Source organism: Stegodyphus dumicola, chromosome 1, assembly GCF_044657685.1.
Source record: "Stegodyphus dumicola isolate Sdum_Otavi_A_Nest chromosome 1, ASM4465768v1".
In the NCBI taxonomy this organism is placed as follows: domain Eukaryota; kingdom Metazoa; phylum Arthropoda; class Arachnida; order Araneae; family Eresidae; genus Stegodyphus; species Stegodyphus dumicola.
The window spans coordinates 66101505-66357132 of record NC_140768.1 but is presented as its reverse complement, the minus strand read 5'-3'; the positions used below and the strand labels follow the sequence as shown (position 1 = coordinate 66357132).

At 31.8% G+C, this 255628-nt stretch overlaps 1 protein-coding gene across 1 annotated transcript; it reads left to right on the top strand.

The window, feature by feature from the left end:
- Positions 1–65560: 65560 nt before the first annotated feature.
- On the top strand, positions 65561–250098 carry LOC118202899 (glucose dehydrogenase [FAD, quinone]-like). The gene is made up of 11 exons (XM_085815908.1): positions 65561–65934; positions 180552–180754; positions 185862–186051; positions 189009–189140; positions 199698–199819; positions 211855–212025; positions 229270–229423; positions 232288–232451; positions 238321–238498; positions 242617–242839; positions 245422–250098. Exons 1-11 carry the CDS (start codon positions 65808–65810, stop codon positions 245591–245593), a joined length of 1836 nt encoding a protein of 611 aa, XP_085672034.1. The 5' UTR covers positions 65561–65807; the 3' UTR covers positions 245594–250098.
- Positions 250099–255628: the final 5530 nt, after the last annotated feature.

The window sequence follows — 255628 nt, the reverse complement described above, 5'->3', positions numbered from 1 at the left end:
TGCTTAAGCTGTACATCAGCTTCTCCCATCTCTGCATCACATGAATTTTCAGATGGTTCAATACTTTCTAACTGTGACTTCATAACTTTACTATTAGTTTCTACCAACTTAACAGTCGCATTTTCACTGTTTTCCGTGTCTACTTCAGGCACTTCAGAAGCAGAAACTTTATTTCCATGAATTACTTCTTCACCTTTTACAGATGCTTTACTATCCACTTCTTTTATTTCATCTTTACAACCAGTAATATCACTTTCTTCCATTTCCTCTTCAGGCACTTGAGAATCAAAAGCTTCTTTCCCATCATTCATTTCTGTATCTTTTCGATCTCTTCCTTTAATCTCATTAGATGTTTCACCCTTCATATCTTCATCTTTCTCAGACACTTCATTAGCTCCTTTCTTCAATTCTTCATTTTTTTACTCTTCAGGTGCCACTTCTGTCATGTCCATATCTTCTTTTATGACTCCACTTTCTTCTGTAAGCTCCACTTTCATTTGTTGCTCTTGCAGCTTTTCTTGGCTGGCATCTAGTTCTTGACACAAATTTATTTCGATCACTAGCTTTTCTTTTCCAACCTTCATCTCTTCATATCTGGGTTTCATCCTCTTCAGTCGGACTTTTATCTCGGCCTTGATCTCTTCCAGTATGCCTTTTATGGCTGCTAAGAAGTCCATGAACTTCATTTCCACCACCATGGCTTTTTTCTGTAGGCTTTCCTTGTATTCACTCGTAAACCGACTCCTGACACCAGTTGTTGTGTTTCTACGGGTTCATGGATTTGGAGTGATCAGTGATAACACTTGATAAAGAATGAAAACACAATTTATTGGCCAGTATTACTCAGGACAGCTCCAAAAACATGTTTACAATCATTGAAAAACTACAACAAACACGCTGAAAAAACAGCAACACAGCTATCAGGCTATAATGGTGAAGACAGCCTCACAGCAAAGCACTCGAGTACAGCTCCTGAATCTGTTTAGTTGTTCTCAGAAATCAACATACTCGTAATACTCTCCACGCCACAACTCGCAATGCACTCGACGATGCATACTTTCTATGCACCAACTCGCGATACACTGATGAGACGCACACCTGGACACTAGACTGCTACTCCATGTACAGGCAGGGTTTATATAGCTTTCTTGGCTTATCTTTGAGAACATTTTGGGCCAAACTGGTAAGAATTCATTCCAGAATGTTCTCCATCTGTCTATGGCATGTCGCCAAATCTGTCACCCCTGCCTTCCCTTGCCATCTTCTGATCCCGCTTTGCGGGAAAGCTATCTTATGCAGCTGGACATTTTGTAACAGTATCATGACTGAAAGCTCATGCCCATTCGTAATGTAATTTTTTAGATATATACCATCTCTTAAATTGTGTTTCATCACTCTTTACGTAGGCAGTTTTTAAGAGACCAATCCAAAGATGCAAGAAGCATTTCTGTCCTTGTTTTTATGTAAATTTCCAGTGTTACTGAAAATTATATGCGTAACTTGCACAGCGAGCATGTAATAGTAAATCTGCTTTCAGGTGTCTTAGCTAAAATCTGAATACCACAAAGAACCCTTGTGTGTTTGATATTTTACATTCAGTTATAGAAGCATATAAAATGCTTGTGATAGCAACTGGGGAGAGTGTTGTTATACCTAGGAGTGTATTGCACATTGGTAGTTTATATCTGCATGTACAGGGAAGTGAGTGCAAGATAGACACTTTAGTAATTAATATGAAAATAGAAAAAAATATATATATTTGTGGGCCTTTTTCCTTTTCTTTTTGTATTTTTAAATTTTATTCTGCAGGGTTGTTTTGAATAAAGAATACTTTAAATTCAGTATTATAATCAAGGCCAGTACAATCCTTAAAAGTCATTACTTTTTTTAGAAATATTTTTTTTTATCTTTGAATGTTTGTCAAAGTTTGCAAAAGGTTCTTAATTTTGCTTATCTGGCATTACTGCTCTGTTCTGTGGCTAGCAATCTGGATGTAAATTAGAATTTTAGAAAGCCACTCCAGAACAAAAGTTTCAAGGTCCAGATTGGTTGTTCTCCCAACAATTCAAAATAGGTGTTATAAAAAAGTCTAGATTGAAAAAAATGGGGCTTTAATGTTAACTTTATGATCATGTCTCGAGCTATTGTTACAAAACATAAACTTCAAGGTCAAAGCATGAATTTCATTGAAGTCATGCCTTGACCTAGTGTTATCAGTGAATCTGGAAAATTTTTCAAGAAACATGAAAAGGGTTTTATTAAAAAGAAAAAAGGATGTAATGAAAATATTTACCAAACAATATGAAAAGGGTCCTCTAAAATGGAAAGAATATTTTGAAAATATTTACCAGTATTAGAACAGTCTAAACTTGAAGAGGGGCATGAGTCCAATCCTTAGGAGAAAAAAAATGACTAATCGAGTAAGAAAATAATAAACCCTCATTAATGACTGAAACCCAGGGGGTGAATCATGGTAAAATGAAAATTGTTTTAGTTGAATCCTGAGTGGCGTAACCACTTTTATCTGTTCATATATTCTGTCCCTTAGTATATGTTAACTCGTTATTGCAAATATTTTGTTTTCTTGTATCCTTTAGTGATCTAAGCATTACCCTTATGAATAGAAAATTATGAAAACAAACAGCAAGTAATTATACAAAACTAGTAAAAGTTGTTTAATTGCTGCATTTCAACAGTACATGAAAAAAGACATACTACTGTGAGGGTTAAATTCTAAGAGAAAGCTGCTACTCATAACCTCTCTATCTCATTGTCTAATCATATATTCTTTAAAATAATTGTAACAACTTTAAAAACGTAAAGTAAGAAAAGAGACCAAAATCAAATTTAATAAAGTTTGTGGTAAATTTCTAGAAAAGCATTTATGAAAAGTTAATGTAAACCTATCCAAAGGACTTCGCTGAAAATGATGATGTTAATAAAAGTGATATCAAAAAAGGATTTGGCTGTCGAAGACAAAGTTACATTTAGCTACAAATTAAAAAACTGACATCAAAATAGTACCCCCCCCCGAAAAAAAACTAGATTTATCCAAAACTATTAGACAAGAATGTAAGTTGTTAGAAGATGAAGGACTTTGAGGCAGATATTTAGAGGAAATATGATGCTTGTTATTAGCTATACCACTGGACAATCTTAGTGACAGTTCAATAAATGCATTATGTTTTTTTTACAGCCACATTTAAAAATATGCAGTTAATATTTTTCTATTAATATATGCTATTCGGAATTTTGTATATATGTAAATAATTTTAGTGAAATTATATGTAAATTGTAGAATTTCTTTGTATAATATTACATGAAATACCTCATAAGAAGCTTTGCTGGGAAAATTAGGTTACAGAGGTAAGCCTATTTAACATTTTATGTGAATTGGTGAGATAGGACCAAGTTGACGATGGTCTTGAACAAAAGTCACCAAAATTGACAACCATTTGGCGACATTATTGACGATCTGTATATAACTGTAACTGTGTATGCATTTCAGCAATTTCGAGAAATTGAAGATATTGGGAAATACTCGGCGAACGATGAAAAACTATATAAGACTTTGGGGGGGGGGGTATCAGTTTATCTCAGAATATTGAGAAATCACTGTGCAAGCTTCTGCATTTGTGGGTTTTTGCATTGCGCTATGTTTAACGTTCTTAGTTGAAATGTAACTACTGATACTGAGAAGAGCAGTACAATTATTTTTATGGAAATTTCCAGAACTGCAAAATAAGTTTTGTCAAGCTATCATCGATTTTATGTGCATTCAATCCATTACAAAGCCGTACACATGTAACAATTTTTGCTGTCGGAAGTGATATTCAATGCAAGTGACAAGAGCGATTTATGAGCAACTAATAGACAACTAGTGGCAGCCTTTGCTGCATGTAAAGAAGGAATTAAAGCAAGCCAAGAAATATTAAAGTAAGTCAAAAGGAAATGAAAAGAGAAATTACAGTCAAGATAGGAAACAAGTTCGAGGCTATGAAAGGCAGAATATAAACGATTGAAAATAAAGTTGAGGAAATTGAATTTTTCCTGTCTAACAACAGATCAATGACTGAGTTTTTTCTCTTGTCAATAAGGAAATTGACAGCTGAAAACTATTCTGCCAGCTTTAAATTCCAATCTATGGCTTCTCAACCTTCTCCAAAGTTATTGATGTGTAATGGAAAGAACTTCTGGAATGCAATGGATGAAATTCCTAACTCCTGCCATCTCGCCGCTTCTCAGAGAGCAATAATATCATATATCCTTCAGAATCTGCTTGAAAACCAGAGGTTAGAAGCTTTATTCTGCGCTTTGACGAGAAGTTTTTAAAAGACTACTAGGCTTCAGTTAAAACCTCATCAAAAGCCCACGTATGTTGAAAGACTGTTTTCTTTCTCCTTTTCAGGTTGCCCAACAAAAACAAAGCAAATCTTGTCTCTGCAGTAGTTCGTTGATGGCATCCGGAATTCTGAGATATAGAAAGCCCTGCTAATGTCAAGGATGTGAAAAGCGCTTTATAGTACGGCATGAACTTCAAGTACTCTAGCAAACAACCCATAGAGACCACCACCCAATCATAGATGCTTATGTTCAGAAGAGGCAATGGACTGCGCCGTCTAGACGAATTAACTAGGCACGTTAATGCATTGAGGTGGAATATGACTACAAACAAACCATTCCTAAAATGCGATGGTGAAAACCACGTGCGAAGGAACTGCAGAAAACCCCAAAGCACGGGAAGTACGACTGATCCGAGCAAGGAGAAGAGAAAACTAATAAGTAGCTGCTTCGCAAATTGAAAAAGTTGCCAGATATTGCCGAATCTTATTTCAAAGTGCTTCAGATGTTTGCAGTAATGGACTGTTCTTTACGGAACATGTAATTGAAGTTCCTTGGAACATTACCATCGATACAGGAGCCAGTGTTACCATAATCCGAAAAGAATGGAAGCGAAAGTCATCTGGACGCCGCCCTGCATTAACCTCCAGACTGTCTCCAGTGAGAAAATTGACATTGTTGGAAAGTTACTCGTTAATGTCACGTTTGGAAGGGCCGCCTACCATCGCACGGCTTTTCTGGCAGATATTACAGACCCTTGCATTCTCGCATTGGACATTTTTAAGTAAATACAACTTTCCCCTGGAATTAAAAAATAATGAAGTGCTTCCTGCCTCTGAGAACATAATCCTATTCGGAATCAAAGATAAAGGAATGAAATCTTTCCACCAAATCATAGCTGAAGACCATATCACAGTACCATCAAGAATAGAATTTTTACTACTTAGATCCATAGCTGAAAACGGAAATTCCCAGTACGACATAATAGATAAGAACTGTAACAGGCCGAAAAAAGTACTAGTAGCCTCTGAACTTGTCGAATACCATCATCCCATTAAAAGTTTCCAAAATAAGTTATTAGGAAAACGACATAATGGATAAGAAGTGTAACAGCCCGAAAGGAGTATTAGTAGCCTCAGCACTTGTCGACCTGTTGAGGACCATCAACACGGTGAGAGTTGCCAACGTAAGTTATAAGGGGAAAGGTGAAGTAATTTCAGCATGTACTCTAGTGACCTTCGTTAAACGAACCACTAGTCCTCCAGTCGCTGTGTCTTCAGAGAGTCCAACATCGGAATTACTACGAAATGCACAACTAACCTAAGGAAGACAAGAGTGCCGCAGAATGTGTCATTCAAAAATTTCTAAGTCTGTTCTCCTGCATATCTTCTGACATAGGTCGAACTACTTTGGTGCATCATAAAATTGATACGAGACACAATCAAGCAACATCCAAGACCTAACAAAAGCCTAGCTAAACAGGAAGAAGTAGGAAAACTAAATGGGGTGCAAAAGAGCGATGTCATCGAGCCCTGAGCAAGTCTCCAATATAGATGTTTTTCGGTCAGGACCTTCATCTGCCTGGTGATGTTTGGTCACTCTTCGAGTGCGTTTTCATCATCTGAGGCGTAATTGAAGATCATCAAGCTCGGTTTGAAATGATGCACAGTTTTGCACGAGAGCTCGTTAACTTAGCTACGGTATGGTGATAGTAATAAGTAGCCCGCCTTGCGCTCCCGCCATATGTGCCGATAAATACGGCAATTCTAGGTAGAAGCGTAGAGAGACCGGCTGTTCGAGGAGTAGCATGCATATTTGAAGTCCCGAAATAAAGGTAAATTTTTACCTTGTAATATGTCTGTCGAAAGTTCTTGATGAATGCTGTGAGAGCATTTAATGCAATATGGGCAACTAGAATCCTGTGGGATCTACCACATTGGTGGCACCTGGACTTCGCTAAATCAGGCCATGCGAATAGCTCGCAAGTACTTTCAATTCTGATGGATCGCCATCTCCAAGACCTCCAAACCAGAACTTATGGATTAAATCGATTTTTATCCTCCGGATCACAGATGGGTAGCAATTATAGTTCATTTCATCATTGTTTTTCTACTTATTTTTCATATTTTATTGTCTGCAGTAGAATTTTAACTTTTATTTTGGCTGAAACCTTGCACAATGTCTGATGTATATGCCGTACAAATTCCGGTTTATAACCGATCAGACCCAGCCTTATGGTCTATTATGTGTGAAAGTACATTTGCTGTTGCCACCTCGCAAACCTATCACAGAATTAATTACTAAATATAATTATGTAGTTGCTCATCTTCCTCCAGATACTGCGTCATTATTTCGGGAATTACTTACGAAACCAGACCCAACCGATCCTTATACAAAGCTTAAAACTGTGTTAATAAACGATCGGGAGCATCATCTCAGCAAGAAATTCGCCAGTTATTATCTGGTGAAGAATTAGGCTCTCGAAAACCTTCGTATTTGCTTAGGAATGTGAACCACGAGAGGAATCCTTAAATGTTTCCAATAACTTAACTTTAGAATTATTCCTTTAGCATTTGCCTTCGGCCGTTCAGTCTATTTTGGCAGCGTTTTCCGGTTTAACTTTGGACAAAGCTGCAGAAACTGCCGACAGAATCTTAGAAGTAAATCTAACCCCAGGGACTTAAAGCTTTTCTTGTACAGTCGATCAGTCTATTGAGGATAAATTGTTTAAAGAAATAGAAAAATTAAATAAACGTATTAATCGTATTTTCCTTTCTCGGGGTCGCTCTCCAAATCGTGGAGATTGCAATAAAGAAAGGAGAGATTATTCTGTTTGCTGGTATCCTATATGTTTTGGAAAACAATGTAGAGAAGAAAAGTATATCAAACCTTGTTCATGGAAGCGAAACGAAACCAGCAAAGATGAGAGGCGACTTATTCTTTGCCTCAAATTTCACGTCGCCTGTTCGTTCTTGACCGGAGAACAAACGTTTCATTCTTGGTCGATACCGACTCTGATGTATCCTAACTTCCGGCAAATAATTCACAAAAACAAAACTCTTCCCGACAAATACTTGCTAATTCTTCAACTATCCATAAAAAGAATAGAGAAAGAGTTTATGGCCCGAAAATACTTTCTTTTTGGATTTCAAATTAAGACGACAGTTTACTTGGACTTATAGCAAATGTTAGTACACCCATTTTTGAAGCAGATTTCCCCCATTTCTTTGAATTGGTGCCTGATCTTAGAAACAAATGTGTCAAAGATTTAAAAACAAAGTTTCAGATGCATGAAAAAAGCAGATATTTATTTAGTAAAATCTGTCTTCAGTGGTTCACCTTATCACACAATTTTAAAATAATTTTTTTCAATTACTACTAAAGGTCCACCTGCGGTTGCGAAACCTCGTCGATTAGCTCCAGATTGACCGAGATCGCGACCGAAGATCTTCTGGGATGGGGAAAGCCGGTGCTCTCATGGATGGCACTAAGTAAGCAAGCAGGAACAGGATCAGCTTGCGATCACAGTCTTCTTGGTTCCTTGGAAACCATTAGAGAGAGGTGGTTTAGGATTGTACTGTTAAACCTCTACACTGTGTCATCAGATTGGGGATGTAACCGGGTTGTCTGTGTTTTCTTGATTTCCAATAAACCGCAGTCTCCTGAACTCAGCCAAAGTGAAGTTCCTGCCTTGGCCGGGATGAATCTGGAGGTGAGTCCCAAACCTGGACACCCAGTTCTGTAAAAGGACTTCAATGTCGTTACAGCCTCTTGGTGTGGAATTGGGTATGGTTCGGACCACTTCGAAAAATAATCCATGACAAAGAGGATCTCGGCAAAGGTCGGAGTATGTCTAGGGAATTTTCTTGAAAGGTGCCTCTGTGTCCAGGGAGTCGCTGCAGCTTTCCCCAGCTATGTCTCTTGAGTCATTTCTTGGCTGCGAAATTATTGCAAGATCGACACCTCTTCTCAACATAGATTCTAGTCGAACTCCAGAAGAAGCGCTCTCGAACCTTGTTTAGTGTCTTCATATAGCCGAAATGCTCTCTTGTTGGGCTGCTGTATATTTCCTTCAGAACATCAGATATTCGATTTCGAGAAAGCAGCAGCCGCTATCTATCATTAGTTCCATCGTCGCTTTCCCATAGTCTATATAAGACTTCCTTTCGGAAGTGGAGTGAGTCCGAGAGAATCCAGTACCTTTTATAGTTGCAGGACTGAAGACGAAAATGGTCCTGCCACTTGGGTTTTGTACTGGATGATCCCTTCAGCTCTATGATTGGTTTAATGTCAGGATCCGCCACTTGATGTTCTCTAACTTTTTCATCACTCCACAGATCTGGATCGGCTGATGTTCAAGATGTTATTTGCTGGTTGCAACCCACACTCAGTCTCGGCTCTTCAACAATGCCTGCAGTGTGCAGGGCAAGGCTTTTTGGATAAAGTATCAGCATTTCCGTTGGAGAAGCCTTTACGATATTTTATCTCAAAGTCATATTCCTGGATTCTTTGAATCGTCTGGTCTGGCTATTTGACCCTGAGCATTTTTGAAATTCAATAGCCAGTTTAGGCAAGCATGTTCGATCCACTACCATAGAAATAAAAATGATAGAAATGTATTTTACGATACGGAGCAATCTTTACGGGTGATGCAGTAATTTCTTTCCGTTTAGAACAAGCACTTACTCCAATAGGCTATTACTCGCTCTTGACCATTAATCATAAAGGACAGCTCCCATACTTTCGTTGTTCGCATCTGTGTTTAATATAAATTGTTTTGTCTGGGGATATGCCAGCACGGGCGTAGATATGAATGCCGCCTTCAACTGATTCAAGGATTTTTCGCACTTTTCAGTCCACACGAAATTTTCTGTACTCTCTGTTAATTTATGCAGGGTCCTTGTGATGTTAGAGAATCCCTTCACGAATCTTCTGTAATAGGTTAGAATCACAAGAAGCTCTGTAGTTGATGAATATCCACAAGGGCGTTCCCAGTCCTTACCTGCCGACACCTCTCTGGATCTGTGTGTTCGCCTTCAGCAGAGTTGACGTGCCCCAGATAACTGATTTCACTGCGGAATAACTTGCATTTCGAAAAATTTAAGTTGAGGTTGGCATCTTTCAATTTCTGAAACACTGACCTAATATTTTCTAGATGTTCCTCGAAACTACGGCCCACTATAATGATATCATCTAGGTAGACCGGATAGGATACGAAGCATGGTCTATCTTACGAATGTCTGCCTGGGGGCTGCATGGATGGTAGATCTAAGTTGTGATTTTGGGGGTTTGGTCCCATTCGGTCTTCTCAAGGTGGACTGACAGCGTCGTTGATAATCATCTTAATAATTTTTTGGAGTGACTTGTTGCGTGATATCATAATGTACAATTGTTTATCATACACTGTGTAAAGACCAGCGTCGATCGTGTGGGGGAGATTCTCTCGTTTAGATCGCTTCCTAGAGAATGTGCGCAATTCATGTTAGGGCCTTCGGGCCTAGGTTACGATGCGTACTTCAGCGTGCTGTGTACGTATGGACAGAATAAAGGACACTCTTTATTCCCAAATGGATGTTTTCGTACGTACATATTTCACATAACTAAAAAAAATTAGCCTTAGAATGTTAAAATTTTTAAATGGGATTGCTATTATATCTAGTTGTGCACCTCTGTTGTTCGTTGCAATAGGCTGTACCGAAACTTTATATATATATATATGTAATGAGAAAGACTTGGCAAGTGTTAATCTTGTAGAAAAATTGATTGCACAGATACATAGAAATATAGATGGCGGATATATATATATATATATATGTAATGAGAAAGACTTAGCAAGTATTAATGTTGTAGAAAAATTGATTGCACAGATACATAGAAATATAGATGGCGGATATATATATATATATATGTATGTAATGAGAAAGACTTAGCAAGTATTAATATTGTAGAAAAATTGATTGCATAGATACATAGAAATATAGATGGCGGAGAGAAGCAAATTAGATGTGATGATTACGTAGAAAGTACATAACTTAGAATGCTGAATCTGTAATGAAAAGCAAGAATTTTGATTGCATGGAATGCTGAAATGTTGATTCATAATGATTAAAAAATTGGCAGTCGAGGCAAATTAAATATTCATTTTTATTTCAATAACCAAGTTACGACCACAAACAACTTGGGACAGTATTTCTGCTTATTTCTTTCTACCTACCTCGTAGTAAGAAGAGAACAGCAGGCAATAGTCTAGCTAGACGGAAGAGTAGAAAGCAAGTGCGTTGTGTTCAGAATGAAATATTAATTCAGACTGAGTTAGTTTTGGTTCTCAATGCATTTTGATGGAATAATTAATACTGCTGTAAAATTATTATTCTCTGTTTAGTTTCATTTGCATCATCACTGCTTTGTAAGAGTCATATGACATAGATTAGTTTCAAAATGACGCAGTGCAGAAAGAGATTACTATTCTTAGAATAGAGAGGGAAAATTAATTTAAGCATTAAGAGGCTATTGCTAATTTAAATTATAATTTATCTTTTATATGTATTTTTAAAATTTTACATATATATATGCACCCAGTTCTTTTGTTCGGCTTCAAAGTCCTTACCCGGCCTTTTATTTTTATAATCGTTGGTCGTAGTCGCATACTTCCTATTGCAGAAGTGTTTTAAGTGACAAAAGTATTCATGTTATGGCAATATCAGAAAGAGAACTAGTAATAAAATCTAACTTTTAATGCTATCTTCCTCTTTTTGTACTTATATTTAGGAGAGTTTTATACTCATAATAAAAAAATAAAAATACAAAAAGTGGACTGCCATATGACAAAAATTCACCGTAACATGCAATTTCAAAATTTTCTATTTTTGATGTCATTTGCATTTTGCCTTGACGGATTGGTTAATTAAGTTTGAATAATTTAAGGAAATAAATTTAAATGAATTGCTACAAAAATGTGTATAATTTAATAGGCTGTAGAAGGAAGTCATTCGGTGCCTACACCAGATTTTTTCTATAAGTGTTTTTCTCCCTGTAATTGTTTCCAACTGTTCAGTTAATGTGACTGTTTTATCCGTAAAGTTCAACCTTTGTCTGAACTTTTTTCAGAAATCTGAGAATTTTTATCTTAACGAAGTTGACAAGTATGAGTATTTGAACGCACATTATATCAATTCATAGAGTTTTTTGAATTGATTCTTTTAATAATGAAATTATTGAAGAAATAACATTATTAATAGAAACTGCGAATAGCGTATGACCAAGATAGTTTGGAATTATAAGCATTGCATTCTTTGTTTTTACGAGAAAACAGGATTACTAGGAATTATAATATCAATCTGGGGGCTCTTTGAAGCCTTGTAGGCCTGAGCAGTAGTAGTTTCTACTTTCAAAATTTCATAAAGGTTTTCATTTATTTAGTTTCTTCATCAAGACCAAAGACAGGCATACTAGCCTTTTTTTTTTTTTTTTCTTTGAACAGCTTAAAAATATTTTCTTTATTTGTGGCTGACAAAGTTCTGTTGTTGAGACAGACTCATAGCAGTAAGTAAGTGAAAAACACTTTCACATTATTGTTGAAAATGGGAATATAAAACATACTCTTGTATGTTTGTTCTATCTTATTAATCGATACTTTAATTTGCTATGTGAGAAATTCAAATTATCCATTAAGAAGATGTAATTTAACAAAATAAAAAAGAATATGATGTTAAAATTTTTAGAAGTTACACTTTATTAAATTTTTATGAGTTAGGTTTACATAAAGCATATTTCATTAAATGCGATATGAGAATAATTATTCCACTACATACTATAAAAATTTATTGAAAAATAATTGAATTTTTTCTTAATTTATGTTCTAGAATGTGGCAGAACTAAGCTTAAATATAAAACAAAATCCACCAGTCTTTAAGAATTTAAATGGCAATATATAGTATAGTATTCCCGAGCTCTGTTTAGGTTCCGTGAAGAACCTGGTCAGTACAAGAACTAGCCAAAAAAACCTGGAACTGTATTAAAAGCCTTTTCAATAAGCAAGGCAATTATACCATATTATGTTACTAAATCTGTAGAATTTTATTCTGGCTACCCAGAATAACAAAATAACAAATGCAGAAAATTTGTTATAATGCTTTTATTGCATCATGTATACTGCAAATACTGTCTTATTGTGTTTCTACTCTCTATTTGTCATGAACCACATGACAATATAACATTCCATCGAGGTGTTTATAATTGTATTGAATATTATTTGTAATCATGTTCTCTAACCGTACGCACAGAAGATCAAAATCAACTGGAATTCAGAGTGTTCTTCTTTAGACAAATATAATGCATAAAATAAAACTAAAGGAATAATCCTTATTATTCTTTAAAGAATTTGACAGTTTTTCCCCATAATTCTTTCATGTGTTCAAAACTTAATGCTTATTTAGCTTTTAACTGGTGTGACTATTTTTTTTTTAAATTTAGATGATATATATGTGTCTTGCTGTCTTCATTATTTTCACGAAAAATATTTTATCATAAAATAAAATTATTAATGTTTCCTGTAAGCGATTGCATATCTGAAAAATATTTTAAAACATCCTAATTGTATTAATAAGTTTGTAGGACTAATAATACGATCTGCATATGAACATTCACCGTAAAAGTAAAAAGAAAATTTTTGAATGAGTTTAAAGCAATTTTTATTTTGCATCAGGAAACATTCAAGTGAAATGGTGAGAATTTGACAAAATTTTAAATTAAAACGTGTTGTAAGTGATTTCTTATATTTAAAAAACTAAAGATTATGTAAACATGCAAAATTTTTGGAAGCATATCCTTTCATACTGAAAATCATAAAGAATTTTATGATGCAAATTTATCAGGTGTTTCCTTTTGTTTTTATTTTAATCTGCATTTATCTATTATATAATATTCAACGATTTTAAAATAAAAATTAAAAATATTTAGGTGAAAAGAGAGTAACATTAAAACTGGTTCAGTTAAACTAGCTGTAGATCAAATGTAGACAATTTATTAACAGAAGGAAACAAAAATTCTATTTTCAAATTTAATCAATTATCTTTTCTTAACTAACATTCTTAAACATTTTAATGCAGTTATACTCGCATAAAAACGGTTAGTTTGACAATTTAAATTAAAATATTACCTTGAGAAAAATAATGCGTAAAATTTTATTAAAAATAAAGTGAAACAAACGAACAGACAGGGACAAAAAAAGGGGGAGAAAAGCGTGTAAAAGGAATACAGTGAAGAAGGGAATGATGCTCAGATTTTGGCATAATTATCATTTTTAACTCTAAGCTGGTTTTAAAAACATTACAAAATAATTTTAGTATTTACATACATTAAATTTACATACATCTTTGAAAGTTTCTAATGGGAGGAAATATATCTAAAAATATTTATTTAAAAAAGATAATAATTTTTATGCACTTAAATAAAAATTTAAAAAAAAAAAAAAAAAAAAAACTTCAGAAAAATTAATCAGAAAAAAAAAAAAAAAAAAACAAAAAAAAAAAAAATCTGCTCGATTGTTTTCTACAAAACTTGCTACTTTGGTGTAATTTGAGGCATAGATTCGGATTAGAAAAAAAGTGATCGGCATGTAATTTCGGAAAAAGTCCGATTTTGTGTCAACATTAATATACTCTACTGTGAACTCTTCTGTGTATTAATTTAAGATAAATCCCAAGTTGTGTTTTCGAAATGAGAAGAATGCAAGTTGAATTTTGTGGAACTGCTAATTTCAATGGGAGATACTCAAGAGCCCTCTTTTTTTTTGGGGGGGGGGGACTCGCTGTATGTCTAGTTCTGGAAAACTCAAATCATAGACTCACAGTTAACTTAGTACTTGGCCTTTCAAGAAGAGGGCCAAAGAAACAGCTATCCTAATTAATTTATGGTAAGTACCAAATTTTTTCCGTAATTTTAGACACGTCTTTTATTATGGAGGTAAACTTCATATAACACTCCCGTGAACCCAGTGCCATTATTATCTACTTACTGGGGCATACATCTGCTTTGCTCGATATTCTGCCTAATCCATATTACCGTCACGTGAAGTCTAGGACTGAAATTTTATGATGGGATATGTGAATTTTTTTTCGTGATGTAAATGTCTCAAGCATTACAGGTACTGTGTTTGGGATTATGCTTAAAAATGCTACCAGCGCTAGTGCAACATTACATGCTTTTTTTCTGGAGTTTGGGAGCAACTGTAATATGTCCTACTTTGTGTGTTGAAATCGTAGGCCCATTTACATGGAAAAAGTGCCAGGGTCTCTGTCTTTTAGAGCTGCAATGAGCCTCGGCTGTAATTATGATTTATCTCAAGAACTGAAAAGTACCTGAGCCAGGCCCGGAGAAATTTAAAGTCTGACATTGAGGAAAGGAAGGTGAGAGGAAGCAAACTGTGCTTCCTCTCACCCTAACGTCCAAACCTAACCTAAACTTTCTGGTCCTTTATTTCCTTCTGGTCTAGAAAAATTTGATTCTCCCATTTCTTCATTCTTTTGATACAATTTACATTGCCACTGTATTTTTGCGTACGTACACGCTTTAGTAAATCGTCCTTTCCACGAATCGAAATGGAAAAATCGGAGTGATTGAAAGCTAGATGTATATTTACATTTTTAGCAGACATAACTAAAACAAAGGTTTACAGATTTTTGAATAGTTTTAAGAAGCATGGGAAATTTACTCCATTTAGTGACTCCAGAAATGCAGAGCACTGTTCTGATCTTGCTTTGTGCTCACTGGTTGATGTACATCAGATTACCTTTGCAGCTGCATTTGATGCCCATTTGGAACAGTGAATTTCGATGTTCTGATTAGTCCAAAGGGACTTTGTGCCTGAAGGGCTATTGTTTTCGTTTTGCTATTTTGCGTTGAATCACTATAAATGCCCGTTTCACTTTTCAAACTGTTGCCACCAAATGTTAGAGTCCTGCATTATGTTTGAAAAAATTAAATAATGAAAAATCTGCATAAATGAATGTATATTTCTCGCATTGTGATAAAACAACGGTACATAGAGCCATCGAATTTTGAATGACATAATCATCCTACGAATATGAACATGTGGGAGACCGAATTTGAAATTTGTTTTATTATCGATTTCATATTTTGTAAAACGTTCACGAATTTTTGATTAACAAACTCAAGGATTTCAAAGCGAGCAATGGCAACCCTCTACGGGGGGGGGCATCTTTTATCTCTAACGCGCGAAACTGTGTATCGGAAATTTTAAAGATATGCTCATTTTAAAATTATTTTGCGACAGTGCTATTGAACTGACAGTGATTTTGCGACAGTGCTATTTTAGGACATGAATGCAAAAAACATTATATTTAATAAATAAAGGTAATACGCAAAACATTAAAAAAACGCCCGTGGACGTAATTAAAAATATTAAACCTTTCAGAATTTAAAAAAAAATTATTGGTAAAATAAATGAAATATTAAGCCGACAGAGAACTGGCAGAATATTAAGTAATAGAAAAAGTCGAGAAAAATGTGTGCTAAATCGAATTTGCGGGAGCGCCTTTGAAAATCGGGAAAGTAGGCAAAGTTAGCATTTAGTAGCAAAGTAGCAAAGTTAGCAAGTGTGATAAGATCTGTAACTTTCAAACTGACGTAACTTAATGATTTCAAAGCATTTTGCATACTTCTGAATAAATCTATTTTTAATTATATCCTATTTAATGCTATTCACAATGCATCCAATTCATGCGATTTATAGCGTCAATATTTTAATAAATATGAATATACTGTTGCTGTAATTAATATTTAAGATTAATTAAACAAAAACGATAATACTGAAAATTAAGATAGCGTTGCGCTAATAATAACAATTGTACCATGTAATTATGATTCCATTTATTACATTTAGTGTTCTGAATTGTTTTTACAATGCCTACTAACGCGTTTTTTTCTGTAATCTTTATTATTTTAATTCATTTTTGCTGTTGATGGATGAGCCTCTTAACGACAGCGCCTCCCAGATGTCGACGCAGGAAAACCTAGGATCTGTACCTAGACAATCTCGGCCACGGGGGTATAAAATCACCAGCCTGGCGCTTCCCTGCAACCTGAGGGCGTAAGCTCTGTGCTAGACATAGTGCGAGCATCAGACATTCTGCGTAGTACTGGCGGGCAGCATTTTGACGACCAGTCAGATCTCCAGGCGTTCGTGTTCCCTGCCACTACAATCGATCGTGTGGTGACCCCGTCCGCCCGGGGGTTAGCAGTTTTAATAGAGAAACTTTTAAGTCACTAAGATTCCACCTCGGGTTGGGGGACCCCGTGTGGTAGCATGATTAGCGTATATTAACTTCTTGGGGAACTTTGACCACACCCTGCGTGATATGAGGACTTCTCTGCTGAGACAAATTCGTGTAGTGCCGAACAGGCGGAAGAGATTGATAATTATTATCTTAGTGACAAGTTTTTGAGTTACAAATGCGCTTCCAGCTATATAATGCGTTCGTCAACATCTTCTGCATGGTAATTTTTCTAGTTATTGTGAAAGCATATTCTTTTATTGAAACGTAATCTAGACAGATGGTCGAATTTCATAGGTTTGATTATTTGGAAAACTTATATTAGAAATGTGCATGCTTTGAAGGAGAGAAAGGAACTTATTTAACATTGGTATTTACATGTTACAAATATTTTCATTTACTGTTCTATACAGTTTTGCTTTTACAAATTTCAATAATTTACTTACTACTCATCATTGTGATAGAGTCCTAAATGCATTTTTTCAACATGTAGATATTCATCGTAATTTTCTTCCTTTTTCTTTTTTATTCATTTTCTATGTGAAAGCCCTCTTTTTTCTTCAATTACACAGTCGTATCAAATTTGATTCTAATTAAGCCTTATGAGTGGCATATAATTTAAATCTTCATTAAGTATATTTTTAAGATCAGTCTGAAAATATTCCAAAAACATTAAGAACAGATTTTGGCTAATACGTTTTATCTCCCATGAAAACTATCATCAGCATTAAAATGTTACGCAATATATTATATTCTGCCAGTATTTTATCAATATTAATATTAATAATGCAAATTTTCAACGTTGCCAATAGATGGCGACACCTCCGTTTGTATAAAAGGGTACTTGTCTTTTTTTTTTTCTTCTTTGGCAGTGAGCTAGTTACTTTTTAAAATATTTTGGTACTCATATGGAATGTAACTTGATAAGCTTAAAAACTGATTTAATGTTGGTACTGCATGCTTCCTTTTTTATAGTTCTAACATAACATTTACTATACTTAAAAAGTTTTGAGCCAAATTTTTCGTTTGTATAAAATTCGTAGTTTAGATTACATGATCTCGTTAGTTAACTGAAAGTGTAAATTAAGTTGTATTTAGATTTCAAATATATTATATTTTAATCTCTTCAGTACAAATTTAATTATTATTTTTGAGGTGCAAACTTAATATTTAAAAACTTTTGCGTCAAGTGAAAATCCACAGTTAAATGCTATTAGGTTTTCGGCACTCAAAACAGCGAATTCCAAAAAATGCGCTCTACGATACGAACTGTTTTATTGAACCTATTTTCATTCTCTTTTGTATACAAGAAGCTTTTATAAACTGAATAAAATCGAATAATTATGGAATTTTTTTCTAAAAATCCCTTTTAAATTTGAATACTTTATAAGATCTTATAGTAGTCTTCATAATTCATTTCGGAGAGAATTGTTAGTTTGAAATACCTGAGACTCAATCTTATGATGGCCCTAATGTAGCTGAAAGATTTTAGGTTGTAATTCATGGGTTGTTTTAAGCTGCTTCAGTTAATTTCCTCCAGTAGTATTTCAAATTAGCTAGACATTATAGAAAGAATAATTTATTTTGCGTCCAAGTCAATGCATATGAAAATCATTTTCACCTTTCTTTAATGCAAGATTTGCAAGACTCTCCTGTGTCATACTCGTATGTAAATCATAGCTAGTTTCAGACTCGAAATTCAATTAAATCAATAATATTCTTAATAAAATATTTTATAAAATGATAAAATATTAAATGAAATTAAATAATGATAGTAATTTTTTAAAATTATCTTTTTTATAACTGTCGTCATAAGCATATAGATAGTCAAAAATTTTGATGCTATTTATATCATTTCTTTTCATTAAATTCATGTGTAACGTAAATGCGACACAATTTCTCGTAGAAAGTCTTCCACGAAGGTACACCACCCCTTAGGCAAATAGTCCTTATGTACTTTGACGACATCTAAATAATCCAATCCAAATTTTTCTTTATTTTCTGTAGGTTTCCAAACATTATAACATTTTTAGAAAAATCTTCATTATCAGTTTTAGACAAATTTTGTAGGAAATTAATTTATGTTTGTACATTTACAGTTTTCTAAAGCGTTCCTTTAATGATATCTACGAACTACGGATAAATCCGCAGAGATACAAGGTACTTCTTAAATTTATATTTTATCATCAGGCTGTATGATGCTTCGTCTTATTCGTATTTAGGATTAATCGAATTAATTTATTTTCAATTAATTTTCTCCTAATTTCAATGTATTCTATAATTTGAAAATATTTTAAATTATTCAAAACGTTTTACTGCAGTAAGCGAGTTCTGTGCTTTATATTGTATTGTAAAGTTCTGCTGATTTATAATTACATATCGGAATCATAAATTCCTCTTAGTTAAAAGTTGGGGTTGCTTCAGTTTTCCCATAGGGATACTGACTGAGCTGTTCAGTTAACCCATTAACTGGCAAATGGTGGAAACGCATGTTGCTTCTAAGCAACAATTTTGTTTATCAAATTATTCTTTTCTAACTAGTGTCTTTCTGTCTCAAAATATGTAAATATCTGCTTCTTGAATTTTATTTCTCTATTTTCCTTCCCAAATTAAAAAGAAATCGTCAAATCGAAGTCTAGAAATCTTACGACTTTCTGGTAAGACGAAAAATATCTATAATGCAGTTATCAGATTTCCGGTTCTTATTATGAGCCTTTGAAACACCTTTACGCTTTTTGGAGCTTGTTATATCATCTTCTGGCAATTCATTACTTTGTGTCCTCGAATCTTCTTATTCAGTTAGCCTTGCACAGTTTAGCAAACATCTCCTCTCACAGTTTCATTTTCAGAAAATCTACAACGAAAACAGTCTTTGAAGAGATCAGTTGTATTATTTTCACCTGCAGTGTGTCGTTATTCAGATATTTACGTCAATGTTCATTTTTTTTTGGACACGATTCCAGACCAAGGGGCCCACTGTATATCCCGTTGTATCCAATGCAAAGCTGTTGTCTAATCAGTCCAGTAAAAGCACTTGGATTCTATAGTTTGAGATCAGCAATGACTGTGCTTCTAAGTCCGACTCCGATAAAACAGAATAATAGTTTTAAGTTTGGTGTGGTTTATTTCCTTAAAAAGGGAGATTCTTGATGAAGGTTGGATAAATTTAAATAGTATCCGATCAGTTTTCTTCACCCGTAAGAAAACACAGGTGACATATGCGTATTTACTTGCACTGCAGAATATACGTAGAGCAGTACCTTTTCAGATCTACCTAGATAAATTCAACGCTGTAATTTTGCGTTAGAAATCAGATCCAACCATTATATGCACCTTAATTTATTTTTCGCCAAATGATCTGCAAGATTTTTACTCTACGCTAATAGCAATTTACAATTTTTTTTTTTTTTTTTTTTTTTTTTTTTTTTTTTTTAAGAGATAGTTTCACTCTCTTGGGCAACATAAATTGAATGAGAACTTTAAGAAACTCAAGTGACTTCTCGCAGTGTCTTGGAAGTTACAAAGAGACTTGGAAAGAGAGTAAAAGACCCATTTATTAATTTAACAAAAGGCACAGCTTGTACTTACAGAACCAGCCAGCAAATAATTCAAGTTTAACTAAATAAACTGCAAGTTAGCCCAAAGACTACACACACAGAAAGCGCTCAAGATAGCTCAGACTTATATCGGCGTGACAAGCCTAATGGCGAGAATTACTCTATAATGCCTCAGATAACCTGCTCTCAGAAGAATCAACTAGTAACGAGGACTTTAGCGGGTGGAATATGCTCTGATTCTATAATCTAAAACCTTTCTTAAGTACTATCTCTTGTAAATTTCCAAAGCTAATGCTAATGAATATATAAAAGATATGTATGGTCTTCGTTAAATGAAGACCTATGACATCTTTCTATATTAGCAGTAAAAAGGGAGAACGGATGCTGGGAATTTATTTAATGGGTTTGCTGCTCTAAAAGCACGAATTTAGAACATTTAAGTGAATAGCTTAGAAGAAAATTATCCCGAAGGGAAAAAGCTTGGAGGAGAAACGTAAAAATTATTTGATTTTAAATTTATGTTAAACAGTTATCGAGTTCCGTGACAAATTTTCTGTCAATCGATTAAAAGTAATTTTAAATTTCAACCTAAAATTATAAAAGTAATGATTAAAAGAAAATCTGTGCTGCGAAATATTGTTAAAAGTTTAGCCATCTTTTTTTAACTGTGTAATTTAAAATTTTGCATGCTGAAATTAATAAATATAGTTATAATTTTGAATTTAGTGAAAATATCCAAACGTTACGGGTGTTTTCCTGAAATTTCAGTTCCCCAAAATGTTATGAATAATCTATATTTTAATGGTTATAACGCCAAAATGAACCTTTCACTTTGTACACGGACTTATTTTCTGCAAATATAAATCGAACCCGAAAATCGGATTTATCAGGATCCGGCAGAAATGTTCATGTGTAACAAATGAGAGAGCCATCCTTCGACACGGAATTTTACGTCCATAACGCTCAGAGGGATAAAGTTGTTTGGATTAAATTATTACGAATTTTGAATAACACTGCACAATCGTTACATTACAACTCTTTATTACTTTTATGAATGATTTGATTAAGGATGCAGAGTTTTATGTTAATTAACTCAGTTATATTATTATTTTGTCTTTACTTTCGTCTACTCCCGCCATTTTGCATATTAGTTAATGTATCTGTGCGTAAAGTTTTATAGTTCGAGAGAGACTCACTGCAGTTATCGCTCAGCAGTTACGCTGTTAGATCTTATTAATAGATTGGTTAACCGGCTTTAACTTAGTTGGCCGTAATTGCTTCGTGGAAAGACTGAGCCAAAGTTTATTTAGGAGCCAAAGTTTATTTAGGAGCATGTTACTTTGTATTTAATATTTTAAGGTGACTTGAAATTTATTCGGAATTTCCCGTAAACTCTAGCGGTTGTTTTTGGTTCTATTAAGTTTTGTGTAATTGTCCGACCTGACGTGTAAATAAAAAGATTTATTTAATCTTCATCTGAGTTAGTGGAACGAAGAGACTAGTAATGATAAACTATGTAGTAATATCTAGAGTCGGCAGCAGAAACTAGGAATTTGAAAATGATTCCATGGGTAGAATTTTCAAGGGGAAGTCAGCTAGGGTGTTCTAAAACTCTCTATACAGCCTTGCCTTTGGAACTGATAACCTGCCTATTAAGTTGTGATAAAACGTAAAAAAACAGCCGGTGTGTTTTGAATTAAGTATCGTACTATTATTTTACCACCAAATCGATAGAATTAGTACAAAAATTTAATATAATTTGATATTAATGACAAATTTTTCTTTCTGCACTATACAAAAATATTTCACTATATAATATTTCACTATAAAATATATTTACCTAAGGCAATATTTTACTTTCATTTTCAGAAGTAAACGCTTCAGAATTTTTATCGCATGCGTGATATTTACGAATTAGTGACATTTTTTATTAATGCGTTTCGTTTCCAGTGTTCCAGAAAATAAAACAATTATTTGAATAATTTCCTTTTATTACATAAGGTTATCAACACTTCAGCACGATAGAGTTTCTCATGTGCGCTCTGATTATTTTCTCTTCTGAAAATTCTAACGGTTGAATTAAAACTTTTACTTCAGTTCAAACAATATTTAGGCATTTTTATGTTAATCGAAACAAATAAATTTCTATAATACATATTTAACTTTCTTTCAATATTTTTTAGAATTTTGGTTGCCCAGATGGGAAAGAGTTTAGTGACTCTGACTGCAGTACCGAAGAGCCCAGTTTCGAATCCAGGAGAAGGCATGGGTGTGGTTTGTTCGTCCCATCATAGCAGGCAATGGTGACCCACCTAGTAGATGCCTCTAAAATAAAGAGACCGCCGCTTCTGGCCTTAGTAATAATCAAAGATTATAAAGAGCTAGAGCCTGCCATTGGATGAATAGAAATTTAGAATTTTATACCGCGCTGTGTAAAATATAAGACATTATATTTACAATATTTATGATAAAATTATTAATAAATAAGTAAAAATAAGTAATAAGTAAGTAATAAATAAGTGGTCATTTTATTATGGAGGTACTTAATAAGCGGCCACCGATACCTCCTACGAAGTGACAGCCATTTCATATTCATTCTATCTCCGAGATTCGAATCCTGATCCTCCGGAATCGCAGCCAAATTACTATCCTCGTTTCGACGAGGTGGCGAAGATGCGAATGCAGCATATAGAAGCCGTAATCGGAACGACATATGTTCTACTACTAATTTTGTTGCTGTAAACGTTTTAAATTATTACTGAAAATATGAGTTTTGAAATAGACTTGTTGCTATGATAAAGAATTTATTGTAATAGATAGAAAAATTAATAATTTTGTTGCATGAACTGGTAATGTGTGGACAATACGTGATATGACACATTAGGAAAAATCCATATTTTCTAAAGTCAATAATTAATTTCTTCAAAAGTATTTCTTGCTCAAATTTCTCTAATATATACTAAATCTGATTCTCTTTACGCATGCACGTAGCCTTTAATACCCTGAATTTATAGTTCTAACTGAAGTATCAAGAATATTGAAATGATATTTCTAAATACGTTTCTAATTTCAACCGAAACTTTGCTTTTTTGTTTGTCTAATTTTAGTAGGACACTTTCAGTTTATTTGTTAATTTGAAAGTTAACTTTTAAATTTATTTAAACTTATTATTTTCTTAGAAGGTCAAAATCATCTTAGACTATCATGCTTTATAAAACCATACCAGTGTCCAATGATTAAAATTGGTAAGTGTTGACAGTTTCATCTCAGATTTGATTTCGGACTAATAAGCTGTATCTGAGGTTACGTAGATATACGTTAATTGACAAGATCTTTGTAGAAAGGTATGGGTAAAGAAATGCAGGATTCAAACCTTTTGTTATAAACAAAATATACCCGAATCAGTCATATTACCTTTTTCACTAACGTATATGGATTTTAAAAATGAAACCTGATACAATTTGCAGAATTTTAAGTTATTCTAAAACTTGCAGTGTGCGAAGTGCAAATAGGTGTCGAAGTTTCACATTGTTACTTGCATAAATTTATTTTCCTCCTGCTTTCAAAATCGTCTAGGATAAATAGCATTTAACATATATACTCCTTTACCGCGGTTATCCATACAATCGTGAAAGCGGGAATAATGTCATACAAGTTCGACCTCTAAGCAGTGTAAATAGTAATAAACTTGTTCAACAAAAAGTCGGAGATCTTTGGAAAGTAGGACTAAACTCTCGCGGCAAATTTAAATTTGAGAGATTACCTAGTAAATTTTACTAAAATCTTAAGAGATATTGAAATGTTACGACATAAAAATAAATTTTATATAAATAATTATTTTGTAAAACGCACCATTTTCAAAGGATTCTGCACTTTTCTTTCTTAACAAAATTGCTTTCCTGATTTAAAAGATTATCAAACTTATACTTTAACATCAAAATGTGCTGTTGAAAACTTGGCTTATCAATATGCTTAAATTAATAAAAAAAACTTTCCAATTTAATAAGTTTCATGCCACTTGTCAAAAAGAACCTTTCAATCATAGCTTCTTACATAATTTAAACGTGTCAATGAATTCATAAAATGCTGTACGTTGTATCCTGTATGAGGTTATCCTAATTTAAAATACTAGATCTGAAAGTGCTAAAGGATTCCTATCATATTTTGATAACTTTCATAAACTCATCTACAATGAATGAAAAAAAAAATGCAATGAAACATGTAAATGAAAAAAAGTGCATTTTGTTACAAGTTTAACGAAATAATCATTTATTTCAAATGGATAACCAGATGTACTAGCCTCTGCGGAATAGTCCCGAATTATAATGAAGGATTTCCTCAGATTACGTTTTGTAAAATATCCTGGATTCTATAAATATCCCTAGAGTTTGTGAATAGTAATACCCGACTACAGTTACTGCTACGCGATTACGATGCGGAGATTTTTGTGGGATCGGAACAAAAATTAGTTCAAAAGTCAAATAATTATGCATTGTGTAAATACATTTCACAGAACTCGTGCAGTCCAAGAAAAGAATACTTTATGAATACATTTGTGAGTTTCCATTCTAACTGTACCTAATGCTTGGAAAATAGATAGCGTATTTATATCATTTATGGATCAAATTCAAAAATTCTGTAGAACGGAAAAACGTGGGAAAATGACGAAAAATTTTACTTAATAACAAATTATTCAGTGAAACATTGTGTTTAGAAAGACATGCAACGGTGAAATATTAAATAAAAATTCATGTAGATAACTGAGCAGGCAATCATAGCCTGTTGTGGAATGGAATTAGATTTTCCTCATTTTCATCATAATAAATTTTTCGTTCAAGCATTTCAAGTTAACTACGGCCGAAGTTTAGAACGATGCTTAGCCGTAGCTTATATCCTAGAGCGAACTTAAATGGGGTCTATTTTAAAATGCATATAAGAAATCGCATTTAATATAAAAACATAAAAATTTCCAGTTCTTTTCTTCTACTACCCAATTTTCAGTTGCCAAAGTTATCTTGTCATGAACTGGCTTCGGAGAACATTTGTTCACGCTATATATTGTTACGAATTTTGTATTTAGTTATGTATTTATAGTAGAATTATAATTAAAATTGTTTTATTCCCCCATGCAATGCAGCGCGAGACAAATTGTAAGAGAAAGCATGCCGGAAAAGTAAAAATACAGAAGCACGTGCATTTAACATTGAGTAAATTGTTATCTCGGTAATTTGTATCAAGAATTGTACTGAAATTGAAGAAATGTAATTGACCACTATGTTAGATGAACCGTAATTCCATCCTCTTATTGCTTTCCAGTAATTTCCAGAAGCAGATAGTACCAGAAATATCTCTCGACCGGTTGAAATCTATAAAAGGCCGGAGAGAAAGCGTTTTACTCATTTGCTTAACTATTGTTGTTGCGAATCGCAGTTTCGTGTGAACTGGGATAAATCGGATTAGTTTTCTCTTTAATTGTGCTGCGTTCTATTTAACGTTTTTAGTAGTTTGAAGAATAACTACTGATTATTAACGCGTGATTTTGTGAACACTGTACGAATATCTCTGAGAAAAATTCCAGTGTTCTGATATAGTTCTTTCGACAATAATAAATTTTATTAACCTATTATCACACTTGTAAATTCAATCTATTACAAAGCTGTACACACACAACAATATGTTAAGTATTTGTTATCGTTGTTTGGAATCGACATGATATTTAGTTCCCTGTTTGGGCAGCTAATTCCTTACCGTGATCAAATTAGTATAAGTATTATATCTACATACAGTCTCTTCTAGTTTCTGTAGCACAAACTACATAAGTTCATGCTAAAATTCAAATTGATTCCAGTAATTATTCGTGATAAAGTAATAATGAAATAATATAAAAAAATAAACGAAAAAAAGAATTATTACATGAAGTTTAGCACCATTTTACTTTCATATGGTTTGTAACGAACCTCCTAAATTTATTCTTCGTGTTTAAAAAAAATCCTAAAGTAAGTAACCATTCACATCTTACTTAACATTCGCGTCTGGTTTTGGATTTGATTCCCGGTTGAGGAGTAAGCTGAAAGGTACTTTTTTTTTTTTTTTTTTCATTTTTTATAAAAAAATTTTTTCTCTAATGGTCTTTCTGTTTAGACTGATAATTTTTACTTGTTTAAATGTACCTGATTCTTTTTTAACACAATGTATCAGTTCCCTGAAAATACGTGTAGAAAAATTCGTGTAAGAAACAAAGATGTATCTATAGAAGAAAAGAAAATTGGTTCTGGATATAAAATGCGCAAAGATAATTTTTAAAAAATCTGAAAATATTTGTTTTAAGCTTGTTGTTTTCTTTCAACAAAATACACATGCAATAAAAGGTGTTAAAGCAAATTTGCATTTAAAATGAAAAGAAATCCTCATGAACAAAAAAAAATTTGTTTTTACCACATAATAAGATTTTACTCATTTTCACTTGCGAATACTATTTTGGCGCATATGTTTGCGTACGACTTTAAATATCCCTGCTATCACTAGAAATATTGCGGTCATCGTCTTCTTCTTTTGTAAATGACATTCTTTCTGTGATCTCGTGAGCAAAATCAGCACGTAGGTCTCTGGTGGTGATATTTCACCAGTTTTACGGTATTTAATCGTTGTGTTCATGTTTCGGTTAGACTGTTATATAATTTCTTGTAAGATGTTGTCTAAACTTCCCAGCGTGGTCCTGATTAGAGTCATGTTTGACAAAATGATTACCCAATTTTCTGGAATGATTACTCAAAATTCTTAGAAATTGGTTCAGTCCCCTCGAGTTAAAGTAAAATGACAAGCATTAAAAGAAAATGAAATATTTATTTTGAATAATTTGATTTAAATAAGATTTGTCTAAAAATGTTCGTGTAAAATAGCATTAGGTATATATCACATTTTGACAATAGGTACTCATTTTTACCATCACTTTAATACTATTTTTGTGAAGGATCAGGTGATTAAGGCAGTATTTTGATTTCCCCTAAATAATACCAATTTAAAAAATGTTCTATTTGTATAAATTGTTTGTAGTTTTAAAATATCACTTAAGCTATTATTGCAAGAACTCTATCTATTCTGATTTCAGATTTCCATATTCGTGATAATTGGCTTTTTCATGTTAAAAATGTACGATATCATAGCTTTATGAAATTTTATGACTTAACATATAAAAGTACTAATTTTACATATACAGTTTGGTATGTTTCGCAAGCATCAGTTATTGTCCAAACTCTTGATAGACGTTAAGTGAATTATCGCTAAGTCTAAATTAACAATTGAGGCTTAAGAAGGTTGCAAAGGACCCTTTATTTAAAACTAAGGAAGAGCAGAAGGCACACACTTTGTGCTTAAAAGCTCATCCAATGCTTATGGCGAGATAACTTAAAGTAACATTAAGTTCATATGTAAAATTCAAATATAAATAAGCTAGTAGCCAAAGGCTACAGATAAATTTAACGCGAAGTGGGCTCACAAACCTAACCGGCATAGCTATTCAAATATCGGCAAGTATAATGCAAAGCCGAAGACTACTCATTGTATCTGAGCTAGCAGCAACTTAGTAACGTGAGGCCGAGAGCCAGAACCCGCTCTATCTTAAAATCTAAACACATCATGTTAAATACACGTGAACTAATTAATTTGCAACCTAGAGTGAAAACGGAAGGAAGAAATGACAGTAAAGGTGTAAAGCATAAGAACTGATTAATTAAATTAATAAAAACCTCACGCACTGGTCACATACACATTTTTATCATTTGTATCTTTTGAAATTATAATGTGGAAATAATATTAGTTCTGAAGTTTTCCTCTTTATTCAAAAACAATATTTCTATATTGCAACAACAACAGGTAATTTGAAATATATGCTTTTATAATACTTGGGAGATGTGTTAAAACTGAAAAATTAGTTCAGGAATATATCCTGATTTGAGTTTTAAATTCAGAAAAAAATCTTTACTTGGATATAAAAGAATTCTGAATTTCAAGGTATTTTAGATGAATATTTGTATCTTACAGCTATCATTTAAGGGTTTAAATAATTTTACTACTATATATTGCTTGAAATGTGACTATATAATACACTATATAATATATATGATACATGATTATATAATGTGTCTTTTAAATATACTGTTTAATTAATAACATTTGTAAAAGACTGACGTAGGTAATACCGTTTTCTCAGTAGGCCAGTATCTTCATACTTCGCAAAAAGGTTTTCTAGGTTAGTAACTCGTTTCAAGATATCACAATCATTTTATTTTTAAAACCTGTAACGATTTTTATACTCCATCACTAAATATTGTCACCATTCCCACTGTAATAAAGACATGGACTAATTAGTAGTTTGCATGGAAAGTAATTATGCCACAAACATTAAATACAAACAGTGGACATGTATAACAGCGCATTCATTGTTACTAAATGTGTATCAATTGTTGGAAACAATGAAACATACAACAAATACGCTTTTTTCAGTATTAATTTAACAAAGAAGGATCATGTTACTTCAGTGTCTTGATAAGATAATTTTTATTCTAGATCTTTGTCAAAACAAAAGACGACATAAATTTAAATGCTAATGACCTAATTAAATATACTCTCATAAATTTATTCTGACATTCTCACTCCCAGTTAGGGCTTGTAAAATGTCAGAGTGCATTGACATCTGTCTCTTGGCACCCTGATGTTTAGCCCTTTACCCACTTCTTTATTTCCCAGGCATTTTTTTAATGCGGTAACTGTCCAAATGGAAAGATGGCGGAAGTTGAAAAAGTTTATTTCACGACATCCTTTTTTTACTGAGCATGTGCGGGTGGTATTTAATCAACTCAAGGAAGCGAGGCCTCTGACGCAGCAGCGATGAGTTAAATATTCGTGTTCTACAACCAGGAAACATGTTTCTGTTAATGAGACAAAATGCAAGTTTAGTATCTGTTATCTGTATAAGTGTTCAAATATTTTGGATTCTATAATATTTACGTACGGACAATGAGACATCTTGGGAATGGCGCTTAAGGTTTAATATGAAATTATGCTATGATTATTCATATATATTTATTTAGAGGCATTTTTGATTATAAATAAGATCGAAAGAGATTTATACCATAATTTTAATAAACCTTGGCAGGAAACGAAGCTTTTGTACATTAAACCGTCAGAAAGAAATTTATCATTAACTCAGCACTGAACTCTGGTAGCACCATTATCTGAGTTTAAGAATTACTTAAAAATTAAAAATATGAGTTATGAGTGAGCCAATTTTATGTACGGTTTTGGACACATGAACTGCGGAGTCGAGATACTGAATTTCTACTTTGAATACAGTTGAAGATAGTATATGTAAATTGTGTACATATTTAGTTATACAAAGATACATCAAGTTACATTTCACAGACAAACTCGAACACAGATATATATGGGTATAGATGTCCAGCATATTCGTTATTCAAAACTCTTAATATCAACGATTATACTAAATGAATAGTTGTTTGGTGAAATTTTGTTTAGCAATCTGATTTTATCAATTTACATGATACACCCCATAATTTTCAGGTCAAAAGTCATAACTCTACACAAAATTCTGCCATTCATCAATAAGCTGCTAAGTGCTATAGAATTAAACTTCATCTCTCTTACAAGTAAGTGCATTTCAAAGGGATATATCTACGAAACATGGGTTTTCGGTGCTCTGAGATTCAGCGGCTCGTACCAGCTCGATAAAACTAAACGAAGTATGCCGCATACAGAATTTAATAATTATAAAATATTGCAGTACAAATATTGCATCTGTTAAAGACTTATTTTCTTTTTAATCCCAAATATGTGTATGGACATGGAGATATATATGTACATAACATTTTTAATAAAACTTTTGAAGCATTGAAATCTATTTTAAAGATATTGATGTACCTTTATCTACTTTGATATACATATACAAGTTTCCCTAACATATTTGTTCGTATTTTTATTGTCCGTATGCTTCATACAACAACAACAACAACAAAAAAAAAAAAAAAAAAAAAAAAACTGAACGCAAATACAACACGTTTTTAGAAACGTCATGGGCATTGCTCGTGAAGCACCAAAAACGTTTCTTTAGAGAAGGACAACTTGATAAATTCACTGAAATAATTTTTTTAGATCCATATCTAGGTTTAATTCTGTAGTACATTCCATTTGGCGATTCGGACGCAAGTTTGATGATAGCAGTTTATGGTGTAAAAAATATTCTGAAATGCAGAAGATGCCATCTAGAAGCTCGAAATGTATTCTCAAAAGCTTACAAAAGGAAAATAAATGTCTCATATTTTTTTCACTTTGACCATACAGATCTACAAAGCTAATTAAGTTATTACTTTGACTGACTTGACCACGAATTTATGTAGAATGCTGCCGTTTCTTGATAATTTATTACTTCCTATGAGCTTAATGACAAATGTTAGATTCACTAAAGTAAGCAATTAATCATAGACTTTAAAACTCTATGCAGATAGCCCCTGTGTGCTTCGCAATATCCAAGTAACCTAGCCTTTAAAAATCGTATAGATCGTTCTCATTTTTAAACTTGTAGAGACATTAGGTAATTTTTGGAAGCAGATGAAAAATGAGCAACGCCTTCGCCGGAAATCAAACCACGGACCTCTGGAATACCGGCCCAGCGTGCAGAACTACTACACCACGAAGGCACGCTAGGAAGACGGAAGAAATACCTTATATACTCCCCTTTTAAAGGGCGACTGGGGTTTTTAGGGGACCCAATCGCCAAATCCCAGGAGAATCATCATCCATCACCCTTTTAGTTCGGGCGCCACTGTAGAGACATTAGGTATTTTTTTGGAAGCAGGAGAAATGAAAAATATGCAACGCCTTCGCCGGGAATCGAACCACGGACCTCTGGAATGCCGACCCAGCGTGCAGAGCCACTACACCACAAAGGCACGTTAGGAAGGCGGGAGAAATACCTTATAAACTCAAAATCGCATATTCTTGCTAATTCGTTCACTTTTAAATCATATGACTTCAAATTTGGACCACAGCTTCTACACACACACGCACCCCCCCAAAAAAAAAGTGCACTAGAAGCGGCAACAATCAAAGTAGCAAGTAAATATGGAATTTTGTCAGAGATAAGTTTTTGTGAATAATATACAATTCGCTGAAAAATGTTTATGGCCCAATGAAGTGGTTTTCAGAGGTTTAAGCAAGAGCATTTGAAACTCATATCTGGGACCAAATTATAAACACTCGTCAAATTTTGTTATCACACTGACATCTGTCAATTCAGTTGATTAAAGTAAAGCACACAAGGGCTACCTGCCTAAGGGAAGTGATGCCTTCCTTACGGAAGACTTTCAAGGGAAATTGACTTCATAATATTCAATCAGCCCATTTGCTTGTATTTGAATTCGCATAGAACTACCAGTGTTCAGCGATCTTACCACTTGGCTACTGGTGGATTTGAATCTGTTACTCAAACTAGAAAAATTGCTGTGCATAGTATTTGGTTAAACGTCTGGGGAAATGAAACGTATATGTCAATTATTTCCAAAAAGAATGCATTATCTCACAAACTTAATCAGGATTGTAAGCACGGATTATTTAAAAATGGTTATGAATCTGTAAAACTGTGAAACACTGTATTTCGAGAATTAGCTGTTAAGAAAATTTCAATTTCGGTTTGGCCCTTTCAGCATAAGGAATTAATTCTGCAAATGTCCCGAATCAGAATGTTGCTTATTACATCTTCGTTTCAGTTTCTCTAAAGCAGTTATTCTAATCGATTCCAAAGCAACCATCCAGGCTGTAGTTATAAATCATGATACAGATACCCAGATTATCTCAGAAATAAGATGAAACTTCAACGTTTTTTATAAACACTACAAAACAATCGTTTTTCAACGGATCCCTTCACGTGTAGTTATCGACGGTAAAGAAAAGGCAGACTCACTAGCCACGAGTCACTTGAGCCATAAGACAGCAAACCACTTCCTCCAGAGTTACTTAAAAAGCATATTTTTGAGAAATGAATGGATACTCTTAAATCTGACCAGGCAGCAAAATCAACAGGCAAATCCTGGGTTAACATTCAAGACATATGGGAAAAGTTTTGTCGAAAACCCCGTAAAGAGGCTGTTGAAAACTTCAGACTGCAAACAGGCCACGATTGATGGCACAATATCTTAACACAATTGCCATCCTTCCATCTAGTATATGCCACATTTGCAATTCGGGCATCATGAATGCGAAGCATATTCTTATACGTCCAGAACTTGATAAGGAATCTAAGAAACGTGGTAAGATAAGTAAACTATACTGGAATGCCAGATCTTTCGCACACTCTTTGTAAACACTAAATCTCTTACGTTGCTTTCCTTGTTGTTATAATTTTTAACTTTTTACTTTTGTTCCCATGTTCATTTATTCTGATTCTTACTTTAAATGTTTGTTTATTATTATTTATCATTGTTTTTGTGTGATACTTGAGCTGTTTTATATGTTTGAATTGATATTCCAAAAAAAGCCGTACGTAACAATAGTTTTTCGTTTCACGCAAAGAATTTTTGGAATCTTTTCTTAATTTTTATTTCTGAAACTGTTTTTAAGGCATTGGTGCGGTGAAAGCAACCTTGTGTAAGGAGGCACAGAGAGTCCTCTCAGAGTGGACAGTAGATTATATGATCGCTCTTTCATAACGATGTACATTATAATCTATCAATGATTATCTAAGAGTTTTTTCTATAAATAGGAAATATTGTGATTTATAATTAATCGTTTTCTAAAGATTTGTTTTTTTCCTGGATTGTTTCATGTTCCTTAAACTTTAACTGAATCATGAACAGTTAAAACTATTTAAGTTGTATCTATTTTTTAATGTTATTCCATGAGTGGATTACTAAAAGTGTTTGGAAACAGTGTATTCTTGTTGGTGTACAAGGAACGTAATATGAATAAGAGGCATTAAACAACTTCATATAAGGTTTTCGTCAATCATTCTTGAAAGTAATGATATACACTTTGCATAATGAAATTTGTGATGAATGATGCTTTCAATGACTATCCTCATTCTTGTTTAGGTTTGGACGCTGGTAGATAGATGATTAATTATCCAGCATTTTGATGTAGTTATAGACTATTTAGTATATCGATTATCATACCAGGAAAAATAATAAAATAAAATAAATTACAAGTTTTCTTTCGTTGTACTCATTTTTCAGCAAAATAGTTCTACTATTTAACAATAAAGCAACTTCAGAAATTGTAAAAAAATCAACTAGATATTGAAGTCGCTTAAAAAATTACTTAAAAAATTATCTTATTGATAAATTCCTTTTTTTCGCTGACACATGGGTATTTAATTTTTCACTCATAAATGTTACTAATATTCTTATTGCGTTTAGAGGTTTTTTTTATTAACGGCTTAATAACTACTTTTCGTGAAAAAAATAAAATATTGCCATGGAGACAGTAAAATAATCATCCTCATCATTAGTGTAGAAATGAACGAATATTCATACTTAAAATTCAGTATGAATTATAATGGATTTGCAAAGTAATATAAAATTTGGCATTCGTTTTTGTCATTTGGTTTGACAGCTTTTGATCAAATGAAGAATAAACTATACCACTGATGCGTAATACACAACAGGTAAGCACTGAAATGCTCAGAATTTTTAGTTATGATAAATTTACAAAGGAAGAAAGAATATAACCTTAATGTTAAAAACAATCACAATTCTTTTAATCATACGGTTTTAACAAATTTTTATTAAAAATGAAATGCTTATTCCTTTCAGCTATTCTAATATTTTTGATCATATTAACATATTGTAGACGATCGTAACGTAATCATTAACATCGCATATGTGTAATTTCTATACTGTAACGTTTATTGTTCATTGAAATTCTGTTTATGTCCTAATGCAATTGGTATATGGAAGCCCAATAATTTTATTATATGTGTATATGTATGTGATATTTTGGCATCCGGACAAGTGAACGAAGCTTGGCATTAAAATCCTTGTATCATTTCTATATCATTCCATTTCGCATGGATTGCGGGGAACTGAAACTTTAAACCAAAACATTTCTCTTCGTGTGCTTCCATCTTGCATAACTAAGCACTTCAGCTTCGCTCTCTAATTTGCTAGGATGTAACTTCGCTGTCTTGCTTGCTATTGCAATAATATCATAAAACAAAGTTCTGTTAAAAGGCACGACTAGAGCGCCTAGTGATTGTGGCCACAAACGTCAACTGGAAAATAAAAATGGAATTAAAACCGTCTCAACTACCAAGTTCTTTAGATATTACCAAGTCAACATATTAGCATACTACGTAATCAGAATACTTCAATGTGGATCTAAGTACGCATCAACAGTGCTCCGTCTTTTCCTTGCTTTTATTATGTCATATATATATATATGAATATGTCATATATATATATTATGTCATATATATATATATTATTTTATATATAGCAGCAATTTAGAAATTTAAAAATTAGGATAATTCATTATAAAAATGCGCAGTATATTGTAAAGTTAATGAATTAATCAAAAGATAATAATTAAACAAAAAAGTGGTGGCTAACAAGCTAACAGAAAGAACAAAAACTGGAGCAAAAATAACCCAATTAAAATAGCATAAAAATATAATAATATAACAAAGGAAAGTACACATATTGCCTACAAAACTCAAAAGATGTACGGTGTAACTGCGGTCATTAAATTTTTAAATTTAACTAAAAGATTAACGTGTTTAATTGTGAAAAATTAAAAAGGAATTAAAGTTAGAATTAAACTAAATTATATTTAATTAAACTATTATTTAAAAGCTTGAAGTAAAGCATTAGTAATCGTTTGGTAATTTTATGGTGTGAATAAGAAAAATTAAATTTATCATTACATTTGTTGGGAAATTTGCAGCTGCGCAGTGCTGAAGATGCGTAAAGTTCTATTCTATATAATCTGGCGGTAAAAGACAAGAAATGTGTATGAAGACTGTGTAACCTCCTGATTGCTAGTTGCCCACCAGCGGCCGAGCGGTGGGCTGAACACTGGTAGTTCGGTCTGAGGTTCGAATCCCGCGAACGGGCTGGCTGCATGGGCGTTTTCGTGGTTTTCCCCATGTGTAACGTGTATACGAGCCAGTTTCCCTTAGAAAGTCCTCCACGAAAGGCATCCCTCCCTTTAGGCAGATAGCCCTCGTGTGCTTTGCCATAACTGAATAATCCAAATCCAAATCCAATCTTGATTGCTAGTTGGGGTTTGTGTGGTACCCGAGTTATCGACGTGGCTAAACCGACGTAGCTACTGGCCACTTCCCAGTGTGGTAATTAAATGAAGTACCGTGTTGAATTATTGCAGCCCTTGTACCTGCTAGCATACCAGTGAAGTGTTATAGGCAGCCAAGTTTCACACTACGTCAAAACTCTCATCATCATCCCAAATTTAAATTAACAATCTCCATAGGAAAAGCAAATAATAATTTTAGAGTCATTTCAAAGACTTTCTAATAAGATAGCATTGAAGCATAACTAAATTACGAAATAAGGTATGAAACTTCCAATTATAATGGAAAAATTATTATAAAAAAATTAACAGCCTTCCAGAAAAAATTAAAAATTTCTAATAAATCTTATTGCAACAAATTTCTCAATCTTTTTGCCTATCGAAAATTTCATTAAACACTTGTTAAATTCAGATTTATTGTCAATAGTATTAAAAATTATAAAAAGAACATCGCCTTTATTTTTGAAATTTTTCTTAAAAATGTTTGCTATCATATAGTCTGTAATAATAATTTATTTCTTAGCCATTATTGGATTATTAAAATTATAAAAAGCAATAAAACCATTAAAAATAATAGTATTTATGATATTCACGCATATGATTTTGATAACTAATGTACCTTTCGTCCCCTAAAAGGCGAAAATTTTCGGAACTCAATAACATCCTTAAATTTTAAAGTTTGATTACATATCTGAAATGTCCACTTTTCAATAATTTTATCAAATTTAAAAATAAATATATTCGAAACTAAAATCTTTCAACAAGTTAAGGAAATACCCGTGCTTATGTTTTATTTGGTTTCAATTTTCAGTCTATTTCCTTTTGTACAATAGTTTAATTTTATGCAAAAGTATGAACAAAAGGAAGAAATTAATCTTATTTTTTGAAACACAGATGACTTTCTGTTTCTTAAAGAATTTAAATTCTATACTTTAGAATTTAAATTCTATACTTTAGAATTTAAATACTATCAAGATTTATGATTGCGATTACATTTTCACCTTATTTCATTTTTATTGACAACATTTATACAATTCAACTCCGTTCTGAAATTTTTGTTTTCCATTTTTTTAACCCCTGGAACTCACTCGTTGCGCACTATCACTCTTTAGTTGTATTTTAGTTGTTCGTATTCTCTTTTGTTGCATTCTCGTGAGAACGTTTCTAAGAACTTTAGGAAATAATTTTCAAACCAAGTTTTTCATTTTCTTTTTCTTATTCCAATTGATTCATTTAATTCCATTTATTATTTAATTAATTCTTTTTCCAAAAATTTGAGCTAATTGCCTTTCAAATTTCCCCCCAAATTTAGGCTTATTGCCTTAGATAGTTTTTCCTCTACTTCTTCAAACTGGAAAACTTTTATTTATGCAAAAGTAGTCTTAAACATTCTCTTTTGTTTTACTTTAAGGTAAACTACCTTCTTAAATAATTTGATTTTGTTTCCTTAAATTTTAAAATTGAATTGCTTTTGTTTTAGTCATTTAGTAGTTTTGTCATTTTTTTTTAAGTTTGACATTCATTATTTAGTTGAATATTTATCAAAATTGATATTAATTGAATTAAAGTAATATTATTAAAGTAATATTATTGATATTAGTTTATCAAATTGATATTAGTTAAGTGTTGATATATCAAATTGTTTTAATCTCCCTAATTATTTTTATGGTTCCTAATTTAGATCATTTTGATTTTATGCTGTTTAATTTCAGCATAATTTGATTGTTTGATAATTGTTCAGCATAATTTAATTAGGGTCCTGTTGGAGCAGACTATATATTGATGATTAATATAAAACAAGTTTTTTTTTAAACTTCTATTTTAACATTTACATCCTTTATTAATTTTTTATTTAATTAACCACTTTTTTATTTAATTATTATCTGACTTATGTTCATTTCATTAAACATCTTGTTTGATTTTAAATTTCATTCTCATCGTTATTTAAATCCACAAGTCTGTTAACAATTAAGGTTCATTATTCTAATTTAAAATCCATCACTGTTAACCACTGCATATTAACTAAAAGCACTCCAACGATTTCTGAAAAAGCACCAAATTTCTATAGATTACTTCCAAAATTTCGAAGAATATTCATCTTCAAAACTATTTTTTTGTCAGATTCGAACAGATAAAAATCAAAGATCAGAGAAGATAAGTTTCATCATTAAATAAGAAAATCTGCGAGAAAAACTTAGATACTAAACAAAAAATATTTACATCAAATTTTGGAAATACTTTGTGGAATATTGTAATTTTTTTAAAAATACATATATGCGTGAAAGGTTTTAAGAAAACTGTGTCGCTAGAAAAGGAGGCCTCATGTATTGATTTCATGATATGAACCAAACAAGCTGATAAATAAAGAGAAAATAAATTTTAAACACTCAAATTTTGAAAATAAGTGTAAAAATTACATTTATTTAAAACTAAAGAAGTATTTTACCATGCTCATTAATTGCAGCAACAAAAACACCTCATTATTCTTATATCTTATTATTATTTTATCATTTTATGGCCCATGTTTTCTTTAGTTCTCCCGAAGAACGATATCATGGCATTTTGATTTCAATGTTTGGTACTTATCTTGGAGATATTTTATCTGGGCTGCCCTTTGCGAAGAATTATATTTGATAAATATGCTTTAAAAAGTTACTAAAATTTGCTTGTTATTATTACGGCAAAGGAGAGAACGTAGAGGATTTTGCTAAAAAGAACGTTAAATGTACATGTTTACAAAAGAACATGTACTAATATTAGATGCAGATGAAATGGATAAACATTATGTAGCCAGCCTGTTTCTCCCCGAACGTTTAGTGTTTTAAATTTTAATCCGTTAAGAGGACTGAATATTTAAAGTAGAATCTGTTGCTCTTCGACTTTTTTCTCTGGAGGCGTGGGCAGAAAAAGATTTCGAGAGCTACCTGCATCAACAGAAATGTCTCTTTAATGTAACTGCCTAAGAGAAAGGATTGCTAGTCTTGTTACAAGAGTAGAAGACATTGAAAAGTCAATACAGTCCATTCAGCAACCGATAAATGACTCACTAATGAACTGCCAGTAGTCTGCGTGTTTATCCATTCATCTCTTGATTGGCTAATTAGTCTTGATGTAAAGTTGTATGACTAAAAGCCGATCTTGGATTTTAAGTAAATTCAAGTTATCAGTGCCGTAAACTGTGATATAAAAGCACGTCATATATAATATACGTCATATATATATTTGCTTTAGCATAAACACGCCTTAAATTGATCATTAGCATTCATATATATATCATTCATTCAGTTGTGCAAATATAAAAATGAGAAACGCAGTTTGTGTTTTAACACTGGAGGCTCAATGTAAAAACGGAAGTCAGAAGACAAAATTTCAGAACTTGACAGTTTTGAGGCATCTGCGTATATCGTCAAGGTTATTTAATGCCAAAAAGTAGAAAGATTAAAATATATGTAATAGGAAGAAAAACCTGCCGTTTTGACTGGACGGATGGGGAAAAAAATTAGTTTAGTTTGAGTGGATTGGTAGTTTTAGTGTTATGTCTTTTGAAATACCTTTTAGCGCGGCTTTAAAAAAGAATTAATGGCTAATGCACAGAGGTAAATTTTGGTTGCAAGAAGTGTTCAAAACATTTAAACAGTTTAAAATTATGCTGTTAAAAAAAGAACACATATTTCTGAAAATTGGTTTGAAGATTTTTGGAAGGAACCTATTATGTTCAGATTCTGAGTAAAGCTTGTTAGTGAATTAGTTGTTTATTCGATTCTTTTTTTGCAAGACGAGAATACAGAAGATAGAAAGAAAAGGCTCCAAAAGGACAAAAAAATTCTCTTTGAAGTGCATGATTTTGCAGCGCGTGACAGGTTTATGTAAAAAAATTGCAAAGCTAATGCAAAGTGACAGTTCGGAAAACAAGTTCCTTTCATATATAAAAAGTTCCCCTTGTCTGTCTGTGGAACAAAACAAAGAATTATTACTGACGAATAACATTTTGCCCTAAATTCGTTATCGGCGTCCGAAAAAGTTCGCAGAATGTATTTTTTAATTCCATAAACTTGAGACGAACACATTGTTGCCGTCTTCTGCATGAATTGGTCATAACTGGAATGCTTTAAATTATTTGACATATTCATTTGAATATTACATTATTTTGTTACTTCCTATATTTTTTGCACTTATTTGCCTCCTTTATGAGCTGTCAATGCTATACAAAAGTTAACTGAAATGTTTGAAGACAGGTATTTTTATTCAGATTCAAATGACTCTGCGGGCCCCGTATTATTTTTTCTCAAATTACAATCTTTTGTACTGAGCCATATTTTTGCAGCATTTGATGACTGATGCAAAAACATAAAGTCGATAGTTTTGATATATAACTTTTACCATTGTGACTGTGACTTTTTTCCAAACCTCAAAATATAACTTTTTACTGCGTTTTCTCACCAGAACATGCTTTATCGATGATTGGTGTTTTATTCTCTTTGAAGGGTCACCAACACTGGAACACTGAATTATGGCTAAATGTTACAATATCATAGGTATGCCGGAACATTAAAAGTATTTTATCAGCTATCTTTCAAAGTTTGACCCAAAATTCGATTTTTATTCGATTTTTTATTAATATATCTCCTCGATATTTTCAGAGAGATATCTTCCTCATCCATCAAAATATAGTAAATGTTTCCTCTCGCTGGGACTAAATATTGAAGCTTGTGCCTGTATGTTGTGCTTCGCAGGTTCAGGTACAACGATATGCAAATTTTTGAAAATTTAGTATAGAGTTGCCATCTTTAATATTGGAAAAAAAGAATAGGAACAGTCTTGAAACGTAACAACCAATCCTTGTACAACAGAATGAGAAATGCTAACTGGTATATGAAACAAGTTTAAATCGTGGTTAGAACTGAGCCGGGAAAGGTAGCAATTGTATTTAAGGAATTTACCTCCTTTGTCCTCTCATTAGTCTCAATGATGAATGATGTTATCATGGAGAAAATGTGCAAATTTCACGAAAAATGTATTTTACATTAGCAGTAAAAATGGCCGCATCAAAATACCCTTGATTTACTCTCAAGGCAATAGGGGAAACCCATGATATTTGAGACAATGAACATTCATATATGCACACGATTCGTAATTATTAAATGCCTTTCGCGGGTGTGGTTTGTGAGGTATGGTCTATTTGCGATTTTATTTTCGCTTTTGACTCATGTAACTGAATAATAGAAGAAGAAATTATTTGATAATTATTGAAATTACTGATAAAATATTTAAAAGATCCTTATAACAATATCCAATTAAGGCGCATCTCCTGAAAATTTAGTTTTAACTTATAACATGCATTATCGGCTATAGATAATTTACTCTAAAAACTTATATATTATATAGCTTTTATTTTTTGTAGCTGGCATCTGGTTTTTAACTGTAACCAGGTACCTTATCAACGCAGGTCAGTATCATTCTGGAGTCAAAGTAGTTCGATTCAGGTGCTTTTTTTCTATTTGATGACACTTGACTTCCTTGTACAGCCTATTAAATTATACACCATTTTTTTCTACACGTCATTTAAAATTATTACCTTGATTATTGTAACTTAATTAAGCGATACCTCAAGGCAAGTGGAAAATGACATCAAATGTTGCAAATTTTGAAATTAAATATCACGGTCAAGTTTTGTCGTACAGGAGTCAAACTTCTTGTATTTTTATTTTTTCATAACGAGTATAAAAATGTACCAAGTGTAAGTATAGGAGCCGGGAAACCGCATTAAAAGACAGATTTCGTAATTTGTCCAAAATTCACTTTTTTAAATTTGAGATTTCCAGAACATGAATATTTTTGTCATTTAAAATACTTCTGTTAGTGGAAGTGTATCACTACGATCAAGGATTGCGAAAATAAAGGCTGGCAAGCACTTTTGAATCGGGTGAGGGGGTTATATATATATTAGGCAATTTATTATGATTTATTAATATAGTTCTATTTATATATATTATATATATATATATACTTCTGATATTGCTGTTTGCAATAAAAATGCGAGGTGCATATTTAGATCTTATAGCAGTTCCATGTACAAAATTTCAAAGTTCTACGGCTAATCTTTTTTGAGTTATACGAGAAACATACATACGTAGGTACGTGCGGATGTTATGAAAAATTCCATTTTAAATCGATTTGAGAATCCGTTTTGAATTAAAGAGTTCTTTAGTCTGTCTGAGCGTACAGATGTCACCCAAAAAATAGTCAAATAGATTCGGTACGGTCAAATTCGATATTTGTGTTCAAATCTGATAACTGAAATTTTTAGCTATTATAATACTTCCTTTACTTCGTATAAGAAAGTAAAAACAAATAAAGGGATGGAAGCCTTCAATCAGGAAAATTGCTGGATCTGAAGTTAAAATAGAGTTCATGTTTTGTGTGTGTGTGTGTGTTCCTAAAGTTGGAATATTAAGAAATATGAGCCAAGCAGAATTCAGAAGTGCTGCAAAAGACGTGTGAGGTCTGAAGTCATACGTATTTGTATTTATGTTATCGTAAACGGAATAACATTATCTGGTACATTTTTTAGATTTCTTTCGTATTTTGCTAAACCTTTTCTACTTTTAAAAATAAAAAAATTCTCTGTAATATATTTCTTTTGTTTTCTTTCTAGTATATGACTAGTTCTTGTTCGGCTGATTAATTAATTATAAAACTCAGTGGATAAAGCTTACTTGTCTGTTTATAGTGAACGGATATTTTCACGAAAAAGTCTCGGAACCTCATATTTAGGTTGCCCACTGGGAAAATTACGCGCTGTTTTACACGGAACTAAATTTATCACGAAACTTAAGAAATCTAGTTGTCTTTTGTTGAAAAAGTACTAACGTTTACATTTAAAACAAACTTTAAATTTTACCAGTTAATAATGTTACTCCCTTTTGTCTTTGATTTCCGATTTCTCGAAAATTATAAAAATAAACAATTGGCATCTAAAGCCCAATGTAGTTTTACCGATGACAAGAATGTGTTTCTTTTCAAATAAGAATGTTTTAGGGCTTCATTTTTATTATTTTCTTATTTTTTTAGCTACTGATTAAGAAAAACTGAGATTTAAAATTGCAATTTTAGTTCACAGCAAAACTGTTACTTACTACTTCAGTGATGAATTAGATAGCAATCATTTTTTGATCGCTATATTTCAGCGCTTAGTTGATCGTTTCACTGTCATTGCATAATGACTTTTTATTCACTTGGAAGAAAAAGACTTCACGTTATTTGTCCTACTTTTTAATCTGATGCTTTAGACAGACTGTTTTGTATAGCGACAGGACGTTTATTATTCAGGCGTGAAGAAGACACTGAACATCCACAACACTAACATGTACTACAACTTCGTTTTCTGATAAGTACAAGAAAGAGATCGTTTCCATGTGAGCAATAAGCTCAGGAACAAATGCTGTGTTATAAGTCACTATCAGAATATCAATTTTATATCATCATCATTTCATGACGTAATAAAATAACAGAAATGTAAAAGAAATAGACCATATCATTTGAAATGAAACAGAAGGACATCAAACATCAAAATAATGAATGAAAGTAATAAGTTGTCATTCTTATCATCTCTGAAATAATTTGTTTTTCACTTCAAACAGTGCTTGAGTAACCCATTTTTCTTTTTCTCATAGCAAATGTCAAAACGTACATTTATTTATTTGGAGAAACTGCTGTAAGTTAAAACTCCCTTGAGAATTTAAAAAAAAAAAAAAAAAAAAAAAAAAAAAAAAAAAAATCTTATTTTATAAAGGTGTAAGAAATTCTAAATTGTTTAGGTGTGCTTGATAAAAATGTATATTTTAAAAACTGACAAATAAAATTTCTGTGATGTTCCTAACATAAAACATCAGACATTCCGTTCAAAAATGTTATCGGAAACAAATTTTATTAATTAAATTAATGTATAATTTTAATTACAAATATTTATAGCTGTGAACAGATTCGGTGCTTATTGCAGTTTCGTTCTGACGTTACATTTAGGGCAGAAAATACCTATCAGCATTATTAAAGCAATAGTAACAAAGCTATTATAATTGCTACTGATATTCATGCCTTGACCGGCCACAAAGGTATTTGAGAAATTTTATTTTATTTTTTAATTATTTCTTAATACATTTCGTGGCCAAAATAAATCAACCAATAAATAAAATAAAGTTTAATTACACTAAGAAAACTTCTAACATAAAAATGTATATATGCATAGTATTTTTTTCCAAAATTAACACATATTACATAGTGCGTTTGTGTAGAGAATCATCTGTTTTACAATCATTTTAAGGAAATTAAAAAGTAAATTTTTTTAATCTTCATGAATTTTTTTAATCAGATAAGTGCATGTGAAATTCATTTTTCCTATTTTCAATTTAAATTTTAGAGGCTGAGGAACACATGTTTGAATTTTTTCAATAATTTAATGCTAATATCAAGTTTAAATCGTGCCGACAGCTACCATTTGTAACTTTTTTTATCAGAAATCAAAGACATTGTTGTTCCCACTGTTTTCACGCTACCACGGTGTACTGTAAATTCGGCCCAGGTTCGACCCCAAAGAAAGGTGCTAGCTATATGGTTGGTTTTCATGGTTCTTACAATGTGCAATGTGAAAGCGAGCTAATTTCTCTTAGAACGTCCATTGCTCCTCTTAGACAGATAGCTCTGGCGTGGATTGCCTTATTTATATAACCGATAACCAACGTTGGCTTTGTTAATTATCACTCATCAACATTTTACTTTTCGAGGGGGTTCCCTTATTTGCTGATATAATAATGAGTACAGCTAATTGTAAAAATTTTGAAACTTTTTTATCCTGAGGTTATACTTATTCTCATATATAAAGACTTTAAATAAATTCTAAAATTTTGTAATTGTTTCCTATAATTATAACTTTAATCTGATCTTGAACATTTATATACACTTACATATAATTAAAAATACTTCCTTAGAGATACTTAAGCATTACTGATATATTTTAGGCACATTTATTTAAAATAAAATCCTGAAGATTCTGGTATATTTATACATGGCATACACTCTAGCTAAAAGTAAGTGAATGTAGATGAGTTTTATTTCTTTTAAGAGGAAAATACATTGTGATGCGGGATTACGGGCTGAGTAATTAGCTGATAACGATTCAAGAATTCCTCGCCATAGTTATTGTCTCAGCTATATGGACTACTGTTTATATCAATTTCGAAACATTTAAAACATGATTCATGAAAGTTCAGGCAGTGCTTTAAGAATACTCATCTGTTCGTAGAAAATTCCGGTTTCCAAAATTTATAGCGATGTCACTAAAGTTGTAACTGATGACTTCTTGACTTCGCAGCCTGGTCTTCTGTAGCTCATCAAGAAAGTGGTATTTGAAACGCTCCTAACTTGGCGGCCAACCAGCGGCCGAGCTGTAAATCGTTAAACACTGGTAATTCAATCTGGGCTAAATATCAGCACGGATTACACGGATTCTATATCCCATTTCATTCCCATTTCGCACATTAGTGAATCTGCGAGGAGCCAACACGGGACAAGGGCCGTTTCAACATTCACAAAGTTTCGTTTTTATACCCGTATGCTCTTTCATCGGATCTCCTAATGGCCGGGTGGATAAGGTCTTTGATTATGTATCATTTGAAGTGGTTTCAAATAGTGGCAAATGGAAAAGTGTTTTTGTGTTTGTTCTTATGTTTAAATAAGAATCACTTCCTCTTTTCTCTCCAAAGGATATCAGAATTCCTGGACCGTATTCAATAAAAAAAAGAATTTTTAAATAATTAATACCATATAACGCTTTATATAATTGACACATATAAATATTCTTATTGTATATAACATTTCTAACACTAATGCATATAAATTTTCTTCTAATATATTACAATCTACTGTATAGTTCGTATACTATGTTCTACTATCTATTTTATATTTTGTTTTACTAAAAAGAAAATTTTACATGATAAATTATCCCAGAGAAAATAATAATAATATATGTAATGCTTTAAAACGTAGAAGAAGAAATCCGGTGCTTTTTAGCAGCTTTCGATATTCGTCATGGTTGAGAAGACAGTTGTGACTAAAGGCAAAAGCTATGATGACGCATTTAACACAACTGAGCTTGAAGTATCATAGTGTTTATTTTTACGCATATCAAATGATCATTTTACAGATAAGATATTTTTCAATCATAATTGAATGCAATAATTTCCATGTAGTACGACGCCCTTTTAGGCAAATATACAGCAGCGGGGATGAGAAGCGTTTTGCCAAGAGGAAAGCTTAAGGGAAAAAGGACGCCGCAATTCAAGGGAAGAAAGTGAGGGAGCCAAAGTTTCAGTTAGAGTTAGAAAAGTTTTGGTTTACAGTTATTTTGATTGGACAAGAGGTATTTGCATTAAGTGATATACGTAACATGGAAAGATCTCGAGTTTGGGAGAACAGATGAAATTAGGGGGAAAACAAAAAATCTAAAATCGTTAATTTTAAGGTCCCCAATTATTCTTAAAGCGGCCATTGTATTTTGTTATATCTTACATATATACAATATTTGCTTTGGCCAGAGTATAATTTCAATGTAATCCAAATGAAAAATACGTGAAAAGCTGCTGACAATCTGAAAACATGGGAGTAAGATGGGATGTTATCAACGTTTATTATGATTACCTAGAAGAAATAAACGTTTCTTTAATCCCAAACATGCTTCGCTTCCACTAAGTATTTCTTTCGTTCTTTTTTTGACTGGTAATTTCTTTAATCTGTATTTTAAATTTGTGCAACATTGTTTAGAGAAACATAGCTATAACATTGACCCATGACTCTAATTTACAAATGCATGTTTAGTAATAGTCTATTGTACGAAAATCGAATCAAATCACACACGTAAACAAAATTCATGAAATTCACAAACGTAGCGCACTGTATCATCTTTAGTGTTGCTTCTATTAACAGAAATTGCACACACAGATGAGAACCTATACATATTTTCCTCGGATATCACCTCTTGCCATCTGCATCTTAATAAACGCTCAGTATAATTTCATTAGAATAGCACAATGGACGCAATATAAATTATGACTAAAGTACTTTCTTTCTTTTTACTAGAATTTTCCAGATTCCTTAAATTAAACAAAACTCAAGCATTAGATCTTGGCATTACTTCTTTTCGTCGTTAGTACTATTAAATATTTATGCATAAGTACAATGCTGTACGTTGTTGTACAATGTTCACAGTTAAATTTAGAAATGTTATAAAAATATTGCATTAGATATACAAGTTTGTGTCTCATGATACAAAAATTAATCAATGCTAGGATAGCCGAGATTCTACTGTATTTTAATTGAGTATCGGAGATTTTATCGGATGACTGTAAGTAATAATTTTTCTAACAGTTACGAAAAGAATTATTTCAAAGCAGAAATTAGTTTATTATATTTGTTTTTGAATCCTCCACCTATTATGGGTACGTGTTATTGACACTAAAATATTAACATAGTTATCAAATTAAAATGGGAAACTACCTTTAAGTCGAGAGTATTATTCTTCGAAACATGTAACATATGATAAATATTTCAAGGTGCGCGGGAAAGAAAAATTCCCCTTCCCCCAAAAAAAGAAATAAAGAAAACGAAAAAAGGGCACCAGAAAATAAGGAACCGGAAAAAAAGGAACTCTAAAATCTCGCCAGATAATATCGCCAATGGGAATTGAAAACAGCTGAATTCTCATTTAACCAGCAGGGTTATAGCGGGCTCACTTGAGGGAGGTGTTAACAGTAAGACGCTGAGCTAGTCTATCAAGGATATTTGTAAAGGAAGTTTCATATGAGATTCCCCCAAGAAATTCTTATATTCTCCCCACTTGTTTTTTAATAGGTTGTTTCGCCTCGTGTTATAATACTGCTTTCATACGGACACTTGTATAAACTCTTATTCAATTATGTGACAGTCAGTGTTTCACTTAACCACAACTATAATCAACTTATCGGGCGCAAGGGGAGCAATTATTGATGACCTGACAAAGAAACTGCTGAACACCCCTTTTATTTTTTATTTTCGGAAAGGCGAGCAGCTTCGCTTGTCTTCTTGCAATTGTCGTCAGAAGTTTCCGCTAATCTAAAGTTATGGTTATCGTAATAAAACTTTTCTCTCTCAGCTTGGCGATATTTCTAAACATGCCATAGTTTTCCCATTGCAAAATAATGATGACTTATTTTCCGTTTCCTTTTTTTTTTCAAGTGATCTTCTTTTCTTTCTCTTTTTTTTCCTCAACCATTTCCCTTTCTATACTATATCGGGAACCTTACTGCAAGGTTGTAACATTGATGCTAATTCTTTCCGAGAATCCTTAATGAAAGATAACGAAAAATAATAAATTTGAATTCCTATTTGATGGCTACCTAAAATTAGGCAGAAAATAAAATAAGCAATTAAGACAAATATTATATTTCAGGTATATAAATTGAGGTTTTAGGCTAAAGGTTTATAAATTGAGATTTTTTTTTACATTTACAAACCAAGTTAATATTGAAAAAAAGTGATTGAATTGATTTATTGAATAAGACTAATTATTTACATAATAATTAATTAAGGGAAAAAATTTTTACTACTTTTTAAAATTATTATTCAATGAAAACATTAAAGGGAGAAAATAACAATGGCAGACTTATGTTCTGGAAAAATATTTTAAAAATACTTTATGAAGTAAAACCTTGTTATTTATTTCATTGACTTATTTTTAAAATATAGATGCGGTCTCAATGTCAGTTGTCATCATCTGCAATGAAAATGTTCATTTATTCTATTTTTAACTTCTGCCAATTATTTTGCTATCATTTATTATCAACTAACAACATTTTTAAAACCTGTGATATACAGATTGGACTCACAAATTAGGTCTTTCAACCTTAAACTCTGATTTTTCAGAATATATATATATATATATATATATATATATATATATGTAGTGCAAAGGAAAGGAGTGATCCAATATATATGTGTGTGTGCGTGATAAAACGTAGAGTAAGCTGCAACAGTTTGACGATGGTTTGCAGCGTTATAACTTGGAGAGACTGCTGTATAATTAGGAAGATGATTTCGAAGGAGAGACCCCAAATGCGAAGGAGAAAAGTAGAGAAGCAGCCGAAATGAACATAATCTTTATTGATAGACGATATCACATTTTAAATAACGGCGTAGTTAGCAGCATGACAAAATACAGTGAAATGAAATAGCGTCAAAGCGGCAGCAGAGCTTCAAGCTAACTGCGCATTTAAATCCAATATGGCAGTCTGTTAAGAAAAAGGTTTTGGTTTCAGTTAGAAAGGATTTAATTCTCAGAATAACGTCATCAGCGTTTCGCAGGCTGTGCAAGATGGATTGATCCAGAAATGACGCAATTCAGAGGTGTTATTATGATTTTTATAATAGAGAGGGATTAAGGGATTACCATTAATTTAAGCTATAATTTTGATTTACATATTTTTTACCTTACGTATTTCCCCCTTCAAAGAGTGAAAATTTTGGCGACAGAAAATTCTTTTGAGAAGAAAGCATTTGTGTGAAACTCTGAATTTTTCTGAATATACACACACATATATATATATATTGATCAACTCGTCTAAAATAAATAGCAAAAGAGTTCGCTGCTAATATCCTATAGCTAAACATTTAGAAATTTTCAAATAATAATAATAATAATATATATATATATATATATATATATATAAAGAGCTCTGGCGATACAGCGCTTTTTGGCATCTTTCAAGACTTTCAAAATTCAGTTTTGAAAATTTGGAAAGTCGTTAGATTGATCAGTTCTTACAAAAAGTGTATAAAATAAAGAATAAAGATGTAACATGCGAAAGATATATATTTTGGCTGTCAATATATACAGAAATTATACAGATTATATAATACAGAAAGTTAAATATAAGAGACAAAGAATTTAATCAATGAAAAATTAGGTCAGACTACAAAAACGGTTTCGGAAATCATTTTAATGTGGAAAGGTGTCTTTCATTGAAGCGCGATACAAACAGTACACATTTTACATAATAATACCTACACTGACTTCGGATTAAACATATATTACAGATGAGATGCAGTTAAAAAAGTGTTTAAAGCAGTAATCTGTTTCACTTGAGCTGTAAATAGCGAATGGTAAAACCGCTTTCTTAAACCGTAAAACTTTTGGCCGAACGAACCGCGGACCATAGTAAATTAGAAGTGGTTAAAATCAGGGCGAATGTTCAGGCAATGATAATATGCTCGTGGTTTTTTTTTTTTTTTTTTTTTTTTTTTCATGAGCAGCATGAATACAAGCTATCGAAATTACTTTAAAATTTTTCTTTTCATCATCAGACATCGCAACTCTTTCTCCCAGCAGTAAAAATGCTGCAAATTTTTCACTTAAATTTAATTTTGGCTCATAGGTAGGTACAGCTAAAAGTATGGGTGATACCAGAATGCACCATGGGTCAATTGATAATGCTTTCCGATGCTAACTAACCCTAAAAATATAAAAAAAAAGATTGTTTTGCAGGCTTTATAAGAGCTTACTAAAAGGCTGAGGAGATGAGCAAGTGTACCAGGTAAACATAATGAGATAAATATAATAAATGTTGGGAACACAGAACTAATAATAGAAAATAAAGAAAATAAAGAAGAAGTTGTGTTAGAAGAATAAAGTGAATGTTGGGAACACATAACTAATAATAGAAAATAAAGAACAGTACTAATAATACTAAAGAAGTGCCCATGGAGAAATTAGATTCACAGTCACCGTTTGTTTTAATCTTGTACCACGCTAGAATTTTGCCCCTTTTTCCTTACAATCCTCCTAATAATGTATGACTGAGGCGTCCCCCGCATCCAGATTCATTTATGACGAAACATGTATGAATTCACTTTCAGATGTGCTACCTAATCCGCATTGAAAACGTATGAGAGGATGAATTTTCCTGCTATTTCATCAACTGCAGTTTCCCTTTAATATACTTTTAAATCACAGAGATACAAATTTTCTCTTAATTATCTTAAAATTGTATTTCAAATGCGTGGATGTATAATCTTGAAAGAACATGCAAATTATATTGTATATAGTCCTAAACACACTAATAGTTTAGAATTAAAATATTAATTCAAAGTCTCTTTAATTTTTTAGATTCTGGCAATATGCTTGACTTTTACTGACAGCTTGCTAAAAAAAAAGAAAGGAAGAAATATTTGACAAAATAATGAAAGCAATTTGCATTTCATATAAAGTAAATAAGTGTAACGTAGCATGAATAAAGCGTTTAGAATCTGATTAACTTCAAAGAGCAGATTGTAATATTTCGCAAGGCGAACTTAGTGCTAATATTCTCTTGACCCCAAGACTACCGGGATAAAAGAATTTTTAAAGCGGGAAAAATTCTCGCAGAAAGTCTGACGTTTTTAATTAAAAATGCTTTAACTGCACATTTTGTTTATCTACAGAAATTTAGCTGATACCTTTAATTCAATTGTTTTCGCCTGAAGATGTAGAAACTTTGTATTCTTTTCCTCAAATCTATTAAAAGTTCACGCAAGTGCAGATTATATATTAGTTAGTTGGTTTGGTAGATTATAGGGCTATTTACCTACGAAAGGAATGCTTTTGTGGAAGATTTTTTTGAGGTAAATTGGCTCATATGCGCGCTATACAGCCAGACATTCTGCCTAGATCCGAAACCAGGTCAGAACTCCTAATGTTGAGCGATTTTAACAGTCGGCCGCAAAGTGAGCTCAACATTTCACTCAAGAAAGTTCGATACTGACTATGAAATAAGTCAGAAAGTTAGCCATACACAGCCCATATTTAACGGGTTTTTTTTTCCGGGGGAGCTGAGATTTTTTCTACAATATTAGCACCTAATTCTTTCATTGTTCTGTAGTTTTTGATGAATAATGCCATATATATATAGAGAGAGAGAGAGAGAAGGAGAGAAAATTGAAAGTTCAAAGTTAGAAGACCTTTTTTGTTAGATGAATTTGCGACAGCTCCATTTTATCTAGTTTAATATTATTTCTACGTACTTTTGCTTATCTAGCTACTTTTGATACATTGAGCTTTTAAGCTGCATTAGAATTATAATTGTAACACTTTGACTAGAATAATAATCGGGGTAAAGGTTTTACCTTGTTAAGAAAGGAAAATATTTAATGCTTCGAAATAATATAATGGAAGCTTTGGAAATCTGTAAATCACAAGAATGTTTCTTTTTATAGCCCGAACATTAAGATAAGAGAAAGAAAGTAAGTTATACCACAAACAAAGTCTGAAAGCTTTCAGATTTTATATTACGCTCAAAGCGGCTTTTTATAACGTTTTGTGTATTACCTTAATTTATTAAATATCATGTTATCCGCATTGAAACCGTATAAAATTCAGTTGAACAACAATATCACCAAATATTTAAAAACAGCATATCTTTAGAATTTCAGATAGACAATGTCGCGGATGGAAATAAAAATGTTTTTACGTGCAGTAAACTTTTTACTTTGAAATCGTTGAGTCTGTTAATCAAAAATTCATTAAAGTTTTAAAAAATATGAAATAGATAAGAAAAAAATTCGAAATTCACAATTCGAGTTTCAAGTGCCCATTTTTGGGTGGAGAATTACGTTATTCAAAATGTGATGGCTCTAGGACGAGGAGATAATATTTGATGGCAACAATTTAAAAAGTGATACGCTGTTTATAGTGAACCGACGAAAAAGGACGTTTCGAGACTAATTACCTTTCTGGCCTAACGCTCCTTTGTTCTAATCATGATATTAAAGAAGATAAAGAATATTTGAAATTCTGTTAAAGAAACTAAATATAATTTCAAAACTGTGTATGGGGATTTTATGTTTCGATGCGATTAAACGTATGGATTACTTTCAAAATAATATAAATCATTATATTTGCTAAGTTATTTCTGCTAATAGCACATTGGTTTTATTTTGAAAGGAATTACGATTTCCTTAATAGTTCAAGTAAGTAATCGCCGTTAGGATATTTAAAGTTATCTCATATAGTATTCTTACTATTAAGAGAATATTTATAAAACTACTGTGTCTTTACTTTGAGAAATCTGGGATTAAAAAAGCGCATTGTTCAGTTATTTAAAAAATATCTATCTGGCTTTTTAAAGGATACTTAATAAATAAATTTATGAACAAGTTTCATTGTCACCCACGAGAAATGCGATATCATTTGTCGTACTCTCTATAAATGGTTCTTTGATTTAAAAGTTTTAGCAGAACGCTCTAAGATTTCTATAAAAACAGTATTTTGAAGAGCTCACTCACAGGTAACATTTCTTATGTAATAATTTAATAGAAATAATAGATTTTTAAAATTTCCGCTCCCGTTATATTTGTATGCAATGAGAAGTTCTGTTTTACTGCATCCCAATAGGAAGATTCTGTAATAGTCTTTGCAATTGTAAACTTATTGGGATCTATAGAAATAAATGAAACTGCAATGCTTGAGAGGAACTGAAAAACAAACAGTCTTTTTATCAGGTAAAGGGCTAACCTGGATTCTTGAAAGGATTAAGATTTGCCAGTCGAATGCTAATCTAATTAAAATACCAAGATACTTAATTTTTTTAAAGTATTTAAAGATGGCTTAAAAAGTGCTGAACTTGGAACATTTACCTTTCAAAACTGCACTTTGGAATTAGCATTCGATTACTTAAATCATAAAATATTGCCAGGTATCGTATGTCAAAAATTTGGTGAAATACATTTTAAGATACACCTGACTAAAGTGTTATCATTTCCAATGTTATATATCTATTATTTCTCATAATTAAAAAAATAAAGTGAAAGATAAACATTATTATGAATTTCTTGCATGCACTAATACAATACAGAACTGTTTATTTCACTGTGGGTTTTAAAAATTTGCTTATGAAAGAACAATGAAAGGAATCATCAGAGGTAAATCTGAATATGTTTTACAGTTACAAGAATGAGAAACTTTGAAGAATCTTAATGTAACCACAATAATATAGAATGCCTTTTAACAATGAAAATAGCCACGATGACGTCACTGATAAAATTCTATTGAAATATTCCTAGAAAGTTCCAAGAAATCTAAGAAAAGAAGTTGTATGATTGAATGATTTCAGAAAGCGTCGGGAAGTTTTATTGATTACTCACAGCAATTTTTCACGCCAGAAGACAATGAAGGTAGTCTGTTCTCTGCTGTTATTTGTTTAGATAATTTTTTTCTCATAATCAATCAAACGCATGGTTCAAAAATTCTTCAACAATACTTTCAGACAGCGTTGTTGAACAAATACGGTGACCTTTGATTTTCGAAGAGTTAAAAGCGTCTACAATACTACACATTTTCAGATCTTCATATAATGTTTTTGCTTCTTCAAAATCTTATTTATTAATATCCTGCTGTTGATAGGAAGTCTTAAAGGTAAGATAAACAACTAGATTAATACACATCTTGCATTCTATTCCCATTATATTCTGTATTCTTGCAATAAAGCAGCCTAAACCTTTTACAGAATCAAAGGTTTTTCCATTCATAAAGCAAAATGATGACAGGCTAAGCAAAATAGATACAATCGTTTCGCTATAACCTGTTGATATTGAATCATCACTACCTTTATAAAATTTTGCGACCATTAAAAAAGTTGTACAATGTATATACAAGAATTTCTCTTTGTTTGTTCTTCAAATGCCTTTTTTCTTTTCATGGCCAAAGTCCAGATTAATTAAAAGCGCCGCCGATGGAACTCAATGCATTATCTAAGTTTGTAGCATTATACTAAACTCTGTGAGAAATAATGCAAAACAGAAGGAGATATTTTATCACTTAGCTGAATTTACTGGATTATGCAGTTGCTTACAAAAAAATGTGATCAGCGTCATACGGCAACATCTGAAATAACTGCAGTACTAGCAGGAACAAGTTGCTAAAAGCGTATGCAAAAATTTAGTATGTATTGCAAATAATTTTATATTGTTAAAAATTTCGTACACATATAAATAATTTTAGTGAATTTATATGCGAAATTGTTGTATTTTTTAATATAATGTAACATAGAGGCGATGATTTGCCCGAAAAGTAAGAATACAGGGGCAAGTCTGCTTAATATTCAGTAAATGGCAGCCTCGTTAAATTAACGAAACATGGTCAAGCTAGGGGGGGTTTGGGCAACTAATTTCTATTGCCTATAGGTGTAAAATTTGGCGACCATTTGGCAACATCTGTTTCCTGTAAACTGGAATGAGGATTGTAATTGAATAACTGTAATTAATCTATATGCAACTGTAACTGTATCTGCCTCTCATATGAATTCCAGTAATTTCGAGAAGCATTAGAGATTTCTCGGCGGCTGGGTGAAAACTGTTTAAGGCAGGTAAACTGCGTATTATATTCTTATTAAACACCTATACAGACTGCTTGATGATATACCAGTTAAGGTCTGTCTCATCAAGAGGCAACAAACTTGTAAATGAATGGCAATATCCAATCTCCCATAAGCGTCAGTTCAGCAATTCCGTTCAGAGTCATGAATGATTATTCAGTGAATAATGCTTTGCTCTGTGAATGAATCCGGTGATCTCCGCTATTCTTCAAGTGTTAATGAGAATTTACCTTATCTTCTTTGTTTTTCTTTATGAGCCATTTATAAGATGTTTATCTTGCTATAGAACTGTTATTAATTCTAATAAAATGTCAATTTCTGCCTGTACATCTGACTTAGTTAATAAGAAGGTCTCTATAAAGCCGTAGAGTGTCTGCTTACATGTTTATGAGACCTTGCATCTTTCAGTTGACCACATTTAATGAATTTGTTTAAATTTTTGTTGCTTATGAAAAAGCTGTAGTTTAAAAAAAAGTTGCTCAAACGTGAAGTTTTGTGATACATTTAAAAAAAATGTACCTACTTATTTAACAATTTTTTCGCTCTCTTTATCTTCTCAGGGAAAAAGATGTAAAAGAAAATGTTCAATTCTGGATGTGAGTCGACTGCTACAGGATACTTACTGTTCATTGTCACGCAGATGGAAACGAATGTCAAGTTATAAGTCTTCGCTAAAGCGTCTTGCGTGGTTACGAGCATTAAAAGTAAGCAAAGCAAATTGGAGCAAGATTATGTAGTAAGGAATTATGCCTTCTGTTAGTGCTCGTTTCCGTACAAACTGAATTCTTTCACATAATGTTTATATTACAGACTGATTATTCCTAAAAATCTGTGGTTCCTCGATTTTTTTAGTCCAAAGGGTCTTTGTGCCTGAAGGACTATTGTTCTCGTTTTGCGATTTTGCGTTGAATCATTATAAATGTCCGTTTCACTTTTTAAACTGTTGCCACCAAATGTTAGAGTCCTGCATTATATTTGAAGAAATTAAAAATGAAAAATCTGCATAAATATATTTCTCGCATTGTGATAAAACAACGTACATAGAGCCATCGAATTTTGAATGACGTAATCCTACTGCGAATATGGGCATGTGGAAGCCAAAATTATAGACTTGAAATTTTTTTATGATCGATTTCATATTTTGTAAAACTTTAACGAATTTTTTAGTAACAAACTCGAACGATTTGAAAGCGAGCAATGGCAACAATCTACGGGGGAAAAAAACCTTTTTATCTCCAGCGCGCAGAAATGTGTGAAATTTCTACGCGATTTGAGAATATCGTCGTTTGTTTTTGAAGAACTCGTGATATATTGTGCATTTAAATATTTGTGACAAAATAATAAAACAAAACTAAACATTCAAAATGGAATAATGGCTAGGATTGACTAAGGGAAAAAATGATAATTCATAGGTACTGGATCAAGGGCAATCTACTAGCGCTAAGAATATCGGAAAATTTTTTATAGAAAATATAATGAAAGTTATTTCTCATTTGGGCTTACTTGAAATGGACATGAAATGGATCCTCAATCTCAAGTGTTTGTCGTGTGAACTTTTATCCAATCAAAGTATGAATCCATCGTTTCTTAAAAGGCATCTTGAATCTAAGCATGTCAATTTAAAAGGATAAATCTGAAGAATATTTTAAGAGGAATTATCGGAGTTCAAAAATAGTAAATAAGTAATGAAAGGTTTTGTTACTTTAAGTGAAAAAGCTTTGGAAGCTACTTACCTATGCCTAAGAATGGCCAAGACTGGGCAGCCTCATAGTATTGGAGAAAACCTTATATTAACAGCAGCGAAAAATATCGTTTTAACATTATTCAACGAAAAAGAGGCTAATGAATTTAATAATATTCCGTTATTAAATGATACATAAGTCGACGAATTCATGAAATGGTAAATTCCACGAAAGATACACTTATTCAAAATATAAAACACAGTGAATGTTTCGCATTGCAATTGGATGAAAGTTGAACGAACTTTATTCAATTATTATTTTCCGTACTTTTTGAAGAAGATAAACAAACTGAAGAGTATTTATTTTGTGAATCTCTTCATGATAGAGCAACTGCAAAGGGAAATTTCAAAGTTATTGACAATTTTATGTTTGAGAATGATATTTCTTGCAATAATTGCATTGCCATATGCAGTGACGGAGCTCAGGCTTTAACAGGAAAGTATTTCGGTGTTATTTCTGAAATAAATAAAACTGCACCTGAAACTAAATTTACTCACTACTCCATTCATCGGGTAGCTTTAGTAGCCAAAACAATCCCCGAAAACCTGAAATTGTGAAAATTCCTAATTTAATTAAAAGCCGAGCTTTAAACTTAATATTTACGACTTTATGCCAAGAGATGGGCCAGTGAGCATAAATCGCTTTTGTTATAGCCTGAAGTAAGGTTTAAACTAGAGGCAATATTTTAAACTTGAACTTCGATCAGAAATTCAGATTTTCCTCTGCGATTCAAAATTTGAATTTCAAAAATGTTTATTTAATGAATTATGGTTGGCGCGTTTAGCATATCTAGATGGTACTTTTGGAAAGTTAAATGAATTAAATTTAGGATTACAAGAACAAAAGGTTAATTTTTGCCATTAGAGATAAAATAACTAAAATGATAAAAAAAACTCTAGCTAATAATCAAAGAACTGAATAATAATATTTTAAGCTTTTTACCAATTTAGAAAAATTTCTAACCGAAATAATTTGAAAATAAAAGAATTAGCATCCGAAATTAAAAATCGTTGTTTTTCATTCATCCGTAATTTCAAAATCTATTTTCCCGAAGATTAGGAAAACGAAAATTGGATTAGAAATCCATTTTGTTCAAATGTATCGGAAATTTTATCTCCTGAAGAAAAGAACAATTGGTAGAAATTTCCTGTGATCGAACTCAAACTCAAGATTTTAAAAATAACACACTTGTTAACTTTTGGCTGAACCGAAAAAAATTTAAAGGTATTTCAAATAAAACTATTAAATTTTTATTACCTTTTTGTACAACTTAGTTGTGTGAGCAAGGACTTTCAACCATGTTATATTTGAAAAATAAATATAGAACAAAATTAAAAGTGGATCCTAATTTGCTGTTAAAATTAAGTGAAATAAAAGCAGACACCAAGAAATTGATCACTCTTTAAACAGGCTCAAATTTCGCGCTAAATTTTAAAATTAAAGTATTATAACTTAAATTGTGATAACTAAAATGGTAACCAATTTTTAATGTAATATTTTTATGTGTGCATATTTAAAACAAATAGCCAATAGGTTGTGTAAATGGAAAAATATATATATATATATATATATATATATATATATATATGGGTCCACTCTTTTTTGATACTTCTACTAAATTTATATTAGGAGATAATATAATCAATATTTCTTTAGTAAATAAATTATATATATATTTATATTGAGAAGTTGAAAAATAATTATTGTAAAAAGTAGTGGTTGTACTAAAGTTTTCCAGTTTTTGTTTACATGGTACGTGCTAGTCAAAAGGTTGAGAACCGATGACCCCTTTCTGTTCTAAAAATAATAGCCTTTATAAAATATCAATCTAAAGTGCGTCATTTCAAAATTAAATCTGTTTCATGCCAATTTACGTACTAAGCAGCAATGCGGATATCTTTTTCCAATCAAATTAAAGATTTTATTTGAAACCGAAACTTTTTTACTCTATCTCTCACCCTTTTACTGAATGTGAAGTCGCTTTTTTCACTTTGCTTCTCTCTGGCTAACACGCGTCGCTGCTCACTTCCGCGTACCATCTATTGTCTAAAGATGCATTAAGTTTTCAAAAGTGTTGGACGCATACTGCACAGATAATGATGTGAATCAGGTATTATACGTTTAAAGGCCTGTATTGTCCGTTAGTAGAATTATGCTCAATCTATGGCTGCGCCTGTTTGCAAGTGTCATCCTTCCATCTACTCAATAATGCATTTCCAAGTTTCGTCCACGAAATAAACCATCTCCAATCCATTACCTATCCAATCTATTATGGCTAAACGACTGAAGCTATCACGCATAGACACACCCGCACATATATGTTATATATGTATACCCCTACATATATATAATATCGCCTACCTTAATACCTTAATAATAACCATTGATATTTGTATACCAGTATAATATTTTGATATTATACATAATAATTTATTAATTTATTACTGGTAGTAGAGACTCTACTTATGACTACTCTTTTTACTACCAAAGTAATTGAACATTATCGAATATAATAATTGATGTTTACATCTTAATTTAATTTTTCACGTTTACATCATACACTCTTTTTTGTAGAAACGATTACCATATTTCCTAGTTGTATTATTGTCTCGAATACGTGCTGAGTGTGCTACGGTTACACTACGAAGGCATGCAGAAAAGAGGGAGATAATAACTTTTATTATAGTCTCAATCAAATCAAAATCTAAGCATAGAAGAAATTCCGAAAGCATGTGTTAATATGCTACATTTCTTCCTGCTTTCCCATTATTGCATTTTTTTCGCTCGTATTCTTTAAATTCTGTCCTATTCCTTTAAATTCTTTAATTCTTCCTGAAAAAAAAAAAAAAAAAAAAAGGAGAAATGTAATGACAGTATCTTTCAAAAAAGCCGCATTTTTGCACAAGTGAGTGAACTATTTTATTATCACGGATAACAGAGTATCTCAGTACCCAGAATATAAGTATTTTTCGGTAGTTGATGCAAAAATATTTTGAACGTTTTTATTACTAAGTATTCAAAGGAACATTGAATCAAAGTAATCAAAGACAAGTGATTGTAGTTTCCCCTACTAGAAAATTAAGGCAGTTTTCAAATCTACTTCTGCCCACCAGCGGCCGAGCGGTAAATACGCTGAACACTGGTAGTTCGGTCTGAGGCTCGAATCCCGCGAACGGGCTGGCTGCATGGGTGTTTTCGTGGTTTTCCCCATGTGTAACGTGGATGCGAGCCAATTTACCTTAGAAAGTCCTCCACGAAGGCATCCCTCCCTTTAGGCAGATAGCCCTCGTGTGCTTTGCCATAATTGAATAATCCAATCCAAATCTACTTCTGTAACGGAAGAAGATAGATAAAAATAGCCATATTACAATATTATACACTATCAGTTAATTACAATGAAGCGGAATGTAGAAATGCACTGTAGCACAAAAATTTTCATTTTTATACAATTAAATGTATATATTTTTCAGAATATATTACTCCCACATCAACAAAATTATTGTCGAATTTTTGCTATAACTGGTATTATTTCTCTCATGTGTACTGAATATCATGCTTGTAAAATTTTTTATGTTTATTCTCATGTTACTGGTTTGTTTAGTTGCTATAATCAGATTTAGAACAGCAGACATTCCTGTACAGATCCATCGTGATCAATCAATTCTTTAATTATTCAATTCAATTGCCGTTTGGGGATGAGTTTATTCAAAGCAGCTAAACTGTTCGGATGAAAAATGCTTAAATACTTAATAAAAACAGACGTGTTGATAGCGGGTATTGTAAATTTAAAATAAAGACTGTTTATTTTTAGCGTTAACAGCTTTGAATTCGACAGGTGTCACCAAACATGACATTCACATCCGCGTTGAATAGAATTTGCAGGTATTGTTTAGGAAACACTAACTGAATTACGATGCTCTGTCAAGGTTGGTTTACATTCCAGAATTGAAATGTATGTCAATATGTCGTTAGTGTCAAATTCATTAAATTTCTGCTGTTACAATAAATATGTACGGTTAATTTAAAATAAAAGTTAAAAAATAGAGTAATCCAGAATGTGTGGATATTTAGATTGTATTCGAGGAACACAAGTCAAAACATTCGTAGTTTTTGCAACATATTCAAAATTCCATTAACAAATCCCATATTTCCGAGAGATGCCTGCATAAGGAAACGATTAATTTTCCTTCATAATCAATTATTTGCGAAAAATGTTTAGGAACTGATATATACCCGACTCAAAGAGATATTTTAGATAAATTTACATAATAAACGCTAAGCAAAACAGTTAAATGAAATGAAATTTTCCTACAAGCTTTAGTGAACTCTAGTGCTTAAGTAAAGTATAAGAATAATATTCTAATGACCATTATTTAAAAAATAATCTCTTCAATAACAACTGAAAGCTACTAATTGTATTAAGAGACAAGAAGATGTAGAAGAATATCCTAGTGGGGGAAACCTATGCTCACTTGAAATTTGCAAACTCTTTATTACAGTGACTATAGAAGGTTCAGAAAAGCTGAGTATTGTGTGCCAAGAAAAAAGTTTCGAAGTATAGCAGGAGATGTTTGAAATTTGTGATTTTCGCATCGGAATACCTATGTGTAGATGAGACTTTCGTTTTTCGCGAAATCATATATCTAGGCTTCGCTATCAGTTAAGTTAAAGAACATACATCAATGTAATTCTTCCTTCCAAATTCGTGAGACTAAAATTTCATTGAAAATTAATGGAAATAAGATAATAGTAATAATAATAGTTTGCCTTAAAATAAAAAATGAACTTTTTTCTAATTTGGAGATTACATGGTCAAGTTTTGATCAAAAGATCATTAACTGTTAATGTGTAATATGCGAAACAGCTTATATAGTTTTACAAATGTTTAGCGAGCTACGATAAATTAGTATGATTCATATGTTTTTCCAAAGGACTAACTACTTTATTTTTGCTTCATGTTCACGCTTTGAACCACACTAAAATCAGAATGATTTTGTGAATTTTTTCAATTAATAAATTATCACAGTTTACATTGGAAATTAAACATTAACGGTTTTAAGAAAACTGTTTAAAAACTGTATTACTATTAGTATATTTTAAACCTTTTAACTTATGAAATGAATCAAATAAAGTACGTTTTCAGGTATGATAATTTTGGTAGTAAGTTGACACAATGTGGAATTTTTTTATGGAACCTGTACGAATAATATACTAAGTACAATATTTTACTCCTTTTACTCCTTAGTGAAAAAATAAACAAAAGCACGTTACCGTATACTTAAAACTACTTGAATTAATTACAAAGCCTTTGTGGTAACGTACAAATTTCGTTGGAAAGGGTTATTCAAATTCGTTTGTCAATGAAAACTCCTAAAATATATCTTTACGCAACAAAAATTTGCAGAATTAAAACTGAATCGCAAATTACCATCAGATAAAATTCTAATTCTTAAAAGTATTTTCTGAAGCGAATTTTTCTTTATGCGACATCCGAAATTAACATCTCATGATTGGGTAAATTTGTTTAAGCAATATAATTTCGATAATTTTTTCAAAACCAGAGCAGCATGTTGCAGACTTGTTTTTCTTTTCTCTTTTCTTTAAGGAATATTTAATATTCCCTATAATTTTGAGTTTCATCCAAATTTGAATTTAATTTATCAAATGATGTCACGTGATCAAAATTAATGTTTTTAAATTGTAATCTCAGGTTTACGACTAATACGTGATAATTAGTCGTATAACTTCTATGTAGATTTATATGATACTAATTACTAACTACTTTCGAAAAAATAAATTTAAACTACATATCATTCAAAGCGGTTTCTCGATTACTCTCCTTCTTTGAAAACGAGCTGTAAAATGAGAAGTCTTTTCTGAAAAATAACCACCTAAAGTGGGATCAATACTAACTTCAACAAATTCCAAATTTCGGCTTCCAAATGCCCATATTCGCAGTAGGATTACGTCAGTCAAAATTCGATGGCTCTATGTACCGCTATTTTATCACAATGCGAGAAAAGAGGTGGTCCGTCAAAGCGGGGGGGTTCAAGAAGAATCAACTGCTCGTCGAAAATCTTAGTCAGAAATGTCTTCCAAGCGATTTTACATTAGCTCAAACTGTTCTAGGATAAAACCCCTGAATTTATTGCTGCATAATCCCTAGCAAAGTCTTGTTAAAAGCAGCTGAATAAGCAAGGAATATCTGACTCCTACTTTAAAAATATATGTATGTGGTTTTAAATTTGTATACTACGCTTTATATACATAAAAATTATTAATAAAATTTGATTATGCAGGTACAGTGTGGACCACGAAAAAGTAGTTAAAAGTAGTTAGTCTTCAACACTTGTCTTACGCGGCCTTTTAGCTCGTTTGGCTGTAGCTCGCTTCTTCTTGTTTGCTGACCGCTTGTCTTTCGAAAACTTGGTGTGACATATAACGCAATTTTCTAACTTCATTTTTTTATGCTCTTCATTCCTTCTGTAGACATTGCATCCGAGCGATGGTGTGCATCTTGTCATACTATCGCTGGAGGTAAACTATCTTCGTGGCCCATCCTATAACAAATAGCCTCTAACGCAAATCCATCCTATAACATAAGGCACATAATCTTTCAAAAACTTTGAGGTGTCAAGAGATAAAGTATATGCGAGATATTCGCATAGAAGTGATGCAAGTGCTCTGAGATTTATAATACCAATTGTTACGCGCTTCTGTCTGTGCATGACTGATCCCATAATCGATTAGCAATAAAAATGTAGTCCTATAGTACTTCGTTTCGCAAAAACCAATATTTGGACATTTTTATGAAAATAACATAAAGTAGTAATCTTTCAAGCATGAAATTTCGTTACAGATTTGTCCAAACAAAGTTTACAGTGGAAATTTCAGATACATAGTTTTTCATCTCACTTTCATCTTCAGAACCTGGAAAAATTTTTTACCCTTATTTTTTGTGTGTGAATAGAAAAATTTCTCATCTTCATCATTAGAACCTGGTTCATTTTTACTTTCGTTGTGTGATGAGGCATATTCATTTTCACAGTCTAATAGTTCACTAACATCCGAATCTCCAGCGGAAGATTCTTTTTTCAGTTATTTACTTTCCCAATAATTTGAAACTTCGCGGAACTATTTTCATGATTTCACTCTGCTATGTAATCCTTCTGTGAACGAAAGAACTATAAAGTCTGATAACTAATTACATTGAAAGTGCTACCACAAGCAGAAAAAAAATGTGCTCAATTCAGTGTTAAATTTTGAAAGAAGATTAAGAGAAAAGATTAGAGGATTATAAGAAAAAGAAATATTATTAAATATTCTTCGTTGATATGTGCTACGAAATAAGAGCCTACATAACACCTTGATAAACGATATATCAAATCGTTTTTACAACTTTTTTCTCAGACTTTTCAAATGCATTTTGTTTTCTAAGAAAACGTAAGAATCTTTCCGAAATTTCATTACTAACTAACCAAAGAAATCGCATTCTTACGTACTTTACATTAGGAGTCAAGATATTTTGTCAGACTGCAGTAGTTATACAGTATATAACTTTTATTAATTGAAGCAATGTGGAGGGAAACGAGACACACTCATAAAGATATAAAATTACTTTAATTTTGGTTACGTGACATCTTTTGACAAATTAAATTCAAATTTGGATGAAACTTACCACAGAAGAATTTCAATGAAGGATGGAAAATAGTTTAGGAAATAAAATATTCTACAGATTCTAAAGATATGTTCTTTTAAATATTTTGAGATATTGCTGGTGGACATGATATTTAATAAATAAAGGTAACGCACAAAACGTTAAAAAAACGCCCCTTTGGGCGTAATATAAAATCTGAGAGTCTTCAGATTTTTTATTTTTTTCCTCCTTCTTTTTTTTTTTTCATTTTTACTAAGCTCCATAAGGAAGTAGATATAGATATACTTAGAATTATAGAATGAGCTATTCATATATATCCACAAAGATAACTAAAATAGATCTGCTGTGCTACGATAAACTGGGGCTTGCCTGGATTATTCCCTCTCTCTGAACACTGCAGACTCCTCATTCGCCTCCCAACTCCATTTGTCCAAACGTTAATATTGTTATTTTAATATTATACTTTAAAGCATATAAATATTTTAACAGTTTCGGAGTAATGCGTTTTTTACAGACCAAGCGTTCTTTTATCATGACCTATCGTAGAGCAAGTCGCAGTCTACATAAATTTTAAATTTTCACTTAAGAATATGCTTTATAATTTAAATTAAATTAATGATCCTTTAAAAAGTAATGATAACTGATGTTTGAATCAGAAAATTAAATTATTATTGTCATGCATGCCCATTTATTAAATAAGAACATTAAATAAATTCTAATGATGACATTTTATTTCTGCTCTTGTGATTTTTCCTTGTATCTGTCCTTTTAATTCTCATAAACTCCCTAATAACTTCCTTACATGTTGATATTTTGGAAAATTCCCTGCTATTAAATTATTACTGAAACACTATATCTCAAATATTAAGATATATGGTTTCAAATACTAAAATATAAGATACAATATGTCTCAAATACAGAGAATTTTTTTCCTCATATGCGAGACAGATCCGTTTGAAGAAAACTAATAAGCTGAGATGTCTGCTTGTAATTCATTAATGGTACGCGAAGATGTAGCTTAACGGGACAAGTAACCTCTTCCACTTGCCTCTTGGTTATGGGCCGCCGTCGCAAGCTGCAATTGAAAATAAACTGAAGAGGAATCCTCTCCCTTCAACAGACTCTCCATTCATTCGCCTGGAGGATTGTGACGTCAGGTAAAAAAAAAACCGGTCGTCGGCCTAGTCACACGTTGCAGGCGGCACTCGGTCAAGTTCAGGGAAGCGCGGGCCTCAGCGCAAAATAGGATCAGCTTCCTCGCAGGTAGCACGCTGGTTAAGATACTCAAGAGTTCCTCACCGAAGTCTAACAGGAGGAGGGACTGCGGTGTTTCTAAAACACACACAAGGATGGTAGCACCTCGGTCATCCCTAAAACTTGATACTGAGCAAGGGCTTGGATGAGAAAGTGCCCAGAAGTTGTTTGTTTACATTTAGTCAAATTAAATCCTTGGTGGCGTACAATTTCGCACCATGCCGGATATTGTGCCAGTGCTTCCGGCACTTGTGCCACTCGCCACCCTTCTGTATATTTTTGGATCGGAATATCTAGTGCCACTTTCTACAGATAAAGTGGACTCGGAGTATGATTACATAGTCGGTAAGTGACTGTTTTATGCTTATTAAGAGTACCATTCTTTTACATTTTCTTTCGAATGAATAACACTTTTATGCTTTTTCTTATATAGGTTATTAATACATTCCTTTTCGCAAAGATAACCCTTCTAATATGCTTACGAGACATCTTTCAAAAATCAATGTCAAATACATATTTTTGTGTATATATATATATATAATAACATAAACAAAATGGAAAGCAGGACTACTTTTTAAAATCCTGCGCTTTGTCTGCAGAGATTTAGTTAATTTGATTGTATATATATATATATATATATACATATATATAATATATATAAAATAAAAATATAAATTTTTTTTCAAAATATTTAAAACGTTTCAAAGGTAAATTCCTAAATTACATCTCACATTTTAAAATAAAAACAAAGATCTTTTTCAAAATATTTAAAACCTTTTAAAGGTAAATTTCAAAATTACATCACACGCCTTTTTTTCTTTTTTTTTTTTTCCTTGACAATTACATTATTTTTAGTAGTTACGGCTGAAAGTGTTGTAAATCTGTTTTCGCCTGAATAAACGTACATTTATTATTTATTAAGACTGTAAAATGCATAAATTAATATTTTTTGAGTGATGGTGTTCATCATTTATTCATGATTTGTTTATTAATTAGATTATTAAATGATAAAATTTCAGTAAGGTTTAAATTAAAAGTTGTTGTTGGATGTACTGAAATGCGAAAGAAAATATTTTTCAAAACAAATAATTTAAATTTGCCTACTATAAAAATGATTAACTGAAACTTAAAATTCCCTAAAAATACTCTAATTATTTTTCAATGTTAAAATAAAATTGCATTATTGAAGAACATATCTAGAAAAGTGCAGTTATTATATTAATGTTTTGCATATTAAAATTAATATACTTTGAAACTATAGTTCTAATAATGAGCAGTAAATATTTTAAGTTAATTCATTAATTTTTTTATTTCATATAAATCATATATTACAACTTTATTTATTATTAATTTCGTTTTGGCATTTTGCGTTGATTCACTATAAGCGGCGAATCACTTTTTGAATTGTTATCACCAAATATTGGAGCCCTGTGTTATATTTAAACACATTAAATAATGAAGACTCTGCATAAATGTATGTATGCTTCTCGCATTATGACAAAACAACGGTACATGGAGCCATCAAATTTTGAATAACGTATGTCTCCACCCGAATATGGGCATCTGGAAGCCCAAATTTGGAATATGGATTATATCTAAAGTATGCAGGATATGCAAGCTTATAGAAAATGGTTCAATGTCTTATACGACCTATGAATATCCTTTTCTGTATGAAACTGGGCTTAACATTGTCATGTTTTATTTAATAGTTTTAATTAATTATTTTTTGTTCCCATTTTAAGAAAAAAATTAATTGCTACATAATTTTGAAAGTAAGATGCAATCTTAGACATACGCATACACATGAAGGAGCATAATTAGTCCCGTACACATGGAAGAAAGCGTAATTAGTTACACAATTGATATAATTAGTCAAAAATTTGTTTTATGTCATCAAGTAATTTTAAATATAAGTGAGAAATATTTCGTAAATTTTCAATTAAATTTAACAATGTTTTATAATGATATCATGAATTAATGTATATTAACGAAAGCAGAATGAAGATATGAATAATATATTTTTAGAATTTTTACATTTGTTTCCTTAATGCTGAATATTCATGCCACCGATATTTTGTTATCAAAATATTCCAATGTGAGCAATTCATGATCGTATGAAATAAAATAAAAATTATCTTATATGGACTTTTTAGCTATAGCCCATCATAAGACACATTTTCATTTGAGGAAAATGTAAAAGAACTCAACAGCATATTAATTAAAGCAACCGTTGGCTTGCGTAACAGATTATCTTATCTTAAATTGACAGAGCATTTACGCAAAAAATATTTGAAATCATTCCAGAAAATTCATATAAATTTCTTTTTAATCAGTTTTTTAATTCAAAATTTTCTTTCTGATGTGTTTCAAATTTTCATTCATATCCATTGCACCAAAATAACGTTCATGATTATTCCAAATTTAATGCCTTAAATTTTGTAACATGTTATGTTAAGACTACTAAAAATAAATCTAGTTGAGAGTTGTCTGTAGGAGTTTGCACAATTGAAGTATGAGAACGTATATATGCAAGCAATATATTTAGTGGTATGGTTAAACACTATGGCACACAGTGTTCAAAGTTATGGTTAATCTTCATGATTTTACATATTAGCTATTAATTATGATTAGCCACATTATTAGAATATATGGCTAATCATAATTAATAGTCTTACGATTCATCATCACATTTGGTAAAATGGTTAATCTAGCAGTTTGCCTTAAATTACTATAACAAATCAAAAATGGATTGCCCATAAATTTCATTTTGCAGTACACTCTTATATGTTCTAAAAAGAAATGCTTGAAAAGTTTCACTATTAGTAGTGAAATATTATGGAAACATTGAAAACTTTATTGTTTCATTTCACTTGACTTACAGAATAAATCCTCATTGTTTTTAAAGTGAATTTAAAAAGAAAAAGGAAATTTAAAAACCATCAATAGAACATAAAATATTTTTGTTGTTGGCTTAATTATTTGAAAATAGGTTAGCTTGCTGCTCACTTCTACGGAGATTTTACAAGTTTTAAGTTTTCGTTAATTACCTTAGCTGGATAATAATAATTCTGAATGTAAAGTATTAAGTTTTTTCTTTACAGATAAAGATATTTTTTATTTTTGAACTGATTTCAATCCGAATAGTAGGATAAGGTTTCTCACTGAATAATGAGAATTTTTGCTATGTTTCTAACGAGAATGTTGTATCTTTTATCTCCCAAACTCATTTTTTAACGTTTCTAATTTATCCTTTTAAAATCTGCATTTCTTAATACGAATGTATCTTAATCACGGAATATATATATATAGGACATTAAAAATGCTACTTTATGTGGAGTTCTAGCATAAAGTGATGAATGATCTAATAGTAAATATAAAAGGCAAATTCAAGTACTTTTCACTCGAACGGTAGTAACTCAATATACGAAATACGTTACAGAGAATGGCAATAATATGCAACATATATAATAAAATGTATTGCAACGAATGTATTTCGTTTAATTATCTAATCAAACTATAAATAACTACATCAAATAGGAATACTGCTCATTGTTCAGTTGTAATAGAATAAGATAAAAGTGAAGTTTGATGAATGAATAAAATTAGATTTTCTAAAGACAACTGAAAAACAAATTAGGAATAGTAATAAAAAAAGATGATAGTTATTTTTGGGGGGGTTGTTATCAGAACATTGTCGTCTGTTAATGTTCTGATAATAATCTAATAGATCTATATAAAATAGTCTTTTTCATAGTTTTCAATGAAATATCATGAAATGTTTTAAATTTTAAGTAAGGAAAATTTTCTTTCTTTCTTTTTTTTTTTTTTTTCCTTTCTTTTCTTTTCGTTTTTTTTTTTTCCTTCCGTGTTGAATAAAAAAACATTTCCTCACACGGTGACGATTTTCATTTCATTATAACGTATTCAACGCTTTGATAAGAATATACAATTTTTTCATTGTTTGAAGTTCAAAATAAGTCTGCATGAATAATTACAAAAGTTATGATGCTGTGTGTTTCTTCCAAGTTTTTCCCCCTTCACCTCTGTTATCGCAACAAAAACATGAGATAATGTTTAATTTATAATATCACGGTCCATATATCCAAAATTTTTAACATGCAAATTAAATAAATGAAGGTTCCTCTTTTGATCTAAAGTAGGTTTTGCGTACATTAGTAAAATTAACCTATGACATACTACGTAACCTTTGATTGGAGGATCATAGTTTATGTAGGACAGGATGAATATGGGATGTATCTTCCTCCTCTTCCTGTTGCATTTCTTGGGAAAGGTCAAAGTCATGAGGAATGAAAATTCCTCATCTAATCCACCAAGTAAGATGCTATGATATAATAAATGGCGAGAAATCTTTTTTCTTGAATATTTCTGAGTATTCATGTGGGAAGTAAATAAGTTACTCGCATTTTTGCTGTTTTGATAAGAGAAAGTTATCAATGAAATACATTTCAGATTTCAGATCTTCAAGGAAGTTCACATTTATATATGAGATATAAATGACGTGGCTCTTTAACTTAACTGTTTTTATTTTAAAAATAAAGCTGTGCTATTCAAACTGAGTTCGAAGTTCTATGGGGATCTGCAACTCTTTTGTAAAAAAAATAATTTTTATGTCAGTTAATAACTGTTCTATCAGAGTGAACAAGAAAATATAAAAGCATTTTTAAGACATTTTCATCGAGCCTTACAGCATTTTTCTGCTTATTCCAAATTAGTTTACCAAATTTTATTATTCGACAGCAATTTTGAGTAACAGACATTTATTATTTTTTTTTTTTTTTTACACACACACACACACAAAAAAAAAAACTTTACTGATATAAGCCAATACAATTAGTGATAATTTATTACGCAAAATAAAAATCTGGTTAGTTGGTTTTGATATTTTATCTCGGATAGATTTTTTCTTAAAGTCTTAGAATAAGATATTAACATTTTAGATTTTTCATTTCTTTTATAGCGTGTTTTCATAGCAAACATATCCTGATGGAGATGTTCTCTTTAATCTTCGCTTACGAATCGTTTGGGAAAAGAAACCAATGTGAAGCTTTTAAAATAAATAAATGATATGTTATGCTCCAATGCACTGCACTTTTTTAGGAACTCACTAATTAGTTTTCTGTAGTTTTCCACTTTCTGGTTTCATAAGAAGCCCATTACCCCCTTTGTTGAAAGGCTCCTTTCGTAATATCCAACATTCAAATTCTGGAGCATTTGCTAGTTCTCTCAAAAGCTCACCATTGATCAAATGGATAAGACCGCTAAACACCAGCAGTTCGATCCAGATCTGTATCATAGCAACCGGTTCTGCTGTCTGGACGTTTTCGTGTTTTTCTCCATGTATAATACAAATGAGATCTAGTTTTCCTTAAAAAATATTCCAGGAGAGCATTATTTCCCTCAAAGGATTTCGCCTTCGAGTGCTTTGCCATAAAACTAAACGGACCCTGCTTGCGAACTATAAAAAATTACTTCAAGTTTGGTTTATGTAATTAAAACTTTCTTTATAAAAAATACGAAAACACCTTCCTTTGATATCCTTGTAAAATATTTTCATTAAAACTAGTTTAATGTGAGAAGGTAACATTCACCTTTTTAAAATGGATATCAGAAATCGTGTTTTTAAACTTTAGAGCTAATGTTTTCCATTTAGGGCAGAAATGTTTAATGAACAGTTTTCTATGTCCTTCTTGTCCCACTCATAAACATGGGACAATATTTTATTTACATAAATGTTAATACAAAAAATAGAACTGTCACTTTTAGACTTCTGTAAGCATACTATGAATGTTTGTTGTAATTTAAATTAATGAGCAGATATTTTAAATTATTATGTGATTCTTTCGTGCATAGAAAGATAAAAAATAGCACTGATCAAATTTATTTCTATTATGAAGTAGGGCATTTTTGAGGAGTTCTATGAATAATTCTTTATTCTTCAGAATTATATTAGTCTCCTCAGACTTCAAGAATAGTTTTTAAGGTTTTACTTTAATTTAAGAGTTATTTTTACTTTGGAACAAGTCTTTTCTATGTATTCTAAACTTCCACCTACGTTTCCCTGCGAATAAGGTTTCAGGATTACAATTTATGCGAATGAGGTAGAAATGAGTATTTAAGCTGAAGTTATGCCTTTCGGCCACGGTGTTGCTGCTAGTCTAAGCTTACTGTTCTACGGACGAGCCTGCTAGTGTATGCTGGGTGATCTTTAAAATAAGGGCCAACTCCGTTAGTTAGTTCTGTACAGCTTCAGCTGGTTTCTTTTATTTAGCATTAGATTAGTTTAGTTTTATATTTCTCATTTTTAGTTAAAGTCCAAGTGGAGGCTTATTGTGCGCCCAAGAAAGGACCATTTGTTCATTTATTTTGACTTGGAATAAACGGTGATTTAACCCTTCTTTGGACTTGCGATTTACAAGAACTTAGCGAACAGTCGCTACACAGTTTTTTAGTATTCTAACTTACAAGGAAATCTAATTTTTACATTAGGATATTACAGTTTATACATTAGGGCAATACTATGTCATTTTAATGCTTCAAATTATTCTTTTTTTTTTTTTTTGGAAAATAAATGTTTTAAAATTAACTTTTCTTCTCTATAAAAATTCGTGTAATCATAGGGAATGTCTCTCTTAACTATGGTTTTGTGTGAAACTATCAGGTGACTATCGCGCCGTCGTAGTATAGCAACGAAAAACTCAGAAGAAAGTTTAAAAAACACTTTTAATAAACTTCAGTCTTAACAATTTGCAAAGCTTATGATAACAAAACAAACTCCATTGTTTGCGAGATTAAGCTAAAAGAAAATGTAAAGTAAAAGTTTATATAATTTAACAACGAAAGTTCACAATTCAAAATCCTAAAAGGCTTTCAAGCATGCTTTTCTAACAATGAGAACAAACTCGACAAGCAAAATACTAAATGTCTACAGTAATTTTCAGAACTGGCCGAGAAAATATTGCGAAGGTCATTCTCGCTGCCAAAGCTAATTTCAAGAACTCCGTTCTCATATAATCATAACTAATTTATAGACTGGTGGGAGCGGAAGAAAATAGATTCATAGTATAAATAAAATAATAAGATAACGGGTTAATTAACCCAGATCTTTCTCTATATCACATATCGGAGACATTGTGTTTCTGCCATCGTCACTTGTAATGCTCTAACATCCCTGGAAGTTTGTTCGTCATACTATACGAAGTGTTCATATCAGCTTAACTTTATCTCAAATGGCTATTAAAATAATAAAAGACCGATTTGTGCTCATATATTGCCCTTTGACATTCTATGTATTTATTTTAAATGAAAAATATGTATTCTTTTAAATGAAGAAGATAATAAATGTGCTGAAAGCGAAAGTGCTGTTTAATTATTTTAATTTTATGTACATGTCAAAGAAATAAAAATTTATAATTAAAAAGTATTCGTAAATTTACTTAAATTTATTTACCTTTACATTTTTTATGAAATCTATTATACTAACATAGAAAGTGCGCTTAATTTTTCGAAAATAGTCATTTTCTTTAAAATAACATTATATAAACTCAATTGAAATCGGGTGCTGAACTGGTCATTCGAGTTCATTTTGTTTTAATCACAGCACTGTTAGCAACAAAAATTGTTGTCATTTTTGTCAAGTAGTTACAATCGCAGACTACATATGCATCAACCGTGTTCAGGTTTACATGTTTATTTCCTTTCGTTTTGAACATGTTTCATTCTTGATTGAGTGTTGGATATTCATAATAAGAAGCGTATTTCAGTTGCGTTAAGATTTCTATAATAACTAAGTTTAATTTATTACTTAACAAAATAAACTCCTGTATTAAAATGGAATAAAAAAGCATCATCTTTATCAGCATAAAGGTTAGAAATATTTTAGTTTTTCCAAAGATCCTGTTTAACATTTCTTTCCCTATTTCGTAGATTCCATTTTAAAAATTAGTTTAAAAATATCCTTTGTTGAATGCCATAGTTTCGAACCGATATGTAAAGAAATACATTGCTTCTTTTGCAATTTTCATTTGAATAAAACATGCCCTTTTATTTTTGCCGTTCAATTTTCTAAATCTGCATTCAAAATCTTCAGTGTTTCTTGCGCGGTTTAATCAAATTTTTTTCTCTGTTTGAATATTCTAAAATTATCCTGAAGAGCTTTAATTTTAAAATAATATTTTAGAGTTATTCACGAAACTGAAGATTTGTTCAGAAATTACACATTATTTGAGAAACTTCTCGGAAATAATTTCGAGATTTACAATATGCCGAACTAATAATTTTCAAGTTAATTTACATTTTAAAGCAGCAGTAAGTCGCAGCATAAAGATTTGCATTGAAAATACTATATTTAGGCCCACCAGCGACCGAGCGGTAAAGTCGCTGAACACTGGTAGTTCGGTACGAGGTTCGAATCCCGCGACCGGGCTGGCTGCATGGGCGTTTTCGTGGTTTTCCCCATGTGTAATGTGTATACGAGCCAGTTTCCCTTAGAAAGTCCTCCACGAAGGCATTCCTCCCCTTAGGCAGATAGCCCTAGTGTGCTTTGCCATAATTAAATACATCACCATCTTAATTTTGATGGAGAATAACTTGGGTCAGAGGATCTTCCAACACTCTTCCCATATGACTAAGCTCTCGAAAGGAAAGTAATGAAAATGCGTACTTTCTTCCAGACTTTCGATTTCGACGAAAAAGATGATTTTAAGTCATTCTTCATATTCAATATGAATAAAAATCACTTTTCATTAAGCACACCTTTACGAAAGTTATCCGTCCCAGAGTAGTAACTATCATATGGTTACCTGATAAATAATTCCAGATATAAAAGTAATAGTGATGTTAGTGAATAATTGAGAAAGTAATTTGAGAAATAATTTTATTTTCTTCCGTAGATAATAAAAATGCATTTATTATTGATGTAAATTTGTTAAGCTTTAACAGAAAAGCTTTGGTTTAGGATATAGCTAAATATTTAATCACGTAATAAAGAATCAGTAACTTTTTGGCAGATTATTTTATCAATAGAATAAAGATATCTCTGATATTTAATAAAAAAAATTAGCCTTTACGAAAGATCTACATAAGGATCTCATTTTGTTAAACTTATGAATTCGGCAAGCAATTTCTCTCTTGAAAAACAAAGAAGACGCACCATTGGTCAAACGAATAAAATTGAAGAAGACTACTAGTTTCAAGTTTGGGCTTTCTAGATTTGAGTTTGGGCTCAAATCTCGGCGAATAGTTTCGATTATTGGTCGCTTTTATGTTTTACACCACGTGTAACCTGAATGCAAGTCTACTTTTTTCACTAATTCCAAGATGTACAGATTTCCAAGTCCTTTACGTACGCATCCCTTCCCTATGGAATTTAACTCTTATGTGCTTTGCTGTAATCAAATAATCTCTTAATCAAAAATAAGAATAAAAAATATTGAAAATCTGAAAGTTTTCTGATTTATATTACGCCCAAAGGGACTTTTTTAAGGTTTTGTGTGTTACCTTTATTTATTAAATATATCATGTTCTTCGTACTTAAACCATAAAATTCAATTCAACAGCAATATCGCAAAATAATTTTAAAATGAGCATATCTTTAGAAATTTAGATACACAGTCTCGCGCGCTGGAGATGAAAATGTTTCTGTTTCGTACAGTATTGCCATTGCTCGCTTTGAAATCCTTGAGTTTGTTAATCAAAAATTCGTTAAAGTTTTACAAAATATGAAATCGATAATAAAACAAATTCCAAATTAGGGCTTCCAGATGCCCGTATTCTGTGAAAGATTACGTTATTCAGAATATGATGTTCTAGGTACCGTTGTTTTATCACAATGCGAGAAATATACATGCATTTATGCAGATTCTTCATTGTTTAATTTCTTTAAATATAACACAGGGCGATAATATTTGGAGGCAAGAATTTGTAAAATGAACGAACATTTATAGTGAACAAACGCAAAATGCTAAAACAAAATTAATAGCCCTTTTGGGGTAAAAATAACCAGTTTAGGGAAAGTATCACTATTTTTCGGATTCGCTAAAAGGAAATTGTGCAGTGCGTATTTTATTCTTATTTTATGAAGGCTTGGTATTCATCACATTATTTCTACTGCTATATACTTAAATGCTAGAGATATGAAAAAGTTATTTCAGGCATTATGGGTTATTGTTTGTGATTTAGACGGTTATATTTAGGTTTCCTTTGAATGCTTAAAAAAATTACCGTACAAATTTGAGGTATTTCTTGAAGCCATTTCTTTTTATGAAAGATTTCACTGGAGTGCTCATCTTGGGGAAGATGTAGAAACCGCACATGCATTGCTTTTATTTATTTGCAGATAACTTTATAGTTTATATTATTATCTGACGCGAAGGAAATAATAATTCTGCAAATACCGTAAACATTTTCATAGATATGGTGATGTGCAATAAAATATAACTTGAATAAAAATAGGAATAACATACAATAAAATTTGACTGATAAAGCAATGAATGTATATAACAAAAACGAAAATTCATTATTAATCTATGCATGCTCCCTTTTGCTCCATTTTGTTCGAGTATTGCTCGCATCGATCCTTTCGCAAATGTTACTTAATTTTACAACAGTTGCCTCAAGTTATTCGACATCTCTCATCCTGTGACCCTTTACTAAGAGGCCAACCAGGAATGTAACCCTTGTCACCAATGTCTCCTGTCGTTCCCATTCTTTTCTCACAGTAAAGGGCAGTAACATTTCATTCTTTCATACTTTCTTCCGGGATATCAAAGTAATTGATGAATTCAAAGAATCCGTTTAGTTGCATAACTTCCTTATTCCTTCTTAATTTCAAGTTCTGTTCATCAAAAAAGTAAGACTGAAGACGATGGTAAGTAGTACTCTTCTTATTGCAATGGGAAAATCACTTCTTGGTTTCCGTAATTAGGGTCGACACTTGAAATTGATGTGAGGCCGGAAAGCCGGTAAGACGTGAAGAAGTAAAGACAAGTGATAAGAGAATATTTATAAGTTTTCTTTATTGTACGGTTGACAATAAAATGAAATTTCAAAAATCTGACGTCAAATAATCTATTAGTATAACAGGATTCTTCTACGTTATAGGAATAAAATTTATGCTTTTGGAAAATGAATATGTTTGCCACAAATAATTGTTGCAAATGGACACTTTATGTCCTGTAAGTTCGAATTAATGCAGTACAGTTAAAGAGCAAATTTATTGTAACGCTGCCTCGAGAGTTGGCACTCGAGGAAAAAAATTTTAAAAACTAAAGATGACAACTTTAGCTGACAAAGTATACCACGGTGCTACGAGGGGTGCGCTTTTGAATCCTAATTTAATCTCTGTGTCTTTTGCAAAGGAAATAAAATATTGATACCTATCGACATATTGAAAAATAAATTTTAGGAAATTCTAATTCTCAGTCACATCCAGAGTACGGTTTTCTAACGTATTTATGAATAAATTTCGCTCTAATTGAAAAATTATAAGGAAACTATAAAAATAATTTATTGTAGCTGTGTAAATGCATAAAAATCCTTTGTTTTAAAATCAATATTTCAACTTAATAAATGGTTCCAAGAAAAGATTTGATCTTTCGTTGAACTTAACAGGATGAACTATTTGTTAAATATTGGTTTGGGACTATCCTAGCTCTCACTCTACAATATTAAATTGCTCCGACATTAGAGTTATTACGGACTTTCAAATAAGGTTATTAAAATATAAAATTTTCGAAGTACGGAATAAAATGATGATTAGAAATTATGTTTCAGTTAAATATCTTAAACAACCTTCTTTATATTCGTATAGCTACGTAACGCGATGAAAAATCTTAGAAGCAGAGAACGTGAAAGATATAAATAAAACAAATAGTGAACAAAAGAACCTATAATTACAAATTAGCATAATGTGAAAATAGAAATTTATCAAAACTGATTTTTCTAATTCAATAACATTTTCAAATATTTCGACATAATTATATTTTTCACATAACTAAAAAAGAAATTTTCAAAACTAAAATAATAGTTTGATCACGCACATTTAATAAGTCTGTCTTTCTCGCAATAATAAATACATTTATGACTACTTTATAAAAGTTTTGGAAAGAAAGTAACATTACTTTTAACGTTAACGACAAAGAAATTACATTAATTTTATTTAATTGCAAAACTAAAGGGAAATAAAATAATGCACATAAATTAATTGTAGATTGTAGAGCGATTAGGTATTTATCGGAGCAGAGAACGGGAAAAATGACCACTCCTTCGCCAGGATTCGAGCTACGAAACTTTCAACCGAACGTGCTTCCAGTTACACCGTGAAGATGTGGGGTAAGAAAAATTCCTTATATTCTTCCCCACTTAGGGGACCCAGTCGCCTAATTCTAGCTGGCAACAAATTACCGTCTACTACATTTTAGTTTAGGCGCCATTTGTAGAATGATTAGTATTTACTGGGGCAGAAAATGCGGAAAGCAATGCCCTGACCCGGATTTGAACTTCAGACCTTCTCATTATTAGCCAGACTTGCTGAGTGACACTGCGTAGCTGAAAATTATAACTATAAATTTCAATATATAACCTTAGTTTCCTGTGGAAAGGAGAAAGTTGTTTACTGTAGTTTTAGAAGACTTTTGTAACTTAAAATCATCAACATTGTCTACAGATATTTCATTAGATTCTACATTTTGTTTATGATAACTTTATTCTTTAGGCACAATTATTGTATTCTTCCTGAATACCAATCCTGCTTAAAAGAGAATAGATATTGTATCAGCTTTTACCTGATAAAAGCATCTTTCCTTAATTTTACTTTCCCTTTAAACTTTCATCTCCCGTTAATCCCTTCGCTAACAAGACATGGTTGTCCAAGGGCATCATCCCCCGAAAAAAGATACAGTCTAACCAAGTAACGACAAACAAGAAACCCAAAAAAGGAAGGCTTCTCAATGCCAGCATGAAAATAACAAAAAAATATCCTCAAACCGAAACTCCCCATTTCATGCCCTACTTCATTCGCGTGCTTGTGATGCCCGCCTCTTCGCCATCGGATGATGAGAAGATCGTGCCATTTGCCACAACGGGTTGGCTGCCCGGGGGTTTGTGGTGTCTGAGCGCATTCCGTATGGAACGTTCCGAAGACAGCATACGTTGCTTCACACGTTGAAAAAGTTGTAGTTTGATATAAAAGGAAAATGTGGGACAAAAAACAGGATTATGTTTATCGCTGAAAGAGCGAGGACCTTATCATGGTATAATACCCTGGAAACGTTTCATTTACGATATCAGGAAAGCTTCAGTGTGCAGAGTAATATCGAGGAAAGTGTAAAAAAATGTCATTTTTAACATCAGAAGAATTTAATAAAAATGATAATTGAGATATATTGTTCCGTTGATTTCAATTACATAAATATATAAGAATTTTTAATCTTAATTGCTCGAAACGATACCGCTCACCGCTCTAGATTAAATATTGAATTTTGCTTATGAAAGAAGCGGCGAAGATACAAGGACAAGCATTTCAGGACTCCTGTAAATTTCAGAGATATCCCTTAATAAAAATGTCCAGTTTTTCATAATATTTTATGCTTATTTCTAGCATCTTTCCTTTCAGCATTAAAAAAGATGAAATAAGTCATTAATTTTTTACTACATTTCTCAAGTGAAGATAAAATTCTGAACAGGAATTGGTATTGATACAATGTACAGATCGTTTATTGTGAAGAATAGTTTGTAAATAATAAATTTTGTGTACATGAACCGGTTACATGGACCAGCATATATATAATGACCAACATTACGTCATTTTAATAAAAGCCAATATATAATATTTACAAATTTCGTTAATTTTTGATTGGTAAAATTCAAAAATACGACTTCAACTTAAGTTTTATAATATATTATTTCAATAAATTTCTTACTTAAATTATTAATGACGAAACAATATTAGATAAATAATGTATTATTAAAACCGAATTATTAATGATTACATATGGATTATTCGACATTCAAATAATGTCGAATATATAATATTTATAAATTTCTTTAATTTTTATAATTTGACTTTCAAATAATGTCGAATAATCAATATGTATAAAATAATAAAAAATATTGAGTAATATACATTTTGTATTCACCCTTTCATTCATGTAGAATCATCTCCGAGATCATTTTTATCTTTACTTCTGTTTATGACTAATCTAATTAAACATTTTTGCTTGTATCATTTTAAATGAAAAATGAAGTAATAAATGTTAGATTCGAAGCAGTAAATTTTAAACTAGGCAAAAACCAATTTTGAATTGAAGTTTAATTTTGTCGAAAGTCTTTTTGCATTTCAATAGAGATAGGCACGCTTATCTTCTTCAAAGGAAAAAATTATTCTATTATGGCAAAATATTTTTGGTCCTTGAAAAAAGAGAAATCGTACGAGATAGTCTTTGAATTGTATAGAGCTTTCGATAGAATCATTGTTACCCTAGTGCTTTTTTTGCCTCATTTTAAATCTTATATTGGAGTTTCTGTTCCATATATTTCAAGCATTTTTTACAGCTTAAAATTATTCATAACTCAGTAGCATACTATTAGGAATTCAATAGAATTGATAAATTTTGTGAGTAACATTACTGTATACATGATTTTAATTAAAAACTAAGATGAATTTATGAAAGATGCTTTAAATGTTCTCTCAAGAGGTTTTTTTAAATTGTATCTAAACTGAAATGCAAAATTTTCTTATCCAATGTCAACTTAGTTCATGAATTTAATTCTTTCCTAAAGGCCGTTCGTCAAGCGAAATGTTTGTAAACTGAAAGAATTTTTTCCCTAGGAATTAATGAAAAATAGACTAATTTGTTCTTGGATGATTGTTTATTAAAACCTTTCAACAGTGCTCCGTGCACAAGTTCATTACCCCCAAATCTATTGAAATCAAAAATCAATAAACATGAAAAAAATGATAAACACAATGTTAAACAAAAAATAGATCAAAATTTAATTTTATGATTACCTGTACGAAGGGGAATGAATGACGAATGGAAAATGTTGAGCAAGATGTTATTGTTCGGATGAGGCTTTTCTTTATTTAAAAAATATCAAATAAATGTCTTCTTTTATCTTTTCTTTTTCTCTAAAAAGTGCTACTCAATTCTGCTTGAGACTCAATGTGTCTCTTTTACAATCAAAAGTTGTCCAATGTGATTAGTTACCTAGGTTTTAAAATGTTTCTGTAACATATTAAATTTATGTAAGTGAGACATCGCATTGTCATTGAAATTGTTTATTCTGTAGCTTGCTACTTCTTTATCAGAGTGATATCATTATGTGAAAACTTTGCATTTTACCCCAATTTGCACCCATTTCGCGGATTAGTGAATTAGGATCCCTTTTTATTCTTACTCTTCTTCTGAGGATATTTTTTTAAATCTCCTTTTGTAACAGTTTCTGATATTCGAGTTCTTTCTTCTTGAGCTCATTTTTATGGTTCTCCAATAATACATTGTAATCTTCCTACTACACCATGGTTCTACCTACAGACAAAATATCATAGATAATAAAAATTATGCATGCTAACCAATCTGGTCGTAAGTTAGTTCTTCCAGACCAAATTGATGGCACTATAATTCATTTGTTATCAGACATTTTGTTTGTTAATAAAATCTAAGAAATGGATAATATTAAAATAATGTTTCTAGAATTTTAAATTATGTGCCATATGTTATCTCAAAACAAATTTGAATCATATATCTACATTGATTATTTATTAAATCTTATAAAATTACTTTAAATTATTTATTTAAAGTATCTCTTCTTTTCTGTGTTCCAGAATTATATAATTCTTTGTACTTCGAAAAACTTCCAAAGTTGATACATTTATCTCTTTGTCCCTGAAATAATATCTGCTAATTTTAACATATTATGAATCATTAATAGACCAAAGTTATAAAATTTACGTTTACTGATTTCCACTCTGTTTATTTAAGTTTCTATGTAGCTGAGTTTGATTTTGAAAAACATTCTGCGTAATTTAGAAAATTTTATGTATTTACTTACTGTCAATTAAAGGGTGTATTATTACCACTTTAAAAAATGTCATTAAATGAATGAATATATGTTGTGAATCAAATAAAATACTTTTTATTTATGCGTAAATTTCTCAGTTTTTATTACCGTATATTTCCTTTACAACTATTCATACAAGCAATCAGTAGATAATGAAGGTCGTAATCCTGCCGATCTATTTACAAACTTCTAGCCAAACTCTACCGCTAATTATATTAAACCCTCAATTCATAAAATTAAAATTTGTTGATATTTGTTCTCCTGGAGAAAGAAGAAAAATTTGAAATATGGATATCAGTTGTGATGCAATAATAAATCATTTGTTGGTAAAAGTGAGTTTCACTCAAAATGTTATTCGACACAGAAAAGCCATGCGATGAGCTATCAGAATTGAGCCAATTCGGCTGTCATAACTGTTTTCCTCTCTATCTTATTACATCTTTACAGATACTGTTTCTTCAAACTTCCTGGTGTTACTAGTATATATATGCCATGACTATAACTATGCCAAATGTAAGTAATTATAAAATATCTGAAAAGTAATGCTTTATTTGTAATTAAATATCTAGAAATTTAGTTGTGTTTTTAAAGCTAACTGCTTTGAACTCTTGAATTAAAACATTTTCTGAAACTTTTTACACGGAAACAATTCTTCTTTTTGAACCTAGAAACGTTTATAGAAACGTTTTGCTTAATTACGGTTATATTTTATTTTGCTATACATTTATTTACCATCTACTCGACAAATGCTTTCATTGCGTGAAGCTTCCACGTTGCTTGGCAAATAGCCCAATACTGCCATTCGAAAAATCGTTATCTTTCATAGCGTTATTATTATAATTGCAGTTTTTCTTATTTTTAATAATTTAAACTATCATTTAATTTTTTAATAATATATCAGATTGACATAATTTAAATTCAATTAAATTTACAGTTCATCAGCCTTCTTATAAATATTTACAGTTTCATTCTTATAAATTCTTATAAATATTTACATTTTTATTTTAATTAATAAAATATGTTTATAATGCATATAGTATGTACTTCACAGCAGAATTATCTTTTTAATAACTCTGGTAATTGTGTTATTATAATACACGTTTTATATAACACGTTTTTTAAGAGTACTGTATTACCTTTTACCCAAATCTGAAACTGCATGCATTGCAGCATATTTTCAGTCTCTTTGATTATCTATCTATTCGTTATTTTTAATTGATATCTGTTCATTACTTTTCAGCTTTTACATTGTATTAATTTTCTTTGCTATTTATTCCTTTTTAAGTAGAATAATAACAACAAATTTTGTGTCTGAAATTTCTCTGCCCTAAATTCGACTTCATCAAATCGTAATCCCAAATACTAAATTCACTACACACAAAAGGAAATCATTAAATTTTATCTATAAGGTGTATAAGTGTCTTTAAATACGTTACATAAACACTTAATTCAGTAGCTCGAACTAAACTGTTAACTTACTTACGAATAGAGGAATTTTAACACCTTACAATAGACTATTTAAATACTATATTATGTTCATTGAAGATAAACTGTTTCAAAATCGTCTCCGTGTCTTGAAATTTACCGTACCAGTTGGAATATCATATAATCTCACTTAGAAGAATATGATACAATTTTGAAGGATTTTATAAGAAAAAAAAAAAGGATTCGCTAATAAAAAAGTATTTATTCACTTATATATTCAATATTCACTTATATAAATTTAATATGTTTTTTCACCAAGAAAGATAATTAAATGAAGTAAATATTATAATATAAGAATAATATAAGAATAAATATTTCGGTTTTATTCATCATTATTTCCGCTAAAAAATTACCCAATAAAAGGTAAATGTTCTCAAATATATATATTTTTACAAAATTTGTAGTTAGACAGCTAATTTTAGTAGAATTAAAATTTTTAACTAGCAGAAGATAACTTAGTAGAATTATAATTTTTAACTAATAACAGCTAATTTTAGTAGAATTATAATTTTTAACTAGCAGAAGATAACTCTAGTAGAATTATAATTTTTAACTAATAACAGCTAATTTTAGTATAATTATAATTAAAACTGTTGTATTTCCCCGTGCAATATACGAATACGAATACCTTTGAAGATAATTCCAGAGTTCTGATATATTTCTTTTGATCTGAATAAATTTTATTAACCTATTATCGATCTTGTGCATTCAATCTATTACGAACCCACAAAAACGCAACACTATATATATATACACTGTTGGCCACCCAAATTCCAACACCAAGAAAGACAAGAGATATCACAACAAAATTTATTTAGTAGATAACATGTTGACCAAGTATCAAATGATTAAATTTACAGACTTCTGTGAAGTATGGTTCCTTCAAGAATCAGTAGCGAGAGTAGACGCCATTGCTGGATATTACCGCAGCCACACGCCTCGGCATTGATTCAAAGAGACTTTGGATGTGTTCTTGGAGTACAGCAGATCAAGCAGCTTCCGCACGTTGCCAAAGTTGATCTGGTGTGGCAGCTTGGATGTAATCTGGATCAATCGTTCAGCAACCATGGACCACCCGTTTTCTATCGGCGAAAGATCTGGAGAGCGAGCCGGCCAAGGAAGTAATTCAATTTGGCGATTGACGAAGAACCCTTGGACAATGCGTGCCACGAGTGGTCGCGCATTATCCTGTTGAAATATGACTGTGGGCAAGCCCGGAAAGTAAGGAAGGACAACTGGCTCCAACACCTCGGAGATGTAGCGCTGGCTGTTTAAAGTACCGGCAATGCGTATTAGAGGAGTGCGAGGGTGATATCCAATACCGCCCCATACCATAATACCCAGTTCAGGACCAGTGTGGTGGTGCAAAACGCAGCTGTTCAGCATCCTTTCTCCACGGTGTCTCCAGACTCGAAACCGACGATCGTGGTGTTGCAGACAGAAGCGTGACTCCTCATCAGTAAAGACAATTTCATTCCATTCTGCAGTCCACATCCTTCTTTCATCGCACCATTGGCGGCGGAGACGTCTATGGTTCTGCGTCAAGGGTAGACGAAGCAATGGACGTCTTGCGGACAGACCACTGTGCTGTAAACGGCGTCAAATGATACGCGCAGACACTGGATGATGCGTTACAGATTGAATGTGCTGTGCTATGCTTCGTGATGTGACTGAGCGATCCATCACTGCCATCCGCACAATGTTCCTGTCATCACGTGAAGTGGTGCACTGAGGTGGATGCGATCGAACACGCCGGTCCGTCGTACCCTCCTGCATCCAACGGTCACATACCCGCATTACAGTTGTTTGGTTTCGTCCAACACGACTACTGATTTCCCTGAAAGATAATCCACACTCTTGGTAGGCCACTATCCTTTCTCTGTCGAACACGGATATTTGATCAAACGATCATCGCTGCTTACTACGAGGCATAATTGATCGTTTTTTTTGAAAAAAAAAAAAAAAAAAAAAAAAAAAAAAAAAAAAACCACAAGAAAAACACAACTGCCGATTTTGAAATCGTCGAAAACTCCAAGCCTGTGCGCTATTTAAATAGCGCTTTGAAGTGGCGCCACAGGCGCGCGTGATGTGCGTCTGCGCTGAAATTCTAATCATTTGCATATCTCACCTTCGCTAATGCATGTTGTAAATTTCGTGTTATTCGCATGCTTCCTTCAGGGTGTTGCATTTACGGTGACCAGCAGTGTATATATTGAATGAATTACAATTCATATATATATAATTTAGATTGCGCAATAAGACGGGTATAATTCTCAGAAAGACATGTTAAGGAGAAAATAACGTCTAATATTTAGATCTAGTATGGTATTTTTTAATACTTTTGGATATATTACAATTAAACATGATTTGATATTATATGTTAACTTAGTTTTATGAATTTACACAATTTACACTTTCTAAAATATTAAAGTTTGCTATTAAGTCCTTGTTTAACCCATTGTTCTTGTACTACCAGTTTTCTTTGTCAATCTTGATATGATACATTTTTCTTTATCTTTTAACTCATCGTAACTAGTGCTAGTTGAACAGTCCAGCCAACCTTGACACACACCGATAACTTCCCTAGAGGCTTCCGCGTTTAGACTTATTATATGGGTCGGGAACAGGCGCTCCTTGCCATGCAAATGTCTTCCGGCAGAGATTTTCCGTATAGGGTGCTTTCGAAGAGATGATTCGCACTCCATGGATGTATGGAGGATTTAATTGGTATCCGATGAGCTCAGAATATATGTGCCTGCTGGAACATCAAGGCAGTAGTTAGTAAATTTCGATGCTTTCTCGTCAACTTTATCTCAGAAACAGCAATTTTTGTTTCCTCCGGAAATTCCGTATTTTTAAAAACAAATTTCTCTTATCTCGAAGACATAAACTGGAACCATTTTAAACTGCTTTTATATACCTGTTACACAGCAGTAAAGATTGTAATAACCGAAGAAGAATTTCAACTTATTTCCCATATTTTGAATAATAAAAAATAATTATGCTTAGAGAGTTTTAAATATCTGTGTATAAGTCCCTTGTATTCTTGAACTTTAAGTTAACTTATAATGTCTATTATTCTTGCATTTGTAATTTTGCGTCCTTATATTTCTAGTAATGTTTAATTTAATTGGAAAGTTTAAAAGTATAATTATTTCAAAAACCTTGAAATTATGTATACTTTGAATAGCGCTACTTTCGCTTGAAAGAACATTCTGAAATTTAGATGAGGGAATATATTAAACCACTATGTTAATATTTTTATTTAAATTAGAGAGTTTCCTTTCTTTAAATTGATAAGTTCTCATGACATGTAATTTCGTATATGAAAACAAATACTGGAATTTATTAAATTTTAATTCTACGTTTACGTTTTATTGCCCAAAATAATGAAATGATACTGCAAAACTTTCTTGATAAGTATTGATAAATTCTTCATAAGTAAAATCACTTTCACGATTTATTTTAGTGTCTTCGAATAATAGTTTCAAGAAAAATTTAAGGGTGCATTGTAATAAATAAAAATCTGGTTGTATGGATAATGTTTATACAACATTTGGTTTTTAATTAAAATAACGACAGTACAAAATACCAAAAACAGTTTTAATATGTAATAGTTAAATTATTTTTACTAATTATAAGAGGATTATTTTTACTAATCCTTTTAAGAGGATTTCCGCATCTGCAAATGAATGACTTTACTGTTTATTTCGAAATAAATTAACCAGATATAGATAGACTGAATAATTAGTAAATAAAATATGTGTTATCTTTCAAACTACTCAAAATTCAAACACATATTGCTGTTATTACAATCCAATTTAAAGAAAAATTAATTTAATATCACAATAATTCAGTTTTATTCCATTTTCAAATACACAAGACTGAATATTTGAACAGTAAATTTCAGGTGCTCAAAATGATACTACGCCGGAAAATTCACTAAATGAGAGTGAGTATTCCTCTTTATAATCTTAAAATACGAATTTTCATGAGCAAACATAAATTTTATATTTTTCTATTTTATCTGGATTATTTCGAAAATATTTTAACCATCTTAAGATGTAAAAGAAAGTTGCCCATCGGCTATGTTGTTTGAGATGGGAATAAGGAACTTCAAGAACAATGATGAATTACACTCCAATCATGTAAGCTGGGAGTTTTAGCTACACCAATAAATTAATGAGCATTTCCAAACAATGGTGCTCGTGTTCGCACTTTCATATTTGCCCTCCGGAGGATTAGAAAGATGATAGCGTTACATTCAAAGAATGATTCCACTCATTGATGTCCATTCATTTCAATTGTTTTTATTTACTTTTTATTTTTATCTGAACATTACTTTCCTTACAGGCTTATTTTTTAAACTGGGATCAGAATTTGAGTGCAATGCATATTTAAAGGCAGCTTATGTACTTCTGCACCATCGAGAGTCAATTTAACTTTCCTCCTGTGACTACAGGTAGCATAATAAATATATTTAGAAAATATGTAAGAACGCATCTTGAAATTATAAACATTAATTACTTCAGGATTCTCTCAATATTAATTTTAAATAGTCTTAAGAAGGCATTTTTAAGACGATAGTTGTTAGCTTTCAAACTACTCAAAATTCAAACACATATTGCTGTTATTACAATCCAATTTAAAGAAAAATTAATTTAATATCATAATAATTAAGTTTTATTCTATTTTCAAATACACAAGACTGAATATTTGAACAGTAAATTTCAGGTGCTCAAAATGATAATACGCCGGAAAATTCCGCCAGAATTAGACGTATAAAATGCAAACAAATTTGGAAATTCGGTAAGTGTTTAATTTTGTTAATTTAGCGTAAATAATTGGTGATCATTTATTTACATTAGATAGAAATTTAAAAGATAATCACAAACGCTCAGTTGAAGAAGCTCATTGAAATGAAACATTGTTGGACAAATATTGAAGATAAAAAATTGAAATCAAGTTGAGTTATATTTTTCCAGTTACTTTAAGTTTTTAATTTTAAATTACACAAATTTTAAAATTTTAATTAAAAATTCTTAAATTTTAGTAACGTATCTAATTGGTATGTAATATAAATTAAATTAAGTTTATAATTCTTCTACTCAAAAATTTTATTTAATTTGAAAATCTGTTATATTACGTACTTTTGTGAAGAACTACTTTTTACATAATGCTGTCGAATGTGTTATTACAATAAATATGTGAAACGTTTTTAAAAAAATACTGTATTATCTTGCATAAAAGTCTAAAGCTGCATGCATTGCAATATACTTTTGCTCTCTTTAAACGAAGAAATACATTACACCTTTTTTACGAAGAAGATCATAAAGTGTTCAGATGATTTTTGTTTTCTGTAGAATTGATTTGTTTAAAAACCGAAGTTCAGTGCTGATGTTTACAAACATTTTTAGAAAAACTGGTCACTTTCAAAAGTGGCCGTGTTAAAGAGATTGTAACCATGATAGTGTTCATTATGTAATGCAAAATGCAAAAATTTTTCCTGATTTACTCCAGTTCAACATTTTGTAAGGATACCTTATCAGGACTTGTATTCCTTTTTATCTGTTTAGGAAACATGATGTGTCCTGAATGGGAACATGGAGCTTGCTCAAGCTATGTTCAAAACAGATGTGGAATGGACAACACAAGCAGGAAGAATTGATTTTACCCTTTATTCTTTATAAGATTACAGGTGCCCCTGTATTTCGGGATACAGAGACCAACCACTTGTGGTCTGAACGTAAAAAAATATAAAACTGCTAACTAAAATTTTAAATACAGCTAACTCTGAATTAGGTTTCACAAATGCCTAACACTAAGACTGGCCTTTTAAAATACGTATTACGTAGGTAGTACGCAAACTGCCGAAACTACAATCTGTTTTAAATATCAAGAGGACTAAACCTCTGGCCTTAAGGGCGGACAGCAGCTGATTGAAAACTCGCGCGAAATGCAGTGGCAAGGAGGCTCACTTTCTCCCTCTCTCTCTAATTCTTGGCAAAAAGCCACAACTTAAATATTTGGACGTTAGCAAGTACAATTTGCATAAAGAAGTTAACGCGTTTAATTCTGGCTGGAAGTGTAAAATTAGAAAAGATGTAAAGTTTTAAAATAAAATAAACGTTAGTAAAACTTAAGATCCTTACAACCTTATCACTAGTAGAGTACGTTTTAGGACTAGACTATTAGAAAAATCCTTATCAAATTTTCGATGCACAAACAAGTGCATAATGCGTTCAAGTAATTCTTATTTATTTATTTTTGAGGTGAAATATATATAAACCGGAAAACCGTTCTATCCTTAGTGATTTCAGCTTACATAATTTTCTGCTATATTATATATATAATATAATTATTTCTTCGCAATGAAAGAAATTCGCACTTACAAACACAAATTTGACACGTAAATCTCATAAATATCATTACAGAATTGGAACCTTATATCAGCATCGAATATATCAAAGGAATGATATCAAATTAAAAACGCGTGTTAATATATTGTGCCCTGTTAATATAGTATTAATACAGATTGAAGACTTCAAAGAGCACAGGGAAATTTATAAATTTAATCCACGTTAAATTATTTTTGTAATTTAAATACAACTTCAAAACAAAATAGCATTATAAATAATATAGAAATTATAATTAGTATTTAAGATTTTTTCTATAAAGGACATTTATCAGCAATGTGTAACAAAAAATGTATAGAAAAAACTAAAATTATATAATTGTGAAAGTAAAATTTCAGTTATATTGCACTTAACGTTTTTTAGAACAGAAAACAGTTAAGCAAAATCTTTTGCTTTTAATAAAATACATATATTAATCTAAATAACATATTTATCGTGTAATTTGTTTGTTTCAAAATATCTGAACCACAGCTCCATTGCTCTGAAAATATATGAAATTTAAAGCAGGTATTATATAAGAAAAATAATTTTAAAAAATTTAAAATCTGAAAGGATTCAGATTTTAACTATCTCCCAAAAGAGCTACTTTAGAGTTTAATATGATTTCTCAGTAGAGATTATCGATGGCAGATGGATGGCCCAGGTAGAATAGCGAAACATTTTATAGAATATTAGATGAATATGCATTTAGATTAACATGGGAATATCTTCTGCATATTTAAAGTCAAAATTATCATAAGTCAAAATATGTAATGTAATTCTATAAAAATATTTAATGTTTTAAATTAGATGTAGCATGAATTAAATGCATTTTTATTTAGATCAATCAGATTAAAAAATAAAAAAATAATATTCTTAGGAACAGCGTCTGTTGCTTTTAATTAATTTAGTTTGTTAATTAATAACAAGTAGATTAAATTATAAAAGAACAATATTTTACGGTTTCCCGAATAACAACAGAATTGAATTAAAAGCGAAACAACTAACTAGAGTGAAAGTACAAAATCGTTCAAAAAAAAAAAAAAAGAGTAATAGTGAAAGTTTAATAGAGTGAAACAGTGAATTTTAAGACTAACAACCCTTTGAGACTAAAAATACATATAAATGCATTTTGCAGGTCCGTGGAAATTTGAGGTTTAAGACAGAATAAATTATCAAAATAAGGGTGTTAATAAATATTAGAATCCAAGTGTTATGCCAGGTGAAAGCAATGAGCTCATCTCGACTAATCAGTTTTAATTGATTAGAGCCAGTATTCGCTCTCTGGAAAAGCTGTCGTTTGAGCAGAAAATTAATGAGAAAAGTCAAATCGATCGGGAATGATAGAAGATGAACCGCCATGATTTTCGGCTGAGAATAAAACAGGATTAATCGACAGAAAGCTTTCCGGCTACAGTTTTCTTTACAGCCTAGGTATTTTTAATTATGACTCGTCCAGCTTGTAACGCCCATACACATTAGAACTGATAAAATTCTTAAACTTTAAAGAAGAAAAATATAATCATAAGTAATCCAATAGAAAAACATTAATCAATCTATAAATAAACAAAAATTCAAAGTAATAATAATAATAAAAAATCTGAAAGGTTTCAGATTTTAAATTACGTCCAAAGGGTATTTTTATGTGTTACCTTTATTTATTAAATATCATGTTCTTCGGACTTGAACCATAAAATTTAGTTCAAGAGAAATATCGAAAAACAATTTTAAAATAAGCATATCTTTGGAATTTCCGATACACAGTCTCGCGCGCTGGAGATGAAAATGTTTCTTCTGTATAACATCGCCATTGCTCGCTTTGAAATCCTTTAGTTTGTTAATAAAAAATTCGTTAAAGTTTTAAAAATATGAAATCGATAATAAAACGAATTCCAAATTTCAAATTTGGGCTTCCAGATGACCATATTCGTAGGAGGATTACGATTTTCAAAATTTGATGGCCCTAAGTACCGTTGTTTTATCACAGTGCGAGAAATATACATACATTTATGCAGATTTTTCATTATTTAATTTCTTCAAATATAATGCAGGACTCTAACATTTTGTGGCAACAGTTTGAAAAGTGAAACAACGCTTGTAGTGAATCAACGCAAAATGCCAAAACGAAATCAATAGTCCTTCTGGGCAAATTACCCCTTTGGACTAATTAAATATATCTTTATACGAAGTATTAAGCAATAAAAAATGAGCAAGACCATTTATTTGTGTAAGACCTAATCTTCGAAACTATATAGGTAGCTGGCCCACCAATAAATATAAAGCTAAATCATAAGGTATCTAGTACGAGAAAAATGCAAAGATATTCAAAATATCGTTAAATAGTACCTTAGAATTGGTCATTGAATGTATCTTCAAAAATAACGCCAGCTAGATCAGTTAAACCTTTTCATTCAAGCCATTAAAATCGAAATCGTTGATCGCTTTTCAGAGCATAAAAGACATTAGGATATTTCTCACCATCGAAAATGTAAGTGATAAAGAGAGAATCATTTTCGCACAGATCAGACATTTAGCGTAAATATTTTAATTTATTGGAGCAGCTTGGATGTTGAAAGGAAACTTATATGCATGATTGATGATGCAAATTTTTATATTTGATGCTGTGAATTACAAGAAATTTTTATATGTGTAATAAAAGCTTGTCTTAAAAATCAATAGTCATTGTTTATGAAAGGGCTGAGAAGAAATCTTAAGGTTCTAAAATTTAATTCTTACGGTTTAAAAGTAATTTAACTGTAGTTTAACGAAAAACGTTTACTATATGCTAAAAATACAGAATGCTGATTTATGGACATCTGTTTATAATAAATATATATGAGATATGTGATATGTTAGAAATGTGTATTAAATTGCCAAACTAATAAAAATAATATACTGAAAGAGTTTAGATTATAAATTAATAAAAATACTTCAGAAATTATGTTTAAATATATGCTCATAATGTGATTCAAGTAATTTTTCTTATAGCACTATCCTAACACTAACTAACATTGCAGCGTAAAGTCAGCGGGTTTAGAAAGTGAAAATTTAAGAATTTTACCAAATTACCGAAGTCAAAATAACCTTTTAACTCAATAAAAATTCAACAAAAATAACTGAAATGAAATTGCTTGCAGTACATGTAAATGGGAAATATGGTCTTTTAAATAACTGTTATCATTTCCAGAGAGTGTTCTTAAAGTATTAAAATTTCAATTTTTTTGTGAAACGTCTTTTAATCTAAATACAGTAATTAAAAATATAAAATTAATATAGCATGTGAATGTGTTCTGGAAATTTTCCTACTTGTCAAGACACTAAATCTGTAGCTAAAGACCTACTTTCCAAGGGCAGGTAAGCTGTAGATGTATCCGTTTATTGGTAGCCAGTATCTGCAACTTCGAGAGAAGGAAAAAAATGGGCCACTACAGAAATGACCAGATTTAGGAAACTAGTTTGTTTTCCTTTGAGGTCAATTTTATTTCAATGCCGCAGAAGTAACAATTAATTTTATCAATTTATAGTAAGGTAATTTTATAATGAATTGTTACCAATCTTGAAAACTTCTGTTAATAAGCAAGTAAACGTTATCGTTAAAAGTAAAAAAAAAAAAAACACCTTTCAGTCCTTAGGAAGTGAATGAATTCTACGACCACAGCACAACCCTACAAATCGATACATCAATACATTAGTAATAAAGGTAATAACTGTTTTCTGCAAAATAATGCTGTTTTTTTTCCTTTGGTCTTTATATCGCTTTTAGAACTTTATAAAGCAGAAATTTCAACAGTATAGAAATGACACCATTCTTAACCACTTTTTAAACGTTTTTACAAGCATCCAAGATAGACTAGTGACTAAAAATAATATTACTATGTGAGCCAAGCTTAAAACTGATTCAAAATGATTGATCTATTTATAAATGATTTTAGTTTTGAAATCTACAAGGAAAAAATAATGCATGAAACAAAAATAATATATAAAACGAATCATCTGTCATACCTTTACTGGCATTTGTACTACGTGACTTTCTTTACGAGCATCGTCAATACGATAATAAGTTTTTTTTCCAAACGTGACTTATTATATCCTTTGTCAATATTTTTACTTAAGTGTACGAAGTAAAGGAAGTATTGTAATCACGAAAAATTCGGGGTACCATATTTCAACAAAAATATCCATTTTGACCGCTATCGAATGCAACTTAACGATGTTTTTGTGTGACACCTGTACGTAAGGACAGAATAAAAGACTCTTTTCCTCCGAAAAAATTATAAAACTGATTTAAAATGGATTCAGAAGAGATTCTTTGGTGGCGCCTGTACGTACGTAACTATGTACGTATCATGGACCTAATAAGAGGTAGACTAACCAAGTGGGCGGGGCGTGCGTCACCGACATGTCCGCAAGAAAGAAAGAGTAGGGACGATCTGGTTTACTTTAACACTGAAACCTATGGCGTTTGTATCACTTAATTGTTTTTAATTATTAAATGTGATACGTTGTATAGTAATGAGATTAGGAAAGTAACAGTTTTTGTTTTCAAATAGGATTTAATATAGCTCATTAAAGCACTTTTGACTGCATTTTTATCACGCGTAATTCTTGTACAAACATCTTTACTTTCGTAAAACTCTAAGCACAAAATTTATAAACTTAATTTTGTGTAAAAATAAAGTAAAATTAAATAAGATTGATAGTACGTGATGCTTTGAAATAAATAAGGTAAAATTAAACAAGATCTGATTTTTTTTAAAAAAAAATTAATGAACGTTTTCAGGCAGTGATTTTCAAAACTATAATAACATTACAAAATGATAATTTATTTGATTATATCATCATTAAATTATTAAAGTGGATTATTTATTTAGTAATTTATGAAATTCGGAGCATAAATTTTTCTGAGGTGTTATCAAGGAAAAAAAAATCTAGAAGCACTCAGATTTTATATTACGCCCAAAAGGAAGCTTTTTTTTAACGTTTTGTGTGTTACTTATATTTATTGAAACTCATGTTCTTCGCCCGCAATCCACATACGTTTGAAAACAGCATATCTTTAGAATTTCCGCGCTGGAGATAAAAATGTTATTTTCCGTACAGTGTGTTACGATTGCTGGCTTTGAACTCGTTGAGTTTGTTAATCAAAAATTCGTTAAACCTTTACAAAATATTAAATACATTAAAACAAATTCGAAATTCCAGATGCCCATGTTCGGCTGGAGGATTACATTATTCAAAATTTGAGGGCTCTAGATACCGTCGTTTTTGTCACAGTGCGAGAAACATACATGCATTCATGCAGATTCTTCATTATTTTATTTCTTTAAATATAATGCAGGGCGATAATATTTGGTAATAACAATTTGCAAGGAGACGCGGACATTTATAGTGAGAGAGCGCAAAATGCTGCTTCGAGCTAATAAATTAAATCAACAGTAAATAAAAAAAAATGTTATGCAGAACTAAAAATAAATTTAAAAAATAATCACTATAAAATACAAGCAAAATTAATTGTTACGGTTAAATACAACTTTAATATTAGAATTAAATGTATAAAAATTAAGGAGTCAAAAGTGTTTATCACTATGATGTATTATGAAGTAAATTGAAATAAATTCCTTTATAGAAATTGTGCTATAATACTCATCTATAATTTTTAAAAAGCAGCACAATTTAGAATTTTAAACAAAACTTTCAAAATTCGTTTTTAAATATTTTAGTACTTTTTACTTATTTATACCAATAAAAAGTATAAAAATTGCAAGAGAATTTTTCTTGTTTGAAATTTTTTATTAGTTCAGATTTAAAATATTATTTTCTAAAAGAAGTAGTTACAAATTTCCTTACAGCATAAAAAAAGCTAAAAAAATATCCAGCCTTGAAAGCATGAAATAGCTTTATAATTATATGGAACGCTAATTATGCTTGATAAATATGCTAAATTTTTAAAAATAAATCTCAGTTTCAAAAATAAAAATATGAAGAAATTCTAATTTCTGAAATGAGGCGTTACAACCAACTTTTCTTGACAATTATACACGCTGCAATAGGCAACAACTGTTAAATTTCTGCAAATCGTCCCTACTCCGCCGGATGTGATCAAGGTGACAGCCGGGAACGCGTCAGACAAGGGAGAAAATCCATTTGGGTTGGTCTATTTCTTATAAGGTCCATGGTACGTATATATGTATATATATTGCATAACTCAAAATCAAGTAGACTTATAACGTTGAAATTTTATATATATAACAGATATAACATGTAGACTTGCAGCTCCCATTTTGGTTGCAATCGGCCAAACCAAAAGTATACAAATACATATATATATATACAGCCACTCTCTTACTCGGCTCACTGAGCTCAGTTTTATATGTTGGTAAATTGTTCATTTTTTGCTTTAATAATGATTGAATTATGTTTTTTTATCTTCCGGTTATGGTTTTTATGTCTTTAGTTAATATACATGTGATAGTTGTAGAATTATCAACAATTTAAAGTTCAAAACCGGAAAAACAACCTTGTATTTGGCGTACATATATATTACAACATTCAATCGATTTCGAGGGCAGTTAAAGGTCCCTCCTCATCAGGAGAATGAAATTACTAGAAAGAGGGAAAAAGAAGAAAATAAAGCATTGGCAAAGGAGTCCCAGAAACACGTGGTCGTTATCATCACTGCACGTGGCCGTAACCGGATTTATGAATCAGAGTTACACTGACCGCCTACTTTTACTGAGCCAGGCTAACTGATCAAACATATAATACATGGACTAAAACGCAAGAAAAAATCAGCGAAGTCAAAAAATAGGGAGCGAGGGGCAACTGCACTTTCACGCACCTAGTCTGAACCTCGAATAAACCGTGTCAGTTTCTACCCTTCAGTATCATTTTGCCGAGTGAGACCTAAAGTAAACTTTCAGTTTTGTGCACTGCCTTCTTGCCCTCTGGACGAATTGCTTCTTTTTGCGTAGAAACTGTAATTTTAATTGTGAAATTTTTTAAAAATTATTTTAACTGTATTTGATGTTTTATGTTTTTCTGTATCTTTCAATTTTTAATATAGATATTTTGAGTTTTTATGTATTTTTGCCTTGTCGCGAATTGAGAACTGAATTAATTGAATGAGAAATACTCAATCGTCTGTAAAAAACTGTTTCTTTTTTGTTTTGTTTGCTTAATTTCTTTTATACATCGTTCTAGCTTTATTATAGTATTTGAATAGAGCATGTGGCAACGATTAGATAATTCTTTAAATGATATAAATTTTGTGCATTCTGAGTTATAATATCAACGAAATATAATACTGTTAAGTGAACCTAGCGCCAGAGTGTCCCTATGGTACTAAAATAAAGTGAATTTTAAAGAATGCATTTATTCTATTGGGGTTTATGTGCTGTCCGCGAAGTAGATTTAATTCATTCCAATAAGTTTAAATGAAATGGAAGAAAAAATGCGTATAGTTTAATATTCAGTACAAGGACGTCATGTGGTGTACACATCAGATTTTTTTCTTTTGGAATCCTGGAAATAATACTAAAGTATCAGTTAGGCCAGAGATAAACGTTAAATGTGATTAACCTATGATTATAATTTATCAATATTTCATTCTAAACCAATAGCGATTTCTCGTTGTATGCTAGGGTTCCACGTAATAACAATGCGGCTTTGGAGATCGTATTAAACTGCCAGCTTAATATGTCATAACGAAAAAAAAGGGAAGAAAACACAAGAACATAACTTTTCAAGTATACTTTTCCCCAAACAAACGCAGAACGGCAAAAGTTTATAAGGTATCTCTCCCGCTTTCTTAGCGTACCTTCGGGGGGTAGTGGTTCTGCACGCTGGGCCGGTATTCCAGAGGTCCATGGTTCAATTCCCGGCGAAGGCGCTTGCTTATTTTTATCTTGCCTGCTTCCAAAAAAATCCTAATGTCTCTACAAGTTTAATGACTAAAGTTCTACTGGGAATTACCTAGTCGTGAGATCCAAAGCTGCTACTCTATTGCGCTTACTGAGTGAGAACTTTATAAAGGAAAAGAGACAGTCTGCAGCAATGCTTTGGGAACATAAAATGTAGCTGGAAGAAATTTCTTATTAATTTTATGCGTATCAAATTAATATATTATTACAAGACGAGAAATTACGCTCATATGAAATCGGGCCAATTATTTTGAACTGACTACATAATAATCACTGCTTGCTTTCGTTAAGCAAAAATGCTTAATGCTTTATTCAATGATCAAAACTCAAGAGAAAAATGAGATTTCGTCCATATAGTTTAATATATTTAAAATTTAGTTATATTGGATTTCAAATTTATTTCAACATGATTATTTAACACGCTGCCTGTTATAAATAAAATCGCTGATCTCAAGTGACGTACAAACGTACTATAAAAAACTTATGATCACCATCCCAAGTTCCAAGAGATTTTGGTATTTTATGAAGGTGTTCTTCTCAGATAACATGGTTGTCGCTGATGTTCAAAACGAGTGTTTATTTAGTATGTTCTCAACAATACTGTCTGCTTTCAAAGGTACTCGCTATAAGAGATTTCACCGTATATACTTTTATAAATAGTTATATTGGCTGCCTATACGGTATAGTGTTTAGGAAAGCCTGACTGCGAAACCAAAGGGCTCGGGTTCAAATGACGGAGAAGATATAGATATAAAATTGTTTGCACCTTGATAGGAGGTAACGGTGGCCGCCTATTATGTGTCTCGACAATAAAATGTTCACCACTTCTGGCCTTAGTAGTGGCCAATACCGTTACACGCAAGTACCTGTCACTGGGAAAAAAATAAATAGTTACATATTAATAAAATTCAAATAACTTTTTTCCCATCTAGAGAGTACGGAAAACATTGAATTTGCTTTAAACTTAATGTTATTTAAATGACAAACTACACAGTAAACAATAAACTTCCAATTTATGATCCTACAATTGTTATGTACAGAATATCGAATATTCTGATAGGGTGGACGACGAAAATTATTTGCGTATTTCGTAGCTTGTGATAAAAAATTATTCCACTTAGGTTACTTGGTAAGGAACTAGCAATTGTTTCAACGCAGTCAGCATCAGCCTATTTCCTTTTCAAATTCGGAAGCGGTACGATGAAGTTTTCAAAGTTTTCAACTTCTAAACCCATCTATAGAATAAAAATGGAAACATTTTTTTCATAAATTTAATGTACGCCCATGCAGTTTAGATTTCAAAAATGGCAAAGTTACTTATTTTACATTCTGATTTAGGAAAATAGGAAGATTTCTAATTGGTTCAAATCTGCTTTTTAAATATTTCGCATAAATTCTGATAAATAATATCCATTAATAACATGTGTCAATCGATGAGTAGCATTGTGAAGACATAAGTTTAACTACAAATTTGATAAGACTATTAAATATTGAATTGCCTAAATTATCATCACCGTTATAGAAGATGACATTTGTGAGAAGCGTGATCTGCTTACTTTAATAGCAATTTTCACGTCACATTTTACTTTGGTTTGCTGACTGAGTTGACAACATATCTTTAAACAAAGTAAACAACGCAAAGTTTCAAGCTGTGTGGAAAGTACATCTCTGCTCGTAAACAAGGTCATTGTATTTCCCATGACCACGAGTAAGCATCTTTCTGTGGAAATTATTTCAGGAAACTGTAACAAATTCAGCTGGACACATATATTTTTTACATGATTACATTTATTTGGAAATTCGGAAGCAGCCCTTAGCAATGAGATTCATGATTCAGTGAATAAAATAATAACGAAAACTACACTTGGAAAAAATATCATGTCTTAGATTTAGATCAAACAAAAAACTCAGTTACGTATTTCTTTCGCAAATTAACATTCCGAATCTAAAAAGCGACATGGATTGATTTCACGCTCTATGTTGCCATTCAGAATATCCAAAACCTTTGCTACTTTAATGATAACGAAGGGCCTTTTTTTTTGTTTGTTTGGTTTATAAGCCACTAGAGCAAGATTCACTATTTCGACATGGTCTGTTGAACACTTCCGAAATTTCGAAGCGGACGTTTTTCAAGACCCATTCTTCCCCCTTCAGTGAATTTGGAGGTCAATTTGCGTTATTTGTCGAGAAGGGATGGCAACGTTTCAATAGCAGCGTGCGAAGAAAGGTAATACTTTTTACGGTTGCCGTTCTCTATTCAACTTCTGAAGAACTAACCGTTGTGACACTTAAAAAGGTGTGAAAACCGATTACTGGAAATCATTTACTTTTTTTGCTTGGCTCCGTTGTTAGCGTATTTTTTTCCCTTCCTCTTCTACTCTAAACTATATTCCATAACTTCATGGCAGGTTCTGTTTTACAGCTGTTAGTTTCCTGTTTGCATGATCAAGAGATTTTAAATTGATGGTTTGAATTTAAATTTTATCGTCTCTTAAAACATGTTGTTTTTAAAAACTAGAAACACTTACACTATGTAATCTATATTTCTTCCTAAAAATCTTCAGCTATTTGAAATGTTTTTATAAAATTTTGATTATGCTACTGCTTATGCATTACTTACAATAAGATATGTAGCCTACACAAGAACTGTATGTAGCTCAACGTAACTGTTTGTGGTCTACTACTTTTATTGTTTGGTTCATGCGAGATTAGCTTATGTGTTATTACAATGAGGTACGAAAGTACACAAGAAAAATACGTAGACCAATAGCTGATGTTATGATTTGCATATTTCTGTGGCGTTGTTCAAATAATTCGCTCGTGTGTTATTTAAAACGAGATCTGTGCATAACATAATAGTAACAGAAATCGAGTTTAGCTTTTTGTATGATCTCTGCGAGATTCATTTGTATATTATCAGCGAGATTACATCAGTTTAATAACTGCTTCTTTGGCACAAGAATATGTCTTGATGGAGCTATAACAGATGAAGACTGTAATCGATATTGCTTCCATGTAATGTTAAATAAGCTTGGGATAATTATGTTAATTTGATAAAAATTAGTTTTTAATAATTAAATTTCCTATTCTTTTTGCTTTCCACCAATTAATACTTCTATACAAAGAATTTCAAAGAAAAACTTAGTTGCACAGGTAGTTTTTCCTTATACATCGCTTTTTTATAGCTGCAATGTTTCAGTAGCGAAATTGTTTCCCACTTCAGAGAATTGTCTACCTAAAGAGTTTGCCTTCTGTAATCTCTCAGACCACAAATAGCAATCTGCTTAGAAAGACTACTAATTAACTAATTATAAGTGGCTTTGGGTTTTAATTTCTGTAGTTACACCTAGTTCATGTCAACGTATCTATTATATTAGGCAAATAAGTGCAATATTCGCTACTTAGGTCAGCTATTTTTTAATTGTTCGTATGGCAGCGGCTCTTCAGTTTTGTGTTTTAATATTTTTCAAGTTGTAAATCATAAGTAATGCAGAAAAATACCTGTTAACTCTTTGTTATAAAGATGCGTTGTTAATTGTCAATAGTATTTTGCGTAAATCTTTCTTCTCTTGCTTTGAAAGCTTTCAATCTAAATTAAGCAATTAGGTTAAGTTAGAATAACACAAAAGTTTTCAAGTTAGAGTTAGTTTCTACTTTTCTCATTTCGCAAAATCAAATTGTTAATTTTCATTTCGTACCTTTCGTGTTAGTTGAGATTAACAAGTACTCACCACATATGTTGAAAAACAAAGTTTACTACAAGCAGTATTGTACAGCATCGAAGCAGTTGTGCGAAGGATTTTGCAAATTTGCGTGTGTGATAATGTCCTTAAATAAAAAAAAAAATCAAAATTACCAGTAATTATAAAGTCAGGCACGGGCGAAGCTTTCAGACGTTAAAGCATAACATTTATAACAGTCAAAGAGTAATAGTATATCCGTGACAGTAAAAATAGTATACGTTAAAAATAGTTTGGTACGTATAAACATACGTGTATTAGGTAGTATATTAAACTGAAAATTTTAAATGCAGATTTTTATTTTTAATTGATTTAAGATACATTAATTCTTTTAATTTAGAAGATAAATGAGGTGTCTTGAAATATTTTGTATTGCTAGCTAATAGTACGCAAGCAATACAAGCGTTATTTTGTATTTACAATGATTAAATTTCTATAAATAATTAAAATTTCTAATTATTACGAACATGTAAAGAAGAGGTATTAATTAATAAAAGCCAAAATAAACAAAATATGCACCTTTTGAGATAGTAATTAAGATAGTCAAGTGTTTTTAACATTTGGAGTAAATCTCAAAACTGACACGCCTAATTTTGTTTTTCATTTTAACATTTAATGTAGTTTATTTTATTTTTTGCTAACTTTAAACTAAGGTATAAGATAATGTTTAATTTTAAAACCTAAAGTGCGATATCAAAATCAAAATTAATTTATTTTAATTTTATTTCTTAAAATTTAAAAATTATTGTTCGCTGTAATTTTTTTCTTTATCCCCTTTTCATTAATTCCAAAAACAATTTTTTTTAGTATTCTGAAGAAATGAAAATCAGGGTGGCCCTACTAGTATAAGATCAGAAGCATTTTTTATTGACTCAGTATAAAAAGACTCATATTCTTTTAATTTTGTCTAAGAGACGGCGCTCAAACACTATTCATTCAAAATAGTTCAGTCCAAATTTGAATAAATTTTCATTATTTTGTTTGCAATTCGAAGGGGAAGGGAAGTAAAACTGCTTCGAGGGAAAGGTAATCATTCGAAAAATAGATAAGTTCAAAATTGGCTCACCACAGTCGGGTGTAATAGGTCGTTTAAAACCAGAAGTAGAAAACAAGAGGAAGACAGGATTTCCTATTCTTTACTACGCATTAAAAGCGAACAACTCCAGTTTAACCTGATTAATAAAGCGAGGGTAGGAAATTGGGTTTCAAGTTCTCCTCAACAGATACTTACTATTCATCATTAACTACTACTCAATCGTACAGCCGTTTAGAGGTTTATTATTGCATTGATTCTTTTAAAAGTTTTCTTTCTTCCCTTAGAAAACGGTTTGCAGGATTTGCTAATTTTTATCCTAATAGGTTTTACTTTTTTTTAAATACTTTTTATTTGATTTTTCATTTTAGAACATTTGTTATTTTTTACTTTTATATCAGTTAATATAATTTGATAATATAACTTAATTTTTCCAATAACCGCCTTCAGATTTTTAATTTAAATTACGCTTTCATGTGCCAAGCGTGATTTAACATTGATGGCGCTAAATTAGCGGTGATTTCATATATCTTATATCGTTAGATATTAACAGAAGAAAATGCATAGTATTGTATAATTGCATGACATTTAATATCGAAAAACATATGTGGATTGAAAACAAGTTTATGATGTGTCATGGTGCATGTGTATTGTCATTTGACATTTTGCAAATTATATTCAGAAATTGGAAATGGTTCCATTCATTAAGATAAATTAGCAGCTGAAAATGCATTCTAATTATAAAATATTTTAAGCAATGAACGTTAAACCATCACATTTTTAAGAGCAGCCAGTGTGAATTTACGTCGAATTAAGATTCACAATTCCTTTTGACGTATTCTTTGACACCAATGTATGCTTCGGAAAGCCACGTATACACACCAAATCTATGAAATTATTATCACAATATATTAAAGTACAATGCCTTTGTCAGAAAGTGAAACAAAAAGGTATGTGACATTCCTTTACATTGAATAGAGTAAAATAATTTGAGTACTTGGAACAACTGCATGATCATACACATCAGTGATTAGAAAAGAAACATTAAATTATTATTTTTTCTTCTTTTTAGAAAAAAAAAGTAATTTCTTTCTTCTTCTGCTAAAAATGTTTGAACAAGTTTGATAAGTTTTAACAAAATGATTCATCGTTAATATCATTAAAAAGCTGATATTTATTATCTTCTTTTTATCTTCCATTTATTTACATTGCATAATAATAAAACATATCGGTACGTTAAAATGAAGGGAAACGACCCAATCAGAGTTCACGAAAAATTAACCGGGACACAATTTTTTACTAAATGATATCGATTAAGGAATAAAACGCGCAGCAGTAACATACAAACGGCTTGTAACAAATTCAGCTTAATTATAGAAAATAAGAAAAGTCAGATCCCTAACTCAAAGAATATGCGTTTAATTATCAGAGGAAATACGAAGCATACCCTTTAGAACACTGGCACCAAAAGTTGAATGGTTATAACCTATCAAATCTGATAATATGTTCTGCGCTCTCTTCTTGGGCTGATCTGGCTGGCTTCATGGAGATTTTCTGGATTTTCATAATGCAAGGCGAAGAAAGTTATTTTGCATTAGAAAATAGTCCATAAAGACATCTTTCTATATAGAAATATATATTTTCTCCATGTTTTGGTGAAATCAAATAATTATCCAACCGCTAGTATGCCCTGTACGAAATCATCTCTTCCCAGGCAGATAATTCTCAGATTCGTCCTTATGATTAGTTAATCAATGATCCAATATCAGGGCATACCTTATAACTGAACTAACATAGTTTTATAGTAATATTAATTAATTCTCCTTCTTGTGATATGGTTAATTGTACGCAGAAAATCCACAGCATAGTCAAGAAACTTCAACATAGTGGATGCTTGTTTGATGCTGTTCTAGGCAACGCATCCCAAAGTGGTCACGAAAGGGCCGCAGGATATAAGACATCTCTGATGCCCGAAAATCACTGAAGGGTTGAATGAGCACCATCGAGAAATTGCTAATCGAGAAGCATATGAACATTAAGCCATTTCACGGTTCATCAAAATTTTATATTGAACCAAAAATTGCTTGTCAACCCAAGGAAGAAAAACATGGCCTTCTGGGCAATATAGTTGTAAATCTTTTGTACAATAATAATTATATAATTTATCTTTCGAGACAAAAATAGACATACTGACAGAACGGAACAAAATAATATTTCACCGTTCACTTATTTGTAAGTTGTTAGGACACAAATGATAAGGCTAAAGTATCTTGTTGCTTTGATAATGCGTGAAAGAAACTTTACAGCCAAATATTGGAGCCCTTCACAAAATTCTTCATCGGTTTTCTTTCTGTTAACAATTTTAGAGAAAAATAATTAGGTTTATTTATTTAACATAATGTTATGTTATTTTAAGTACTTTCGCAAAATTTAATATCCTTAACGGCTACTACAAAGAATTTGTTTTCTTAAATGACAGAAATTTCGATAAAATATCTCTTCAAAGAGTTGATATAAATACTAAAAAGATCTTTTTATTTTAGTTCATTTAATTGACCGAGTAATATAGCTAAAAATCAGCAAACATATTTTCTATAATCATATATTGCTTCAAATATACCTAGCTATTTGTTTAAAATGTCTTTCAAAGTAACAACAAAATATAAAAAAATCAAACAAATTATGATCAGTTTAATTGTTCTTCAAACTCTTCAGATAGAATACCATATACGAAGAAATTTGACGAAATAGCTGTGAAATGGCTTAATGTCAAATGTTTTAATTTTAATTAAGTAAAACTATTCAGGTGCTGCGAATAGCTATCATTTCTTTTAATTAAATTTTTCCAGGAATCCGTTTCATAACTCATAAGCGAATTTATAAATATAAGCTTAAAGAAGAGAAAACAATCTGCTGACTATTCTATCAAAAAAGAAACCTTTAAATACTTAAAAAAACTAATTTAAATGGTGATGTGCATTAATTTACAATACAAATACGACGAATCATTTTTCTCAGCGAATGAGACATAAATATTTTAGAATGACAATATTTTAAAATAACGTAGGTTCTGAGAAGAATTTCAAAACATTATCCTACCATTAAACGAACATGCTTTAAAAACTCTATTATCTAAAAAAATTAATTAAATACATCTGAAATTCAATTTCATGCTTCGCTGCTGTATTCGAAATACAGAAATAAATTTTTATTACAGCTATTTATAGTAACATTAACTTTCCTAAATGTAATTGGGTTAATTACAGTAATTAATTAATTTGAGATATTAATAATAGCCTTAATATTAGAAAACTGTATTTAGGATAGCAATCTGCTTCGTTCTTCAGGTGAAAACGTTTTTCACGAAATGATACAGATTGCTTATTACCATTTGAAAGAAGAACTTTTTAATTAAAAACTGCACATTTTCCTAAAACGTATAGAAAATAAGTGTATTAAAATATATAAGCATTATTCAAGTCACTTAGAAAAGAATATAATTCCTGATTATGTTCCGGTGATTGAATTGAAGTATTTTCAAAAGTCTACAGCTCTAAAATCGGTAAATAAATCAGTTTACGGGGAAAAAAAGGAGTTCGAGAAAAGAAGACTGAAACATTTCAGCTAAAAAAATGCAAAAATGTGCAACTGTGCTAAAGTGGGATACGCGTGCCTAGCGACTGTTTTGCAGTTTTTTTTTTTTTTTTTTTTTGTCTCGCTCGAAAGGCGATAAAACGCTGCCACGTTTTTCTTATAAAACGACAAGAAACGATTTCTTTTAGTTCTTCTTGTTTTATTGTGATAATTTTTAAACGTTTTCTCTCTGTAAAATGCATGCTAAATAAAACATTTTTCTAAAAATGAGTGTTTACTTGTTACAAGATTCTTTTTATTCTAAACCAGGCTCCTGCGCTTTTTATTATTGTTTTCATGGGTGGTAATTTTTCATCAAACCATAAGCTAAAAAAGAAATGAGGAAAACATTGTTCGCTGTCTAATCCTGAATATCGCGGATTTAATATTTTACGTTCTGTATAATTTTTAGTATATTTTTTCCTACAAGTAATAAATACGCTAACTTTGAGGTATGAAGATTAGAGTCTGATGTAATTTAACACATTATAACTTCTAAAAGCAATTTTAATTTTTGCCAAATATTTAGAATTTCTGTTGGGTTTTATTAAAATATTCCATGTGCATATGAATGTGAAATTCAATGGTGGTGTACTATAACGCAAATTATAATGCTAGATCATATTCAGCATTTTAAAAGAGTTATTCAAAATAAATATGCAGGTAGATCTCATACAGTTATCAAAGAATGGGAATATATTTATTCCCATTCTTTGATAACTGTGCCCAAAAACATACTTCGTTCATTAGATATATAAAAGAATGAAATAAAGTACGTAGAATACATATCAACTTATAACTCACAAACTATTTAACTGCACAAATTAAAAACAAAAACTGTGCCATCCTGTTAAATAGATTACTGCTTTTATTCTAAATATCCTATACAATTCTTTTATTAATTTATTAATTTCGCAGCATTTTGCGGTACATTAATAGTATTTGCTTAGTTAAATATAATTCAGCTTTTGATCTTTCTCGGTTTTTACACATATAAAGATATATTCAAGAAATAATTTTTTTGCTTATGTTTCAAGTACTAATTGTGAAAAAAAACGATATTAACGGTATCTGTAATAGAAGATCGCATCTAAATATTTAATTCCAACTTTTAACATCACTAATCTTTAAATCACGAATTACTTTTTGAGATTTATTTGAACAGCTAAATTATACTCTGATTTTTATTTTACATGAATTCGTAAATATTTTCTTCCATTGAAAGTATAATAGTAGAAAGTTTCTTGACCGAAAAATTTTATTAATTTTTTATTTTTTCTATTGAAATTTATTAAGCTTCAACAAGTTGTAAGGCATGTTATAATCCTTGCCAAGTTTATAATCCCAATGGATTTTTATTATGCTAAAAAGTCTTAGAGGTTGAAACTTAAATTATCCGTCAATATCAGTACTGTCATTATGTCAGAGAAGGAAATGAAACGGATATTAGAAACTCTTCTCACAATTATTAGTAGATGTGAACAGCGATAACGAAGATACACATGTTTTAGCTTGAAACATTGTACGAATAAAAATCAAGATCAAAATTCAAACCTGTTTATACTGTAGTCCATTAGTTTTCTTTGCCCTATGCGCACACCAGCGGCCGAGCAGTCGCTGAACACTGGTAGTTCGGTCCGAGGTTTGAATTCCTCGAACGGGCTGGCTGCATGGGTGTTTTCGTGGTTTTCTCCATGTGTAAGGAGTATACGAGCCAGTTTCCCTTAGAAAGTCCTCCACGAAGGCATCCCTTCCCTTAGGCAGATAGCCCTATTGTGCTTTGCCGTAATATCATTAAAGCAAACCAAAACAAACCACCATAAATGCCTGTTACTTCATTTAACCATAAAATGGATGAGCTGCTCTATCAGAAAATATTCTATCTCAGAAACATTTAGAATGGCACAGGGAATCTGGAATTGAAGTATAAAAATAGAGACCTACTCTAATCTGTAATCCCGCTCAAGTGAAAACACTCATAATGTGGTTTAGAGTCATGCACGATGTAGTTTGTATCGCATTTATATGTGTGTGTGTGTGTGTGTTTAATTATGGCCAAGCACACTAGGGCTATCTGCCTAAGGGGAGGGATGCCCTCGTGGAGGACTTTCTAAGGGAAACTGGCTCGTATACACGTTACACATGGGGAAAACCACGAAAACACCCATACAGCCAGCCCGTTCGCGGGATTCGAACCTCGGACCGAACTACCAGTGTTCAGCGACTTTACCGCTCGGCCGCTGGTGAGCCGCATTTATGTGAGATGTCTTCTTAACATACCGAAGAATTGGTGAAGAAACTATTAATAGCTCGGCTTAAGTAGCACTAATACTCTATGTAGCTAGTGTTAAAGATGCTGAGTACCAGCTGCAGTTTTAAGATTTACTCCATAGTAATCTTCCAAACGCTGCTTGAGAATCTTGAATTAGTTCCGACCACAGAACGTTCATAAATGTGGTTACTTCAGCTTAGCGTTTATTATGTTTTCGTCTTTTAATAGCATTTTCATTTTCTCTTCATTAAAGGAGGTCCCTTAGCTACATTATTAAGAATCAAGAATGTAACATTTACCTTCTTGCCACCTGGCTGTGAACTAGAAACCAATTTAAGGAAACCGGCTTTTATGATGAAATTGATTTCTTTCTATGATGGCACCACTCCTCTCTGTCGTATAATTTTCACAAATGATTTTTTTTATTGTTTTGAAATTGTTTACTAGTTTCTTATAGAAATTTTTTTAGTTGCTCAAACTGTTGAGAAAAGAAACAGGAGGCACATTTTAAACCCTCCAACGAGATTTTTAGAAAACATCCAAAATATTTATTTAGTTGTATGTCACTGAAAGCCTCCAGGCAATCACCTGCAACTGTTAATTCCATCCGTCAGAGATCACTTTATCAACCCAATTGAATTTCCGAGAACCTGCTCACATTTTTTATCTCAGACTAGTAATTGAAAGCATAAAGTCGTTCAGACTAGTTTCAGCTAGTATTCCGTGGTTCTACAGCAACTAATAAACGCATCCTTTCTGTGCATGGACAAAATGTCAAATATGAGCCAAATTGCATTAAGAAAAATCCTCTACGTAATATAAAAAATCTTGCTACCAAATATTATCGTCCTGTATTACATTTAAAAAACTTGTAGAGTCATTAGGTTAATTGCAAGCAGAAAAGATGAAAAATATGCAACCGCCTACGCCGGGAATCGAACCACGGACCTCTAGAAATACCGGCCCTAGCGTGCTACCGTTACACCACGAAGGCACGCTAGGGAGGTGGGAGAAATACCTTATAAACTTAAATAATAAAGAATCCGCATTAAAGGTATGTATGTTTCTCGCATTGTGAAAAACAACGGTACTTAGAGCCATCAAACTTAGAATAACGTATCCCCCCCAAACACCGGCCCTGGAAACTAGAATTTTGAATTTAGCTATGCGAATTGAAAACTCTAGTTTGAATTTTGAATTTGTTTTATAAGCTATTTCATAGTTTATAAAACTTTAACGAATGTTTGATTGAAAAACTCAACGATTTCAAAGCGAGCAGTGGCATACGGAATAAAACATTTTTTATCTCCAGTGCGTGAGATTGCCTGTTGGAAATTATACTGATAGGCTGTTTTTAAATAATTTTAGATCAAAAGGGCGTAAGCCCAGATGCTGTTGAAATGGCGTTCGAAATGTGTCTGTGTGTGTGAACGGAAGAAACGCCCCTTTGGGCGTAATATAAAGTCTGAAAGCTTTCAGATTTTCTTTTCTTTTCTTTTTTTTTTCTTTCCCCCCCTTTCTTTCTTTTTCATGTCTGCTTATTTCAAATTGTTTAACTACACTGCATTTTCACCAGTAGTCGCATGGCTAAAGCACCAAAATATTAGCATTTTGTTTTCGGTGTCTCTTGCAATGCGTGTCTGTATAGACTGGATAAATGGTTTACAGATAAATTTTTTAGGATTTTTTTGGCATAAATATATAAAACGCTCTGCTTTTGGAAACTTTCCATTAAGCATTCTTTTCTATGAAAGATAAATTTTTCTTATTTAGCCATAAATAATTTAATTGTCTTATTGTTATTAACTATAAAAGTTTTCTATGTTTTGCTTCATTTCCTCTAATGTAACAGCGGAGGCCTTTTGCATTATTATAATTCAAAATTGAAATCCTGAGTGATATGGAATCGCCTTCATCGATTCATCATCACCGTATTTTCTCAGTACTTCAGAATTTCTGTTTTCCTGTATGTGAGTATTCATAATATGAAAAACGGCGAAAGTGCGAAGTGGCGAGGGACGACTGTATATCAGTTTTTTTTCCCTTCAACATGTATAGTGAATTAAACTATACAACATAGGGGATCTAATGGTAGTTATCATTTATCATTTTTAATCTTATTTTATTAAAAGGAAGGTAGGCCGAATTAAATCTTTGTAGTATCTTATAATTCAGTTTTTATACGATATATTAGATGTAAACTTTAAACTGGGCATACACATAAGCAAGATTCTAGAGTACTCGTTTGCTGTTTACCACTTTATGTTATTCTTTTAACTGTTATGAATTTTTAAATTTTTATCCTGTCAATACCGTTGTTTTTTATACAAGTTTATTCCAGAAAATTTCTGACTACATAGAAATAAAAAAGAGAGGGGATTTGATTTGATTATCTGATTTGATGAGTTAGTTATGTTATGTTTAGTATTTAATCACTAATTGATAGATAACGGTTAGGTGCTGATAGATATTTGCGCCAGCAACTGAGAAGAGCCTAAAGATTATTTCTGTCATTGTGACTGTTACTGTGAATAATTCAGGATTTATTTTCTGTGGTTGGGATCCGATATCGAATCCCATAACCAATATATCTTTTCTACTTTAAGATTTGTATAAAATCTTACTAAATGTGGCCAAGTGCTAAAATTATCGGTAATACATTTACTCTAAGGGAGCATTTCAAAAAGAAATACTCTCTCAGATCTCTAATTGTATAATGCGTTTGGAACTTAGATGTAAACATCGAAAATGTATGCAATAATTCTTACTCATAAATATTCATATATGTGGTATTATTTTCATATTGCAGAGTGGATTTGTTTCGTATTTTGACCAGATACATACTGATATACATACATTTAGACACTCCAACGGATCACAATGCTTTGTGACTGCAATTATTACATCTGCCAACCTACATACATAAGAAATGTTCCCGGTCCCGAAATTCGATAGGTGAGTTTGCAGTGACTGAAGTGAGTGAGTGGGAAATGAATGAGTTTGCTTTGAAGGATGGTCCCAGTAGCATGTTTCTACTATTTTTACAAAGATACTGCTGTGTCGGTGTGTGACAACTTTTCGCCCTTGATAACTCTTATACCAAACTTCCAAAATCTTCTGTTTCCCATATTAAAGTTTTCTACGTTCATATAAAGAGTTGATTAGATTAAAAAGGACAACCGGAAGGGGTATTTGAAATCCATAACAGTTTTTAATGGACAACAAGAAGAGGTACTTTACTTGAGGCCCATAACCATTTTGCAGCAATCAACATAACATATCGTTTCAGTTGAACAAGCATTGTTTACTGATACCTAAATATCGGGGGGAGGAGGATATACGTACAGATCAAAATGAATCCAGATTTGTTAATACTACAGAAATAACACAGAAGACAGCCAAATTAGATACCCGTTTCAAAGTATTTATTTTAAATATATTATATGCACCTAATTTTCTTTAATTAAAAACATATTAATTTATATAGTTTTAAGTGTTCCATAATATATTAAAAATGATAAAGAAAATAAAGTAAAATTAATTTAAAAAATATAGGAATAGACAAAAAGAAACTAAATTCAGAAAATTTGTAAAGCAATAAAATTACATTAGCAGTTTGTTCCCTGAAATGTATTCAGTGGCAAATGCAATTGTTTATTTTAAAATGAGGTTGTGGGAAAAAGATACGTATTGTTCGCATGATAATAAATTCAAGAATGCGGCGATTATTAATGAGAAAGTTGGAAATTTATTCTTCTGTTCTGTTGTTGCATAACCTGTTAATGAAATTGTGTGTCACGTTTAGCAAATGATCCATGTTGTGGAAGAATCTAGCTGGGAATTTCGAAAGGAAAATTTCGCTGTAAAGAAAGCGTAATGTAATGAAAGGGAACTGATGAAACTAATCTTTTATACATTTAATAACAGAAATGTAAAAACGCATACTCAAAAATAAATGCCTGAAGTTGAGTGTTTTTACCAAATATTTATCTGAACTTAATTTTAAAAGGTAATAATATCGTAAAGTATAAGAAAATTCCCACATGCCCCAAAATTCAAGAAAAAAATGTTTGCGAATTATTAAGAAAAATAAAAGTGCTTTAATTTAATGTATAGAGTTATTTCTCACCTAAAATTCTGGGTTACACGAAATTCTTGTAACAAAAGTATCATTTGATTACTATTCCATTAAAGTGACGATATGTTTTACAGAATAATTGCAGCTAATAAATAAAATAATTATACTGTAATTTTAATATAATGCAATAATGTGCCTTTTATATAAATTAATACTGCATAACATAGTCCTACGCCAAGGATGAACAAATAATTTTAACCGCAAGCCAAACCGGTTCTTCTCAGTGTACCATGCAGGTAGGACTGAGCCCCTATTGCTACAGAGAGGGGAGAAGGAAACGCTCATCCTGGCAGAAAATTTTTAAAAAATTGCAATCTCAGTTTAAAAAAAAATATTAGTACGCCATAAATGGAAGGTAGAAGAAAACGCTCTTCTTTCTTCCAATGGAGGAAGGGAAGAAGCAAACGTTTTTTCTGGTAGAAAATTTTTAAAAAATTACAATTTTTAAAATTGCAATTTTCAAAAAAATTATTAATGCGCAATAAATGAGATCTGTTTCTATTGGTCGTCGAATGACTAGCATGTGCACTGTCTCTTTTTCAAATAAAAATTTAGGATGAAACTTTTTTTGTTCCAAAACTTCCTTTTCTGGTCAGTTTTATCTGAAGAATATTCATATTTCTTTGTTTAATTTATAAATTAAATTTGCTAGAAATGATAGAACTATATTCTTTGGTTAGATGCATATACTTTCTAGCATACACAGTGCTTTGATTTTATGTTGATTGCTGGTACAGTCATACGTATATATGCACATATATACTGTAATAATAGATGCGCACTCGTGCTGCTGATTTTTCGGCAGTTTACGGGCTAAATCAGGCATAAAAGAGATTTAAAGGTCATTGCGCAAGATTTAATTACGCCATTGCACAAGATTTTATTGAACAATTAAAAATCTCCCCACCCCTATTTTACACACTCTTTTATTTTCTTCCAAGTTTCCTTTCGCAGTCACTCAATTTATTTCATAAATAAAATATTACGACTGTTATATTGTTACGAATTTCACCGTAACGCAAAATAAAAGGAAATGCAGAACTGTTTTGCACGCTTAATTGGGAGAGTTTTTAGCTATATCATTATAATATCATTTTTTCTTTTGAACATTTTGAAGTTTTATCATTTATCCACTTTTGTCTGAGATAAATTTTATTATTTATATATAGCAGCCTGATCAACTACAGACTTAAGAACTGGATTGTATTGAAGGATTATAACAAATTAAAAGAAAATTAAAAATAAAGAGGTAAATTCTAAGAGAAACATACCAATGTCAAAGTTTAAAACGTTAATTTGGTATAGATTTGAAAAAATAATTATCGGTTTTGAGGGTTATCAGACACAACTCTCTCTACTAAATCCCTATTTAGTGTATCATTTATCGAAATATCGGCTTTATTGCTAAAATGATTCTTAATAGATAGAGTTCAGCTCTTGTTAAAGATTTGATTGGACTGGACTCTTTAAGTTATGACAAAACACATGAGGTCTATCTACTTAAAAGGAGATATGCCTTTGTGGAGGTTTTTAAAGCAAACTGACCCGTGTTTATTTATAGATAGGGAAAAATCGTAGAACATCTGCTATTGCAAGCCCATTTGCTGGTAGGCCTATTGCTGATTTGAAAGAAGCATGATTGTTCTGATTGGGGATGAAATGCAGTCTCATTTCCTTCAATTTTATTTTTGTATTCAGGAAACAATTTAATTCGTTGAGTACTTTATAGATTTTTAATATAATTGTTCATCGAATAATTTATTATCATACTATTATCCTTAACAAAAATACTTTTTTTCGGAAGTTAAGTTTCCATCCACAATATTAAAACAATATTTAAAAAAAGTAGGGATAATCCTATAATATTAAAAAAAGTAGGGAAGAAGAAGATCCATTAAAATTCTGCAGAAGATTTAGTACAACAAGTAGCAAATGTAACTGCCCATTAGCGGCCGGGCAGTAAATTCGCTGAACACTGGTAGTTCGGTCGGGGGTTCGAATCCGGGCGCACGGGCAGGCTGCATGGCGAACGTGAATCCGAATCAGTTACCTTCGAAGGCGTCCTTTCCATTAGGCAAATAGCCTTCGAGTGCTTTTCCATAATCAAATAAACCAAACCAAATGCAACTTGAATAGATATACCGGAATTCTTTTATTGATTAATTACAGCAGAGTAAAGCATTGGATAGGAGAATTTCATAGGCCTTTAATAAAATACTTTACAGGAAATTTTAACATTTAAATTTTTTAATAGTGTGTGTGTGTGTGTATTATGAATGATTGAACTGTGTGAATTACGAATCCATTCACGAAATGAGAGAGCCATTTTGATATATACGTGATGTGGTGGCTAAGAACGAAAGGCAGAAGAAAGAGAGAGCTAATCCAGGCAGATAAGTTATAGACTCACCACGAAAACTTAAAAAATTTAGCTTAAATTTATAAAAACATTGATAACATCAGTTTTAAAAATCAAATAATTTTCTTCAAGAAACTTTTTTTAACAAACTTGTTCTTTGGCACTGTAACCCTTTGATGTGACCTCGAAGAAAAAATTCCGAAATAATTTATTCTGTTCGAAGTTTATAAGTTTCATAAAGCAGCTGATCTTTTTAATTTTTCCTCATTCCAATACCTTTCGCACCGCGGCGAGATGATAATTATTAACTAGGGACGTAATCTTCGGAAAAAGCCTGGCGGAAAGTAATTTCGTCGCCAAAACACTTGACTATTTTTATAGGAAAAAAGGCCTATAGAGCAGTAATTTTTCTCTGTAAATATGTGGGAAGAGTTTTCACGACCGTAACGTTTGATTAAGTTTGACATTCAAGACTAACCCGATCCTACTTCATTTTCGTAGATAGAATGATTTGTTTATTGTAATCTTTTATAACTGTATTGTTAACTTCGACTTTTAACAATTAAATTATATTGTTCAGAATCAAAATATTTTTTTTTTTTTGTTTGTAAGGACCATAGCCTGGGTGATAAGACTGCTAGACATCGACTGTTAGGTACTTCGCCTGGAGTCTGAATCTCGGTGAACTGGCTAGCCGCAGGGCATTTTTGTTGCTTTCAATACGAACCAGTTTTTATAAAAATATCCTCTGCAAAGTCATCCCTGCCTTTGTACATAGTCTTCGGGTGTATTTCTTTAAATAAAATCAATCTTTTTATTGCTGTTACGTTTTCCATGTCGAGAATTCTATTCATTGCATAAATTTCACTTATTGAACAGAGAATGGATAATGAAAATTTAGGTAAAATATTAGTTAATTTTTATCATATAATTATCTATTAATTATTTCATGGTTTTTAAAGATCAGAAATCTTTAAAATTTTTAACTCTTTGTTGAGTGGAATGTGACATTATAGTTTGGTTTATTTAATTACGGCAAAGCACACTAGGGGTATCTGCCTAAGGGGAGGGATGCCTTCGTGGAGGACTTTCTAAGGAAAACTGGCTCGTATACACGTTACACATGGGGAAAACCATGAAAACGCCCATGCAGCCAGCCTGTTCGCGGGATTCGAACCTCGGACCAAACTAGAAGTGTTCAGCGACTTAACCGCTCGGCCGCTGTTGGGCCATATGACATTATGTGAGAATTTAATTGCACCTTTCAGGAATAGTAAAGCTTTGGAAAAACGTTGCATTATTTACGGTGTAAGAAGCAATAAACATAATTTAACAATTATATTTCTGGTATGGCCTAGCATCAATGGTTTTTAAAGGAAAGACCTTTGACCATGTAAAAATTACATGCTCCACACATGTTTTAAACCGGGAAACTTTTATCTGTCAGCTAAATAGAAAAACTGAAAGAAGTTATCAGTTTCATTTTAAATGATTCAGAATCTGCAGGTATGTAAATTTTTTTTATGAGAGCCGAGAAACATCCGTGCCTTCCGGATTAGAGCCATGACCTTTTTAAAGTAAGATATCACTATAACCAAATAAAGTCTGCCATTTGCTCATCGTTCTTGATCGAGCGTTTGGCAAACAGTTGATGAAATAAAGCAATAACACAAAGTGTATTTATATTAAAATAAATACTTTTAGAAGTGATCATCTAAGAAATGTAGTCGCCATGAAAGGTTTTACTGATACATTTTTGCACATTGAAAAAGGAAATTTTCCCTAAATTGTAAGTTCAATTTTCGCATATAAATTAAGATTTCCCATATGTAAACACACCTGACATTTAGAAACATTTTTACAAAGCGAAGATAACAAAATTCGCGAAACCTGATTTTGCTTACCTGTTTACCTTTAATACAACCCAATTATTAACTCAAATCGACCGATGAACTTTACAGAAATAAGTTTACTTTCGACCTACGTTATTAGAAAAAACGTGGGCGTAAAGCTTGGCGTCTAACTGACAGTAACCATTTAATAACTAATTTGTTTAAACATATTTGTTGCTTTAATTCTTTTATATGAGCCAAGTATAGTATCTGTCTTATAAATAATAATAAAAAAAGTTGTATCACAACCTGTACGCATTTTGTGCCAAAGGAGGAAGTTCTTCAGTATGGGATGATAAATTATTTTAAATAGCATTTTAAGATGCAAAAATCATTTTAGTATATGTATGTAGCGATACGTTCCACTTGAATCACATCTTTCTTTAGAGCTTGGGAAAAATTTTCACTTAGTTTTCAAATAAACACAGAGAATAAAATGAAACAGAATTTGTATTATGGTCTATGTTTTACGTTTGTTAACTATTTTGCCGCATATACCTTTAGAAAGGTATGATTTTAAAACTTTCGAAAGAGGAGTAATAGTAGAATTTGGAAATATCTGTTACTACACAGAAAAAAAAACGGCCGAAAGTTCGTAGAAATAAGAGCTTAAAAAATTCACCAAACCCTAGAATTAATAAAGTGATTACAAAAGAACATCAAAATCTTTCGCAAGAAATGCGAGCTACGTGACCTTTAATGACTGGTAAAAACTGAATTTCTATTGAAACTATTTGAAATTTTCTGAAACTATTTGAAAGAGACCCTAAGGTCTTTTTCAAATAGAAAAGCTCACTGCAGTTTGGACACATTAATATCGCTCTTCTCTTTGTTCAGGAGCACATTACTCCGCAAGCGAATTAAGATACCTATCAATATACATAAGTAGAGTAATCTTCTGAAGGTAGCAGGCAAGCAATGGAAAAAAAACACTACCGTTATCATTGAAAATGCTTATGAATACTTGATTGAGAAACTCAGCTTCACTATTTATAACTTCACTATCTATAACTCTCATTCATTATAATATCAACAATATGAATAAAAACGTTTTACTTTGATTAAAGGCAATGAACCAATTCAGTTTTTAAATAATTTGGAAAACAAGATTTTGAATGAACGTACCGACTAAATATTGCCCTTTGAATTTAATTTTAACCTTTAAGAGATGACGTTCATTCTGCGTGTATTTTGCCAAACAGTGGCGAAGTTTTAAGACTACTTATAGCTCGTCACATTCTGACAAGCAGACTGATTGCATTTAAGTTTTATGCCTTTCCTCATGTGCATGAGGACTATGAGTTAGTTCCCTTTAGAAGAACATTCACGTTGGTCTCTCCTCTTAGGTCCTTGTACTGCCATAATCCAGATAAACCAATCCAATCTTCAAATATTCAGATTTTTGCAGAAATTCTTTAAAACAGGAAATTTAAAACTTTATAAATTAATATTTTGTTATAATATATATATATATGTGCCAAACAATAGCAGAAAACGCTTCTGATTTTATAGTTTATTTTTAATTTGATACTTGTAAACGTCGAGTGAATCAGATTACCTAACATCTGACTATACAAAAATTAATGAATGGTGTTAATGTTGTTGGTTATTTCAAAACAAAGGTTTCTACAACCCTGACCAGCATGAGTTTACTGTACCATGCTGAGTTCGTTACGTAAAAAAATTCTTTTTTTTTTTCTTTCGTGACATTTGAGCATTATTCATTGAAAGTTGCCAATTAAGAAGCCTCTGGTCTTGCCAAAGCGTCTATTTATACTTAAATATTTTAACTATAATTATGTAGTTATAATTATTTTAAGCGACTCTAAATTATGAAACTAGAAATATAATATATGAACTGAAAACAAATTTTGGGGGGGCTTAACTTTTTTAAACAAAAGGAATAAAATTATTTTTTGCTTCGAATCATTTACTCATGAAATAAAAATTCGACTGCCGAATATAAAAAATATTAAGTAAATATTTTAATTGTGGATCATTTCTATACTAAGTTTTAGGGTTTATATGTTAAATGTTTTTTTAAAGAAAAGCAAGGATATGTGAAGCTGTCTTTGCATTATATCTTATATCAAAGATTATATCTTATATAATAAGCCTGAAAGAGAAATTAATATTAAATGAGAAATAACTGGTATGAAAATTACAGTATTCACAATGATTAACGATTAATGAAGTAAATCTAAATGTCATGTTAATCTTTTTAGTGACACTTTTATTGGGCTTATGCTAAATAAAAATGGTGGCGAAAAGAAAGTTTCGTGTTCCAATTTTTATTTCAGAAGCACTCCTCCTATTTTATTGCAACAAAAATAATTTGAATTATTATTCACTAATTAGCTGAAGATGGAAAATTTTCAAGAAAGTAATTCTTGCATCAACAGCAAGAAAGAATTTCTAGTTGTATCTAATTATTGTTTTAAGACTAGGTGGTTACTAAATTAAAATTATGAATGTGCGATGAAACGCCAAATATAGTGCTTAACTTTAGTAACCCAAAAGTTCAGCGGAAAGCGGAAATGTTTCTCATCCTCAAACTGAAACTCGGAACTAAGAAACTATGTTTGGAAAATAGAGCGATAATTTGCCGTAGGCAGCGGCTTATTAAACTGGTATGTCAGCCTTTTACTCTCCGCGCGCATTTTTCGTAAAGGTTGAAAATTTAAAAAGTTAAACAAAACAGACGTAAAGTGCATAAAACACCACATAAACATCGTTTAGCAACGTTAGGAATGTATTTTCATCAAAGAATATTTTCTCTCCAATTTTTTAGGCGAGTGGGGGGGGGGGCAAACAGCTTATCTGTATTAGAACTGTTTTCTTCGAAGTTTTTTAACACGTTGAACGTCTAGTCACAGGTGAGTTATAGCAAGGGTATGTTAATCTATGTCTGAGTGACGTATTTATTCAAAAATTAAGACAGAAGTTCATAAATACAACTGACTCGCGAATTAAGTTACTAGCGGCCAAATTATGTAATTTGCAAATATTATATAAACTTAAATGTGTTAATATATCATAAGCGTGTAGCGTATATGTAGATATTATTTTGTTTTATCCCTTATTATAAAAAACAAGCAAATCTGTTATAAAAAGTTAAAATTTGCCAACATTTTAGTACACAATCACTTGCACAGTTCACATAAAGCCACTGGTAATAAGTGAAATGTGTAAATAAATGCCAAAAAATTCATTGCAGTAACTTTGCAGCCACCTGCTGCTGATTGAACTAGAGCTGAGATGAGGTGGAATATATATTTGCTTAAAATACAAGGGATAGCTCTGCTCACACTCAATGTGAGCAGTTCGTTTTCAGTAACTGAGCTACAGAAGCAAAGCGTAATCTTCCGTATTTCTTTGTTGTTTTCAATCGAAAATGGGAAATAAGCAATTTGAAAAATGTTTCTAATACGTTTAGTGCATTATTACAAATCTTAAATCATAAATAGCGTAGTAATTCACATACGAAGTAAATCTAATTATGCTAGCATTGCTTGACATTACTAAGACTTCTCGAATATTTTATTTACTATTAAATTGTTTATTTTTGTCATTCAGCATTACGAAAACATATTTATATTTATAACCTATAGAACAACATTAATGCTACCAGATAGACAATTTATTTATCTTTTAAAAGGGATGCATAGACTCATGATGTGTATATGATGATACGTGCAGATCTATTAAATCTACGTATTTTCCTTTTTTATTACTTTCTTTCTCAGAAATCTATTTTATTGTAAGAAAGTAGTACATAATGCATACAAACTCCCATAATATATATTAACCTACCTCTTTATCTTATTGGTAAGATTTCTGGTTAACAGAAGTCCATTTTGTTTACGAAAGGTCTAGACGTATTACGTATATTTGCGAATAATTTCTTAATTTATTACGATTTTGTATTCTTCAAAAATAGCCCACCAGCGGCCGAGCGGGAAAGTCGCTGAACACTGGTAGTTCGGTCCGAGGTTCGAATCCCGCGAACGGGCTGGCTGCATGGGTGTTTTCGTGGTTTTCCCCATGTGTAACGTGTATACGAGCCAGTTTCCCTTAGAAAGTCCTCCACGAAAGGCATCCCTCCTCTTAGGCAGATACCCCTAGTGTGCTTTGCCATAATTAAATACACACACACACACACAATTCTTCAAAAATAATTTAGTCAAAGGGAAGGAATTATGTGACTTACAGGCTTTTAAGAGCTTGAAATTTTTTATTAATTTTTATAATCAGTTTTTAATTTCTTGAAACTCTGCTGTTAAAAACTTTTAACCTTACGTAATTTTCTTTAAATTTTAAGTTAATGTAATTTAAGAGAGAAATTAAAAGAAAACTCTTCCGATACGAACTGGCTGATTGTATCGGTTGAGGATTCACGTGGTTTCCGCTGTGTTAAATGTAAATAAGAGCCAACGTTCTTTAAAATGACCTTCTCCTTGAAAGAAGTCATTCCTTCTTTCAAAGAGATATGCATCTCATGATTTTAACTTATAAAATAAAATATTTTATCTATATTTTTTATTGTATTTCTTTTTCAGTCTTTTTTCTATCTTAGTCGAGTGATTAGTGATGATCCAAGAGTGTCCTTTTCCTTTCATCTTTTTTGTTTGTTTATCCTTTAATAATCAATATGCTTTTAAATAAAATAACAAATTAAGACTTATAATTTCTCTAACACATCAGTTGGTTCATACTCATTCAGTAGCACCAAGGAACAGATTTCTGGGTGAAAGGTTGTGCAGCATTTGTCTTTATAAGATAATGTATAAGTCGAGAGATATCTGTGGAAGTACTTCTCGCCCTCTGCATACACTTTATGATGAATAGCATTTTAAATCTTCTCAAAATCTTTCTAATGTTTAGCCAAAATTATTAATTCCGGGTTCAAAGGCCTGCAATTGTTTTATAGAAGTTTCTGCCAGTTCCAAAGATTTGCTTTGGAGCTGTTAATGTATACTCGGAAAGAAACAGAATCATAACGACTCTTAACTCACATATGAAATAAAGCCATTTTAGATGCATAAGACTTGCATATCATATTGCAATGGGCATTCTTCTATTAATTTTCAGTTTTTTATTAGCTAGAGAGGAATTGTCATGGGCCTCTGATTGATACCTTCTAGCTTTTGTAAGCCTATTTTATTGGTTGGTATTCAAGATGAAACTTATATATATCAACGAGATGCTGATATTCCCACATGTAAACGGATTAGCCTGGAAAAAATGGTGATAGTTGAAGGCAAAACGATTCTGAAAATTCGTGATAATTCTAGCACACCATAAATGCAATGAAATAAAAATGAAAAGGGGTGAAACGAAGACACATAGCAATTAAAAATCTTTGCTGTCTTGCGGTTGTTTATTTTTCTTTTATTTTCTTTAATTGTGTTTTTGATTATGTGAAAATATTCATGCTTTCGTAATGTGAAATTTAAAAAAATTAATTTTCGATAAACAATGAAATCCGACTACATGCATAATAACAGTTTATAGATGTAGTTAGTCTAACAATAAATATCTAACAATGTTTAATATCAGCTTATTGTTGCAGCAAAACAATAACAGGCAGTACAAGGAAATCATGTGCTGTCCACAACAGAATTTTTAGTGTTTGGAATAAGGCAGCAAAATTTGTCTATATTTTTCAACTATTAGAATTCAACAAATATGTCTAATATTTCCAAAGTTGAAAGTAAGATTGTTGAAAGTAGTTTAAGTTGAAAGTAGATTAACATTAGATCAAATTTTTCTGGGTGATTATGCATACGTTTCTAAGTTTTACATAAATTGCTTTAGTTACTATTCAAAAGAATTAAACTGCATTTTCTAATTAAAACTATAATTTTAATTAGCAATACAGTCATACATGACTATACTAAATTTACGAAAAATAAATTTGGCACCAAATTTTACAAAAGTTTAAATTTCATAATTTCTTAATTCCAAAATTTGTTTTCTGAACTCTTAAATACTGTAATCTTTTTAATTATTTTAACAGTAAATGAATTGCAAGGAGGTGGATCTTAGAAGGAATAAAAAATATTGAATTATTTAGCATATTCATAAAATAGAAAATAAGAATTAAATAAGAAGCACTAAAGAAACTACCGTTTTTTTAATATCGTTTTCTAAATCCCACAACCTGAAGAGGGGAAAGGTATAATGCAGAAACCTTTATGCAGAAACCCAAAATATAAACAACAGTGCCCACAGGTCTGCGAAAACTCCTATTTTTGCTGATTGCCATCTATAGCTTTATTTAACTGTGGTAGGCATTGTATACTTTGTTTAATTAATGGTTTCTATGATTACTTTATTATGATTTCGGTATGAAAATGTTCTCATTTTAAAAATAGGTTAGGAAGATCAGAGCACTGGGGAAAACTGGAAATGCAAAACTTCTTTCTAACGACTTAGTCATAATTTAGTCATCAAAATAAATTTTTTAAAAAAATATATCGTGGGCGTGGTTTTCAAGTGATGAATGTCTTTTTTTTTTTCCAAGACAGCAAATAAACTGAAGTTTCGTATTGTTGACTCTAATATTCGCTATGAGCTATGTAATTCCAATGCCATTTGTTTTCTTATCAATGAGCTAATGTAGTTATTTTAAGTCTGTGATCTTGTCAAACTTTGTAGTCCTCTTCCATTTCCAAAAATGGTAAAAAATAAAATTTTAATTAATTACATCTAACTTACTATAACTCAAAATCTGGAGTTTGTTATCATTATATAAATTATGCTATGCAAAATTCGGCAGGGTTCTTCATCCCATTAATGTGATTACCAATATTTATTTAATTTTTAGTTAATCAGATCAGGATTATCCAAATTATAACAGTCTCTAACTATTAAAAGCAAATATTTTTTTTTATTAACTGAAAGCCTATGTAAAATAAATGAATTTTAATTAGTTCTATTTTTCTATAAACTTCATACCAATATAAAATAAACGAGTTTTAATTATTTCTATCTTAAAAGTTTCAAAAATATAAGCAGAATGGTAATGATATATGCTAAAAATTGGTTACAAAGGGTCAAGCAGAAAGGTGGTTTGCAGAACGTTTTAATTTGTAAATGTAGTTCCCCCGTCCCACTTGAAAAAAGATTGAGAAACGCTGACCTAATGGAGAAAATCCCTGAACTGAGTTCATCTTAGGTTCGGTTGCATGTGAGAAAGTTAGCTATATGGGGTTTAATGTTTCTTGTGTATAACAGGCAAACGAGCAAATATCTCCTGGAAAGTCTTCCATGACATCATCCTGCCGAAGCCAAATAGCCCTTCGCGTACTTTATCATAATACTCCCAATTACGTACTGTTTCCCTTGATATGGTTTTGTAATTGGACTCTACCAAATTTTAGGTTTCATGAATTTTAATCCAAAAATCAGAGATTGGACATCATGTAGTAAGAAGAGGACTCATATAACTTGCATATGTGTGCGAAAGCCAAGCAATGGAGCTTAAATGAATAAACTATTGCAAAATGAATAAAAATATATTTATCGGATTGCATGTCCTATATCTGAATCTCAGTTATAAACTGAAATAATTGAAACTTAGTACAGTGCTTGGTCTGTATTGAAACTTTACAAACACTGGAGTAATTTAATAATCTTTCGAATTTAACGCGTAGCAATAAAAAGATAATAATTGCATATAATTCACTAGCATAAATTTCTGAAATTATTCGCATTATGAAATCATGTTTTTAAAGTTGCAGAGAAAGGAAACATTCGGGATACAGTTAGATATTGAAAATTATTTTAAACAGTTTTTAAACTTAAGATTTCATTCATTAGTACCCTTCGGGGAAACAAAATACGTTAGGTTTAAAATTTTAAGGCACATTTTACTTCCTTGTACGAAGTAAAAAGGAAGTATTGTAATCGCGAAAAGTTTCAGGCAGCATATTTCAACGAAAATATCCATTTTGACCGCTATCCAATGCAATTTAACGATGTTTTTGCGTGACATCTGTACGTAAGGACAGAATAAAATACTCTTTTCCTTCAAAAAAATTATAAAACTGCTTTAAAATTAATTCTGAAGAGAATTTTTCGTGGCGTCTGTACGAACGTATGTACGTACGTATCTCGCATAACTCAAAAACGAGTAGCCTCAGAACGTTGAAATTTTGTATATAGGACTGCTATAACATGTAGATGTGCACCTCGTATTTTGGTTGCAATCAGCAGCACTAAACGTATATAAATATATTTATACATATATCCACTCTGTTACCCGGCTCAGTGATCTCAGTTTCTTTACTCTTATATGTTTGTAAATTGTACATTTATTGCTTTAAAAATGATTGAATTATGTCGTTTTTATCTTCCGGTTAAGGATTTTATGCCTTTAGTAAATCTGTGTGCAATATTTTTAGAATCATCAGCAATTTTAAAGTTGTTTAATTGCCGCTAAGCCTGTTTTTAATGGTGGCCATTGATGGTTACATTTGAAACATGAGACTAGTGGATTTGTTGCCAATTTAGAGAAACTTAGCTTCGCAACAACAAAGATAACGCATTCATTTATTATTGCCAATTAAATCATGCTTAATTCTTTCTGAAATGTTTCGAGGAAATAAGCGTTTGAGATTTACTTCGTAATTTTTAATATACGTATTTTGAGTTTTTATGTATTTTTGTCTTCTCGCGAAGTGAGAACTTAATTAATTAAATGAGAAATACTCAATCGTCTGTGAAAAACTGTTTCTTTTTTGTTTTGTTTGCGTAATTTCTTTTATACATTGTTCTAGCTTTATTATAATATTTGAATAGAACATGTGGCAACGATTAGATAATTCTTTAAATGATATAAATTTTGTGCATTCTGAGTTATAATATGAACGAAATATAATACTGTTAAGTAAACCTAGCGCCAGAGTGTCGCTATGGTAAACAAAGTGAATTTTAAAGAATGCATTTATTCTATTGTGGTTTATGCGCTGTCGGCGAAGTAGGTTTAATTCAATCTAATAATTTTAAATAAAATGCAAGAAAAAATGCGTATAATTTAATATTCCGTACAAGGAAATCATGTGGTGTACACATCAGATTTTGTATTTATGCAGATGCTAAACATGCTTGACTACGATGGTGCTCATATACAGACATATCTGAGATTTTGTGGCTTAGATCCATAAAAGGAAGAATCCTATTTCTTCCCTGCTAGTATTGCATCACAGTTATACCATTTATTGCTTTTAATAGTTCTTGTTTAATGCCCGTTCATGCTTATTTTAAGCATAATGGACATTTGTTATTACACTGCATTTTCAACGAATCGTTACTCTTGAATACTTTTATTCTAGCCAATTAATGATATTGTAACTTATGCTGCAGCAATGAAGAGAAGTTTAATGACTTATAAAAATGCATCGTATAATAATTCTTTGTTGAAATGAATAACAATATGGTCATTTAAGTGTGTCGAATTTGACCTTAATAACGAATAACCTCTGGTATTTTATCAAATTCAAATTTAAATGGACGAAGAAGGAAAATATCACTGACGCTGAAAATTAAGTGACAGTAACCTATTTTTTCTTCATTGAGAAGTCTCATTTTTAATTTAGAAATAGCTTGTTGATAAGACAAACAAATAAAATACGCTAATTATTTGTATATGGAAAGTTGCTCACTTGAATCGTTTCTTTATCTGCCACAGTTATTATTATTTTTTAATTGCTTAACTGTGTGTTTGAAAGAGATGGTTCTTTCGTTTAACTGTAAGATAATTTACTGAATCATCTGAATGAGGTATCTGAACTATAATAGTTATATTCAAAATGTTTTACAGTTCCAAATTACCTTAATATAACCCCATAATATCATGGATACTGTAAAATACATGAAAATAAATACAAAAATTATGAAGCGAATTTTTCATCTGTTTGTGTGCTATATTAATTTCATGAGCCCTATTATTGGATTAATAGTTAATGAGTTTTTTATTCAGGAAAACAGTACTTAAAATGCTTTATCGAAATTTTATTTTAAAACATTCAAACACTTATAATCTTTTAAACGCTGAAATAAGTTTTTGTACTTTAAAAAAATTATTTAAGAAAACTAAGAGGGATCTAATATCTTGATAGATATATTTAACATAAACTTACGTAACTTTTTTTTAATTTTCATTTTCGAATGTACCGTAGGATTTATATACTCAACACGTATATCATCACAGAAATTATGAAGAAAACATATTCGCCTATGAATAAAACAGGTATTTGCGACAGAATCTTAACATGAGAATTTTTTCTATTCCTATATTTCGACATGAAATAGAACGGAAAAATATTTGCTACCTATTTTTGTTTAGACTATGTATTTTATTTTATTTTAGGAAGTTACAAATCTCTTACATTCCAATAATGCAAAATTATATGCTGTTTCTAAAGGTACGTTACAATTATTTTGAGAAAATAAAATTATAAAATATGCATTAGTATTAGCATCTTTATTAGTATTAATAACATTACTGTTATCACCATACTTCTTCAGTCTCACATCTCTGAGAACAAGCTTTGCCTTAAAACCCGAAACTTTTTTTTTAATCTGAAATTTCTTCCTTTGGCCACGAAACTCAACAATTTCTGTTTGCGTATTTTCCTGATTTAAAAATATTGCGTTACTTATATCGTACCTGGATCCGGAGATGATATATTGTAAGATAATGAAAAACTTCAGGGAAATATTATTTTAAAGCCGACTTAGAAAGATGTTATGCCTACTGAAACATTTTCACTGTTAATAAATCGAAATTACTTGAAATAAAAAAGTGTTACAAGTATTTTACATTCAGTTTCCTTTATAAACGTAAAAAATACGTTTTTCCCATTGTGTATATTTCTTTCTAGTTCTGAAATTAAGAGAAAATGGATACACTATTCATCAGGTAACATCATCTTATAAACGGAAAGTTGTTTACCAAGAAAGCTGCTATCATTAAGTTGCTTATCAACATAAAATTACCTTATTATTAAGTTTCTTATAAACCAAAAAATATATATTCTTCAGGAGCTGTCGATAGATATATAATTTGCCTGAAGAAGAAACAAATAAGAGAAAAGGATAAGGTAAGATCACTCATATATTCGATCTTAGGGTAAGGCATTTATAATTCTAGTTTACATAGAATTTACTAAAAGAGTATTTACATAGAATTTACTAAAGCAATGCACAACAAACCAAAAGCTATAAATAGCACATATGTATAGGCTTTGTGAAAACAACGTACTGTATGATAATATGTGCTGTATAAAATAGACATAGGTCCTATATGAGAGTAGACGCATCATATAGACGTTGGTCTTATATGATAGTATACAGAAAAGTAAGGGTAGCATTTTCATACATGTATGAAAGATCACGCAGTATGTGAGTTTGCAACTTCTTTGTAAAGTCAGAATTTCTTTATGTATTCTTTTGAATTTTGTTAAGATGTTAACAGCAACGAATGCAAAATTAAGAGGCACAGTTTTCACTTTAGAATCGAAAACATTTACTATTACACAGCTTATACGATTGCATGAGATCTTATGTAAATGAGCTATTTAGGATTTGGCTTGCGGGTATAAGAATTCACTTTAAAATCTCCATTTCAAATGAACCAAATTTAAAATAAAACAAAATAAAATTAACCTTGAATAAATGACATACAAATGGTAATTACGCAATGATTATGAAACTATGAGTGTTAATAACCCCGATTATTTTGCTGTTAGGAACACTGTAAAGAAACTTACGTACACATTTACTGTAAAAAACCTGATAATTTTGAATCACGGTAAACTTCTTATAATCATTAATAAGTTTCTAAAAATAGCTGGATCTAGAAAATGCTAGTGCATAAATGTTCATGTACTAGCACTTGAAATAACTTCAGTTTTGCGCGTAATGACCGCTCATTTATATTACACCCGCATATCCATTAAAACCTTTATGAGTGCTATTGAAAGTTTTTCATCTGAGGTTTTTAAGTTAAGACCATTATTTAGAGGAAATTAATTTAATTTAAATTGAAGAAAATGAAAGAAAAACACTTTCAATTCACAGAAACTATCTATCCCTAATCTTAATCGCGGGGTAGCTGTAGTTTTCAAAAAATAGGGTAACGATTCCTTCATTCGAATTGAGGAAGGAGGAAAAATTAAACTACCTTTTCCCAGATGATTGGTCATATAATGAATTTCTCTATTGACCGGTAGAACTCGACTAAGTAAGTACAAAAGGGATTTCTTTGCGAACCATAAGTCGTTTTCGCTTCGAGATGACCGCCTTTAGAACTGGTTATGCATGCCTAGAATACATATTTCTAATTAACAACCATTTTGTCTCGTTTATTTTACGTAATTAATGATATCGTTTCACTTCTAGATATTCTGAAACAATGAGATGATAGTTCGTTAACCTTGATACATAACAGATAAAAGGTTTCAAAGTACGCTTCTTCCAAGTATTTCCGTTATAATTAGAGAAATGCATTTCATTTAGTGGCATAGTTTAAGAAAGTGCGAACATAACTTTTTTTTTTCGAAACAATGGCAAGTTTATATTTTGCGTGATTTTCGAATGTCAGAAGGGAACATGTGATAGCTACTTTTCTGCTTTTTTAAACATTTCCGTGTCCTGATTAAAGAAGGCTTAAAACTGTTATCTCTAAAATTTTAGCTGACGTAAACTGCTTTAAGACCATGGATGGTTGATTATTTAAATTAGAGAAAGGCACAAGAGGCTTACCTTCTTAGGTAAAATTCATTTTGAGGACTGTTTCTGAGGGAAAGAATTAAACTCTTATTTTTGATGTATGTGAGAACTGTACAGAAAATAATACTAGATAGCCTATTTGTTCGAGTAGGAAAAAGAATCCAACATAAAATCACGTATGTCATGATTCATAGGCAGCTACTTCAATGCCCATTTACTTAACAGCCCTAATTCGTTGTTTTCAATTCAAATATTTTAATTTCATACTTTGTTACATTGTTTTCATTCTGTCTTTTACTGTTTAACATTCATATTCAATAAACATCAGCATGAAGTTACATCTTTTTCCAATACTAATTCAGTGCTAAACACTGAATGCAGAAATACTTACAACGCAGGAAATATATTCAATATTTGTAATGCAGTATCTATAAAGAATATTTGCAATGCAATATCTATGCAAAAATATTTACAGTGTTGTAAAACAATAAAAGAAATAAACAATTCGAAACAAATTTATTGTAAAACAATAAAGAAATTTTATAGCTGCCTACCTTTCAGTAAAGAGTTCCCAAGTATTAATGCTGTAATAAAACTAAAATAAACTATTTCTTATAGGGTAAAATGAATACTGAAAACTATTATCATGCAAAGGGTATGGAATGTAAGAAGCGTCTTTTATAATAATATTTTCTGTCATTATAAAGTTTTTTGTCATTGTGAAGTGTGAAAACGCAATTAATAAGCCACTATTATTTTTAAATTAGTAACTTAGTGATGATAAATAATTTATTTTTATAAAGTGGATGAAGAATAAAAATTTATCGCGGCGTGGATTGGCAAGATTTTCCTGTTTCGTTAACCATGATTTTCTAATAAAAAGTGAAAATAGAAGAGGTCTTGAAAGAGGTTCTCTAGATGCTAATACATGTGAAATCGAAAATTAAATGTATTCTTTTATTAATTATTTTTCTATTTCGGATACCCCCCGCTTCAAGTTTACCAGCATACCAACAGGAAGGTTTATTGCTTTTCTACGGAAAACTTCTTTATGGTTCAGTGATGGAGACGACAGAGCTCATTTTCAGGTCAAACGGATCTTTATGTGACGCAATGTTTGTGAAATCCAGCGCAGCTTTATTGCAGGGAAAGTACAATATGAGTTTGACATAGCGCTTTTATTTGAAACCGGACCACATCCGCGACAGTGGGCTTACGAGGTAACTGATCTTTCAGGAATCTTTCAGGAATCTTTCGAAACAGACTTTCCAGCCTAAGAAAAATGAATTACTGCATTTTTTCTTTCTGAAGTTCCTATTTCTACACGCTCTTTTTTTAATTACAGTGCAGGCTAAAAGAAATGTATTGCAATTTGAAATAATTACTTTTTTTAAAAATAAACTAATCTAATATATATATATATGTTACTTCCAAAGCTCGAAAATTGTTACACAGCTGCAAGTTATAAAAAGAACCAATATAGGTATTTTTAAGCTATTTGACAAGTTAAGGACTAGAAATGTTTCGAAAGGGGAAAAATGCTGAAATCTGAAAATATAATAAAAGTTTTTGAATCAGAAGCACTGATATCCATTTTATGCAAAATAGAGCGTTTTTTTAGAATTTTTATATTTTGTATTCATATACACTGTGTCCCCAAAAGTCCTTAACTGGCCTTTCGTTTCGCAACCGTTGGCCACAGACATATATACTTATAAGTTGCATATATGTTTTAATAACGCATACATTATTGTTTTGGAAGTTTTTAATTAAAGTAATCAATTTTATAAATATTATGAAGTCAAACTCTTTATACGCTTCCCCAGTCTCTATACGTATTTCTAAGAAAATTTTATTCTCATTACAAAGTAGTGAAATACATTAAGTGCGACTCGCGTACGACCAAATTCGTGGTAGGTACTTAATTTTAAGTTCTGATATAATGTTTCTTTAAAACCCAGGAATCGTATGAAAACTGAAAAGAGAAATATTTAAATTTACAAATAACTAAAAATAAAATATCAGCTTAATGAAAGGTCTTTTATGTTAAAAGATAAAGCGACAAGCATTGATAAGCAGATTTTAGTAGAAAGGGTTTGATTAATGTAATGATTCTAAGACGATATCTTAAGTTTTAGCACAAGACACAGAATGCAAATGACATGAGTTCAGTTCATTGTAGAGTAGTTCGCAATGAAAACGCTGCACTCTTCAAAAATAAATGCAAGTAGCTATCACAGCTACTGCAATATTATATATTTAAGTAACAAAAAGTAAAATATTACACATAAAAAGAAAAAAAATTAAATGAATACATTTTTCATGTAACTGATTGTAACATGCTTGATATAACATTCGCATTCCCAATTACGATTGAGAAAATCTGTGCAACTTGTTATTTTCCATTCATAAATTTTGATTTACAAAAACCTCCAGAGAAAAAACGCCTCACGAGTTTTAATTCGGGAATCGTAGCGGCCATTCCACGGGATCCCATGCATAGCAATATTAGTTCTATCATTGTTCAAATCTTTATCATTGTTAAACAGCGTTGTATTATTTCGATTAATTTGATTTGCTTTACATATAATTGCATGCAATTATGTTCTTTGTTCCTAGCAGAAGTTTAAAGGCCACATAAAAGGGCCCAGAATACTCACCTAGTATGAATATAAGTAAAATTCGATTATATTTTTCCTGAATCTGTGTTTGATCGGATAATAATGTAGTGTGCGTAAAAGTCGTAGGAAGAGTTACGGAAAAGGACGTGACTTTTCTTCGTTACGGATAAAGATTTTTAGCATTGTATATAGAAATTCTATTTACATATTTAAAAAATTCTGAAAAGAGGATCTCTCAGAAGTAAGTACCCACTGAGAAGTATTAAAATTCAAAAAATCAGGAAATCTTCAGTTTCTTGTATTTAAAGTGAGAGAGATAAAGCATATATGATGTCTAGAGGTATGTAGTCAATGCATAAGAAGAACAAGGCTATTCCCCTACATTTTAGGCAATAATATTTTCAAAGAAATTTTTAAGTAACATTCAAAAGCATGAAAGGAGCATTTTTACTTGCTTTGAAAACGTGCTCCGTTCGAGTGCAATTGGATAGTCACCACAATCTGATTTTTTCTGGTTTCGCTGCCACTATACAAAAAAACCACTAGCCAGTTTTCACTTGTTTCTGTATTCTCCTTACACGTGATTTAAGTGCCGACATTAGGTTGAAAGAAATTTTAAGTTTCTTCCGGTTCTTAAAAATAAAATTGATTTAACATGCAGAACTATAGTTAAAATTCCTGTCTATGAAAGTGTTCTCATGATGTGTGAAAGAATTCGAAATACGTGTAAGGATTCAGTAGTTCCGAACTTAAATTAAGATAATTTTTACTTGTATATTAAGATTTTTCTTGCAATATTTCTGGTCAGATAAGATTTCAAATAAAAGCTTATAATTTATGTTTATAATCACTAATTGAATATTAATAGGTTTATATATAATAATAAGTTTATATACATATATAATAACTTTATATACATATATAATAACTTTATATACATGTATAATGAGTTTATATATATATAAACTCATTATATATGTATATAAAGTTATTATATATGTATATAAACTTATTATATATATATATATATATATATATATATATGTATATTAATAATTAAGTTTAATTTGTCTGTCTTTTAGGAAATGATATGAAAATATTAATGTAATGGGAATTTTAAAAATGATATATACTATTAAAATGGGAGACTATTAAAAGTGAAAATTTGTTATAGGTTGTGCGTACTGTGGAAGACAAAAGTTGTAATACATATTAACTTTAATGAAAAATTTTTAAAATAAAAATATTTTGCAAAACAATTGCTGCCAATTTCATAGAAAGATACTGACTTTTCGAGGGAAATTAATCTCTTTCCATAAAATCGCCAACAATTCAAACCGACAGTATTTTGTGTCTCTGGTAGTTTTGAACAACACTCCTACGCCAAAATATAATAAACTGCTAAGTAATATAAATTTTTAATTTAAATTTTTGACGAAAAAAATTCATTAACGTCGTGTAAGAGAATATATATGTAGAGACAATACTAATAGTAAACTGCGGAACAATATATTTAACTTAAAATAAAAATCAGTTGTTACAAAGTAAAAGTTACTTAATGGATACAAATATAATAACTAGAATAAAAACATTTTAAATGGTTCTATCAAGATTTTGATTTTCATATTGACCAAAATTATAAATATGTCGTATTTTTCTAGGAATATAATGTCTGTGAACTTACTTCCGAGGTGGCTGTTTAGGGGCTAAAGAACTAGTCCGGTTTACAAATAACCTTAATATTTAAGGGAAACATGAATAGTTGTTGTTACAAACTACAAAATGATTACATACGTAGAAGGGAAAAGATGAGATTATTTACACCCCCTCCAGATGTACAGAAAATAGCATATTATACACAGAATACCGTCTTTGATCTTAATGCCATCATCGTCGTAATGGCGGAATCGTCTATGTTCTTCCATCGGAAGGAAAAGATTTGTTTTCACCGCTTGTCGCGTCGTCCGATATTATTGACGATGCCATCCTACATATATTCAATAAAGAAAATTCTAAAGAGCTGTAAATATTTTAATAACCATTTTAAGAATATAAGTTATTTAATCTGCGTTTTCTGAGTTTGCATTTTGTCGATAAATCCTTTTATCTAAATATAGTACGGCCTAAATTATTTAATATTTTTACTGCATGTTTATTTACTTAACAGGAACAAAGACAGGTTTTGCAAAATATTTAAATGAAAAACTATGGGAAATGAAAATGTAACTGAAATCATATTTTGGCAAGAATGTTTTACTTATTACATTTAATACATTTTATACATTTTAATTTTTTCTCAAGACCTAATTGAAAAATTGATCCGTAAAGTTATGAAGAACATTTTAGTAAGCACAATAAAGAAATTGGGGTAAAAAATTGAAAATCATAGAAGACAAACATTTCAATTTTTAAATTTTGTTAAAAAAATTGCCGATTATTATTTTTTTTTTTTTTTTTAGTTTAAATCATTTTGTCTAAATAAAAACATTTAATAATATGCATAAAAAGATGCAAAATTTTAAATAAAGAATCATTCAAAAGGTATGAAATTCCCTTAATTGTGTATATGCTGTAAAGATTAAGATATTTTTTTTAATGAATTTATATCTGAATAGCTTTCGATACAAAAATGTCGTACTATATATGGAATGGGAAAATTTCATATTGGGTTAATATTCTCTTCTGTAAAATTAGGTTAAATGAAATGAAATTATGTTAACTATCATGGCTGGCACGATCATCTAATGATTTACAAAAAGCTTCTGAAAATAAAATATAAATAATCCCACATTTATGGTTGTGGAGTATATTGTAAAAACTAATCGCTAGTAAAAATTTTAATTTGTGATATGTGAAAGGAAATCAAACATGTTATTTTATACATTACTTGACAGTTTACGAAACAAGCTAAAAGAATTTTCCCAAATATAAAAAAAAAATTCTTTTTTTATTTCGGAATGTATGGAAATAATTCAGAAATTTTCAATAAATAGTTCGCAATAATTTTTCATCCCACTTATTACTTAATTGTATAATTTTTACATGGTGAACAGCGAATGGATTTTCTGATGATTGAATTATTTTATGATAATTAAATTCTGATTACTTATTTTGTATTTTTAACTAAAAGATGTAAAAGTTATATATTATTCGCTAAAATTCTTATAAATTAGTTACTACTCTTATAAAGTTCTTCTCATTAGTTGTTATTCTTATAAAGGAAAATCGTAAAAATTATTCTAAAGTGAATAAAATAGTTTAATCCCAAAATAATTTACAAGAGCGTGTACAAACGTTTTTATGCAAATTTCTTACAATTTAGCACTGAATTATAAATAACGAAGGATTGATATTAATGATTTCCGTGCAGAGAACATATGAAATACCTTCATGAGAAGGGAACAGTTTTAATTATTAAGGAACAATAAATAGTAAAATTGAATGAGATTTTGGTTCGGTTCCAAATCACTTATATCTTCAAGTTCGGGAAATTCTTGAAACCTCTTGATTAAAAAAACAAAGCTGTGTTAAGTTACTAGAAAATCCGGATCAACCGAGTTTCTGGCAGTCCGGAATTTCGAACTTTTCTTGTAAATATTCTTTATTTAGGAGTCTTTACTCTTTACCTACGAGTACATATTCGCTGTAAGCATATGAATATATGTTGTTGATATAAAGGCATTGATGTAGAATAGGATTATGTTTGTAATCATGCCGAACACTGACATTCTTCCTGTTGAATATAGAAGTACATTTAACATTTGTTAAAATATATGGCAGATTTAACGAATCTGAGACACATGTTAGATTTCCACATAAAGAAAAAAATTAGGATTATAAAATTAGTCATCAAAGGAACAAATATTCTAGTAAACTGATATTGTATTGGGATGTATAACTCACGTTGATGATGAATATGACAAACAAATTTTACTTTCAACAGGTTTTTAATTAAATAATATGCTTTTTTTCAAAACATTTTACTTAAAAGATTTCCATGTTCGTAAAAAACGTTTACTACGTATGTAATAGCGCAACCACCTGGGAAAGTTTTGTGATCTTTTACTAGAAAAAGGAATGAAAGCAAAGATTATTTATTACATTTTAACACATACATATTTTAGATTTTAATTAAGTATTTGTTTCGAAAATCAATCAGTAAACCTAACGACAAGCGTGTTCTTGTTTCCTTTCTTTTCCGATGGAAATTTTGTGGCTGTCGTTAGATTCAGAAATAATTATGGATTCAGAAAAACCTTTCCCTGCGGCAATTTTAGGACAAAAATTCTCTATTCCTGCAGTTTCTTCAATTGCAAGTCAATCCTATAAGAGGATATTTTAAAATTGAATTCAAGGCAAAAAAGGGTCACTATTTGTCTATAAAAATCCCACTATTGGATTATTGGTAAATCTCCTGGACACTGCTATTTTGACATAACTTCAAATGTCTTGGAACGGGCTGCCTGCATCTGAGATTTCGCGTTTTTCCTGTGTGTAATGTGAATGTAAGACAGTTTACCTTAGAAAGGTCTCCAGAAGGCACCTCTTCTCTTAAAAAGATAGATTTATTGTGTTTTGTTGTAATCCAAATAATCATAATCCATAATCTAAAAAATCAAATATCTTAAGGCGGACAGTTCCAACGTGCTTTGTTATAATTAATCCCTGCTCGTAACTCAGAGCAGCCAAATTTCTCGGAAAAATTTAAATGCGAATACAAAATAAATAAATAAATAAATAAAATAAAGGACATTCTACAATTATTTTTTAGTATTATTCTCCAATGGCTTGGCTGGACGTTTTACTAATTAAGCATTTTTCAGGAAAGCCCGAATCCATCGTTCGGTCTTTCCCAAATAAACTGTTCATTTAGTTTAGTTTTCAGAAGAAAAGTAGTTTTCTAATTTACAATTCAACAACTGTACCTCCTTTAAAGCTTACCCTTACTTATTATTTCGTTTTTCTTTTAATTCCGAAGAAAATTAACAGTACTTTGCAAATCCTGATAAATTTAAATTCTAGAACAGAGATCTATTTTTAGAGATCGTATAACGGTATTTAGATTTATAGATATATTTACATTTGTTTCGTTCTTGCCATTTCCTTAGAAAGATAAACTTAACCCCTCTGTTTTCAGTGGTTGTCAGAATTGTTTTCAACCTATTTGTTTTATACGACATTTTCTTTTGGAAAAACTGTAAAATATGAGATTGTTAAATTAGTTTTACTGCAATAAAACCACAATTTAAAAGCGTTCTGTACTAACAAATATTTTGCACCGTTTTCTCTCCGCAATCGAGATAAGGTTGCAAAATAATATTATTAAATTCCTCATGTGTTGTTTTGGAAAGTAGACCTTTTTCATTAGAAAGGCTGCTTATTCTAGCAATGAAAACACAAAATCAATTATAGAAAAACTTACTGTATTATTATTATAAATTATTAGATATATGTTTGCATGAAAGTGAAATTCATCATACTGTAATATTTTCGAGGTCATTGAGGCAACAACCAATAAAACGTGTCACAGGTTCACTGTCTCAACGAGTTTAAGGTCACATTCAAATTAAGATCGCCATTGCTTTGGGCTTTCCTAAAAGGAAGTTTTAACTTGCATTCAGTGAACCCGAATACATTCAGCTATAAGAAGGAAGTCTAGATTTCATGAAAATTTCATCGGATATACAAATTTACTTATCTCATCCAAAAGGTAAACGAATACCCAGACTTATGACTAAAACTTTAGGTTTGATATGATATAAACCGTAAGTTAGTGAGAACATTTATAGAATTATTTATTTATAGAAATTTATTATGTTTGAAGATGCAGCGTTTGACATTCTTACAGTTGCCAGCAGGCAAAATTTTCCAGTGAAACATTGTATAGCCATAAAAGCTTCTAGTTAATAACTGTTTATTAAATGCTCAACATTTAAATTTTTTTATTTTATCATGATAAACATAGGAAAAATTTGAAAAGTTTGATGTACGGGAGGTATCTAAATGCAAACTGCTAAAATTCGTCCGTTGCGTCCTTTTGCGAAGAAAGGCCTAACAAATAGAAAATTGCTGTCAATCCATGTGATAGAATTTTTTTATTTTTTTTGCAATTTATAACAGTATATTAATTATCAGTGTAAAAAAGTTAGTCATTTAGAAACACTAAAAATTTCTTAAAAAATATTAGATATGTTTCGATGGCATCAAATTTTACTAATATTCTTATCATTAGCGTAATTAATCAAAGATATGTCTAACATCATATGCCACACAATTTCTCTAAATCTCCTAACTCTACACGAGGGTCCACCAACGGCAGAGTGGTAAATTCACTCTGCAGCTGATGGGCAGAGCGGTTCGATATTTCAAATCTCTGCAAACGGCTGGTTGCATGGGTATTTTTGGGATTTTCTCCATCTGCAAAGTGTACTAGCCAGCCTCCCTCAGAAAATTCCTTACGAAGGCATCCCTTCCCTTAGGCAGATAGCCCTCGAGTGCTTTACCATAATCAAATAAAACCAAACCAATCTAACCTTGCTCAATTTAAGAAAAGGGATCATTTTCTTCTTCATATTACTTTTAGAACCGTTTTATTTTGAAAATTCTTGCATGTAAATTTCTTTACAAAGAGTCAACGGCTTTTCGTAAAAATTTTCTTCGCTCTTCTATAATTTACTTGCATTTCGCTTTGATTCTTTCTCACCAATCTTATTTTATATCTATTATTTTTATCATAAACGTATCAAATTATTAATATAACATTTTCTGTCTCTCATGCTTGCAATTTAAAAATATATTCAATTCTTTTGCGTAGACATTGCTGGCAGCAAGAAATAATTTTATTTATTTTTAATTTTATAGCAAAAGTTGTTATTTCGCCTTCTGTCTTATAACAGCGGCTGATGATTTCTACTCAAACATCGAAATTTTATTATAGGATATACTATTTAAATGGAAAGAGTGGGTAATCTCAGATCAACAGATGAGTCAATAATTATTATGTAGTCAACAGTAACGTTGTCAATGATAGATGTAATCAATAATTATTATCTAGACATTGTTTATCATCGTTCAAGAAGCTCTTGAAACATTTCCTAAATTTTGAATTTTCACAATCCTTCTCCAAAATAATTATTGTTCAATGAATAGAGAGAGAATCGTAATTTAAAGTTTAATGAAGAAAAGGCACAAGAGTTGAACTTTGAAAGATTAGCTTAGTTCAAAACATTTCAAAACTGATTGTTTACTAATTCAAACATGATTACTAATGAATTCAATTTAATTTTTTTCTTATGAAAACCAGCTATATTTATGCATTAATATCATTAATATAATTATATAAGTGTTTGTATCTATGGTAATAAAATCCTTTCAGAACTATCAGTATGCTGCCATTAGTCCGGACTTGCAAATTAATACCTATATACCCTTTCCAGAATTTAGTATTTATCGGGTCCATAGTTTGGATTCAATAGTTTTCAAAAATTCTTCTACAAATGATACATTAAATATCTTGACGTTCTTCTTAAATTGGGTGATTCTGAATGTTTTGCTTTCAGTTATTTACAGTTAGTAGTCTTATTTTTGGTAAGTGTTTCATTATTATGTTAAGATAACTCTAAAATCTGTTGCATTCTATTTCTAGTCTAACTAGTTTAGAGAAAGTTGTATTAAAACATACAGCCTTAGTATAATTAGAAAATCTTATTTTAGGATTTCTTCGCATTCATATAAGCAGTTTCCGAAGGTAAATGAAAAAAATGAGAAATATCCTACCAAGCAAATAGATAGCTGAATCTTATGTGTTATGCGTGGCTGGGAGCTTAAAACTACAGAGTCATTAGGATTTTTTGATGCGGGTGACGTAAAAAATAGGCAATGCTCCCCTGGACTCAAACCTGGCCGAGTGCGTTATGCGTTACCGTTACACCCCGAAGGCATGCAGAAAGGAGGGAGAAAATATCTTATAGAAAATGTTTGGGATTGGGATGACCTTTCACAGCCAGTTCTTTATGACTAGTATGATCGGCTAGAATCCGAACTGGATTTTTCAAAGACAAAAGTCCACCTATCTAACTTCTTACATAATATTTTTACCATTAATTTATGCTATATATAAAGAATTATATTAAATGCATAAGGCATTTAAAATACATTCACCTTTCAATATTATGTTTTAAAAATAATTGTATAAGAAGTTTTTCCCAGGATTTTTAGAGGAAGTCGATTGCCTTTTCATTTATCAACTTCACCGCGAAATGCTTCAGCTATATAGTGCAAAGAATTTTTAAACTATAAACAACATTTGGGCTTGAGAAAGAAATTGATTACTGGTATTAATATTGAAAGAATATTTGAACTTGAAAGCGAATTCCAAATATTCAAATAAGTGATTTTTATGAACAAATACAATAAAAGTCAACAAAGAATTTCAAGGAAAATACTAGCTAATGACAAATAAGCAAGAATGGAACCAAATAAGAAATCCTAGTTATCCACATTATCTTCAGAACAGAAATGCTGCAAAATGTCTGCAGCCTAACTTTCAATAACTTGACTATTTTGTTCAGAATCTTATATGATTTTTTTTATTATTTAACATAAATTTTTATCTATCATACAGGCTTGTATAACATACAAGCAGTAGGCTTTCAAATCACTGAAATAAGTTTTTCGTAAGGTGTCTTGAACATGACATCTGCAGAAAATTTTACTGGTTGGAGATTCACCAGTAGAGTATAGAATAAAAACACATGAATTATGCATATATTTAAGATTCATTAATACAGAATAAGTTTTTTACTTGATTTCAGCATTGTCATAATCGCCATTACCCCCCTCTCCGCCACGAACGCATATGGTCCTGGATTCTTCTATCATCAACAAGCGTTTCCACGACCAGTGTAAACGAAATACAGATATATTTGAGTTTTTTGATGAATGAATTGTATAAAAATCCAGAAAGCAAGTTATTCATTAGTTCAGTTTTGCTTTGGATAAAAGCGATTAAATCAAGAAAATCGTTGAGAAATCAGAAGGTGCTTTACGAATAAAAAACCGGTTGCGAAAAAAGAGAGCGTCTGATAAAAACATCTCATTCCTTTCATCTTGGCTAAAAAGGGGAGAAACTGGAACAAGCATCGAAGCCTTCTTTGTGGGAAAAAAATTACCGTGCTCACTTCTGGGAAAGTTCTCGTCCCTAGTATTTATAGCATCTTCGGCATCTCACAGAGGCTTAGAGGCTAATAACAAAAAAAATTGCAGTTATTCAAAGCAAAACTGAGTATCTACAGAAAGAGAGTTAATAGGCTTCTCTGAGCAGCTTTAGGTCTGCAGGTCAGCGCCGTGTGCGGGTGAAGATGACCTACCTACCTATGGCCTAGACCTACTTAACAGCGAAACGGCTAATGTTGTTACATCTGTCTATGTCGGTGTGATACGTCACACAGATCCCCCATTATTGTCATGTTTCTATGTGGCGATGAAAAGATCCCGATTGGCTTCGTTGCCCACGTCCTTTATAGTCAGAAGGTGCATGCGAGTGTAGTCCCGTGAAGGTTAAGATGGTTATATCGTGTTCTAGTGATTTCCGCCTACTGTTCGGTCTGGATCATTTCAACAATAGTAACGGAAACAACAAATTTTGAAGGGTGAAAAATTAGAGATTTAAAGGATTAATCCCATCTCGAAACAGATTTTAGAATGCTCTCTTTATTCATAATAGTCTGAGAGCAAATTTGTCAATTAAACTGCAAACAAAGAAAGGATATTATTCTCATTATATACAAACAATAATGTATAATATGCAAGACATATTATTAAAGTCATGTAAAATCATATTCTGAGGAATGTAAAACTTGAAAACAAGATTCAATGAAATCATTGCTTACTAAGCACTGCTCTACGATATAAGTGTGGAAACCGAAAAGAAATGAGCTTTCGCAATTTTCTCATAAGATTTACACTCCAAGAATATTTTAAAAGTTTGCATTATTGAAAAAATGAAAATTTTCAAAACTGCATACGTCCGGTTGTGATTTTAAAGCAAATTCGTATGACTTTAAATAAATTCTGCTGTTAGTATTACGCTAAATTCAAAAATTAAGTCCAGACTTTAATCTAAGTCATATCTGTTGAAGAGGGAAAGATGTTCATAACTTCTGTTCTCATGCCAGATTACAGAGACAGTAAGTTATTTCGAAGCAGGAAAGATGAAAAACGAACAACGCCCTCTCCGGAAATCGAACCACGGACCTCTGGAATACGCGCCCAACGATATGATCACTATACTACGAAGGCTTGCTAAGAAGGAGGGAGATATATCTTATATATTCCTCCTATTAAAGGGCGACTGGGGTTTTAGGGGACCCAATCCCCAAATCCTGAGGTGTGGAGAATCATCATCCACCACCCTTTCAGTTAGGGCGCCTCTGTAGAGACATTATGTTATTCAGAAGCGGGAAAGATGAAAAATGAGCAACGCCGTCAGCGGGAATCGAACCACGGACCACTGGAATACGCGCCCAGCGTGCTGACCACTACACTACGAAGGCGGGAGAACTACCTTATAAGATGAAACTCTCTTACAGTTTTCTTTCTAATAGACACTTCTAAAATCGCCAGTAATCTCCTGTATTCTTGTTTCCAACATTCATTCTTTTTTTCGGATTTCTGAAAATTTTTCTGATATATATTTTTAAAAAGTTTATATTTTTTAAGCACGTGAAGTTATTAATTAATACATTGAACTTCCGAAAATATGTTCAGTCCCCTATAATGGAAAAAAAATTAGTAGTAAAATATTTTATCTTTTATGTCTCTTGAAGCTGCATGTTGCTTTTCTGTTGAAATTTTCGTAACCTTTAAATTTAGACGAAGTTGAACCTAAGACTGACATTGAATTTACTAAAATTTCTATTCATTTCAATTAAAATTTACAGCGTCCATCTCTCTCCCAAGTAAAAACTTTCAAAAGAATAGCTTTGTCCCAGGAATAAGAAAAACTCGTTTTCTTTTATCTTGAATTTCAGAATATTTCTATAAAACTAATGTGAATTTAAAATAGAATTTTCCTACATTTAAATTCCAAACTGGTATGCCTTTCTCAATATATTTTGTACATGAGTTTAATCTTTTGTTCAATTATAATACAAATAAAATTCATGTCTTTTAATTAGGAATTTCAAACTTTTATTAGTTAAGGTAATGCTTCTTAAGTCGTGCAGCACGAACATATTTACAATTATAATGATTAATATCTAAGAGTCTAAAGTGTGCGTGTGATTATGGCAAAGCCTCAAGGGCTATCTGCCTAAAGGGAGGGATGCCTTCGTGGAGGACTTTCTAAGGGACACTGTATAGAATAGTACACGTTACACGTGGGGGAAAAACCACGAAAACGCCCATGCAGCCAGCCCGTTCGCGGGATTCGAACCTCGGACCGAACTACCAGTGTTCAGCGACTTTACCGCTCGACTGCTGGTGGGCCCTAAGAGTATAAAGAATTGAATGCATTGTATGATCGTGAAATTTATTGCTACTCCCTTAGTTACTGTTCTTATGTGAATGCATCTAATATTCACTGAAGACATTATAGATCCTGTAGGGCTATTTTATTTAAAATAAATTTACATTGCATGAACTGGCTGCATCTAAGAAAATGTTGCTAAAATACCAAATTTTGCTTCCTTTTTTTGATATAAGAAAATGCTTTTCTAAAAAAATCTTTACTTAATAACTTTCTACCAAGCTGAATTCGTTATGTTTAACCTTCCAGCATTTTATTGAAAAAGGTAATAAAATATGTAAAGTGAATGTGCTTTTTGATATCAGAAAATTATCTTATCATTTTGTGCTTTTTCAATCCATACAGTCGCTTTTTTGTAGATATCCATTAAAAGAATAATCTATCTAAAACTTTCACGTTTGCTCTTTGCTTTAAATAGCCTAAAGCCTTTTAATGAAAGTAAGTATTTTAAAATTCGATTTATCTACGCTTTGTGGTCATGGTTCTGGTTTCTGAATACAAATATATCCTTAAAAAACGATGCCTGTGATTCCGAAGAAGTTCGTCATACGGAATGTCAAATAAGGAAGCTGTAACCTTGAACGTGAAATGACGGATTGCTAAGCTGAGGAAATCTATACTGAATATTTTCGATTTCTTTACGTGTAAGGCTTATCTCTCGAATTTCCTGAAATTCAGACGCTAAAGATTAAATATGGGATTTAAACAAGATAAAAGTGCTTACAGTATTTAAAAAATATATCTTATAAATGCAATATTTAATCTTTGCCGTTAGCTTTCCTTAAGTGAAAGTCTGATAAACCCAAAGAACTCGTGCCAAAGAACCGCCGTGCCAAAGAACTCTTTGCCTGTTCTTTGAATATAAGTAAATAAGTCAGTAAAATACATAAATTAATTAAATCAAGATGTATTATACTTTATAGATTAAGGACAACTCACCGAAATAATTTTTCAAGCATTAAAATGTTCATTAATTCACGTTGGAGGAATGCTGTATCAAAAATGCAAACTTTCTTAAGGGAAATACTACGAGAACCAAATTTACATTCCATCTTTGAATTAAAAAGAATGTATAGGAATAACAAATAAGTCATAGTTGCATTATTCAGTTTCATTTTGATCTTTATTTCTGTTTTTATTAAATAAAAATTGCACCTTTTCAATAAATTTTATTTTCCACTTTTTCTTCACTTTTTGTATTATCAGCAGTAAGATATCTGCAAAATACCTTACACCTTACTAAAATTCAATACTTAAGCAGTTTAAATATCACAACAATTATAACTTTCACCATTTCCTACGCCTTCTTCTCCCCAAATGCTTAAAACCCAAGTGAAAATAAAAATGAATGGATTGAGAAAATTACCTTAGATATAAGAAAGATGAAATTTACAAGACGGAGTTACAAGAAGAAATGCAAGAAGCAATTTTCAAATGTATACTAAGGCTGTTCACATATTTTTAGACGATTATCATTGTATTTACAAAAAAAATTGTGTTTTAAATGTTCCGTTTGATAATGGTTAATTTTCATTACTTTTCTACACCGTAATTTTTAAGACAAAAGAGGGTTTTTTTAGTACCGGAAGAAGTATTTCATCCCATTCATCTTGAACAGCTATCGAAGTTGAAGGAGGGCTGTAGGTCGATTTCTGGGCAATCCACTTTTAGAAGTCTAAAAGCGCAAAAAATCCGTGGATGATACATCAAGAGATTTAGTAGGGATATGAGTGAAGAATATGCTCTTCATACACGTTTCTTGTTCAGTTATTTTCAGGAAATTAACAGTGAATTTTGACGTGCTGCTACTTGCTTTGTTTTGATGTAGTTCTACTATTGGTAAAGAAAAAGTATTTCATATTTCAAAACTGGGTTTAAAATATGTTCCTGATAATATGTAGAGATGACCTTAACTGTTTTCTGCACTCCCTTTAATTTTTATTTGTCGTTATATCAACAACCAGCAGCAATCATAAATTGAAGATTGATTTTCTGTCATTTGGCAAATTTATAATGCATTTTGACCTAATTTAGCTACTTTATACTTCAGTCTTAAAAATGTTCATTTTATAATACTTTGATATACCATCAATAAATTTTATTAAACAACAAGATAAATAACAAGATTGTTGATAATATTAAACGATGTATTTTCTATGACTTTGTATACAAACGTGCGGGACTTACTACAATAGAATCACAACGTTACTTGCGATCACATTAAGTAGCGTCTACTGTTGCATTTTTGTATTCATACCGCACTGTATCAGTCAGATAATTGAAAGAGCATACGCTTACTTATCCCTTGTAAATGTTTATCGTTTGAGGGTCATAAGTATTGTCTTTCAGGAGATCTCGATTAATGCTATTGTTCCTATATATTCGTCAAGTTGCCACGTGACTCGACTCAAACGTTGCTTTTCGAGTTGAGACGCTCCTTCTGTAAAACAGCACGTGACACAAAAGGGCCAGCATTGGTTTCTCTGTCTTCAACAATAAGAAATGTAGTGATTAAAAAAATCTGCTTTCAGTTTTCAGAATTTCTCGTATTGTCTAAAGGGAATGCGAAATTTTTATTCAACCACAGAAGCATAGCTTGATCTCGAAAAATATTCCACTTCCAATCCTATTATAACAAAGAAGGAAATAGTGTTTAAAATCTTATTTTTTAACTACTATAATTCAGAAGCTTATATTTGCATATGGTAAAAGTTTTAATGATTTGCAGAGAAACTAAGTGAAATAAAAAAAATAATTTAAACTGAGTAAATTAATAATAGCTGGACATCTTAAGTAGATAATGTATTCTAAACACTACTGTTCGCAGTCGGATAATATTTTACCCAAATTTTGACTTCTAAACCATTCAGAGCGTTCTTGACAGGATGGACATTGCCTATGAATGTGTTTGTTTCCAGACGGAATCGCGTTTCTATGTGATATATAGTATCGATTCGGGATATTTCTTCGATATTCAAAGTTAGTTAAGCAACAAAGCTGAAAAGTCCTAACCGGCGGTACAGCTGGCTTAACTGAGAGTCTCCAGTATTTCTTTCCTTGTTGCTCAAGTATTGGGTGTATTTTGTTGCTACTGGGAAAGTAAGATATACATTCATTAACTAGTATCAATACCAGTTTTATTCATTAACTAACAGAAATGTTGCATGGATAACAAAATTTCCTACTAATGTTGCAGTTACAGAACAAGAAATTCCTTTAAATTCCTTTCGTCTGGAGCTCTTCTGAAACTGATGTTCCTCTGAAAAACTGAGAAATACCAAAACTAGTTGGTTGTAGCTTTTCCTTCTGGATAAAACGCATCTTAAAAACTAAAACTGATTATTTAGTTTTGTATTTAAACTATATTTAAAATCTCATTTAAAAATCTTTATTCCTTACCGTTGCACTTTTTGTATTATATTTTTTCGTAGTTTAAACTGAATTTAAGGATGCTTGTTATTTAGTTTAAATAAGAGTATGAAATCCTTGCTAATCGACACTTAGAAGAATTCAATAAATTATATATGCTTGGCGTACTGTATATGTTCTCTTTGGACTAACTCAGAAATTAACTCAAAATAAGAACAGAACATAGTGAGTCTTCTTTTAACAATCAGTACTGTTTATTTTGCCCGAGGGATTTAATATCTATTTATTGCCTCCTACGAAATCATTCAAAAAGTCTCATGGATCTATGCCGATTCTCTTTCTATCACGCTTTTGCATGTGCTTCCGCAGACAAGGAAAAATTGTCCACATTGCAGCCATATGTAATTTACAGTGACACAGAAATTTTCAACGATAGCGAGAATTTCATGTTCTAGTTGTTATTCTATTGCTTTGCCTAAAGGGAATATTAATTGGAACTTAGAAAATGCCCTTAGGATGTATCCGTATGGGAAGAGGAGGTTCATAGCTCTCTTCTTTGATTTGGTGGCAATGAGGCATGATGCGGGTGTGTGTGGAACACAGTAATGATTTTTCAAGGTCATTTTTTTCCGCTGTTTAAAATTGAATAGTATCATAAGACGACAATAAAGCAGGGAATCTGCATGTGTATTTTTGTTAAGATCTAGCAATACATGTATGTTGAACAAGATATTTAAATTTCATGCAGTTTTTTTACAACTTCCCCTAGTTTTACCTGTGGAAGTTTTACTGTGTTATTTCTTTCTGTTTGTCTAAATTCTAACATGGGGACTTCACCTTATAGCTAGCTAAATAATTGCATTAAAAAGAATAAATATTTAAATGAACTATTAAATGAATAAATATATTATTATTTGTTAACGTTGCATTAAAAATTCCAGATATATGTAATCAATGCCCTCCTTAATAGTACCTGACAAATGCCTTGCTCAACAAGGCCTAGAGAGCCAGGAGTCAATTTCCTCAGATCTTATAATTCTCAAAGAGTGCATTGATCATCGACGAAATTGGGCATCGACAGACAACGGAATAACACTGTGCATAAAAGTTTAGCCTGTATAAATCGGGCCCTAAGTCTCGTTGAAAGCAATAGAAGAAATTAATTTTGTTACATTTTTGTCATTTATGGAGATGCAAAAAAAGATGTTCTTTATGCCAGTTTAGTGTTTCAGCAGTGACCAAGATGCTATAGTGGTTTAGGAGAGCCTACTACGGTACCGAACGTTCCGGGTTCGAATCCCCGAGGAGATATGGATGTTTGAAAATGTATAGTGTCGGTGCGGCATGGTGGCACTCTAAATATGCGGCGGGCGATCCTCCTCTTATGTGGATTGGTGGGAGACTCCGGACCTCCCCCCCCCGAGGAGCTCTTCCTCAAAATTGGGGGTGGAAAATATAAGTTCAACCTTCTCTTCTCTCTGACAACCATTATTGTTCCATGTAATATGGACACTACAACAAAAACAACAGCAGTGTTTCAGCATAAACGTGTAAGCGTCATTATGTAAAAGCAGAGTATCTGCATAATAATCTCGTACATTTACCCAAATTTAGCGATTTTCATAAAGGAACTAGCATCGTTATAAGTGAAACGGTTTTGCATAAAGAAGCCATAGTTTTTATTTATCATTTGCTTAAATTAAACTGAAGAAAACTAAAATCGTACTTGCATATTGCTGGGCTGCCATGTAAGTGCGTCAGTATGAAAGTTGCTGAAGCCAAGCTATAAACTAAGCCGTAATAAATATCTTAGGAGCTACAGAGGCACCGTTGTAAAGGTTTTTAACCTCCGTGTTTTAGTTTGATAAATATTATTAGCTTTCGTTGATGTTGTTGGCATCGTTTTGAAGAAATATGCTACATCGATGTGCGAAGATGTGACATAACTAAAAAAACACATTTACGTAAAAAAAATGCTCATCTATAAATCCATAATACAATCAGCCTTATTTTATTATTTACAGTGCTTTTTTTCCGATGATTCCTTCTTTTCATTGCAGCGATCAATGATAGTCGTATTTGAGTGTAGGTATCGAAACACCAAACATGTTAAGCTCGCATCTTCATCATTATACCGGCCTTAACACCTGAGTTGATAATATAAGGGGCCAATTTATATGTATCCATTTCACCTCTTTTTATCCGGTATTTTGATCAACCATAATTGCATTACTGAGGCTTTGATATCTTCCATGTGCCGTATCTTCGGAGCTTCCGTCGCTCCACCTTTTAACAGGGCAGCGCGAAACCGTATGTTATTGATTATAGCCTATTTCTCTTCAATATATTATTATTCGACATCTGCCGCCTTGGCCAGCGCTATCTTCAGATATCTCACTAAATATGTTTGGTCAGTGGCTGTAGAGAGTCTAACACAGCAACATCCCCCCTCCAGTGCGATAGATGAATCCTAGAGTAGAACTGAAGTAGCATGAACAGGAAAAACCTTAACTGCCATTCAAAATTCCTTTCTCAAACGAATCCGAAGGATATACAGACTCCTTTTTTAGCCAAAGAATAAATGAGAAAGGAATCAAATAAACAATGGATGCAGTTACGGCTATTGTAGTGTGTGCGGCTATTGTTACTAGAGGTAAATGGTCGTGTTGCTGATTTTTCCATATTCTGTATTTCACAATTACCTCAAATTTTAACCATTTCATTCCCCTTTATAGTTTATTTGTAAATTAAATATCAACCTGTTAACTGCTGTCTTTTATGTTAAGAATATAATGGTGTCCAATTTATTGACCAAATAAAATGGTGATCAATAAAATAGTGGTCAATTTAATGACCAAATAAAACGGTTGTCAATAAAATAGTGACCAATTTATCGAAAAGCAATGTATTAATTAATCAGTTGCAATTTCTCTGCAATCGCATAAAGATGTCGACGTAGATGATAGCTACAAACTGTTTTTAATGGCTGTAAACCTTAAGCTTATTATATTTATTATTCTTCAGTTTGTATATTTCTTGAGAAATATATGCAACTCTGAAAGAAAGAACAGTGCAACAGAAATTTTTAATTGGGTAGTTTTAAAACAAAGCTTAAATTTAGAATTGTCTTTTCACTTTGATTTTATTTATTCAAGATCGAGACATTAAATAAAACATCTTCAAGTTTTTATCGCTATCAATTGTTCAGAAGTAGATATTAGTTCATTTTTCTTAAAGAAAGTAGCAATTTATTTAAACTTAATTTTGTAAATTTTCATTACTGAGATTTAGGCACATATCATTTGAAATAAGTATTCCACTTATCTTCAACACTTCAGTTCTTTTCTAGAGTTAAGTATCAGATCATGAAGATTTAGATCGGTTCTCGAAAGCAGAGTTTGTACTTTAATTCTTTAAGAAAACTGAGTTTGTACTTTAATTCTTTAAGAAAAATTAATCTGCCTGTTAAAAATTTAAGTGCTTTAACTTAATTATTTAAAAAATTATCTAACCTTATAATTTTACCTAACCTTAGAGATCTTGCCGAACGTTCAGAATCGGGAGGAGGGAATTTTTAAATATTACATTACTGTAAATGTTAGTTCTAGTAAAATTTCCCCGGAATATTAAAGAGATTAAATGCCTGAAGATAGGCAACTTTCCTTTGCCAACTCATCTGCAATGTGACTCTGCGAAATGTTATAACATGAAGGAAGCCAATGAAAATAAATATTAGTATATATCGATGTACTAATTTTCTGGCCTTTTTAAAGAAAGTGAAAAGTTAAACTGCAAAATGAAATATAAATTTAATAAAATAAAACTTCAATTCACGCACGAAGCATTTTAGAATACATCAAGTAATAAATTTTCGAACTTTTAAAATGCTTTCTTCAACTATTTTTCTAAAAACACTTTTAAATTTTGTTATTTGTTTTCTTTATCGCATTTTTTATTAAAACAGAAAATTTTAGGGGATACCTTTTTGAGATGACATTGAGTTTATTACGTAAATTATTTGCACTGTATTCTGAAAACTATAACTTGATTGAGATTGTCCATCATTTTCAGTATTTTAATATGCAAGGCTGATTGTTGAGGATAAATAAAGTTCGATCTTCATTAAGAAATCTTGAGATGTTACTCTCGTCAATTGTTTCATTATCATTCAATCTCTGGCCCTTAAAGACATTTTTATCTTAGATTTCTATACCACTGTCTTTTAAAGAACAAATAAACAAACTGCTTTCATTCTTTCTTGAGGTAATTAGAAGCTATATGATATCCATAGCGGTAGATAACGGAAAACGGAATGCACGGTACAAATCCTCTCCAGGTCGCGCCATTTCTCTGAAGGCCCCATTTAGTCCAAGCGGGTCAGTTGGACTTCAATCTCACGAGCAGGTGTGGTACTGAATTTCACTGTTCATCTGATACCACTTAACCGTGACCGTAACATAAACAATAAGCCACAGTTTGCAACAGAAGAGAGGTAATTTTTAGATGGGTTACTTTGATCGAGAATGTTTATTACAGAAATGTTGAAACAGATGAGTTAAATATGTACTTTCGGGTAAATATGTAAACACAAAATAAAGTCACGTTCTTATATATTTTTAGGATGCAAAATAACATGCAACTGTTTTATCCTTGTGCCTATTACCTATTTTATGCATAGATTTTAAAATATGTACGTAAGATCTGAATTTACGTGTCATATTCAGATCTAGAAATCCATCTAGTTCCCAAATTGCTCTGACTCCATTCTGCATTACCTCACATTTTAATTCTCAGAGATAGGTTTCTATCACTGAAATGTGATATATTTTTCGTCTTTCTGTCTTTCTCTAATCATTCAACATATTTACTAAAGACAACTTTGAGTATAATTACAAACGACACTTATATAAAAATACAATTCAAAGGAATTATTTTATTATTATTTTATGCGATAACTGATTAAAACAAACATAACCAAAATGAACACCTAAATGTTTTCTTGTTTTAAAAACTGCAGCTTTAACTAACTTATTAAAGATTTTGCGTGGCATCCCAAACTGCTGGAGGGAATAAAAAGAGATACCTGTCATTGAAAAATGTGTTCCTTCATGGCACCTCTGTGATTCAACTAGTGTGTGTATTGTGTGCAAAAATAGTATGTGCATCTGTATCTGCTTGCTATCCTGAAAATCGAATTAGGTACTTCAAAATATTTTTCGTAGAAAAATCTATTCTTTTTTCAACAGAAAAGGAAATTGTAAGAGATTTGTATTAAGAACTTACTTTCGTTTGACGACACACAAAAATCTTACCAAACCAGCAGTTTGGTTTGCTGATCTTTCAGATTATCAGTGAATAGCTGAAACATTTGGTTATCAGCATAACCCTTCTCTTCTATCTAATAACTGTGATATTATGTGAAATTACAATTTAATCTCAATTTATTGTTTTTAAATTGAATGAAAATAAAAAACATAAATATGAATACGAGCCAATTGTATGTCGGGAAAATATTGAACATAGTTAATGAATATTATATTGTAAACAAATAATATTTATTGCCATTAACAGGAATACAATACATCAAAAATTGCTTTTTAAGTGTAAAAGCAAAAATTGTCCTTATGTTTTTGGCCTAATTTTGCATCAAATGAAAATGGAACTTTCGTGCCTTAAAACTCTTTCACGGCCTGCTTTGCTCCAATTTTGTGTATATAAATCCCTTCTGTAAAATTTTGTAATTCTCAGTTAAATTCGGCATTATCTTCTCTTCCCTTTTATCCTTATCTTCCATATCCGACTCAAACTGAAAACTAAATCTTGGAAATTCTGAAAATTTGAATCCTGCAGCTTGGAAAGTCAAGTTATTGCAACATGTAGAAGTGACACTAATAATGCGTATGTAGAGCTGAAGGCCACTACGTGCGAAGCGGAATTGCGTTCTAAAATTTCTAAGCCCAAAGAAAAAGTAACCCAAATAAAAAATAAATACTTGGTTTAAATTTTTTTAGCATTATCGTAGGTGCTATTAGTCTCAATGTTCCTCACTTTTTGCTCGAATCACATTTATGTCATTTACGCTTTTTTTTTTTTTTTTTTTTTTTTTTTTTTTTTTTTGTTACTGTCATATGTTATCGCAGTGATTTTTAAAAGAAATAAAATGTGCGTTTACAAATTTTTAGAAGGATTTCGATAAAGAGTTTTTTTTTTAAAAAAGCAAATACACTCATGTCCATAAATTAAGGATAATGCAAAATCAGGCAAAGGAAGTGTTGGAAGCAAAACAAATTTGACTTATTTGTAAAGCTTATTTAATAAACAAAAGGTAAAGAGCAAAAAAAGGATGCTATATGTTTGATATTATTAAAAAAGCGATTTTTTTCTCCCTGGAGCATATTACAAAAAAAAAAACCTATTTACAAAAAACCAATATTACATGGTTGACATGATTGTTAATACATTGTATGTCTCCCAGACGATGCAATACAGTCCGTACAACGACTAGGCATGCTGAGTATCAAATTATCGATCTGATCTTGGGGGATATTACACCACTCAAAAAGCAATGCTCTCCGAAGTTCCGATAGACATGTAGGAGGAGGCTGACGGGCTGCAAGCTGCAACTCGTCGGCCAAGCGTATCCCACACGTGCTCTATTGGATTCAAGTCCGGTGAGAGTGTTAGCCAGTCCATACGGGTGTTATCCTCCGATTGAAGGCATTCGCTTACGATGTTTGCACGGTGAGGACGGACGTTGTCATCCATAAACACAAATTGTGCGCCAATGGCGCTTCGAAACGAATGTACATGTTGTTCCAGAATGATGTCCCGATAGATTTGGTTTATCATGGTTCGAATATGAACATGCAAGTCAGTTCTGGAACCCAGAATAATTCCACCCCAAACCAGCACTCCTGCACCACCGTAACGGTGTCGTTCAATGATGTTTTCTTGGTGGTAACGGGTACCTGGAGCTCTCCATACGAAAGTCTGGCTAGAATCAGACTGCAAGCTAAACTTGGACTCGTCGGAAAACATCACACAAGCCCACTGTTGCGGTGTCCACAATGCATGCTCTCTACTCCAGGCTAACCACAGGCGACAGTGAGTTGCAGTAAGTGGAACGCATCTGACAGGTCTACGAGCATATAGACCAATCTGCCTTAAGCGTCTGTACACGGTCTGCCTTGAAATTGTCGTACCAGTGGCTGAAGAGAGCTGACGAGACAGGTCTGAGGTTGTGCTTCGCCTGTTTCTTTTGTCAGTAACTGCCAAATACCGGTCCTCATTCGGCGTTGTAACTCTGGGGCGACCTGTGCTGCAACGTCTACTCACATTACCATCATCTTGGAATCGTTGCCAAAGCCTGGAGATGACACTCTGGGCAATTCCAAGTTCGTCTGATACTTCCAGTTGGATCCACCCACATTCCAGACGGCCGATAATTCTACCACGTAAAAAATCATCCAAATGCGTCCTTTGTGTCATAACTATTCGGTTATTGCACTGAAATCTTATAAAGCGCCTGCGAACAATTTTACTTCTTTGCCTGTATTCCTTATATTCACTCTCTTACACTCTCGTCATTGTGACGTACCATCGGTGTCATCTGGTTAGTTCCTGAAATTTGCATATGATTCTTGAAGATGTGTGTAGTGATTTTACAGGTGATATATTTATTTTAGAGTTCGATTTCCGCATGACTCCGAATTATCCTTAATTTATGGACATGAGTGTATTTCGGGATACAAATTTCTCACAACAGCTTATTATTTGAAACGAAAAATGTCATTAGCTACTTTTATTTTTTTTTTCAAAATATCACATGTCACAATATGGATTGAAGGATCTGTTTTTCATCTTTTCGAAGAGAAATATTCTGTTCCTTAATTCAGCACGTTGTGAAATGCATGGTGTTAAAATCTTTAAATTCAAAATAAGCAACAGCATTAACCTTAAAGGAAAAAATCGTTAATCATTACTTCTACGTGGATAGAAGACTCCAAAGGAATACCTGAGAAAGATACGCATTCTTCCTAATGTTTTCAAAGTTAATTCGTTGGTAACAAGAAAAACTCCGCTGACTCAGAAATCAGTTGATAGTTTTTAAATACATCTGTAACAACAATAAGTAAATAAAAACCAATATTTACTCTTTAAAAAATCTAAAAATGATAATGTTCCCCAGTTTTTTTCCCAAGTCATGTGGCTCAACCAAGAAGGGTTCTTTGAATCCTGTATAAAAACTATTTAGTAGAAGATAAATGAAAATACATTCATTATAACCTTTGATGTAGCGTAGGTTTTCCTAAATGACTGCAACCAGTTTGGTATCGAAAATGAAGAGTAAAAGTGTACAAACCTGGTACAATGAAAGAAAGTTTCAATAACGGGTTTATAATTGTTGCAGGGTTCTCTTACATTAGAAGATTAAAAATGAGAAGAGTGGGAAAAAATATTAAAATCAACTCAAATTATAATCAAGAGAAAGTGTTATGTCCGAAATTTACAGAAGACATTTCATTTCCAGTAATTTTCAAAGAGTGAAACTTCATCAAGAAAAAGCAAAAAGTATAATGTGAAATGTATCACTGCATTCCTTAAAAAAATGAAGAGTTTCCTGCGAACATATTCCTTTGAATATATTCCTGCGAAGTTCCTTAATATTTCACCTACAGAATATTGGGCTTTTGGTCTTTTGAAAAGATCGCTTCCTAAGCACAAACCCATCACGATTTATAAACTCTGGAAAGTAATGGAAGATGAATGTAAATCAATAACTCTGGGAATTTTACGAAATGCCCTTCTATCATGGAAATCACGATGCGAACTCATACTCCAGAAAAACGGCTATTAGATCAAACATTTAAAAATACGCTTTACAGTTTAAACATAAATTAAACAGCTCGAAACCTTTCAAAAAATGTTTAAACATCCTATGTAATATAGCGAATATAAGAAAAAATCTGCATGGAAATGCTTAACACGCTATATGAATATAACCTGTTTTTAAATATTTTGAGATTTTTCAGTTGCATTTTATGTGGCGTAATTGCGAGGAAAGAAACGCTTTGTAAATTAAGATAAAAAGCCAAAAGCTAATAATAAGAAGACAAATAACAGTTATGTATGTCATCTTATTAAGAAAACTCACATTGATATGATGAACTGAGAAAAAGACAAAAAAAATTTAGTTGCAACACTTAACATTATATCGAGAACTATAAACATTAAAAATTCTGTAATTATATTGTTGAATTTTATGTGGCATAAGTGTGAAGAAAGCAATGTTTAATAACGGAGTTAAAAAAATAATTTGTGGTAGCAGGAGTGAGTCCAAGAGCAGATTAATAAGCTGTGAGCTCAGAGAAAGCATTAAAAAACTTAACAAACTCACTAATACGAAGTTAAAATATGAATCCTTTTAGATTTTCTTTGCTTTACTTTTTTCTCCAGACCAATTAGGAAGTAAATACTGCGTCAAAAATGCGATTAAGGAAAGATTAATGTGGGAAAACAGTAGTTCAGTCAGAAAAAATAGGGATGCGCACAAAAAAATAACGGTACTTATACAGACTTTATTTTGGAACAGAAAATGGCGAATGGTTGTAAGCTTCTGAAATATCTACATAAATTGTCATATAATGACTACATAATACTATATACTGTCATATAATATTTACATAATACTAGTAATTTTTATTTCTGCTTTATGACTCTTAATGCAATTTGTAAACACGAATGGTAAGAATATGTCTCTTAATTATTAAAACAGTTATCTATCTTCAATAACATTCAGCCATTTCTAAGCAGAAAAATGCTATGAATGCAGTTGTCTTCATAAAAGAAGCTATATTAATATCAGCAGATGGTTGCGATTTAACATTAATATAGAAATTTAAAATTGCTTTAAAAAATTATACTGATTTAATATGTTTCATTTTATGAATTCTAGCAAGTTTTAAACATAAATAACATATGCTTAAATAATGAAGAATAACATATGCAGTACAAAAACTAAAATTCGAATTAATGTATATTTCAGGAATTAAAACATTTTTTATAATATTTTTAATGAAAAGAAGTAAAATATTTTAAAAATATAATCAATATACTTTAACAGTCATTCATTTATAAATGCATATATGTATATTAAATGAAAACCATAAAAAATTAACGAATAACATTAGGGAGTTGATCAGGACTTGAAATCACTTTGGTTAAAATGTTATTAATTGCCTCCTTCAGACTACTGCTCCTGTAATTAATTATTCAGCTAGTGTTCGACAAATAATGACAAAATTTATGTGATATTGCATAAATAGATAGAGCAGCATGCTGTCGACAATATCACATCGACAATATGTGATGTGTGCGTACAATACGTGATATTGTCGAGAGCAGCATTCGATTTTTTAGGACGATGGGTTGAATAAAATGCACCTATTCCTTGGCCGCTATTAAAGTTCTGTCTTATCTAAATAGCTCTCTACTTTTGGTATATCTAAAAACACATTTGCAAAAAAAAAAAAAAAAAAAAAAAAAAAAAAAAAAAAAAAAGAAAGGGTAATATTATTTATTTGAAGGGGGAAAAGATTTAGTACAATGACTGCAGCCATTACTCTAAACGTTTTGCTCAAGTATGGACAGAGCTAGAATACCCTCGTCATAAGTGCAAGGCAAAGTTTAAAAATGCTTATTGCGCTTAAAAATGTTCCAAAATGCTGATTGAAATTCATTTTACAGTAAAGCTGTTTACATTAATCATAGATATTAAGACATGGCATTTAAGCTATTTTGAAGGAGAGTCTTGAAAAATGTGCTGTCCCTTTGCCAGGACTCAAACATTTGACCTTTCGAATGCACATCGAGTATGCTTCCAATTATACTACGGAGGCATGCGGAAAAAAGAGAGAAAATACCTTATAGCACTTAGTGAAAATATTCATGCGAAGCAACAAGTTTAAACGAAGTCAGCTCTCAGTTAAATACTACCATATTATACACGTGAGCTGTATATCTATGAACCCTGTATTGTTACAAAAATAGTATGAAAATGCATACGTATTATGAAAACCGCAATCAATTATACTAATGGTACTTTTAAAAAAACATCAAGTGAGCATGGGAAACAGCCTCAAGTACCGCATGCATTTTATATGCATACTATTCGCCACCACACTCTAAAAGCAAGGCAACTTTTTAAAAGGCCTGTTCTTATATTAAGCCCAATATTTAGTTTCGCATCACTTGAAATTATTCGTTTGTTTAATTCTATATAAACGCCTGGACTCATTCACCGGGCCTCCTGAGGAGAAGACATTCCAAACACTTACTATTGAAAATTCGATGACATAACCGGAAGTAATTTTCATCTAACAGTAAATGACCTTTTCAACAGAAGCCAGTATATTTCGAAATAACTTGCTGTTCCACTACAGTAATCTTTTTCGGGATCGCACATGAAAAATTTGCCAAAAACAAGCAATGGAATTTAATAAAAAAAAATGCCCGAAGACCTAACATTGACCCCAGGCCAGCTAGGGAGCCGTGGCATTGCCCTTCATACTGTCATGGGAAATCCACCAACCGTTGAAGAAATCATACAGCTTTAAGAATATAGTCAATATACTTAAAAGCATCCCTGCTGAGAACTTTGTGGAAGTCTGGTGAAAACCAATGTTAATAAAAGCTTGAGGGAAGTAACAAAGTATTACCACACGTTTTGTTACGATTCATTGGGCGACGAGGAAAGTTAAGCGGCTGGGAATACAATTCGATTTCCATTTGATGCAAATTATTCTTCAGTGCATGAAAGGTAAAAAGATCTTCATAAAGCTATGAAGTATTTTCCTGATACAGAAATCTCCCTTTTTATTATTTTACTCAAAGGGCTATCAAAAGCTGGAAACTGTTGAGCGAAGGATTTAAAATATATTTTTAGGATGTGTATACATTTTGGCTGCTGAAAAATAGTTGTTGTCTTGTCCATGTACTTCATGGGAGAATGGTTGCTAGAGCATCAAGAAAGTTGGACCTCTCACCCTGAGGGGGATCCGAGAGTCTCCCGCCTCTCTATTCTACCACAAAATTGCACGAGATAACTTTCGACTCGCCATATATTTAGAGTGCCCTCATTCCGCAAAGATACTATACATTTGCAAACATCCATTCCTTCTCCAGGATTCTAACTCGTGCTCTTCAGTACAGCAGTAGGCTTTCCTAACCACGATACCGTCTGGGCGGCCTGAAAAATAGTAATAAATATAAATGATATGTATTTTCATGCATATTTTGGGTGCTTCATTCATATTTTGTGTGTTTCATACATATTTTGTATTTTTATGCATGTTTTGCTGTTTTTCTAATCGAATATCAAAGGGTGAATATATGCTAATTTTGTCCAATATTAGCTGCACTGTCGTTTATTCTTTGATTGACAGAAGCATTGATTTTGTATCATAGATTTAATGATTCAAAATGTTACGCCTCTATATTCTGAACAATTTGAACTTTTTCTTAGAATATAGCATGTATGCAGTCTGATTTTGCTAGTTGGTAACGCTCTAAAATTGAAATTAAATTAACGATTAACTTGTAGCAGTTAACTGGTAGCAGCGTGTTAAAAAATTATTTATAATTTTAGTCTTTACTATAACTTCTCCTTTCCGTTTCCTCGACCTAAATGTCAATGACATAGAGAGTTTTCCAAACTTAGGATTGTAAGACTGGACGTGTTTCTGTCTTTCGCGGCCACATTGCGTAGTTCTGTCAACTCTAATAAGTCTGAAATTATTTGGCTTTGCGTTTTGGCGCCGACATTTGAAAGAGATACGCCTGTTATTAATGAACCAGTTTAGATTTAAATTAAATAGTTTTTGACTATTAGTCTTCGTTATTTTATTTACGCCGGAGTTTGAAACTAGTTTATGCAAGAGAAAATGAGTCAAACTGGGTAAACTATTGGGAGCCATAAGAAGCGATTTAATCGAATAATTAACTCTGCTTTTGTGACAGTGATGTAAAATTTTAGTGATTTTTTTTAATCCAATTTTCCACTTTCCATTCTAGTTACTTGCAAATACACGGATGCCGTTATATTCAACATCAGTGCCTTCCCAGATTAAGTTAAAATTAGAACTATTTACATAATACTGAAAAAGTTTGATTTCATTAAATGCTTACCACCGGTATCTTTTTATTACCAAAAAACTCTTTTATAAGCGTATAAAATCTAGTTTTCTTAAGGAGCATACACTAAAGACTTTAAAAAGACTGCTGAAGAATTATCTTCTAACCTTTTGAAACACAACAAAAGTCAGAAGAAGGGTGTATAAGACACCTTTATTCCTTAGACCTTTTAATCGAACACAAAATTAGCAATTACCCAGCTTGGGTTTACACAAGCCAAGCACGTCTGGCTTAACAGAAATACGTAACGTTGAACAAATCCAAATGTGATAGATTAGCCTAACGGCTCACAGAATAATTTAACGAGCAGGAAAGGCTTTGGTTTGTAGAAAAACCGGCGAGACAAGCCGAATGGCTAGAAGCACTCAACGCCACAAAATCAAATCGCTAATAAGCACAGCACATCGTGGCCTGGAAAAGGCAGCCACACTCTAACTTGCGAAACTCTTGCTTAAATAGCACATCTTTCTGCCTTAATCTGAATGAACGATCGCTATCTCATTTACATTCTGGCATGAAAAGCGTGGGTGAAAGGAGAGTGATAGAAAAGTACAAAAACTTAAAATTAACTTTTGGTTAAAAGTAAATAGATAAACTTCACACGCTTCTTTCTTTCTGTCCATTTTAATCCATCTTTTAATGTGTAAAAAGTTCTCTAAACTTTAAAGTTAAAAGATGCTTTGTTTTGATCTGTTATTTTAAATACTACTCAAGTTTGTTTCATTTATTATTTGTCAAATGATTTTAATACTATCTTTACGAATATTACTTCATAATAAAATTAAATTTCTTTTAGTAAATTCATCTTATTCACTTTGTCGAAAAGAATAAAATATGAGAACTTAACTGACTATCTTATTTTCAAAATCTGTAAACGTTCAATACCTATACAAATGAAATAAAAGTCTAATAAACGTGAAAATGAGCAGTTTGTGAGACTTTCATATAGTATCTCAAATAATAAAATTTGTACTTTGAATTTACAAACCTGAAGCTCGAAATTAAGCCAGAAATTTCGAAACGCATTTTTGTCTTAAAGTAAAATTTAATGTGATGCTTCAGGAGAACATATTATATTTATTTTTAGTTGCATACGTTCTTCTATTTTTGCCTTTTGAAACGAGATCATAATCATGATTTTTTTTAAATCTCAAAATTGTGTAATCCAATCGTGAAAGAATCGTTTGTGAAATCGTGAAAGAGTATTGAACTGTCACTATACTAGGAATCTCATCCAAGTGGTGAAACTTTCTCATTAGCAAATTGGCTCGCGTAACCTGCACTTGTCCTTGACCATGACAGTTACCTTCCCGCCGATGCGTGACCCATTTCACGAACTAGCTCACGTAGATACATTTCGTGCATTTACTTCCTAGCTTTCATCGTTACTTCTGGTATTCTGTGTTCATCTTTCACCAACTTCTGTAAAATAGCTGTCAATTTTAATACATTTGACAGCAGCTGCCAATTTTAATACATTTGCCAGCTTTTAATAACTCAATGACCTATAAGCCTCTTAATATGAATAATAGGTAAATGGCGTTCTGCTGCAAAATTTGCATATTGATGTTGTCAAAAACATTCAAACAGTTTTGCTTGGGGATTCAAGACAAATATTAAGGATATATTATAAATTTTGTTAAGTTTTCAATTAATTACTCAAGATGTAGTTATTTCTAATGCAGTGATTTCCATTGCGATACAGTTTATAAATGTTTATGTTTTTTGACATAGATCACTGCTTAATTAACTTCTCTCTACAAAGAATACTGAAAACGATATTACAGTACAATTTCTCTGCGATTCAAAATGGATTTCAGGTGATAATACATAGTGAAATTACTGGGTTAATGCAAAAATTCATCCCATTTTTTAGAGATTCAAATTACGGTTGTATTTGATATTATTATGACTAGAGTCATACATGAAGTTATAATGACTAGGTTTTCAGAAAAAAATAAATAAATACGTACCTTTCAGGTAGACAGCATACAAATCAGAGGCAATGCTTGTAAGATAAATTGCTCGCAGAATAATTTCAGATTGTTTAAACTGGCCAAGGATAATGAGCATACTAGATATTGTTTATCGTATGCGTTTGATTGGTACCTAGAACCATCAAATTTTGAATAATGTAATCTTCCACTGAATATGGGCAACTTGAAGCCCTAATTTGGAATTTCAAATTTGTTTTATTGCCGATTTCATATTTTGTAACGTTTTAACGAATTTTTGATTAACAAACTCAACGATTTCACTCAACACTTTAGCCCTAAGATGACGAAACATATATTAAGTGTACGGTATGGATATTTCTGATCATCGTACATGTTGCTGCTGATTATGAAAATATAGGAATGAAGACAGAAGGTGTATAAATAAATCATGTTCCGAATGTCCATCACTGGTTTTTGAGATAAATCGGGAAAAGCCGTATCGAATGCCTACTGAAAAAGTATAGAAATTCCCGGAAAAGAATATCTTGTGACTATGGAAAGTTTAAAATTTCTATATTAAAAGTTTATTAATAGAGAGCAAAAGTGCTAATTATTTATTAATGTTTTAAATAAGCATGTATATTAATATAAATTAAGTCCCCATTTATTTACATAATCTTTTCGTTCCTTCAAACTTTATTTTAATATTTTTGCAACGGTGTGTATATCTAGTTGCGACACATTAATACTTTTATTCCCACTATTTTTTATTTTTAAATTCTACCTTTTACCGACAGTTATAAATCATGTGTCAGTATCAAAGATTTTTTTTAATTCTGAATTTTCAGTGATTATGTTAAATTTATTTCAGGAGCGCTTTATTCAAAATAGAAAATTTCTGTTTTAATGTTCTGTAGAGAAATAAAAAATGGGGAGAAAAAGACTGAGATAAAAAAGATAGAAACGAAAAGCTTTTTTGAAACTTTTGGGTTTTTAGGTGTTTACATTTTTTAACACCTGAAGCACACAACGTTACTTTATTGTATTGATGTTTAATTTTTAATACGAAGAAAATATGACCTCCAAAATAATCGTCACATAAATTCACAAAATTGAAATAATCTTCACATAAATTCAGAAGCGCAGCTCAAAATAGTATTACGAGCTGCTCAGCATAGCGCAGCTCAGAACAATACACCGTATTCAAGTATCATTTAATTCTACTTTAATTCTTCTTCATCAATCTTTATTCAAGCGTTCAAATACTTTTAAATTGAAAAAAAAGAAAATTATTTACTGTTTATTTCATACCAAAAGTTTTGTAAAAAACATTATAATTTCATATTCTTTTCTTTTCTTCTGTATTGGCCCACCAGCGGCCGAGCGATAAAGAACTGATAGTTCGGTCCTAGGTTCGAAACCCGCGAACGGGCTGTCTGCATGGGTGTTTTCGTGGTTTTCCCCATGTGTAACGTGTATACGAGCCAGTTTCCCTTAGAAAGTCCTCCACGAAGGCATCGCTCCCCTTAGGCAGATAGCCCTCGAGGCTTTACCATTATCACACACACACACACTCTTCTGTATTGTTTAAAACTGAGAAAGTAATTAAAACTGTGCACCTGTATTTCTATTGCCAGGTACACGTATTAATACCCTAGATAAAACATGCCGCAGGCTGATTACCGTACTTAATTCTTAAATTTTTTTTTAATTTCTGAAAGATTTCAGATTTTAACGATCACCGAAAACGGTATGTTACGGTTTCTTATGCTTTCGCTGAGCTCGCAGTCTACCAGTCTGCTGTTGGACTCACTCTGCTAATGCATTTCTTTTCGTCTTTTTAGCTTTATTATTAAGCATCATTTCTTTGCACTTATGCCATATACACTTCGACAGCAAAATTACAAACAATTTAACAACAACACAAGTTTAGAATTTCCAATGAAGTGTTATGTGTTGGCATACATTTTCCTACTTTCTTCAGTCTTTTCTCAGTTTATCATAAAAATATACATCTTTCTTACTAAGATGGCCTGCAAAACTTCTTTTTTGTCTTTTTATTAGTGACGTTTTGTTAGTAACGTATTTATTAATTAAATATCACATTCATCGCACTTAGAGCCACATAAAATTCAGTTCAAAATCAAAATCACAAAATACATAAAAACCAGGACTATGGAGCCGGAATCGGAGTCGGGCAGATTTTGGGGTAAAAGGATTCGGAGCTGGAGTCGCTAAAAACAGGTCGAGTCCGACTCCATTTTTTGTCGGACAGATTGAATTTGAAATTAATTTAAATAAATTGAAAAACAGTTAATGACAAGCTGAGTTATTATTTTTATTTATGGACTATGTACATTAATAAATAGTTATTTTCTATTTTATTGACATATTAATAAATAAATATAAGGGAAGAGGATGGGTGTGATATTTACCATTAGTGATTAACCTGATTCATTTAGTTACAAATCTCACTGGTAAATTTAGGTAAGCAGCAATAGCAGCAAGGACTACCAAAATTGATTTTATTCTTGGGAAGCGAGCAGGGAAAGGAGCAATTATTGATCAAGCAATGCGATAAGGAAGTACATATTTGATGATAAAGAGGTTGTTTGGAATGATGTTGCAGAATTGGAAACTCTTCTTTCTACACCGTATATAGCCACAAAAAAGCTGCAATCTGAAGAATTGGCAGGAAGGAAAAATGGACGAATGTAATGTTTGTAGTTTCTGAAAGGAGGGTTTATTGCCGAAGGAATCATTTCTTCAATGAAGAAAAGAGAAACTAGTTTGCTAGACAACGAGATCTTGCTGGGTTCAATATATGTAGATCCGAAACGCCGAATTTTCTTTTCTTCGCCGAACGATGAGGAACAAATTAAAAAGGCAAAGAAAGCCATCTATGAACTTTTATTAAGAATGAATAATTCTCAGAACAATTGGAGAATCAGAATCAGGACAGTCAAACTTCAAACATTGAAATTGAATCTCTAACTCCTCTTCCAAAGATGAATTAGATTTGAGAAATATTTTTGGATAATATTAAAGACTAAGGCAAAGCGAATGAAAAGAAAGAACCAAGAGCCTTTAGATATAAAAATGAAAAGATACAAGCAAGATGTCTACACGGCCTTTGAAGAAATAGAGAAATATGATTGCGCTTGCAAGGCACCTCTTTTAGAACTGATAAAAAATCTATCCTGAAAAGTTAAAAGAAGTAGCCCTAACAGTAACAGCTCTTTCTCTTACTCAAGCTAGTGTAGACTCTTCTCAACTTTGAAATTTATCAAATCGGATCTATGGTCCTCCAACAAAGAAGGTCTTGCCGAAGCTATACTGTTTCATAGAAATAACTAATGCCAGTTTTTCCATTTCATAATAAATGCTAATTAATGTAAATAATTTGCTATGTCATCAGTTTTCTTTTCTGTAGCATCTATTACTTCTTTTATATTAAAACAATAAGCTGTAACCTATGTGTATATGTTCACATATATGAGGGAGTCGGAGTCGAATCGGAATCAGAGTCTTTAAAATTCCAGGAGTCGGAATCAGAGTCCGAGTCGGTCTTTGTCCCTGATAAAAACACACAGCCCTGATAAAAACGGCATACCTTTAGAATTTTCGATAAACAGTCTTGGTGCCTTGGAGATAACAATGTTTTTATCCGTACAGTGTTGCCATTTCTCGCTTTCAAATGGTTGAGTTTGTTAAAAATTCATTAACGTTTGACAAACTCTGAAATATAAAATTTGAAATCCTTCCAAGTGTACATGTTCGAGTGGAGAATTACATTATTTAAAATTTGATGGAACTAGTTATACTCGTTTTCGTAACGTCGTTTTTTCACAGTGTTAAAAACATACATACATTCATGTAGATTCCTCATTATTTAATTTCTTTAAAAGTAATACACGGCGATAATATTTCGCGGCAACAATTTGAAAAGTGATTTAGAGATTTACAAACGTCAGACGTCGACAGATCACGTCTCGAGACTAATACCCCATTCGGGCTAACGCTATTTTAAACTTCCCAAGATTAAAAATTAGAAATGTCCCAAGATTGTAAAAATATGTTGTTTTAAAGCTATATATGTTTTCGAAATAATTTGAAAGCTAAAGCGGGGGTGTCTAACATATGTATTAAACAAAGATGGAAATTACAGGTATTTCTCAGCATTTTTAACATTTAAACCATTCTGATCGATTCATTATTTTTTGAATTATGAGCTTTATATGGACAGCTATAAGCTGCATTTCATACCCTCTGTTATCCGTAAACCTAAGGAAATACATTTAGAATACGAGTACATTGAAAGCTTCTTCATTATTTCTGTAAACTACCTGATAAATTAAAAGTTTAAAATTTTTCGGTAACTTTTATTTCATGAAATGCATCAGAGAATAATGGGTACATAGTTATAAATTACTATTTTCTTTTTTTATGCAATTGTAATGATCCTTTAATGAAAATGAAAATCCGCTGAGTGTTTTTATGCTTCATTTAAATTTACGTGCACCGTAAGAGAGTTTGTTGATCTATAGGAATAAATAGGCTGATGTAACTCGTTTCAAGAAAATTTTTGAAGAAAAAGACTCTTCTTTCAGGTATAAAACGTGTAACTGCTCTTCTTCTGTATCCATGATTAGACATGTAACAAGACATCATTACGTAACAAATAATTGCTTAATTTATGCTATTACTGCAATCTCCATCCATAATGATGGAAATGAAATCGAATTATCACCACGATCTCTTACGCTCATAACGGAAATAGGTTACGACTTAGCAGACACAAAGGTTTCTTCTTGTCTTTCATCACCATCACGGATCTCTCTCCGCTACAATTCTCTGCTACATTAATGGACGGGAAATTTACATAAAAATTATGTGATATGTAACTGGAATAAGACCATAGAGAATTTGGATTAACTTTTTTTGGGAGCACATCGAGTAGTGCTGCCTGTAAAAATTTGAAGCAATACCTACTTACAAAATTATTTAAATGTCAAAAAGTAATACATTAAAACCAGAATGAGCCAAAAATTAGCTACTTCAAAAGTTCCTAAAAATTAAACAAATGAGTATAAAAGGGAGTTTGCTCATAAATGAATCATAAGAAAGCAAATTTTCTTATCGACAAGAAGCATAATATCAGCTTCGGTTTAAAGCCCATCGGAACTTCGCTTCAATACTTTTCGAATTTTCGTTGAAACGGTAATTCCAGCTGGATCCCCAAGGAGGATGAAGTTTGCTAATTTAGAGTAATAGTTCCACCAGAGGCCAAGTGGTTACGTTCACTGACTAATAGTAGCTCGACCCCGGTCTGGACTCATGCAAATGGACTGAATGGATGTTTTTCATAATTTTCTCATGCGTAACGTGAATAAGAGACCCTTACAGAGTCTTACACAAAGGCGTTGTTTCCTTTAGGTACTTAGTCCTTGTGTGTTTTGCCTTATCCATATAACCTAAAATTTCCGTTTAAATTGATTATTCAAGTATAGGTCATTTCTTTAACTTAATTTATTAGTTTTTATTTATCTTTCTACATTTATTTTAATTTTTAAATTATTAGTTATTTATTGCTTTACTCACTTATTTTATTACCCTTTCCTGATATAGCTTTTTCATAGGTCCTCAGCTTTCTTAAAATTAGGAAAGACTTTCACCAAGCAGGAGCACTGCACCATATCTAAATTAACAATTATATCAAACTAATAGTACGACTAACGATACTGAATAAGGAGGTTTTTTTTCTGTTGGGAGTCTTGTCATCCTAAATAGCTGAGTCTATATACATAACGAGTTTTCTTGCATATAATGACTACGATCATTAATGCTAATATGATACAGAGTCTTCTGTCGTGAAACACCGAACTAAATATTTACTCATGCTAATCGCTTAGACGGGACTGTGGTTAGTGTCTCTGATTGCCGTACGGAAAAGCCCGGATTCGAGTCTCGAAGAAGGGATGGATGTAATTTGTCAGTTTTTTAATAGGAGGCAATGGTGGCCCACCTTTCGGGTGTCTCCATAATAAAGCGACCATCGCTCCCGGCTTTAATCGTGGCCAATGCCTATAAACTGTTAGGGCCACCAGTGGGGAAAAAAATATTTACTCATGCCTCCGGTAAAGGAAACTTTGATGTATTTTTATGCAAACCATAATCCATTATATCAACTTGTTAAATTTTTATAAAAATTTTAAATTTATATGGATTAAACACCACAATATAGTTTACGGAAGTAAATATATATAAGCTAAAAATTAAACATAATTTCCAAATTCAAAGCAAATAAGTTTTTTTTTTCTAAGTTTATGCTGATGTTTCAAAGTTTAAGAGCTCGTCTTCAAACACACTAACCAGAGAGGAAGAAGACTGTGTTATTGAAATAATCTTTACGGACTGAGATACTCAGTTTAAAACCGCATTATTTCAAACGTCATTTAATGGTACTTCAAAATTTATGAAATTAGATGAATCAAATAATTATCAATCTTTATTTAAGTGTTGGATCATTTTCGTACCACATTTATTTTATCTGTATTATGATAGAAATTATTTGAACAATTATTAAAAAAGGGGAAAAAGTTATTTATGACTTTTTTCGTCGCAAAATTTGTGTAAAAATTGAAAACTTATAATTTTATTTCCAGTTATTGTTTCCTTTCCTTCTCTCTATATTGGCAGGTGATTTATCATAATAACTTGATTGATAAATTTTCAAATTGAAATTTATATTTTCTATCTAACTCTCTCAGTGTAGATTTAAGTCAGTTCTGAAATAAAATGTTAAACTTCATCATGCTGGCTCATATAAATAGCTAAAATAATAGCTGTCTAAAATAAAATAGCTTTAGTAATTTATGCTGTACATATTTAATTTGATGACTGCAAAACTGCTTTAGTTATTTTCCATTTTTCATAATATAATGCATTTACTGAAACTGAAAATTAAAAAACTATATCTGTATATTTCGCACATTATGCTTCTGCAGAGTTTTCTTTACCTTGTGCTGTTTACTTTCATAAATACATACACTTTTTTCTTATTATTTATTTAGTTCTGAAATAGATTAAATCCACTGATCCAGAGACCACAATAACCTTTAAGTTTTGTAATCTCATTGTTGTAAGCATTGTTTGTGCTTGTAAAACTAATATGATAGTTTATGCTCTATTCTTAAAAGATTCATTTTATGATATAATTGTCTCATCACAGTTGTTTGATATTTTGGAGCTTCATCATCCAGTCTTTTCGATCATACGTTTTTAAACCGGACCTTTGGCTTAAAGGAGTTCAAAAATATAATATTGACGCTGTCGAAGTGACAGTTCAAACATTTTGCTACGATTGCTCAAACAAGTACACGAAGACGCTGAAATTATAATGTCATTTATCATGAATTCGCCATTCAAACTTAAAAATAATGATTATTCCTTCATTGCCATCGTGACAACTACAGAACGTGAAAGACATGAATGGCATTTCCATTAACCTATTTAAAGCGAACGATGTAGTATGAACTGAACTAGTTTCAGATTTTCCTGTCGTGGCAAATGTCTTGGGGATCGTAGGTGTAGATTGCTTAACCGTTTACCCTGCTAATTCAGTTATCGTTAGAGTGTTTACTATTTCTTTTATTATTTCCTATTCTATTACCATCTAGAAAAAGGACAGATCATAAACGCTTGCATGTTAACGTTTGAAGACAGTCACATCTAGCTTACGTATACTCTTTCACTAATGAATTCACTAGTACTGAATGTTCATAAATCTAATATATGTTATATTGTTATTACCAGGTAGTTTTTCAAAATTTATAATTAGGTTGTTATTTTTAAAAATCTTCTGTGTTTCCTCTGCAGAAATAACATTGTGAAAGTCTAAAAACATTTAACCGCAATATATAATAAAAATAATCTATTGTTACTAAGGTCAAGAATAATCTTATAAAAATGTAGTTCTATTCAAGTTGGGATTAAAATAAATGATTTATGATGCAAAAATTACAAAAGGCATTCATTTAACATAAATTTTATAAATGAACCTAACTAGATTCTTTGGCGGGTAAAATTAACTCGGTGCATTTTATTCTTCAAAAATAAAACAATTTGCAAAAAAAAATTGCTTTAGTTGTAAGCCCTGTATAAAAATGTAGCTACGATTTTGACATCAAGGTCATATTTTCCAGTCATTTTTCAATACGTTATTTTTATAATTCAATTATATTTCTAAAATCACTTTTTAGAGTCATTAGGTTATTTGCAAGAAGAAGACATGAAAAATGTTCAATGCCCTTACCGGGACTCGAACCTGGACCTCCCTAATACGAATACGCGCCGCATATGCTACCGTTACAAAACTGAGGCATGCTGGAAGGAGGGAAAAATAACCTTATAACTTTTTGTTTTACAAATAACTACTAGACGTCTATCTGTCAGTGCTTACGGTTGAAAATATGTATAAAATTATTTAATTTGCTTATTTTTTAGATTTACATGGTTACTCGTGTATTTCAACTATTGCATTATAGCAATTATTTTTAAATAATTTTTATTAAGGAAAATATGGATAATCATTGTTATTCATTCCAAGACTTTGGAAGCAGTATTAATTGCTTTAAAATTTCTAGAACTTAAAAACTGCACACGCTCAAAATTCCAAATAATGGGTTTTTAATTATTTAAGGACATTCTTCATATTCGATTTGTCGATGTGTAACATAAATGAAATTTTTAGTGAGACAGTACGAGTAAACTAATTGTGGTTTCACAAATGGGAACATGCTAAAAAATTATGCAGAATTTTTTCAGTCAGAATGCACTTTTTCTATCTGTTTTTCCTATAAACAGATAACAATAAAGTAAAGTTCTTTTTAAATGTGTATTAACACCAAATACGAATTAAGTTACAGTTAAAAATTGTAATTGTAATTGAATTCGTATTTAGTACTAATATGTAGTTCATTACATTAAAAGCTTATTTTGTGAGTGAATGACGAAAACATTTCGCTTTTGAATTTTTGAGTTGAACAAACCGTACAATTACAGGATAATAGGAAATGCCTTTTGCTCTATGGGATCTTATTCACTTTTCGTGATTTTTATGTGTAATGTAAATATGGGCCAGTTTCTCTTAGAGAGTCCCTTATCAACAGTTGTAGTGTGCATTGTTTTACTCTAAAACTCTAATGCAATTAAATCTAGATATTCTTGGAAGCATTGGGAAAATTACTCTTTTATTATTCATCATAATCTGATCCTTGCGTTATTCTGTTAGCTAAAAATGTTCGAAAAATATGACCCCGTAGCTAATCTTGTTAAGATAATTTTATCTTCAGAATAACAGGATCAAAAGTTGAAACTTCTGGCAAATAATGTGTTTGTGCTATAACTAGTATTGTTTCTGATCAAAGAAGTACAATTTTCTATGCTTAATTGTTTTTTCTCTAGAATAAAACTCTTACATAAATCTGATCAAAGAAGTAAAATTTTCTATGCTTAATTGTTTTTTCCCTAGAATAAAACTTTTACATCAATTTTCGAAAGCTGCTATATCCCTTTCCTCTACAACAAGAACTACGCTAATCTGGAGGATGTAATCTCATAAATTTCTTCTATATATAGAAAATATGTTGACTGCCAAATTCACTTGTTGCTAATTTCACACATGTGAAGTGTCACACATGAGAAGTGAACACAATTCCCCACAAACTTTTGGAACAGAAGTAATTATATATAGTTAGCAACTTTAATAGATTCGTTTCAGCCTCTCATTCATTTACACAAGTGGTACTGAAAGAAAAAAACTCTTTATTATGAAGCAAGAATGGTCGAAATACTTCAAACTTCAAAAAGAATGTCTCCATATTAAAAAAAGTTTTGAATACTTCAGATTATTTAGAGACATTTAGTAAGTTACAGTATGCAAACAATTCCTGAGTATTTTACCGAAACACTAAATTTAACTTAACTAAAAAACAAAAGGAAACAAGCAACTAATTAATAAAAGGAAACTGTTAGGTAAACTAAATAATTTTTACGTTACAAGATACAGTAATAGCATTGCTCTTCACTTCATGCCTGAAATGATATATTGTTGTTCCCTCTACTCTTGAAGCATCATAATGTTGCGTGCGTACGGGTTCGTAATAGATTGAATGCACAAAAGGCCGATGATAGGTTAAAAGAATTTATTTATCAAAATAAACACTTCAAAGTTTTGGAATTTTCAGCAGAAATACTCGTAGAGGAGTTCAGAGTATCACAGAGTACAATCAGTTGTTACGCATCAAACAACAAAAAACGTTAAACACAACGTAATGTAAAGCGCATTTAAAGAGAAAGCTAACTCGGATATGTCAGTTCAAGTGAAACTAACAATTCGCAACAACAATAACTAAGCAAATGCGAGAAGATGCTCTCTCTTCGGCCTTAAATAGTTTTCAACCAGCCTCCGAAATATTTCTAGTACTTTTTGCTTCTCGAAATTACTGGAAAGCAATACGAGGGTGGAATTACGTTACAGCTAACATAGCGGTCAATTATATTTATTCAATTTCAATGCATAGGGGCTAGACCAAAATGTTACTAAATAGTCTCCAAATTCGGAGACTTTTAGCGATTTCTCGCCAAATTTGGCGAGTCGCCAAATTTTTTCAAATTGCCAAAACCGTTGTCAGTTTGGTATATCTCGCCATATTATCGAAATATCCATGTACTCAACGTTAAATGCACTTGTCCCTATATTCTTATTTTTCCGGCATAGTTTTTCTTTATATTTTTCATGTTACAAAAGAAATACAACAATTTTACTTATAATTCTACTAAAATTACCTATCTAAGTACAAAATTCGTAACAAGAATGTTATTTCTCATTTCGGCTTTTGATGCAATAGTTTATCTTTACATTTTCTGTTCTTTAAAGCAGAATAATAATATTCCATGTTTATCTTACAAACCGATCATATAATCTAATCAACAATTCAAACTTAGTATTTCAGCAAATTATAAAAAATACTTTATGTGACTGGTTTTCCTGATTACGGCAAAGCACTCGAGGACTATTTGCATAAGAGGAAGGATGCCTTCGTGCAGGACATTTTAAGGGAAACTGACTCATATACACATTACACATGGGGAAAAAACCACGAAAACGCACATACACTCAGTCCGTTTGCCGGGATTCGAACCCGGATCGAACTACCAGTGTTTAGAGTAGCGACTGTGTAGCTTGGCCGCTGATGGGCAGTGTTTCATATGAATAGCGTAACTATCGAAAGTCTAATAATTATGGACTTAGATTTGCTATTTTGAGATCATATTCAGATTGAACATTTAATCTACGAAAGATACGAGTTTCCTCTACGATACAATGCATCTTACCGTTCTATAGCAATTAAAACTACGAAGAGCAAATATATGACTATCTTCAAATTAATTTTTTTATAAGTACTTCAAATGAATGATACAATTAGATATTACGGCTAACAGAAAATTATTATTAAAAAGCCTAGATGATAAAGTTTTGTAAGTCCTAACTAATTTTCCTAAAATGCAATGTGCGCTCCTTTTCAGCAATCGTTCTTAAAGAAACAATATGATTTTAAAAATACCTCACGAAAGTTCCTTCTTTCAGTAATAATAGACACAGTATATTTTGTTGAATAAACTAAATCCAAAAACAAATACAATAAGCAATTTTTAAGATTCTAAGATGGATTTAACTTGATTGACTAAAACGAAGAAAGAAACGTTTTAAAAAGCTTCAATATAAAAAAATAAGAATAAAAACTATTTAATTTATTTCTGTGAGACGTAACTCTATGAAGGTCATTCGTTCTTTTATAGTTAAAAAAAGAACAAGGTTTGCCTCCTTTTCGTCGTGAAAGAAGGTAATCTTTGACGCAATATGATTAAGTGCATCAGACTGGAGATTTTGTCAGGAGTTTTCTGTAACCTTCAAGACAATTTCGAGATTAGTAACTTTGGCTAGATTAATCATAACAGGTCAACTTAAAGTATTAATTGAACTGTTAGATTAATCATAACAGGTCAACTTTTCTCAATCTCTGCTCTTCTATTTACATTATCTTTCTTTTTTGTATTCAGAATGATCTTCAAATTGAAATTTACGGGTAATACTTTAAAACAAGTGATACGCTTCATTTTAAAATAGTCTATTGTTTAAAAAATAGAGTTTTAAAACTCTTACTATTTAATAAAAGTTTTAATTTGAAAAGTTTTAATTGAGAAACCTTTTTAGTTGTTCAAATATTCTGATATTTTATAAATAATTTTAAACTGAATCTTTAATATTTAGTTATCTCGACTTCATTACATCATCACAGACACTGAACAGGGAAATATTGCTATATTGTTATCTGATTAAATTTAAAGATAAATATTTACTTTTCAAACAGATACACAATGAGATCCGTGAACTTAATTATCCGAGAAATTTTTCAACTTTCATATCTCGATAAACTGAGTCACGTAAAATTTAAAACTGAGTATATGAAATTGAATAAAAGACTATACTGTAGAAATGGTCAGAGATTGTTTACCTAATGTAAGGGTCCTCAAATGAATTCTAATGTTCCTTTCTTTGGGGAAATTAAGGTTCTTTATTCTCCTTCTATAAAAAATAAAATATGCATTAAAATGCAAAATATATGAGTATGTAAAACTGATGTAATAAATTAAAATTCCTTTCTGTTGAATTATTTATTTCCATGTGAGAATATATCCCTTTATGGACTCAATCATTAATTAGCTTTCTTGTATATTGCGAAAGTGAATGATTACAATATTATTTGTAAAATATATAAGTACTTCATCCTTTGAAAGAAGTTCACTATTATCTTCATTTCAATCAGTTTTGTGAATTAGAAATATAATTAAAATTATTTAAATTTATTTTGTTTAGTATTTTATGTAATTCATTTATTTCAATTACTATTTGAACGTATTTGGCATTCAAAGTGATTTATTTCAAAGAATCGCAGTATACATGTCATTTATTTATTTTAAGTAGACGTTTTGTGACATTTATTATTTCTTTCAAATATTATCTTTCCAAAAATATAACCTAAAAATAATTAAATTACAGATTTGAAATAGTTATTTGGTATTTAGTACTCTCGAATGACAATCTCGAAGTTAGTTAGAATGGGCTGCGAAATGGAATTATTTAGAGAAAGCACAGCGATTATTAATAAAAAAAGTGTTAATCATTAGTGAAACAGTGATCATTCACTAGTGAAATACGAATAAGTGGTGAGAGCTAGTGAGCTAATTACTCGTATTCAGGAATGAGGAAATGCCAAGCCCGAAAAAAAAGAAAGGAAAAAGAAATCTTTACAGAAATCCTTTCTTTTACAATAGCCGATATTTTTTTCCTAGATGGACTGTAATGAAATAGTAAACAAAAATAAAAAAAAGCTTAAAATTATAGATGGATTTACGAGATCTAACTAAGAGAAGTATCTTTATATACATGTTTGTTACTGTTTTCTTACCAATTAGTGAATTTTTTTCTGAAGTCAATCTATAATTATTATATCTCCGTTTTCCGCTTTTATTGATAGAAAGTAATTTCGTGTTGCTAAAATAGTACTTGAATGTACGAGAATACGGATAGGTAGACAAAAAGTATTCCCTTGTTACGCAAGACAGTGTGCATTTGTTAATTTTATCTGAATTTAAATATTTATAATGAACAATGATTTAAATCTTAGCTTCATTTATGTAGGAATTCTTTTTGAAAATAACCTTAATTAACTGCTTTTTGAGCTTTATGAGAAATCGGCATAAGGCTATAAATAAATTAAATTAAGCAAATATTAACCTTAGACGGAAGTTAATTCCATAGGAAGAAAAATACTCGTTTCATTTCAAGAGAGGAGGGCACGCAGATTTAAATTTTAAATTAGTATGCATTATTATCCATAGGCGGTCTTTATGAATAATTAAAATTTTCAGGCCTGGTTGACGATGCAAATTAATTGTCCTATCAACTGTTATCAGTTTTTTTTTTCAATAGTTCACTTAATCCTTTACCGAAACCATGAATTATTTTTCTGTTGTATTAATCTGGGCTTTGATATGGATAACTTCCAAACATGTGCTCTAAACTCACACATCAGTATCTACCCAATGAAGAAAGTGAGATGTTACGTATTTGTGGAATTTAGGTCGAGATGCTTACGTATTGAGGATTATTATTATTGCTAGTCATTTTAGCAGTACTCTGAATAGCAGTTGAAAAGACATTACTAGTTTTCCATTAGAAACACTGAAAGCATTTGGTATTCACTGATGCATGAGAATGTGTGAAAAAGGGAAGTGCTTTTAAATAATAAAAATGTTAGAAAGTTTACTCCTTTTACTACTCTTCCACATTTATTTTTGTTCTTTTATTACTGTCTGGTATTGGTTTCAATGTTTCATTTAATAAGATAGTACTGGTTCACCGTCTTTATTTCTCATTTTACTGGCATTACTCAATCTTCAGTTTTAAACTCTTTTGAAACCCTACATTAAATGCTATCTTTAGAAGCTTAGTATAGAAAAATGCACGGGAGTTCTTTTTAATCATTTGCATATACAAAAAAAAATTCTGTTTTAAACATTTTCATATATAAAACAATAACATTTCTGTGTCAAAATTTAAGTACTTAAATTAAAAATTATTATATCTCAGCGTATATCATAATCTCAGCGCTGAGATTATGATAATTTTTATTAATCATAATAATCATATTAATAAAAATTATCATAATCTCAGCGTTAATTTAAAGTATAAAAGTATAAACTTTTGTACCAAATTTGGTGCAGAATTTCTAAAATGTTCCAATGAATTCCATTGGGCCATGAAAATCAGTTTAAAAGCCGTGCTATATAATATGCCGAGTTTTTGCATAGATAGAAATTTTCGTTAATAAAGTTAATTAATCCTTCAGAAATCACGTTAGGGAATAATAAAAATATATAGAATAACAGTTGAATGACTTATAAAATTATTATCAATCCTTCAGGTACCGAAGCGAAAATTTGACAGAAAATATTATAGGCTGCATAAAAAAAACACTATCAAAACAAATAAGTCTCATTTCTTACTTTTTATTTAACGTCGAAATATTTGATTGACCTTAATTCCGAAGAAGAACAAAAATTAGCTTATTTACATAAAAATGTATATTACTGCAGCTCTGAAGGCTTTCTGTTTCAGTTGACAGAGGAAAAATTTATACTCTCAGCTGAAGACGAAATTATAAATTATTCTCAGTATCATCCGTGGAAGATTTTTTTCATATTTCTGATATTTAGATTTATTTTTAAGTTATGCGTAATTATTAAAACATTATATTCATTTTAAGTATGGATAGTTATTAAAACATTTTAATAATGTAAGATTTTATATATGAAAGGCGAAAAAATATATCCAATTTTTCCCTAAATGAATTTCATTCCATCTTCTGCTGTCAGCTATGAAAGAAATGAGTATGATTTAAGTAACGAAATAAGCCCAGCTTTCATCTCATTCGTTACGATATAAATACGTTGCCTTCATACAAAAAAAAATCTGTTAATAACATTAATAAATAAATAATACAAAAATGTTCGTGAGTTGTTAAACAAGCTTTTATAAAACAGGAAATTCTTTTCATTTTATGTAAATAACGTTGTTTTAAAAGAATGTTATCGAACTTAGAAATAATTGATACTGAAGTCTTTCAAAATTTGCGTTCTTCCTCTATGTTTTATTCCAATTAAGCTAAATACATTTTTGAATACTATGAACAAAAGTACGAATAAATAATTATAAGGAAAAAACACCTTTGTTGATTAATAATTTCGTCTAAAGTGAAGCAGTATCCGTTCTTAAATTAAGAACAAGCATTTCTATTTATGGGAAAGATATTTATTAATTATTCCTCAGGGAACTCTGTATGTAAAGCAAACATTTTTGATTCATTTAAACATAAAGAATATCTTAAAGATTGAATTGATGTTTTTTTCACTGTAATTATTATAACATCAGATTTTTTTAACGGAACTTTATCTATTTAGAGTTAAAACTGTTTTTGTAATACGTTTCGTCTCATTTAAAGTAACTGTAAAGATGGAAGTTCGCGTATTTGATCAATATGTAAGGACGTAAAGTTTTTAGCCACTTTTATGAATAACATGCATAATCTGATTATTTGTAGTATTTTTAAAAATTTCTAACTCTCAAAATGCAGAAATTCAATTTGTAGAACCTTTACCATAATAAATCACTTCCATATTTTATTTTCAATAAATTGCACAAACGAGTATTGCTGGTGAGTTGTTTGAATTACACATTCGGTAAGATGAAAGGAACGACAAACCATGAAATTTTTTTAAAGTTTCTGATGAAAACGCATTACCCCTCAATTGTGAAAGATGTGTTTTAAGTAACATATATTTCGTATTTTTTTTTAATTTTTCCACATCATCAGCAGCCTTTAAATTTTGCAATAGTATGGTACAGCTGAGAATTTTGAATAAATGTAACTTTTTGTTTCTAAAACTACCTTTGGGCACTTTGTCTTTAGTCCTTACTTCGTAACCTTGAATTTTGAATTAATTTCGAAAGATGACATTATGGACCTGTCCAGAATTTTTTTCTCTGATTTTTTGCTCTGATTACTCCATCTCTGTCTCTAACCCCGCGTACTTGTCTGAAAAGCTCCGCAAATTTAACTCACCTCTCAACTGCTTGAATATGGAATGAGAGGCAGAAAGTGTATGGAGGAAGTACAGAGCTTTCCTTCATACACTGCTTCAAATTTTCGCCGGATAGATTGGATGTAAGAAGTGACTGTGTAACTTCACAATCCTGCCAACTGATGAGACTAATATAATATTGTGGATTAATGTTAATTACTAGAATCTTGAATTTTCGTACTACTGGCAAGGAGGTCTTCAAGGCCCTTTGACCGAGACCTAGCAGAAAGACTTCGTCGCAGACCTAACTCTCAAATATGTTTCTGTTCGTCTGCAGGCTTAAGCTACCAGCAGATTCTCCGGATACGTAGTGTAACCATTCGCTTGACCCTCAGGTTGAACCATCCACGATGACCCTCAGGTTATCACTGAGGTACAGAGAGAAAAAAGGGTTTGCCATATGTTGATGGAAACATACTTAATGGTTGGATTGTATTTAATGTGAAACTAGTTATATTGGAGCATATACTTTCATGATAAAAGTAGCCATCGCCTTCAAACTTTCAGATAGATCAATATGTAAATTCAAAGAAATATGTTGGCTATAGTCAGCTATCTTGCATCAGTTTTCCAGGACATTGTGTCGGTTATGCATTTAGCTGAAGAAACAGATCGGCTTATATCCTACAAATATTTCTAATCTCTACTGAAATTTACAAAGTGATTCTTTCTCATGCCTGTCAAATATCTCTTAAATGCTTGAAAATCAACTGATGTGGGAGTGCTCACAAATGATGTCTCTAAAATTCACGAGACCGGCTGTCCATCCGTCGAGATTATTTCATATTCGGACATAAAGGTAGAGCGTTAAAATGAAGCTGTCATATCTCCCACTGCAAATAACTTCCAAACTCTTTCTCTAGTAAACAAATGACATCTCTTGAATTTACTGTAGTCAACTGCGTTTCCATCGCACTCAACAGCTACAACCTAGGATGCATCAATTTTATCATCTTTCAGAAAAGTCAACAAACTTGATAATGCATATTACTGCACCTGCTGATGCAATCTATCGGTAGACAGCCAACTCGATACCTGTAAACCGGCCTCAATTTTATAATGAAATTTAAGTCATGTTGCAAAAAGTAAAATATTATCATTCATTTTTAAGTGAATAGTAATTTCTTTCAACTCAAACAGAAATATTTTACTGTTTTTTTAATTTTAAAAGAGGTTGCTTAAAGTACTTCGCATAATGCATTGCCTTCTTTTTCACGCACATCTACAGCAACACTAAAAAATAATCTAATGGAATATTTTACTATAATATGAAAATTTAAAGTAAAAATTGCAAACTTTCAAGGCTCTTGGGCTGAATGAAGATGAAATAGAAAAATTATGAAAAAACTTATCGAGTGATACATTAGTCAGTACACAACTTTTGAGGGCTAAGGCGTTTAAATTATATAATTTTTATTTTTTCTCTCCATCCTAATGATCATGTACGTGGCATAATTTTCTTTGCTATATATATTCGGATGTTGTCAACTATAAAATATGAAATTTTTTGGAAACTATATTTTATCGAAAAATTGAATAACAGAATTCAAAAAATTAAGAAAATTATTATAAAAATTGGAGAAGTAAGAACAATGAGAAAAAGATGACTAAGGAAATAGTTAAAAGAGTTTATATAAACGTATACAAACGAATTCATTTTTCCATTTTGTATCTATACGTATTTCTATTATTTAAATGTACTCACGAATTTGCAATGTTCTTAATTCAAAAATAACTTGAAGTAAAACTCAAAAATTCAAAACTAACTTCAAAATTGCATTTGAATATGTTGAGAAATACTCGTATAAATCACTTTCAGTATGCATATAATTTCACTAAAGATATTAATTTTGTATTTGTATGTTTCAGTCGGAGCTGGATCTGCCGGGGCTGTGGTGGCGAATCGACTTTCTGAAGATCCGAGTGTCAAAGTCCTAGTCATCGAAGCTGGTGGTAAAGAGAATTTGGTAACAGATATTCCATTAGCAGCGGCCATGCTTCAGCAAACTCCCATAGACTGGGCCTACCAAACTGAACCCCAGGAAGCAGCTTGTTTCGGACTTGTTAATAGAGTGAGTGATTTTCTGATTAAGATGCTAGTAGCGTTAATTTTTCTGATACTCTTCAAAAACATATGTTAGGCAGAATAAAAATATCAATATATTACTAATGATTTTGGTTGCTTATTCTTTCTTAAACTGGCCGTCCTTTCATATAATATTCAAGCCTGTAATAATTTCTTCTTCTTATAAATAAATAAGTTTGCGTATTCTTCCCCAAGAGACATTTTTCCATTAATTTGATAAATTTGTCCATTAAATAAATAATCTCAAATTTTTTATATGAAATGTTTGTAAATATTATGAAACATAAAAATGCTGCAGTACTGTTTATTATCTCTAAGCATGAAATTGGTAGAATAGGTCCTATTCTAAAGCCGTAACTCACAGCAATAAAATTTAGTTTAATTCTTATATCCTTGACATCTCTTTATATAACTTGTAGCATTTAAGATAAAAATAAAAATGAAGCCATTTGTAACAACAAAAATGAAGCCAAAAAGTTTCTTAAGTTAAGGATACTTTGCAGTGAAGCAAATTTTATCGCCTAATTTTCTCAAATTAACTCAGTTAGCATCTCTGTACCTATGCAACACTGTGGCATGTTGCTAAAATTTTTCTCATAAAACTAGAAAATAAATTAGAATAATTAAAACATGTAATTTAGAATTAGAGCAGTAATTACGCTACAACTAATATTTATAATACAAATAAAACTTTATTATTATCTCGCCAAAGCATTAATCTTTGAATAAATATTCTTCAGTGAATCTTCAAAATTAGAATCTAATTTTTATCTCCATTTTTGTGCTTAATGTTCCGAAGTTATTGCAAACTCGCTGCCTTTATTTTGGACATTACTAGTCTGTTGCTCTGTACAGCTTAATAGCCGCCACAAAAATGGAAATTTTAGCCGACCCTTTTAATTAAGTTTAATTAAAATTTTAAAAAGCATATAAATATTCTTGCAAGTCAAGGATTTAGTAATAAAATTATAAAACTTGATTAAAATTATTAGATATTATTTTCCCATATAGAAATATCATTTTCCAGTAACATTCCATATTAGTCAATTCATATCAAGCACTCCCGTAAAAAAAGAGATATTACTAATTCAGAAGTCAAACAAGAGATGTTAGGTAAAAAGCTTTTCGATAAATCAATATATCGTAAAGCTTTTAATCTTTTAAAAACCGATTTTTATCAAAATTGTACTTAGAGTTCAGTGAATCATAGCTTTAAAAATCAAATTACACAAATGAAAACGTTGCCATAAAGTTAATTTACATTTTTGCTGTTACAAAACGGCAAAAAATGTAAGCCCAGAAGTCTCCAAATTTCAACTCAGTTTGGATTAGAAATATAAAAATTAATTCATATTTTATATTTTCATTGTAAAATATTTTTCTAAAGATTAAGAAAGACATGAAAATCACAAATTATCAAAAATATCCAACACATCAACCTATATATAATAAGGAAACGCATCATGGAATGAATAAATAAATCTTATAATGAAACATAAATGGAACATCACACATTAAACTTGAATATGACATGTGGAAATTCTTCTCATTTCTCTTTATTAAAGTGTATTTCGGTAAATGATTTTAAAGCATTTGACATTTGACAACTCATAGTCATAGTCATCATAGTCAACCTAACCATTGTCCGATTGTTTTCAGCAGACGTAAAAAGTTTTGTTTATTTACTGTAAATCACTGTAACAATTCACTGTAAATCTTGTTTCACTAAAATCAAATGTGTTTTTCTCTCTGTCATAAGCTTTCTTTGAATTAGCATATTATTTCTTGTGTTGAGTCTGTCCTGAACTTCCACTGTTTTATCTGCTCCATAAGAAAGTATGTTTATGAATGCAGTTTTTAGTAGGAGCTAGAATCTAAAGACAAACATTTTCAGCCATCTTATTTAATGTATTATGTTAACTGTCTGTCTTTAATGCTGTTGCCAACCATCCAACGTGAGTTTGTCTCTGCTTGAAAATTCAGACATAATTGAGTAACAGCGAAACCAAGTTTCTAAGCTTTAATTTTAAACCTTGATTTGTAAATAAATTGAATCATTGTGTATCCATCTGCAAGTATTGGAATTTAATTTTGTTAATTATTTTAGTTTTCAATATCTGCTTTGGCTTATCGAGTTTAAATAAAGTTTTTATTTGTTTTACATCATTGTATTCATTTCCTGTACTGGTACTGAAAAGCAAAGAGAGGGCGATAATTCATCCAGCAATCTAGAAGATTAGAATAATTTTTAAGTCAAATTGAGTTTAATCTTGCATTCATATTTTTTACATTTACTAATCTCTGCTTTTTACTTAGCGCTCTTAACCGATAATTCAGAGTTCTTCAAAAGGCTCCAGATCATCATCATAAATTGTAGAAAATCTTTTTTTAAATGTTTTTCTTAACATCTAGTTCGATACTTTTCTAATCTTTTAGTATGCATATCACGCGTATAATTGTCAGTTCTGATTCAAATTCTGTCAAAACAACTCGCAGCTCAGAAGGTCCAAGAACTTGAAATTTTGTAGATGAATAGCTAGTTGGCGGGTGTATGAGTTAATCAAGATCGAAATTTCTTCCGCATGCCACTAGAGTACGTTTTGAAATCAAAATTCTCGAGTCCGGAATACTTCGTAATTTGAAATTTTGTAGGTATATCGCGATTCACGAGTTGCTGTTATTGTCCTGTGACTATTAAACAATCTCTTTCTTTGCTATAAAGGAATTTTTCAATGAGCTGCAAAGAATAATTTAATGCATCTCTCTGATTTTGAGGATAACTACTCCATTGTTCTCGCTCTTAGCCTCGCTGGATAACATTGTATGCAATAAAAAGTTATAATTGCCGATTTTTCAACAAGTTTTATGCTGAATTATTATAAAGTCTGCTAGGTTTTGTATATTCTATGCATTAATTTTCAGTTATGAAATTCTAGATAAATTTTAATGTTGAATTAGGAGATACAGCTTCAAGTGTAGTATTAACTATGTGTTCAAAGTCTGCAAAATGATCACTAATATTAAATATCACACTTTAGAGTTACTTTTTAACGCTTTAGATTTTATATGATTTGTTAATTAAATCTTTGACATAATATGATTTCAAACTATCTAATGTTATTTCTTAACATTTGCTAAAGAGGGAACAATTCATTGCAAACTTTCATGTCAACTGAGTTTTAATACGATGTTTTCAAGAACGTTGATTAATTTTTCGTGTTCTCCTGATCTGGCTTAGGATTTGTTGATCTATGTTTTCATAAATAAGTTCACTATTAATGGTAAATGTACATTTTTTATTCTACATGTACATAACTATCTCGAATGCTTTATAAATGTGTGTGCTCTTGTTGGAGTGAATATCCCACAATTTTATTGCTATTTCTTTTTAATATCTTAAAAAACATCATCGAATGCAGAATAAAGAAGAATAAGAATGAAGGGTAAATAATTATAGAGTAATTTTTATTTTCATTAAAATTATTTCGAATAAAAATTTCTTATAATTTCGGCTTATTTCTGCTGACTAAACGTTAAACTTATTGAGATTGACATTTAATAGAAGACAAATAGCATTGTTTTTGCCACTGCAAAATAATAGGGTAAATTAGAAATTTTACTGAAGAAAATTTACATATATAGCTAACATTACAGTAGATTATCAATTTTTCTGAATTTTTTAATAAAAATCCTATAGTAATTTATTGGACTTAAATTATTTTATAATCATTAATACTACTTTTGAAATTTCTGTCACATTTTTTTTTCAATCTAAATTACACTAACGATTTTAACGTTACTTACGCTATTTTACGTTAACGCTGTTTTACGGTTTTACGTAAAAACTTAACGCTGTTTCGTTTAGCGCTGTTTCGGTTTAGCTCTCTTTTATTTCAACCCGGGGATTCCACGAAATCGCTCGCAGCATACGGGGATTCCCCGAAATAGTATTATGCAGCGATAGGTTTCAAATACATATCCGAAAGAGTGTACTTGTATTTCTTGTTTGGTGCGGTATTGTACAGACATATTTTGAAGGGATAAATGTGGAAGATGTCGAAGAAATAATTCAAGAAGCAGCGGCTAGTCTTTCTAATGATGAGCTCAAGGAATTAACTGAACAAGAAGAAAACAAAAATGTTGACAGCAGTGATTCAGAAGAAGAGCAAAAAGAACTTTCGATGGCGTTTGTAAAAAGGAGTTTGTCTACCATAACTGAAATAATGGATCAATTCATTGAAAATGATCCGAATTTTGACAGGAGCTCAAAAGTAAGGCGTGGTGTAGAGATGCTCTATCCGTTTATGAAGAACTTTTAAGAGAACAACGCAAAAGAAAAAGGCAAACGACATTAGATGCTTTTGTCACAAAAAGGCAGAACACTGAAAACGCGGAAGGCTAACTAAATATGACTGACTTAGAATTTTATTTGTTTTTTTTTAAGAATATTCGTTTTGTTATTTATATTTTGTTTTTATTTTTGCAAGAAATAATAATGTGGTATTAATTTGGGCTTTAAGAAATAAATGTTTGGTTTTATTTTTATTAAAAAAACATACTTTTTAAATTTAATACCTAACCGATTTCCTAGCCATCTTCCCCTAACCCCAATATTTACATGTAAAGATAGCCTCGTTTAGCGCCGTTTCGCATTACGCTCTACTTTGATAGAACGTATCCCCCGCGTTAAGCGGGGTCTTACTGTACTCTTGAATCCCTGTATGGAAAGAGTCCTAGTATGTCCTTTTACGTTATCTGTGCCAGTCTCTTCAGAGATGGGCTACACCTACTAGAAATATTATTAACTTATTTATATTATTATAATTATTGTTATAATATTTAATATTATTAAATATTATAATTTATTTCTTCTTATGTCTAAAACTGAAGTAATTAAAGTAAGTTGATCATAATTTGGAGTAGATGATGTAATTAAATTATCTTAATGGTCAATTTTGCTTAAAATTATTTAAAAGAAGGGGTTGGTTAACTTTTGACTTGCTTTAACTCAGGTTGAGACACAATGATTGACTAAAATCATTTCTGCTTGCTTTTCTGGTTTACCTTGCTAAATAAATACATTTCTGTTTCAGAGGAGTCGCTGGCCTAGGGGAAGAGTGCTTGGTGGATCCAGTGTCCTCAATTACATGTTATATGTACGGGGTAATCCCAAGGACTACGATCAGTGGGCTGCACATGGAGCTTATGGATGGAGTTGGAAAGATGTATTTCCTTATTTTTTAAAATCAGAAGATAACAGAGATCCTGCATTGGCAAAAAATGGTTAGTTTTTTATATTTCTTTTACATTCGAAACCATTTCTTTTTGCGTTTTCTTTTCTAATAAACAAGATATTTTGAGTAAAATACAGATTAATTTTCTAAATGAATTTATATATATATATATAATGTTTCTGCATAAATCTTCTTATAAAAAATTCTTGTTTAGCTTTCGTGTCTATATTTTGGTAGAAAGAACAGTAGGATAAATTTTCTTATAAAAAATTCTTGTTTATCTTTCGCGTCTCTATTTTGGTAGAGAGAACAGGAGTACATTGTCTGAAAAAATTGCAATATGTGGGAGTTGTGAGGTTGGGAAAGAACTGTTAAGAGTGGTAATCGGCAATAAAAGCTCCATATATTACTATAACGAAATCAAATAACTCAGGAAATAATTTCAAAAGAGCAAAAATCAGGATTTTTAGTCTTTTGACAGCCCAGTAGCATCATGGAAAATGTTTCTTAATGTTTTGTGCAAACATTCAAATGTTTAGAGCTTTCTCTATGAAGTTCACAGATCATTCAAAACAGATGATCATTCAAAACACAAATTTGTAATTTTGATAAATTTATTTTGAAAATTATTCGGAAAAGAAACACTTTCATTAGAAAGGAAAACTACGTTTTTTCCTTTATTTTGACGACTCATATCCTCTGGTCACATCGTGGTGCGAGTTTCGTCAATACTCATCTTGTTTTTAATGCCAAGAAAAGAGTTTATTTAATTTTTGAACTAATATTATGTAAAAATTTAATGCTGGTTTACTGCGCATACGAACAAAAGGAGTGACTGCCAATTAATATACAAAAGTATTTAACTCTCCCATATATTGATTTAAGTTTTAAAATAGTGCTTCACAATTAATATTAACACAAACTGTAAGACTTTTTGGCTCAGGAAATATGAAAACGAAACTTCACCGTTGCCAAGAATCGCAAATCTTCCAAATGATAGCTGGATGTGCTAGCCCACTAACTATAATACAGACAGCACTGTACAGACTATTAGCTTCAATATTATTTCCAAACATAAAAAATCAACTTGACCTTCGCAGGGATTTAAACTACAGACCTTTCATATGTTAGCTCGGATATGCTAACTTCTCGTATTATGTGAGAGTAAACGGGGAATGCAATAATTCCTTATAGTACTATCGGAGCATGAACTAGAATTTTCGATGTAGGAAAATTACACAAAGCGAAATTCTCAAATACTTTTAATAGTACGAATTGCCAGACTGTCCACATTGTTTGAGTTTTGTTATTATATTTCGCAGTACTTATTTTAGTTGTGATCTAAATATATAGTTCACTTGTGCTGCAAAAATGCGGAAATAGAAAAGGAGTACATTAATAGCTCGGTTCGTAAGTTTCATATAACTTAAACTTCAATTTTAAAGTTATTTTATAACTCAGATGAAAAAAAAAACTTTTGTTAGCAATATTAATTAACATTCCTGATTCCCCTTCAAAACTAACAAAATGTTTTCGTAGCTAAAATCGCTTAAGTATTTAAGCTGAACAACGATCAAAAGAAAATTATAGCTAAAGTCCTTTTCTGAAAATTTATTATGAATATTTTACTAAACTTATTTTAGCTACTGTTTTCTTGGAAGCAATAAAAGCTTGGCAAAAAATGAAAATAAGTTAAAAAAATAGCGTCTTGCGAATTAAAATATATTTGTATATTTATGTTATTTCATAATCTCTACATATAATAAAAGAAAGAGTCTGTGTGTCTTTTTTCGTTCGTGCTGCGCGTAGGCTAATAGACCCAGGGCTACAAAATTTGGTATATAGACAAGAACCAGTGCAACTCGAAGCTATTTTTTCAAAATTCGAATCAGATTTTTTTTACTTTATCTTTTCGATTTTATCGCGTCATTTTGAATAATTTCATTCTTTTAGAAATGGGGTTTTGGCAACAGTTTTTCATTCAATCCTACACTGGACTGCTGTCTGTTGAAAATCAGCACTGTTGCCACTCGGAAAATTGAGGGTGATAATTCTGTGCAGCTTTTAAATTTAATGTTTATCTTGGATACTGGACGTTTGTTGAGAGATGGCAACGGGAAGTTGATTAATTTATTTATTAAGATAATTAATATTTTGTATTGAAGGATATTGCTTATTTCATTCTAATTTTGTTATATGTAATACATTTTTTTAAATGTGTGGGTTTTTAACTTTTGGTGTTCCTTTCAGGCATTTTTTTCAGTACATTTAAAAGCCAGACGAATGCTGGCCGCGTAGCTGCTAGTAATTAAATAAAAATATATGCAGATAAAGATGCACTTAATTCAAATGTTGAATGTGAATAGCTTTTCAATCTTAAGAATTCAAGAATTAAATTCAGTATTTATATATATTAAAAAGCCTTATTAAATCGTCACTGATAAAGAAGGCAAACCTGATTTAAGCAGTTTTTTAACACTTTTTTAAAAATAATCAAATGTAATTTATAATTTAAGCAAATAAATGTTCAATACTGAAAGCTAATGACTTTTTATCGATGTAACTTATTATTTATATGTTGGTGTATCGTTGATAAGCATGTCTGAGTGACAGCGATATTTCAAACCTCACATTTTTGGGCTGTATTATAGTTTTATAATAATTAATAATAATATTATTATTATTACAAAAAATAATAAAAAGGCAGACAGTTTTTATTAAGAAGGTTACGCAACTGTGGAATATTCAGTGAATTATAATACTATACTATTTTTAAATTCGTTTCTAATAACTGCTAAGTATCTATTTACATCTTATGTCAAGTTTTAAAGTTAAGTCAATAACTGCACTTCAGCTTGTAATTATAGATCTTATGTTGCTTGTGTAATATTAGTTTTCTTTTATTTCTGAAAATTTGTTACTATTCAAATCTGTTAAAAAAAATAGTAAGTGGTATGTACTGAATTAACTAGAATTGTAAGGTTGTCTGAATTTTTTCTCACGCAGGTTATCATGCTACCGGAGGTTATTTGACCGTGTCCACTCCTTCTTATGCGACTCCCTTGGCCTTTTCTTTCTTGGAAGCCGGCAAGCACCTCGGATATGAAAACGTGGACATTAATGGGGCGAGACAGACTGGTGAGTATTCCTGTTCTTCTGCTGGCATTCAGAAAAGTTTAGATAATTTTTCTAATGCGTGACCGAATGATACAGATGAGGAATTTTTATGGAGAATTAAACGTACTATACAGAGATTTAGGGGATTGGTTGTTTTAACTTCCCATGGTTCAGCTTAAAAAAGGATGTTACTTGTTTGTTTTTGAAATTATATGGGATAATGCAATCTTTTCGCATCAAATTGATGTTTCCGTTCATTTGTTTCATTTTCTTCTTCTTTGTGTAATTTCAAGTAAATTGCATAATTCGTAACCAAAATCAGATTTGGATCAGTGACCTGTCTGCTAAGTAATCGCTACTCAACACTCAAAATTTGACCTTTTTCTGTAAAAGACATAATCAAAGATATCTTTCATATCATACAGAAATTTAGTCAATAATGATTTTTTAAATTTTTTATATATTTATTGCACTATCTTTCTTAGAAAAGAATAATAAATAAATAACTAAATAATACTCATCCCTTTGTTCACTTCATGGTGCATGTTTAGTATTTTTCTCATTTTTAATACTAATAAAAGAAATTTTATTTAATTTTTGAGTCATTATTATGTAGAAATTTTATGCTGGTTTATCGTATATACGAAATAAATCAATAATAAACAAAGCAGATAGTAAACTGAAGTATTTAGATTCTGGTAGTTGACAGAAAAATTAAAACAAACTGCTTTTACAAAAAATTAAATTTTCTTAATATTATTTTTAACTGCTATCATAAAAATATTATTATTCATATTTTTGTGCTAACAGTTCAGAAAACAACAAAAGTATTAATCGTTAATTACATATTTATTTTAATTTCCTAAATTTTTGTGAACATAATTAAACTAAAACATCCTTTATTTCATACATTTTTAACCTATTCATGCACAAATAAATTTGAAACAAAATCTTGATTAATTTAATAAAATTTTTTACCAAGCAAAATTGTAATTTTTTTGTCTTTTTTACATTAAAACGTTTCTTAAAAATATCCTTTCTTAGCTTTTTTTTTATCATTTGCATTGCAAATAATATTTAAGTACAAAAACCATTATTTGAATTTTTGCTTCAAGTTTTTATCAAAAAGATTCAACATTTTGGTGGTTAATATTTTGCTTTAGTTTCTTGTAAAGAAAATAAATAAAAACATCATTCTTCTTAAATTTTCTACCCGAGCTTTCTGTCAATATTATTTAGTAAATATATATATATATATACAGAAGTATATACTGTCAAAAGTCGTTAATCCTAACACATAATCCGGAACACATAATCCGGAACGATCTATAATCCGGACCTCAAAGCTACAAACTTTCTGCGCATGCGTCAACGCATAATGCGTTCACGCACACGCATAGGCGTTTACGCATGCGCGTTTAATGTATAACGGACGGTATAAGCTAAGCTAAAATTATCTAATTATCTATTTCAGTTAATGTTGCAGATTGCGTTGTTCCTTAATCTTCGAATTGGATCCTGCTTATTATTTTTTGCAGACTGTTAGAACAATTTTATAAAAGTAAGCTTGAACTTTCGATTATGTCAAATATAATTTCCGATACCGGAGCTGCCAAAGGATCCACAAAGCCAAAAGTATGTTTCGATGTCCATCAAACAAAAAGTGGAATTCATGCAAAAAATGGATAAAGGCATATCCTTTGTTTCTCTAACCATTCCGAAATCTGTTTATTAATTTCACGCTGCTCTGCGGGGGGGGGCGTCGCGGCGCGCAATGAACTGGAAGTTCATCTGTCAGCACTATCCTTATCTTCAGGGCAGATGTTTTTATTTTATTCAGCTTATAATTCCTTACTAAATGTAATATTTCATCTCGATGTATTCCGTCTTTGATATGATTTAAATCAAATTCCTCGTCATTATAAAAATCACGAGTACACATCAAATAGTTTTCTGGTGTCAATTTTCTAATTTCGACTATGTGTAATGTATGCTTTACGCATGCGCGCGTTGAAAGAAATGTTTAATAAAGTAAACAAATAAATATTAAGCTTTTTTTTTTGTAAATTTTGATACCCTTTAGATCATAATTGCTCTTTATTTCATAAATTACGGTTTCATATTTTTAATTTTATAATTTCTGCATGCCATCTTACCAGATTTAAACTGATGATCTATAATCCGGAATCGCCGATAATCCGGTCCCGGCGAGTCCGGATTAAAGACTTTTGGCTGTATATATATATATATATATATATATATATGCGTGTGTGTGTGTAATAATAAAATTCCATAGTCAAAATTACACTTAAAATTCTAACTGTATGTTCTTTACATTTTTAATGGCGATGTTCTCTTATTTGAAAGTACGTGGAATTAAATCTACAGCCCCATAGTCAAGTTGTTTTTCCCGCCTTTTCTACACGTACAGTTATAGAATGTTCTGAAAATATTTAAAGCGAACTGGATTGGCTGACGAGGCTGACGTCATTTCTTCGAAGCTCCGCCTTTCCAGAGGCTATAAAAGGACTCGCAAAGGAATATCGAAGGCTTTTTCTTAAATGTCACGATACAGTAAACTTCATACAAAAAGTTATTAGTAATTCTTTTTATTTACTCCGGATTTCTGATTTTGTAACTGCTATTTTCTCCTGAATAATAATAAATGGATCCTGTTTTTTTAAACTTATCGTCTGATAATTTAAGCTACGACTAAAGCTGGTACATCACACACACACATATATATATACATGTGATTATTGTTTAATCGTTTTCGCATTAGTCTTTGGTAATAAAAATTGGTAGTCTTCCGTTACCGGAACTGGACTCATAGCCAAATGTTTTGTTAAACTTGCCAAGGGATTCATTTGAAATCGCCAGTTTGCTTTAGCAGAGTAGAGTTCTGCGAAATTAATTTCATTGAAGTTTTTATAGATATGGAAAATTGGGACTTACCTAATATTGACGAACCTTCAATACAATTTCTACAAAAACGAGGGATTATTCACTATGAAAGAAAATATAGAAAAAAACACGGGGGCAGGGGGGGATAAAGTTTTACTTCATTTCCAAGGAAACGTTGAAATAGGACATATAAAGCCGAGATGAAAAAAGGATTACGTTCTCAAAATTACGTTGAAGGATCCAAAATCAGTTTTTTAATACAATTTGCTTCCTTTATGCATAATGTTCAGAATTAGCTTCCACTGAATTTTATTATTGACAGCTTGGTATGAATCACTGCACTGTTCGTGATAAGAATAGATCGTCATTTAAAATAGACGGCATTGTTAATATTGTCGAAATAGACGAAAGTCTATTTCTGTGACGAAAAATTAACGTTGGACGTATCCTTGCGCTCTAATAAGTATGTGGCGATATATGTTGAGAAACAAAAAGGTGTTTTTTAGTTGTGCCTAACCGCTGTGCTTATGATACTGTAATATACTCAGACTATTCGAAAGGGTATAACAGTGAAGAATTAAAAGCAGCAATTTCGAATGAATATTTCAAATGAATGAAGCAATGAATATTTCAGGATTAATTTATAAATAGGATTTCGTGGATCTCGATACGGATTGTCATATGCAAAATATTAAAAAGCTTTGAGGCAGTGCGAAATGGTGACATAAACATCAGCACGGAGCTAGCCTTAACAAATAAGTTTTTACATAATTGAGTTTATGTGGCTTCAGCTGAGTCCTAAAACTCAAATGTTTTTAGACATTCTAAATGATATGTTTGATACCTTCGCGTTAATATTTATTCGCCGACTGAAATTTGTTTTTCTCATTTCTTTGGCAAGCTGTTTAATTTTGATTAGAGATTTCTAATTTTTCGACTAGCTGCTATGTTACTCTCTCCCTGGATTTTTTGGCAATATCTGAATCCGGTCTATACCCAAAAAGATAAAGTAAAAATTTGGGTGGTTAATATTACTTGTTGTAAAGAACTTTTTGCAATCAGAACAATGAAAAGCCAACTGAGTAGAAAGGTGATGCATATGCAAACTTCAGCACCATGACGTCAAAAGGTACGTGAGGCAAGCAAAACGCGAGGAAGCAGCGCACGCAGTTTAAGGCATCTTAAGAAAAGAAGGCGCATTTCCAGGTATTCTTCTGAAAGTTGAAAGTGAGATTGTACGTATAGTATGGCTACAAGAAAACATCAGGATACCTTTCTTCATACGTAGTAGAATAATTGGCTATCTTGAGGAGAGGTGTAGTTTGGCGTTTGTTGCCCGATAGCTTAGAACTGATAAAAGTGTTGTTTAACGAGCTTGGAAAGCCTTCCATACGACAGCTGTAAGAAGGATTGTTGGTAGTAAGCCAAAAAAAATCCGCACTGATGACTGATATATGTAGCCTTGCAAACAAAAAGAGATCGAAACCAGACGAGGGCAACACTTTTCAGCAGTTGCGCACGGCTACTGGATGAAAGGTGTTCCGGTTTGCAGTGGCCAGACTACTTCATAAAGGTGGTCTATTCGTCCACCGTCCTGAACCCTGCATGCCATTAACAGTAGTCCATCAGCGCCACCATTTACAGTAGTATACAGAACACGACGACTGAACACGTCATGAATGGAGTCACGCCCTCCTTACCGATTACAGTCGTTTCGGTCTGGCAAACGATTCTCGACCCTAGTTGGTATGGAGAGAGGTAGGGACATGCTTTCATTCTACTATTATCAGGGAATGAGACCGTTGGAATGGTCCAGGCGTGCTTGTTTGGGGAGGCATTATGATAAACGCATGGACAAAATTCTACATTTTGACAAAATTCGCTTACCAGATATCGTTATTGTGATTAATTTATCCTTTTCCACATGCATCTTTTCCGGGGTGCCATTGGTCCTAACTTTGTTTTGATGGATGACAATGCACGGCGGTTCAGACTCATGCTGTTGATGAGCTCTTGGAACGTGAAGGCATCTACAAAAAGGGCTGGCCAGCGTGCTTTCTTGATTTACATCCATTGAAAATGTATGTGATACTTTAGCGAGACTTTTGGCGGCACACTCTTACCCTCCTTAAAAGACCAACAATTGAAACAGAACTCCTTGAATAATAGGAACATTTACCCCAAAGATCTGTTAAATAATCTGCTATTTGGTATCGGCAGGTGATGTTGCGCAACCATTACAGTTAAAAGTGGTAATATCCCTAAAGTAAGGCTCTTTCTTTTTCTCCCTCTTGGCCAAACAGCATTTTCTACCAGCGCCATTCTGTCAATAAAGCCTTTACGGAAATTTATAAAGTACAGAAATATATATGGAACGAATAGAAATTCGTTCCGTATATATTTCCGTACTATGTGAGTTCATTATGTGTCCTGTTTATCTTTTTCTGCTATTTGGAAGCTTTCCCGCACAATTCCCTCATCCTTAAAGTATTATATTGTGCATCCGTATTAGGAATTTCATATGTATCAGTTGATTTTTGCGTAATAAGGTCAAAATTAAATTGCTTAAGTTTTGAACACTAGTGTAGTCCATCAGTATATGCAACGCATATGCAACGCCTTTGTATGTACTCGTAGGAATTGTTTCTATATAGGAAACTAACTTTGTAAAAGCATGAAATGCGATCTCGGAAAAGCTAATCATGAAAGGAAGTAGATGTCGGCTTCAGTTGAGTAGTTCTAAATAAAAACTTTCACTGAAAATGTTTTTTTACTTTTCATTATTAAAAACGTTTTTATATAAACAAATGTTTTCGAATAAATAAAAAGAGATTCATAATAATTAGTGCATATAACAGCATAGCAGGAAATATTTCGAATGGCTGGTCAAAGATTCTTGATGCCGCTTTTAGAAATAAATCAAACAAAGAAAAACTTTAGTCTACTACGGTTTCAGCCACATCGTATCTTTTAACAAAGATTTATGAAATTTTATTATTTATACCGGTAAGTAGGAAAACGTTAAACCGTTTCATATGTATAATAATACAGTTTTTATCTATATAAATCATATCAGTGAATAGGGATGAAAGGAACGCAAGAGCATTCTGGTATTCTTATACATGGTTATGGGCAATATTTAATAAATAGTCGTTAATATGTAATAATTAAGTAGCAATATATGAAATGGATCCTCTAATTTCTGCTTCCTCTTAAAAATAACTTTCCTCTCAGTTGTTTATAAATTTGAAAGGAAAGAAATAAATCACTATATTATTACACAGAGTGTTTGTGAAAAATGTGGTAATTTAGTATTCCAAAATAACAACGCATGGAATCAGAATTCTATTTTAGAAAACAATATCAAATAAGTATCTAACTCTCGTAATTTCAGTGTCACAAGCTTTTCAGTAAAAATATATGAAATTCGGATTTCTTATATTAGCTGTACAGAAAGAATATTTAGTTAATAAATTTTTCTTATAGTTATACATTTTAGTAGGGGAAAAGGTTTGTAACATAAAAAATTTGGTCTAAAAAAATTGTCGAAATTTACCCGAAAAGAGTACTGATTTAGGGGTCGTGAACAAATTTCGAAGCGCGGTAATTTTGCAAACAAACGACGGAAAATAAACTATCAAAGTTAGTGTTTCTTTTAACATGAAAGTTGTCTTTTTTGACTAACTGAGCTATATAAACATTTTTAAGCAATTAGCGCAAGGAATACCATTAGTAGAAATAATGTATTTGAATTCAAATTTCATTAATCAGATTTAGCGGCATTTTAGATGACTGGATTGTGAGATTAAAGACTTATAATGTTTATTTATGAGTGCCTTCTAATGCCTTATGTTTATTTTTGTACCATCTAAATGTTTATTAATGGGTTTATGTGCATTTTATTATCCATGAGAATTAATGCCAAAGGCTTATCTTTCCAAGTGAAGCGCAGAATAGCTTCTCGAAACTATGTAGGCATTGGGAATCAAAATTTATTAAGTTATAGCTAAAAGAATCAAAAGTTATTTATTAAACAGCAACTAAAAATGGTACTCCAAGTAAAATAACATGATGTGAATTTATAGCAATAAAAATGGAAATTGCTGTATAGAACTGTATTCTTATGTTCTCAAGAATACGTTTAATTTTACATCCGAAAGGATACTATTGTTAAAAAAAGTCTAAAGTACTTCTAATCTAAATTGGCATAATTTTAATTCTTTCATTTTTCATTTCGTGTGAGTTATTGCTGCTCGGTAATTATTTGTTCGTACAAATGTATTTTATACGGAGCCTGTGCATTTTAAACCTAAGTTCTGGCTCTGTGTAGACAGTCAGGTGAATTATCTCTTGTCTTAATCTCCCAAATAAATAACTTTGAACTGAGAAGAAAATTTAAAATAGATTTTTTATTAAACTTATAATTAACAAACTACATCTGGAGAAAAACAAAATAAATCCCCACTTATTGCGGTCTTTAATGAAACGTGAGAGTCAAAATAAAATTTAGTAACCGAAGTGTACGATTCACCAGGCAAAATCTTGTAAATTTTGGCTCAGGCCCTCTAATTACGCGAGCAAATACGGTGTAAAGGTAGAGTTTCGAAAATTTGTTTTCGTAAATCTTCCAGAAATTCATCAGGATGGCAAGAAGTCGCCAAAAGTCGCGAACTTGGCGACAAAAATGTTGCCAAGGACCGTCGGGAAAGAAATTACCCATATCCCTTCTCCAAAATGAGCTATTTTTACAATTCCAAAGTTTTTGCACTCATAATTAAATGATCTACAATTCTACACAACAAATAAACATTTAAAAATGTAAGACATGGGACCACAAATTAATATAAACTTAAAAGAAACCCAAAAATTATCAATCTAGAAACAATAAAAAATGCAAAAACAATGCAGAAAAACGAAAATACAATCAGAAAAACTTTATGTTTACAAATATTTACAACAATATTTATTTATAATTCTTTGTCATGCAACAAGGTTAATACATAGAAATAATGCAAATACATAAAACTTTTTATGAAACCTCCCTTAGTGTTAAAGTCCACGATATTATTTATTTTTGTTTTTCAAGTATTGTACAAGAATTAAAGGAAATCATACTTGTTCTTAAAACAAAATGCTATAATTAATGATTGATGAGCTTTCATGGTCTAAAATAGGCCAAATCTTTAATCAACATAATCAGTTAGACTTATATTTGAAGAATGACATTCTTAAGAAAGGTTAAAAAAACCTTGCAACCGCGAATACATTTTAGGAGAAAAGGTTACTGTTACATCAATCTCTTTCTGCCTTTTTCCATCAAAGATTATCACAATACATTTTGACTTGAAATAAGGCATGCACTGTTTAAAGCATAAGACATTTTAGGCACAACTCATTTTAAGGAATTAAAGGTCAAGAACATATTTTTTTTTTTTTTTTTCAATTATTCTGCACCGTCTCTTTCTGTAAATGGAATGATTAACGCACGTGACGTATTGGACAACACGTGAATGGACTGAGCATTCACTTAACCCAAAACTGTGAGTATGACGGAAGGTAGCACAGAAATTTGAGCTGCATGAATTCAAGACACAGCCATTTTTCTTTTCGTAATAGACAAGTTTAATTGTGAGGCCATGTCAAAAAGTAACATTATCACTGCAGGAGATGCATTTTGCAAATTCCTCCTAATCTCCCGCTGTGTTTCTTTTTGTACAAACCCACTCTTTTCAATGTCAAGAAAAAAGATTTGTCCAACTCTGAAAACAATGTCTCTTTGTGATATAGAGGGAGTTTTTTTTCTTGTTTACTAACAATTAGGTTTATCTCTAATTGCATTTTGTAATTTAATTCATTAATTCAACTGAAAACATTTTGTATTGAATTTTTTAACAGTACTTCGTACTAACAAAAGATTTTTAAAGAAGGACTACAATAAATTTCTTGTCAACCTATTTAATTAAAATATGCATTAATTGTATCCTATTTATATGTTACATTAGCTTCTTGTCAATCATGCCGTCTTGTCACATTAGTACTAAACTATATTTATGCGCGATGACTAATACAATAGGAGAACTAGTATTTAAAATAAGCTTCTTGTCAATCACTTACTAAAATGTATTTAAGTGGTTATGATTTTATGTTTATATTTTATATTAATTATGAGTATTAAGTAGGTACTGCTTGTAAAATTCTTGCCAATCTAATTTCTACTAAAAATGAATATGTGCCTCTCGCTTTTATGCACTTTATTTTTACCAATATCAACAAGAAAGTTATGCGAAATAAAGATACTGTTGCGTTATATTTATAGGCAAGAGAGAAATTCTGCTTTCTCATCAGATTTGTATGGGATCACTTGAAAGAATTTGCCGATAGTTTGAAGATTGGTAAAGATTGTAACTTTATTTAACTTTTGGACTATGCTCAATGCAAGCTGAAAATAACTCCCGTATAGCTCAACTATTGAGAAACCTCCTATAGCAATAAATTCTATAATTTTTTATATTGAAATAATCACTAAATATTAAGAATTTAGAAAGCAAAATCTTTCGGAAGCTCATATTGAAAACAATCAAAGTTAGATGACAAGAAAGTGCACTAGAATCGCTCAATAAACGACTCTGAGCTAGTAGCGTGACGAAATTTCTTATGAGATCGTGTTGAATAAAGGATGGTATGGCAAATCCGCGTTCTTTTCTTTCAAAATGAAAAATAAAAGATCTCAAAGAATTTAACAACTTCGACTCAGCAGTAAGGTTGTCGTATTTCAAATCCAATACCTTTAGTTCTATTATTAACAAGTCAAAAATTATTACAAACAAAGCATTTGGACTACGTTATGGGAACATAATTATATATATACATATATATATAATTGTGTTGCCATAACAGTATAAAATTATTGTTTAACATAATTATTGTTTATAACAGTATAAAATTATTAACTCCCTACTTTATTAAATCAGTGGGAATTCAACGTTTTACTTTCGGATATGGGTATTAACTTTTCTTGTCTTCAAACCTTAGTTTACAACCCCAACGGAATTTGGGAGGGGAGGAAGGAAGCGATAAATATTGGTATGTGAATGAGTTCAAGCAAAATGCCTATGATTTTAATAAATGGAAAAGAATAATAGTTATCTTTTGAATTTCGTGGAAGTAATTTATTTATACAATATTTTTAATTTGATACCGATTTAAAATCTGAATTTCTCGGCGATTTTTTTTAAGTGATCCTGCAAAGCCTTTTATTATTATCTAAAGATAGCGATAGCATGCATAATTCTTCTACATAATAATGTATTCCACATAATAACACATCTACATAATACAGTCTTCTACATAATAATGTATTCTACATAATTCTACATAATAAGTGATCCTGCAAAGCCTTTTATTATTATCTAAAGATTTATTATTATCTTTATTATCATGCATAATTCTTCTACATAATTATGTATTCTACATAATAACACATCTACATAATAATGTATTCTACATAATTCGTCTACATAATAACACATCTACATGATACATTCTTCTACATAATAATACATCTACATATCCTTAATTTCTCATATACATCATTGAAGAATAAAAATAATGTATTTTAATATTTTGATAATATTATTCTGTATATTGGTTTTAAATTACGGATTTTCTTTCCAGGTGTCTTAATACCTCAAGGGACAATTCGAAGAGGTGCCCGATGCAGCACAGCCAAGGCATTTTTACAACCAATCAAGAAAAGAAAGAACTTCGACGTAGTAACGTATGCCTATGCGACTAAGGTGAATATTTTTTATTGATTATCAGTTTATTAGTTTTACAATTTATTCGTTTCTGAAGATTATAAAATTTTAGTAGCTTCGTAATTTAGTAGTTTCGTAGATTATAAAATTTTAGTAGCTTCGTAGATTATAAAATTTTAGTAGCTTCGTATAGAGTTACCAAATTTAAAGTTATCGTCGTTAGCGTCTGGTGTTTTACTTTACAATATTTTTGTTGGAAAATATACCTCCAATTTCACCTTCTTGACAACATGCTTGAACTCTGCAGAGTTTTTTTTTTTTTTTTACCGCAAGGCTTATATAGAGTTTTTAATTTCGAATAAATTTTTGAAGAAAAAAAGAATTTTCGGCTTATAATAAATAAGATCGGCTTACATGGAAATATAGAATATGTATTTTTAATCCTTTTTTTGGGTCATACCGAAGTTTTTTCTTGACAACATCAAATATTAATGCGTACTGTAATTAATGGTTGTTTTTCTTTGGTTGGTTTAGGGCTATCTGCCTAAGGGGAGGGATGCCTTCGTGGAGGGCTTTCTATGTGAAACTGGCTCGTATACACCGTACTGTAATTAATGAAAAAAGTGATAATGCAATAAATCAGCAATATCATTTTTGTCACTGTGGCGTCAACCCAAAATTTATAATAAGATATAACTCTAATAGTAACTAAATAAATAAATGAAATTTTAAAAATTAGAAATCTAAATGGCAACAAGAACGAGGGCAGTAATACCAATGCAACATGCCGTTACATAATATGTGCAAAAAATTGCATCAAGTCAGTAAATTTACACATCATTAAATTTCCATTTCACTTCTATTACATCTCATTTCTTTCCTTTCGTTTCCCCCCTCCGTTTTTTGTGAAACTGAGTTAACGTGTTTGGCCCAAATTACAGTTTGGTTCATTTTTGATATTTTCTTTTTTCTCTCTCTCTCAACTTTCCTTTTTTTAACTCCTTTTTCTGCATTGTCACGGACTGTAACCGCTGGTTTGAGGTAAATAAAGTATGTACGCACATTCCTCGCTGCATACATTCCATTCTTAAAACGAGTCTTCAGTCTTTCGGAATATTTTTTTTCAATCAATTACATCGAAGATGCCATTTTTTTAATAACTAGCCTAACTTTCGTCAAAATATCTATTTCCATCAATTCTCAATATTATTTTCATTTTTATGCAACTCATACTTGCTGTTATGGATTCAAAGACTTGAGCAATAAAAATTATTAAAGGTTTCTTCGGATCATGTAATTATAATCAAGCAAATTATTGCAAAGAAATGTGAATATGATCGATAACATTCGCCTTATTCTTCAGGCTTTTCGTCTAATAATAACTATAGGTTCCCTCAAGTAATATCTGACCTTAATAAGCCACTTATGAGCTAAATATTCCAGTAGTTAATTTGTACATTCTTTGAAGCTCTATCAACAGGATAAGAAATGTATAGCAACAAAAGGAATATCTGTAAAAGGTTGAATAGGGATAAAATTGTTTTCTTCATGCACATATAATAATGCAAACTGTGTTACATTATAAGGTATTTCTCCCGCCTTCTTAGCATGCCTTCGTAATGTAGTGTTCTGCACGCTGGGCGCGTCTTCCAGAGGTCTGTGGTTCGAATCCCGGGCAGAGCGGTGCTCATTTGTCATGACCCCTGCTTCCAAAAAATACCTAATGGCTCTACACTGGTGCCCGAACTAAAAGGGTGGTGGATGATGATTCTCCACACCCAGTATTTGGCGATTGGTTCCCCTAAAACAGCAATCGCCCTTTAAAAGGGAAAGTATATAATATATTTGTCCCACTTTCTTAGCATGCCTTCGTAGTGTAGTGGTCTGCACGCTGGGCGCATATTCCAGAGGTCCGTGGTTCGATTCCCAGCGAGGATATTGCTCATTTTTCATGATTCCTGATTCCAAAAAATACATAATACCTCTACAACATATAAAAGTTATTTGAAATGATGATTATACGCTTTTATTTCCTGAAATATAGCTGCTAGATATGTAATTCCGCTTAATATTTTTTTAATAAAGCGGAAAATTTTGAAGCAAATAGCTTCAATTATGTAGATGGGAGATTCTAGAAGAAAGCAAAATCTGACTTTTTTATAATTGCGTTTTAAAACTTCTTACTAAAATATTTATTATGTTATTTTACATTTATATACGATATTCGCAGATAAATACTTAAACATTGCTCTCAATTTACCAGCTTCAAATTTGCAGTGAATATGGTTTTACCCCAAAAGAAATATTTAATCACTAAAATGAGCAGCTTTCAGTTTGTATTCAATTCTCAGAAATTTCATTATGAGTAAAACTAACCAAGCAACTTCATTATAAATAAAATGACAAAGGTCTTCAATTTCGCTCTTGATTATATCTCCGAGTTTTGAATATTCAAGAAAGTGGACGTTTATTAAAATGATGAAGCAATGATGAATACTTTATTAAAACTAAAAGTTTTGCTCTTAGGATGATCATAGAAATTTTTTTTTTTAATAGAACGTTCTTACCAGAGAGTTGAAATTATTTACATAAAATTCTGTACTTTATTTCAAGAAACATTTTAAACTACATGTCTGTAATCAATATTTAAGGAATTAGAGCCTTTAGACACGTAATCGAACACCGTGCTGCATTATGTCAACATGTACCACTATTTGTTTTTAAGCAAATTATATAAATTTGTTGTTAATAGCTTAAAAGATAAATGAGAATGAAATTTTGCTTAATTTATTTTCTCACAAAAGCGTGTCTTTAATTCTTGTGAAATTCTCACTAGTTTTAACACTTAATCATAGTAGCTACAAAAATATTGCTCTTTTCCTGCACAGGGCCTCAAAGATCGCTGATATAAATTAGGGAACGTTATTTATTTAGGGATGATATGACTTGTAGCTTTTGTTGCTGTTTTCTTATCCATATTACATGGAACAATGATTGCCAGCGCCTACTCCGAAAAGAGGTTGGACTTCTATTTTCCACCCCCCAGCTTTGAGGGAGAGCACCCCGGGAGGGGGATCCGGAGGTTCCCCCCTCTCCACTTCCACCAATTACACGAGAGGACTTTCGGATCGCCGTATATTTAAAGTGCCGCCATGCCGCACTATACATTTACAAACATCCATGTCTTCTCCGGGGTTCGAACCCGGGCCCTTCGGTACCGTAGTAGGCTTCCCTAAATCACTATCCTGTCTGGTTTGCATTTCTAGCTTTTAATATTTGTTAAATGGGCTAATATGATTCTCATGAGAATAATTTATTATTAAGTTATTAAAGTATTTCAGAACTAGTGCCTTCCGAGTGTGGTAACAATCTGTATGGTGTATGGTTTCTTTGCCATGCTTAACGGCTAGTCTTAAAGCTTATATAGTCACTTGCGTACAGCATTGCTTAACATTTTTATTCTATTTTCGTAAAACGTTTTTACCTTTAAGATTTTACTTTTAAAGCGAATCAAATTTTCGAAGCAATCCTCCAGCATTAACGCCATTTTCATCTTTTTACCTTACAATTTTGCCTTAAATCTTTCAGTAATATATTGCGATTACATCTGATTAGCATTAAACTTAAGCGTTTATCAATTTTTTAAATTTCATCTATCTTCTAATTAAACTCTTATTTTTTATATTATATTTATTTGAACTAAAAGAACGATTCTTCTTTTTATGTTAACTTTTGTTTCAATTATTATTATTCAGAGTGTGTTTAAGCATTTTTAAAACAGCTGTTTTTGAATTATGCGATAGGAATATTTCTCTTCGGAATGCGCAAAAACATATCCTTCCACACGTTGTTTACTTGCAACATTTTGAAAGAAGAATAAATTTAAAAATAGTAAATTGGGTTTCTCATTTCAAATAACAAACTGCTGCCAGAAATTTTTCAAAGCAATTTTTAGTAAAGGAGAAGCGGTAGTCGAGAAGGTTATTATTCTCAAAACGACATTTTGTGGCGTTTCAGTATAAACGGTGAATCACTTTTTAAATTGTTGCCACCAATTTTTATCGCCCTCTATTATATTTAAAGAAATTAAATAATGAAGAATCTGTATGAATGTATTGTGATACTTCTTTGGCGAAATGAAGCAACTCCAATGATGGAACACAGCAATAACTTTTATTTAACACTCAAAAAAATGGCGACATACAAACAAGAAGAGAAAACATATTCTAACATTTAAAAATAAATTACATTCTTCGTGCGAGAGTCGCACGTGGCACTCGAGTCTGGTTTCAAATATTGCCATTCACAAATAACTTAATGTTCATCTATTTAAATTATTTAAACTACAAGATTTTAATACTATTTAAAGCTGTTACAACCTCCCCCAACGGAGAGACTTTTTCCGAAGGGAAAAGTTCTGTAAAATTTGACAGTTTAATAAGCTCGGCTTGCTCAATTGCTTAAAGAGCAAAGGTTATTTCTCTTATAAATTTCTAAATTTCAGGCCAAAAAATTTTAAGTTTTAAACAATACTTTTACACCACATTTAAAAAGAAAGAAATGGAGAACGTTCAAATACATTAGTTGAGCATACATTAAACAATAAAATTAATTTTAAACGTGGTTACATACACTAAGAGTTACATTACTTAATTCTACTCAGAACATCTACGTTCTTGTGCAAAGATCCTTTGCGACGAATGACCTTAAAATTATAAGGTTGTAATGAGAGTGCCCAGCGCATCAATCTAGAGTTACATTTGGCGTTGGATTGTAGCCAGACCAAAGGATTATGATCAGTTTGAATCAAGAATTCTTGCTGACCATCCAGATAAAAATGCAGTTTCTTGATAGCGTAGATGATAGCAGCGCACTCCTTTTCAGTAGTACAATAATTCTTTTCAAACTTAGTAAATTTTTTTCTTATATACAAGATAGGATGTTCACGTTGTTCATCATCTAATTGGCATAGTACTATACCCATGCCATTGTCTGAGGCATCGGTTTGTATAATAAACCTTTTATCAAAATCGGGAGCATACAGAATTGGTTTCTTGCATAGCAACTCTTTTAAATTTTTAAAAGCTCTGTCACATATTTCAGACCATTGTATATTTCCTTTTTTTGTTACCCCCTTCAAAGCGTCCGTGAGGGGTGAAGCAATTTCTGAAAATCTCGGTATGTACTGGCGATAATACCCTACCAGTCCTAAGAAAGCACGTACTTCTGTTTTGGTTTTAGGTGTAGGATACTCCTTTACAGCCAGGATCTTTACTTCATCCGGGGTTCGTTGTCCTTGTCCCACAACATGGCCTAGGTATCTCACTTGATCTTGTGCAAATTTACATTTTGATGGTTTTAGTCGTAAATTTGCTTTCTGTATTCTTTCTAGAACAGAAGTTAAGTTTTTAAGGTGCTCTTCCCAGTTTTCTGAGTAAATGGCAATGTCATCCAGGTATGGTACAGCGAAACCTTCGCATCCAGCCAGGACTTTAGTCATAACTTTTCTAAAAAAATATGGGGCATTTTTTAATCCAAAGGGTAAACGTAGAGGCCTGAAACTTCCAAAACTAGTTACAAACGTTGCATATCTTTGGGCTCTTTCTGTTAACGGAATTTGCCAGTATCCTCTAGATAAATCTAATAGGGTAATATATTTTGCTTTTGCTACAGTTTCGATACGTTCTTCAATATTAGGCAAAGGATAGTGTTCAGTTTTAGTAACAGCATTGAGTTTACGATAATCAATACAAGGCCGAGGATCCTTTGATGAAGATTCTATCAAAATCATGGGAGATGTATAGTCCGATTCTCCCGGCTCTATAATTTTAAGATCGAGCATTTTCTGTATTTCCTTTCTGAGAATTTCAGTCTGTCGGGGTGACAGTCTGTATGGCTTTATTTGTATTGGTTCGTTATTTAATAGCTCAATATCGTGACAAACTAAGTTTGTTAGTCCAGGATTATTTGAAAAACAACCAGAATATTTCCATAAAATCTTTCGTAAATCTTCTATTTGCTCGGATTTCAACCTTTTCTCGAGTTCATTCTCCTCTATGATGTCCGAGAAATTTAATATACTTGGATTGGAAGGTAAACGAGGAATGTCATTGATGGTAATCCTGCTGTTCTGATGGCTGTGCGTTGGTATCATAATGGTAATCCTATTCAGAGTGAAACTACAGAGAATGAAAAGACAGAGCTCACGTTGAAGAATTTAACCAGAGAATAAAGTGGAAATTACACGTGCAGGGGAATGAATACTGCCGGCTGGAGCGTCGATTCGGAGCGGCAGTATTTGGACATACACTATCCTCCAGGTTCTGCCAGCATATCGCAGATGGAGCCCACGGCAGTGAAGGGGCACACAGTCGCCTTGCTTTGTCAACTGGACTACTTAGGACATCCACCAGCTTCCAAATATTTGTGGGAATCACCAACGCGCGTCATCAGTAATAACGCCTCTTCAAACCAACATCAGCGACAGGTTTCTACAGCGGCTTCAATCCTCAGCATGGAAAATGTCAGCGCAGCATCTGAGGGAATTTATTTCTGCGCGGGAAGGAACGAAGTTGGCACTGGCCCTTTAGGGCATTTTACCCTTAAACTCAGTGCTCCCCCATCGTTCGTACGAGCGCTGCCTGCGGAATCAGGAGCAGCCCGGAATGCATCGGAAGTCCGGTTGATCTGTCATGTGGAATGTGATCCATTGTGCAACGTCACATGGTTTCGAGGCACCGATTCATTGCAGGATTCTAAGTTCTTTGTCACAGAAACTATTGTTCTGGATCCAGACCCGAAAAGGAACGTCCTCAAGTTCGTCGTAAGCACACTATCTTGGAGTCTCAGTCACCTTCCGGCCACAAGTTTTGATTTCAGCACTTTTACCTGCGTGAGCTCTGGTAATGTTCTTGGACCAGGAGTCAATAGCTCGACGCTTTTCAGAATTGAATATCCTCCAGAGAATATCCAGGTATCTCTGAATTTAATTGACATCGTCGAAGGAGAGCCACTTCAGTTATCATATTAATCATTTCTGGTCTTTTGTAATATGGTTTAAGCATGTTAATGTGATATACTTGATTTGGCTCATTTTGTTCCTCGAAACTTACAATATAATTGGTTTCTGAAATTTTCTGCTCTATTTTTCCAGGTCCTTTCCACTGTACTTCTAGTTTATTTTGACGATTCGTTGATAAAACAAGAACTAAATCTCCTCTAGCAAATTCTCTTTTCACTGCGTTTCGATCGTACCATGTTTTCCTCCGTTGTTGAGCTTCTTTCATGTTTTCCACGGCAAGTTCTTGGCATTTCTTCATTCGATTAATAAGTTCGAAAACGTAACTGACAACATTATTACTTTCTTCAATCGGTTCTAGCCACTGCTCATAACGTAAAGTGACTGGCGTTCGTAGGTTTTTGCCATGAACTAATTCTGCTGGTGTAAAACCAGTGCTTTCGTGTGTGACTGTTCTGAGAGCAAAAAGAACTGATGGTAGATAATTCTCCCAATCCGAAGTCGCTCCTATACATACGACTCTTAACACCCTTTTTAGCGTTCTATGGAATCGCTCAACGGGATTACTCTGCGGATGATACACAGAGCTTCTTACATGTTTAATGCCGAAACGCTCCAAAAATTCCTCTGTCAAAGCACTGACGAAAGATGTCCCCTGATCTGTTTGGATCACTTTTGGGAAACCCATACGACTGAAAATCTGTAAGAAAGCATCAATCACAGATGGCGAAGAAATGTCTGTCACCGCTACAGCATCTGGATATTTGGACGACATACACAGAGCTGTAATAATATATTTTTTTCCAGTCTTCGAAATAGGTAGCGGACCAACGGCATCGGCATTTATTTTAGTGAATATTTCGGAAATTACTGGTACTAATGTCATTGGAGCCTTCTTTTTGTCATTTCCTTTTCCAGCGCGCTGACAAGCATCACAGGTTCTTACAAAATCTTCAGTTTCTTTGTAACACCTCGTCCAGTAAAAATATCTAGCAAGTCTGTCTTTGGTCTTTTTGACACCCAAATGACCAGAAGTTCCTTCGTGGCACATCTTTATAATTGACGGCTTGAGTTTTTCAGGTATAACGACAAGCTGTCTTTCAAAGCCCATTTTATCCGTCGTTTTTTTAACTAAAAGTTCTTTTCCTGTCAGACTATAGTTCTCATTTTTGCATGTACCTTCTTTAACTTCTTGGATGATTTTAGACAGTTCCTTATCAGCAAGCTGAAGTTGTGCAATTTCTTCTGAGTCAATTTTTACCAGTTTCATGAGAGCTTCATCTTCCGTATTTAGTTCCGGTAAATTATCTTCTTCTTCAAAAACATCTCTGGATGCTTTATTTTCTTCCTTCATCGGTTCCAAGAGCTTCTCTTCAGCTATTTCTCTTTTCCTTTGAGCTCTAGTAGAGACAGCATTAACCTGGTGAGGACAACTATCAGGCTCCTTTCCTTGTTTATTCAACAGTGCAAAAGTTCGATTGCCTAATAAATACCTTCCTTTGTCGAGTTCATTTCTAATAATGGCAGCCTTAGTTATTACTCGCCCAAGATCGCAATTTAGTTCGATTTCAGCCAATGGTAAACAGGTTGGATTCAAGTCTAATGGCTGTTGCACCCACACATTTTCACCTGTCAGCATTTCCGGCGTGATGTATTTGCGACAAACTATATCGATACTAGCACCTGAATCCCTTAATATAGGAATTTTATGATCATTTACGTAACCCGTACTAGTATAAGGTAATAGAAATTTATCATCTGGTTTTGCACTAATTCTGTTAAGATTAGCAGGAGATTCAGTACTATTCTTAAGTTTTGGACATTGGGGCCTTAAATGTTGATAGGACCCACACTGATAGCATTGTGGCGTCTTTCGTTTTTCATATTTATCATCTGGACGTGGACTTCTAGGTCTATGAAACAAGCTTTGCGTATTAAATCCTGATGACATTTTGTTTTCAGTTTTATTTTTATTATCTGAACTCAATTTACCTTGAGTTAGTGCATTGTATCTTTCTTTCTGCCTATCCACTACAGGCTTTTTTTTAAAGTTTCCGCAAACGTTTTCATAGGCATCAAGTTTTTCAGCTAATTTTTTAGATGAAATCATCTCTACCCACTCATCAAGAAAATGATCTCGAATTTCAGGAGGAACTCGACGCTTAAGTTGGTCAATCACCATCAAATCTAGCAACTGATCAAAAGTCTTAACTCCTAGACCAGTCACCCATTCCTTGCAATAATTTTCTATTTCATAATTGAAATCCACCCATGTGGATTCGGTACTCTTTTGATGTTTCATAAATTTCTGCCTAAACTTTTCCGGGCTTAGTTTAAACCGTCTTAACAATAAATTCTTCACGTGTTCATAGTCTTTAGCTTTATCGGAGGGTTCTCTAGCTATTAACTGGGTTACTTCGTAAGGAAGTAGTCCTAGTAAATGAGATACAAATTCTTCTTTATCAATTTCAGCCCATTCTGCTTGCCTTTCAAACAATAGCAAATATAGACTGATATCTCCTTTCTTGTCATCGAATTTCTGCATAAGGTGACGCAGCTCCGTTTTCGGCCGGATCTGTCCGGTATTTTGAGACTTTGTCTCTGCTTCAAGTCTTAATCTCTCTAATTCATACTGTTCTTTCCTTCTCCGCTCTTCCGCTTCTTCCTGTCTCCTACGTTCTTCTCTTTCCCTTTCCTCCCTCTCTTTCCGTTCTTCCCTTTCCTCCCTCACTTTCCGTTCTTCTATTATCGTGTCTAAGACTCCTTTGACGAATACTTCATCATAATCTCTACTTTCAACAATTTTCTGTTTTAAATCGACTATTTTCAAATCTGCAGTCACATGAACTCCCAGTTCAGCCGCGAGATTTTGCAAATCTTCCTTACGAGCTCTTCCTAAGTAAGACATTGTTTCTATGTTTAAAATTAACGAACACTGTTTTCTTTATATTTCCTCAAAATAGCTCAATTCAATTACTTTAATTAATTAATGCAGTCAGGAATCACGAAATTAAATGCACTTTGTTAAGTACGTATACCTCAAAAATGAAATATTTAAATTATATGAAGTTCATTCTCTCTACCACATTAATTGTGATTAAAATAAGAATATTAACATAGAGCAATATATATATCTACCGTCTGCACAACTAAAATGAATATTAAATATAATATCAAATACGGTAATAAAATAAGACAATTTAATATTAACAGGAAATAATAATCTGGTATCGCTAATATTGCGTTCAGTGATGAACTAATAAAATAAAGCAATTCTATATGAACAGGAAGTAATAATCTGGTATCACTAATATTATGTTCAGTGATGAACTAATAAAATAAAAATACGCACGATTATTCGATCTTGGTCGGTGCCTCCAAAATAATTAAGACTGTGATACTTCTTTGGCGAAATGAAGCAACTCCAATGATGGAACACAGAAATAACTTTTATTTAACACTCAAAAAAATGGCGACATACAAACAAGAAGAGAAAACATATTCTAACATTTAAAAATAAATTACATTCTTCGTGCGAGAGTCGCACGTGGCACTCGAGTCTGGTTACAAATATTGCCATTCACAAATAACTTAATGTTCATCTATTTAAATTATTTAAACTACAAGATTTTAATACTATTTAAAGCTGTTACAGTATGTATGTTTCTCACACTGAAAAAACAACGGTATCTAGAGCCATCAAATTTTGAATAATATAATCCTCCACCCGAACATTGGCACGTGGAAAGCCCGAATTTTGAATTTGTTTTACTATCTATTTCATATTTTGTAAAACGTTAACGAGTTAATTGACAAAGTCACGATTTCGAAGCGAGCATTGGCAACACTGTACAGAAGAAAAAATTATCTCCAGCCCGCGAGACTTTGTATCAGATATCCTAAAGATATGCTTATTTAAATATTTTGGGATATTGCTGTTAAACTGAATTTTCTAGTTTAATTCCGAAGAATATGATATTTAATAAATTAAGATAATACACAAAACTTTAAAAAAAGTCCCTTTGGGCGTAATAAAATCTGAAAGCTTGTTTAGCAAAAACGACATGAAACGATAATTTGTGAAGGCTAAAGTTCTTTTTGCTTCAAGTTCAGATATATGCTTTATTAGGTTTAAAACATTACAAGATAATCAAACCTCGTTTCATTCATTCAAGGATAAAAGTTATATAATTTTAAAATCGTTTCTTATATATGATCTCTCAAGAATGTAGTTAGATAAGGAAGAAGATTTCCATTACGATTCTGCATCCTCACATACTATTGAAACACATTAAAATTCCTCAATGGATTAAAATTATCATTTTGTAAATTCTGAACAGTGTCTTCTGAAGAGACCTGATGATGCACCATGTAAATATTTCTTCTTTGTATAGGACGGGTATTTGGAAAAGTTATTAAACGTGGGAAATGTCTCTTCTCTAAGAAGTCTTTAAAACAGCTTTTGAAGAAGAGGTGAAGAAAATCCTTGAAGAAATGATATTCCATGCTTTAATTATGGTTACATAAGTGTGAATTAATGTCAAAGGCAATTGCAGTGAGAAACGTTGCTCTGCAACATAAATCAGTATGATCTTGGAACTACGAAATGGCTACAAACAGGTCCAAATTTGATATTACTGACTGTTGCTAGAAAAGACACAATAAATTATTATTATTCATTTATATTATTATTATTGCATTTTAATACAGCATCTGACTCTTTGAAATAAATTATAATGCTGCTGAAAATTCCGTAAAAACTTCTTTATATTTCTGACACCACTAAATAAAGAATTGCAGACCATTTTTGAAAGAATCATCAGAAACAGTAAGTGTTTTTGTAGGTTTCTAAGCACAGATTTTTATGCTACTTACAGTAGCAAAAGTGTATTTCTATTTTAAACAATTGCCGAATTTATATGCCTTTGTTTATCTGTGGGATGAGATTTACAGAAAATCTGTATAATTCAAGTAGTTTTGATTAACTCTAAACTGAAACATAAATTCCATACATCACTATTTATTAGAAATAATTTCACGTCACTACTTTTTCCAGATCCACTTTGATCATTTCAAGAGGGCCAAGGCAATTGAATTTGATCGTTTAAAGATGACTTACATAGTTAAAGCTAGAAGAGAAATCATTCTGTCTGGAGGATCTATCAATACTCCACAGTTATTAATGCTGTCCGGGATAGGTCCAAGGCATCATCTTCAGGAACTCGGGGTAAGTGTTTTATAAGTACATTTTTAAACCAGGAGTATTATTTTCACTTTTATTGAACAGTTCTCTTTCTTTTCTTTCAGTTTTTTCTTTCTGAAAATAAAATGCAGAAAAAAAAGCGATTAAATGACTTTTTTCCTCTGTAAAATATATTTTATATTTGCTTCTCTGTAAAATATATTTTATATTTGCTTCTCTGTAAAATATATTTTATATTTGCTTCTCTGTAAAATATATTTTATATTTGCTTGGACAGTTTTTTTCGGCATTCATAGCTCTCTTTCAGTTGGTTTGCAAACATATAGCTATTTTAATTTTCATAGCTAAAACATCTACAATTTTCATCCGTTTTTATTCATCTTTTTACATCTTTCAAATATTTGAAAACTTACATAAGGGTACCAGAAGTAGGGCAGCCCGACCCACCTAGCCAAACAATTTACGATGTAATATATAATAGAAGATGTAATAGATAATCGGGTAAGATTTACGATGCAATAAAATAATAGGGTAAGATGAATATCCCTAATATTATATTTACATTTTTAATTGATAATTTTCGTTTTTTCCTAACTTTACTAAACTGTGTAACGCTCAGGCCGTGCACTTAGAAACATGGCAAGTAATGTTTGATTGTATGATATGCGTAGTCTTTGAATAGTTTATTGTATGGTACGCGTAGCCCTTTCCCGATTAGACGGCTCGTGATAGACAATTTGTATTCTCAAGGGATTTTCTCAGGTAATTTTTACTGTTTACTTACTTTTTATACTCTTTTGATTTCATCAGATTTCCTCTTTTGATATATATTCGGATAGTTATTTTAATGTCGGCTTACATTGGAAAGTTTTCAGCGACATAAAAATTTCATATAGTGTGAACTAATTATTTCATTTACATTACATTATACCATTTTTATACGCATATTTAAAGTTTATTTCTGTATTGCGGCTTTTTAGCGGGCATTGTTTTCTTCAGTTTCTTTTGCAATTTCCAATTCTAATTTTACACAATCGATAGAAAAAAAGCAGTTTGTGTAAAAGTATTGAACAATCCATATGAGAAACAGAAGATTGGTTTAAGACATGACAATCTACTATAAATAATGTGTTATTTACAAAATATCATTTTGAAACTTTTATAATTTATTCATGTAAACAATTAATTCCTTTTATGAACTGTAAAAATCACATATTATATGAATTAAATATAATTACATATATATATACAAATTAAGTTACTTTCTATACAAAAAACAATGCTTATCACAGATACAAAACCACAGGAAAGGTAAGAAATAAAATTTACTTATGTAAGACTTCATGACCCCTGAGATCAGAATTACTACATAAAATTAATAACTAATATTTACTCTTTGGCATTAAATAACAGTAAACATATACAATATAGATAAAAACTAAATATTTTGATTACGATATTAATATTCCAGCTTTTCGTGCTATGTATAATGTATTGTGAAGCATCATGTGTATTTGTGTTGCCAAGTTCTAAACGAAAAATAGCAGTAATTTCAAGTTTTAGATTTTTCTATTTTGTAACAAGTATTCACTTTTACTAGTATTTATGGTTGTATGATTTTTACGAGCAGATCAAGATTTAAAATAATAGCTTTTCTTTTCTAAAACCTAAATTAATTTTTCTTTTTAAAAATCAGAAGAATTTCAACCTTGCTATGGCGAAAGTTTATAAAATGAAAAGCTTTGCATTCAGCTTTCACCTAATTTACCTAGATATTTATTATTTTTGAATATGGCAAACAGCTTACTGCTTAGATAACTGTAAGAGAAGGGTTATCTTCGTGGAAGATTTTCTGAGAGAAAAGGCTCGTATTCACGTTAGACATGGTAAAATTCACAAAAAAAGTAACCGGCTCGTTCGCCTGGGCTTGAACCCAAACCAGTTCAAACTACCTATATTCAGCATTCGTAACCACTCAGCCAGTGGTGCAGTTGAAGAAAGCCTATGTCAACGTACCAAAATTTCATACGTTCAGAAAAATTTCAGTACTGTATATCGGTTGGAACACGCTGAGAGATCAAATTATCACAAAGATATTGTGAACGTATCTGTCAACATATGTTTTTAAATTCCTAAGCTTATCACTTAAATTCTTTTAACCAGTTTTCACTTTCTTGCAACTCAGCTGCAGTGTGATAGTAAAAAGAAAATGATAAAACAGAGCTGGTTGGTTAACTTGAATTCTTAAAATTAGGTCTTCTTCTGCTAGCATTTAGCGGATGGGAAAAACATATGTGTATCTGAAAGTCCGTTGGTTAATCTTCGGATTATGGTAACTTCGCGATTTTTTTGGCGAAAGCTTGGCGACCAACCCTGCTACAGCAACCTGCTAGTTTTTTTGGGTGGGACGCCATTTTGTTTTCACTATGTAAAGGCACGTTTTTTTTTTTTTTTTTTTTTTTTTTTAACTCAAAATTTTTATCCAACAATCTGCTAGCCGAAATACACTTATGCTAGAACTTTTATGGAACAAAAGTGCTTAATCATGACGAAGATTAGGTGCGAAATCGGGAGAAAATGCAGAATCTCCCACTGCTTGCCGCGTTTTTAAGAATTGCACATACACGGTATCCATGTACGCGTCGACCTATTTTCACTTAAAAAAACATCCCAGAATTGCACAAAAATGGCATTGTGCACACTCTTGACTTTATCCATGTACAATGCTAAAGTCCTAGCTAGTAACCTTTATCGCCTTACCAAAATGTCGCCAAAGTACCTGTTACTATATTCCAAAGATTAGCCAATCCGTTTATAATTTAGACTACTTAAAAAAAGTAGTATTACAAAAACTTTACATTTCTAATAAATGTAAGTTATTTTAAATGCTTATAATGTTAATAATAAATAATGTTGTTTTCATTAATAATGTTGTTTTCATTGAATAATGTCAAACTTAGATTTTTAATAAAGTCATATTTGAATCGTGTCACACTGAAATAAACCGAATGAAAACAAAATTCGGTTGTTTTCTTAAACTGCTTTAAATCAAGCTAGTTTAAGAAAAAGGGTCTGTAAAAATGAAATTCAGTAATACAAAATCACTCTTTTGCAAAAAAATCGAAGTGAAATGAAAGAAGTGATTGTTTTTGATAAACTGAATATGTGTATAGCTCATAACCAGAAAATTAAATGATTAAAAATTCAAGGTCATAGTACCCGTTCACGGCTCACAATCACCCACTGAGAGTTCAAATTAGTAATTGGTAGAACCACCCTTGGCGGAAATGCATACTTGAATTCGTCGAGGCAAGGAGTGGTATAGGTTCCTAATGTCATCCTGCGACACATTCTGCCAGGCATTCATCACTTGTCGCTCCGAATCTGCGATATGTAGTGGTTCCTGAATCTGGCGGCCTACTATGTCCCATACATGCTCGATTGGTGAAAGGTCTGATGACCTTGCTGGCCAATGAAGAGTATCAACTGCATGGAGACAGTCCTGAGATATGCGAGCGGTATGTGGCCTGGCATTATCTTGTTGGAAAATTGCCCCAGGATGATGTGCCATGAAGTGTAATGCAATCGGCCGCAGGATGGTATCAGCATATCTTTGAATTGTTAAAGATCTACGGAGGATGATTAAAGATGACCTGCTGTCATAAGAAATAGCGCTCCACACCATCACACCAGGGGTTATGACTGTATGCCTTTGTAAAACATAGGCTGATGGGGACTTCTGGACCCGTCTTTTCTTGACACGAACACGGTGGTCATCTGCTTTAAGAGTGAAGCAGGATTCATCGCTGAGCACTATACGATGCCAGTCTGATGGCAGCCATGAGGATTGGCTTTGACACCACTCCAGACGACTCCGCCGATGTTGTGGGATGAAAGGCAAACATTTTAAAGGCCTCTGTGAGCGTAACCCCGCTTCAGAGACAAGTGCCATGAGATGGTGAACCGTACTACGGGAGGTATAAACGTGGCTTTAGTGCGTTGAATAGCCGACAATGATACCGCTGGGGCGGTTCGGGCCTGGAACGATCATCCTATCTTACCTCGCATTTGTACTCTTGGCCTTCTAGAGCCTTCATTTCGTCGGCAATTTCCTTGTAACAACCATTGCTGCCAACATTTTTGTAGTGTCTGTATGCTGCAGGTGGCGGCCTATTACTCGGTATGACCACCCAGCTTCACGCAATCCTACAATGCGACCACATTCGAAGTCGTTTAGTTATCTGTAAGGTCTTCGATATCGTCGTAATGGCATCTTTTGTTTCTTCTTTACGGAATTACAATGGCAGCAACAACAAAAAAAAAAAAAAAAAAAAAAAAGATAAATTTTCCTTCTCTCTTACTGGTTTTATACTTTGCGAATTGTGAGAAACTTTGATGATTTACATTAAACTTTGTTCGATCAAGTGTGTGTCTATTGAGAATACGGCAAAGCACACTAGGGATTACGGCAAAGCACACTATTGAGAATGCGGCAAAGCACACTAGATCATGCCTAAGGGGAGGGAAGCCTTCGTGGAGGACTTTCTAAGGAGAACTGGCTCGTATACACGTTACACATGGGGAAAACCTCAAAAACGCCCATGCAGCCAGCCCGTTCACGGGATTCGAACCTCGAACCGAACTACCAGTGTTCAGCGATTTTACTGCTCGGCCGCTTGTGAGCCCATGTTCGATCAAGATGTTTTTGCGTACCAAATTTCGTCAAGATCGCAATAGTTCTTCTTGATGCTTTGATTTTTCTGGAAAAGAGTGTATATATATATTGCTGAATACTAAATAATTATCAAAAAATATATTATTCATCACACGTGATCATGGGTGCAATACGCACCCCTACAAATTCATACAGAATATCACATTTTAGATAATGGCGTAGTTAGCAACACAACAAAGCAAAAGGGGCGAAATAGAGGAGAGCTGAAGCTAAGTGCGCATTTATCCAGTATGGAGGCTCACTAAGAGAGGATCTTGGTTTAGGTTAGAAAGGTTTCAGTTCTAGAAAGTTTAATTTCAGGTTCCAAATTAGCTATGCCATCAGCGTTACGCAAGCCATATAAAAATATGTAAAGAAAAATTATAGTAGCGGTAACCCCTTAATTGTCCTTTTATTCTAAAAATCATAATAACTTCCGGATTGCGTATTTTTAGAATAGAGAGGGGGAATTAAGGGGTTAACCAGTAGTTATCTTACATTACATACAGTGGTGGCCAAAATTAAGGACACTTTTGGAAATTTTTATGTTTAACTTTGTATGCTTATAGAAAACGTTACGTTTCGCAAAATGCAAACTTGTATATATAATTTTAAAGAGAATTTATTACTGAATTCAAAACACAAAATTCAATTATTTGCAATACAAAAAAAAAAGTTAAACGATAATAGTTATCGATATACATTAGATAGTGATGATTGCAGTGAGTTATCAGTACTTAGTAGGGTACCCTTTATTTTTGATTACAGCTTCACATCGACGTTTCATTGAGCTGACAAGAGTTTTAAGCTCTTCTTTCGTTATTACATAATGCCAGGAAACAATTATAGCCTCAATTAGTTCCCTTTTATTTGATGGGCGCCTCATTCGGACAAGAGGTTTCAAACGGTGCCACAAATTTTCGATAGGATTGAGGTCAGGACTGTTTCCTGGCCATGACAACAATTTAATGCTCTTTGTACGAAACCACTCTTTCGATATTTTGGCCGTGTTGCAAGGAGCAGAATCCTGCTGAAAAATAAACGAAGCATTGTTGGGAAAGAGATCTCTGATGGAAGGTAGAAGTTTTGGTTCTAGAATAGTGTTAGCCAGTCTCGGCACGGACCTCTGCGCAGCAGAATAAATGACCCTGGAGTGACTATTACAGCAGGAAGTATCCTCTTAATGGCAACAATTGGAATACTAATCGTTAGCACTTTACAGACCATCTTTGTTTTTATCGTAACTTGTTATTTATACAAATGCAACTTGTTATTTACACAAATGCAACAAGTTTACTGCCAAGGTATACCACAATTGTTTCTAATCAATCATTCATTTTCAATAATGTACTCACGTATTTGAATTAGTGTTGTCTTAAGGGTTCTCTAGATCATGCTGGACGTGGTGCTATACTAATTAACCGTATGGTAGAGGCATAGTGCCCACGTCCCCCGTTCCTTATCCTTATCCTTCTAGAATAATGTCAATGTATTTTCTGGCATTCAGTGTCCCATCGATGACATGAAGGCGACCAATACCATCTGCTGACATGCATGACCAAATCATAACACTAACTGGGTTCTTCACAGTTGCTTGAATGCAGTCAGGATGTAGCATTTCTCCTATTCTACGTCTTACATATTTTCGCCCATCACTACCGAATAACGATATCTTAGTTTCATCACTCCATATAACTTGTGATCACTGATTATCTGTCCAATTAATGCTTTCCTTTGCCCACTGTAGTCTTTGTTTTTCGTTGCTGAAAATTAAGATAAGGCTTTTTTCGTGGAATTCTACCTCTCAGTCCAACATCTGTTAATCTTCTCCTGATTGTTCTTGAACTGACAGAAACACCAGCATCAATTAGATCACTTCTGATGGCCGCTGATGACATTTTTCTATCTTGGAGGCATAGTCTTTTTATTCTTCTGTCATCAATAGATGCGGTGCACCTTTTTCGGCCTTTTCCTTCTTTTTTTTTATTGAATTTGTCTCCTGATATCGCAAACAAAACTTTCGGACTCCAGATGTAGTCACTAAACCATCCACCTGTCTTGCAATTTCAGCATAGGAAAGAGCACTTTCTCCTAACGCAATAATATTACATCCCTTTTTAGGTGTCCAATCTACTCTTTTATTTGATGTCATTGCTTCTTGACTAAATATTAAAAATTTTTACAAAAACTTCCTACTTGTAATTGCAGTGTATAAGAAACAGGTCCTCCTTCTACAGAACAAAGCAAAATAATGAATTGTTTCAAGTGTAAACATGATGTCAGCTTCTACTGGCAGTTACTAACATTTGATTAGTTCTCAGAACAAGAACAGTGATTGGCCAGGAAAGCTAGACATTACAAACCACTTCATAACTGTGTTTTTTATTTATATTAAAGTACATATAACTTTTTGCATTGCAAATCATTGAATTTTGTGTTTTGTATTGAATTCAGTAATAAATTCTCTTTAAAATGATATATATATAAGTTTGCATTTTGCGAAGCGTAACATTTTCTATAAGCATACAAAGCTCAAAAATATAAAAATTTCCAAAAGTGTCCACAATTTTGGCCGCCACTGTATATATATAAGTATTATTACATTACATATATATATTTACATATGTATCTATGTAAATAAATAATCAAATAAAAATTTAAATAATTATAATTACATCTGGAATGCAATCTTTTAAACTGAGATTATAAATTTATTTAATGCAGTGGTAAGAAATAATTGCAATGAGAAATTATTACATAGCCAAAAATATAATTACTTGCATTGTTGAACAACCTGAAAAAATAATTGTTAGATGCTGGTAACTCTACGGGAACGGAATATTTCGGCAGATTGCGATTGACAAATTTTATTCTACCTCCTCTTGATATCATTACAGTCTGAAATATTTTTTTTTTCTGTTTAGTTTTAACTTAATCAATAGTTCTTAAATAAAATCTTAGCAGCAATTTGCACAAGATATGTTTTTAAGTCCTTATCACAAAATTGTCCAATTTAATAATACTGTTGGCTGTTGGTATTGATATAACCAAATTTCGCACCATGGAGAACACATAGATGTTACTGAATATTAGTGGGTATAAGTCAATATCTATAAATTTTAATAGGTCTTTCCTTAGAGATAACAGGATAGTTGAATAACGTATGTCAATCTGTGACACATTAAAAAATAAGATAAAACAAACAGGTTTTGACTTGATCATGATAATTGTTACGTCATTTCTACTAGGTCCACTTGACACTGTATCCGACAGCACGCACTCGACTGTAGTTGTAGTGGATGTGACTCGTTATTAGTTCCTACAAAGCACATTGTTAAAACAATCAACTTTATTAATACAAATAACAGGTGAGAGCAGGGTCCGGACACCTGGTCGGCTTACGGAGACTTTTCGAGTACCGTTCGGGTCTCGCAACTGTCTAAAGCAACACACTTCCGGCACCTCACTAGGTCCGCATCGGGAGTTTGTTAATAAAGGTGCAGGTAGAAGCTAGATAAGTATCTTCGTAGTACCATAAGTGATTGAGATATTGCTGAACCTAGCTAATTGTTGAGCTTCCACCCTAACGTTAAAGGAAAACATCCCTGGGGACGATTCAAGAGTCTCCCACCTCTTTTCTCCTATCACTAACCTCTCGAGAGGACATTTTGCTCGCCCTGTCTTTTGAATGCCACATGCCGTACGGATACTATTCGCTTACAAACATCCATGCCTTCTCCGGGAATCGAACCCGCGATCATCGGTGCGGCAGACAGTGTCATCAACCACTATACCGGCTGGGCGGAAAATGCTATTCACATCACTTATAGTCAGTTTTTGATTGTGCTCTGTGATAAGCATTTCCTTGCATTCTTTCAATGGAGATCTTGTTGTCAACGTTATTCTATTTGGCAAAGATCTCTACTAATATTTTGAAGTTCATTCAATATCTTGCCTATGTTTTCCCTTGGTCGTTTTGTTTTAATTAAAAACTTTTTTAAGGTGGGGGGTGTGGTGTATTTAAGTATGGCAAAGCACACCAGGGCTATCTGCCTAAGGAGGGATGCCTTCGTGGAGGACTTTCTAAGGGAAACTGGCTCGTATACACGTTACACATGGGGAAAACCACGAAAACGCCCATTTCGGGGATTCGCGGGATTCGAACCTCGGACCGAACTACCAGTGTTCAGCGACTTTACCGCTCGGCCGCTGGTGGGTAAACTTTTTTTTTTTTTTTTTTTTTTTTTTTTAAGGCAGGAATTTTGTGGTTGGGCATCTCGTCCTCCACGAAGGCGTACCTTCTCTTAGGCAGATAGCCCTCGAGGCTTTGCCATAATCACACACACACTTCTGTAAGGCCGCAGTTAAATATATAATGGTCGTGAGGTCACCTCTTTCTCCACATACGCATGTATATGTGTTTGTGATGTTTCTTTCGATACAGTATGCTGGAAAGAGGCCGTGTCTCGTCATGTAGTAGTTCAGAAATGTTTTGCCATGTAGTTCTTCTGTGTTGACTTTTACGATTAAGTCCTGTTCTCTTCTTGCCTGGACTGGCAGTGTCCCATTTCTTTTGCCATAAAGCTTCTCCGATTTTTTCTAATTTATATTTTATTGATGATTTCGGCGAAGGAACTTTGATTATTTCAGTATTCGTGTTTTTGATAGCATCCTCCGCAAGAGAATCTACTTGCTGGTTCCCTGGAATTCTACGGTAGGCTTTGATCCATTCTAATCGGATAAGGTCGTTTGGGTTTGCACTTGTGCTATTTAGGATGTCTTGCATTATTGTGTTTCTGCTGCTATGATTTTTTAAAGCTTCTAGTGCTGATTGGCTATCTGATTTGATAAGAATTTCTTTTAAATTTATCTTGATTGAAGTAAGAATTTCATGGAAGATGGATATTAATTCTGCTTGAATAACACTATTGTCTGCTTCCAGTCGATCTTGCCATGTAAAATCCTTTGTTCTTTTGTTTTAACACTAGTGCCTCTCCGACTTCCAACTATTTCATAAAAACACAGTAACTACTACACGATACTCTACATTTACAGAAATGAAGGTAAAGGCAATGTGGTGTTAGCTGGTGGCACGGTCAGCTATTACGAAACAATATGACGTCAGATTGCGGTGCTGATATAAGAATGAATATAAGACGTTATATAACGGGAAGATATATAGACAACCTCAAAGCTATCACCTGACTTGAATTGCACGTACACTTCCCTGGATTCTTATTCCTGTTCGTATTTTCGACAGCTATAACCAAGTCGGCATTCCTTGCCTTAGAACACCGCTCCACGATAGTGAGTACCACAACTATCAACTAACAGCCATGATTTTGGCAGCCAAGAGCGATAAATAGCTCTGGCTTCTACTGGGATGGGAAATTTCAACTCGCAGATAATATATACTCTGGATGGCCATCCTATGTAACAAAGTATGTAAACAAAGCCATCCTATGTAAACAAAGACATATTAAAAGAAGTTCTCTCCGAAAGTCAATATTATCTAGTTCAGAGCTATTAAACAGACCTGAAAGATCCGGAACTATTAGACAGACCTGAATTATCAGGAACTATTAGACAATCCTGTAAAGTACAGTGCATGATCCTCTGAAGAGGACTGGACTGCTACGATGTTTGCGTTCCCCATATTTTAAGAGAGCAAAATATCCTTGTTCGAAGTTCAGTGTGTATTCTTTACCGAAAGGAAATGAAAAATCTTCTTTTCTATGAAACGGCTCATTACTAGAGATGAGGACTGACATTAATGCCTATGCAATAATGTTACAAGGAAGAGACCATGGGGTAAGAAAAATGAGCCTCCTTTTTAATATATGCATTGGGTATGACAGAAATACAAAGGAATTCTGTATTATGTTGCAATTAAAGCAGACAACCAATTTGGAAAACACTCTTTCCAAATGGCAGTTTTAAAAGCAGGAACTGAATCTCAGAACTGACTAGTCGTCAAGCTGTTGTCTTCCATCACGATGATGCACGACCCCACATTTCGATGAATGCTAGACAAAGACTCATTGAAGGCAGATTATATGTTTTGTATCCCTCGTATTCATCAGACCATGCCACTCGGATTTTTGTCCCCTCGAATTTTGTCTAATTCTCTGAACGCAAATGAGGTCACTTCTTTGGAGGCTATGAAATAGTTCCTTATTAGGTTCTATAACAATAAACCTAACGACTTGAAAAAGTAAATTTCTAGTTGCCGAAGAGATGGCGAAATATTGTTATGGAACAAAATAATGTTTATATGGTTCTATAATCATCAGAACCATTTTCGTTACATATATTCAATAGAATGCGCTTGTAAGTGGAACACCGTGGTTCAAACTTACAACCTTCAAAGATCAGTTATTCATAGCAGGAAACACATAGACAATAGTAGTAAGAGCTCTTGAAATGGAATCAAAAAGGCATCATTTGTTTTTATCAACACAATATTATCAAATTACACAATATTATCAACACAATAATTATCAAAAAATATATTATTCATCACACATGATCATGGGTGCAATACACACCCCTACAAATTCATACAGAATATCACATTTTAGATAATGGCGTAGTTAGCAGCACAACAAAGCAAAAGGAACGAAATAGAGGAGAGCTGAAGCTAAGGGCGCATTTATCCAGTATGGAGACTCACCAAGAGAAGATTTTGGTTTAGGTTAGAAAGGTTTCAGTTCTCGAAAGTTTAATTTCAGGTTCCAAATTAGCTGTCATCAGCGTTACGCAAGCCATATAAAAATACGTAAATAAAAATTATAGTAGCGGTAACCCCTTAATTGTCCTTCTATTCTAAAAATCATCATAACTTCCGGATTGCGTCATTTTTAGAATAGAGAGGGGGAATTAAGGGGTTAACCAGCAGTTTAAACTATAATTTACATATTTTTATCTTACATTACATATATATATATGTATTATTACATTACATATGTATATATGTAAATAAATAATCAAATAAAAATTTAAATAATTATAATTACATCTAGAATGCAATTTTTTAAACTGAGATTATAAATTTATTTAATGCATGCGTCTGCAGGACGCACGAAACAGGTTTTCCTTGTTTAAGAAACAAAAATATTCTTTAAATCTATTTTTTCCTTCTTTGAAACAAAAATGGATTTAGTATACATTAAATTTGTCTATGAAGAGAAATGAAATTCTAAGAAAAGTAGTTAGAAACTCCTTTTAAATTAACTCCTAAATTTTTGTTTTAGAAGTTAAACAAGTTAAAACTTGGTTTCCTTTACATCTAGCAATATAAATGAAAATTAAACAATATTATCGCCCAAAAGGATCAAATCACATTCCTCAAAAGACATGATGCAGTTTATTTACGTTTTTCTCAAATGTGTTCTTACACTAAAAAAAGAATTTTGTCTAGCTTATTATTTTTCTGCACATTTGCCTAATTCATTATTTTTGAAAAAAAAGGCCTCAATTAAAAGCATCTTTCTGAACTCTGAGTTTTACTTGAAACTTCGTATTGTGACAGAGTCAAGCAAGAGGATTATAATTTCTAAATGAATAAAAAAAGAATATTCATTCCCCAAATGCTATTTAAATTTGTTGAACTTTTAGCTGTGAAGATTTAAACCAAGATTTTATGTTTATAGGTCTCAAATTTACAAGACTTCAAGATTACAAATTCTAAACTAGAACAACAATTTCGGGCAAAACCATGGTTGTGAAAAATTGAATTTTCTTGAACAGATTGGTTTTTAATCCAGCGATCACGCCAGGATTCTGTTGCGCATATGCACGTAATACTGTTCGCCACGCATATTCAGTAATAACTGTAATCATTTAAAAGTTTTTAGTCTAGATTACTGAAATCTTTCGACAACATTTAGCTTTTTATTACAGAGTAATCATAATGATGCTTCTTTCGTTATAGATATATGAATAATTTAATCTGTAACAATCCATTTTCTCATATCACGTTTTTTTTAATATCAAAATTAGTAATATATGTAAAATCTACAATATTTTATATTTTAAAAGCAGTTACTTACGGATAGTCTATTCCTATTGTAAACAAACAGTTCTAATTCACGATATCTTACAATATAATACAATTCCATAAATACACTCTTTTATATGATTTTCTGTCTTCAAGACCTCATGCCTAGCTCATTTTATTGCACCAATACAGCAATATATGTCAATCTGCTGTATTGTTATCAATAATACTTCTCGACAATAATTGATTAATAATAATTATTACTCTCTATTATTAATAATTAAAATTTTAGGGTTTAAACTATGCGCAAATATGCTGCGCGAGATGATGGCGCCCCAGCTCAAGTGCAGTTGATATTTTGAATGGGTAATTTTTTTAGAAATGTTTATATTAATTTGTAATATTCTGTGACCTTGCAATAATAACTAATTCTATAAATGAAGAATGAAACAGTAAACGAGTTACCAGCTCCAAGAAAGAAGTAAAATTTAGTCTTCATTCTTGCAAAGGAAAAATCATTTTTCCTTACACTTTGTGAAATCTGGAATAAAAGAAAATTCGTTGTCGATAACACCGTGAAACGAGCAAACGATATTACGAAAAAAGGTAATAAAATTTCTTTCTTCATAATATCGCATCCTCGTTGAACGGTGTTATTTCGACGTGAAATGGGCCGATGATGCCGATATTTTGTGCTACGGAAGCGTTTTCGCTTGATAAATCTAATTAATTCAATAAAAAGTAAATGCATCATCTTCAGACACGCATAAAAAAATCAAAAGTTTTATCATTTCCTTCGTTGTTTACAAGAAAATTTTCTCAATCTCAAATAGAAACATGACCTGACATGTTGCTCCACAAACCATGACATAGGGTCCAAAGCAGCAAAAGGTAAATTCTGCTGTCATGAAAGTTAGTCTCACGCGATGGTTTATTGTCCGGAAGTCAGGTGGTGTACCGAAACGATCTAATTATGTATTCAGTTTTCTTTTTAATCAAAAATTAACATACTCAGTAAACTGAATGGTACTGAATGGAAGCAAAATGTTAAACTCAGAAAGAAAATGCTTCTACACCTAAAAATCATTTCTCTCAAAACCAGATAAGCAATCCTGAAATAAATTTTAGTTACGCCATCTGGTAACTGATCTTTGAAAATACAGCTGGCTATTTATCTAAGAGAAGCACTGGATAACGTGCACACATTTTTATTTGAAATTCTGTGTAGTTGGATTAATTTTTATCCTAATACATTTGCTTATGTATAAAAGATGTAATAAGGGGGAAATGGGGTTAATGTATGGCTACTTAAGCTTATTCTTTGTAGTGAAAAATATTAAATAAATAAGGAGAAAAATGATTCTACATCTGTAACTTATTTCTTTGAAAGGCAGAAATAAAATAAATTTTAATTACGCCATCTGGTAAATGACCTTGGAAAATACACTGAATAATGAGAGTCAATGGATAATATGTACACTTTTTTATTTGAAATTCTGACAAGTTGGGTTAATTTTTATCCTAATGCATATACTTATGCTTAAAAGATGTAATAGGAAAAGGAAATGGGAGGAATGTGTGGGTTTAGAGACACTGAAACGCATTAAAATGTTCCAATATGTCTACCATTAACATTAAACAGTATTTGAGTTAAATCTGCTTTATTAAAGCACTCTGCATTTACAAAGACTGTATCCACATATGTTTTACAAATTCTTTATCTTGCATATATCCCGCAAGTTGCATACGCTGGCTTAGTAGCATACTAAAACAGTACCGGCTCTGGGGGCACAATGACATGAACCTGGTTCCTACTTCCAGTAAAGGCAGCCTATGCTGTCTTTACTGTCGGACGGTAGCGATTTCCGCCATCCGAGTGGGTAGCGGGAGGGTGAAATAACACGGACTCCTAGTTACTTCCTTGCTTGAAAATATCTAGATGAGACAACATCCAAGTGTGCCGGTTCAGCGTTGGGGGTCAAAGAGAGAGTCCTTTTAAAAAATCTGCTTTCTGAAATTGAGACCGTGATTCGTAGCAAATGAATTTATATATTCCTTTCTCCGAGGTGATTTTGACTATCTCCAGGTCCTCTTGCTTAGTGCGGAGGATAAGGTCTGTGTCCGCGTAGTGGCCTTTGTTTGAGACAGAATTCTCAATAAAACTTAACTTGGTCTTACATATAATATATATAAAAGGGAGGTAGAAAAATAGGAAAGATTTTAAAAAAAACCAACTTTAATTTACAACAGCCGATTTAATTGGTTAGTTCGCCTTCATGTCCTATAAATAGTAACTTGCTTACAATAAATCTTTCTAAACTATGTCATTTCAAAATTAATCTTTCTCACATAATCTTTACATAACGCTAATTATCCAGATATTTATATTAAGTTTCAGCAGATGATAATATTAAATTTTGTGAACTGAAACTTAATTTACCAGTTAAGACGAACCGAAATTGATTTACTCTGAATCTATCCCTTTAACTAGACATCTTGAATTTATTAATCAGCTTTTCTGTCTTAGAAGTAGGCTGTTGGCTGCCATTCCATTTTCAGAATGCAAAAGAAATCAGTGTAACTATTTAAATAAAGGTGTCAGTTTAGATATCTTTGTATCAAAATAGTTTATTAAGAATAAAAGTCATCTACCCTTCGCAGTTGCATCAAGTTTTTCATGAATAGACTATCATCGTGTACATTTACGACGTCAATAACATAAAATTATTACTCACCTAAATACAGTTTATACATGAAAAGGTCATATAACTATATATTTATAACAACTATCCACTATATCAAGTTCACCCCGAGAAACTCTATTTTACTCTCCACCGAGATGACATCCGACCTAAAGTCTTTATATAAATCATAAGGATTAAGATGGTACCTTTACGAAGCCTCTATAAGAAGTTTACAAATTGTTATTATTTATTTGGTACATTTTCTTTGACATGTTGCACTTTTTGTGCTTCTATCAAGGGGTATAATTTGTACATTGATATTTAACAATATATTAACCATAATTAATCTAAGAATGTATACTCTTTACAACTTCCATCGCAAGACATTAGTGAATCGCAAGATATTACCTTTTGCTACCCACATAACGGCTACAGAACCTTCTTAGCAACACTAATTCCAACATTATCTCATTATGCCACCGCTCCGACCGCTGTACCGGTTATTCGTTGGTTCAATCAGACTCCTCCATGGAGACGGCAATGTAACATCTGTCGAGCGGCTTAGCTAGCTGTACTGTCATCAGATAAATCTTCAGAGCATTACGATTTATTAATGCAAAAGCACTATTGTAATAACTTACCAAATAAATTCGATCTGAAAAACAGCAGCCGAGCAGACCTCTACGTGTTATTAGTATAAGCGTTTCTTATGTGCTTAAGTTTTTCTCAGTGGATTCACTGCTATATACTTTTCTACAATTTGCATGTCTGTCTAAGAAAGCTTTTTATATTAATTTCACGATGAATGGATAGTCTTCGTATTTTTGTGGGCATTTTTGGTTGCAGAATGTTTCATACGATGAAAAAAAATGAAATAACAAGTACCAAGAGAGCTGTGATGCCTGTAAAAAGTGTCCTCGTAAATCTTCCATTCAGACTCGAAGAAATAATCATCCACCCCTTGTGGCGAACTGTCACTACTGAGAGCTATTGCATTCCACGTGCTGTAATATGTTTCTTTTATCTCTTATGCAGACCACCATAAAAAAATATCCTGTTTAAAAGTAGCATATATTCTCGTTTATAATTTTCACTTTTATATTGTTTCTAATATAATTGCTATATAATAGCTAATTTCTGTTTTCAATAAAACTTCACAATATTACTGAATCAACAAAAGATGTTTCTAACATACACAGGGCAGCCAGAGAAAAACAGATTTTTATATCTAGTAACTAAGCTTTTAAAATGGAATTCTCGAGTTTAAGCTTCACTTATCAAGAAATTAATGTACTCAGTTAATATCATTTGCCTGATACATTGATACAAAAATTATGATATATAAATTTATTAAAGTTATTTCGAATAAGTGTATATAATATTTATTCGAAATAATTATTTCAAAAAAGTATATATATTATTTATTGGAAATAATTCGAATTGTTTATTAAATTTATTAAAATTATGATATATAAATTTATTTAAATTATTTCGAATTTCGCCGTAACTAAATAAATTAACTTCACTATCTTAACTTTTATTATATATAAATAAACAATGAAGCGGCTTTTATATTGCCGGATTTACGTATAAGCTGCACAAGCTATAGTTTATGGCCCCCACTTTCTTAGTGTCACCTTCAAAAATTGTACTATATCCTGTATTAAGACAAAAAATGTCTCACATCCCTCATAAAGAGCCCCATATCTCAAATAGCTTAGGATCTTGTCAAATCTAAATCCGGTCATTAATAAAGCGTTTTATACAACTTTACATTACTATTAGCAAGAGGGTAATTTTTGTAGCCCGAAAAAGAAATTTCCAAGTACGGTTCCGTAATCAAACTGATTTTATTTGTATTTTATGTGTAGATCCCAGTCATTGCTGATCTTCCAGTCGGATACAATCTACAAGATCACATTTATCCTGGTGGTATCCATTATTTAGTGAAAGAGCCTGTTGCCATTGTACAGCCAAGAGTTTTTACTTTGAAGGAAATCATTCGCTATCTTTCAATTGGAAGAGGTAAGAGCTTTGTTTATTTCTTAAATTTTAGTTTGCTTGCCAAAAAGGTTTAATTAGATTTTGAACAAACTTTAGAATACTCATATCGTCTGTCTCCTTTTCTGTATGATACTACAAATTCGAACTCAGATGAAGGAATGTACTTTTGAATTAACGACCGAACATGATTGTCTCGTCAAACATGTGCACTCCATTCGTATATATATGACAGTTCCTTGTGCACTTTGCGCGACCAGAATTTTGAGATGGATAGAGATCATTTTCTAAAATGGTCCTCATTGAAGGAAGAAAAACCCCTACAATCGATATTGCCGGACTAGAGAGTTGATGCAGTTGACATCCAGAGAATAATTTATTATTATTATTATTGCTTAATGTAGTCATTTCTTATTCCATTTCTCAGTTTTGATGTAGATATGATTATTGTAATGAGGTTAATTACTGTTTTGTCTTTTTGTATTTTTTCATACTCCGATCTCGTGTATCTTTGATTCATGGAGGCCGATGATGTATAATCAAGTGCCTTTGCAATAAAACGGAAAATTTTAGAATTAATGAAATGTAAATAAAAGTATGATGTCAAGAATAAATACTTCTGATAATCTTCATAGCAATAAAAATAATTCTAAATAAAGACTATTACAGATAAAATTACATTCAAAATTTGATAAATTAGCTTATAAAAATTAGATTTCATTCTGCTCAGAAAAATTGCTGTTTGGACGGCATAATTTTGCAATCATACTATACTGTTTATAATATTAAGTTTGTAACATAGGACAGTTTAGATAAATTTATTAAATGATGTTCTTATAATTAAATAAACGTACAGATCATTAAAGATATTCGCGTTCTGTCAGATGACCTTCTCCTCAGAAAACAAAAGTCACTTGGAATCCTAATGGTCTTCTTAAGAAAGTTTCGTTGCATTATATTGTCACTTTCAACTTTAAACCTGCATTCAAAAATGCGTGTTCTTTGTTGACTAGGGCTACTATTACATCTTCGCAGAATTCTCAGTACTTATAAACCCATTTGTTAAATGCGGTGTTTCATGGATTAGGCTGTAACACTCATGAGCATGGACGTTAAACTTGAATATGTTATGGTTATTCACGTTTTTTTTGTAGAAGGACCAATAAGTCACGTGTGACTGCTTAACAGGAAAGGAAGGGTACAAGACACTCGTTCCTGTGACTCGTCCTCGTTCTGACATAGGCAGAAATGGATGAGTGTATCTGAGAAAACCATACTGTCACCTCGGTACCCACGAGTCCTTTGGACATGCGTTTATTTATTATCCCTGATTTTTCATGAATTTTTCTAAAACGAGCATAAGCTAAGCTGCGACAAGAACTATATTTACTCTCTTGGCTATAAAACAGGAGGTAAAATTGTTCAAAAATTAAATGCAATTCTAAACTGCTTTGTGGTAGTTAAAATTTGGATATTTAAGTCAACTCGAGAAGCGTTTGTGCTCATGTTTTATTACTAATTCTTACTAATTCTTAACACAAGAAGAATTTTACTCATGTTCCTTTCTCAATTAGTTTTATTTCCTAATGAATTTTCTATAAAAATTCATTTGCAGTGTAAAGTATCATGAGAAATCCGCACATATTTAGTGGACTTTTAATTATATTTCCCAATGTTTCCCCTCTAAACGTTTACATCAGTGTTAATTTTGTGGCATTATTGAATGGATTTTATAGTTTTTTCCTTGTAGGTTTTGATTTAAGGAGTCTGAATGAAAAAGCTTTCGTCTGACGGCCTTATCAGGCACAATCTATTTTAAAAAACTTATCTTAGTTTTAAGGCAGATTGCCCTTTAGTGGCTTAATTTAAAGATACTTTTCCAATAGAAATCTGTTATTGCTAAATAAAAGCATTCGGTACAGCAATCCTCATATCATTATCTGGTAGGAGTCGACATCATTCAGGGGCTTTGATATAAAATCGAATTATAAAAAGAATGGAAAAGAAAGAAAGAGAAAATGACAAGAACAAAGAAAGAAAATTTAGAAGGAGAAATTTGGAATTATAGGATAAAAGTTTTCTATTTAAAGGCTTGTTTTAAAATTTTAACTGTATTAACCCTTCCATTGTAACAGCAAGATAATTTATGTATAGAGGTTGCCAATATGTTCACTTTAATAGCACGCATAGCTGAAAGACTGCAACCAGATAAATGCCGACCGGTAAGCCCGCAACCAGAAAAAATAAATAACTACTGTTAACCTCCCCATTATACTGTTACAAAAACAACGATAAGGGAAATATAACGAAAATTTTATTACCAATTTTAAAATGTTCCCCTAACTATGGAAAGTCATGTAAAGCATTTTTAATGAAACTTTGGACATTTTCCGTTTCATTTCATGTATTACTATCAATACATGTTTGCAGATTACACTGCGTCTATACCTCCATTAATACTAGTTCCTAGTGCAATGAATATTTTATCATGTGACTGGATCAAGACTTTTGTATCGTATCTGCCAGGGCTCAGTAACATTATCTCAGAACATACTCATTATTTCAGAGCTATCAAACGAGAATTTCTTATCCCCTTCTGTAGCATTTTTAATCCAGTAAATAGTTAAAAAAGTCATTATATATTCATTCAATTACGTTACAATAAAGTTATGGCAAAATATAGAGCACAGTTTATAACTTAAGAAGTTATCCATGCAATACAGTTAAAGTTTTATATAAAACTGCAATTCTATGCTGTTAAAAATTTATAACAGATCGTAAAATGGTTTATATCTATGAGAACCATGGATGTGGAACAAAAGTCCTATATCTCTAGTGTCTTTATGTATAATTCATATATTTTTCATATCATTATGTTTATCTCCCAGGTCCTCTAACTGTCCTTGGAGGTGTCGAAGGTCTAGGCTTCGTGAATACTAAATATGCCAATAAGTCAGAAGACTACCCAGATGTAGAAATCCATTTTCTTTCCGGATCACCAGCTGCGGATGGTGGTCAGACATTTCAGCGTGTCATGGGACAGAGACGGGAGGTAGGTTCAGAACTCAGAATGAGTAATTTTGTATGAAATTAAAAAAATGCTTATGTTACAAAGAAAAGAAGTGTATGCCACAAAAAGAATTTTAAAAAGAGAGGAAGTAGTTTAATATGCACAGCCAGATACGTAGTGTAGACAAGTGTCCACAAATGTGTAAAAACCTGTATCCAGCTATTATCTTTCCGCACTTCCTGATTTAACGCATGTGTTAAATTAAATAGATAGTGAGTAAATCCCCAGTTTCTAAACTGAAAGAAATGTCAAAAGTGTTTTCTTAATACATATATATATATATATATATATATAGATACAGATAAATATATATATACAGATTTTGTCTCCCATATGCAATTGAAAAAGAACTAACATATTGCATTGAATTTAAAAGAGAGGAGTATGCATTTGAAGAACCCCCTTCTAATAGACTCAATTTTGGTTCCACTGTTAATTGGAAACTCTTTGTAATCTGAAAATTATTTAATCTTCACTTTATTCATCTAATATTAAGTACTAGTTAAATCTTCAAATTAAGGTCATGCTGTAACTGTCGTAGAAAATATTGTAATCACCTAATTAAGCATTGGTTAAAATCTTGAAATTAAGGTCAGGCTATTGTTGGGGTAGAAACCTAGCATAGATTAAAATATCAGACACGCAAGGTAAATTATTTAAAAATAGGTATGCGCTATTTATTCTGATTAGCATGCCATCATATTGCAACTCACCTTTAAATTTCACTAGATTAACTAAATATAAACGTTACTGAAAATTAAATATCCAATTTCAGACGAATATAATTCCGTTCTTATTAACGGAGTAACTCATATATATTAAATAAAATTCCAATGATGCATATAAAAGGAAAAATGAAACTATATAGGTTTTATTGTATTACCCAAATACGTTGCGTTCTCTTAACGAAGGAATTTCGGGCAGTTACAAATAAACTCCGCGACATAATATAGTCTATGACTGGCCTTCTGATCTAATGCTATGCGCTTTTCCTTTATTTTAAATATGTTAAAAAATTTTGGTTCGTACCACCTTTATACATATATGCATATCTTACATGACATCAAAACCTCACCATTATACTGTTACGAATACAACGATAAGGGAAATATAACGAAAATTTTATTACCAATTTGAAAATATTCCAGTAACTATGGAAAAACATGTAAAGCAGTTTCAATGAAACTTTGGACATTTTCCGTTTCATTTCATGTATTACTATCATTTCATGTTTGCAGATCTCAAAATTACAGCTTTTTGAAATCCTGATAATCGTTTTGAAGAAGTCTGTATTTTAGCTAAACTAATATAGTTCAGGAATAAATAAAATTAAAGTTTTAGTTTTCAAATTAACGACACAGAACTAGCTAGCTGGAATGAAACATGAAATCGACTACATGAAATGTTCAATAAAATTGAAGAGAATTTTTAGACGGATAAGAAATGTTTGCTGTGGTGTATTTATGAAGTGGAAGATTCATTTCACCTGAACTTTTAATGTCTTCTCAACTTAAGATTCAAGATATATTGGTAGTCTACCAAATACGCGAAATTTAATTGACGAGAGCCTTATCTCCCAGTCATCAACGAACAATAGCCAACTTTTCCATCCCTCACCTTAATATACGAAAAGTGAACAAAGTAAAAACCACTAGTGCGCGACTTTGCTTTTCTTTTCCCTCTCTTTCTAATAACCTGGCCCACCAGCGGCGGAGCGGTAAAGTCGCTGAACACTGGTAGTTCGGTCCGAGGTTCGAATCCCGCGAACGGGCTGGCTGCATGGCCGTTTTCGTGGTTTTCCCCATGTGTAACGTGTATACGAGCCAGTTTCCCTTAGAAAGTCCTCCACGAAGGCATCCCTCCCCTTAGGCAGATAGCCCTCGAGGCTTTGCCATAATCACACACACACACTCTTTCTAATAACCTGAATTCCAAAGAAGTACATAGTTGCTACAAAATGTCATTTATCCATATAAATGGGATATTTAATTGAGACTACAAGCCTCTATTTTCGTTTTCCAGATACTGTGAAAACTGTGCATATGAAACAAATATTAAATAAAAAATCTGATATACTCTAAAGTAAAAAGGAGTTTCTTTTGCATTCCTATTATAGTTTTACTATGCTTAAAAAATAACGAGTCAGAACTTCTTTAAACTTCGCAGGAATTCAAAAATTTCCGAGTGGTAGCTTTTAACTACTGTTATATATATATATATGTCATAATAAATGCACAAAGGAAAAGGACGGAGCACTGTAGATGCTTATTATCCTATATTGAAGAGGAAGTAATCTGATTGCGTCGTAAGCAAATGTGTTGACTTCGTAAATTAAACTTGGCAGTAGAAGCGATTTTAATTCCATTTTTATTTCCAATTGATATTTGTGGCCACAATCACCTTGGCACTCTAGTTATGCCTATTCAAGAACATTACATTTTTGATATAATTGAGAAGGAAAGCAAGCCAGCGAAATCACATCTTAGCACAGTAGCGAGCAAAAGCTGAAGTGCGTAGTTATGAAAGATGGAAGCACGCGAAGAGAAAAGTTTTGGTTTACAATTTGGTGATTGGTCGAGAGGGATCTGCATTATGGGTTAAGTAAGATCGCATGATTAATTTGAATGACGCAGTTTAGACTTAAGCGCTATTTTTAGGACAGATAGAGGAAGTTCTCAAATGAAATAGAAAATAATGGAAGTTATAGTGAATTAAGTTTAGAAGTTTGCTTTCATATATTTTATCTTACATATATATATAATCACTTTTGACACACATAAAACTGATAGATTAATGATATGTTTAAAACTTAAATTAACTATATATAAGCTATAAATTTTCGAACTTGAGAGAAGATACTATTATTAATTTGCAGCTTAGCTTAAATCAGTTCTCTTGACTAGATAATTATTAAAGTTACTTTAAAATTATTTACATTTATTATAGATTCAGTATTTTAATATTAGAAACTATTAAATATTTATTTTATTTCCCAATTAATCTAACCGATATACTTTGAACTCATTTAATTTATAATACACATTTAATTAGTTATAATTGATACTTTTTATCATCTGCAGCATTTTCATATTTAATAAAATTTTCAGAAGTTTAAAAAAATTTAAATTCTTTAAAGTCTAAAGTTTTTAAAGAAGAAATTTCAAATTCCCTTATATTTCATATCTTGAGATTTTTAATTTCCTCTTCATCCATTTCGTTTTAAACCACTTTTATTTGTTTCTATTGCATAAATTGTTGTAATATTTTCACATTTTCATGCATGTAGAACTTATTGTGTTGTAATCATGATAATTCCTATTTGAATTATAATTTTTATAAACTTTTGCATCATAACTCTAGTTAACAGAAGATCTTTCTAACTCCATCGTACAGGTTAATCTTTAATATGCAGCTTATTTTCAATTTAATTTCAGACTTTAATGAAATTATTTGTAAAGATAGACAGTCGTTAAATCACACTAATAATATTTTTAATTGTTATAGTTTATAATACTCCGAGTTCATGTTATTTATTATACACCTGATTTATAATTTTTTTAAAATTTTTCAACAAGACTAGGATATTACTAATGCTATGCATTTAGATTATAATGATTTAGATTTCATTTCCTACCTCATTGAAATTTTTATGTTATATTCATAATATTTCACAGTCGTATGAAGATAAAACATGTAAGCATGTAACAAACATGTAAATCTGTATTTCACCACAGTTTCGTGTTTACTAGTATCGAAACTTACATTTTCTTTAATATATTGTTCAACACATAGCATCCCATTAGACCAGGGGTTCTCAACCGGTGGTAGGCAAGAGCACGCAAAGAAGCAAAGTATTTTTAACTATTGATTCAAAAATTAAAACCCCAACATCCTGATTGAGTTTTTTTTTTTTTTTTTTTTTTTTTTCTTCTTAACACTCGTAAATTTATGCGAGCTGAGCTTTGTTCAAGAGTAGTGTTGGTAGTACTTTGTAATGGTGGTACTAAAGGTTTTCAGTTTTTGTTTAGATGATACGCATTAGTCAAAAAGTTGAGAACCACTGCATTAGACTAATTTTAAGAGCTTTTCAGTCCACCAGTGACCAAGCGGTGAAGTTCCTAAACACTGGTAGTTTGATCTGCGTTCAAATCTTGGTGAAGAGGCTGGCTGCATGACAGTTTTCGTGAATTTTCTTCATGTGTAACGTGAATATGAGCCACTTAAAAAATCCACCACAAAGCATAGACTGAAAACCTTCATTCGTTTCGTCATAATCCAAATATACCAAACATATCAAGAGCAAGAAGGTACATATTTAATATGGAAATCATACACAGAAAAATTGTATGTGGTGATATATATATTTTTTAATTTACCATTTAAAAATACTTAAATACAGAATTTTATACTAAATCTTTTTCCCACCTTAAATTAATGAATCGGAACAATGATATAATCTCTTTGCATTATTTTATTTCAAATTAAAGCTTTGCTACGAAAGGAGAAAAATAATTGTAGAGTCATTAGGTTATTTAGATGCTGGAGTAGCGAAAAATTTGCAATGCCCTCGCTGGGACTTGAATCTGGACCTCTCGAATACGCGCCGAGTGTGCTAACCATCACACCACGAAGGCATGCAGAAGGAAGAGGGGAAATACCTTGCATATTCCCTTTTAAAGGTCGGCTGGGGATTAGGAAAACAATCGCCAAATCCTGGTGATGAAAAATCGTCGTCCACCCCCTTTTTAGTTCGGGCGCTACTGTAGAGCAGTGCTCCGCAACCGATGTGCCATGAGTAGGATATAGGTGTGCCGCAATCAAATACATGTATTTGACATTTTGCAATTTTTTATCATGTATTTAATACACAATGACAATTTTTTTCCCTTAATAATGTCTATTTTAAATGTTTTTATATATTTCACTGTTGTGTGGTTGTGTGTGTGATTGTAAGTGTGTCAGCATTTGAATTTTTTCGGCACTTCCTTGGTAACTCAGAACTCTTTGGTGTGCCACGAAATTCCAGAAAGATTTTTTGTACGTCGCAGGTGAGAAAAGGTTGCGGAGCACTGCTGTAGAGTCATTAAGTTATTTTGTGCTAAGTGTGCTAATCATTACACTACGAAGGCATGCAGAAACAAGGGAGAAAATACCTTACAAATTACTCGACTGATTAAATAACAAAGCTGAATAATTTCAATATTTTCTTTTCTATCATTCTAACCACATTTTGAAGTATATGCTTTTTAATTATTGATTTAAAAAATATGTGTGTAACGCGGCTGAAGGTCGACTGTCTTAAATTGTTCCTATTCGCCACTAGATGGCGCTTAATAAAATAATTCGGTTATGGCTAAATAGTTATGTTACATGTGTTATTAAAAATATCAAAGATGTTGATAAGCATATTGAGATTAAACTAACAATAGATCAAAGTAATTAAATAAATCAAATAGATATAGTATAACGTGAAACTCGTCTATATAGTGCAGAACTATAAGTGCAGAATTTCAACTCACTCATATGCCACTGATTATTCTCAACAGCCAAATAAATAGCACTCTAATCCTGATAAAAAGGACTAGTCGTGACTATATTTTCCATTTAATTAAATGAGGAATATTTTTATAAAAATTGTTTTATGGCACAATTTACGTCTATCTAACAATGTTCATATATTTTCTGAAATATGTCTAACTGCTTTTAGAGAAAATGATAATTTACCTTCAGCTATGACATTAAAATATGTGTTACAGAATGAATATTTTTATAATTTAGAATTTAAATAATTTTGCAGCAGTTTTCAGTGAAGCATAATCTATGATTCTAATAAGACTTTTGCATTTCTTAGATGTGGGAGAAAGTCTACAAACCATATGCCTACAGGGATTCTTACACTTTCTGTCCTGTACTGCTGAGGCCGAAAAGTAGAGGTTATCTGAAGCTAAGATCTGCAGACCCATATGATCCTCCTATCATCGACCCGAGATACTTGACCCACCCTCAAGATGTTCTTACAATGGTTGAATGTGAGTTTTTAATATAATTTACGTTAATATTTTAAATTAAATTTATATGTTCAATATACGAAGTTAAAAATCCTCAATAAATATCTGGTTATATGAAAATTTTTGTTTTAGCTTGCTATCTCGGTTATAATATGCAAAGAACATCTAACTGGGGGTGATTATTTTACTAATAGCCTTATAATAAGAAGTTATGTAAAGAGGATATTATGTATAAAATATAAATGAAATATAAGTCACTGAGTCAAAAAGGTAGAACTTATTCTTTTGAATTAGTAGAAGAATATTTTGTATCCTTTCAAGATATTCAGTTTTGAAAATTGATTCCCAATTTCACTCTGCGTAAGGAATATTAAATTTAAGAATTTTTTTAAATTAACTATCGCGTATCCTTCATTTGACGCCGCTTCACTTTTAAAAAAAAAAAAAAAAGACAATAATGTTTCTCAATTAACTAAAGAAATGCGAAGACGATTGGCACTTTAAAAAAGGCAAAAAGAGAAATTATTATTCAGCTTTTATTTTATATGTAATTGTAATTTGATTCTGAAATAGTACATTGGTTTAAAACGATTTCATAAGATGTTTTTATCGGCTACGTAGAACTAATTGTACTACAGAAAAAATGGGCTCAATTAAAATGACAGTAATAATAATAATAAAATATTCTGCCGTGTCAAGTATTTCACATCAAAGACAACACAGAACAAATCTCGACTTTTGACATTATGGCAAGCAACCGCAAAAACTGTAAACTTACGTAATTTGATGTAAAAGACAACTAAATACCCGCATTAATAAGCTGGATGGAAAAATTATAGAAACTCATATAATTTGAAGGATTTTTGCATCAGATATTCATGTTGCCGTTCCTAGGATACCTTGAAAATGTAAAATTGTCTTTTTCTGGGGGAAAAAAAAAACATAATTTTAAAGAACATAGGGAATGTGATATAAAGTGCGAAGGGAAAAAACTTGGTATTACTGCTGTTGAGACATTAATATATAGAAACACTTGCTGATCTAATCATGGTTTGTTCACCTGTGGCCGCAGTGCAAGCTTTATAGAGATTTTTCATGCTGTGTATTAGATTGTCCAAAGGTTCCTGAAAGCAAAGCCACGGATTTGAATGCTTGCATTGTGAAAGCTTGAAATCAGAAAATAGATCATAGGTGTAGATCTATGGAATATATTTTATCAATAGATCGCTAGAGAAATATATTTCCAAGTTTGTGTAATTTCTAAATGTGTACATTAGTGTATGTCGAGACATTCAAACTACGTATTTTCTATTTCATAAAAGATCATTATTAAAATTTTTCTAGTCGTTCATGTTATCCTCATGGTTTTGTACTTAAGATGCCATTCTTACCAAAATGGAGGATACTAATATTTCTAATATGTTTGACATCGTACAACTTTACCAAATGAATGAACGAAAGAGAGAAGAAAAATAAATTCTTCAAAATTTGATCTTATCTTCTCATACAGTTAATATTAACTTTATATGAAAATTAATTAGACTATATTGTTAATAATTTCTAAAATATTGTTAATAAATGTATTTAACAGTAAGCTGCACAGACTCAAAGCAACTGTGAAAGACTAATGACTACATGTTATATAAATTAATATTTCAAAAACAAAGTCCAATATTAAGAATCAGCGTAAGTTTTTTAAAATTTTTTGCGGTACTAGTTTCAATAGCTTTTAAACTACCTTATTCAGCTGCCAAATGCAAATAAACCAAATAAAGGGTAAAGAAAAATAAGTCCTTTATTTGGTTCATTTGCACTTGGCAACTGATGAAGGTAGTTCAAAAACTATCGAAACTAGTACTACAAAATATTTTTACAAACTTACGCTGATTCTTAATGTTGGACTTTGTCACTTCCTTGTAAGTAAAAAGGAAGTATTGTAATCGCGAAAAGTTTCAGGCAGCATATTTCAACGAAAATATCCCATTTTGGCCTCTTTCAAATGCAATTTAACGATGTATTTCCGTGATATCTGTACGTAAGGACGGAAAAAAACACTCTTTACCTCCAAAAAAATTATAAAACTGCTTTAAAATGAATTATGAAGAGAATTTTTCGTGGAGTCTGTACGAACGCATGTACGTACGTGCGTACAAACGTATCTCGCATAACTCAAAAACGAGTATCATCAGAACGTTGAAATTTTGTATATAGGACTGCTGAACGCTGCTCAAATGGACTGCCGCCCTTAACTATAGTAAGCCTTACGGTATTTGTTTCCACTTGGCAGATGCTATCTAATCATGACTCGCTGATCCGACAGCATTTATTATTTCAAAATCTTAGGTTTCATAATCACTCACTATTTTACATAGGTTTTTAGTATCTATAACTGCCTGGTTGTTAACTCAAGTTCTATTTTAACTACTACGCTGCTAACTATACTACACTACTTTAACATGGACAATGTTGCTATAATTCCTTTACACTACAATACTACTACAATGTTTTACACTAGACCACACTACATTTTACACTGAGTACTATACATTGTAACAATATCATATATAAATGCAAGACATAGAAGAATATATTAATGCAAGACATAAAATATCCTATATAAATGCAAGACATAGTAAACCTGGTTATAAATATAATACGATAATATTAGATCATTTTTCTATCGCACAATTTCGAGTACAATACAATGCCTACGAAACTTTACACTCTAGTACTATAAGCTACAAAAGTACAAACTCGGCTAGAATTGCATTTTACATTGGATACATTACATTGTGATTCTATTATATACATGTACAAAATTTACAAAATATAAAAGCATTAAAGTCACATAACCTCATACTTATGCAGACATATTGAACTTATACTTATACAGACATATTGAACAATTACTGCAAATACAGTAGCTCTATATCTTGATTACAATTCACACTGTACTAGTTAGCCATATTATTGCAAAATTAAGAAATAATATACAATGTTAATCAAATAACATGTAGATGTGCACCTCGTATTTTGGTTGCAATCGGCCGCTCCAAACGTATATAAATATATTTATATATATATCCACTATGTTACCCGGCTCAGTGATCTCAGTTGCTTTACTCTTATATGTTTGTAAATTGTACATTTTTTGTTTTAAAAATGATTGAATTATGTTGTTCTTATCTTCCGGTTAAGGTTTTTATGCTTTAGTAAATCTGTATACAATATTTTTAGAATTATCAACAATTTTAAAATTGTTTAAGTGCCGCTAAGCCTAATACTGTTTTTGATGGCGGCCATTGCTCTTGTTTACATTTGAAACAGCAGGATAGCGGATTTGTTGCCAATCTAGAGAAACTTAGCTTCGCAAAAACAAAGATAACGCCTTTCATTTATTATTTAAATCATGCTTAATACTTTCTGGAATTTTTTCGAGGAAATGAGCGTTTAAGATTTACTTCGTAATTTTTAATACAGATATTTTGAGGTTTTTATGTATTTTTGCCTTGTCGCGAAGTAAAAACTGAATTAATTGAATGAGAAATACTCAATCGTCTGTGAAAAACCGTTTCTTTTTTGTTTCGTTTTCTTAATTTCTTTTATACATCGTTCTAGCTTTATTATAGTATTTGAATAAAACAACGATTAGATAATTCTTTAAATGATATAAATTTTGTGCATTCTGAGTTATAATATGAACGAAATATAATACTGTTAAGTAAACCTAGCGCCAGAGTGTCGCTATGGTAAACAAAGTGAATTTTAAAGAATGCATTTATTCTGTTGTGGTTTATGCGGTGTCGGCGAAGTAGGTTTAATTCAATCTAATAAGTTTAAATGAAATGCAAGAAAAAATGCGTATAATTTAATATTCCGTACAAGGAAGTCATGTGGTGTACACATCAGATTTTTTTTATTGTTATTCAGCTTGATATTTAAACTAAATTAATATTTTTTTAAATTTTCCTGTCGTGATTGCAATTCTCAATGAAAATGAAGAATAATTTATTGTATGTATAGTTAAATAATTATAATTTGTAAAATTATGAGATTTTTAATTGAAGTAAAAAGAAAGCATTGAATGAATTATTCAGCTTCATTAATTCGATAATTAACTCTGTCTTTTCGTCTTGTAGCAATGAAGATATGCCTTGCATTTGGTGACTCGCCGCCTTTCAAAAAATATGGAGGCCACCGATTTGAAACAACATTTCCTGGTTGTGAAATTTATGTCAAATATAGTGATGAGTATTTAGCTTGCGTAGCTCGAACGTTCACGTCTACTATCTATCATCCAGTGGGAACATGCAAAATGGGCGCACCAGATGATCCAACTGCAGTCGTCGATCCACAACTCAGGTATTTTCTCTTTGTTTTTTTACTTATTTAAAACCACTTCTTATTTCTCAATAAATTTATCATATATAATGAAATAAATACAAAGATAAGATATATTTTTGTATGTGGAATATGTTCAAAATCTATTTATAATTTTCTATTTTAATACTCAGATTTTAACATCTTGAAATTATATGCTCATAATTAAGCTTAACATATCGATTTATTAGCTTCGATCTCAGATATTTCTTAATTGCGTTAATTCAGCCGTTCCACTGAGAGGCAACATCCATTTTTGCTTTCCCAGTTATTATGATACCTCAAGCAAAAAATAAAATCTAAAAATTATTAACAATATCAGCTTAGGTCGTATCTGAGCCTGCATATTTACCCTGTTAAACGGTGTTCAATGAAATGTGAGTTAAAAACTTGATGACATTCGAAGATAAACATGAGTATTTGATCACGGATATTTGATTCGGAGATAAACATGAGTATTAATTTTGGTTTACTTAATTGCTCTATAGATGTTAAGTACACATATATTTCCCTCTTTATCTGGGAAACAAAAATATTTATCTATTAAATTTTAATTGTTGAATCAATTATAGAAATCGATATTGTTGGTGGATATCTAGGGTTTCCTGGATTTCTCTTTAAATAATCACTTCTGATAAACAGGAAGAAGCTGAAAATTTATTTAGTAAAATTATACAGCAAAGTAGATATCTGTAAATAGTCAAGAAGAACACACATGTGATGTAAAGTATCTTTAGAGCATAAGAAATATCGTAAACACTCACAGAATAAACACTAAAATGCTTTTTAACTAACATTCTTTATTATAGATATTTACGAGCATGTAACCTTCATAGGCTGGCACTTACTCAGTATTACACTATGCCTTGTTTGGCAACATGACAGTATCAAATCTTCAGACGAAGTCCCTCTAGAAGGAATAATTTTATACATGTATATATAATTCATATCCAGAGAGACCATTTGTCTTGCTAGAACGGAAAAAATATAAGCATAAAGAGACGTATGATAATTAATTTTTACCACGCATAACATAAGTACAAGACAGTTTCCCAAAATGTCTTCTTTAGTATCCTTCTCCTTTAGGCTGATAGACCTCGTAGGTTAAAATACCCAAATTCACGTCTGGGCATCAAACCAGTAACCAGAAGATCAATGAAAACAGTGAGCAACTTTAAATTTATTATTACTATTATTATTTTATTTTTTTACCAGTTGAAAAACAAAGCATCTCATCATATGAGGGGCCAAAAAAATACAACTATTGTTGAAGGGATATGGGACAGGTAAAAAAAAAAACATGTGACCTGTTTGAAAGTTAACATCCGAGAAGGAATGGAGATGCAAGTCATGTCAGTGGCACTGAGAAATATACATAAAAGTTCATCAGATAACTGAAGAATCGATTTTTACATTAGGTCTAAAATAATTCCTGAAAATAAAACACTACTCTTGGCTGTCGGAGCCGTATTTATGCAGTGTTGCAGAAGGGTCTGAAAGCTTTTGAAAAATCGATCTTAGTTTCTAAAATGTGCTTTCACGAAACTTCCGGAGAGTCATCAAATTGGCGAAACATTTCCAAGTTCACCGACTATGCGACAAATTTGCCACTAAAGCCCATCAGGAATGCTTTAGCCCATATCTTGTGTTACAGTTGAGCTATTTAACACTCTGAATCCTATTGGATTCAAAACTGAAAAAACTACAGTTCTATACAAGAAGAAAACACTTGTATGTAAAACATGTGATCACAAAATCAATTACACAATATATAAACCTAAAACTCTTACCTTAAATGCAAAGGTAAACAAATAAGTAGTTAAAACAATAACCAAAACAACATTACAATCAAATTAATTAAGCTAGTTATAGAAATTTACAAAATTATCTTAAATTTAATATCAGATTATAAATATTTTTATCTTGATGTATTTGATTTTATTTAATAGTTATTAAAAACCACGGCTTCGAAATACAACTTTCAATTAACATTAGACAACTAGTTATTTTATATGCAAATAATGCTATCCAAATAGGAGAATTTTTTCTAAAAAAAAATCACATTTTTTATATAATTTTACTATTTGTGAACATTACACATTTAAAAACTATGGTTATATTCAGCATCTTTTCTTCTCCTAAAAATTGACTAAAATTTAGGTATGATTCATCGTGTCTTTCTTAGTTTTACAACATGGTGAAATGTTAATAGTCTGTAGGAAATACACTGCCAGTTCCATAAAGGTGAAGTCGAAATGTGATCAAGTCACGTAAGAGTTTTGCAATTTAATTGAAGTTTAATTCCTTTAACTTTTAAATGTATACCACTGCTGAGTTCTTCAAAAGTGTGAATTTTACTTAATACCAGCTTGGTTATTAAAATTATTTGTTGTCAGATAGAAAAATGTTTCTAAACAGCTGAAAAGTGAAGGAATAGACTTTTATGCTTTATTTAGATTTTGTATCGCAATTACGCAATTAATTTAGATCTTTTCAGATATATATTACAGTTTCTTAACTTATTTTATCTGAGTTATTCCTTACGTTAGTATATTCTTTTCTAGGGTGAAGGGTGTGCATGGCCTTCGTGTAGTGGATGGATCTATTATGCCGACTATTGTGTCAGGAAATACAAATGCTCCTATCATCATGATTGGAGAGAAAGCGGCAGACATGATTAAAGGTGTAAAGACAGTTATTAAGCGTAAAGACAAAAAGAAGAAGAAGAAGCGGTGATGATGGGAAGTTATTTAGTTTTATTAAGTTATAAAATTCATAGATTTAGTCATGAAAGCACAATCTTCGTATGCTTGAAACTTTTACAGAATTAAAGCCATTTTTCTGCAGGGATTCTACATAGAATGTGCAATACAAGATTCTGTACAGATATAGCTATGAAATGAACAATTAATGCTGCCAAAATTGGCAGTAATATTCAGGTTTCTTATGTGTTTGCTTTGACTTGAAACATGGACGAAAAAAAGTTAACAGTCTTCATATAAATAATTTCATATTCATGCATGATGCTGCGGTATATTGCCACAGTGATAGTTGTTTGCTGAAGATAGGATGAGATGTGTTGATCATAACGCCAACAGCTTTTGATAAGCTCCTGTGAAATGAATTCTTTAATGATGCCAATCACTTGTAAATAGGTATCTGCTTTCAAGCCGAGAGGTTATTACTGGTAGATTTCTTTTATTCACCGCAATGGTTCTATAAAAAGTATGCATACTTAAGGTTATGAATATTCACGTGCGCCATAAACTTTAAAAGGATAACTGACATTCTTCTGTAATTCCTCTGTAACAGTGACACAAATTATACTCTTTCCATTTCATTATATTTCTTCATTATGATCAATTTAAAATTACTGTGAAGCTGATCTAGTATGTTCAAATTAACTTTAGATTTTGGAAATTTAAAGTAAAATTATTTGCACTTACAGGATATGAAGAAATTTTGATACTTTGTATTGAAATTAAATTAGTTATTTAATTATTAAAGCTATTTATTACAAACTAAATTACTGTTTTAACATACTTTTAAACTACTTACATCGCTGAAAAATCGACCCAGTTTAAACTAAAATTCCTGAAGTTATTTAGATTAAAAGAAATAGAAATGCAAAACGTCTGACGAGTATTTTAAGATACGCATAAAAATGATTTAAATAAGAATAGGAAAAACATAATAGCTGATCAAGTTCCAAGTTGAGTAATGGAAGAAAAGAGTCGTAATTTTGAAGATATAGTTGATCCTTGAACGACGTGAGTTTGAAATGAATGACTCTATTCATCACGAAATGTTTTAATAAGCATGTTGGTAAATTTTGGAGGTTTAATATTCTTTGAAAAGTGCTCAGATGCGCATCTTAATATCAAAAGCATTAAGAAAGTCACCTACATTAATGCATGCATAATATATGCATGTACGCAGGATATACTTATATCTATTATGCAATTTTACTGTCAAAAAACGAGTGCACATGTATTGCGAGGTATTTTCGTTTATTGCGCCTAGTTTTAGGAGTACATAGTATATCATCATTATACATTTTACCACATAAAACAGCTTTGATGTAAATGAAGGTAGCAAGACGATTTCTCACGCCACAACGCGGGCTTTAGATAAATACACGGTTTGACTGAAACACACTATTATAAATATACGTTCTCTTAAACTTTTTTAACAGTTTTCTGAAACTAACTTTTTCCTAAGAATACAGTGAGCGAAACACGTAGCATACAAGCTGTGTTTCATATAACGTCAGTTTTATTGCCAAGCCTTCGGTTAAAGTTATTAAAGGTACATTGCCAAAAGTGACGTTTTGAAAAAATGAGACGCATATGGGGATATTGAACAATGAGAGGTGCCGGCGCCTTATTTCCCGTTTGTGAAAGGATCAACTATATTAAAGTAGAAAAACAGATAATAAAGAATGGAATTCAATAAAATTGTATTTCTGTTTAAAACATTTTAATCAATCTATGAAATACTGTTAGCACTGATATAAAAATATATTTTGTTATTTTATTAAAAGTAGCACTGAATTGATTAAACTTTTTAATTGTTACTTGTAACTTAAATTTTCTTAGCATTAGTATGTAAAGGATGCATGAACTGGTAAAATATGGTGAAAGATGATTCATTCTTTTTTTTTAATTTAAATATGTATGGAACAAACATTATTATTATAATAGATAAATAGCGATATAATTTTCCTAAGGTAATCATTCTTTGTTCAAGTTTCCAGAATATGCAAATTTTAATGATCACAAATGAATAATTTTTATAATAATGCCGAAATTCTTCGTTTATCTCAGTGTTTTCCTTAACCATAACCATCTTTATAAAGTTGGTCGGTATAGTTGTGTAGGCTATCAGGCCGAACGTGCTTTGCATGTACATCACGAAGACGCGTAATAAGGATAGAGAAAAATCTTCCCTGCTTAAAAGGACGATTGAAGAGGGCGGACCCAATCGCCAATCCTAGCAGTGAATTATTTTCTACCACCTTTTAGCTCTGGAACCAATTGTAGAGGCCACTGCACATTTTAGATTGGAGCAAGAGACATGAAAAACGGAACTCAGAACACCGAAACTCGACCTCCAGAAGTTTTCGATGTTAGCCGAACGTTTACACGAAATGCGATAAGGATGGAGAAAATCTTTGCATTCTCCCCACTTAGAGTCCGACTGGAGAGGTTGGAACCCAATCGCCAACCGTATTGGTAAAGAATTATCTTCCATCCCCTTTTTCTTCGGGCGTCACTTGTAGCCACCTGTAACCACTTGCCATTAAGCATTTTATTTTGGCAGAAGACTCGAAAATGTGTACTGTCTTCGCGAGAACTCGAACTCCAGACCTTTCGATGCTAGCTGGACATGCTTGGTAATTACACCACGAAGGGACGCAAATTGGGATTAAGAAAAACCTTACGCAGTATGGCTGCGTTGATAATTTCTAATATAATATATGACAATGATTTCAAGATTGTTTCTGGCAGACGCAAAAATAGTACAAAAGGTGTAATAACGCTAAAGAAATAAAATTAGTAAGCTAAAATATTAAAAACATGTACTGTAGGTGAAATATATTAATTTGCTTTTAAACTGTAATTTCAGAAGCTTCGGGTCCAGTCATATATCTACAGTTATTTCTTTGGTCACACTCTCTCATTATTGATTAATTCTAATGGTTATACTATTGATAAGGTCACAGTTTCTTTAATTCTTTTGCTGACTTTACATTTCTTAAGTTTAGTATTTTTAAGTGCTTTCAACTGCTGAATTTAATTGGTTCAGCTCTTCTTATCTCAAGAAGGACTGGATCAAGACCCCTTGTTCACGGCATATGCTTACGCACCCCGGAGCCCACGGTCCAGAAAGCAGATTTCGGGCACTGCAGGCCTTGACCCATTAGGGCTGTTACGCCACTGAGCTTAGTTTAATAGAATAATTAGACTAATATGTCGAACTGCCTTCTTATTTTTGCTTTTTTAATACTGGTTGCATTTTGCAATAGAACAGTTTTCATCTGTCATTTGAACATAAAACAAATATGATTTCTATAATGAACACTGCTGAAACTTCCTTAGAAATTTGTACTAATGTCACTTATATTGAAATCCATTATCATTTAATAAAATTTAAATGTTGTTCCTTCCGCACATGAATAATGAACCCATTCATAAAATGATATCCTCCCCATTCAATGCACAGCGCAGAGAACATATTTTATTTTCGAGAAAAAAACGATTACTGGATAAATATTAATTTTCTCCTATTAAAACCAAATCTCGGCTCAGTTCGTTAGTTCCAGGCTTCCCAGAACATAGTGATAGTCATATGCTATCAAAAACTTGTGGCTTTGCAAGTCCGCGGAATTTCTACTTTTTAAGTTAATGGACCCACTTCAACATTATGTTACATTTTATTTTTCCAAGTTTTGAAAATTTTATTTTACGTTTATTATTACTTAAGTTTCAAGAATTAATTGGTTTAGAAAATAAATATTTAAACCTAAGCAGTGTACGGAATTCATTGCGAAGTTATGCGAAAATAATTTTAAACGCTTTGAAAATTTTAGGACTGTGCTTTGTGTAACTTTTTATAAAGTCGTTCAAAGATTACTTCTATTAACTCTTTTGGAACACCAGTTCTTTTGCGTATGTGCGCTTTAAATAAGCATTTGCGCATTTACGATATCGGTACTGATAATTCTTTATGTAACGTTAACTATAAATTAATTAATAAATTTTTGAAGCTTGGTAGCCAAAAACCAAAGGCTAGTTTACAATGTTGCCATGTTGTATTATCCTGTAAGTAATACTTTGAAGGAACTGTAAATATATTTATTTATTTTGTGTTTATTGTGTGTGAATATTGTCCATAATATAGATTATATATATATGTATATTTCATAGGCTGCTGTAAATTAAAATCCTTGATTTGCAGCGGCTCGTTTATTTTACTGTTCACTGTACCTGACTGAAATATTTCCAATCTGAAACTTGTTGGGCTATATATTCATTCATTTAGTCTACAAATTCTTTTCATGACGTTCTTGATTTCATGTTTCATGATTTCATGTTTTCATGTTGTGAAATCGGGTAATAAACTTCGGGTGAAATGGTTATTTGGAACACTGGATTATGTCTTTTTTAAAAACTGTTTGGAAAGTAACTTTATTATGCAAACTGATGTATGAAAATAAATGTAAATAAAATTCATATATTATTTTTTATGTATTTTCTTTTTTATTTTGACGTTGAACATCATTCACTCAAGCAAACAAAATTTTTGATTTTCGAAGTTTTCTTTGTGAAGCATGAAGCAAAACAGCTGCGGTAATTTCATATTGTTGCGTCGTACGGATTCCTAATATACTGAATGCATACAGAACTGATGACAGCTTGATAAAAATATTTTACCAAAAAGAAACACTTCATAGTTCTGGAATTTTCCGCAAAAACACTCGTACTTCACAGTATCACAGAGTACACTTCATTAATTAAACTTCAAACTATTAAGAACGTAAAACACAACGCAATGCAAAGCTCATCTAAAAGCCGAAGCTCTCTCGGATATCGTAGTCTTCCGACTTCAGATCTACTGACAATTGAGAAATTGGTTGTCTCTCCGGTTTTATATAGTTTTCCTCTGGCCACAGAGAAATCTCTAGACCAGGGGTTCTCAACCGGTGGTATGCAAGAGAAAAATAGGTGCTACTCAAAGTATTTTTAACTATTAAATTCAAACATTAAAACCCTAACATTCTGATTGAGATTTTTTCTCTAACACTCGTAAATTTTTGCGATCTGAGCTTTGTTCTAGAGTGGTGGTCGCGGTAGTAGTACTTTGTAGTGGCGGTCAAAAGGTTGAGAACCGCTGCTCTAGACCTTTCTATGCTTCTCGAAATTATTGAAGCCATATAAGGACCGGATACGGTTTCAATTACAGTTATTCAGTTACCATACCCATTACAGTTATGCAGAGACCCGGCCAAAATGGTCGCCAGGTTTGGCGAAAAAAATTAGTCGCCAAAACTGCTGCCAGCTTGGCAATATCTCGCCAAATTAGCGAGATGGGCGTTTACTCAATGTGAAATAAACTTCCCCTTGAATTCTTATTTTTCCGACAGAGCATCGTTTGTTTCAAACTTTTTGTGTTATATTATACAGAAAAAATAGCAATTTTATATAGATTTCACAAAATGATCCATATATGTACAAAATTAGTAACAGTACCCCTTTCCAAGGACTGCACGTCCCGAGCACTAGAATCCCTGGAGAGGCAGCCATACTTACAATTAAGGGAAATCAATGCAATACTAAAACAAGTTTGCAATACTAAAACAAAATAACTAGTTTCAATCAATGACATAAAACAAATAAAATGCTAAACCAATAAATAAATTTACAAATATGATTATGGTCTTAGTATATTATTTACATTATATGGGGACTACATACTATGGCCATAGTAAGGGACTAGGCCTATCGTAATGAACGACTTTAGGCTTAGAATTTGATGACTTACAGATCCGAACTAGATATCGTTCAGCCTGTTTAGGACTGTGTAAGCGCCGTCCTAAGGTGGCTGTAGTTTAGGAGAAAGTATTTTTCTTCATGTCAGATTTGTAAGTTATTATCAAATTCTAATCCTAAAGTCATTCATTACGACAGGCTAGCCCCTTACTATGTCCATAGTACGTAGTCCCATAGTGTATATAATGTAAATACTATACTAAGTTATGGTCACATTTGTATATAAATATGTAACTTTATGGAATTATTTACTGGTTTAACATTTTATTTGTTTTATGTTATTTATTGAAACTATAGTTTTAGTATGGCATTGATTTTCCCTAGTTGTAAGTATGGTTGGCTGTCCAGAAGTCTAGCCTCTAGTTTTCGGGTAGAGTTTGGAGGACATCTGTTGCGTCTGCTCTTATAGAAGCGACGAGATAGCAGGCCTTAGCTTCGGAATCCCATCCATTTACTTTTGTCACTATGGTGTACTGTCTCTTGTACACTTGCCTTGTCTTTCTTCATATGTGTATAGCTTTAGAGATGAGCGGGACGACTTATATTCAAATTTAAAGGTGTTAGAATAGTGACCAGCTGTCGTTATGGTCTTCTTTAAACTGCCAACTTCCTTGGAGTAGGTTCCATCTCTCCTTCGACGGTGTTAGTTAACGGTTTCATTCATCTTGTCTCGTTTTCATCTCTTCTTTTAAAGCAGCAAAGGCGGCCAAAATATACAAAAATACTACATACAAAAAGTAGCAACTGTCTTAGTTGCTACTTTTTCGCTTTTGTCATTGGCATTCAACCCCACTCCTGGCACAAAAAATTCTTCTGTGCTACTAGTTCGTAATGCATTGAATGCACACAGAATCGATGACAAATTGATCAAATTTATTTTACCAAAAGGAATACAAAAATACTCGTACAGCGCTTTACTTTATCACAGAATACAGTCATTACTATTCAGTAATTACACTGCAAACTAGTAAGAACATTAAACACAATGCTATGCAAAGCGCATTGTTGCACGTGGTTGCGGCTGTGTGCAACAACAAACTATGCGTATTGGAATTTGCCAGTGCTTTTAAGGATGAGTTCATAACATGCCATAAGAGCCAATTTTTGATAACAAAAACATTTAATCACATCATAATATTAAAACTTAATTACTACAGTCGATAGACAGTCACGTTGGAGGAAAACGAGCGACCAACCGCACCGACGACGAGACGTGACTGTGTGCCGCCGAAATCACCTTCGGTTACAGTTAGTGATAACGGCGCGCGGTTGGTGAGTACAACACATGTTTACAGAGTCGCCACACTACTCCCCCTCCAGTGGCAACGAATTAAAGGTACCGAGTATTAAATCGGACTCTACGTCCGGAACATGTATACTGAGGAGCACCTGTTTTCTGGGATCCAGGCACAGGAACTGACGTAGTAGCAGATGTTGGTGTAGACCCAATAGATGAAGGTGCCTTCGAAGGAGGTGGGACTGATGTACCAGTCTTGACAGTTTGTGGTGCTAAGATAAAGGCTGGTTTGAGACGATCAAGGCTCACCACTGTCTCTTTGTCGCCGATTAGTATCCGATAGTTCTTGGATGTGCGACTTAGAACTAGGTGTGGGCCTGTATAGGTAGGCTCCAAGGACTTTTTTGATGCATCACACCGTAAGAACACATGTGAGGATGTAGCGAGTTCTTTAGGCACAAACGCAGGTCTTGAAGAATGTATGCTTGTGGGCTTAGGGTTCACGCAATTGTTTGAGGAATGCATGGGGCTGGACATTGGGTGAGTTTTATGCGGGATTTATAAAATCTCCCGGTAAACGTAAATTGGTACCATAAACCATTTCAGCACTTGAAGAACCCAGGTCCTCTTTGATAGCCCCGTTCTGAGTCCTAACAACACAGTAGGAAGTACATCAACCCAGTGAATAGCAGTATGGCATCTAATGGCCTGTTTAAGAGAGCGATGGAACCTCTCAACAAGTCCATTGGAATTCGGGTGGTACGGTGATGTACGGATCTTTTTAGTTCCCAAGAATTTTGTTAATGCAGTAAATAATTGAGATTCGAACTGCCGCCCTTGGTCCGTGGTAACGTACTCGGGTACGCCAAACCGTGTAATCCATACAGAAAAAGTGGTTTTTGCCACAGTGTCGGCTGACATATCTACAATAGGGATAGCCTCTGGCGAACGTGTGTATCTGTCGACACACGTAAGAAGATATGTATAGCCTAGTGATGGGGGTAAGGATCCAACCAAATCGATATGTACATGGCTAAAGCGAGCAGATGGTAACTCAACGCGTTGACATGGAGTTCGAGTGTGCCTGTGACTTTTTGATTTTTGACAGTCTGTACATGACCTCGTCCATGCAGCGATGTCCTGCATACCAGGCCATACAAAACACTGTTGAATCACTGTCGAATTAACTGTTGAATTAACGACGGATCCAAGGATGGGATAAATTATGGAGGCCGCTAAAAATACCATGCCGGAATTTCAGTGGAATGTATGGCCGCACCACATTACCTTGCACATCGCAGTACAGTGAAAGATCTGGTTCTAACTGCATAGGTACTAAATTAAGTCCATGAGAAGACTTGTCAGACAAAAGATGTTGCAACTCTGGGTCCTGTTTCTGGCATTCAGCAATGGCGGAGAAATCTGTTGTTGATGGCAAATGAATCTCTTCAATTCTGGACACAGCAACTATATTTTGAGGGCCTTCTACATGCTTAAAATCGGTTGTAAACTGCGCTATGTAATCAAGATGACGCATTTGCCTGGGAGAAGCCTTGTCAGGCTTTTGTCGAAAAGCGAAAATTAGCGGCTTGTGGTCGGCATAGATAGAAAACACACGACCTTCTACCATATGACGAAAATGTTTAACAGCCTCATACGCACTAAGAAGTTCGCGGTCGTACGTGCTGTATTTTGATTGCGCTGCAGAAAATTTTTTCGAGAATAAAGCGAGAGGCTTCCATGCTCTGTCTACCAGTTGCTGCAAAACCGCACCCATGGCCGTATTAGACGCGTCAACCATTAATGCTAAAGGGTGCTTAGAAGGATAGCTAAGAGCTGTTGCCGACGCTAAGTCATTCTTACATTGTACAAAGGCTGTACGGGCATCATCAAACCAAATGATTGGCCGCGTATCTTTCTTTTTACTCCCAACCAAATATGTGTGCAAAGGTGCCTGCTTTTCAGCGGCATGAGGAAGAAAGCGACGATAAAAATTTAACATGGCCAGAAAACGACGCAGCTCCTGAACAGTTTTTGGCTCTGGGAAATTTTGAATTGCAGTGACTCTGTCACTAAGTGGGCGAACGCCCTCCGAAGAAACTTCGTGACAAGAAATGACACTTTAGATTTCCCGAAAACACATTTTGATGGATTAATGACTACACCATAAGACTGAAATCGGCCAAGGACTATGCAAAGGTGTTCAAGGTGCTGGTTTTCAGTTGTCGAGGCTACCAGAATGTCATCGATATATGGGACACAAAAATCTAAATCTCGAAGGACTTCATTAATGAAGCGCTGAAACGTTTGCGCAGCGTTACATAACCCGAAAGTCATGACAGGAAATTCGAATAATCCAAAAGGTGTTATTACAGCAGTTTTTGGTATATCAGGTGGATTGACAGGGATCTGGTGGTAAGCACGAGTCAAATCTAACGTACAAAAAATATTTTTGCCTTCCAAGACTTACATGCAGTCCTGAATATGAGGAATCGGAGATCTATCAGGCAAAGTAACTGAATTAAGACGTCGATAATCCCCACAAGGACGCCAGTCGCCGTTTTTCTTAGGGACCATGTGGAGTGGACTGGCCCATGAACTTTTAGATGGCCGACAGATTCAACCGCCGTGCTTTGGCAAAGATTGGTGGTCCAGTAGTCTCTATGACGTGTCCAATACAGTGGTCAGCAGTAGGTTTGCCAGTTACCGAGCGGATGACGTTAGGGTATTGCTCAAGTAGTTTGTGGAAAGGACAATTACCGGAAATTAATTTAATTCCAAAATTAGTGGCATTTCCAATGCTACCTACCGCAGACAATTGTGTGATGGAGTCGAATAAGCGTCGATTTTTGTCGACCAACAGAGAAAATTTTTGCAGAAAGTCTGCACCAATTATTGGGTGCGAAACCGCAGCGATGACAAATGGCCATTGAAATTTACGACGCAATCCTAGATCCAAAGACATCAGTATTTCTCCATATG

What these genes read in the sequence shown, in the direction of transcription:
- LOC118202899 (XM_085815908.1), top strand. Translation starts at nt 65,808, where the DNA reads ATGCCGGATATTGTGCCAGTGCTTCCGGCACTTGTGCCACTCGCCACC. An exon ending in GTTTCGGACTTGTTAATAGA is followed by an intron (nt 180,755 to 185,861) that starts GTGAGTGATTTT and finishes TTTCTGTTTCAG; the next exon opens with AGGAGTCGCTGGCCTAGGGG. An exon ending in TCCTGCATTGGCAAAAAATG is followed by an intron (nt 186,052 to 189,008) that starts GTTAGTTTTTTA and finishes TTTCTCACGCAG; the next exon opens with GTTATCATGCTACCGGAGGT.